The sequence below is a fragment of the Copidosoma floridanum genome, unplaced genomic scaffold (genome assembly GCF_036245765.1).
Source record: "Copidosoma floridanum isolate Cflo_tuat_1 unplaced genomic scaffold, Cflo_Japanese_pri ptg000021l, whole genome shotgun sequence".
NCBI classification, from domain to species: domain Eukaryota; kingdom Metazoa; phylum Arthropoda; class Insecta; order Hymenoptera; family Encyrtidae; genus Copidosoma; species Copidosoma floridanum.
The window spans coordinates 28,575,809-28,864,166 of NW_028321898.1; the positions used below are offsets into that span (position 1 = coordinate 28,575,809).

The 288,358-nt window shown below is 41.5% G+C and overlaps 11 protein-coding genes, 1 long non-coding RNA gene and 1 other non-coding gene across 25 annotated transcripts; 3 read left to right on the forward strand and 10 right to left on the reverse strand.

Moving 5' to 3' along the window:
- Positions 1–9,638: 9,638 nt before the first annotated feature.
- On the reverse strand, positions 9,639–105,334 carry LOC106642571 (uncharacterized). Of its 3 annotated transcripts, none has more exons than XM_089594160.1 (14): positions 103,745–105,334; positions 92,570–95,296; positions 92,347–92,480; positions 91,491–91,620; positions 17,723–17,896; positions 17,208–17,355; positions 16,772–16,962; positions 16,135–16,670; positions 14,681–15,457; positions 13,860–14,339; positions 12,159–13,259; positions 11,747–11,906; positions 11,494–11,662; positions 9,639–11,392 (listed from the first exon to the last, which is right to left on the reverse strand). In XM_089594160.1, the coding sequence occupies exons 2-14, from the start codon at positions 95,139–95,141 to the stop codon at positions 11,200–11,202; spliced, it is 6,765 nt and encodes a 2,254-aa protein (XP_089450286.1). In that variant the 5' UTR covers positions 95,142–95,296; positions 103,745–105,334; the 3' UTR covers positions 9,639–11,199. The 3 variants fall into 3 exon arrangements, with proteins under 3 accessions (XP_089450286.1, XP_089450287.1, XP_023244931.2); XM_089594161.1 differs by having other exon boundaries at positions 13,860–14,336; positions 92,570–95,299; XM_023389163.2 differs by having other exon boundaries at positions 92,570–95,299.
- On the reverse strand, positions 27,269–27,409 carry LOC111642780 (U4 spliceosomal RNA). Its single transcript, XR_002759593.1, has one exon. It is a non-coding gene; the product is annotated as a U4 spliceosomal RNA (small nuclear RNA).
- Positions 105,335–110,047: 4,713 nt separating the features above from the next.
- Positions 110,048–112,137, reverse strand: pasi1 (septate junction component pasiflora 1). Of its 2 annotated transcripts, none has more exons than XM_014357381.2 (6): positions 111,995–112,137; positions 111,742–111,853; positions 111,483–111,582; positions 111,143–111,330; positions 110,921–110,971; positions 110,048–110,833 (listed from the first exon to the last, which is right to left on the reverse strand). In XM_014357381.2, the coding sequence occupies exons 1-6, from the start codon at positions 112,060–112,062 to the stop codon at positions 110,750–110,752; spliced, it is 603 nt and encodes a 200-aa protein (XP_014212867.2). In that variant the 5' UTR covers positions 112,063–112,137; the 3' UTR covers positions 110,048–110,749. The 2 variants fall into 2 exon arrangements, with proteins under 2 accessions (XP_014212867.2, XP_089450572.1); XM_089594446.1 differs by having other exon boundaries at positions 111,926–112,137.
- Positions 112,138–112,365: 228 nt separating this feature from the next.
- On the reverse strand, positions 112,366–115,327 carry cin (Molybdenum cofactor synthesis protein cinnamon). The gene is made up of 10 exons (XM_014357369.2): positions 115,252–115,327; positions 114,953–115,104; positions 114,689–114,876; positions 113,907–114,387; positions 113,781–113,847; positions 113,606–113,720; positions 113,264–113,539; positions 113,058–113,197; positions 112,797–112,984; positions 112,366–112,705 (listed from the first exon to the last, which is right to left on the reverse strand). Exons 1-10 carry the CDS (start codon positions 115,280–115,282, stop codon positions 112,445–112,447), a joined length of 1,899 nt encoding a protein of 632 aa, XP_014212855.2. The 5' UTR covers positions 115,283–115,327; the 3' UTR covers positions 112,366–112,444.
- A 158-nt stretch (positions 115,328–115,485) lies between these two features.
- LOC106642551 (uncharacterized) lies at positions 115,486–120,861 on the reverse strand. 6 transcript variants are annotated; one of them, XM_089594223.1, is made up of 14 exons: positions 120,846–120,861; positions 119,756–120,039; positions 118,984–119,081; positions 118,736–118,911; positions 118,276–118,661; positions 118,130–118,203; positions 117,727–118,056; positions 117,083–117,658; positions 116,890–116,991; positions 116,768–116,816; positions 116,302–116,365; positions 116,122–116,227; positions 115,731–116,039; positions 115,486–115,646 (listed from the first exon to the last, which is right to left on the reverse strand). In XM_089594223.1, the coding sequence occupies exons 2-14, from the start codon at positions 119,885–119,887 to the stop codon at positions 115,628–115,630; spliced, it is 2,421 nt and encodes an 806-aa protein (XP_089450349.1). In that variant the 5' UTR covers positions 119,888–120,039; positions 120,846–120,861; the 3' UTR covers positions 115,486–115,627. The 6 variants fall into 6 exon arrangements, with proteins under 6 accessions (XP_089450349.1, XP_023244923.2, XP_014212851.2 ...); XM_023389155.2 differs by lacking the exon at positions 120,846–120,861 and having other exon boundaries at positions 115,731–115,898; positions 115,941–116,039; positions 119,756–120,086; XM_014357365.2 differs by lacking the exon at positions 120,846–120,861 and having other exon boundaries at positions 119,756–120,086.
- Positions 120,862–121,395: 534 nt separating this feature from the next.
- On the forward strand, positions 121,396–128,234 carry Rubicon (run domain Beclin-1-interacting and cysteine-rich domain-containing protein rubicon). Of its 2 annotated transcripts, XM_089594707.1 has the most exons (14): positions 121,396–121,476; positions 122,123–122,341; positions 122,579–122,730; positions 122,877–123,060; positions 123,613–124,063; positions 124,138–124,646; positions 124,730–124,892; positions 124,978–125,115; positions 125,211–125,416; positions 125,493–125,632; positions 125,711–125,893; positions 125,965–126,147; positions 126,223–126,376; positions 126,467–128,234. In XM_089594707.1, exons 2-14 carry the CDS (start codon positions 122,165–122,167, stop codon positions 126,704–126,706), a joined length of 2,880 nt encoding a protein of 959 aa, XP_089450833.1. In that variant the 5' UTR covers positions 121,396–121,476; positions 122,123–122,164; the 3' UTR covers positions 126,707–128,234. The 2 variants fall into 2 exon arrangements, with proteins under 2 accessions (XP_089450833.1, XP_014203887.2); XM_014348401.2 differs by lacking the exon at positions 121,396–121,476 and having other exon boundaries at positions 121,914–122,341.
- Positions 128,235–128,245: 11 nt separating this feature from the next.
- Positions 128,246–135,048, reverse strand: CycB3 (cyclin B3). Of its 4 annotated transcripts, none has more exons than XM_014348671.3 (7): positions 134,950–135,048; positions 131,079–131,365; positions 130,655–131,002; positions 129,643–130,158; positions 129,418–129,573; positions 129,052–129,332; positions 128,246–128,974 (listed from the first exon to the last, which is right to left on the reverse strand). In XM_014348671.3, exons 2-7 carry the CDS (start codon positions 131,325–131,327, stop codon positions 128,923–128,925), a joined length of 1,602 nt encoding a protein of 533 aa, XP_014204157.2. In that variant the 5' UTR covers positions 131,328–131,365; positions 134,950–135,048; the 3' UTR covers positions 128,246–128,922. The 4 variants fall into 4 exon arrangements, with proteins under 4 accessions (XP_014204157.2, XP_014204081.2, XP_014204001.2 ...); XM_014348595.3 differs by having other exon boundaries at positions 134,934–135,048; XM_014348515.3 differs by lacking the exon at positions 134,950–135,048 and adding an exon at positions 132,538–132,982.
- On the forward strand, positions 133,980–148,273 carry Pex1 (peroxisomal biogenesis factor 1). Its single transcript, XM_089594844.1, has 17 exons — positions 133,980–134,242; positions 134,723–134,857; positions 143,857–144,075; positions 144,307–144,421; positions 144,507–144,913; positions 144,974–145,473; positions 145,548–145,762; positions 145,860–146,016; positions 146,080–146,242; positions 146,389–146,548; positions 146,620–146,945; positions 147,036–147,100; positions 147,177–147,236; positions 147,415–147,601; positions 147,675–147,851; positions 147,917–148,029; positions 148,107–148,273. The coding sequence occupies exons 2-17, from the start codon at positions 134,765–134,767 to the stop codon at positions 148,177–148,179; spliced, it is 3,030 nt and encodes a 1,009-aa protein (XP_089450970.1). The 5' UTR covers positions 133,980–134,242; positions 134,723–134,764; the 3' UTR covers positions 148,180–148,273.
- A 1,905-nt stretch (positions 148,274–150,178) lies between these two features.
- LOC149374258 (uncharacterized) lies at positions 150,179–150,976 on the reverse strand. The gene is made up of 2 exons (XR_016293181.1): positions 150,701–150,976; positions 150,179–150,266 (listed from the first exon to the last, which is right to left on the reverse strand). It is a non-coding gene; the product is annotated as an uncharacterized LOC149374258 (long non-coding RNA).
- Positions 150,977–171,347: 20,371 nt separating this feature from the next.
- LOC106635688 (uncharacterized) lies at positions 171,348–179,007 on the reverse strand. The gene is made up of 3 exons (XM_014347800.3): positions 178,805–179,007; positions 172,149–172,608; positions 171,348–171,871 (listed from the first exon to the last, which is right to left on the reverse strand). The coding sequence occupies exons 1-3, from the start codon at positions 179,005–179,007 to the stop codon at positions 171,407–171,409; spliced, it is 1,128 nt and encodes a 375-aa protein (XP_014203286.2). The 3' UTR covers positions 171,348–171,406.
- Positions 179,008–191,123: 12,116 nt separating this feature from the next.
- LOC106647891 (uncharacterized) lies at positions 191,124–193,739 on the forward strand. Its single transcript, XM_014364497.2, has 9 exons — positions 191,124–191,129; positions 191,189–191,800; positions 191,867–192,005; positions 192,104–192,241; positions 192,312–192,541; positions 192,612–192,835; positions 192,915–193,048; positions 193,117–193,339; positions 193,418–193,739. The coding sequence occupies exons 1-9, from the start codon at positions 191,124–191,126 to the stop codon at positions 193,737–193,739; spliced, it is 2,028 nt and encodes a 675-aa protein (XP_014219983.2).
- Positions 193,740–237,892: 44,153 nt separating this feature from the next.
- On the reverse strand, positions 237,893–260,603 carry LOC106636935 (uncharacterized). The gene is made up of 5 exons (XM_014349530.2): positions 259,727–260,603; positions 254,669–254,958; positions 245,356–245,541; positions 242,716–242,861; positions 237,893–239,154 (listed from the first exon to the last, which is right to left on the reverse strand). Exons 1-5 carry the CDS (start codon positions 259,801–259,803, stop codon positions 238,480–238,482), a joined length of 1,374 nt encoding a protein of 457 aa, XP_014205016.2. The 5' UTR covers positions 259,804–260,603; the 3' UTR covers positions 237,893–238,479.
- Positions 260,604–265,561: 4,958 nt separating this feature from the next.
- LOC149374259 (uncharacterized) lies at positions 265,562–266,182 on the reverse strand. The gene is made up of 3 exons (XM_089594845.1): positions 266,136–266,182; positions 265,780–266,059; positions 265,562–265,699 (listed from the first exon to the last, which is right to left on the reverse strand). Exons 1-3 carry the CDS (start codon positions 266,180–266,182, stop codon positions 265,562–265,564), a joined length of 465 nt encoding a protein of 154 aa, XP_089450971.1.
- Between the last annotated feature and the right edge of the window lie 22,176 nt (positions 266,183–288,358).

Here is a 288,358-nt window from a genome sequence, read left to right on the forward strand (position 1 = left end):
TGTCAGCGTTAGCGTTTACATTTGACCAGTTATCACTCAAAACGTTCAGTTTGGCACTAGCCTTCTCGTTCGTGTTGATTGAAGATTTTCTGTCGGCTTTAAGTCTGGGACTAGATTTAGTATCTGCATTAGCGTTTATATCAGACCAGTTATTACTGGATACATCTAAACTGGCTCCGCTTCCAGCGTTAGCTTCAATTGAAGATTTTCTGCTTGCCTTAAGTCTAGAGTTAGACTGGTTGTCAGCGTTAGCCGCAATACTGGAATGGTCTCTTGCTTCAATAACTATGTCGGCATTGGTATTAGCATTAAGTTCAATTGTAGACTTTATTTTACCAACAACATTGACATTCGCTCCTTGATTAGCATTAACGTCAATCTGAGAAATAACAATAAAAAAAAACACTAATTTTTATACAGAAAGCACATACAATTTTCCAGTATTAAAAGTAGAAGCAGGAGCTGTACACATACATAAAGTCCAACATCATAATGAATATCAAGACATTAGAATGTATAAGTAGAATTGATGTTAGGAAGCAGAACATATTTTTATGTTAAAAATTAATTAGTGGAACATTAGTTGTATATAAATTACGTCTATTACCTTTGATCTACCACCATATGGATTGCACTAAGATAGTTGTTGATTAATTTTGATTCTAGTATTATATTCCGTTATATAGCTTTTCTAATTATTCGTTTGCGTTACTCACCAGTACTGCTGTGGCCAAGAGAATTAAGAAGAAAGTTTTTACAATCATGATTAATTATCCTTTACAATAATGCGATTTTTGGATAACTATGCACTATCTAGAGTTTCGGGAGTATTTATATGAATGTTCTCATTTCTAAGAATTGTAATTGCGTGTTTGAATTTATTGTTATTTACCAAAATAATAAATTGCTGAATGATGGTGACATTAAAGTATTATAAATAAAATGTTATCTCACGTGATGTTTTCGTTATATCATGAATTATTATTATTGTTGTTGTTATTTACGAGACCAAAAGAATAATGTACATATTTTTGTTTGTTTTTCTGAATTGCATTTCGTGAATAATTGCACATTCAACATTTTTACTTTACTGTTCTACCACCAAAACTACATCAGTCCGTCAGCCTCAAAATTCAAACATCATCTTAATTGCAGTATATTTATTTCATATCAAAAACTTTATTAATCTTCAAAAAAAACTATAAATTTATCCTGCAGTGGTAAAATCTCAAAGAATTTGGGTTTTTGATGTGTTTATTGTCAGCTCACGAACCAATATCTCATCATCTTATTTTAAGTTATGAGAGTAATAAATATAAATTATTCAATTTAAGCTATACATTTTTTCAACCAAAAAATAACATTAGTTCACAACTAAGTAAAGAAATTTTTTTTTTTAACATTTGAAACGTACAGAATTGTATTAAATAATCTAAGTTGATTATTTTAACATAAAAAAGGTACTTCATTGCTGTAACCGTGACAAGTGCTATATCGTTTAAAATTGTGTGTATAAAAAAACAAAGTAAGATTAAAGTATACGTTCAAAATACAAACAAAAAAGTAAACGAATAAAAAAGAAATAATCAAGAGATTACGTACGACTCGAGAATACAAAAAATTAGCATTTGCAAAAACACCTTACGGAATAACATTCAATAACTAGTACTTATATACCACTATAATTTAGTGATTTATTCACTCAATTGACGAAGATAATGTTGTCTTAGCAATCAGATTTTTCGAATAAATACCGGTTTTTAAATGAATACCGATTAACGGTGAAAATTATCGTCAGTCAACGATTCGAAATGATCAAGTCATTCCTTTTCGTGCTTCTGGTCACAGCAGGTCTGGTGAGTAATTTTAACAAATTATTCAAAATTTCATGGGATTCAACAAAATGTATTACTTTTTATTTTTATTATTATTATTGCTGTTTTTATTATTGTTATTACAATTAATTATTTCATTTACAGTGTATTCCATTGAAGACTAGATCAAAGGTAAGATCTGATAACGTATACTATCTATAAAACTATTCAATGCTTTGAAGAACTGGCATCAATGTAAACCAAAAATAGTTTTTGTCTATCAAAGCATATTGTTAACATGAATTCCTATTTGTATTTTGTATTTTTCACGTAGTTGTAGTAAATCTAGTAAGTTAGTGTTAAAAAAAACAACAAAGAACTCGAGGATTATATCAGACATATTTTTATTAAAAATTAATGAGTCAAATCTAATCATATGTAAGAGTGTTTATGTGCAGTGTTGTTGGTAATATTTGTCATATTATTAAAGAGGATAAAGTAAAGTTGCTATATTCACTTCTTTACAAAATTAAGATTACTTTTCCAATAATTGAATGGGTGTAGCGTTACAAATTTATCGAACCCAACCATTATTTTGATTTTTCACATTAAATATCTTATCAAACAAAAATACAAAATATAAATTAATCTAACACAATCAATGTATCTGATTTTTTAGGTAATATATAGGACTGTCATAAAGGTGGTAGCCGATGAAGGATCCAATGTTAATGCTATTGGCAAGTCGGGCTCATTCATCGAATTAAATGCTAAGAATAAATCAAATGTCGCTGTAAAAGCAAGCGAAAAAACTCAAGTTGTAGGAAGTGCGAATGATAGCGCCAATTTGAATATCAGAGGCGATTCCGAATCCGTAGTGAATTCTACAGCTGTTGGCGGCTCTAATACTAATATCGACGCCAACAAAAAGTCTCAAGTCATCTCAAATGCCAAAAACGATGCTAATCTCGATGTATTCGTCAATGATAACTCCCGTGTAGGTGTCATTGCTGAGTCAAAATCAAATACCAAAATAGACGCAAACCATAAATCACAGGTTGACTCAAGTGCAAAGAATGCCGCTAATCTTAATATATTCAGCAATGAAGGTTCCTTGGTGGAGGCAAAAGCTGACAGTAGCTCAAACAGTAGAGTTTCCGCCTTCAAGGGATCGGAAATAAAACTAAGCGCCAAAGAAATGGCCAATCTTGGTCTGACCGCTAATTTCGAGTCTAGCATCGACGCGAAGGGCGAAAGCATTTCCAACACTCATGTTGACGCCACGAAAGACACGCAAATTAACACTGATGCTAAGACTGGCGCTAATCTTGATGTTAGAGGTAGCAATCTTTCTTCGATATCTGCTAGCGGGGATAGAAGATCAAATACAAAAATAAGTGCTGGACAGGCCAGCCAAGTTGAATTAAGTGCCAGTAAAGGCTCTAATATCAACATCGAATCTGATCCGGTCAATAATAATGATTTGCTTTATGGCTAGCCATACATACTCTGAATTTAGACATTTCATTTGTGTAAATAACATGTAATTATTATAACTTTCCTTGAGATCTGAAAAGTATTATATAAATAAAAATAATTTAAACAATAAATTAACTATACTTATTTGTGTGTGTGTTTTTTAAATGGTAATGGCATTGCCCTTGTAGAAACGTTACTACATAAACTGGCTAGAAACTCGTCAACGTACATGCGTCAATGGGCATATAACACGTGACGAGTTTCTAGCCAGTTTATGTAGTAATTTTCTACCAGGGTGGAAATTTACAGAATGATCAATCATTATTTATTTAAGTACTAATAACTGATTTTCAGTTCGTACTTTTTTTTTCCACATAATTTAATGTGACCAAATTATCTGTAAATTTTTTTGGAAATTACAATACTGCCTTCAATGAATGATCAATACGATTATAAACTATTCAACAAATACATCTGTAATTAATCATCCATGTGCTGTCTAGTATTTTTTATCATTAACCTATTTTTTGGAAATGGTTACTCCGATAAAAACGGTGATGAATTGAAATGAATATTTCAAAAAAAGTTGTACCTCCTTGTTGGGCTCGTGATATCTCGTAAATCTAATTTTTAAACTTAATTATCCTATTTTTAACTATACACTTTACGCTGTACTGCTTATTTAAATTTTTTTTTTTTTTTTATTTCAAAGAAAAACCTTATAGAAAACCAATACTAAACAAAGCTGATGAGTCAATTCGAAAACCGCATTCGGACTTGTCGAACTTTCGTACTTTTTCAAGCTGAACAGAACACCGTCTCATTCTTATTTCTGCTCTTCCTTTTCTTATCTTCGTCTCAAGCGTACTCGTCCTTTTTTCCCCTCGTGCCATGTTTGTCTCTCCTGCCTTGCCCTCCAGCATTTGCATTTCTCGAAGTTTAGCATTTTCGAGGTGTTCCCGCCTCCCGGCTGCGCAATGTGTAATGCCTACGAAGAATATTTGCCCAACCGTCCGTCTCTCGTTCGTTTCCACGTTTGCCTTTTTTCTTTTTTTCATTCCTTTCCTTTGTTCCGTTCTTCAGATGTTTCGGCTTATTTATCCCGTGTTCGAACTCCTTTTACGATCGCGTATTTGAGTGCGAATAATTTTTATGCCATGTGTGAATACCAAGATTCAAAGGCGATGTTAGACCCCTCCGTGGCTGTGTTATGTATTATAGCGTTACACTTTAATTTTGTTTGCTCACTGTAATTAAACACAATATGTAGTATAATAATTTATGTGGCTGAAGTATAACAATTAAACATTTATTTTTTAATTGGTTTGTTAAGTAAGATCGTTTTATCAAAAAATGTTTAATTATTTGAAAGTAAAATTAATAAACAAAAAACAGAAGTGTAAAAACCTCAAAGGAAGGTGATTAGAGAAAAAAGTAATCCACAGTACGCCAAGGTCGATCAAAGAATTTATTGAACATTTCGGCCTCCATCGCAGCTTTTTACAATGATAAAATTTTTTTCCTCGTTTTTACCTTTTCTCCTTATTCCCTCAACACGTCTCGTGTAGTTCCGTTCATTTTTCAATTATTTTCATTTTCTTCTTATTAATATATACCACAGACAAAAAAATTTGAGCCACGTCACGATCGTCTTTCTCTCTTGTTTTTATTATTACCTCGTCTCCCACAAAAAACACATACATTTCACACCTCGGACTCGCTATCGTCTTTTTATTTTACACGCAGAATTTATATCCAGAGAAAAGATAGATTTTTTATCACGAGTACACAATGTTTTTTTTTTTCTTTTTTTATCTCTTTAATTATTTTTGGCTGCTTTTACAAACGTAACGACAGCTTGCGGCACTATGTGTTCGTCCTTCTCCCTCTCATCACTTTATTTTTCATTTTTTTTTTTTTTTTATATCAGGGGAGAATAGACGCACTCTTTTCACTACGAAGCGAACACACATTGTATACAAATAACGTACGAGGGAGACACATACCCCTGAACAAAATGAATAAATGATTAGATTCTTTTATATTTATTTTTTCACTCCCGCGTTTCAACGTTCAAAAATACTATTAACCATTTTTCTCCTTCACTAACGACTTTATAAATGTATAGCTGGATTGGCTGGTTAGCTATTTGACGAAAATAGGTACTTACATATGAAAGGAAAAAAAAATGATTAATAAATTTTCAGTATCATAATTTATTTTTATATTAATATCGTTACCAAATTATTTGATAAACAATTAATCATTAAAAGTTCAAGTACTAAACAATTACCTAATAGTGCCAATTTACAATAAAGAATTATAAAAGCTCTAAGGTACAATTGAATGGATGTACTTACAGATCAAAATTATTTTTTGTTTTCAATTCTGCGGCAAAGAAAAAAAATTGGTGCTGTTTATGGTGGCATATTTTTCGTAGAAGTGACTTTGACTTTCCGAACGAATAAATTTACTACTGTTGCTTTTGTTGCTCAAACTATTAAAGCCCAGTACCAAAATTAAAGTGCTAAATTTACGTAAAAAAATTTCATGCACATTTTTCTTATAATAACTAAAACTATGTTTCCCTTTGCATTGAACAAAGTTAGATATAGTTATATAGTTTGATTAATTTACTGTGTAAGCAAGATTTTTTTATAAATTTTAATCTACTTAATAATAAAAAGTAAAATATGTTTTTATGTTTTCAAAATGATGTAAAAATAATTTTAATTCATCAATCGTAGTTGTTGATGAAATTCAGTTTATTGTCCTACACGTTTTTACTTGATAAAATATGTAAACTGCATTTTTTCATTTATAGTTATATATTTCTTTAATGTATAGACTTAGTCTAAAATATTGTAGTTTGATTAATCGATATATTTATTTTATAATCAAAAACATTTTTTGACAAATTTATAAATAATGTATCACTCATTTCAAACAACTATTAACATTATATTTTACATTATGTATTAATTATTTTTAAAACATGTGCACATTAACAAAAATAGTTCCAGTACTCGTTAAGATATTCGTTCAGAAAAGGCAAAGCCGATCTTCTAAGAGTAACGTAGAAGAATAAAAACCCTTTACAAGAATTCGGGTAAAGGTCGTTGGAAACGATCGTGGCACTTTTTCTTAAAAATTTTCATTTTGTTTTTTCAACATGATTACCTGCAATTCATCTGTTTATATTTAAAAGAAAAACTACATATACCGTTAAATCCCTCAAAATCAATATTTCATCCAATTTGATTATTTTTCCTTTTACTTTTTCCTTACTTCAGCATTGCTATATACAACAAAGCGAACATAAAATATGTTTTTTATTTTCAAAACAAATACACTGAGAATTTGTCAAAAAACTTCCGTCACTAATATTTCCTCAAGTTTAATTATACAATATATCATATGCATATATTTATGTATTTATGTATTTTTTCCTCCTATATATTTATTCATCTACCGTTATGTCACAAATTCTCGTGTATAAATAGTTCTGAATCTTTTGTTTTTTCATTTTTCTCATTCAAGCTCATCCCACAGCAAACTCATTGTGTCTCAGTGTTGAGCTTCTTTTTTTCTCATTCACTAATAATCTATCAGGTCCGACGGCTCTTCGCTCAACACCATTCTTCACAGTAATTTTTTTTTTTTTTTTTTTTTTTTTTCAATCATATAGGTATATAAACGCTACTTTACAATAATTTACTTATTTACGACATCCTGAAAAATGGTCAAGCCGACCGATTCGCTTGTGTATATATGTGTATACAAAAAGACGAAACGTCGTTGGTTGCTTGGTTTATAAGTGCACGATTACACATCGTATTTTACATCACAGGCAAAAATATCAAAAACTGTTCGTTTTTTTTCCTTTGCAACCGTTTTTTCTCATTTTTTCAAAATCTTCATGATTAGGTGAGTCTTAAACTAGGAGCGTCTCTGTAAACATATTTTTTCCATTTTGATTTTCAAATAAAAAATAAAAGAACTGAAACAAACCATTTATTTAAACAATTTTTTTTTTATTTTGAATGTAACCACGTATAATATTTACATTTATTTAATAATTATATATAATTATATATATTAATTATTCGTAAATAAGACATGTATAGCACTAAATGTAAGTTAACTTATTATACTGTCAGTACATATTATGTTTGGGATTGGATGATCAGCCACTTACAGTTGTATATAAACGGCATTTATCGTTAACTATTGTTTTTTGTCTTTTAATTACGAAATTTTGTCAAAAAATTATGGTATAAACACTTGCCCTAGTGAATTTGATTATCGCAAAAAAATTATACAATAAAATTTTGAAAAAAACTATCATCTAAAATGCCCAATGGTTAAAGCAGCATTAAATCGTCAAATCAAAATCTTATTTAAAAATCACTACAAAGCCACGTTTACTACAATTTTATCTCATACGCAACAGTAAATATGATATTTATTTTTTGTTTGCTCAACAAGAGAAACATCAATAGCCTGAAATTTCCCTGTACCCACTGATCATTACAGCTGTAACTGATAATTAATATATAATTATACATAAAGCATCAAATACACATAAAAATTACATGTTTTTTGCACAATTCTTAGGATCTGGAAGTGTTTGCTTCCCATTCAGTATCTTTTTCACTTTTTTTGCAAACGTCATCTCGAAGGCATCATGAAACTTTTTTTTTCCCTTAACTGACGAACACTCGACTATGTTCATCCGGCAGCCTATGTTTTTTTTTTAATTTTATTTTTTTACTTATGCATCGAGAAGTACTTTACGTTTTACTAAACTGCATTACACTGAACCGTCGGACTCTTTTTTTAATTTTATGTTACTCTTTGACGCTACACAAACACAATGGGTTTTTGGTCCCTGTCAAAATTGTTTTTTTCCGGGTATATTTACTTGCAGACTCTGTTATTGAATCGATCGATGAGCCGGCTCGTACTCCAAATAAAACATATGTTATTCGTTAATAAAAGTTATATACTCAAAACATTGTCATCTTCAACGCTAGTCGAAGTAATTTTTGCCAAACTCGACAACTTAATAACTTTTTCAAAATCTGTCTTGAGATTCATGGATCTCGCACTCATTATAATGAGTCTATAGACAAAATTTTTTTTTTTAGGACGTAGTAAAGTACAGCATATAGCAATTTTAAAAATGTAGACCGGGACTCCAAAGTCCACTGTGTTTGTATGGGGTAAGCATTTACAGCAACACTTTATTTACGGTTCTTCCGTAAGTTAATTTTTTAAATCCAAATCTTGAATTTTCTCGTATATTTTCACTCTACATTTATGTTTTTGATTAATGCCAACAAACCTTTTTTTAATTGCATATTTGCTCTTTATTAGTAGACTTAAAATCGATGTCTCCTGCAGAGTCTATCACAACTTGGTTTTTCCCATTTAAAAGAACAATAGAAAACTTGAGTTGTGCTAGTTTAAATGAGAGACACCGCAATAACAAAACGCGTTCCTAAGTGCAATGGAATTATATATTCATAGACTCTTTCAGCGTAACAATTTCGTCGACTGTACGGAAAAAGACGAATGGAGGATATGCTTTATAGTTTATATTTTTTTTCTAAAATATTCACTGTTCCCATCGTAATGCGTCACAGAAACGTGTACCAAATTTTTTAAAATACTTTTTGTTTATTAAAGAGACACAAAAATTCATCAAAGTGTCTCGCATCTCTGAGAAGTATAAAAACTTCTGAATAACGTATTCAATCAAATAAGAATGAAGTAATGTATATAACTGTTTATCATTAGTATCAAAAAAGGAAATTTGTTACGAAACTACTTGGTCGTGATTATTGTAATGATTATTTTCAAGAGATTTGAATACACATGAGAACGTAACATTTCTATTTTTCTCTCTTTTTTACACTCTACTCATTCCTTACACTCTTTTGCACATTAAAAAGTAATAACTTATCAAAGTTGATGTTCCGATATATTAGATATTAAATAATACAATATAATAATAATAATAAAGATAATGAGAAATATATATTAATTTTAAATAAAATAATTTCTAACAAAACATCCACCACGATTTTTTTGTTTAATTCCATTATGAATATTTAAAATCAACGATCATCTTCCTAGCACTTGGAATTTTCATGAAATAATAAATACAAATAATAACCCTTATACTAGTTTTGCAATCTTCGCAATTCTCGTGTTTGAAATATCATTAAACATCTCAAAAAAATCATTCACCTTGCTACCGAGTATATAATAAAAAAAAATTATAGTAATAATAAAAATAAAAATAAAAAATAATAATAATTATAATAATAATGATAATAATAACTGCAACAATCATTCGTGCATCAAAATAAAAAAAAGTTCGCTTCTTTTTTTTGTCATCACATTGACCTACAGTGTCACGTTTATATAACACCGTATCAATACTATGTTTTAATTTGTATAAATCATTTATTAAACATTTACGTAGCAAAACATGTACAACCGCGATAATTCGTGTGAAGCTTACACATTGTGTAATCGTTTGTAAAGATTTACAGGTTGTCAAGGCCCTTAGAAGAGAGAATCATCTTCGGCATGTACAATGTACAAGATGTTTGAAAAAAAAATTTAGTAACTTGTTTGTCACCTACTTTTAAGTTGTTTCATGATTATTGTATGAATAAAATTTGCATGCTAGCTGTGTTGCGTACCTCGTTAATAATTTATATTTAGGAAAAATGGTAAGCCATTAGTTATAGTTTTCGATCTATAAAAAAACAAATCAATGTGATCTATATAGAGTACAGCAGTAGAGCTCAAAATTGGTTAAAAAAATATTAGAGACTTGTAAAAAATGTTACAATGATTATTCGCTAGTACTTGCGTTCAAATACTCAGTATTCAGATTCCGTGTGATCAGCTCACAATTTTTCACTCGAATAAATTTTGTATGAATAATATTTCGTAAGAATTATGGGCAATTAAAAAAATTGTACTTCTACAGTATCAAGCTTAACAAGTAGTTGTATGAAAATGTCTTACTTATGCGTTAGTATTAAAAAAAAAAATCCAAATAAATATACAAATGGTAAATAAATTCTAAAAAAATATTGACCATACGCATCAGTCAATCCATCGCATTCATTTCAAAAAATGGTTCTCTCTTCCTCTGAAAAGTTAATCGAGTCGAGCAAAAAAGCACGTAGAAAAAAAAAACAATGATAAATAAAGTATAGAAGAAGAAAAAAAATATCAATTAATTGCTAAAGTGATGCATCCCTTAGGAGACAAGTTTACAATACAAGTTTACAACAGAGGTATTTTCATCGCCATACCTTACCGCTGAAAATGGTCAATGCCCCTGGCTTCTTCTCTTTGAATTATTTCCATCTTTATTTCACCTCCTTTTTTTTCTGTAATCTCCCGCGCGAATAGTGACATTCTACGCTAAAGTGCTAGTTGAAAAATATTCTCCTGTCTTACTTCTCTTCTATTTCCAATTTGCCACTCTCATGATGCGCGTGTAAAGACTATTTTCGCAAAAAAATATTATCTCATTTCTCTGTTTCTCCATCTTCACTCACTTGTTGCTTTTTTTTGCCATCGTATCAATATTGTTCTTATTTAACTTTAAAACTGTCAAATCCACTGAGGACTCGGTCGTCCTTTACAAACAACTGTCACACTGCTCCGCTTGTGTGCTCCCTACGCGTCAATGAACTTGACGACATTGTCTATCTATATTTTTTTTGTTTCTTTGTTTTTGTTTTTTTTTTTTTTTTTTGTTTTTTTTGTTCGAGTCCCTTTCTCACAGAAGCTGCTACTGCTCTTTCGGCGAGACTGTTTTCTTGCCACTTTTGGAAATGGTTTTCTGCTGACTCTCGCCACTCGGGTAATCGAGTCATCCAGGATGCTTGACGAGCTTCTTGCCGCGGTAGTCGTAAACCCTCCGACAGAACAGGACCATGTCCGGTGACACGGGCATCGGAGGCTGGCGAGACTCGCGGTAATAGTCGTCCCGGCCCCGAGGCACCATGTTCGTAAGGCTTGGATTGTCCATACCCTCTTCCATCCTACGCAGATGACTGCGATACCTTGCGAACAACAACAACCGACCCAACAAATTTAATATTGCCAAAAACGAGATAATAAAAAAAAAAAACCCTGCAAGATGTCTCAAAGAAGAGCAACTTACCGGCAGTACTCGGTGAAGGTGAGAATGTAACACTTGTCCTCGATGCAGGCGACGCTGTTGGCGTCCCGGTGCCGGGACGCAAACACTTCGTCGTCGGTATCGAATTTCGTGCGGCCCTGTTCCGTGTGCTCCGGTCTGTAGTACCACAGCAGCGAGAACATCATCTCACCTGGATTGACGGAACATTTCGAGAATCAGCTATTGCAATTTTCGATAGTAATGGGGACACAGATGGACGAAAAAGTACACTCACCGTCGTCAGGGTTCTCCCAGAGCGCGGCGATCTTTGCTACGTAAGGCAGATCGGCCTTTCTGATGCCGCTCTTGAGCAAAACGCAGTCTAGCGGTCGCAGCACGTCTCCGCTCTCGTGCCTCATGCTAACGTAACACCGGCGAACGGCAGACGACTCGTTCTTAAAAAAAAAAAAAAAATAACGTATTTCTGTTATAACATCTGTAATATTATCAAGTATAACAAGTTTTACTTTGCACCAGGTGCCATTACCGTAAAATCTGTATCAATATGCGGAAATTATTCCGCAGTACTACATTACGGAACGATAGTCAAAGAAAAAAAAAATGTGGTGAAAAAAGTAAAGAGCTACCGATCACCTACGGCTATAATATACTCTCAACCTCAGGGACATAACAAAGCAGTGACTTACGTTAAGATAAACCTTGGCCTCGAACGCCTCGCCCTCCCAGTTCCAGCCGTTGCTCCACTTGGGCTTGAGAAAGGGCCTCCTGGGCATCTGCAGGCACTTGCTGGCCGTCACCTCCGCCAGCTTCTCGAGCCTACTAATGATCCCGGAGCCCTTTCTCCCAGTCTTGCTCTTGGACGTTCTGCCCTTCTTCTTGGTAACCTTAGCCACACATGGGGGCACAGCTATAGTCGTGCTCGTCGCTTCGATTGCTTTGTTGGCGGGCTTTTTGGGACACTCCTTGGGCAGACCCTTAGCAGAGGCCACGGGAACCACAGGAGGACTGGCTTTGGCATCCTTGGAGTCGAGGCTCTTGGATCTCGCAGCCCTCGACTCTGCAACGACTTTGGTGCTCTTGACGACTTCAGCGGGATCAGCAGCAGCAGCGACTATGGGGGTAGAAACAGCGGCCGACTTGTTTTTGGCCTCGTTGAGCTTGTTGTTCTTGGCCTCGAGTAGCTTGCTGCTGCTGTTCTTGGCCTCCTGGACCAACTTGTTGTTCTTGATGTCGGCGAGTTTGCACGTGTTCTTCGCATTCTGTATGACTTTTTTCCTGACCTCGAGCAGCTTGGCCTTGACCTTGTTGTTGTTCTTCGTCCTGGTATCCTGTACCTTGCCATTGGTACACTGACTGCTGGCTTTCTTGGTACTCTTTTTCTTGGTCTTGGCCGCGCCGGCGAGCTTTCTGTTGAGCTTCGTCCTGATCAGGCCGACCTTCTCGCTGACGTCGAGCTCGATTTTTTTCGAGGCCCGCTTTATCGTCGACAGAAAGTCAGCCCCGTTTTTCTTGCTCTTCTTTGGTAGGTTGGCCTTTGGCTGTTTCCTAGCTTTCGTCGCCGAGACCTGCTTCTGGGCCATCTCCATGCTCTGCTGGATCACGGTGTTGATCGTCTCCATGATCGAGCTCTCGCTCGCCACCGTTTTGCCGCCGTTGCTCGTTTTCGACTTCTTCAGAGGCGACTCGGTACTGACAGCGCTCACATCGGCTTTGCGCTTCTGGGACTCCTTTTTGCTGGGCTTTTTCTTCGTGGCACTCGACGATGACGACTCCTTTGCACTCGACGGCTATGATTCGACAGATTCGAAACGCTCGCATGAGATTTTTAAGTTTCTCTCTTTTTTTTTTTCTTTTTTTTTTTTTTTTTTTTTTTTTTTTTTTTTTTTTTTTCTTATGTTTGTCAACGCTTGATCTCCTCGACAAAACACCAAAGTTCAATATTTTTGTCACAGCTTGTCTTGTTTTTAAAGGTACTTTGAAAGACGGTGTTATTGTTTAAATTGTATAAAAAAAAAGCATTATTACGAAAGAAAATACCATCTGTGTACCTTCGTTTTCGATGCTTACGGTGTATAGGCATTTACAACCACACCCAAGCTCGTTTTTCACGAATCGTACCAACGCCAGGAAACACGAGACCAACTAAAAAGGGTTGATAATACTTCGAGGATTACGCGTCATGGCGCGATACAAGACTGTGTATATTTTCGGGCAGATAACGCGTCAAGTGTTTACGGACACCTAGCAGTCGACGCTGCGCACAACAACAAAAACACTCCCGGCGAGCGTATATTGAATACACTTTTGAGGACACGTGGTAAATCTGATACTATTTGAGGCAAAAGATCGAACAAAAAAAAAAAAAAAAAAAAAATCGTCTCACTCACCGAGTCCAAGTGACCGGCAACAGCTCCATTGGCGACGGGCTCGGGGAGTTGGTTTTTCTCGCCCACGCCGTTGACCAGCACCGGAATCGTGGGTACGGAGGACGTAGTTGTCGGTGGCGCGGTGGTTTCCTGCTGATCGAGTTCCCGGGGCGAGCTGACGGACATTGTGCGCTTGCTCTTTTTGGCCTTGACGGCGTCCGGGGCGAGGCTGTCGAGCGACAACTTTCTCCGCTTGCTCGGCTTTGGCCGGCTCTGCTCCAAAGACGCCGCCTCGGTTTCTACGGCCGAGCTGTCCATGCTGCTGTTCGGCTGTCTTTTGCCAAGTACGACGTTCTCTCGGCCGTCCGAGTTGGACTCATCCCTCGGCTCCTCGTCCATCTCGTCGTTCCCGTCCCCGTTCACGGAGCCGTTCGTCAACTCCGGCTCAGCTGCCGTTGGCTCGTAGTCCGGCTTCTTTTTCCACGGCGATGTGCTCGACTGCTTTTTTTTCAAACCCAAAAAAAAAGGAAAAAGGTTGACACTCGTGTCGAAAATAAAGCGCAAGACACACCGACCAATGAGACACTGACCGTGGATAATGGCCCCTTATTTACGAGTATTCTTATTCGTATCGGTATGCGCGTGTATCCTGCGAGTTATCAAATTCGTTGTAAATGATAACGATAGACAAGACGAGTCATCGATTTTGAAATACTCACGTCGGACATCGGCGTCCGATCGGTATATTTCGATACCGATTTCGTCACGTCATCGACACAATAGGAGTGAGTGATCTCAACCGTAGGGGGGGGGGGAAGAAAAAAAGAAAGAAAGAAACTCACGATGGCCTCGAGCTCCTCCTCCTCCTTGACCTCGGCGTCGGCATCCATTTTGGCGCTACCCGCGTCGTCCTCGAGTATCCCCGAGTCCTTGTCGATCTCTATACCAGCCATATGCCCGGCCTCCTTGACGCACTGCTCGCACTTGAACATCTCGCACTTGTAGCCGGTCTCGCACTTGACGCGGCAGCTCGTGGCGCAGGGCACGTGCTCGCCGGCCTGCAACTGCATACCCACCACGAGCGTCGCCTCGTCCTCCCTGTGCTGCTCCTGCGAGTGGTGATGGTGGTGGTGGTGGTGGTGGTGGTGACGGCTCGCTAGCTCCTCCGTCTCGTCGGGGCGCCTCCTGCAGGCCTCGCACTTGACGCTGCTGTTCTCGAGCTTGAGGCCCCGATGGTGGTGGAGCTTGGCCGACGCCGAACTCGCCGGCGAGGAAGCACTGCTCGGCCCGGAGGCTTCGTCGCTGCTCGCCGGCGACACGCTCTCTAGCTTGACCGCCTCGCAACCGGCCACCGAAGTTGCCGGTGCCGTCGTTGTTACCATGGTCGTCGACTGCGATGACGTGGCTACCAGGAGCGCGGTCGAGTCATCGATCACTGGCTGCTGCAACGCCAACCTCGGGCCGCTGTTGGCGCTCTGGTTCTGTTGTTGTTGGTGGTGATGATGGTGGTGCAGGTGGTGGTGATGGTGGTGGTGGCGATGAGCCGGACTGGTGCAGGAACACTTGGCTCCTACGGCGGCCACGCGGAGCTTCGACTCGGCGCACTCCTTCGTGTCTGCCTGCAGCGCGCAATATAGAAAGAGAGAGAAAACGAGGGATGATGTTTGTGGCCAAAACAACGACCGACTGTCACTCGACCGGTGATCGACTCGAGGATATAGTACAAAGAGAAAGCGGAAAATATGAAGAATGGTAGGAAGGGGGGAGGGGGAGGGGATATGGTTACTCTCTGCGTAGTTACACGTGTACAAAAAAAAGAGAGTTGTCAGGGAACACCGTCGAGGCTACTACTCTGCGTAGTCCACGGCGCGTTATGGTACGTTATGCGCAAGTTTTTCCATCCAAGAGTGTTATCATTTTTCAACGATAAATAACCAAGTGCACGGGCAGACGCGCGGCTCGTAACAATTTCCAATTGGGGCTCGATGTATTCTATATTTGCCATTGCGCGGTGATTAAAACGCGCATCAATGTAACGTTGGTTATATTCGAGCGCGTGACTCACGCGATTTCATTGAAAATACGCGTGAAAACAATGTGCCTCGTGAATTTTTCGTTATATTTTTAAAATGCAATAAGTTGACGCGTCATTTATTTATTTATTTTTTTTTTTCTCCCATCACCGATCGTGTACAGAACGTGTCGCTGCGAATCTATTTCCGTATACACGAAATGGACAGAAATTCAGGATCCGCAAGAGGAAAAAAAAAAAAAAGCGATTCAACAACCAACTCACTTTGACAAAGGCGTGCTGGGCCTGTTGTTGCTGCACCGAAGCGAAAGCAGCAACGGTGGGGTTAGCCGGGGCCCCAGATACCGTCGAAGTGGTAAGCTCCGGCTGCGACTGGGCCGACAGAGCTGGTGTTGTTTGCTGCTGCTGCTGGGACTGCTGCGAATTCGGAGGCTGGGGCTGTATGGCACGATGAGGCGCCAAGGCAGCAGCTGCTGCTGGTTGTTGTTGTTGTTGTTGTTGTTGTTTTTGTTGTTGTTGTTGCTGTTGTTGTTGCTGCTGCTGCTGGTGCTGCTGCTGATACTGATGACGAGGATGATGATTGAGCTGGACGCGGTCCGTGTCCCAGGCGTTGGCCCCGTGTGCGGGTGCTAGCCCGGCTAGACCCCGCGCGGGCGAGGGCGGCCCCACCAAGGCGCTGGGTGGCAATGACAGACCGGGCCCCGATACAACTGGCGCTCCCTTACCATTACCAATAAGGGGCCCAGTATCCGCGTTTTTTGGACACGACTGCATGGGGCACGGACAGCTCTGGAAGGCGTCTGTTGTTGTTGACCGAACCAACAAGATGTTTTAATTATTATTATTATTATTATTAATTACCTCTTTGCCAAAGGCATGGTATGACAAAGTGCTCACTTACGTTCTACAAAGGGTCGTCCCTGTGAGTGCAAGTATGCCGAATTGGGCGGTGGTTGGGGCGGCGGGGGCGGATACCCACCGTAGTAGGGCAGATAGTCGCCAGGCGGCGGTTGGTACTCGACGACCCCGGGACCAGCCCCGGAACCGGCTGGACCGCCGCCCGCTCCAGTCTCCTGGTACGCGTAGTACTGCCTGTCGACCACAAACAAATCACCAATGTTGGGGGTTTTTTTTTTTTTTTTTTTTTTTTTCTCCTTTCTGACTCTCTCTTTCTATTAATCACATTTTATAGTTTCCAGGTGCCTACGCCACAAGGATTTCAAATCATAGGATATTTTGATGTCGTTAAGAATAAAACACCCACTTATCCACAATTAATCATAGGAGTGCGAGTATAAAAAATAATGTACATGGTGCAGAGGCGCGAGTAAACTTACCTGCGATAGGGAGCCGGGGCGTACTTGTGGTAGTAAGGCGGCGGGTGTGGATGAGAATGCGAGTACGAGGGCGGGTAGCAGATATCCTGATGGTATTGCGGCGGCGTCGCATAATATTGCGGGCAGTACGTGCGATAGAAGCCTCCACCTGTTTTGACACACGCGTTACGCAATATAACATTAAACCAATTATTTGTCTCGTTTCGTTTAAACGCGTCAAATTTTAGGTGTGTGCGGGCGCGACGAAATACACACACACACACACGCGCACACGCTTTGGCTCTAATTAACGAGTCTTTGTTCTCGAGCTTCACGAGTTACTCGAGCTGCTATCAGTATAATATAGATAGATACAGGTAGGTATGTGCACGAAGCTCTTGTAAAGCATTTTCTTGTTCCACGAGCGATTGGTCGATTGATTGTTACAGCGTGTGCACATATATACCTGACCGAAGAATTATGTGCTCGTGACACGGCGCTACGTGATGTATAATGTGTATGTATAACAAACTCACCTGTGCTACTCGTGCCGCCGGACGTGCTGGAGGTGGCGACGAGGTCATCCGAGCCCTCCGAGTTTTGCGGAGGTGTGGGCGTCGGGTCTGGCGGTGGACCCTTCACCGACGGCAGCGAGGACGGCAGCGTCATCGGCGGATGCTGTATCAGCGGACCAGCCGGCTGATAGTATCCTGGAACACGAGACGCGCCCCCAGATGAGCAATCGGTTAATCGCTTGCGAGTACTTTTTTGGGGATGAGAGAGCTCCGAGGAGAGCTCGTCGTTTCGTAGCTGTATATTAAATATACGTCGAACGAGCGTATCAATCGACGGTATTGGGTAAACACACTCGTATTTACGTGATATCAGTTTTTTTTTTTTTATGTTTTTTTTTATTTTATCGAAATGCATTTACGGTATTTTTACAACTTACACTGAAGACTAAACAAAAAAATATGATAACAAGCTTGGCGCTATTTTATTAACATCTGCACAACAAGTAAAGTAGCCCCAGTAGCTCTATACCGTGTAATATAATAAATATATGGTCTTTATACTTTTGCAAAGTGAACTCATGGAAAATTTGCCAGTTGTATGGCGCAGACCTCTCTTTCCCTGTCCTTCAAGAGACGTACCTCTATTGTCCCGATTCTCGCGCACCGCTGCCCCATTTGCGCAGCCGCTCAAGAGTTAACGGGAGCCTTATACGCCTACGGATAAAATTTTCACAATGCATTTTCAAATTATCGTGTTGCTTTTGCGAGTTCATTACTTTAAACTTGCCGTTGAAAATTTTAGTCAACACTCGGTCACGTACGGGGTATTTTTGGTGTAATTTATTGGTCATCGCCGATTTTATAAATCTCCGAGATTACTCCGTCTGGATAGATAATACGCATGAACGTGTCAAGTTTTAATACTGCGACTTTTGCGGCCGGTGGTAAAGGCTGCTCTCGGGTGACTTACATAGGTCATAAATATGCGCGGGGAACGGATTTACGAGGGCTAGCTTTGTATACGCGCTCAACTGATGCTTTTCGGCCGAGTTACTGTGCTGATGGAGAATTTTAGTTGTTTCGAGCGGTTAATGGGTTGGTCGGAAAATTCCAAGTGTAGTTTTTTAAATGTATTTCGACGACGGTGTACCAATTTTCATGAGACAACGATGAATTTTCGTGACAAAAAGTTGCACGATCGAGTGTCCCGAGAATGTTGTCGATTGGCTTGACAAAGAAGTACTAAGTGAGTAATGTATGAGTAAATGCAGCAACGAATGCACAACCTTCTTGTCTTAAAAACGAAATAAACTTTTCAACGTTTCATAGTAATAATATGGATTTGAAAAATATTTTAGCTATCAAAATGATTTTATAAAAATGCATGGACATAAAATTGAGTCGATTTACTTTTTATAAAGAAAAGTTTCATCAATTTTACTTTTTATAAGCAACTAGCAATCGCTGGGAAACCTTGACCTCAGTTATCGATCGATCAACTCCGGAAACACCTCGAAGAAAATAACATACTGCCGTATTTGTCGTGAAATAAGCATTGAAAAATTCAGAATTTCATTCCAACGGATATTTTGATCGTTAAGTTAAATACTGACAAATTGTTTTTTTTTTTTTTTTGTTAATCATATACTTATAAATTGTAACAACAAAAATAATGATTAGTCAAATTTTCAAGTCAATAAATGACGTTGTGTAAAAGTAAAATAATTAAAGTTTGAGAAAAGGTTTTGTTTTTTTCTAAAAACAGCAATTGTCAGCAATTGTCGCATAAAAAAAAATGAATCTATTAGGTAACTATTACGTAGAATATCTAGTCGCATATATCTAGTTAAAGGTTCATTTTTTCAAAATCAAAAGGACAAAAGTACTCAGTATCCATAAGCAAAATTTTTTTTGATCAACTACTTATTATTTATTCGTAAAAAAAACTCTCAATACTGATATAATATCGGAAATAAAAATTTATTAAAAATAAAATAATCAAAATATCCACCAGATCCCTAGTGAAGATAAAAACAATCGATGCCGAGCGCTATACAAAAAAAAGCCTTCACGCGCAATATTTCTTCCGAACACAACCTGCGACGAAACGCATTACTCCAAACTAACAGTTAGTTACAATGTACCCTGCTGCTCTACACACGCCGTCGTCGTCACTCATTCACCCAAATGTCATCGCACTCGTGTACCCACAGCTTTGTCAGCTGTCGCACCACCACACACACACGCGCCCAATAGATGGACTCTCTCGCAATCCGTTTTTTCCCCCGCCACCCGGAAACTCGCAGCCAAATAATCATTAAGCGAGTAATAATTTTCTTTCTCTCCTGCAGCATCGCAAGTGGCAAAATATCCCGTTACAGGGTCTCTCTCGAGAGAGAGAGGGAGAGTCGTATTTCCCCGAGCACAGGAGAGGAAAGACGGAGCAAAATGAAAAAAGTGTCTCTCGCGAGTCCTCGACGGTTGAGTACTACAACCATCGAATGTTTCTTTTTTTATTCCACGAAACCATAACTATACTTGATAAACAAAATCAATAATCCATGAAACAAGGTGTGAATCAGATGGGGAAAAAAATGAGCGATACCATGGTAATCTTCGTGTCGATAGGAGATAAATCGCACGACTTGAAAACAATTGTTATGCGTTACGTAATGACATATTCACCTATAACGTCACTGTGGAAGCTATTTCGGCAGCATTGCCAGTACACTACACGTTTGTCCGAGTATTATTCCGTGCCAGTAATGAGGTTGCAAGTGACGTCAAACACAAAAAATACATCAAGCACGGTGATCGACTGACGAACGAGAAAAGCACATTCGCAAAATGATCGTCGAGGAGCGGAACGTTTATTCGGTGCACGGAGACGTGACTAAAAGCTCGCACTGCTGCAGTAAGTCCCTCGTAAAGTTTGCTTTACCTAGACTCGGAATAATTTAGCATTCTGCAGCACCGCGCGCTCATTTAGAGCTATACGGCATAAACGTTTTGATATAATCGCACCATATAGACTATGACGTTGCTCCTGATTTAGCTCATCGTAACTTACTTAGGTATAAATAACTCGCTATTGTGTTATAGTCCAGAATTAAAATCACAGATTTTTTTATGATATTGGGGCCGAAATTTGCAGTTTTTTCAATACGTTGGGCTTGAAAAATCGAGGTGCTGTTTTTCACAGCATTAGTTGCGAATTGGCCAGTTTGCCAACTTTCACTTAAGCGGGACTGAAACTGTTCTGATAACTTTAATGGAAATCGGCCAATTCGCAGGTCACGTGTATTTATTGAAATTGCAACTAAAAATTTAAAAACCTGGTACAATTGTGAACTGCAAAAAAAAATCAGAAAATTTTGACCCAAATATCATGTACCGATTAAAATAAAATTACTTTAATAAACTATTCAATATTTGTACTGCAGTAAGACGTAACAAATCACTATTTTAATATAATATATAATGTATAAAGACCAACGGGATCACATTGTAAGATGATTATACTATTCGCGTACGTGTCACATATTGTTAAACGATTCGTCGTAATGAGCTACGTCAGTCTTCAAATGTATGAAGAATAATGATAATAATATTACTAACAATTAAAAGCATGAAATTCTTATGTAACACGCGAAAGAAAAACTAAAAAAAAAAAAAAAAAAAAAGAAAGAAAGAAAGAACAAAAGACAATTCTTGCTCCCGAGACTTATCACAACAAAGCACCATTGAAACAGTGGCTCTCAACTCGGCGGTGATCATGAAAATACGCTTAAGGACAACCAACGAGTTGATTTATGCAATATATACGAGTCTATTTATTATAAATGAAAACCACTGTCTTCACGATGCAGAGAGTATATATAACGATATTGTTAACATCTTCATCTAAGATTGAGAACACAATGTTATTATATTATTTCCTCATGTATATAGCTAATACAATATAATATGTTTGGGTGATGCACACGACTCGTGCAAACGAAATAAGAAAGCATTTATTTGTACTAACTTTACGACATGCAACGTGATCCGATAACAATATAACCAACACCACAAGCATATATATCCGATGCCCAATAGAATAAAATTAAAAAAAATTGCGACAATCGTCGCGTAACGATTCGACAATCCCAAGCATCGCGGAACGCAATCAACCCCCAATATCCCACAGTTGTGCAAGGGTATCCTTTGACTCGACTATGTCACTATACGTATATATAATATACATCAACCTCCACACGTATATGGCACAAACTGCCATTAATAACACCAAACGTGCAATCGCCAACTTCCAAGAAGTCAAAGCCCAAGAGGGAGAGAGAGAGAGTGAGTCAAAGCACACGCACACAAGTGACATCGGTAAATCTGTATATAAATCATTGCTCGGTCATAATATACACTTGGCGAGGGCACGTAGACTCTAATCCTCTTCGTAAAGGTACACACTGTGGGTACTACCAATATAATAATATACATGTACGTGTAACTATGCTTGTTCTCTTGTTCGCTCGCCATGTATCCATTGCTGTATACGGATGCTGTGTATAAGCGTATACACCCGTTGGCTTTCACTGATCGTATTACCCTCTCCCCCCCAACCCTCGTTTGTATATACACAAGCGGTGGCGTGCGGGAAAAGCAGATGCGCCGAGCTCGAAAGCCGCGTGGATAATATCCCCCTGATGTGTGCTCCGCGTGCGTGTCGCGTACACGTGTGCAGTGATAGCGGGGCGAGTGTATTGTAGCGAGCAGGGGTTGTTCGGTGAAATTGAGTTAATGCGCGGATTGAAAAAGAAGGGCGATCGGATAAATGGAGCGCGAGCTCGCTGTTGCGGGAAGGAGAGTGGTAGGGTTTTGTTTCATTGAGTGGGATCATTTGCGACAGAAGCTAATTATTAGCACCTTTGGGGCATCCGTATACACGTTACGTACATGCATTACGTGTGTTTGGATGCGGGGTTTGTTTTTTTTTTGAACATTGTACGTTATAGGGATCGAATTGATTTTTTTTTTTTTTTTTTTTTTTTTTTTTTTTTCAATTACAACGTCCGTGTGTTGACGTGACGTGTCAAGTGAGTAACATCAATATATTATGAATGAGCGTGTACCTATTATATTGACATCGACACTGATGAACGTAACATGTATTATGCATGAAAATCGATAAAGTCACTTTGAGCCTTGATAACCAATTTTTATCATGAAAAAGTTTAAATTCTCAAGGTCTTTCCGTACAAAGTTGGCGAAGACATAAAAATCTCAGTTGTGCCTGATGTCCGCCCTATCAAGTTAACATGATACGTACATTAGAGCTCAATGGTATTTGAAATGGTCGAACATTCAGCCCAACATCAAATTAGTTGAAGCGTATAGGTACAGCTCGTTATTTTTATAAAGGCATGCGTGGTATTTTCGAGTTCAATGACTGAGAAAAATGGTTGTGTTCATTTGATTTTAGCATAGAAATTTAATTTATGACCACAAAGATGTTCAAGAGTCAATCATTTTATTTTTCAAGAGGAATGAGCCACACCAACGACCGTGTGCAACTCGTCAAAAGCTCGTGTCACTGCTGACGGTACATTTTCCTGGGCGTAGTCAACTTGTCTTTACATAATATTTATGCACGTACGTGACACTGCTGTTTCCTCGTGTAATTCTTTTATGAGGGAAAAAAAAAAAAAATTAAATTTCAATTTACATCAAATTGCCTACTGGGTGAACAGTCCAGAATTTTCATGTAAAAGAAAAATGTTGGCGAGCCCTTCAAGCTGCATAAAACATCAAGTTAAAAAAAAAAAAAAAAAAAAACATCGAATTCGGCTCTTAAATTCTTCCACTTGAGAGGAAAAAGGTACCTGTATGCACGTCAGAAAACCACACGACTCAGCTTTTAACTTAAAAACCCACAAAAGCCATCAGTTGCAACCTCAGCCGGACGACGGTCACTGTTACTACCTATATAGAGACTGGCATCTCGTGTGCTACCGCAGAAATCACGAAGAAGAAGAAGAAGCAGAAAAGGAGATGATGAGAGATACATGTACATGTAGCCAAGCAATTTTCGGGTGTAAAACGTGCCATAGTCGAGACAAGCGTTAAAAGGAGATAAGCAAGAATAAATTGTCGATTTTCACGGAACTACTAGATCTCATTGCTCGAGTTACAATATAACAAAGGTATATACACCTTGAGGTCGCTCGTGCATGTAGTGTTACGTTGTTGACTTACGCAGGTAGTGTTTGATTGGAGGGGGGGGAGGATTTCCAACAAAAGGTTCCTCTGCCGGTTTATCCCCCCGACGAAAGTTTGGCCTGGATTTTAGTTGCACGCGCTCGCAAAGGGTTTTTCACGGGTCAGCGGTCTTTGCCGAGCCGAGGAGTTTTGGCGTTTGAAAGCGATTGGCCTCGCCAGCGCGCCCGATGCAAAAGGCGATACCAAAGCGCACTCGGGTACATTTGATCAGTGCGACGCCAGTGTTTGCTCTGTTGATTTTTGCGCGGAAACAAAGCCACCCGTGTTTTTCCAAAAGCCATTTTCACTGGCAACAACTCGGGGGTATTACTCGTCACACGACGCGAGCCATAAATTCGCGAATGAAAAAGTAACGAAAGCACGACGGTGCGAAGTGCAGTGTATGCTTATTTTAGCGAGAGAAAAAAAGGTCGTGGCACTGGTTTTACATTTAGATTTGCAATGGTAGGGAGGCATTGAGAATTTATTTTTCTCCATTGGATTTTTAATTATAATCGCGTTCCTGGGATCCAAACGATGCACGGAAGAAAATCGTACTTCGCGCGAGAAGCGTGTATAATTTCGTGTAAAACAAACCAGGAATGTTCGTAACCGTTTTGAACAGTAAATTTAATAATACAAGAAAAACCAAGCCTTATATCCCACAGAGATAGCTCTACTCGTTCGCTCTCGGCAAACGAACCCTGCACGGCCGTGCTCCACTTGAGCGTACAACTTTCGTGACTTTTCAGGGGAAAAACGGCCAAAATGCAGGCCATCCACTTGAAACTGACGCGAAAATAAATACAAGTCCACAAAAGCTCGGTCGGGGAAAAATCGGCCGAGAGTCGAGTAGTTTTCGCTCTTTACACAGGAGCTATTAATTGGCCCGAACTTTCCGCCAACTATCTCTCGCCGCGCCGCAAACGAGGGAAGCCCGGGCTCCGAAACGTGTGCGCGCACGAGCTGCACGTAGCCAAAGCGCTTTTATAAAGCTCCAGAGCTCCCTGTGTATTTTGCGGCTCCTCTGGCGGAGAAGCGCTTCGCTTGGCGTAAACCCACTGCACCGGGGCTGTATTACTGTGTTAACGCGTGGGCGTATTTTCGGGCTGGGTTGAAAAGTCATCGATTTTGCACTGGAAATTTGAGCTTTTTTTCGTTGCTCTTGTAAAAAAAAAATAAAAACGGAGCTTCCAAGTAACCACAACAAGCTTCAATAGGTGTACATGATTCTTTTTTCCTTTTTTTTTTCTCTTTGAAACTCATAATAATCATTTCCGTGCAAAATGGTAATGAAATTATTCCGTAAATGAAATTTCTCGTCAAAGCAACAAACACCAAAGTCGATACGCAAGCTTGATGGGTAAGATCATTGTGTTCATTATTCGTCGTTCGGATGGACATCGATTGGAGTTGGATCAGTAGTCCAACCGCTCCACGCTTGCAATAGTCAAAAAACATTTATTCAAGCCAACACGGGAAGACAAATAACTTGTTTACGGGAAAAGGCGTGCAGAGTCGAATCTAGAGACGAGCAATGAAACCCAAGCAATTTCGGGAGGCCTTCGTGCACACATGTAGGTATAATTCCAACGTAGCTTCAGACTATATACGTGCGCGCGTGCAACACCGCACTAATTGAGCCTCCGTAACCTCTACTCAAAGCGACGCGTAATTATTTAAGAGTTGCGCAAGCTCCCGCGCTTTATACTCTGCACCGCGTGCGTGAGTGTCTGCACATGACTCCGTACACTTGTACACCCATACACCTCGATCCTCCTCTTTCTACTCTCGCTCTCGACTCGGATAATCACGCGAAAGCTATGCACCGTCGGTAGCAACGGCGTATATAGAGTGCATGCAGTGCAGGGATTAATGGAATGTACGACTCGCGGGGGGGATGAAAAGTGTAATAAAACCGAAATGTGCCGCTTAGCCGGCAGGAGATAAAACTCGAGGGCAGGGCCGGGGAGTGGAGAAAAAAAGAGAGAGGCGGTCGCGCTCCGTTACGCGCGTGAAAAGCGTATAACCCACGTATGGGTATGCTTGCAGCAGATGGAGCTTTTTTTCCCCGGAGTCTCGTGTGCTTTTGAAGCAAACGCTGCTCGTCGCTTATATCGACGCCGAGTGTCACTAGCTTTGCGAGCTTATTGGACTCTTCGGTGCTGGCTGGGCCTTTGTTTCAATGCTGCTTCGCTCGCGCTGATTTGTGTTTCACTGTTATGTCACACGTTGGGAAGATTCAGTCGTCTGGCTTATATTATATGGATGGGCTGACATCTCTCGCTTTACTTTCTTTCTTTACACTTCAAGGGTACAAGAGTTTTATAATTTTTGGGGGTGATTTTTCGTTTGCTTTGAAGCATATTTTGCATTTTTTCAATGCTTAAAAGCGACTTATCATGAGGTACCTCTGTCTTTACTCCAAGTTTACAAATTTTTTACGTTTTTATTGGATATTTAGATTATTTAAAATATACTGATATTTCCCAACTGTATATCATGAAATTACCGACATTAATAGCTTTATGAAAAAAATAAAAATATTTTATAAGACCTTGAAATCTTTTCATATATTCGCCAGCTGATGTACTAAAGGTGATAAAATAAATACGAATAAACATGAAAGCAACGTTAATTAAAATTATAATTTAAAAATTAAAAGTTGTAACGCAGTGAAATTACTTTTTTAATTAGTAACACTGATAATCCTACTTATGTTATTCGTAAGACCTGTTTAAACGACCATGTAATCCAAAATAAAATTTACTTTAAGTGTTAAAAATTTGTAATGATTGTATGACTGATAGTACTTGTAGTATAAGACTGTATGAAAAGACTGACCAAGAAAAGTATATTATACACTTTGACAAGGTTTTTATACTACAACGGTAATATTATTAACAAAGTTATTTGTGTAAATTAAAAGTATCCACACAAATCCATGCCATATTATTTATATATATATAATTATTCAAATAGAATAGTTAAATTAAAACAAAATAAAAATTGAATCAACATTTCAACGTTAAACAAAAATACACTGTAATTTTTATTTTATTTTAACTGTTAATGCAATTAGACTCCATCATTGTGATAATTATTACCAACTTGCTAATTAGCTGATTCATTATATTTAATTTATAGAAGTAGTAAATCGGATATGTTATTGCAGTTCATTACTACAATAGACTTGGGATTCAGTATTGGGAATGACCTAATGATAGCGTATCGACTACTTACGCGATAAATTGATATGAGATTCAAATTCCACGCTATTAATATTAACATATTTTGTTTTAATTGTTTTAGTAGCCCTCGTAAGGGCTGTCAAAAATTGCCGTAGCCGATGGTATTTCACATCGTCTTGGCGGGGTATTGGTAAAAGTTTTCAACTAGCAATAATCGCACCTCGGTAGAACCTCATTGGTTACGATATCGCCACTGCGCAAAGCTAACGAGTGGAGTACGCTATCCACTTCTTATGCTACCAACTCAACTAAATTGCTTGTGAATAGTTTCCACTTTGTACATAGCCACCTGGCGTCTCTTGCCGTAAATATTTCTGGCGCGCGATTTGAATCGACGCATCGTAGCACCTAAGTATCTTTTTTTCTACCATTTTAACACCAAGTGAACGAGTTGTAAGGCAAAATAAATTTTATTATTATTATACGATACCCTACAATAGTTTTAACAAAACAAAATTTTTTTTCAATGACAAATTAATTTACTTTTTTTCTTAGCAAGTACAAAAAAAAAAAAAAAAAAAAAATTAATCAATGTTTTTTATAACCGATGTAAAAAATTGAGAATGACTTAAATCCTGCAGATAATACAATTTTTATATGACATACGAAAGATTCCGGTCGTTGCAGAACACCCAAACACTTTCGGCTCTTGTCACCACCAGCGCCGATTTCCACTACGAAAATAAAGTACCATTTTACTACTTCCCACTCACTCACATGCCCGCGACACGAAATCAAACCCTCCTCAACCATTCGATAGCATTGACGACGACAAACAACGACAAGCAAACGACGGAGGCGACGCGCACGTGTTTTCCAACGCAGCACGCCTTGACCTTCTCCGCCGCCATCAGTCTCGTATAATCTCGCTTCACCACCTATATTTCATCGCTCAATCTCCTTCTTCTCTCGTTCGCTCCCTGATGTGTGCCTCGGAATAGAATCGGTATTTTTAGTGGTGCCGCACCGAGCACGCCGGAGCGTCTCGGAGCCCTGCACGGCGCCTCTGCGCTACATTTTTTTTCTCCCTCCCCCTCGCACCGTTACACGGAGTTACGGGTGATACTTCCTTCCGCTCTGTACTTTTACCCCGCGTTTTACGCTCGTGTGTAAAGTGGAAATCTAGACGTTCATGTGATCGATTTCGGTTTGAAAGGCGGATGGTCGCGAGAGCTTGAATCGGAAAAGAAATTAATTCGAAATTTTTCTAATTTATGACAATAGTGTTTCTATCATTATTCGCAAACAGAAGAGGAAACGATGGTAACCCGCCCTCCCCTATACGGTAAACGCGAGTTTATCTGGTACTTAGCAAATTGTCAAACACGGCATTGTCATCAAATTGAAATTATGCTCTTCCTAAATCAGATGGGCGATAACGGACATAAATGGATGTACAAAATGAGTGTATGATCGTTACACAAATTATATCACTTTGTTACGAGCTCGAAGTACGTAATGAGCAGTGCAAATTGTTGTACTCTCTCACGTATAATTATACACGCTTATGTTAGGCACACTTCTCAGCTTCGGTTACGTTTATGGTCATGGATAATCACTCGCTTGTAACGGTTCATCTCCTCAACTTAATAACTGAGATAACCAGATCATCACCGTCGTAATGTCCCCATACGAAAAAAACAAACATCCATTTGCTTGAATTTTATATATTTTTACCATCCAGTTTTAAAGGAAGAATTAATAATATTTTTTCGGGACGTTAATTAGTTTTCACCGCATTTTAAGTGGGCGCATTAAAACTTTGAATTTACAATTTCGCGAAAGTTACAAACTTCCCACATTAATGGATTTAAATACATTTAGAAAGAGAAAACCAAGAAACGCATAGCTGTACAAATGTTTCCAACTTTAGAGTTTCTCGCTTTATCAAAGATTTAGCACACAAAAAAAAAAAAAAACAACAAAAAATAAAATAAAGAGAGAGAGAGAGACAAAAGCGTATATAATACAGTCCGGGAACTTTCTACAATGATTTACTGCAAAATAAGGGAGAACAAAAACATTTTAAATACACAAGTCTGGAAATAAACCGCCCGCCGACAGAGCAGCGCGACGCAGTTATGCAGGTCGCAGTGGCCGTATATAGTTAAGCACGTCACGCTCAAATTAATGATTTGCATAAGCACTCGGTGTTCCCGCGAATACCTACCCGACGCTGTTGGACTTTTATTATTAAGCGAACATGAGCGATTGCTCGAGAAAAAATTGCTGAAAATTCACCAACCACTATAATTTTTATTTCTTTTCCTCCATACCTTTATTATTATAATTTTCACTATACGGTATGCAAATCGCGAGTGTTGAGAATGACAACTATTAATTAAAACCTTATACTTTGAACATTGGGTTCACGTTGCACAGTTAAAGTACCGTTGACGTCATTGGGGTAACATTTTTTTTTTTTTAATTATCATTATTTCAACAAAAAGGTGTTAAGTTACTCGATGACACTTTCATGAGCCTCAATGAATCATGGTAATCCTCCTCGAAATATACTTTTACCATGATGCCATTCGACTTGCGAAAGTTGCAACAGTCAAGGAAAATCATAAACGCCGAGTATATTTATCAATATCTTTCGACAGAAAAAAGGAGACAAAACTACACTTAAAAGGTCAGAGGGAAATGTTCATTTATCAAAATTTCTCGCAAGCATAGGATAATGAGATTTCATTACTGTCGTCTTTTGTGACAATTGATTGTAATAACATTGTCAGTATATAGGGAGATACTGTTAAAAATGAAAACCCCTCGAGCCTATCTCCAGAAAGAGTTGATCAAAGTGTTCCATCGGAAGAAAGCAAATAGAATATACACGAGAGCGAGAGGGAGAATAACAAGCAGCTCAGACTCTTATCTTGCGGATTGAAAAAAATTTCACGGCTCTCTCGAAAGTCTAATGTCGCGCGCAGGCACTGCCGAGAGAAGGACGACGACGACGACAGAAACGACGAGGCTTTGTACGTGTGCGCTTTGCTACTTTCTCCGGTGAAAATGCCTCCAGTGCCTCCTCTGTGCGCGGGTAGGTGTACGTGAGAGATTACCTTTCGCGCGCTCGGGTACATGTATTCATACACTCGTGCATGCACGTGTACGTATACGCAGACACGCTTGTAATGTACGTGCGGTCGTGGCGCTATGGATGCGAATTTCACGGCATCCTGGTAATCCATCTTCACGTATACATCAAGATGTGGGATTTGCGAGATTTATTCCAAGCACCTTCTGGTGTGTGTCTCTTCGATATCCATCTGTCAGTTTGATTGATAAAATTATACGTCGTTTTATGGAGCTTTTTTATACCAAACGATGATGGTTTTTGTAGTCTTTCGGTAGATTACTGTTCGAGATATCAAGAGTCACGAACAGTTGACTAACAAGCAATTTTTTCGGTATCTCTCATCTCGCACTTACAGATGTTAGGTTTAGTACAACAATTGAGAGTAAACTTTCAAGATTTCTAGCTTAGGGATTCATATTGAATTACACTTTGTTTGAATATTGTTTCGTAAATGTTAAAGCTTCAGACATTGTGACAAGATTTCACAACATACGATTATTTTCTTATCTCTAAAGTTCTACATTAGAGCTAACAAGATTCAAGTAATTTCCTGTAGTTAATTTCAAGTCAAACGTTTCTTTCTGTAACGGAATGTTAAGTACGTGAATGTATTTTTTAAATACAACAAATATAAGTGATACTTATATTGCTTTTTCATCGATTTCTTGTCGACGTACAATTTTAAGTTTATTCATAGATGGTGTAATGAAAAACATATTAAAACTTTTCAAATATTGTAACAACTGATTGTTCAGTCATACGAGGTGTTTACTCACTGTGCGATGTGGCGTATGAAATAATGGGTGATATCATCTTGTTACTCACCTGAAACAAAAAAATTAATATTTATTTTTAAAAGTTTCTGCTGCGCCTTCATTAACTTTAACATTGCATTTTTCGATAATTTTTATAGCCGTAGATATAAGCTATACATTGTCAATGCTAAATAGATCAACTATGAATTACAAAAATATATACATGTAACTAGGTCGACTAGATGGTTGATTGGTTAAAATGTTCAACTTCTATGGATGACATTTTTACCCTCAACTCATTTGCATCACAGAGGTAACAACTACCACTTCTTCTCGTCAATCAGAAAAGAGTGACATAACGAAAGCTCCGTCTCCTAACAGAGAGAAATCGAAAGAATGGCCCAATTAAGGGAGTTGTAAAAAAAAGTTTGAAGAAAGGTCGTCTTGGAGTATAGAATATCAAGGTTTTCATGATCGTTTAAGGCGATGTTTAAGGACAGTTAGGGCCGATTTATAGTGGCATGTTTGCTTCATGCTGCTGCCTTTCTTCCAATCCTTTCAAATAGGACGATACAACATGAGGCGAAATACGCTACTACAAATGGGCCCTTAGCTCCTTTCAATAAAATTATTACCGTATGTGTAATGGAACTAACAATTAAAATATCCATGTCAAGATACATCCACCAATTTATAATTAATGAGCAATTATAGTTTTTCTGAATATTTATAAAATAGGGCTGGAGGAAAAATCATATTAAAAATGATACCAGATGATACAGTAGCAATGGTTAACGCGTGGCAATGGTTATTCAATACTGGCGCTCATGATTTCTATATGCCGAAGTTGTAGGTCACACTTTTAGGTCACAAAAATTACATTTGAATTACAAATTTCTTCTGAAATTTTATGGCCAACGATGCGTTTATTGAAATCTACGTGAGACCAGGCAGTTTGCTGTTATTTAATCAATATCTCGGCGTGAAATGCAACAAATTTCAGTATCGTAATAATTATTAAAACAAGCGGTTGAGCGTTAAATTAAAGAGAAATATTACACGAGAAGAAAAAAAATCGATTACGCTTAAAAAGTAATAAAAGAACGCAGTTCTCTTATGCCCTCCGTTGAATAATTCAAATCTAGCGTGATCAAGACAATCACTTATTCCGAATCCAGGGCCAATATGAAATTTATGCGGTAATATTTTTTAAAGGTCCGCCACAATAATTTATTCTACCCTTATACGTTACTACGGAATTTTTATAAGGTTCGTAATTTTGTAAAACAGCTTACACTTTGAACATCATCTCTTCAATTTGGTCGTAATAGATTTCGTACTTTTCAAACATTAATTCAATTTTGTTAAAAGCAATCAGTTCATCTTATTACAAAAGCGTATACATTAAAATTACTACCTTAGAAACGTGACTACACTGAGCCCTACATAATAGTATAATCTTTAGATTATAAAGACTGTAAGCTCAAAACAGAGTTTTAATTAATTTAATAAAATTATTGACTACTCCATTTTTCAATCGAGCTTTTTCTACGTATACTTCACCTACTCTATTTCAAATGAATATCCAAGCCTTCAATGTTCAAAATAAGATCGTCAGATATCTTATCTGATTACTATGATCTACGGAAAAAAAAGTTCGTTAAAATCATTATCGTATTAATTTATACGGTAGAATGGATAAACTTTTATTCCAAATCACTTTTAATTGTTGTCAACAGATAGTAAATTTCTTCGGAAACACGTTTGATCGCTTGAAATGTATCAGATATTTAAATACTCTCAGAATTGATGTATCTGTGAAGAAACATCTTAGTCGTCAGCTTTTACGATTCGACTGTCGAGTTGCTAAGGTCGCACAGAAAAAAAAAAAAAAAAAAAAAAAAAAAGATACAACAGTTGATAAAAGCTCATGAAAAACAAACTCAAACCAGACTAGATGAGCAGCCGGTATTGTTCACCACCTAAAGTCTGCTATAAAGGAAAAAAAAAAAAAAAAAATGAATAAAAATCGAGGGCTCTCCGTATTTTTAGCGACTCTCCTGCTTCCCTGCAGCTACAATCGGATTTTCATTACTTTTCAGGCGCAAGAATTTTAAAAGAGGTCACAGCCGAGGAAAAAAGCAGAGATGCTTAATTAAACTCCCAGCTCTCTTTTCGACATCCTCGGATCCACTCGAACAATCGAATCAACTTCTGACTTGATTAATAATCCCCTCCCACCCCCCAATAAAAGCGAGAGCAGTTTCTCGCTGATTGCCCCATTCGCCAATTAAGATCAAATATTCACGAAACAAAAGCAAACTCGTTGTGCCAACGGAGCTTGCGGGCATTGTTATTCATACCACGCCCCGAAATAAAACGCTGCACAGCGCCAATTTGCAGAAACCACAATGATATAATATATATACACCATCCCTTGGGAATTCCAGCTCGTGCTTTTTTGTGGAAACAAAGCTCGGTCACGTAAAAATCAAAACAAGAAGTGGCATCAGCAAATACCTACAGGTACAACACAACAGACAAACAACAGATTGACTGTCGTGGCGGCTCTTCAATACCGGCGCGACAAATATACTTATCCTGCGGATTCCAGGATCATATAATCGCCCGAGGAGGGACACGCGTACGTGTGCTATACACGGCCAAAGCTCCAGCGAAGGACGACGCGCCGGTGCGGGGGCTGGCTCGCGCGAAATCAGGTCAACCATAGACGAACTGCACGGCGCTTCACAGTGTGTGTGTAAGCGAGGACGAGGAGGAAGAAGGAAGAGACACGGGCGCAGTGGTGTACGTGCAGCGTGTATATGAATTTGGATCGATATCCAATATTCTTTCGGCCGGGAGGACGCCCGCGTGAAAGTCTATCTCTACGCTATAGCTCCCCCTATATACCCGGTGTTTTGTGCCTACGTTTGCTGCCGCCGCTGCAGTGCCCACATACTGATTTTAGTACATTAGGTGTATTGGGCACCCGTACAAAGTATATACTGATAAACGGAAGCGCGAGCAGAGGATAACTTACCCTGGTTTCGTTGCCAAGATTAATAAGCCTCGCTTTTCCCTGCAGAAGGTCTAGGACTATACGTACAGATTAAGACTGAAGGGTATAGGTACATATGATTATTATTATTATCTACGAGTGGGAGGTAAGTATATATACGACGAGGGCGATGTGTTTGCAGAGCGGGTGAGTGCTTCAAGCTGGTCGGCTCGTTCTTTTTTGTCGAGGAGTAATAAGGTATACCGGACCGCTCCAAAGTGTCTGTCGTGAAAGTCCGTGTTACATGGCGCGTCCTTTGTGTCTACATCTCGCCTGCTGCGTCTCTTTTCTTCCTTGCACGGTACTATACATGTATTATACATTTATATACCCTCGTAGACACCTCGTCTCTTCTGCAGCTCCGCGCACATCTCTCTCTCTCTCTCTCTCTCTCTCTTTGCCGGTGCGGGTAATGGGGTCAGACCTATATAGGTACCCCTCCTCTCCTCTCCTCATCCTTGTGTTTTTTGCCCCAAGTGCGCTTACCTGCCCGATAGTCCGGGGATGTATACGTGCTTTCTCGTCCTTCGGCGACAATGGACTTTGCAGGCCCGGCAATTTTTCATCTCGTCTTCCTTTTCGGGGAGATCGCGCTTGATTTATGCGAAAGCTGATTTAATATAGACGACTCTCTTGGAGTTGTATTTATATGAACTATAGTCGAGATATATGGGAATGTACGGGAGTTTGTTGGCTTGCTTTGGAGATGGATACTTTGATTACCAAAATATGAAGAGATTTCTATTTCTTTACTGTATCCTCCTCCATACAATATATTCTGCAAGTGGACCAAATGATACTTTTTATTTGATAAAGTTGATTGGCTCAAGTTGTGGAGTAAGAGACATAAGTGATATTGTCTCGAAAATCGCATGGGATACCCGAGTCCTATACACTGGCTATTAGAGCCGAGAGTGCGAATACATATCTACATATTGCTGTAAATAATTCATAACAAATTTGTTTCTGTATGTATACAAGCGCAGGTAAATCCGGCCTAATCAATAAACATACGAGAAACACTGAATAATTTGACCATCTAATGAAACAATCGGAGCGTGAATCTGCTAATTGCCCAAAACGAGATCGTTCAATTTCATCACCGACATATTGCATACTCACGTAAACGCACTAACGAATCCTCTCTGGTATAACATCAAACGTAAACTCGTAAGCCCCGAGCCGTTTTCCAAAGGTTGCAGTCAGTTTCAATCGAGAGTCTCTCTCGGAGGCAAATTATAATACAATCCAAACTTTTTTCAAACAAACGGAAAGGTGTATGTGGAGAGGCACGGCAAGGAGTGTCCGATATCGCATCTGCGAGACACGTCATTATCACGAAGAAGGAGCTTGCAAGAAGATATATTATATGAGCGCAAAGGAGAACCAACCGGTATGTAAATATGCGCGCCAGCAGCGGCAGAATGTTAGATCGACGCGCTAACGATGTACTTTTCCAGATTGTGCATATATACATATACTATATGCATACAACTAGGCTCTTACTCCACATAATATCACACATGTAGGATGGAGTTGAGGCGAAAGGCCGTACGGCTTATAAACGACAGATCACACGAATTGCTGTACATTACAATAATAATGGAGAATGGATGCACGTTGTGTATATTATTCATAAACGGGTGTGTGGGTGTGGTGCGGTCGTTTGGTAATTGTTAAACGTTTTTACGTGGGGTGTAACGAGAGGCTGTTGTATATGACTGCGTTTAAATGGAGATACAGTCACGAGAGAGAGTATGGAGGGAGGGGTGTATGGCTGTCACGAAGTTCGCGTGTCATCAAAATTTACGGCTGGGGAGGCGTGAATATGGTACAATAACAATATCGCATTATGCGCTTACTTGATTTCACGAAGCATACCAATGTGCATATGTATATTTTAAAACTTTCAGTTGGCAAAGTTGCTGTGGAACAATGAATTGAGCTTCAATGTGTTTTATTGAATTGATATATGATACACGGAGACGAGGGCATTGTAATTCAATTGGGGAAGAGTATGCGAGTCTGGTGTAACAGAGGGGGAAGGTGTTTGAATATGAAATCCGAAAAATGAGTCTCTTCTGGAGCTGTATATAATATAATGTTTACAATTCAAAGTCGATTTATTACACTGGCAATGAGAGATATGAAAAACACAAAGATTTTTTTTTCTTCTTTTTTAACTTTTGGTACAGTAAAAACGAGTAAAGTAAAAATTACTCTTCCAAACGGGAAAAATTACTTGGGACTAAAGAAACGCAAGTAGTTTAACACTCTAAAATAACAAACATGTAAAACAACACTAAGCACAGAGACCTGATAAAACCGAAAGAAATAAGTAACGCAAATTCATAAATGATAGTAAAAAAAAGCATCGCAGACTTGTAGAAAACTGGCAGCAAGTAAGGGCTACTGCGCAGAAAAGGAAAAAAGTGGAGGATAAGGATTCGATTTCAAATTCAATAAGCAGATAGTAAGTAAAGCGAGCAGCACAAAGAGGCATAGCAAAACGAGGACAAAAACCTAGCAACGAGACTCTCGTTATAAAGTGCGCTATACGTACATCTTGACCAGCATCGGGGTAATCTCGGTTTTGTATAGCTTGTGCACATGTGTGTGTATACACATGCCTGCCCGAGAGAGTATACATACATATAAATCCACAGCATCAGCGCTGAAAGAAAGAAGCGACAGCAACGGACTACAACTCTTCCCACTGTAGCGGAGATTACAATCTTATCTCTCTCTCTCTCTCGGTTGGGAGGCACGAATTTTTACGATGCTCCGATTAAGTGATTTGTTGCACCACGAGCTGGATATTCTCTCCACCCCGTTGTGCACATACTCCCCTTTTATATTTTGTTGACCATCGGCACATCCGTTTTCTGCTTGTGTATAAGGAATCAAAAAAGAGGAAGAGGTGGGAGCAAGCGAAAATGAAAAAAAAAAAAAAAAAAAAAATACAAACTACCAAAAATGTAAGTTCTTTTTTTTTATCGAGTATAATCGAATTAAAGCTCTTGTAAATCCATAGGGACTGTTCCACGTGTGTATCAGTAGATTCGAGTTTGATGAACAGAGAGAAGCAAGTTGTGCAATCATATTATTGGGCCAAAAGCGGCTGACGATTGCTTTTTCTCTATCCACATCAGCTAAAATGTGAACTGTAGTGTTTGGTAAGAGTGGCAAAATTTTTTAATTCCCAGTAAGAGAACCACATGCAGGACTTTCGTTTTGTTATATGTCGTTTATCCATAATTAGATTATCGGCAAAACACCATTTTCTCTGACTTTGTTATTTCATACCATGGCTTGCTCCATTTTACATTCCTGCATGGATTTCTCACAGAGACGCTAAAATTCTCGTTGCAACCATCCAAAAAAAAAAAAAAAAAAAAAAAAAAAAAAAAAAGAGTTAAAAGTTCAGACCGTGTCAGATACCAAAACCGATAATTTGTGTAATTTGAAAAGGATGAAGTAGGAGGAAAAAAAAGGGCAAACGTTGCACGTAAAAGTATGCCACGGGAAAAAGAGAAGCAAGCCAACAACCAGCAATTATTGCGACTGACATCGCATAAACCGAATTACGTGCGAGGCCGCATATACATGTATACACCGGTCACGTTACGTTTCAACAAAAAAGCCCACAATACAAAGGGCTAATTGAAGCAAGCGCAGTCGATTACATAATTAAAGCGAAACAGAGTCTGAAGGAGGGAGACAGGAGGAGAGCCAGTCGTCGACCACAAATGTCTTGACAGGCAGGAGAGAGAGAGAGAGAATGGGAGTCATTGTTTCGAGAGCTCCTGTAAGGAGTCGATTGGTGGGGAATGAAGACAGGGGGAAAAAAAGAGAATCGAAGGAGGAAAATAAAAAGAGCGTATGGGATCGAGTCGCGACCTCGGATTAGAGAGAAGGTCGACGACACCCCGCGACGACCAAACGCCTGTGTACTTATAAATACGGCTAATGTGAATCCGCGTGTGTTTAGGAGCAAGAGACATGTTTATCCGGTGTCAGGAGCTACTGATGCCGAGTTAACGTCTGTATTGGTGTAGACGGAAAAACAATGACTCGCTCTCTCCTTTGCGTAACGAGATCAGTGCACAAAAGAGACCCTTCTGGGGGTGTACAGGAGGAATACGTGGTTTCAACAATCTTTTGCTCCCTCGTTGGCTTTTGCTGTGCGTTGGATATGCGTAACTCTTTGATACTCTATTTTACTTTGCGATACTAAATTGTTACCCCAACTGATTTTGTAAAAAGTAAAAATGTCTAGTAATTTTATATGCCTTGGATCTAGCAAAAATAACTCGAGTTTTTTTGTCAAACTATCTCAAAAACATGACTAGATAGAGAAACTCAAAGGTCACATTGGAATCGATGTGTAAATAAAGGGACAAAACTGTGGGAAAGTTGTTTTTGCGAGAAATCACCTTTTTGGGCAAAAAACAATTAATATAATTATGTTTTATCACTCGATTTGACGAAAAATCGTTTTGGAAACAGAAAAAAAAAAAAATAAAAAGTATCAAAGCCCCGGCAATCAAGTCCAATCAGTCAACTCTCGCAACGGCGGCCAGTGAAAACCTAAATTGACCTTGTTTTCACAAAGAGAAAATCTCTTTAGCGAAAAAAAAAGAAAAAAAAATCACGCACCAATGCGCGCGAGTGCACCACCGGAAAACTCAATAGATTTAAAAATCAAAAGCACCAGAGACCAACCCAAGCTTCCGAGAAGGAATAAAAGCTCCGGCCGTCGTCCCTATGCGAATATATATATTCGCACGATTCGCATTTACACGTCTACGCTCATTGGTAAGCGGTGAACGTATACATACACGTACCCTCGCTACACACGCGCGGAAAGAGAGAGAGAGAGAAATGCCAAAGCATATAATCGACGTGCCGCGCGTCACTAAATCACCGACGTGTCACCGCGTACGAGCCCTAATTGACGAAGAGTCTTCTACCCTCACCTCTCCGCGCTTGCCAGTAATTATGGTTGTGTTTCTTTCTCTTCCAGAAAATTACGTGGAATTTGTCGGACGTCCCTAGCATACCGATCCTTATTCAGTCCGTATATTTACAATACTCGCACACACTCAAGTATGCGCACGAGACTAATAAACTTTGGCACAATATTTCTCCCTCGCCATCCCTTTTTGATTATTCTCTGTTCGATGGAATTAAACTCCCTTTTGTCATTTATAAACTAATGAGAGAGAGAAAAAAATTATCAATAAGTATGAATTAAGTGGGCCCACCAAACCATGCAGTTTAAAAAACCGGTGGAGCTGTAGTAGGTATACCCATTCCATAACGCGCACGAGTCAAGGGGCAATAAAAACTCGGCTTCTCGCTGCGCCCACTTTGTTCGAGAGAGAGAGAGAGAGAGAGTGCGCGATGTGTAACAACAGTACAGTGGGTTATAGGTGTAGTAAATACAAAAAGGCTCCGAGAGATGAAGAGGGACTATCTCCTTGATCTGGACGAAACAAATGACGGGGGGGTGCGAACAGCCGTATTTGCTCGGGTATCTACGCGAGCCGGATTAATGAAGCCCCGCAGAGGTGTGCATACGTACCTATACACAAACGCCACGGACGAGTCCAATTCGGCGATCGTAGCGATGGGCTGTGAGGGTATAGATATGCTTACAGTCTCGAATATCGCCAAAGGGGAGTCAATGGGGCAAAGGGCGATTTCTCTCGTGTGTTTTACCACGTATAAAACAATAAGGAAAGAGGAACGAGATTCGACAGGCCCTTATCGTCACTTGCACCGACGTCGAGATGCCTATATTACGATTAAAAACTACTGGTTACCTACCGGCCTTTGTAATTTGATCGTTCACTCGTTGAGACGCAACACCTTCGTCACGTGTGACATGTCTCGGTTTTTTCGGTCAATCAACTCTTTATTCCCCGTATACGAGCAAAAGAAGCGTGTATTTCCCAAACAAGTCACAAAAATTGACACCGATCATGATATTATATAGTTGAGGTGAAAAGGGCTGCGTTGCGTATAAAAATAAATAAAATTCAAACCAACAGGGCAATTTAGCATGTAGTGCGTTTTAAACAAAGTCTAGTAGTATACATAATGTATAAGCTTTTCAAGCACATCTAAATTAGGTCGAGTCACTGTATTTGCAGATACGCGTAAAAAAACAGGACGAAAGCCACGTCCTTCGGGTACAACGAATCGAAAGAGGGACAAGAACAGAAGTACGATCGGGAGGGAGTGAGGGGGGGGAAGGGAGGGGGGAAATAATGCACAAAGTAACGGCTGCAGCGAAAACCGGATTATCACGATCTCGCCGAGAGGGTCTCGAATGTTATACATTCATACATAATTTCTTTCTTTCTTTTTTTCCACTACAGTATGGGTATTCCAAACACACACACACACACGTACCTCTGAGCAAGAAGGCTGCGAGCATCATGTCCTTAAGCTGCTGGATGTAGACACCATTGAGGTGATGGTTCGCGAAATGCGCGACCGGGTCGCCGGTGTTGGTCGTCGAGAGCTGCTGCTCTTGCTGCTCTGGATGCTGGTGTTGACGACGCGGGCAGTGCCGATGGAGCTCCTTGAGCTTGCACGAGCGGTGGCTCGGCTTGTCGCAAGCGTCCAGTTCGCACAGCTTGCACCTGTTCTTCGTCATTTTTTTTCTTCCTTTTTTTTCTAAATTATACTTTTTCCCCCTTCACTTTGTTTTTTTTTTTTCTCTTCTTCACAAAAATAAGGTTTTACTTCTTTATCTCACTACTTATCTCTCTCTCTCTTTTGTTTTTATAATACACTTATACACTTAGTTAAACTTTGAAATTGAAACGACGAGTATGCCCCTGCACTTGCGGGATTTCAAGGTAACTCTTCTCGAAGGCTTCTTGTTACTCACTTTTTCGGCACGTCAATCACACTTGGGTTACTTGATGATCACAAGCTTGATGTATAATATATAGTCTCAACTGTGCGACACACACACACAAATGTTTTGATTGAGCTAAGCTTTTATCGAAATTTGGAAAGAAAAAAAAAATAAATAAATACAAATCAGTCAATTTCCTCAATGACTCGTCTCAGCCGAGAAAAAGGTATTTCTCAAAGTCGTCTCGGTTGAGATGCGCCGGAGCATCGTTTACCCAAAGAAAGAGCTGAAGAAGGCAGCAATCAAAAGGCCCAGACGGAAGCATTTATTTTTCCAGCGGCGCACCGGCAAACTTTCCAGCAGTGGTACAGTAATAATAGGAAATAGCTCGGTCAAAAAAGAAAGGGGAAAAAAAAAGAAAAAAAAATTCTCCCAACAGGAGCAGCCGACGAGCTATCACCGGCGGTGTTCTCCTCCTCCTCTTCTTCCTCTTCGCTACTGCTACCCTTGGCGGGTATCCCGACTGGCATTGCTCTCGACTTCCGCTTGGATAAGCAACAGCGACAGCCGGCTGCTCTGACTATCCGTGGCTGACAATTTGTTGTTGTCGCTGCACAGTTCTCGTCGTCCCCGTCGCACCGCCACTACTGCTCTGGGGTTTTCCACTTTGTCGGCCAAATGACGAAAAGACACGATCATCACGATGATTAATCATTATTTAGCTGTGCACAATGGGTGGGGGTGTGTGTTTGTGTGGGAGTGTGCGTGCGCTTAGGCGACAGTTTTTAAAACAAAGAGGCATCACACTTACAAGGTTCTCTTGTGTATATACAAGAGCAGCGGCTGTTTACCTATATATACGTGGCTTTACGACCGCCCGGGTTTTTCAATCTTTCGAGAAAGAGGGACGAAAAGCAATGGCGCTTTTATTAGTTAGCCGAGTCGGTGACGATTCAATTGTTACGGTAATTATCATCTCTTTACTCTTTTTTGCGCATTTTATTTTAATTGATTTACCTGTGACGTGATATTATAGTGACACACGAAGACCTGCGTGTCTCTATAAACTCATGTAAACTACTCTTGTAAACCGAAGCCTGTTAGCTAATACGAACCTCCGATCCTTAGCTTTCGATAAAATACCGCTCTACTGAGTTTTTGGTGACTTTGGGATGTAATTATTAATTTCTCTGTGCTTTCCAAAGTACACCTTTTATACGCTGGGCGAGAAATATAAAATGGAAACTTTTTGCCCTCTTTCGGAGGCTTCAAACTTCGTAGACGGAACGTACATCACTCGAGAGGATTTCCCGTAGCGGATGATTGTTAATCGAATCGGGAAGCTACCGGAATTATGATAGTGTACTTTTACTTGCTTTCAATAATCCCGATTGGATTTTATCTGTGCTATACTTGGCCATTGTATTATACTTCTCAAGTTTTTTATTGTCTCCTTCGTGCCCAAGCCACAAAATTTTCTTAAATAATTCATCGATCAAAGCAAAGAAAGTTTGCCATCCCCATGCATTAAAAAATTTAATCGACGAGCTGTTCAGCCCTTTTTTCCTTCAAGCTCCAATGCTGAAGAGTCCTACAAGAGGAGAACCGAGAAAGGAAAATGATTGGCTCGAGCGCAATTACGTGGTAAAATAAGGGATACAAAATAAAGCTACCCGCGAAGTGATAGAGGAGCACGGACTAAAGAAAAATATGGGAACGAGAAAAGAGTCCTGGACCGTAAACAGTACTTGGTCGAGCATACGCGCTCGAGCACACGCGCAAGCGAAAACCAACCGAAGAAGCGCACTCACAAAAGTCAAAAGAGCGAGCAAAAGGGAAAAGATTAGAGCGCACAGGTTTCGCGTACGTGTAAACCGGCGCGCACACCTTTCGGCCGGACGTTTTATCAGTCGCACGTGTCACGACTGCTGAGAGTCAGATAACGACGACGACGACGAACAAGCGCTTGGGACGACCATTACACAGCTGCCAGCCGGCAAACACAAGTATATATTATAAGTACGGGAGAAAGAGCATTAAACCGCGCGAATGTGTGTACACACAAGTGTGCAACTCAACGCGCGCCCCGAAATACCCATGGCCATTGTCTCACTCGCTCATATATTGTATTTTACGTGTACATGATGCCTATGCACTATATATACACCCGCTAAGTGCTTAGCTAAGCACCGTGCAAATGTACAGACACCAGCCTACCGAGGTGATGATACAACTACTCATACAATACTTGCTGACTTTAGTGCTCTTTTTCTTCGTTCTTTATACATAATATTACTCATGATACCTATACTGTGTACTTATAATGGTGTTTCTATTTTATGATATACATGTGACAAAAGATTTTTTTTTTACTTTTATTTCCCAAGTTCTGCAGAAGAGGGTTTTTAAAGAGGGTGAAAAAAAAACAATAATAAGCATCCCTTGGGAGTTTCAGTATTTAAACAATCGGTGCAATAAATCATCTTTGATACGAAATGGCTGTTAATCTATAAAATAAACAAGTTAATAACTTCTCGTGAGAGACAGTATAGTAATGTCGATCGGTATGAGCCTGCCGATTTCTGAAACGCTCCGGAAACGCAAGTTATGTAGTATCGCAACTAACGCGAAGCAAAAGACATCAGAGCTCAAAATCAGTGATGACGATTTTATCATCGATAATCTTTGATTCTGCGACACTCGATTCAACCGGAGGCATCAGCAAAGCTCTCCCGTGGAAAATCCCCGTCAATGCCAATGGTGCTCCGATCGATGTATACTACAACACCAGCATTGGACAAGAGGTTTACTTAAAAGTATTTTCGTGGTATATACTCTGTTTTTAGTGAATTTGGCAAAGGTATTAAAACATGCATCTGTTTTTCGTTAATCTCGAATATTACCGAGTTTTTTTTTTTTTTTATTCAAAAAATTGCAGACTGTTATAAAAAAAAAAAAAAAAAAAAAAAAAAAAAAAAAAAAAACCAATGGCCTTCAGCTCCACAGATTGATGTTCGGAGCCACGGTAAAAGCCATTTATTCAAATCAGCTTGGCCCCCTTGTAGAGTGATTCGCAATTTTTCGAGTTATCAGTTCGGGATTCACTTTTCGATTTCCGAGCTCGAATTGAAAACTGAATAATTCAACGCAGCAAGCGCAGAGGAAACTCGAGTGGGTCTCTATAGACTAATTCTTTTGGGTTTGGCAGAGCTTGTAATACACCAGTTTTGAGTGCCCTCTCTGCGTTGGGGAGTACCTTTTTTGTCCGGAAAACACGAAAAACAGATGTACATTTGATAAAAAAAGGTGACATAATGTAATATGTATACAACGAATCGTCAATCGTCCGATTACTCAACGCACCCTCTTGGAGCCATGCACGTGTAGTGCAAACAAACGTACATCAGCAACAAAACAAAAAAAAAACATATTATGTAAAACAAACACGAGAATATAAGTGTATAAATATATAAAAAGAGAGTCGCATTGCGCTTGCATCCACAGCGAGGCAGCTCATTTTGCATTCTAATTCTCGAGAGCTGTTATATTATGTAGTACCTGCGTTGGGAGCACATTATCTCTCTCTCTCTCGGCGCGAAAATCTTTTTTTTTTAATGCGCGCGAAAGTATACGATTCTCGGCTCTCTCTCTTGCTTAATACAAAAAAAAAGTGTGTTTATTTCTCTCGGCTATTTACGATTCCCGGCATCGAATTCATGCAAATTACCCGCGTATCGGGTACACACATCGGTATCTTCTACACAAGGCAGCGAGTTGTCTCCCTGCGGTTCATGCAAACGTGACTTTCTAGGGGCGACTCTTTCTCCTCTCATCGGGTATAAATACGGGGATCGGCGACCACGTCGACACGAGTGTGTCACTCTTTGATTTTCCAGCGTTAAAAGTAAAACAATTATCGAGCTTACACGCATGAATTACATATTTAAGTATATCTGCAATAAGTTCAGTTGTCAAGTATTGGTGTCGGAATAGTAGCTTGGCTTGTGTCAAGCGACCAAGCTTAATTATTAAGCGATAGTAATTTTCGGGTGGTTTTGATCGTGCCCTTCGATGGCACCTATTTACGAATCTGTAGTGCGCAAGACGACTAAAAAATACTCGCTCCATTGAACAAATTTTTTGGTTGTCCGACAATTAAAAAAAACGTGCCCATCAGCTCATCAACTTGATTTATCGTACATGTACAACCATAGATATGACGTTCGCTGAAATTCCGTGTAAACAAGCATCCGATGAGGAAAAAAAAAAAAAAAAAAAAAAACGCCGACAGCACAGTTGAAGCCCGTGCACGTACATCAACACGTGAAACCGTGAAATCATCGCCACACACTGGCCTGCAATACATTACAGACGATAAGCCGCCTTTTATCCTCGTCGCCGTCGTCGTCACGTCGACGCGCTTACTCCGTACACCACGTAATCGCGAAAGACCACGTAGGTGTATACATGTGGTATTATTATATAGGTACATACTCTAGTCCCGCAACTGCGATCGCTGTACGTAAAAGAGTGTTTCTGTTTTACGACGCTGTCAGGTCGCTCGATCGCACGTGATGTAATGATTATCCACCACGTGAAAGTTGTTTTTTTTTTTTTTTTTTTTTCTTTTGGGAATCGACGAGTTTTTATGATATTTTTCGTGAAACACGAGTATTAGAAATACGCCCGGAAAGACGAAAATAAAGTAGAATCCAATTATCTTATTCGTACCCAGTCCGGCTATCAAAGTTCCAAAACGTACAGGTATGCGTCAAAAAAACGCTTTAAAATATCATTGGCCAACTTCTACGGAGAGAATCCCAAATAGAGTGGCGAAAATAAGGAACAGATTAGTCCTCTCGCGTAAAGAAAATCAATTTCCACTCGCGTTCGCTCATTGGCTTCTCCCCGACGGGCCGGTATGGTCGTAAAGCACTGCCACACCCCCTCGGGATGTTTACGAGATTTACGAGCTATGTGCGAAAGTTTTGAGGTCAAAGGCGGTAGAGGAGCGCCAGTGGCAGGAGATTCTTCGACCTCCGCTTTATACTATGTGTACCTATCGAAGCGCGGGCTTGCACCAAAACTCACGCAACAACAGCACAACGGTATCGGCATGGTATACTCATCAGCAACCCTGTTGTTTTAAATCCTCGAACTTCAAGGCCATCATCGTTGGCTAATTGATCTCATACATGTAAAGGCACACATGCAGCGGACAAAAAGAAATACCTTGCATGCTAGTACTCGGAATTTGCCATCTTCGATTCAATACAATCCAGCGGACACGCGCTGACACCCTTTCGTTACGTGTATAGAGCGACGCACATGGGAGTAGGGGGTTGCATTGTCGAGTTAAGTCTCTTCGATATGCCGGCACGGGAGAGAGCGAACTGCGTATGTACAATGGAATGAGCCTTGAATAATTTATTGTTATGCATTTCGGCCGATCTGTCTCCACGCGAGCTGTTGTATACATTATGTGACAGCTGATCGGCACGCTTTTGCGTATTAAATACCTATGCGGGTATATATACATGGTTTTATTGTAGCTAGGCGGGAATAGCGTGATTTGGATAGGGAACTTGTTCTTGCGTCATACATGATTTTACAAATTTGAAATAATGATAAATCAGCTTCTCGCTAACAATGTAAACAATCGGATATGGCAACAAGTGTCCGCGAGTATCGAAATTCGGATGTGAGGCTAATTTGGTACCCGCCGATAAATCAACCCCAAACTATATGTGCAAAACTCTCTCGCAGCTGACCTGATTATTCGGCTTCTGTGTGAACTAGTCCGGTATAGATGTCGCGAAATTATTTAGAAGACAATTTCGCGAGAGCGAGCCTTCAAAGATGCATCGGCTGCAGAGGAACTCCTGAAATTCACGCGGCAGAGGAGGGGATTGAGTTGTTTCGCTCCACGAGTGTTTTATTTTTGACAAAGAGAAATTGTTATGAGAAGAAAAAGCAAAAACCCTCACTCGCAGCAGCAGCAGCAACAAGTACACACGCGTAACACCATCATCCATTGGCTATAATCAAACTTACGCGTGGTACCGTTGTTTCTCTCGCGGGAGAGGACCACCTGTTTGTTCTGCGTCGCCCACGGGACTCAATCTAATCGCAAGCTCGATTTTCACCCCCACCCACAGCCATCTCCACTGTACAACAATAGCAACAGTACAGCGAAGCTTGGTGTTTTCCGCCACCCCCTTCGGGCTACCGTGTATATACCACATATAGTACACCGCACTGGAATCCGATCCCTTCCTCCTCCTCCTCCTCCTCCCTCGAGGTAACAAACTCGCTCGTCAGCCCCCCTGTTTCCCTCTCGCTGATTGTGCACATAAAACAACAGCGGTTGACCCACGGTTTAAGTTCGATTGGTTTTCATTGCCACGGGCAGTCTTTTAGCGTCTCGGACATGCACCCTCCGCTCGCTCGCTCAACCCCCGTTTCCCTCCCGGATCACGTTATTTAATCCCTATTCGTTTTTATTATATACAAGCAGTACAACGAGGTACGTGGAGCCGCAAGTGTACATGGCTTACAAGGCTTTACGAATATACACGTGCGATTAATTTATCGGATTCAACGGAAAAATTAATAAGGGCAAATCGAGCGTAAAGGAGGCGCCTATCCGGAGTTGTTACGTCATCATCATCTTTTCGAGGTCTCAATCGTGGCGCGCACGCCTCGCCGATCAGTTTTCCCCTCGAAGAAGAGGCTCGCGCGAGCAAAGAAAAAGTGCGCGTGTGTTCGAGAGAGCTCGCTGGGAGGAGCGAGAAGAGCAGCAACAGCTAGATTTTCCCAAGGCCGTGACGTGCTCGAAAAGTCGCGGTGTTACTTTACACACGCTGCATGACGTTAAACGGACGGTGGTGCGCGTCGGCTTCCGTATAGTAATTGACCGCGAGAGCAATTCAATCTCGCGCGGCTGACACCACGTGCGCGGTAGGTGCACACGGGGAGTTTTTGCAACGCGTGTGTTATGGCCACGACACGAGGGTTTCCGAATACATACGTATACGTTATTTGCAGGGTAAGGTATATTGGAGCAGGGAGAAAAAAAAAGGGTTTGATTATGACGGTATATGTGCATACGGAGAGGAGGGGGTGCGTGTGAGTGTATACTCAGTTTCGTGTGTACGTGTTGGCGTTACTCTGCAGGGCTCTGGGGCGACTGGACGGCAGGAGATAACAAATTCAGAGAGGAGGAATAAAGAGACGACGACGAGAACGGACTGCATGGCTTTGTTTTCGAGTTGGACGTCGGAGAGGGAAATATTATGGACTGCAGGGTCTTTTTTAGGCTATTTTGATAATTTTTTTTTTTTTTTTTTACCATTTTCGCTGCCCTTTTTAGGAAATAACTTGTTCCGTGATCACGTAAGCCAAAGGACTAATAATAGATTTTACCCTTGGGATGTCCATAATCGTAAATTTTAGGCCAGCAGCGCTCTACTTGGGGGTCAGATATTAATAAATGTGGTTTTATTGTTTGCACAACTATACAAGCACAACATTCACGGATAAAAACATGAGTGTTCACAGCTTGTGATCAGATCCTGACTAACTAAACAAGGGTTGGGTGGCTTACCCCGGCATCTGGTTCATTTCAACACACGCTCTACTGTTGTTGTGATTTATGCCAATTACGCGTGCGGAGTACGGAGCTTTGGATGATTTAATTGCAACTTCATTAAACTTATATGCTTTGGTTTGAAGTTTTAATTTAATTTCGTAATTTATTTCAACTATGATTAACTTGATTAACTTTTGAATAAAATCTGCTCAACTTGAGAATTAGAAACAATAATATCTGCTGGGGGAAACAATTAAAAATGCTAATAGAAACGAGCTCTCTTTTAAGCTCTAGCAGAACGAAAGTTATACATACGAGAAAATTTCGTGATTCATCCACAAGTCGATATAAAATTGTATTTACTGATTAATAAGTCATTCATAACTTAATCATTATTTCTAAATATATCGATAAATTACTAAATTAAAACATCATTTTCAATATATACCGATACTGATTTATTAGTTACTTTAATCGAATTTAAATTAAAAATTGAATGAAAGTTAAAACTTTATCCAAATGTTGTTAAGAAAAAAAAAAACTTAATTCACCCATATATTATGAGAGTACAAAGTTGAATTTAACTTCTGTAGGTGATGCAATAGATTTGATCTTACCTTGCATGTTTTAATTCGCTGGTGCAAATAAAAAGAATAAACACTCAGTAGGTCGCGGATAAGATTATTCCTCGGTTTTTAGTCGCAGGGACTGCTCGTGTCGTTCGCAAGCTCGATAGGCGTGTACGCTGCTTTAGAGTGGCTGTCGAACTATGAATTTCATCGGGGTATTTGATAAACTACGGCGGAATCCGAGCGACTCGAGTGCCACGCACATGTGGTTCGTGACGTCAAGGAGTGACGTGTTGTCTCGCTGATAAACAAGTTTTCGGAAAGATACCGCGTAATGTAAAACTTGTCGCTAGAGCTTTTAACCATACCGACTCTACTCTAGGTATTGACGTTGTTTCCAACAAAGTGTAATATTTGGAGTTTGGTATTTTAATCACATTTTAAGTACAGCTTTCGCAAACTGGTAAGATTATCAAAGCGATTGTGTTGGTATGTAAACCTCTATTTTGTCACCAAAGTTATACGTTTGCCCTGAAAACATTCTTGTCACAAAAAAAAAAAAAAAATTCCAAAGCGATTCCAGAGCTTTACGTGGAAAGTGAAAACAATTTACTCTCAATAACTTGACAAACGAAAGGACGATAGGGTTGAATTTAGAATGAAAGGCATGAATATATTACTCTACAACGGCACTACACGCGCACCACTTAAATATGTATATACTATACATTCGGATTAGCAAAAAACGAATCATAAAACTATGGCATAATATATCCTTCATTGGCATTTCATAAAAGTGATGTATTATTCATTTTAAAAAGCAATATTGAATACCCAAACTTGAAACTGTGGCTGATGAAAATATACGAGTAAAAGTAAATTAACGACGTGAATTGTGCATTATTTTACTCATATTTGCTCTGGAAAAAAAAAATAAATAAATAAAAAAAGTGTTTAAATGAACGAGGTAGTTTTGAAAATCGGCCATCAAAGGAGCAAAAGAAATGATGTTGATGAACATATTGAACGAGTTGTCCCCTTTTTCCCAAATTCAAAGACTCATCATCCCCATCACCATCAATTAACAGCCAAAGAGCGAACTTCCTTATTTCCCCGAAAATCAAGCGCCCCACCAATCGCCAACTGATTGAACATCTGTGGGGATCTCCCTCTGTCCCTCGCAAGGCACTAAGCCAACACATCCCAGAATCCTCGTCTTCCCGTGTATACGATATACACGCACAGGTATATATATATACCTCCACGTTGTGTCCAGCAGATGCACGCGCGCCTCTAAAAGTGGCGTTTCGCGAAGGACGAGCATCAGAGCCCCCGAAGAGGCACCTACTTACTGGCAACGGGTGACTTTCTAGGGGTACGAGCATGTAACTATACACATATAGACACAGATCGAGGCGCAAGCAAGTAAACGGAACGAATTAAAGGGAGCGAGTCTGGGTGCGTGTATGTGCGTACATCACGAGGGGAATTTCAAAGACGATGGGATGTCTCTCGTATCCGCGCGAGAGAGAGAGAGAGAGAGCTATACCGCACGAGGGGCTGGGTAAAAAGGTGCTGCGGTAGCAAGGAAGCGAAGGAGAACTGAGGTCGGGAGCGGGCAAGGCCGCTGCTCACGGGATCTTGGGTGCGTTAAGTATACATGTATATATACGGACGCGCGTGCGGATTGCCTGCAGTGGTTTCTATATAGGTACACTTATAAGGCGTACTCGGTTTTACGGGGGAAAATTAGTGCCGCTCTGATTTTTCGGGTTTTCCTTTTGCTCTCGGGTTATATCTCGATGCTCCGCTCATCAGAGACGTTTCGACGGATAAGGATGGCTTGTTTTGGAGTTATTCTCGGTTACTATCAATGCGGATGCCGAATGTATATTAAATGGAAATTATGTTTTGGGGACAAAGGCAATGAGAGTATTCCATCGGTCGTTAAATCGAGCTTCGTTCCAATCGTCTATTTTGGGCGATGTACGTATAGAATTGTTGTTCTTCTTTTTAAAGACAAACAAGCAATTTTTTCCACTTAGAGCTGGATAAATAATGTACTGTTTAATCGGCGATTGATTGTCGTCGAAATCCGTATGAGTAGATAAATCGATGTATTTTTTCACGTACATGCGATATTTTTACTTCAGTTTTAATTGAAAAACAAAAAAAAGCCTGGTACAACCAACATCGATTGTTATCCATGTACTAGACTTTAAAGTCACTCAACGGGCATTGTGTGCACGAATCCAAAGTTCTTTCGGTCGTAATGACTCGACATCTCGACCATCAGTCGACGCGTGTATCGTTCACCCATTTGTCAAACCAAAGGCGTCGCAAAACCACTCGGAAATTGATAAAATTCCCAAACCACATCCACGAGGCAAGCTGCAAACTCCGTATCCACATCACACGCTTCTCTACGCTCGTATACGTGTATCCACACTTTGTAAACTGCGCAGCAACGAGCCCGACGTTTTGCAAAGGTGCACCGGGACCGAACACCTGCCGTCACGAATTTCGGGGTGTAGGTATGTATATATACCTATAAATACAAGAAGTACGTGCACACAATACGTACAGCTACGGCAGCATACTGTGTGCAGATATACATTAGTTCCAACCGTGGTGTACTTTGCCCAGCAAACTGTATAAATAAACGCACACGCGTATCGCTCGCAGTTGGCTAAAATAAATTTTTCATTACCATGTATGACTCGGTAATGCGCTACACATCCTCCACCGATCAACTACAAATATATACACATGCATGAATATAATGAGCTGTTTACCGATACTCCAAAGCACGAAACCGATCTCCGATCCCATTTTCCCACGTGGCCGCATCAGCGTAACCGGAAAATCCATCCACTCGCCGCAAACCAACTCGCTAAAACTCCAAAAACGGGAGGATTCCTTTACACGGAGTAAAAAACAAAGAGAAAAAAAAAAAAAAAATCAAACACGTACACGCGCCACGCGCGCTAATATTGCACGGATTCGCGTCATCGTGCCACATTATGTATATACCCACCTACAGTAATATATATACATGGGCGCTCGTGGCGCGCGCAACACACTTTGGGCGCCGGCTCCACAACTGCGCAAATGAACTAAACGACACGTCCCGATTTTTACCAAGACAAAGTGTCCCAAGTACCGCGTCGAAAGAGCTGTCTTCTGTACAGCCACCCCCCCCCAGCCCTTGGTACAGCTTACACAGGCGATAATCGATACGTATCATCGTTCCTGTCGTTCCACGGACGATCGTCACCCGCGCGGCTTCGTTTACTTTGAATTTCAAATCCGCAAGCTCTGCAGAGCGCGTTTATAAGTGAGTGCACAAAAAAGCATACAAGCACTCGCACGCAGATCGAGAACAAAAAGCAACCACTGCGGGAGAGCGGACAAAAGAAATAGTGCAAGCTCGACAGAGGAGAGAAAAAGCTCCGTACGTATGGGTGTTGAATTGTATATGCGGTGTTGTATGGGCTTGTGTGCGTGTTGTACAAATGTTATAACATATGTATATATATATATATATACGTACTGTGCGTGGCGCCGGAGCTTTATTGCAGCGCACCACCACCGATCCCTCTCAACTATCAAATAATAGTATTATATTGGCGCCTATGGTCTGCGGCTGCTCTACACGACAGCGTGCCTACATGTCATCGTGCATTTTTGCACGCCAATTTATTATTATTAAATGATTACTGTGTACGAGACACGTTGCGCGCACACACACACACGCACACACACAATTGAATGTGAACAAAAGTGCGCGATTAAGCTCCCCAAGTGAGGAGACGATCGTCTCGAGCGGTCGCGCAAAATGTGAGACCGGCACTACCGTGCACTCGTACTTTAACACATTTTTCCACGCATCAACGAAGATATCGCGCAAGCAGCTGTGTGTGCTATATACTTGCACGTGCGATCGGTATTTCTTTCCCAACGAGACGATCGGCCTGCACCGCCGGCGCACAGAGTCCAACTGCTGCGTACTCTGGTGCGCCCACCACGAGCTCTGTCGCCGTCACTCCGTCTCTCTCTCTCTCTACGGAACAGCCAGCGCATGCCAGCAGCTGTACGTGTACACCTCTACTATATACCGTCTCTCTTCCGCTCCCTCTGGGACAGAGCTGCGCGCGAGCGTCCCGACCGAGAGCGGCTTGGGCTCTTCCTTCCCACTCTCTTTCGACCGAGAGGCCACCACCACTGCTACTACTTACCAGTCTCTCTCTCTCTCTCTGTGTGTGAGTATTCTCTGGGTGTACATGTTCCATACCGCTGGCGCACGGATGGATGAAGCGCGGGAGTAGAGGTGAGGCGGGAGGTAGCGCGAGGACGAGGCATCGGGCGGGCGGAAGAAGGAGGTGGCCGCTGTTAGACGAGTCGACGATGGACACACACACAGATGTAGTGACGATGACGCGCGTGGCGGGAATAAAAGCTGGCTCTTTGGCGCGTTGGGCTGATCATGGGGTTGATCGCTTTACCGATGGGCTGCGGAGCTTTTTTTTTTTTTCTTTTTTTTTTTGGCTGAATGAGCTTTCGGGAGGGGTGGTTTTTGCCTGCGACCGAGTTGCGCCGATTTTTTTTCATTGGAACGATGTGTATCCGTTTGGTGCTTTTTTTAATAAGAACAATAACGAAGAGAGTTTGAGGTGGACCAGAATCTTTGCCGACTTTTTTTTCCTTGGACGGATGGCAATTTTTTCATTTACCTCGATGACTGTGACGGTAAAGCTCACGGTGGGTGAACGCGTTTTTAATAATTTACAAAACATAAGTGCACCTCGTGGCGTTCGAGGGGCACTCGCGAGCTTTTTGTCCCCACATGTTATGCTTTCGAGCATCTCACTTTTCTTTGAAGCTCTCGGAGGTTTTTGCAAAAAAACACTCCGTGAATACCGCTTCGTGTTATTTTTAAACCTTACGATGTGTGTGTGTGCGCGTGTGTATTTTTGCCCTTTATATAAAAACAAACACAAAAACAAAAATGCCAAAGGAAAAGCGTGTATCAAAGTTCAAAAAATAGGTACACACCACGGGACGGCGCGGCAAGGCGGAGATCCTGAAACGAAGTCGAGCAGCGTAAGCTTTCCCGGATTACTTTCTCCTTACTATTTTCCGATTCGACGTAGAAAATACGAAAGGTTTCATTAAAAAAAAAAAAAAAAGATATAAAAAGTATACGCTACTTTGCAGGATAAACGGAGCAATGTCGCAAAAGCGAGCTTTTGATGAAAAAAAAAAAAAGAAGAAAAAGCTCTCGTTTCTTTTCATCATGCGGCTTGATAACCTTAAAACCAACGGCTTCAGAAAGCATAACTGGTCGAGCTTAACGTTTGGTTTTCACGATTCCGTCCTTTCGGGATGTGTATTCTTTTCGAATCAAACGTTGGTTTTCCCGTATTATGACCTCACTTCCATGAGCCGCTTCTGTTGGACTATTTTTGCGCAAACACAATCTGTTGCACAACTAGTTTAATACAATTGGTCAAAGACCATCATTTCGCGTTTGGTATGTATAGCTTTAAGGGCGTCTTGAAATATTTAAATTGTACCTACCCCTGAAAAATCTGACATTAGACTTACCATTACTATTTTCAAGAAAATTCGTATCGTCACCACAAGCATTAGTACGCAAATGTTTTTCGTCATCCTAATCGAGTATAATATTCTTGAATTAACCAAAATATGTACCCTTATTTCGATAAAAGTACCCGCACCAAAGATATGTAAGAAAAAACAAAAACAAAACAAAGTGTATTGTGAAGATGAAAAACACACAGGGCAGGGAGCTTCATTCATTTAAATTCTAATGGCATTTCAACTTCCCGAGCAGCGGAGCTCCGAGAGCTTCACATTATGCGACGTCGCAGTTTAGCGGTAGTAGGGTACCGCGGTGGTGGCTGCTGCATTAAACCTTTTTGCCGTAGAATTTAAATTCAACGGTTTATCAAATAAGGACATCTGACTAATTATTCACCACTTATTACCCCGTCTCTCTTTCATGGCTATATTTTACCAAACGCACCCGTGAAAATCCGAGGGTACAGTCTGCGTCAACCTGGTGCTGGAGGAAAATGAATTGCGAAGCTCCTCCGAGTAAAGTTATCGAATAATTTTATCATTTTCTCCCTCTTGAATATTAAAGAGGGGGAGTTTTCACTTGATGACCATCGTGATCATAATTACGTGCGTAAAAATGGATGTTGGCCATTTTAAAGCACATGAACAACCCGAAGAGTTCAACAATTGTCTGTACTCACGTAAGCAGTTGGTGATTTAGTATTAAAATCAATTTTAAAATGAGCTATATAACATTGATAAAAGCTGTATTGCTTGGACAATAAATTGCAATATTTGATAAATATAAGACTTACAATTATCTGCAACAATGATTGGGCAACAAAAAGTGGGATCTTACCTGAAACAAAAAAAAATGAGAATAACAATTAGTTTAGACAAAATGTAATTAATGACAGGACAGCGAAGGGTTATACACATACACATTTATTTATTTATAACTTTTGTGTCATTACAATCGGGTCAAGGTGACCCTCTCTAGGCTACTCGACTACCACCACCCCATATGAACAAATGGCTCTCGTAACGTAATTTTGCTTTTAGTTTTCATAATTGTCCTCTCGTCCAAAGCTTTATTTCAGGCTTTTTGCGATCCGAAAGGAACAAGACCTTACAAAATAACCCAAACAGCTGTTAAATCACTCCAAATTGAGCTCCGACGCACCAGCCAACTCTCCAACACTTCCAACACCAAGCACAACCCCTTGCGCGTCATCGCCCATAAAATAAAGCTCGATGGACTCTCTACGAGCTGACTCTCGGTCCTCTCGACCCCACAGTCATTGTACTATATACCGTGACACGCGCCCTTGAAAAAAAAAAAAAAAAAAAAAAAGGAAGAGTCCAGGTACACAAGACAATAAAAATAAAAGCATCCCAAGAGAGCTTAAACCAGAGGGAGAGGGCATTTATGACAAAAGCGAAAATTAACTCTACGGCAATCTGCGAGTGAATTTCCTTCCCGAGGTGGCAGAGGGCGAGGAAAGAGGAGATAAAGAGAGCAAGGAGGAAGAGCCGACCTGCCCGTTCGTTACCAGCTCTTTAATTAACCGAGAGAGAGAGAGAGAGAGGGAGAGTAAGAAGTGAGGAAATCACTGCCAACGTATTTCTCCCTTTCTTATATATATATATACATGCATATGTATATACTTTGCTGCTGCTGCCTCGTGTTTTCTCACTGCTCAAGTGTACAACCACAGACGGATATAGAGCGAATGCTCTTTCACGAGGATACCGATGTGTACGCAACGACGCGAGAGAGCCCCAAACCTCTCCCTGTCTCTGTATACTCTTATCGCAAACAGCTGCGCCGATAAAAATAACTGTAATAATCGCTGGGCCCCAACCGCAATGATTCCCTCGTCAAGGCTCCGTATATTGTGTGCACATTGCGGGCATGTAATCTTGTGTACATATGCATGATACCTTGCTCCGCTCTGTGGGGTTGTTCCACGAATTCACGACCAGAGCGCGTTGACAGCGACGACTCCCATTGTTGCTATTTTTTTCAATGAAAATTATTGGGAAAGTCATATTATACATGTAAAGATTTCATGCAAAAGCATGTAAAAGTGAGACTGACCCAGAATGGACTCAATGGAGCTTGCATTTGAGATTGTACGTTGTCTTTTTTTTTCCTACCCTTGGCGTTGGCTCAAAACGTTGCAGCATAAATCCTGAACAGTAGTCCTTTTTATCTAAACTATTTCGATTAAACGTTGTGATGTTTCATTTTTTTTTTTTTTTTTTTTTCTCTCTTTTGATGTACCATAAGGTACCTGATGAGTGTTTTAACCCCTGCATCTAATGGATCCAATTGAAAATTTGTTTTGGTAAGTATGGTTAGATTAAGCAAACCACGTATTTTGGGGTTGCGAGCCATTCTCCTGAAAAATGGTCGTACCGATTTTTCTTTTTTTTAAACAAATCCTCCAACAAGCTGAAAATACCAACACCACACGAAGATCCGTAAAATCGTTCTCGCTTCATCATGAAAAAATCCACCGAAAACGTGACCCCCTCGTATATACCAAAGCACGTGCCCATCACCGCTGCACCAGCAACACGATTTCGTTTCTCCTCCCGCACCTTATACTCTCTCTCGGAAAGATAGAGGTTCGTACAGCGGCCGTCCTCGTCAGAGCGCAACTATACCCGGGCACTATACAGACGGGAAGACGATAAATCCGATAGACGAGTCCCTCTTTTTTTCTTTTTGCTCTTCACCGAGGAATATAAGTAAGAAGGGGAAGACGGAGGCGAGGAAAAACTTGGCGTAGGAGCTCTCTTCCCTCCGAGGAGATATAACCCGATAGCAGCTGCTGGCTGCAGTATGTAGGAGGGAGAGGAGGTATATATATATATGTATATAGGGACAGAAACAAAAAAAGAATTCCAATTATCGTTTTGCAGGTGTTTGCTTCTGTCCGTGTGTTTTCTCTCGCATTCCCCGCTGCTCTTTTTTATCTGTACCCCACATATTAGGTAATACGTGTGAGTGATTAATTTTTTTTTTTTTTTTTTTTTTGCGCCTTAAATCACCAAGCTGTTAGGCGAGTGCGTTGTGCTCGATGGGCGACGGAAGTATAGAGGCAAGACGCTTTTACCGCCGTCGAGGTAATTAGTTTGGTCGGAAACATGTACACGTCGAAAGCGCTGCCGCTGTGTTGCGATGATGATTTTAATTGTACATCATCTAGGAAGATCAACGAGATAATTTTTTTTTTTTTTATAAGAAATCTTCTCCTAGTTATGAACAATTTCGTCAACAGCCACACTTGGGTATGAATTGAAATTGAAAGAGCTTTCCATCTCTGTACGTGTAACAGGTACCCTTCTTTTTTTTTTTTGTTTTTCCTAAAGTAGGTGCTATACCAGCAGGTGAAAGACATTCAAAATTTGTGAACGTCAACAAGATGGAACGATTTATAGTCAATCGAGTTGGCGTTTTAGAGAAGTTACACGAAAACTGGTGGAAAAAAAAAAAAAAAAAAAAAAAAAAAAACTTGCTCCGTAGATACATAATACACACTGTACCTACTTAGCCAGCGGCGCTCTTTTATTTCACTCGATAAATCCAGCGCGTGCATATATACGCGTGTATTATACAAGCGCTACCTACCGTAGAGACACGCTGAGCCAGCAGTAAGTAAGTAAGTAGTACCTACCGCTCCGAAACGCACGCTCGAGCAAAAGCGCCTTGTAACTTTCAGCAAGTGCCTGATACTGTGTACGTAACTTTGGTTACTCCGCTTTTGCAAGTAAGTTTCTCAATCGCAGCCAAACTCCTGTATAAAGTATATTTAATCCGAGGTGTTATACAAATGTATATGCTATACACACACATGAATAATTTCGCTCTGAGCGGGGAAAGGCGAACGTGCGATAGTTGAAAGATAACGTCAAACTCCTACAAGTTTTCTTTCTTTTTTTTTTTTTTTTTTTTTTTTTTTTTTTTTTTTTCCTTTAAGGTATAAGGGGTATATTTGTACTTTACAATGTTCTCGCAACTCTTGGCGATATGATGCTTCAAAAGGTATAGCCAACTGTAAGAACAAAATAAGCAATCTTACATTGGGAATTCACCAAAGGAAGAACAATCCGATGATTCATCTTCATCCAGTGTAACCAATGCATCAGCAATGCGCTCTACTTTGTCTAAAAAACAAACGTCACGAAGTACAATACATCCGAAAGAATCGCTAACTGCTTAGTAGTGGTAGTAGAAGACCTTGCCAAGCCCACGAGTGATTTGTGCGCACGATCGATTAAATGTATGCCCAAATGAATCGCCTAATTACGTCTCACGCGTCGTGCGTACGCGCAGTAGTAAAGACAAGGGAGGCGCTATTACGACGTGTAGGTGACATAAAAGACAAAGGTGTACCTACTCGACAGAGGCACCGCTCGGGTGATTCGCAATAATATAAATATGTGCTCGCCAAGTCGTCTATATTAGCGCGAGTGAGCGCGAGCACTCTTATACATACCTGCTACACGTGTATTGTAGGGTATGCGCGTTTGTGGCGGATGAGAGTCTCGGAGAGGAGAAAAAGAGACGGTGACGACAGGCAAGGCCGCGGTCGAGGAGCTGCACATGTGTATGCAACGAGAGACATATATCGAGGTGTTGGTCTTTTTACGGACACGCGCGCCCATGGTTTGTATTAGTTATAACTACATACAAGGACTGGCAATTTGATCAACTTTGTATCATCAGTCACGAATATTTGCTTAGAGGTACAATGTTTGTTTTAGCAATTGATGGACGATCGATGGCGTGCCCTATAGGGTACTCAATACTAACCTTCCATTTTACCAAAAATACCTGCTGAATGCAAAACCGTCACTGTTATTTTTACAAGAGCTCCGAAGTTGTTTCATTTAGACGGATACACCTCAACATAAAACGATGAAATATAATTTGAGTACCTGACTTTTTTTTTTTTTTTTTTTTTTTTTTTTCAATGAAAGAGATATTGTACCCAATTGAAATAAGAGTTGCATGCTTCAACCGGACTATCTTTTTGGACCTGCCGAGCGACACGTTAATTGTACGAGTTGTACGCTCCCAATGTCAGCCAAATGGGCGGAATAATTAAATATAATGAACAGTGCCGATGCCATTAATGACGATCGATTAACATACGTACAAAAGACATGGATGCCAAAAGAGAGTATATGTGTACACCCATAACATAAAAAGTCCCCGATTGTCCGACAATCGCAGAGGAAGCAAGCGTAAATAAGCAATTCCGAATCCATGACTTCTCGGTGGTGGGAACTACAGTGGTGGCAAACGGACGGACCCTTGAGCGCTCGAACAAGCCAATAAGCCCCGGAGTAGCGCGGAGCAGAAAGCCCAAGATCCTCTGCCCACATTGCCGAGCGAAATCACCGGGGCCCGGAATACAACGGAGCAAGATTTGCGCCTCGGCAAAGAGAGCGTATACATAAGTAAGAGAGATGCCAGCGGCAGCAGGGAAGCAGAGTCGCTAAGTGACTCGGCGATTATGCGACGCGACCGCTCCTGCGCCACCAAAGTGCAAACGCCGCGCGGTACCCATACAAATACATATATACTCAGGGCATCCCGCACCTGTTCTATACGAGTGTATAATACACGCTCCTGTCTGGGCTGTACATTGACGCTCCAGCGTCAGTGTTTAAAGGAGCTGTACAGGCAGACCGAGATTGGGTCTCTAAAACTATAATACTTTGGATCCACTCAAGTTGGTGGTAGAAAGGTTTCACGCACGTGGTTGGTTTGACATCCCAATGTTTGGAGTAAGAAGATTCACGAGAGCATGATCAGGTATGGTTGTTTACACGCCAAAACGATGGAGCCACCCGATTTTCTCAAATACAGTATGGTACAAAAGCAATCATAAATTTCTCTGTTGGTGGATATGATTCTACTGGAGCGCCCACACACCGTGCCAAGTTCCACTATTCGGAATGGAAAATATATAGATTGAAGAAGGGATGCAAACAAGCTTCACCCTCGGTCAAACGTTGCAAGCTCGTGTACACAGAGTTGAATAGAAGCGTCACGCAAGACCATACCGGCAAATCGAGTGGATGCAGCTTAGCCAATTGATCCCACGTATAGACGCATGAACGATCGTCCGAGACGTTTGGATTCACTGGCCTGATTCGCCAAGTCGTTAACTGGATCATATAGCGGTACGGCGGGTGGGATGGAGATTAAAGCCCCGATCGCCCACTGGTATATATGTATAACCTATACGTGGAATCCTATAACCGGCTAATGGCTAATGGATCGAGGAGCCGAGACCGGCAACTGCTGGCTATTGCTATTGCTTCTGACGTGTGCACCACATTTCGTGATGATGATGATACACGCGCGTCTCCTCCCCCTTTTGCTTGCGCATCACCTTGTGTGCGTATACACAAGCTGCACTGCTAATTGTAAGGCCCTCCGAGGAGAGGAGAGGATCTCTCGAGTTGCACACGATGATGATGCTCAACTGGTGTACATAGGGACAGATCGGTTCGTGTTTGTTGTACAAATCAAACATCAGCCGGCGTAATGGATATACTTCCGAAAACACGGATATATGTGCAATGTGTATACTCTATTGTGTCGCGTACGCGGGCGTTGAGGAGAAATTAATCGAGAGCGACGTTGTCGTTAAGACGTTGTCTTGTGTCTTTCGAGCGACACGCCGGGCTTCTGATTGATATCATCTACTGGCGGATGGCGTTTGATGGAGTTTTCACGGGTTGCACCTCTATATACTCGTTGTTGAAGCTGGACAGTGTACGAGCGTCCCTATGTATACGATGGTTGTACACGCGCGAAGCAAAGTGATGAATGGGAGGGGAGGACAAAAAACGAGAAAAATACTTGTTTGGAGTCCGGGGATTTGTTGATTTGTTTGGGCGCTGCAGCGTTAACCTACATACTTATGATTTCAAGGGGTGGACGGGGCTTTTCGTTAGTGATCTGGTCGATCAACTTCTTTTTTTCCTTCAACAAGTAAAAATAGTTTCACGCTTTTGTTTGACGAAATTAATGTCTTAGAAACCACGAGCGTTTGAAACGCAATTTTCCTTGCACGAGGGAAACTGTAGCTGGCGTTTTTCAAGAAACCATTTAATTTCACTCTTCGTCAACTTTTCATCATTGCAAAGAGCACACAGTCCAACACTCTTTTTTCCGGCAGATGCAACCAAATCCATCCGTAGAGATGAAAAATCTTTATCCCCAACCACCACGAAGCAAAAACAAGTTCCCTTCCACTCGCAAAAGTAAAGCTCTTGAAACAGTTGCACGAAAAATTTCCACCTACACAAGAGACGAAGGCACACGTTGCAGCGGTACTCGGAGCACACACACGCGCGTGGAGAGCATCAATATCGCCCCGGCAAACGAATCGCGTGTAATCCATTTACGAGATTCCTGCTCTCGGCGTGCGGTTACCACCCTGGTGTACGGCCTCCCACCCACCCTATCTTCCGACTCTCGTTGGCGCCCTGTTATTGATAGATAAAACGACAGGAAGGCAATAAAAATGCCGCGCGCAGCAGAGCACCACTCAAGAGAGAGAGAGAGAGTATACGTCGAATTTTACTTTTTCGCCAAGACGGATAGAGAAGCCACTCTGCTTTCTTCCTTTCCTTTCGCTGCTGCAGTTGGTACAGGACGCGTCCTCTCTCACTATGTCTACGTTGTGTGTGCTATCGCTGCAATCTCCTTCTCCTTTTTCTGCTGCTATTAACTTTGGCACGGCAGCAAAGTGTATACATATGTATGGGTAATTGCATCGGCGACGAAAGCGCGACCGGAAATGATTGGGAGGGAATAATAGACGCGCCCGAGGAGGGATTGTACATCCATCCCTCTGTCCGTTTGCGCCACTCTAGCTCTCTTTTCTTTCATCTCGCCATCGCTTGGTATTTTTTTTTTTTTTGCTCTTTTTGTTTACCTCGCGCTTATTCGCTCAAGGAATTATGGCATCCATACCTTTCTCTGTTTTTCGCTATACTTGGACACGATCACTGCTTTGCCTCTCGCTGGGTTTTGTCTCCATGTAACTCTACCGCAATGTTTAAGATATGCCACTGTACGCTCTTCTTCTATTTTTAATGTAAAATAAATTTTGAACTCAATATCAGTACAGTGTTGAGCTTTCATATATAACAACTCGAGTAATTTACATCAAGTTACTATTTAATTAACTTAATTAGCGTCTTGATTGGTTTTTTTTTTTTTTTTTTTTTTTTTTTTTTACATTAATTAAAAAAGTAATTGTCCCATTTTTTGCTGTGTTTCACACTACGCACGAGATATTTTTCTATAAAGTAGAGTATAGTACCAATTTACTCGTGAATCTAATTGAAAGGCTCTGCTGGAAACCAAAGAGAAAATTCCCATTAAATAATCCTGATTGATTTGATTATACACCTATTGAATGTGTATATAATTAGCTTCAAGTATCAATCGAGTGTTATCGATTGGAAGTAAAACAAAACAAAACATCCTTATTTAATCTCACCACTGGCATATTCATTTTTTTTAATTGGGACTCTTTATTAATAAAATATATGCTTTTTCATGTAAAACTTTACTGATATATTTATAACTAGAGAAAATACGGTGTCTTTGCAACATACGCCATCTGATAGTATATAAAATGTTATTGTTTTTAGTCCTAAAAATTAAACGTGGAAATTCACATGACGTACCATCACGTTTTAGTAGTTAGAAAGCTTGTAAAACAATTTCCGTCGATGACAGAGTTAAAGTATAAAATAGTAAAGAGAAACGTACATGTTGTACTCGTGTACCCATGCATTAATTTAGGAATTTTTTATTACATTTTTATGTTTGTTACACTTTTTTGCTCATCCAATGCAAGGCACTTTTGTTGAATAGCCGTGCCTATTGATTGAAATAATATTCACTACATTTTAGTATTTCATAAAAATGAAATTTACTCATCATCGTGTCATTCTAGTGATTATAAAATCGGCATTCAAGAGATACGTGACTCGTCAAACTTAATAAAGAATCGAGTGCCATTTTGCTGTTACGTAACCAACAAACAGATAAAAAATGTATTTATAGCTACAGGGAATTTTCTCGAATTTCCAGTGGATAGGTACAAGTATCCAATTTAATTACGTAGATATTAATACACGAAAAATCAAACGATGCATTAGGCTCAACCGATCGATGAAAAAAGTGAATGTAAATCGGAAAATTGTAATATTGCTCGCAAAGGAGAGAAAAAGAGAGAAAAAAGTGGAAACTGGCTGAAATCGAATCAGCGAAAGAGAGAGAGAGAGCAAAAAAAAAGGATGCGTAAAAAGGAACAGAGGAAAAATTGCTCGGGAAAGCGAAGCGCGCAGATATAACGAGGGAAGACGCAAATAGAGCGAACGGCAAAATTCAACATCCACTGCAGCGCTCCATGGAGCAAGAGACGTGTATATAGGAGAAATAGCACCAGAGAAATGTAATTTGTTGATTCCCGGCCTTTTCAATTGCGTAGCTTTTAATCTCCGCACTTTTTTTTTTTTTGTTTTCATTAAACTTGATAATTACTACTGATTTGTTAGCACTTGTTAATAAAATAACACAGTACTTTCAAATACTCTACATATTACGCTAAATACTCTAAAAAAAAAAAAAAAAAACAGTTTATCCGTTGAAAAAATTTTTTGTACATCGAGTGCAGGGAAATAAAAAGTACCCATTGAAAAAAAAGGTTTAGTTCCAAATAAACCTTCCACGAAGAAAAAAACCCATTGAATTCAAAGTAACAATATCGCGTACAAAAATCGCTGCAGCAGATTTCATAGGCTCTCCGTAAATCGGATAAAATTCAAATTTCAGGCTAACGGGACGGCCCGCGCGAGTTTTTTTCCCAGTACCCTCTTTAAAAAAAGAGTGAAGGAAGAAGGACGAAAAAAAAAAAATATATATATATATCCAGTGCATGTAACTTTGTCACCGCGGGCGTGTCGTAAAATATATAGTTTTTCCCTCACGAAGTGCCGCGTGTTATCTGTACGTGCGTTTTAGCACTGTCCACTTTTATCTGTATTTATTCACGCGTGTTCAGTCGGGGGGTACTCGTGATCGCACATATAAATTCATGAAGCCGGGACGAGCGTGAAAAATGCATTTTCGTCCGTATATTGGAACGTACATAATAATTTTTCTCTTCTGGGTAGAACAGGACTGCATTAAAAAATATCACCTGTGGTTCCTTCGGGATACATAGGACCTCTTTAGATACCGCGTGATGTTCTCGCGTCATTTTGCATCCGAAATTTTCGCTACATTTTTAGAATATAAGTCAAAGTAGGCATGCAAAACTACTTTATATATAATAAAAAAAAAAAAAAATAGAAAAAATTACAACAAATTCGAAGGTATTGAGGAAAGGAGTAAAAATAAAACAGTAAGTAAAGATATGATTGTAAATTGTATAAATAATATACGAATTTTCAAAAGTTAAAAAAGCGTTGCACAAGGCTTGCTCCGATAAGTAAAAGAAAAACATAGTTTTAAATTTAAATTATTTCATAGATTTTTCAACGTTTCAAAAAAAAATGTTTTTCCTGAGTACATTACATTCTTATTATTTGTTGTAATACATCTTAGATATTCAAGTTTTCGGTAAGTATTTTACGAACAAATTTTTAGAATACTTTTTCGAAGACTCTTTCTTTTTTTTTTAATTTTATTTTCTTTCACATTGTACTGAATGATTTTTGCTGAAAAAATATTATCTAGCATTGTGCTATAACTAATAATGTAAAAAAAAAATTCTTCTGCACATGTACATATTATAATGCATTACAATTTCAGCAAAAAATATCCCAAAAAAATTAAAACAGTACTCATGCCCTAGTCTCAACAGGATGAACTAAATAAACAAATAGGAATTAAAACTGTGATTTCCAACCGATTGAATTCTCATTCAATGTAACTTTAAAGCACTGAGAATCCGCGTAAGTGTTGCAGTTGCGAAAAATGTGATAAATGACGTGGATAATTTATTCGACGTCTCTTTATCAAGTTTCGAATCGTTGCAGGGATATCACACTTTGTGGCATCGGAATAACCCGATCTGGCGATTTTACCACATTCCATCCGACTTTTTCCTATCGCGTAAAACGCACGCGCAAACCAACCTTTGCACTTTTTACTGGCTTCCGCAAACTTTTACACAACATGTACATGTACGCCCGAGTCATCTCACCGCAAGTTGAACAAGTTCCGTTGCTCCCAATATATTAAATGGGGCGAGTAATGTGTTTGAATAACGAAAACGTGACTCTGTCCCGCGCACATACACGTCATGACGAATGGTACAATAAATATCTAACTTGCAGTCAATACGGAATGACGAGTAATTTTCTTGTATGTGGTCACAATCAAATGCGGCAGCACAACATTGTACCCTACGTGTTAATATTTCCAAAATTGCATGTACTTTTGAAAAACTGATTAATAAATTCAAGTGATGGCGTCCCCGAAAGAGGCCTTCAAATTCTACGCGAACAATTCATGTACAGCAATTTTTTTTCCTGTGATCGCTCATTTCACTTGTAGGTCATTTGTGTACACAAGGAAAAAAAAGGGCATGACACAGGATAAATGGGTAACAGTGCGTTTTTCGTGGGGATTATTTACCTGTCGAGGACATTTCATTTTTACGCGAAATTCGTGAACAAGCAAATGATTTTGCAAATAATTTATCCATGAAATTGTGACAATGGTAAACAAAATTTAATAAGACCATTTAATTACTTATACAAAATCATTAATACCAACAAAATCGAGAGTGAAAATTACAAATTGATACTAACCTGAACTATATGTGATTGGACGACTAATAAAAAGAAGAAAAGAAAAAAAAAAAAAAAAAAAAAAAAAAAAAAAAGAAATGTCGACAAGGAGTGCGAATTTCACGCGTACCAATAGAGCAAGCGATAATCCACATGGACGACCGAGCGTTTGGAACTGTTACAGATCATTGAATTGCAGATACGACCAGCTGTTACTATGGATTTGGAGGAACCAAGTGGGAAAGGGAAGGGAGGGAGGGACAAATTTGGGGCCACTGAATTGATGTTAACGCGATAGGTTGCGAGAGGCGGTGTTTGATTTTACGAGAGCGCTCGAGTTCTTTCATTTGACTTTTAGTGGGGTCCGATTGGTGGTGCTAAAAATCTTTTTCACGGGAGCTGTAGGTGGGAATATTTTACATTTTTCCGGTATGAAATTAACGACGGAGGCCAGGCACAATGTGACCACGTAAAACTCGACGCCGAGCAACTCGTTCTCCACGGGGGTGTGGGAAAATCGATGGGCGGATTTATTAGGGCAATTCATACGTACGAAATATGGCGTTTAATCCCTCCCGATGCTAATGCACGAGAATTTTCGGTAATTGTACTCACCTGAAACAGAAAACGACGTACATTTCTTTAGAGTGGAAATTATTGGTATTATTTATTTTTTTTTTTTCATTAAATTAATATCTTAGTCGTACATTTAATAACGTTTCGATATGGGAATGCGAGTCGACAGCTTTTTCTTCTTCTTCAAGGAATACGAGTAAAACAATGTTCTTCGATAAAACTTTATAAAACAATTTGAATTAAAGGAGGTCACTCGATTTTCTTATAGTTTGTAAGTTCAATTGAATCATCGAACAAAGAACTTTATTGTTGGGGAAAAAAAAAGAGAGAAAATCTTACAGGGTTTTTTGGAGGTATAAAATTCTCTCCAACTCTCGACAAGAGTCGTTTAATAGAGTCTTTTGATGTAGGAGTTGACATTGTTTCAGCAAAATGACAAAAACTTTTCCGAGTCGTTTTACCGGTTTCTCGGTTCTCGCAGAGCTTCCTCTGAATTTTCAATATTATATGACAATCCAAGAAGAATTTCAAACAAAAGCGCAAGGTATATGGTGTTACCTACAGCGCGAAGAGTTCAAGTGTAGCCGGTGACGAATCGGACGTACTCTTATAAATAAAAAGGAAAAGCCTCTGTCAGAGATAATATTACAATACTTAGGTATATATGTACAATAAAATCCACATCAAAGTACATTGTTAATCACATCATCAAACTAACCATCAGCCATATAAACCCGGACGTGAGCAAGCGCTTGTCCATATCATACCAATATCCTACACGTAATATCGCTTACATTACACGTATGGTATAGATAAACCACATCGAGGGCACTGTATAGGTACGAAGCACATACAGTGCAGGGTGAGGGTATATTTTCGACTGTGCATTAGAGCCTCGATGCACCGATAATTCAATTCAACGAGGGCAAATACTCCTGCGCCCCGCAGCCAACTCCCCCGTCAAAGTGGCCTGCTTCGAATTATAGTTTTCAGTGGCTGCAATAACGTATACCAACAAGCGCCCCTCTACTCCGGTGTACACCGGCGTGTAGCGAAGGAGCGGGTCCTCCCACGCTGTGTGTAATATAATGTCAAGGTGGTGATCTCTACGTATACACCTACATACGTATATAATATACGTTTGCACGGAGATTTGTCATCGTGCATGAAACATAATGTTGACACTTTCAAGGTCCTCAGGGGTGGGCTGCACCCGTATACCCTTACTGCATGCAGCACGTGTCTCTCTCTCTCTCTCTCTCTCTATACCCTGCTGCTGTAACCCAATAACGCAAAACCCCTACAGAGTGACACACAGAGACAAAACAAAGCTGCTATGTATATATAAATGTCGTATAGGTCACACAAGCGCATTTAATAAACCAAGGGAGACAACAACAACAACGGCTGACGGGAGCACAGGATGTAGGTACATACAATAAACACGCTTTACGTATAGAAGGACGTGGTATATTTATGTATACAGTCACGTGGGGAAGTCCTTCGCGCGCCCTCCACCCCGTATGCACCCGTATACACGGGCAGTCATCCGGTTTCGCTGCTTTTTCGCCAAAGGTATACATATATATACACCTATATACTGTGACCATCGGGGAGAAGGTATGTATAACCAAGGGGTTGCGCGTGTTCATATATATATACGTATGCGCTCGGAGGCCACAGCTTTTGCGGGGGCGAGGGCAAGAGAGATAACAAGAGACGCCGCTATTATGACGTCAGCGCGATGAGGAAGAAGCCGTATTGGATGTTCGCGCTACGCAGTGCTTGGATCCCTATATATTTTAATTACTTGCAGGTGGTTACAACGTGTAACTATTATGTATAATGTACAGGTGTAGATAACGTTTCATCGTCAAGGGTATACCAGTAACTGCGCTGTTCTTCAACCATAAGTATACGGTGATCCGTATAGCGATGCCGATGCTTGTCAAAGCACCTTGGAATATTTACGCGCGCGCGTGCGTATAATATATAGTTATGCGCCATATTCTCTCTATCTTGGTATATCCACTCGATTAGCTGTGCCTTAGTTTGCTCGGAGCTCGAGTGGGGAACAATCCAAGGCCGTGTAGATGATTTGCCGAGTCACTGTTATGTTTTTGCCCGACGTGTCCCATTCGTTTGCCACGTAATTGTTGAGAAATCCAAACTCTGATGAATTGATTTCCGATGAATCGGGACCATAATTTGACAACCTCGCACACCTGATTTTATAATATATATTTTTGTTGTCATCGGTGAGCTAACTTTACAATTATACCCACGTTGAAATTTACTGTCGCCACGATTCAAATCCACAGATCCCGAGTGGAATCCCAAGAGTTTAAAAACAGTGGCATAGAGAGAGTGCAAGTATAGAAGACATTCCACGCGAATTGGAAATACCTTGCGTTCGCACGGGGCTCAAGAGCAACGCTGCAGTAAAATTCAACAGCTCGATTCATATACGCGGGACTCACCGTAATGCGCGGGCAAAACCACGTCAAATCCGACAATACGTAGCCGTCAGTCTTTTTTCGGGTGGTGGATATGGATGGGAGTGAGAGAGGGACACATATTTATTATCTCATCGCTGATTCCGTCACATCCGTCACTCGGGGCTCGCGAAAAAAATTCCAACGATCCGTCAATCGACTACATCTTTGCGCCCCAACTCTCGATGCCCGCCCTCGCGTATATTACCCGGTGTCCTCGTTCTCCCGTCATAACGGACAATGGAGGCCCCGCGCCTCGTGCCATTGTGCAGCGGTGCCAGACGAGCACAAAGGAGACGGGTGCAGAGCTCGGCGCAAAAGGGAGGAGAGGAAGAAGAAGACCTGCATATACGGTATATAGCCAGAGGCACGCCGTCGAAAGAGAGGAGCGTGTTCACCTGCTCGCGAAATTTCGACCGGGCCCTGTTTCCTCGCTATCTTTTTTTTTACCCCCGTCTATCTGCTGCAGGACACGCGCGGAGCCTCTCATTAGACCGTCTCGCGGTTCGTTGTTGTTCTTCTTCTTCCGGACATGCGTTTTTTTTTTTTTTTTTTTTTTTTTGCGAGAGCTTGCGTAAATTGGCAGGTCTACAGATCACCGGGTCATTAGAACAGGTGGCATGGCTGCTCGCTGATGCTTGTATATCACACACTGCCATCGGGCAAAAGGGTTTTCAGCTTGAAGATGAAGCTGGGGTACGACGAAAAATTGATTAAAATTGTTTTTTTTTTTTTTTTTTTTTTTTTTTTTTGAATGTACGCAACGTGCGAGGAAAAAGAAAAAGATAAAAATCAGAGAGGAACTACAAAGCGACGTCACGCACACTATACAGATGAAAGATATGCGCTCGGGTGCGACTGTTGGGTCCAAACTCCGACGCAGAGGCGCACGAACAAAAGTATTGTAAGGGAATTCCTGAGGTATTTACACTCTTACGTCCGAGCGTGCAACGACGACGACTATAGGTATACAGGTAAGTCCGAGCAACGCCAGAAGTTGCCGTGGCTATACGTAAGGTATAGGTATACACATGCGCGTCTGGCATACCTATATGGTGTAAGTAAGTACACGCGGCAGAGAAGAGTGGAGTTGCTGCGTAGCTGATGCACACACTCGGGAGGAAGGGAAACCGGATGCAACGCGAAACGAGCTAGCGACCGATAAGCGCGACCAACAGCCACGGCTCTCCGAACGCAAGTTAAAGTGTGTTTTCTGTTCACGCAGGGTATTTCCGTAGCGCGGAGGGACTCTGCGAGTACGAGATTACTTACTGCGCAACGTGACGTCACCTGCATTTTGATAGATATATATTGTGTGGGCCCACTACTGTTCCAGGAGATCTGCTCTCTTCTGAGCGGATTTTTTTCTTCGTTTTTCGTACAAAAAACCGGTGAATCGGTAAAAGGACCATCATATAGGAGAGCCGGGGCCCACAAAGAGGGGTGTTTTTCTGTTTAATCTATTCCGAGCCATTGGATGTACAGTTGTATGGAAAAAGTCTTCTCCGTAAATCGAGAGTCAATGACCGTGCATCTTTCATTTTTTTGTTAGAGATTTTCGGAATTGGCCACTATTGAACGGCAAAAGAGATAAATGGGTAAAATTAACTTCTGAGACCGACAATTTCGTACACACCTCTCGAGTGTGGGAGGTGTAATCTTATCTATCGAGAGATAGATACAAGTGTTGGTGTGAAAATTTTGTGTATCTCAGCCTGCCTGCGGACTTGTGATACAAAGGTGATTCGGTTGTAAATGTATTTTGGAACATTATGCGGCCAAGAGTCACACCCAGAAGGTTACACCGACTCAACGAAACAAATTAGCATTTAATTAAAATTTTTTAATCATTTCACTGATAAACCAGTGCAAATGATAAAATTCACTATGATTTTTCTTTATTTGATATACCAGAGACTTTAGTTTTTCACTAAACAAGACCAGCAAATGTGCTTTTTCATTTTCCAATACACAAATATTCGCATTCAATATCGGTGGTTTTTCTCTTATTCAAAACTAAAAAGGTTTCACGCTTGGCCAATTATTAAAGAGGCTTTAATCAACCGTCAGTCGTTAATGAGCTGATCGTCATGTATATACTTCTGTATGGAAACCAAAGATCCCACATCAATCCCATTAGCCATGCGGTCTCTACACACGCGAGCACACAGTCACGTACAGGTTAATTCGTCGAATTTTTTTTTTCTTCCATCCACTCTTTCAGTACGCAAAGCTTAAAATTTCGTAAAAGCACAGCTTCCCTTTCACTATAAATAATGAGTCGTCCGTCGCTGCCTCTCTCTAGCTGTGCCATTCGATTCATATCAATCGCACACAGTTAGTGGGGGTATTCGACGTGCACGATACTCTCCATCAGTGCCGTATTCAAAGGGCACTTTTGAATATATATGTCATATGCGTATGTAGGAAGGTACATACCTATTTGTGTAAGCTTTACTGTGTGCACTGAACTTCATGACTCGTAAAACGATTGAGTAAAAGAGGATTTCAAAAAAAAAGAGCAGGATTCAATGATTTGTCAACTGATTTGATAACTAACCAAATTTGCACGTAATTTATAACTTTTGTTTGACATCGTAAGTATACAATTATAACTCTTGGATAGTACAACAGACAATTAAAGGCGTTTAAAGTTTTTACTTTTGAAAATTACCTTTTTTCTTTTTTTTGTCAATCAATTAGAACAATTTTTACACGGTGTAGTTTTATAATTCAATCGGTCGGAGGACAAGTGAGGCAATAAAAAAAAATTACGACATGGCGTGTAAATCAGTTGTCAAACTCAACTGTACGCCCGATTCTTCAAAACAAAGGTCCTCTACACATTTTTTTTGTTTACTGTTTTATTGTTCAGAGGCTATTTTACGCGTGATCACAGTCACTGGCTGTTTTACCTTTCGGAGTGGGATTTTATAGCGCGTGGCGACGACTCCCTTTTATTTTCGCTTCGCACATACCATTAAAATCCTTCCGAAGTAATGAAAAACTTATCAAGGGAGTTAAGGGGTTGAAAAAAAAACAAAAAAAAAAAAAAAAAATTTGTGGCTCATTTGGGATGTTTCAGTAAAAATGATTTTGCCTCCCCTATAAAATTAAATTAATTTGTGCTTCAGAAAAACAAACATCAAAACAATAATGAACCAATACTCAACGATGCAGTTTAAATATTATCCGTTCGGTCAAGCCCGTGCAACCATGAAAAATATAAGTATAGCAACAACAACACGTGCAAAACGCAAAAGAAACCAAACGCTTGTAACTCCATACGTACGTGTACCTACGACAGACGAGAAGCAGAGTAAGTATTACGGAGGTGAAAGAGGGCCTCGAGGGTAAGTGAGTGTAAGTTGCTATATATACCATACACGGAGTAGGTATAGGGCACGCACCGTATAAGACCCATTCAATGAAGCATCTGCCCCCTCGCGCGCTCTGCAGCTGCCCCGAACGGGGCCCATATGTCCTCATCTCCGTAGGTATACATATGTATGTACGACGCGCGCGCTTTTTTTTTCTCCTTTCATACTTGCTTTTGCTGTTCTTTCTTTCTCTCTTCCCTATTTTTTCTGCTTCAGAAGCGACGAGAGAAAGATTCTTCATGTGGAACCGAAATTTCGAGTCCTCTTTTGCGCATTAGGTGCACACGCTGAGGTGTAGACGGTTTTACATGTGTGCGAGTTTTTTTTTTTTCTTTGGTCGTCTCGGGATGCTTTTGTGTCGTTAGAGAGACGTGTATCAAGCTGGCAACAACAAGTATAAAAAACCCTTAAATCTATGGACAATTTGTCGCTCATTTCTTGTCAATTTGTTACGCAAAAACGAAATTTTTTGCTATTTTCAAAACTGAGGTATAACAAGTTTCGCTAACTTTTGATTTTAAGCCAACAGTACATGTCGAGTATCTCGACTTTGGAAGGGTCTACAGCAAATCTACTAGCGACAACATTTTTTGCTCGTTTGTTGCTCAACCCACGTGCCAATTACCATTTTTCACCAAAGTTGAAATGGCCCTTCTCGTGAATATCAAGCTACAATTAATTTGTCTTCGGTGAAGCAGCTGTATCCTAATCATAAATAAAGATTTGATCTGTATGAAGCTTGGCACAGAACAAATCAAGTTCAAAGTGTATTATGTAAGTCGTCCAAGTCAAAGACTTTTTTTCTTTTTTTTTTCTTTTTTTTTTTTTTTACATTGGAAACTTTATTAAAAAAATTGTGACAGCAATGTGTGGTTGAACTTTTTGTCCTATCGAAAAACTCGGATGTTGAAATGTGGAGCACAGAGGTGCCCGAAAATACCCCGAGATACCCGCCAAAAGTATAGAAACGATCAAACAAAAATGATCTCAGCAACGAGAGGGAGAGAGAGCAAGGATGACTTATTGTTTTGAATAGATCGATTTCACGTATCGTTCAGCCAAAAGCCAGACATATTCAACTGAAAATATTCATTTTTCCGCGACCTCGACTCTCAAGTCAGTCGTAAACGCCAAATTTGAAACGACGCACACCAAGAGAATGAAAAATGCGGAGAAAAGTGAGTGAGAGAGATGAAAAAAAAAAAAAAAAAAAAAATTGAGGAAACCGTGTACATGTGTTATGGGTGAAAGGATAAGAGAGCGCGGCCCATGTAGGAATTCGAAAATCAAGAGAAACGAGAGCGAAGGAGAAGACCGAGCTTTTGAATCCGCGAGGGCTCCCCCGTGTTTCCGACACGGGCGCTTTATCGGGCTAAGCCAGCAACCACCACTCCATTTCTCTTCCGCGTGACTTGTCTCTTTCTCCCCCTTTTTCTCTTATTTGCTCTCCTTTTTCGCAGAGAAGGAGAAGGAAAATACTCACTGATAATGGCTCCTCCTGCCCCCACCCCTCTAGACCTCTTGCTCTGCGCTTTTTCCAGATTAGAGGACACGAGCACTCCAATTCGCGCGAACGACCGAGAGACGATTCACACGCGAGAGGAGTTTGTACAATAAGGACAGGAGAAGGAACTCATCCAGAGTAATTCGCTCTCTTACTCTTCCTTTCGGTTTCCGATTGAGTTATTATTCGTCCTCGTCATCGCTATCCTCCAGTGTTTTGCTCGTTTTATGGGTTTTGGTCGAAGAGTTTTTTTTCCCCTGTATTTTCAAGGGTCACTTTTTTTCTTTTCTTCAACTCTTTGTGCAATAAAAATACCTTTACACAGGATATGTCTACACATTTTTTTCTTTTTTTTTTTTTTTTTTTTTTTTTTCACCACTATAGACCAAAAAAGGCAGCGATCAAAGGTAACGCATGGAATCCCGTCCAGTCGGTCGGAGTTGATTTTTTTTTCAACACATTCCAATCACGACTGAAAGGACTTTGACGAAACAATCGGAAGCACGTATAGTGCCAATAACTCATTCGAAAGTCGCACGTCCTGGCCGTACGGGAGCGCGTGCGATGGCAATAGCCTCGGAAAATATGTATATATTACCTGTATACAGACCCCCTCGATCTCTTTTTCGAAAGTCGAACCACATATTCAACACACCCCACTATGTACACCCCTTGGTCCTTCTATCTCTGGTCGTTTTACAGAGGTACAGTATATCCTTTCTTACAAGCGTGCAGCAGTGCTCCGAGAATCCGTGATTTATCGGTGATTCTTCTTCCCGCGGATCAACCCCATAGCGTCGATATACCTCCAAAGTAGCTCTCACAGGTGTGCTTATCGCAGAGCATCACTCACTCGGTGACTCGCTGATACGGGACCTATCAAGCAAACTGTTTTCGTACATCGTGGCTCATCATTGAATGATACAGCTATATACATATAGCTTTTGGAAGAGGCGCTGGCTCAAAGATAAAATTATGGCACGAGTCACCCGGAGGACATTAATAGGCTATTGAGCTAAAGTGATTGATTTATTATTTCTAGTTGGGCGTATCTATATACGTACAATAAGTATATGTTTTGTCGAAGTTGCAGTCGACCACACAAGAGTATCCCCTAAAAACAATGGAGACGTAAAACCTCGAGCCAAAAGGAGCCATTCGAAATTTCTACTCGACCAGCCCAACGTTAACGCGCACGCAACTTTTCAAATGAAATTGTGATGGTCCGAGGCATAAAATATTCCCCGACGAACTTGGTATACCTGCTCCATGGCTGCTTCTTCATAATATATACATTTCATACGTTAAATCGTATAAAAGGGGCAAACGAGGGTAGGCGCGTAATATTAAAACTAACCAAAAGAAAAAAAAAAAAAAAAACTTCTCGAGCCTTTTATCCGCGAGCAGGGGCGCGAGCGAGTTGCAGGTTACCGCAAAACGACCTCATCAAAGTCCATTACCTCAAACCCGCTTATGTAGTTAGTTGTGCAGTTGCTGTAAAATAGCGAGGCAGATCATGCCGTGCTCGTACAGAAGGCCAAACTCTTGGGGAAAAACACACACACACACCCACACGTACCCCCACATAGTACCACCAAAGAGAAGAAGAATAAGAGAGCCGAGTTTGTTAGTTGCCTCGTGTGGTAGTAAGTGCAAAAATTGGCCTGATAACCGTATCATGAGACTGGACATTTGCTGCTACTTATTGGGCCTTTATTGGTGTCTTCTTTTTTTTTTATCGAAATAATCATCCACCCAGTTGATAAAATGGCACAGCCTCTACTGTTGTAAAGTATATACGTGTACACCTAAATGATAATTTGCATAGGCACTGCAAGCTGAGCTATCCACTTTTGAACTACATTGTACAGGTAAAACAAGGTACAGGATATGAGACTCGAGCAGGTTTTCTCGTCGTTGCGAGGAAAATTTGCTGCTTTGCGTCCTTTGATTTTCGTTTAACCTCTGCAATCGTTTGCTCTTTGAGAAAATTTTTTTTTTTATATGTATTATCTTTTTTGAGTTGAAATAAAGTGAATAGAAAATGGAGCAGTGTATGAAAATTAAAAAAAAAAAAACAAAAATTTCTTTTAAAAAACAATCGTAGGCATATGAAAACGAGCTCTTTTGTCACTTTGGTGGGCATATTAATTTGTTATTGAAAAGGCATCGGAGGATGCAAAAGATGAAATCGCGTGAAAAATAAACAATCACACACCGATGTATAAAACGACAGCAACTAAACAAATCAATCAATCGCATCCCTCGGTACAGACAAATCCAACGCGCAAAAAAAAAAAATATAAAAACCAAAGCGGATTATACAATTTTTCGCGTATTCAAAAAGTGAATGGGTATTTATTTTCTACATTTCCCGTGTGCACGGCGTAGAGATTCGCGCTCGTATTTTCTAAACCACCCCTCCCCCTTTCCGGTGAATCGACGGATTCCAGAAAATAAAGTGCCATTATCCTAAAGACTCAAAGCCACGAGTACGAAGGACAATCGATCGAAACATAATAGGCCAAATGATGCGAGCAGGAGGAAGGTGACGTGACGCAAATCGAACGGAGAACAGGGAAGAGAGGAATAAACGCATTATTCGATAAAGAGAATAAGGTGGACATAGGGGTAGGTATATATGGGAGTGTAGGCGAACAGACAGCTGGACAGGAGCGACACTCGCGGACGTGAAAAAAAGCCAACGGTACATCTATATAGATTGCAGGCATTGGTGATGGGACACGTGAGCGCGTGCGTCATTCGACAACGAGCGTATACGTGTATACGCAAGCGAGGACGCGCCAGGGGATATTATATTGAATTTCCATGGGGCTGCTGTTGTGCAGTATACAGGTGAAGGCTTACCCCCTCTCTAACTTTGGCTCACTTTGGTCCGCACGCGTGTCATTGACAAGCGATGTTGGTTCATTCGTTTCGAGGTTTTTCGCTTACAATTTTTTTTAACGTAACAAAGTATACATGATTAATTGGAAATAAAAAAAATCCTTGCCAAGGACTGCCCCTTCACGCATCGAGTGAATCTACTTACGAGCTGCGAGAGGCTGAAATTTGAATATTAATGGACCCATACTCGGGGATTGCTCGTTTTTACGGGCGGTTGTATAGGTACGGTATAATATTCAATATCGCGTTACACACCAAACGAGAGGCGCCGGCTTCTTCGAGTATAATCCAGTAAGTCGACACGGTGTGTCTTTTGCACCTATACCAATAATCCGATCGATGAAACGGGAACTTTCAGAGCTCGAGAAAAAATGTATTTCTCAAAATTTGGCTACATCGTTATACAGCGACAATTTCATCTCTCGCTGTAGTTTTTTTTTTTTTTTTTTTTTTTTGCAATTGCTTGATACAATTAGGTACAAATTCGCAAAGCCTGCCCTATAATATACACATGCACGGGGGTGCTTACGAGTTGTAAAGAAAAAAGAAAAAAAAAAAAAAAAAAAAGTCCAGCAGCGCACGCGAATGAATTTCGAAGCCTCAAAGAGTGGGTAATCGATCCTTTTAATCGGGAGGGTGATAATTTAACAGCAGCAGGTGTGGGTCGTTAGGTGCGCCGATGAATTCCGCTCGGGCGCGCACGAGAAACCACGGCGTCGCCTTAATTATTCCTCGAAATGGTAACTTCGGTATCGAATGGACGGAGTAAACCTTAGGTATACACGGAGGGTAATATTGTTTCGTGTACCCATGCATCATAATAACACCGTAGAGGTTCAAGCGTGCAATACTTACGCGTGATAAACCCACAAATTCCGATTTGAGGGAAAAAGGAATGTATACCTTCCTATGCCGCTTCGCCTCGATCGCCTCTGAATAGTCTGAATCTCATCAGCGACAAAGTGTGGGTATACATGTTATTATCGCCCTCCTTCGTGCGCACTTGCCGTCCGATAACACCACAAGGCACATACACTGCAAGTGCGTGTACAACGTAACAATAATGTAATATAATATTAAGTATGGTGTAGCAGTAGGAACCGTACGCTCGCTCGCCTCGACTTTCCATGTGCACTCCCCCCTTTGGGTTACGTATACATATACATGCATGAACCATCTGTACTCTACTCTTTTATGTCCGTGAGTATATAAGTATACGTGTATACGTGCTCGCGAGCGTATATGTATGCGTATGTACCCGCGGAGGCAAAGGCAGAGCTGATGGTAATAGAGGAAGGAAGAAAGAAAAAAGAGAGAGAGAGAGAGAGAGAGGTCTCGGAGCAGGCGGCCAGGGGTTGTCAACCTGGAGCCGCGCGTGAAAGTGCGCAAGTATACGGCTGATGGGATTCGATGAAATTGGTAATGATTTTCGTCGATGCGTGCTTGTGCAAGCTATTTATCTCATTGGGCGATGAATCGTAAACACGGCGTATTATTGGTGTACATATATAAACCATGTGACAATTTGCAGAGAAGTGTGTTTTCGAAGTAGAGGTCTTCGATGTACTTATTGTGCCGTTCGTCTCTCGTGGCTATCGGACCGGAAGCTCGAATCGAGGAATGTCAGAAACGAGATAACAATGGAGCTTTCGAGCTCACACTTTTTAAATGCACTGGAAAAACAAAAATGAAGGGATTTACACGTGCAAACGTTTTATATTTCAAATAGAGCATATACAACATAATGACTAGTCACTTTTTCGATGGGACATTTCATTGTTTGTATTAATAGTGGTGTCAATATTTGCTATTTTTACGATTAAAAGTGTCTATAATTTAATTACTTGGCTAATTCATTGTCGATAGGACCCGAAATAATTTTTTTTTTTTTTTTTTTTTAAGTTAAAATATTATCGTATACATACAGCAACGTTATTATGACGCAATAATTACTCAAACGTGTAGAAATTTAATTGATATGCGTTTCAGTAAACAATAGCATCCGTGGAATACTATGTGCAAAAGAATGACGACTGTTGTAATTTAAATGCCGTTCGGTAACGATGTTTTCGATGCTTTCGAGCGAGCAAACAAAATTTCGTCATTCAAATTGTGTGAACAATTTTGAGGTCGATACGTGTCTCTGAATTCCGAAACAATCAGTTTAAAACTCGATGTAAATGCACGCAGAACGTTCGTGGTGTTAACGTCGCAATAAACGTTATTTAAGGATACACACACATCAACTGGCATTTAAAAAAAATATCCATTTAGTTAATAAGACAAAAAAATCAACATTAATCGTTATCATTGACAAAACTTCGTTTTTACGATTTTTCCTTGTGCCATTAAAATACCTCAAGTTGTAACAGAACCTCGTGATAACAACTATCTCGACGGAAACGATTGTCAAAACATTTTCCACGTTTTTCGACTGTTACTCGAATGTGTAGCTGTAAGCTCCAACGATTCGTGCGATCGATCGTTCCAGCCTTACGGTGGACAGTACAGATAATACCGATGCATCGAAGAAATCTTAGAAATCTGTTGTTCGGCATAAACACTATAATAGCCTCGAGGAGTCGAAGTGAATGTTTCCTGGGTTGCGCAACCCTAAAGCATAGCCGATGCAAAACGTAATCAGTAACATGTACAAGTGTAAGCTTTTTGAAGTGGAAGCGAATCATATGACAAGAAAAGCAGTCCGATGTTTGCAAGCAGATTACTTTGGCTCGAGCCACGTGTATATTATATGTATATTATACCTGCGTGTATTTAAATGAGATCCGGAGCGAGAGTCAAAGAATAAACTTTCCGGGAGAGATTATACAGACCCTCTGTGCTTTCTCGACTATCCGGATTAGCTTTTGAGGTGTATATATATAGGTATACACATCCGTGCATACTTGACACGGCGTTTGAAAATTCGTGGGGCCTCTGTTGTATAGTATAAGTAGTAAACATTTTTTTTCTCCAGCGGAAGTGCCTAAAAGTGTTTTAACTATACGTAATACACGAAGCTCCAAGGACTTACGCGATAGAGACAGTTGTTATTCACAAAATGGAGACACTGGGTTTCTTTGTTTTTTCTCCTTTTTAACATTCCTATGAGTTTTGAACAGTTTTTTTTTTTTTTTTTTTTTTGTTGACAATTTCGACGGAAATCGTCATTAGTATACATTATATACAATGCGATGACAAAAATCCATTCAACTTTACGTTTACGCGTCACTTTGGAGAAACATTACGTAATACTAGGATGACTAATGGAGAACTAGACAAGGATTAGTCACAAGTATTTTTGGATCTAGTTTTAATAAATTAAAGGTTTTTTTTTAAATCATATAGTCTGTACGAAGGATATATTTTGGAAATAAGATTATAACAATGTTTCTCATACTAAATGGATCATATTTCATGACAATTGGACACTAATTTGTATTCATCCACAAAATGAAATTTTATAACTAAAAGACTCGCCATGACTATAAAAAAATACCATCGATGAAAACTCAATACGGGAATAAGCTAATCTCGATTCTCTTCATTTGGTGGTGGACCAAACATAAAAAATGCCCCCACGGCACATCCACGCCGTAAAAGGAGCCAATAAATGAAAACAATGGTCACGTGAGTGCACGCCATACGTATACGCAACGCCATACCGTAAGCTGCTTTTCGTTCAACGACACGTGAATGTATGACAATGTAGGTCACAATTAACAGATATCAACAGGCAATGGTGAAAAAGGTTTTTAACCACTGCTCGACCATCGGCGAGCGAGGGATCTCCCGGTATCTCTCAGTTGGGCCTCCGTCGTCCCTGACCGAATTGTTCTATATACCCACCCATACCCTCGACACCCCGAAAGGAGAGAGCTCGCGTCGTTTGGTCTTTTTTTTTCCCCTCGCACCGGCACGAGTGATCGTGTATTCGGGTATATATGCTTACGCGTGCGCGCTGGCACTCGGATATTTATTCATGCGATGCAAGAGAGCCGAAGGGAAACGAGAGAAAAATCCTGATGTGCACCATTACCTGTGCGGTGGGTACAATAATATAACACCTATATGACGTATGATGAAAGTGCGAGCGCGCCCTTGTAATTTGGTGCACCGGTTGATACGTCCCGCGGTTTCTTTGACTCGCGACTACAATGAAAATCAGGGCGATCGCTACGTTGTTGTTGTTGTTGTTGTTGTTTTTTTCTCCTGGAGACATTTGGTACTGTATACTGGGATGCAGGGCCAACTTTCATCGGGAAGGTATTATTTTTGTGTGCGACAATGATTCACGTGCCGTGTTTTCGTAATATACACCCACTTGCGATGCAAGGCCTGCATACAGTGACCCGATTGATTTTAATCTCCCAGGGCCGGAAAAATAAAACAATCCTTGGCTACGCTGATCTGTCGGACGCCGGGGTGACAACGTTTCTTGGGCTTTGTGTTGATGGTCGTTTGGAGGCTGGAGATGTTGTGCGTCTGTGATTCATCCGATTTTTCATCGTGAGCATGAATACGTATAAGAGGAGCCTCGAGTTCTTTCGGTCGAAAGTTACGGCGAATGAAGGTATGAACCTGGAATGGTCCTTGACCCCAAACTTTCGAGCGAAAGCTTAAAATATCCCAACTTTTTTTACTTGGGCGGGGTAATAACATTATTTCATGGTGTACGGCTTCTTATGGGTCAACGCGCCAAAAGTTCATTCGATATGTACTTCCGCAATTCTTCAAAAGTTAACTTTAATGAATAATTAGCGGATGAATCCTCAAAGTATGATTCTACACGACTCGATTAATCCCAGTTGAGTCGAGGTGAATTCTCAAAACCTCACAATTGAATTCGAAGGCATTGAAAATTACGGTTGTAACTCAACCCGAAAGTTTGTAGGTAATCTAAATTGAAAGTTGATGGTACGTATAGTTATACTTTCGAAGATTAAAAGCAACTCGAGTCAAGCTGTGTAATCTCAAAGTTTTAAGGATTAAAATAAGCACAGAGATTCCAGAGATTACACACAGTTTATCTCGAACCTCCTCGGATTTGTATACGCAAAGCTTTGTAATTAATTTCCATCTTTCTTTTTCTTTTCTTCGAGGTAATCCAACAACGAACCTCGACCGAAAAGTTTGGGGGAAAGGATCGAGAGTCACAACCCTCCACCTGATCATCCACGAAGGGACATGACAGTGTATACTGACCTGGCAAAAGCATGCCCGACCCTTTGACCTCGCAGGAAGGCATTTCGACGGCTGGTAAGTTATCCTCCCCTTTGCGCTGAACCAACCACCTTCAAGCCATCACCACGGCGCATTCGCTCTATCAAAGAACTCCACTAATTCATTGTGCACTTGGTGTAATAGCGCGCTTGATTCGCCATCGTAAATCAAAAAATTTCCCGCACGCTCGCACAGACACGAAAGATAATAATCAAGCAGTGCGCTCTGCTCCTCTCATTATATACATGTTGTGGTCACGATCTCGCGTTTGGTTGTTTGCCAACGACTGGCTCTCGAGGGGGGAAGGAGATGGACACACGAGGAGCGTGTGTCCGATGATGGCTTCGTTCTGCAACGAAAGGGAACTTAGAAATCGAAGCACGCGAAGACGAAGGTGAGTCAAGAGGAAGCTGATAATACGTGGGGGAGGAGAGTTGGAGGGAAGTGAAACGCGGACCTCCATTTACGCGTCATCGAGTTGCCGATGCTTTATTCTTCTTCTTCGTTTTTTTTAATAAGCCGAATGAAGAGCTGCCCACATCACGAACCAACGAGGGGGGGGGGGAGGAAAACGATCGAGTTGTTGTAATGGCCGATCGCGTTGCCAGCGAGCGTGAGAAAATACGGGGATTTTTCTCGTGTTGACTGGGGCTAACGGATTCGATGGAAAATACGATGAGCTGGAATTTGCCACGAAAACTTTGGGAGGCTCGAGGATGTCGATGTGGGAATTAAAGATTACGTTGTTTTCGCAATATTTACTCATCTAAATGTCATGCATGAGTGACCTGTATCCTTCGTTTAAGAGTCGCAATTTTGTTTAACTTGGCAAAGTGACGCTTGTTAGCTTTTGTCTCTCTCAGCAGTTTTTTTACACCCCAACGTGAAATACTTGTGACAACGACGGGGAGGAAGCGAGAAGAACGCGCCTAGTGCATCCACACTGAAAATTTCACTGTGGCACTTTGCACGTACAATTTTTTTTTTTTTTTTTGAGTTACCTGTTTGTACCAAAACCATATTTAAAACTGAAAAAACACAGCCCCTTTAGTTTTAAACCTGTAACTTTTGACCTGATTAGGGAATGCATTCAAATTGGATAAAAGCCATACTTTGCTGTTTTTTACAGTACACTCGAATCCATCTCGTGCATTTTTAGAAAAATTATAGTCATTCAAAAGTAAATTAGCTTCGCGATACTGTGTTTCAACTCTTTTACGTTTGAATGAAATCAAGCGATTTTGTGCAAAAGCGAAGAAATTACAGCTTATTAGCGTCGAAACAAATTCGTGAGTAGCTTATACTAAAGTTCTCATGAAAAAAAAAAAAAAAAAAAATCCTACCAATAAGCCATGGATCAACCGGTCGAGCGAGCAAATGAGTTTTGAAACAACGTCTAACACGTTGCGCAACGAGCACATCGGCACAGCGTGAAACGCTCGACACAACGCGTTCATATACTTAAAAAAAAAAAAAAAAAAAAGCAGGAAAAGTTATCTCGCTGACGCATCGCTAAAGCTCACATTACACACTGCACGAGTGAGCGCCCGCACTTGCAAATTTCCTCGTGAAATGATTGAAAAATCTGTACAAATGACTTTTAGTGTGGCAAAGAGAAAAAAAAGGTACAACTAATAACGCAAACTCGTAAACGTGTACGACAAAAGTATTATAATAATCCGGGGAATGTTTTAGGGCTCGCAAAAACAACATACAAGGGGGGGGGGGGGGGGGGAGAAAAAAAAGGAGTTTGATCCTCTCTTTTTATGCCACGTTTACTGTTGCCGTGACTGCTGTTGCTAAAAACTCACGTGAGAAAGAACGCCCGGCTAACCGGCTCGTTTCCTTTCTTCCGGCAGTGGTGTTTGTGCAGGTTGGGTTCCTCCTCTCGTTCTCCTTTTTTTTTTTTTCTTCCCTCCCTCTCTTAAACTCGACCAAACGCGAGAAACGTGCACGGCGTACCTTTGCCACCGACACGATTTTCGGATTGTTATGGCTCCCGAAAAATAAAGAGCTAGCTTCTATTTTTTTTTTTCCTTTTCCTTCATAAACATATGTTTTTAGGATTTCGGGACAGCCTCGTACAACGTGTGAACGACATAAGCTGCTATTTTGCTTAATTAACGGATACACGTATAGTAAAGCTTTATCAAAATCCCTAGAACTCGCTGGAAGGTAATGATAACAGGGGTGATTCATTGTGTCGTTCGAGCCCATGAACCGATTCTCAACTTGATCGATGTATCCACACAATGTTCAATAGCAAAAAAAAAAAGAATAAAAAAAATCCACGTTGGCGTACATTCGAAGGAACGCGCGTGTCAAAATGCACCATCGTCGTTGGAGTTGATAAAATAAGTATACCTTTCGTCGAGAACGTCATGAATCCATCCACAAACGTATAGTATTATGTACGTATATTACGACAACGGAAGGGAGCCCAAGGGCGGAAGAGTGCGGCGGAAAATCGGGAAAAATGTCTCGGGACTGCCAAGCAGAGTATATACAACGTATATATATATATATATATATATATATATATATAGGTACACATAGGCGAGAGGCGAACGAATGAAAAGAGAGAAGGAGAGAATAGCAGTAGGGGCAGGGCTGGCTCCGCATCCCCGGCGTTGCGGCATATAAATATACTCTCACACCGTAAATCCACTATTCTCACGTATAAGTGTAAGTCTCCTAGCCAACGACGACTATCGTGTCATTGTTTTGTTTGCCATACATATAGGAACATACTCAAAAAAATCAGAGAACGATCATGTATCCTTGCCGATCGGTAAATATACATTGCCAATATACCACACAACCGATCCGTTAATTGTATTGTGCTCTACCATTGTTTGTTATTGCATATTTTCATATATCCCACACTGGACCCACCAACACACACGTTATATATACGCAACGCATACACCGGTACAATGCGTGTTACACACGTATCACGGGCACACTCGAGACGAGATCGCGCGCAAAAGGTTATACCCACGTTGTACTAAGGACGGGAGGAGGAAAACAACAAAGGGAGACAGCATCGGGCACGGAACTGCACCAAGTAACGAATGAATAATGCAAGTTGTGATGCCGATTTGTCTTTGTACGAGGACGATCGGTTATGTGGCTTATATGTATAAATTTAATATGGTATAAGTACCTGCCAGTTGTGCGCGATGATAACGATTGGCAGTAGCTGCGAGGAACCGGTGTGCTACACACAATGGAATGCAATTCTCCGGGTAACGGAGCTGGTGTCACGCGTACATAAATATGTATATATGAGAATAAGCATATAATATCTATATGCTGCGGTGAGTAGTATCGGGTGGATGAAGAACGAGGATGACACTTTGACCGGTAACTTTGTCGGTGGTATTGCGTATCAAAAGTGACTATCGCGTTTTCAATTGTGTTATTACAAAAGGCAAAGGGCACGTATAAGTATATATATACGCAGACAAGACGCGGAACGCGAGGATGCACGTGCGGCGGGCAAACGTTCACTAGCCGCGTTGTAGTTGGAGGGGGCACGCCGCAGCGGTGCTCCGGGCTCCACTCTTCTCTCTCTTTCCCTGCTGTGGCTCCTTCGCTGGGCTGCCGCGCTCTCTCTCCTCTGCGCCGACTCCGGAGCAGCAGATTTTGCTGTGTCTGTGTGTATAGGTGGATTTACGAGAGAAAGAGCAGGGAGGGCACGTGCTGCAGCTTCGGCGAGAAGAAGAAGAAAGAAGGCCAGAGAGCGAGAGTCGCCGTCGTTGTGCAAGAGGAGAAGGAGGAATCGTCGTGGTGTCTGGCTCTCTTCTTCTCCGAGGCGATGGCGACGCGGACGCCGCCGGTAGAAAACGGCAGGGCGTTACACATCGGTACGGCTACTTATATACATCATATTGTATAGGGAACAAAAGGGTCAGGGGGAGTCGTTCTTTCATCCCTTCCTGTATAACATGCGTGATGGCTACCGTGGGCCGATTTTCCGTCTCTGCGGCTCCCTTGCTATACCGTAATGTACTGTTTATCACGCTACTCCCGGTGAATCATCAATTATTGGGTTGACTTTGCGGGAGTTCTAGAGCAATTGTCCATAATATACAGTAGTTGAGTGGTGGTGCGTTTCGATCCTCCATGGGTCAGAAAGCCCAAGAGTTGCGGGCATCAAATGTCGAGGTATTCGTGAAAATTCCGAGATGGGGGAAAACGAGCATAATATGATGAACGCGCCCTCATGCTGTCCGTTTGATTGTTTTCCACGCAGTTCACCGAATGTGTATATTGACATTCCAACTGTTGAATTTTTCGCCGTTCGTTCGGGGGGATGAATCTCGGGGCCGGTTTGATTTATCGCGGGAGATGGATCGTCCAAAAATGGTATAGCTCGACTATACTCTCGACTCTTTTTTTTTTTTTCCCTCTCCGCACCGAGAGATTTCAATTATCGGATTGGACTTTGATTATCGGGTATATACACCTCTCGAAAGCATCGGGTAATCGAGCGGGAAAAATTTATAATCCCCGTCAGGGTGTTTTGGACGTCGATGTTTCATCAGATCATGATTTTTTTTTATTTATTGGGCGTGAACTGTGTTTGTGTGGGCCGATTTTTGTGTTTGCACGTGGTTAAAGAGTTGTACGAGTTTTCGATCGAATCTAGTGGGACGGCGATACTTCAATTTTCTCCCGTCGATCTGCGACACGTAGCACCGCTTCCCAGTTGTTGAAGGGTAATCGCGTTGATTCGATCGAATCGCACTTGGAAGGGAAATGAAATTCATTTTGTTACTCTCTTTTTTTTACATTATTTTTTTTACTGACAATAGAACATGGATGATTACTGATAAGCGCACACTCGTTAGCGTGGCATTGGCTCGATTGGGTGTAACGCAATATAGTGACGATAACCAGCAGCAAAGTGTGTACGAGAATAGAGGGGAGGGGGGGACGAAAGATAATGTTTGTCAAGTCGAGTGGAGGAGGAGGAGAAAGGGTCGTGTAATAGAACGAGAAGAGGGAAAGCGCGATAATTGTCCCCGAAGCCGACTCATGCGCGGATTAATTGTCTTGGGCCCCGGGAGCTGTATGAAAAACGACGCGTAAACATACCACTTTGCGCTAATCCGCGTGATAAACACCCGCTGATGTTTTTACAACGTTGTTTTCCTCGTCCCAGCTGTTTCCGTGAATTTTCCCCTCCTCCTTTGGCCCCCTTTTTTCGTTCCCGGTCCTTTCTTTCACATGTACCCTTTGTGCGTGTAATTTCGCGTCGAAAATGAAAAAAAAGGGTACATTGAGTACAAGAAAAAACAATTAAAAGAGTCAAAAGACAATTTTCCTCGGCATTTTATTATAAATAGTGACAAAGAAGAAAAAAAAATTATTTTTTTCTGGAAACATTTTAAAAAGTCCCACGAAAGTCCGAATGCACCCAAACTAATTTTGCTGCATGGGCGTCTCGGGAAAGCCGAGGGGAACCTATCGGGGAAATGTAAAAATTTTCGAGAGTCCGATTGAATTCACAAAGGGCGAGGAGATCGTGGAAAAGGAAACGTCACGCTTTCCCGCGGAATGCCCCCCCCCCTCCTTAAACGCGACACAGAGTAAACTTGTTAAAAAACTTTGGCCGAGCCAACGAAATTAACTTTCATCGGACGGACAAAAGTTAAAAGTGCCAGTTTAAAAGAGGTGGCGACCCGAGGAAACGGGCATAGGAAGAGATAAACCGCGAGCGAAAAGGAAAACCGTCGAAGCTCGGAGAGTCGGGGAAAAAAGAGATGCACAAAGAGAGGACACATCAAAGAGTCGATCGGTGCGGATGTGCCGAGGGAAATTGAACCCGCACACACGCCGAGACGCATATTTACAATTGAAAAAACTATACAAGGTCTATACAACATTCAATACATATGAAACAAGGAGACATTAACATATTTCTGTTATGCTTCATTTATTTGTTTTTTTTTTATTTTTTTTTTAAATAATGGGAACGTTTTAAAAAAAGCAAAAAAAAAATCAATAGGTACACTAGCGTCAAGAAAATAAATCCTGCCTCTCTCTAGCAACTGCATTGCCACACTTTATTTTTTTTTTTGTTCATCTTATTTCAGCTCACCCTCGACGCATCCAATGCCTCTTGGCGGGCCACATGTGCGTCCACCTCCCGGCGAGCATCGGGAAGGAGCGCACATAACGCGCATACGTCAACGCTCACCCACGCGCGCGAGCATACCTATCTTACACTCTCTCTCTCTCTCTCTGGTAACCGAAGGGGATTTAAGAAGGAGAAGAAGAAACGGGAGGGACAGAAAATGGCAGGAGTAGCGAGAGAAAAAAAAAAAAAAAAAAAAAAAAAAACAAGGAGAGACGATGAGGGATCGCCGAGGAGGAGGAAGAAGAAGAAGTATAGCAGAGAAGAGCCAGACAGATTGGCAATCTGTCAGAGGCGGATAAAGAGTGCCCGGGTGGATGTGCAGTAGACAGCTAACGTCTATGTATCGGAGAATTGAATAAAATAATACTATATACCTGCTGTGTACCGCCTGATTGAGCAATGTTTTTTTTTTTTTTTTTCTCTCCTAAAGACACTGTAGTGCCTACGTTACACGTGTATGTCAATAATGTCAAGGAATTTACAAGAGCTCGTAGAGTATATGTAGAGCCGAGAGCTTTTATATAAAAGATCAGGCCGAGCCGTAACAAAGTGCCGCGTATACTGTATGCGAACTGCCTGCGGGAAATCGCGAGTATGTATAATATAATGTATATACCTATATGCGTTTATCTACTCGTACAAGAGAGAGGACGAGGGGGGGGGGTGTATCTGTACGTACTCCGAGTTAAGTCGTGAGCGGTAGGTGTATATAAGGAGCCCGAGATTCGGAGTTTCAGCGCGTGTGGGTGTCGGCCGTAAATTAGAATGAGCTTATTTTACCGAGTGAAATTGATAATCCAATTCACGAGTTTGCCACGCGGTAACGGCACGCATATACGTATACGGGCGCAGTCGAAAGTAATACAACGGATTTATCGTGCAAATTTGCAGGACTTTTGGGATACACAATGATAATAATAATAATAATAATAATCATGTGCCTCTGCCGCGCTTTGGGTTGTTTAAATAAACTCGTCGAGCGTGTACGAAAGCACGTTTTTTTCCCCTTTGCTCCTGTTTTGAGGGTTTTGAATTTTAATATGGCTTTTTTTTTTTTTTTTTTTTTTTCTTTTTTCGACGAGGGGGAAGCAAGATTAGCGGGGGTACATCGCATGATGAGACGATTAAGGTGAAGTTTCATTACTTTTTTAGGTTTCATAAATTCATCAGGGACGGCGTATTCTCGTGAAACATTAAAACGTATGCTTAGCCCTTCGCTCGAGGGGATGGGTTTTCCGGGGGTAAATTTCTCGAGTCGGAATTTTTGATGTGTATTTTTCCACGCAAAGATAAAATATTGCTCACATTGTGAAAACACCGATCGGGAATGCGGGAGGTGGGATACAATTTTTTTCTACTACTTTAAGCAGGAATTTTTATCGTAGGTGAAGTGATTTTTATTTTTTGTACAGCAGAAATTACAGTCCAGCAATGATCAAAATTAGGTGGTCAAAAAAATTTCTAGACGACGGCATGATGCCATTTTGGTACAATTTTTTTTCCCTCGATGTACAAAAGCTTATTGAACGATAAAAAAAAAAAGCTCAATCGAGCTTACCTGTAAAAGCGAGCAAACTCCTGCTTTCACGCTCGAAACAGCAGCAGCAAGGATCAAAAACAATATTAAGTTTTGCGTGCGCGTTGTCTCGGCCGAAAGAAAAAGCCTGGCGCGTGTGCCATTACACAAGTAGTGCGAGCTCAGCCGGATTAACGCAAGTGTATGTTGTGTACACGGGGAAAAAGCTCTCGAGAATAAGGCAGCCAAGGAAGAGACGTGCCCCTTCTTTCTCTCACTCTTTTACGGTCCGGTTCCCTTTGACTTTGCACGTTTCCTACATTACGTATAGCTTACCTGTGATGTTGTACACCAGTACACCGGAGGCACGACTTTTCTCCGACTGTGAAAGTCGTCGCCAGTACACTTGCACGCGGGCCTTTGAAATCGCGGAAAGAACACGCGCTTGTCCCCCACCCTCGGCTACCTTGTTTTTCTTTCTTTTCGCGTGTGTTTATTCGTACAATGTGGTATACAGCACCAGAGGGTGAGTTGATGCTCGGCCTATACCTGTCGTGTCTTCGTTAAAATTTGAAAAGCCCGCGCGCCCGTACACACACACACACACTCCTTTTTCGCCCTCCGACGCGCGTACGTGTATCTTTCACACGGTTCCTCCTCTTGGTTTTTCGTTGCACTGTTCCAGGTCCATTGTCGGCAATTTGCTTGCAACTCTCTCTCTCTCTCTTTTTTTTTCAAGCTGCGTTTGGGAGGTTTGGCTGCCGCGCATTCTAGCGTTTTTAGAGCTCGCAAAGCTCGAGTTGGCCGCGAAAAAGAGGGGCTTACTTTGGTAAATCGTGGAAATCGTTCTTGCTGCGCTCACCTCAAAGCTGAGCTTCAGGATTATACACACTTTTTTTTTTCCTCGTGAAAAACATTTGACCTTGCCTACGTGGATAAAATTATCGTGGTTTCACGCTCCACTCAGCAACGGCAAACCTTGCTCTTTTAATTTGGCAACAGTTGCCTTCATTTATTATACGAAATAGCACGTTTTATTTTATTTTTTTTCTTACTTGGGGCTAAAAAAATCACGCGCAAGAAAGGCTAAAGAACTATACTGCTATTGTGTATAGCATGCGCGCGTAGACGCCTTGAAGAAGAAAAAAAAAAAAAAAAGCGCTTATTTGACTTACCATGCTGATGCGGCGCTGAGAAAGCCGAGTGGCGTCTGGGGGACATGTTCGAGTGGTTGACCTGCGAGCCGGGCGGCTGCATCGACGACAGAGCGCCGAGAGGCGTGTAAGACTTGCACGGCTGTTCCTTCTGTCGTAGCGGACGTGAGCGCGTGCACGCACAAAAGAGACAACGGCAGCCGCACCACCGAGAGGGAGGAAAAGAAACAAAAAAAAGGGCTGTCGGTTATTTAACACTCGCTTTCGCGGGTATACAACGCATGTGTGCACGTCTCCTCAAAAGGAGAGAGAGAGAGAACGAGCGAGCGGCCGAGGTGGTTGCCGATGTTGCTGTTTTTTCAGCCACTAAACGATAATGACGATTTGGGATTTTCCCCCAAAAACATGATATTGTTTACCCGCGCGCACGACTGTATAATTTCATCTTTTTTTCGCGGATCGGTTACTCATTCGTCATTGTTTACCGAGTTTTTTTCGTATTCAAAACGTTCCGCATAACTTTTGGATCCAAAGACTCGAATTCAAGTTGCCTCGAGAGTCGAAACGGGCGCGTGGACTGGATTTCGCGTTACAAAGTATCTCGGGTGAATTAAAACCAATAAAATTTCATGAATTCGGTCGAGGAGAGACTTTAACTTTCGACTTTCTCTCCGCTCGGTGCATTTATGCGCGCACAAGCATCGTTATTATTGTACTTTGCAAGCTTGTAGATAGTGTGATTTCCCGTTTGAGACTCATCGACCATTGAGCCATTGTTGAGTACCTCTCGACTCGTTCTCTCGTGCACGCAATACTTTTTTTTTCTCGCGCCAAAAGGAATTAAAAGAATCTAAGCATATAATGTACGATAAGTCACCTGCTCGTGTAGTTCCGTGGCAACGGCCGTGGCTGCAGTCTGCGTGTGACTCGTCGAACTTATTCGATACTGCATGCCGGCGATGCTGCAGAATCCCTCGTGGTGAGTCGAGCGCGTCTGATTGACGTAGACACCTGAACGAAAGAGAAACCGAGGGTACAAGGTACACGTGCATATATTACAACCGACGTGAAAAATAATGGTATTAGTCATGAGGACTCACCGGTAATCGTGACGTCGGTGTCCTGGTTGACGATGACGACCTTCTTGGAGGGCTTGACGAGGTCATCGGCGTCGGATCCGCCGCTGGCCTGGCGCTGTTGCTTGCGCTTCTCCATCTCGGAGTCGCTTTGCCGCTTACGCTTGACAAACTCGACCTCCGAGTCGCTGCTGGGCGCGGACTCGCTGCTCGTGCCCAGCCTGTTCTTCTCGTCCGAGTACGAGGCCGCGAGTATTGCCGACGCGTTCAGGCTGGCCATGCGCTTGCACACGACCATGTCCTTCAGGTCCATCATCTCGGGGTTCTTTTTCCGCCGCTTCTGCTTCGGCTTCCTCTTGTCGTCCCCGTCAATACCCTCCTCCCCGTCATCATTGCCGTTTTTCTCGCCGGTCTCCTTCTGCCGCTCGCGCTCCTCCTCGAGCTGCTGGCGCTTCTCTCTGGCTTTCTCGAGCCGGTCCCGCTCGCGCTCCTTCCTCCTGCGCTCCTGCTGGCGCTCGCGTCGCAACTCGCGGTCCTCGTCCGACGACGACGACGACGAGGACGAGGTCAGCCCGTCGAGGATGTCGTAGTGCTTGCCCCTCAGCCCGGGCACGTTCCTCAGCTTCCGCTTGTTGCTCGGCACGGGCGTCGTCGCCACCGTCGTCTCGGTCGTCGACGCCGCCTCCTCGGGGGGCTTCGTCTTGGCCGCGGGCTTTTTCTCCCGTTTGGGCTGCTTGCCGATGCTACCCTCCTCCTTGTCCTCCTTCTCCTCCTTGCACTTGCGAGGGGCCTTGTCCTTCTCGGGCTTGGGCTTGCAAAAGCCACCGAGGTAAACCCCGCCGTTCTCGTTCTCGTAGAGACAGTGCACCTTGGCCAGGGCGTTCAGCGATGCGACCCGGTGGCGCTTGGGTCCGCTCCAGAACCCAAAGAGCTTCATGCGGTTCGTCATGAGCTGCTCCTCCTCCGAGGGACTCCGCTCCTTCTTCCCGCCACTCGCCCTGGGCCTGGATCTCCTCGCGTAGTCGCTGTCGTCCCCGTTGTCCTCGCTCTCCTCGGACGTCTCGGTCCCGCCGTTCACCGAAGCACCGGCCTCCAGCTTCGGCTTCACCTTGCCAAACTCCTCGTCCTTGCACTGGGCCGGTGCAGCCTCGGCGCCCTTCTGTTCCGGGACACCGGTGGCGTCGGCCCGTTCGACCTCCGCGTCGCTCGGCGCCAGCTTGGGTTTCTTCTGCGCCGACTGCCTCTTGTTGGCGCTCTGCTGCTTCCTCGCGGCCGTCGCTGCCGCGGTCCTAGCTTTGGCCTGGCTCTTCTTCGTCATCGGCGTCGGCTCCTCCTTGGCTGGCCTGTCGAGCACCGGCGGTGTCACCAGCGACGGCTCCTTGTCCTCCACCAGCTCCTTCTTGATGTTCTCCGTTTGGACAACGTCCGCCTCGCGCGTCGGCGACTTTTTAACCTTCAGGCTTTCTGGCTCCTTGGCGCTCTCGGGCGCCACCACCTGCTGCTTCTTCTTGTTGGACTTGGGCTCCCTTTTGACGGCCGGCTTCCTCGGCTTGGCCGCTGGCTTCTCGTCGCCGAACTTCTTCAGCAGGAGGTTCTTGCCCTTGGCCAGCAACGACGGCGACTTTTTCTTCTTGGCCGCCGGCTTTTTGGCCTCGACGCCGGCCGCATCCGCGACGACCGCGTTGCCCGGATCGTCCGGTTGACCCACGACGACATTGGTCGACGACGGCGGCTTGACTAGCTTCGTTTTCTTCTCGGCGGGCTTCTTGCCGAGCGGCTTCTTTGTGGCCAGGACGCTGGCCTTCTTCGGCGGGCTGGGCTTCTTGGGCTGCTTCGGCTTCGGCTCTCTCTTGACCGGCTCCTTCTTCGTCGTCGTCGTCGTCGTCGTCGGCGTGGTTGGTGCCACCGTCACCTGTTGTTGGTGGTGCTGCTGTTGTGCCTCCTGTGGCACTGGAGCAGCTACCACCGGCTTTTTGCTACTGTCTTTGGCTGTCGCGCTCTTCGGAGGGTCCCTGGCCGAGGACTCGAGCGACTTGGCGAGTTTGGCCTCGCGCCTGCGGTTCTCCTCCTTGAGCCGCTTCTTCATCGGCAGCGAGGATATCCTGGTCTCGAACTTGTGCAGGTCAAAGAAGCCACCACCACCGCACTCGAGTCCGTTAGTGAGCTGCTTCTTGGCCTCCTGAGCGCTCCTCGGCTTGCCAAAGGCCTCGTCCTGTGGCTTAGCACCGCAGGCAGGCTTGGCCTTTTTGTCCGCACCCCCGGACTCGGGCTGTCCCCCCGTGGCGTCCTCAAGGACGGGCTTGGGGTGCAGTTGGTCGCCAAGCTGGTCCGGCTGGGAGTGGAGCTGCGGCCTTTTGTCCTCGAGAGCAGCGCTTGTCCTCTTCTTGGGCTCGCTCTTCCGCCGGGGCTCGGCCTTGGGCTTCTTCTCCTTCCTGGGGGTGCCCGGCTGGTCGGGCCCCACGGCGCCACCCGTCCCGTTGCCGGCCGATGGCTTCTCGAGCGAGGCGCGTCGCTTGCCGGCTACCATGGCTACTGCCGCCGCCGCGGCCTTGCGGGCCCCGCTCGGCGCTGCAGCGGCCTTCTTCTGCGGCTTCATGACCGCGCCTCCCGCGGCTTCTTCACATTTTCGAGGCCAATATCGCGCGGCTGCTGCTTCTCCTCCTCCTCAAGGCATTACCTCACTACCATTTTTCACCGGCTCCTGCTGCTGGCGAGCTTGTGTGTGGAAGAAGAAGGTACTCTATGTGTCTGCTTCTGGAACAGATATGAGGGGGACCAAAGGGCCAGAGTTACGTATGGGTTCCTCCCTTTTCTTTGGTTGTATGAGGAGGTTCACGCGTCAACCGCAATATACCAATGACCCACAGTCCAAAGATGATTGATTAGTCCCCCAGTTTTTTTATTATGATGTGGGTTGCACAAGTCTTGGGAGACAAACAATAATGATTCGTTACCGGTTACAATAATTGACAATACGTTCGTTCAGCCAATGTTGTAGAGATGTTCTAAGGGCCTAAGTTAACGTACATGATAGATTTATTCCTTTTTTTTTTGTGGGCACTAAATGATGGATTGTTTGGTTGCAGCCATAGTTCATGAATATTCATAAATAATATATACTGTTGTACGTGTGTATAGGGTACGTCTCTTTGTACCGTCTATATACACACCACAGCTTTACCTATTTATCAACATAAATGCATCAGTAGACAAATTATATACTCACCGAATGAACTGATATACTTTTTCATTTTGTCATTACTTTTTATTGATATGAGCTATAATACGATAAACTCGGAATGACGCGTGAACCTTCTTATATTGTAAAAATATGTACAAGAGTTGTTTCTTCCTAGTGTAATTTTGCTGTAAATCAAAAGTCGAGTCAAAAGTCACCTGGTATAATTTATTTTAAAAAATATAGAAACTGCATTTACATATACAAACAATTTGGACACAAATTTGCATAAACTCAAAAGATCATGGGCCCTACTTTTATGTACGATGTGGTTGAAAAAACACGATAAAAGGATGGAAAAAGGAGGGACGCCACATGTACGATACGTCAACCGTCGGAGATCGATATGGCAAAAAGAGTTCATTCAAACCGCTGTCATTGCCGAAACGTGATCTGTATTTCAGTTGCAAAAGGTATTATGTACATATAAAAGCTGATACCAAAAGACAACCCGAGACACGCAGCAATGATTTTTTTGATGTACTTTTTTTGATCCTTTTTCTCCCTCCAGGTTTCTTCTCTCCTTTCTCTGATTTTTAAAAGAATACTTATGCCAGTGTTGCAGTGCACTTGGTGAAAGTATCTTTCCCCCCCCCCCCATCATTATCAAATTCCACACATCATCTTCCGTCCAGTAACTAAAAATCTTCCTACTTCCTCATCATATTCATCCCCGCGATTCCAGAGACGCGCCAGACACTCAAGTGCACAACATTTCCGCGCATTAAAAGGGTTGAAACACCGATAGCGAGCACATGTATGTATATATATAAGTACCCGCACTTATATCAGTTAGAATAACCGGGGCGGGTGCCGGCTCTTCCGGCCGGGCAACTACACCTCGCTCGGCTAATTAAATATTTAAATACTTGTGATCGAGGCAAAACTTTTGCCTCAAACTTTAATAATAAAGCTCACGCCTCGCGGGGCGAAAACTCTCACACCGCTAACAGAAAGAGAGAGATTAAAATTACTCGTTTGCTCCTCCTTTCTTTTACTTTGCTCTCGATTTTTTTTTTCTTTTTCTTTTTTTTTCTTTTTTTTTTGCAATGGAACAACGCCACGCGCTAAGAAGAGGAAGGAGATAAGGAAACAACGACGAAGCAGGAAGAGGAGGAAGAAAATCCTTTGTTTCAAGGGGCTCTCCTCAATTACTTTAAAAGAACGCGTGCACGAGTGTATGTGTATGTGTGTGTATACATACAAGTAGTTGCAGCCGCAATAACACCGCTTGTTGTGCTGTTCACGCCGGGGCTGGCTCTCTCAAATACCGCAATGAGACGACCGTGGGGGGTATGGGTATAAGGTGCGGGTAATAAAAAAAAAGTGTGTTGTATCTTTTCCTTGCCACCGCTCTGCTCGCGCTTTCTCCCGCGAAATTCACTTGGTTTCGAGTGCCAGTACGCACACACTTACTTGTGTACCTACGATTGCAAGTATATATATATATATATATATGTATGCATGGCTTTGGGACCCGCGTGACGATTGCGGTGGCAAAAGAGATGAAGAAACAAAATTGTCAAGAATATTTAGCTGCCTTTGTTTGTACGTGATGTCTTTCCCGGTTAGGTAGCTGGTGCTATACTTGCACGTTCGTCCTCGCACCGTACACGAATTTTCTTAGTGGAAATCAGAAGCGTGGATGTTTATCAATTTTATTAATTAAGGCAAAACTAGCAGATGATATGATTTCCAGATACCGGATCGGGACAAGATCATTGACGATATTGACGATTTTACGCAAAAAAAAAAAAATATATTTTTTCGCTTTCAAACAGGAATTCTAGTTGAAAAACTAATTAAAAAAGAAAAAGAAAATAAATTCAAAGGGCCACTAATTTAACTTTCACAGTACCGATCAAAGAAACTGTCTGATAGCTAGCATGAAAGATTTTGCACCAAAAAAACCCTTATCTTATTTATACTATTAGGCCCAAATTATACTTATATATGCTTTGAGACAATATTAAATACTTTGCGGAAAAAACACGGAATATGCAAATAAAAGTATGAATAACAAACTGACGACACTTCGTACACATTACACACACACACAAAATCCCACCTCTACGCATTACATATACTTTAAAGGGATGAATGTACCAAGTTGCAAACACCCATAGTAGTAGTACTAGCACACTTGGAATGCGAGAATTAAGGCGCTCAGCAATAAAGCTATTATACAATACAACGCCACCTGCACCAGGTCCGTGTGGCGGTCAAATTTGCGCGCATTGCAGTGACAGAGGAAGACGCAAATGAAGAAACACTACTCTCCCTCTCTCTCTATTTTCCTCTGTTTTTATCGCGCTCTCGTTTTACGGAACATTACGAGCGCGCGATTTCACCCGCACACGCGCCACGCTATCTTTCCTCCTCCTCCTCCTCCTCCTCCTCCTCCTCCTCCTCCTCATCTCATCATATTATATATATACAAACACGCGTTCTTCTCTCCTCCGGGAGTTCGTGCTCTCTTCACCATTTTATACATGTATATTATATGCAGGGGTATATACCATTACACCATTGCAGTGTAAGTATACGCGAGCAGTCAAATTCTCAACTCTCGACCGTCGTTGTTGTATACTTACTGTACTGCTGCTGCAGTTATGCGCACTGCAAGAGACAATTAAGTATATGTGCACTCCCGCACGTTTCGCTTGTATACAACTCGTACAGAAGCGATTCTACGAAAAACATTTCCTTGAAATCAGATAACATTTTTTTAAAGCGTATACATTACTTTTGAGGCGAAGATTTTTTTAAATATATAAACGACTCTATATTAGGAATCTTGTGAGGAAAATTGTGAACGGTATGTACACGAGATCAATCGTTCTTTCCAGCTCCTCGAGTTGTTACAGGTGACTTCATTTATGTTTACGAGGGCAAGTAAAAAATTTTAAATTTTCGTCTCGAAGGTGTGGTGATTTCGAAAAAAAAAAATAAATAAATAAAGGAAAACAGTCTAAAAATGTCTTGAAATTCTCTTTGTGGAATTCGTCTTGTACGTTTACGTATGCTGTCTTAAATCGCGAGTCGCGAAACTGTTTTCGGAGTATATAAGCATACATTATACAATACGTATACGTGGAACATGCCTGCATACTCCGCAAGAGAATACTCCCGCGTGCAGTGCGCCTTTTTTTCGACAATTAATGGGGAATGAAATTAGCGAGAGTTTATTCGGCCTTGCTTCTTTTTTTCTGGTGCAAATAATGGGTTGGTTTTTTTTTTTTTGTTTTTTTTCTTTTCTCGAGACAAAAAATAGAACGTATGGTAAGTAAAAACACATTTCACAACACTGACACACTTGTTAGATATTTACAAAAAGTAAAATAGGACAACTGGCAAATGAAAAGCAATACGCCCTCTTTTAGTTGGGTAACGCCACTATTACAATGTTATAACTGCATGTGTTACCCTTAAAAATTTTAGTGTCTAGTGATTAACGGTAAGTATACGTCTGTATACTTGTCAGACTTGGACTTTTTAATAATTTTAAAAGAAAAAAAATTTTTTTTCCGAACATAGTAAAATACTAATAATACTGACAGCTTGATAATGAATAAATTACAATGCATTGTTTTAGCTGAAAAAAAACTGTGGTAAACACCGTGATGTAAGTAGTAATTTAAAATAATTTCAAGCACATAATATTATAATTTCCTAAAAAAAAGGAAAAAGTATCCGTGCCCAAGTCTTATACTCGTTGATATTATTAAGCGAGCCAGTGTGTATTGGTCCAAGGACGTGCGAGTCTTTGTACTGCTCTGATCTAAAATCATTGAAACCGTACTAAAATACAATAATCATACATTAAGGTACGAATTTTAACAATAAAAGTGGGTGGCCAACAAAAAAAAGTAGAGAAAATATACAAGAGAAGCACAGCTTGACGGCCTTAATTGTTACTTTTTTTTCTCGCTTCCACTTTGCTCGAGAGTTAATTTTCATTGTCTCGACATTACAGCGCGAAGGTGTCACTTGGAAAAGTACGTGAAAGTAACAACGAAGTTTTTTTTTTTTTTTTTTCGTTCATTCAAATTGAAAATGAAGCAATGATCAACCAAAGACACGTGCCACACAGTACACGCAAAATAACACTACTGCATTCATTGAAAAATACGTCAAAAATCATCGCCACGCTTTCTTCCTCAATAAAAAAACAGCGAACCTTCCTCGCGAGATCCAAGGGAAAAAGATTCGCTTCCTCGATAAACCAATAACCCACCGAAGACAGGGCATTTTACTTTACGTACGGGCGTGCACGAAGCTATACACTATATGGGGTGATAAAATCTGGTCTATAACTCATGACCCACACACGGGACGCGGGCAATCGTTCGATTATATTTTTTTTGGTTCGCGGCGCAACATCGCTTCGACCTTTTGACGTGAATTTTACGTCAAATTAAGCACACGCGCTCTAAAGCAATAAACGGAGCAGTGAAAGGGGGGGCGGGGCAACTCTCCCGCACAATGGCGTCCATGTGACACGAGTGTATATATATATATATTCAAGTGGGGGCGACAGGTGCGACAAAAAAGCCGGACGCGCTATAAATCACCCCTTTTTTTCCGTGCCTGCACCGGACCGTATTCGATTAGGAAGCGACGACGGAACGTTTCGACGCGCAAAGATCATATCGTGTTATTTTTTTTTTCCGTATACGCGTACACACACAGAATGAGGTGGCGCGGGAAGGAAAACTAAAAAAAATCGAGGGGATGACGAGCGGTGAATCGAAAAGTGCTGCGTTATGAATAATTCGACGGGGATGGAGGGAGGGGGGGAGGCGAATATTGTACATCCCCGAGGTTCGACGACGAGTTTGAAGGCTCTCGTATATATAATATAACGTACACGTGCGGAGGTCGAAGAGTCGATCGTCTCTTCGCCACAAGTGGATGAATTCGGGAATTCAGAGAACAGGATACGTATTTATGTGCACAGCGTTCGATATGTATACTGGGGGAGTGCGTCTCAGGGATTTGTACGTCTATATAATTTACGTGTGGAATATTATGGATTTGATCCCACATACATATGCGAGTTGTGATTTGGTGCTGACGATAAAGCCTCTGGTTTGGGGTGTGTACTTATCGTTGTTTTCTCGTGTTGGAAAATAAAGTGTGTTTTTGTATACGTGTCACGAGGGGGGCCACGTCCCCTTTTGTTTTCACTATTTATTCCCCCCCCCCTCCGAGATATACCCTCCGGATCGATGTCGATATAAAGATTTGGTCCGGAGTGCTCAGGGAGGGGGGCAATTAGTTTGTTTCGTACCGACGAGTCAATGTTTATGGAGAACTACACCGTGGCTGCTGTTGTTTGCGCTGCTTTGCCGCCGGTAAATATTTATCGCGTGCGCCGCACAGGTGTGTGTACTGTTTTCGACTTTTTGGCTTCGTGGGTCCATCACAGTGACGACAATACTGTTAGTTTCAGGCCGGATTAGCGACTACCTTTGGCGCTCGGTTGCTTTTACGACACCGATGACATTTTCTCCGTATTTCACACCAATGGGGAGATGAAGATAAGTAGCACGTGTTACGGCGAGTGAAAAACTTCTTAGCTTTATGCTCGGGGGTCTAATTTAAACAATTACAGTATAGCAGGTGCTGTAAAACAACGCAGGTCTTCACATTATCTTTGGTATGGGGGGAGTGGCAAGGGGCGCAGAAACGTGCTTTTTGTTTTTCGCTCGGGTTTTAAATATGGCTGTTAAATTCTCCCCAAAACGAATTCAATTAGATGTCCCACTCCCTTTCTACCGTTTTATCACTCGCATCAGTTCGAAATCGTCGGTTAAAACTCTTGGGTTTTTCAAAAAGCCCTGGCTGCGCTATACTCCGATTCCGGAAGAGAGAGAGAAAAAAAAATACGCGAGTCTCTTTTCACCCAGATGCGCGTGATAAAATTGAATACAGGCGGCAAATCGATTTTTCACGGCTCGAGTACTTTGAATATGTATATACGCGGTTGGCCTTTGCGGAGCACAGGAGGTACATATGCATACGTCAGAATCGTGCACTCAGACATAAAGAGGAGGGAAGGAAAAATAAGGGTTGAGTTTTTTTGTTGTTGTTTCGATCACATCTCCCGCCGTCGGTATTCGGAAATCGTTGTATTTGTTTTTTTTTTGATTCGTACAAACGTTGGCAAACGACAGGTGAACATGATTATTGTCCATCAAAAATCGATGCGTACTCTCTCATCCATTGCGAAGGGAAGAGCGAAGGTGCAGTGCACTTACCTTCACTTGTCTTGATTGTACACCGAAAAACCATCCCATTCCGGGGACCAGCGGTGCATCTCCGAATGTATCGACCAACGCTCGAAAGATCTCGCGAAAGATTTAGTAACCGCGCTAATGATTTGCGACTCGTCCTTTCTCTAAAAAAAACGCCGATCAAGCACGTGTTGCGCACCCGATGTTTTTTTTTCATTCGAGAAGGAGAGTTTGCTGTAACTAGTCCGCAAGAAGAAAAAAAAAAAAAAAAAAAAAAAAAGGACTAACAGGTACTCCTGTTCTCGCTCCTGTTGTTGTTCCATCAAAGCAGAGCTTACGGGATGAGCTTCGCGAAACGAGCCAAACTTTATTAATCACCCGATCCTCGAGAGCATCGCACGACCTTTCTCTCTACCCACGGAAGCAGCCCGAAACTACACCGCGGACCTACTTTCGCCCGGTGCGACGACGCGCATCGCAGAGAGAGAGAGAGAGAGCCAATGTACGCACACGCGCTGTATAGAGCAAAATAACAATCACATGATCGGCCTTAAACAATTAATACAAAAGCAGAGCCCATGTGTTGTACACAGCCGAGGTTTTCGCGCGTGTACATATACATATATATAGAGATACGTACATGTCCGCGTGAAAGAATAAAATGAAAGAGGAGAGAAGGAGCCGCGCTCGAAAGAGAGGACTTAACTGTAAATCCAGCTGTGTGTAACTACAGGCTCTGTTGTGTTGTAGCGCAAAGGATATATATTGTATACATCCTCCAGCAGCGCTCTCGGAGAAGGAGAGATCCGAGGGGCGAGATTAACTCGTCGCGCGGCGTTTAAAAGGCCCTTCCTCCTCCTCCTCCACCCGATGGGCCTCTTATTTTATTGTCTACGCGACTCCAGAAGGTCATAATACGATGTACAATAACCGTTCGACCGCATATAGGTCCAGTTAGGTACTTTAATTACGGAATTGATTTCTCTACTCTCCCTCTCCGTATGTCGCGTTAGCAGGCGGTGCTGGACTTTGGCTATGCTCGACTACACGCAGCAACTTCAAAGAAGGGGGAGTCCGTGGTAGCTGTACAGCTCGCCCTTTCACCCTTCAAGCTGGAAACTGCCTACGCATGCACGCATCACGAGGCGGCGGGAACGCAGAGAAGGAACACACAAGCCAGGGGGGTCGTTGGAGGAAGACAGGGGGAGGCCGAAAGGGAGAGAAGGGTGTATAAGGCACACGGCGGCAGACAGGTCGGTCGGTCGGTCGGGGTTGGTGCTGCTGCTGCTTGCCGACGACGACGACGACGATCGATTTCCTTCGTGTGGCCTCCTCGCTAATACTTAGCTTCCTTTTTAGCAAGTGTGCCGCCGCTGCCCCACGGGTATTGCCAACAGTGTGTGTATATATACACACTACATGTAGTAGCTTCGTTAGGAGGAGGATGACAAGGAGGTGGTGGTATAACCTACAAAAAAAAAAAAAAAAAAAAAAAAAACAACAACGGAGAGAGTAGGAAGGGAAAACCCGAGCGACGTGGCTCTCTCTTTTGACAGCGAGGATGGCCTTTAATTTTGTTGATGTATACATATATATATATAGATGTTATTGTTGTTTCCCATGATCTGTTGAGTTTTTGTTTTCTGTAAATTTGCTCGAATTGTATGAAACACAAATATAGGAAAAGGGATTAGAAGATACAAATCATGCAGAGTTGTTTACCTTTGAACTTCACCGCGAGTTAGACGTCAATGTATATGTGCACAATTTGTGTTTTGGCGAGTCCCATGTATACGTGCACACTGCACAAAAATTTTAGACACTTTAGTACTACTTAAGCACTATAATCGTCATTGCAGCAACGAACAAGTAATACTTTTTGGGAAGAACTCGCGTTACGATCGCCCGACTAGCTACACATGTGTAACGTACAACACTTCGCACTGTCCTAAGCAGTACTGCTGCTCCTCCTCTGCGTCAACTTCACGCGCACGCCACTAAAGTACTTCACGGAGAGTAGGTATAGTTGGATAATGATAATAATACGAAAAAAAGCGAATGAACGAACACCGTCTTGCTCTCCTTATCGCTGTTACTTGCTCCGTTCGGTCGTATATATATATATGCACGCTGATCGAGGTATACAGTGTACAGTATATACTTGCAGTTCCGCTGATGCTGCTGGGAGAGTGGAAAATAAAAAAAAAGCGGAGAGGTACCTCGACGACGGCGACGACGTTAATGCTGCCGGGAGGAGACAGGCACTGGTGGTACTACATTCCCATGCACGAGTGCATACCAAGGACGTATACACCGCTCGCTTCTCTGATTGTTCTTCTCTTACTTCTAAATTTGGTTTATTTGTATGTTTTTTTTTTTTTTTTTTTTTTTTCCCACCAACTCTCAATTTATACTATTTTAGAGATTGCACGCGCTGGGTAAGTATACAAGTGGTGTACGTGAATACGCCGCGGTAGCGCTACTGGCGGCGACGAGGCGCACGTATACAGGAACGCGCACACAACATGTAGGAGAGCAGAGCGTATAATATGTAACAATAAGCATATAAAACAACAGGAAAGCAAAGTCAGACAGACAGACAGACAGCGACTAAACCGAGACGAGAGATCGAGCACAGAGTCACGCAAGTACAGTGTACATTGTATACATATACACGTACGCGCACCCACACACACGCTTCTCTAGATTCGCGAGTACGCGCTTACACATATATAGGAATCACTGAGAGAGATATATATATGTATACATTATTATTGTGCACATGTATATCCACACTATACTCGTTCACAGATAGTATACGTCATACACATTCGTCACTCGTCACCGTTCTTTTTTTTATACTATTACACTTGGCATTCGTTTGGCTCTCTTTCTATTCTCTTCCTTCCTCTTTTCTCCTCTGTGTGGTGTGAATGTATGTATAACCCGCACATGCACACGGCTAAAAACTCGCGGAACGGGCGGTGCAGTCGCGCCACCTCCCTGCAGCTGTCGTTCGGAGCAGCACTAGTGTCAATCGGTCGCCGTTTCGGTTTTGGAGCACTTGCACTGTATGATTCTTCCCCCCCATCCCTCTCTCTCTCTCTCTCTCTCAATTTGATTATCTCCACCTCATGCTTCTGTCAATGAGTATATTCACTGGTAGTCTGGCACTCGATGAATAATTCATCATCATGGTATAAAGCACACCTGCGTTTAGGCGTATACAATACACGTAAGTATAACTGATAAAGTTTACAAGCACGTATTTTCGCGTGCGTATATGACGGGACGAGTTGTTGACGACGCGAACGCAAGCACTGCACTGCACTGCGCGAAGTATACTGCACGCGAGAAAGAGACACGAGAGCGCAGGCTGCAGAGCAGAAGCCATCGGAGCAGCCAAATAGTCCCTCCTCCCCCTGCCCTTTTCTTCTCTCCGCGGCCGCTGATGATGCTACTGCTATGTGCATGTGTGCCGCTGCTGCCTTGGAAGAGTTGGAAGTTCTTATATATATATATATGATACTCTACTCCGCGTCGGCCATTTTCCCCTCCCCCTGTCGGCCCTCCACGTCTTTTCTTTCCTACACAGCGCAATGAGATATAGTACTTTTTGAGGTGTATATATATATACATATACCTACGACTACGAATTTTTTTCTTTCGCCAATACGCGAATTAGCACTGTCGGCACGGAAGGAAGCTGATTTTATTGGCAAACGAATTTTGCGGATACATTGCAGATGGGTGCTGACATCTACAGGGTGTAGCAGAAAGTTACTGTATTCTATTTCCCATATATAATTATATGTGTTGGCTGATATGTATAGTGCTTTAACACATTTTTGTTCTTTTAAAATGCTGGGGTTGGGGGTGGGGGCGATGAGAGCACGTGGTAGATGAGTGCAGCGTGGCTTGTGTGTATATGTATATAATTGTGTGTGACTGTCAAAACAAAACAAAATTAAAAACACTTTCGTACGACGACACAAATTAAAAGATTCCTTTATTGTAATTTGATGGTAATTTGTAAAAATAAAAAATAAAAATAACTGGAGTGATAACAGTAATTAATCAAATTATCAACAACTCAAATTATTTTACAATTCATTGATTCATTCTTGTATTTAATAATCCATTCTTCTTTTCGCTAATATTAAAACGACTTGTGGATGACTGAACTGAAGATGTAATTATTCAATCACAATAAAATTCAAGTCATGGTAATCAAGACAGACAAGCTTGATCTATTTTCGATTTTTTATTATTATTTTTTTCTTTTTTATAGAAAATACACTGATATGTGCGCTTACTCTTTTTTCACTATACAATTCAAAGACACGCTCCCATCAATTAACCGAACGTCTCTCAAGAAGATCGGTACGAAAAAGCCTTTTACTGCCCAAAGCTTTTTTTTATCTAATAATTTTTGTACTGTATTTTACATCTGAAAATTATTGTTAACACTTGTAAACATTTAAATTCCTTAATTTACACGCTTCTGCTTACATTTAAAATAATAATAATAATCATAATAATAATAATAATAATAATAATCATAATAATAAACATTTATTCTACTCATTAAAGGTATACCTACTATATGTCCACACCTTTTCGAGAGCAATTCCGAACGATTGCTTTTACGATCAAGGTTTACAGTAAATACCCAATTTTGGAAGTTTTTGTTATCAAAAAAACAAAAACAATTTTACTTTCAAACTACTTTCAATATCTGAAATATTTATTTTTAATTTTTTTATCTCTTACACACACATAACTTTTTACAAGCAACTAATTAAATATAAACACGGTTTATGATACATCAATCAGTTGCTTTTGTACATTTTAAATTATCATCTACATGAAATTCGTCATAAGTATCCGATTCATTCAACATAAAAAATTTTATCATCAATCTCGAACCTTATCTTACAACGAAAGAATTTACACAATTTTTACAGAGACATTACAAACGGAGTAGAGGAACCGCATTAGTTTACTTGTGATAATGTAACACTAACAAAAAGAGAGAGAGAACATCACAGTACTTCTCAGCACATCCTCTTTTCTTCTGTTTTTTTCATACATGAAGTAAACACTTGAAATTTTCGTGCTCTCTTTTTAACACCATGCAGTACTCGGGCCGTTTTTTAACTCTAAAATTTGAACTTATTAAAAAAAATAAATACAGATCATTGCATGTGTGAAACAAAAAGTAAAGTAAGGATTCAAAAGTTATCAATTAATGTGCACGTAAATAATTATTTTAACCACGCAATAGTAGTATGATTTTTTTAAAACAGCAAATTATAAATTACTGTAGCTTCATTAACAAGTAAGCTGTTGCAAAATGTGCACTTAGAATTTTTGATGCTAGACTTATGTCTGAGCAATTGAGAAAATGATCGTTCAATTTAGTCTCTGAATCAAATTTAGAATTGCAAAATATGCATTGGAACCGGCATTTTTTAGACCGTTTGTTACTGTTTTCAAGACCGTTCTGTTCAAACTTCAGACTACTTTCAGTGTGTTCCTCAAGGTGTAACTTTAATTTTTCATAAGAATCATACATCTCATCACAGAACTTACAAACAAAAGGAAGTTCATCAGCATGTACTTTGAAATGCTTATGTAGCTTACTTTTGTTCCCAAACGATTTTTTGCAATATGGACATTTATGAAGTTTCTTACTTCTGACAGTTTTTTTTTTTTTATTGGAACCCTTATAGCTGTTTTCTTTAATAACCATATGCTCAATTACATGGCTATCGAGACCATTTTTCGTTTCAAAAAACTGTTTACATGGTATGCATTCAAAAGTTCTTTTCAAATCGTTTGGACAATGGTGCAGGTTATAGTGGGGCTTCTTAACATAATTGTGCCCACAAATATCACATATGTAACGTACTTTGTAGTGCACATGCATGTGCCCTCTTAGGTAATCTCTATGAACAAAATCTTTATTACAAATTTTACATTTGTGAGGACGTTCGGTGGAATGTATAGATTTGTGCCTAGAGAGATGATAAGGAATATAAAAACTCTTATCACACTGTTCACATTTATATGGACGCTCTTTAGCATGTGAAAACATGTGAACTGTAAGTTTTTTTTTCACGGGAAAAACTTGAAAGCAAATTTCACATGCATAGTAACTTGAAAGTGGCTTTTTTTCCACATAAATGTTGTCATCAGCAGATTCAACTGAATTTGATTTATCCTTGCTAATTAGTGACTCGCCCATGATTCAATAAAATTGTAATATGAAGGGGACACTACTTTATTTTTTCATAAAAGTTTATGTTGACTGTAAAGTAGATACGATATTTTATTGGTGAACTTCTTGGTGCTGAATGCATAAATATGATTTTTTATCCATCAGAATGTTTCCCATGATGTAATGTTACTTGCTTAGCGAATCCTGATTGGACACTTTTTTTTTTTTCATCATCAGAAATTGCTCGCAGTTTCAGAAGTAGTATCAGTATTTATAGTTCAACAGGTGCACACCTTATAAGTTTTTTCATAGAAGTCCAGAGAATTATACCTTAGGCAACGAATGGTTAATGCGTTGATGCTCTCTACCTAGTAAGATAAAAAAATGAGTAACTGTATGACATACAGACCTAAGATGAAAATAAAAACATGCAGTTGGATTGTTCAAAAATGAATATTTCAATGATTAAAAGAGATTGAACTATTTACTTGATTTATGTTGATCAAGTGTACGTAGCACAATTTTGAATTTTTCTGTAACTTACAATAATTATTTAACTAATCTTATTAAAATTTGTTTAAAGGAGATAACTTTATATTCTCAGATGATATTTGTTACAACTTAATTGAATTTAATTGTTATCTATGCTTACAATTGTGATGGGCTAAGGTAATGATTTACAATTCAGTTTAAAATCAGCCAGCTCGATGAAGGTTTAAAAATTACGGATAATTTTATATACTTACTCGTCTGTTACTGATGCGAACTGCAAGAACCAAATCGGCAGTTACAATTATATTATGTTTAGTGTCAAAGATGCCTAGCAGCCTTATATTCGTTATTCAAACATTCCATGTGCAACAATTGAGGTTACACTTGCAGGGAAAAACAACGAGCCGGTAAACGCGGGTATGTCACGTATGCGGTTGCTTATAAACTTGAACCTTTACAATTGTTGCGTTTGTCACGGTACACAATTTTGCGCTTAGAATTATTTTTTAATAAAATTTTGTACTGTGACATAATGTATTGGACATTGTCATTGCACCTGATAATCAAAGCCGTTTACTTATTTCTGCAAGCCGTGCCGTATATACATGTATATCAGGTGTTCTGCTTTACCTACATGAGGTACGTAAATATTTTATTTACATGTCACGACCCGCGTGATTCAAAGTTTGTTGCTTTTCGATTTCAAACGAACTCTTTTTTAAGAGTAAAAGCAATTATCATGGTACGATGGTACCCCCTCAACAAATCAGAAAGAGATAAACAATCTAAATAAATATAAACAAATAGATAAATAAATAAATTAAAAGAGTTTATAAAAGGCACAGTTGTTACGCACGAAGTTGATTCCATAATTCAGGCTCGGCACTCGGTACTTCAATACAAAGGTGATGGTATACGAGCCAAAAATATTCATACCGATTTCATCAGAAAATATTTATTTTTATGGGTCCAACTATCAATCGAATATTTTATCACGAAAATATTTATGTACATTCGGATGGAAAATTAACAACAGTAATTGATCACGTTATGTTACATGGCTTTTTAAGATTGTTTCTTATTACACGTGGTGCGTGAATACAATAAAAACAGAGCTATCAAAATTAGAAAGTTTTATTAAGGATTAAAAATTCTTATGATTCTTGGAGACGTTGTTTTTTTTTATTCTCGCGTGTACGTTTATGAAACTGATCAAAACAATACTTTTAGTACAAAAAAGATTGATAAAAATCTAAATGATCAAATACTAGAAGAAAATATTTATTCAACTTTAGTTTTTGCGCGATACAATGCATCATTTAATACAAATTTAATGAATATTGATAAATAAACATACATTTATAAAACCTTGAGTGACAGTATTGATAAAATTGTTCCAATTAAGGGAGCTAGTAATTTTTAGTTTACAATTTAAATAAAAATATTTTTCATAAATTTCTTGAGTAATATTTATTTATCGGAACCTCGAGTAATACGTATAAATTACGAGTAAAACAATTCTTCGTGATAGACTACAAATACTATGTATATTGTTGTCATATAATTAAAGATTAAAATTACTTAGAATGAAAATTGGACGGAAAGCATTTATGTTATTTTCAGTCTTTACTTTCTTGTCATAATGTAATCGTTCAAAGACATGAAAATTCCATCATCTACAATTAATCTAAATTTTTCGCTACATTGATGCCGTGTATAGTATTATTTTTAAAACTTTTGTAAAATTGGCGATAAATGCTTGATTGAAATTTTATAAAACCATGCATGTAATAAAAAAATACTAAAATTGTCAAAGCTCTTCATAATAATATTATAAAAAATATTTGAGCACTCCTCTTGGAAGATATATACCCTTTGTTAAAAGCTCAATGGGTGTTGGAAATATAGCAATAGCATATGAATTCGAATTTGTCATTTCTCTTTGGTGCCATATGTAAATAAGTATATCGTTACATTTATACATATGAGTTGTATCTTCATGAGTGTCAGATCTATGGCCACAGAAGTTCGATATTCGGAGATTGCAGTTCTTCCAGTTCTTTGTACATTGAATAGACAACGAGCCAACAATATATCTAAGAAAATTAATAAAATCATTAGTATCTTACGGAACGTGTTTTTTTACATGATTTTTCAGATAATTGTAAAATGTATCAACTTACATTATAAAACATGTAAAGGTAGTTGCATATAACAATGAACACAACTTGCAACTGAAAATAAGTAACAATTAATTACAAAAATAGTTTAGCACAGGATATGAACACATTTAAATTTAATGATAACAAAAATCAAGTATAAAAAAATAGTGACAACGGATTTAAGTAACGTATAAAAAATTATAACTTTGAGAATCAAAAAATCGTAAATGGTAATCAACTCACATAAATGTAGTACGCCCAGAGGAGCCAAAGTCCATACAATAATTGGAAAGAGAAAATAAATGCCCAAAGACCGAGCCAAGGTAACAACCAACCGCGAACTCCTTCGTGTATGCCATAAATCATGAGTATGGCTGATACAATTAATAGTAGAAAAAACAATAATAAAATAACTCCAGCCACTTGCATTGCTGTAAAAAAAATTTACAACTCAATTAGTATTAATTTACGAAAAAAGCATAATTTTTTAAATACCAAAATAAAACATGAAAATAAAAATTATTGATTTTTATGGTTCAAGAACACCATACCATGAAAAAAAAAAAAGCGGCAATATACTTACACATTCGAACGTCGGCTTCAAATAATGGATTGTAGAGTTGCGTCGAGTCACCACCACACATTTGATAAATTATTAACGTCATCAAAACAATGCTGGCAGCCTAAAACAATAGGTAAAATCGCAAACACCCATAAAAAGGGAAAATTAAAATTAAAACGCACAATATACCGATTTTTGGAAGATAACGAAAAAATTGGCCATTTAATATGCATAATCGTGAAAGCAAATGAAAAAAAAAAGTAAAGAATCGAACACCCACCACTGTGTACAACGCCACGGCTTTGCAGCCAGTTTTCAGATTGTTCGCCCATATAATGGGCGACCAGCAGGTCTGCAACTTCTTCATGACGTACCGATCACTGTTGTCTTCACTTTAATTGAGAAGAAAAAAATAAATGAAAAATCGGCAAACCAAAGGGCAAAAGAAAATGAGTTTCACAAACGCCTGTCGCTGGCTCGTGTATGGGGACACTGAAGCTTGGGCGTCGTCGAGGCAACCAACACACGCTTACCGCGATCGTGCTCCGCGTAAAAAACGTGCACATGTGTGTAAAAAGGTGCCGTGCCCTTTGGAGAGCATAGACCGTCGAGTGACCGCATCGCTTACCGAGCACCATACAGATCTCCGTGATCCTCAACGATCTGCGGAGCAATGTAAGAGTCAAAGGACTAGTACTGCCTGGGATCGGCGCCGAGAGAGGCCGCGCTTCGAGTTCTCTATGGTTTTGCGGCTTATTTTAGCGCGCGACTACGAAATTCTGCTTTTCGATTTTACGTAGAATCAATGTTGATTTGTTCATTTTTTTATAAATTTCGTTTATCTTTTGTTAAAGTAGCAAATACAGGTGCCTTTTTTTAATTCAAAATATACAAAAATGCATAACTTGAGCTTTAAATTAAATTCAAGTGAATATAATTATTGTTGTTATTGTTGTCCCCACAAGTGACAGCAAAGAAAAGTCTCAATAACGCTCCTCGTGGGCGAGTTGATTGAATCCAAGTAACATGGCCGGGACGATGGATCCAGCTTTGATATCCGATTTCTGTGCTGTTCTCGCCGGCAACATAAGCAGGGCGTTCGCACTTTTGCAGCTGAGAAGCTTACTGCTGATTTGATTGCCGGTGCTGTAAGCTTTCGGACAACCATCCTCGCTCTCGTCCGACCACACGAGGATCACGCGCGCGTACTCCGGTCTCGGGTCCAAAGCGTAATCGTTAACCACCTGTGGATGGTGTTCAAAACTAATCGTCTATACTATATCCTTGTATCAAGTGGGTACATTTTTTTATGAAAAGTTAAAAAAAAAATTCTACCTTGGCTTTTACGACTACAGGTTTTTCACTGTTTTTTGTCAGGTGGTTCAGCAGCGGAAATACAAACAAATTGGCCGTTACTACAGCTGAAACGGGATTCCCAGGTAGACACAAAAAGTACTTCTTGGTCCCGCGCCAAGTGAGGGTGGCGTAGGTCGTCGGCTTTCCAGGTTTCAAATTGACGCGTCCTATAAATTACACCATAGTATTTTCCAACAAAGACTTTTCACGTAACAATGTTCCAATCAACCATTTACCGACCAAAGTGAATTTTAGCATGGAAAACGTCCTGCAAGATCGGCTTCAGCATATCTTTGTCGCCCATCGACACGGAACCCGTTGTTATAATAACGTCGGCTCTTTCCGTCGCATCGGTAATAGCATCGAGCATAGCGCCCATCCTGTAAAATCCCACAGCGTTTATCACGCTTCCCTCTTAAAAAAAAAAAAAAAAAAACAGTACCCACTCATCGATCGCAATGCCCAAATCAATAGCCTCGTAGCCGTTCTCCCTCAGCATCATCATCAGCGTTATTTTGTTGCTATCGTAGATGTGCCCGGGCTTGGCTGGCTCGCCCGCGTTTTGGAGTTCGTTGCCCGTCGACAGAACACCGATCCTCGGCACCCACGTCACGGATACCTTGGCCAAGCCGCAAGCCGCCAGAATTCCCGCCTCAACGGCGCCTACTTTCATACCTTCCTTGAGAACCGGGTCACCCAACTGGGTATCACTACCGATCGGTCTGACAAATAGATCGGAAAAAAAAAAGATGAAATTGTCAAACGATGAGCGAGTTGACAATCCTTACCGTATGTCCTGGCCTTCTTTCGGCTGAACTAGGATTTCGATCTCCAGCTCTTTTTTTCCATCGGCTCCGCGCTCTGTCAACACTGTATCCTCGACCTGGACCACAGCCGTGGCTTCTGGAATTAAAATCGTTATAATATCCAAGGAGCAAAACATGATTCACGTAGTATGATTACCATCGGGAACTGGAGCACCGGTGTTGATCCTCACGCAAGTGCCTGGTTCAATCTTCACGTTGTCCGGCTGAAGGAAAATCGAGAAACCGATCATTATAGTGTATATAAATATAATTAATGTCCTACCTTGTGACCGGCCTCTATGCCACCCAAGACCTTCCGCCTGCCTTTGCCGTCGCTCGCGATCACCGCGTAGCCGTCCTTTATGGAAGCCCGGAAGGGCGGTATGTGGCAGGTCGAGTAGACGGTCTCCGACAGGACTCTACCTCGGCAGGCCCAGATTTCGACCTGCACCGGGGGTAGCATCTCCGCTGAGTCCTTCAGGATCTTTTGGGCTTCCTCGATCGAGATCATAGGGAAGGGCGATTCTCGGAGCCGGCCGGCGACGTTGTCCGGGTTCCACGAGGAGGCTCCGCCACTCTTGTGCGGACACTCGTGCTTGCCTTGGACCACTTCGTGGGTAGATTTGATGCTCCTTTCATGACCGAGTATCAGGTCGACGGCGTGAGGAAGTACCTTTGCTATGGCGCAGAAGCACTCCTTTGCGGCCTTTGGCGAGCCAGGGAGGTTGACGATCAAGGTCTTGCCTCGTATGCCACAGGTCGCCCTGGATCGTTTGTTATAGAGAGATCAAGTGCGTGTTTTTTTTTTTTTTCTTCAATAAAAATACTTGTACTTGACGTAGATTTGTTTTTAAAAGAAAAGATTATATTTGCTTAATCTTTACGCGAGTCAAGTTTCTTACATGAATAAATCAATGGCTAAATAATTGTTAGCAAAACATAAAATTGTTTTCTAAAATATTTACCTTTAGTAAATCGATATTAGTTAAAACAATTTTTATTGTAAATTGTAATTTATGATTATTCTTATTTGTTAGAATAATAGTAAATCAATTGATGCTGTACCTAGATAACATTGCCATGGGTGTAATTTTTAAACTTTCAGAGATCATGGCATGAGCAATTCCAGGAACTTCTTTGTGGATGACTTTTTTTGTAGCTTCTGGAGTAACATCCCTGCAGGAAAAGCCAGTACCTCCAGTGGTTAAAATAACATTTAATTCCTCCACGTCTGCCCAATCAATTAACATCGTCTGTAATATTGTAAATAGTTGTTTTTATTTACAAAAAAACAAAAAACAATTTGTAATGATGTTTGAAAAAACTTACTTGTATGGTATCCTCGTCATCGGGAACAATATCGGAGCACACTACGGTACCATTTAATGCTTTTCCAATTTCTGTGTTTGCATTAGACAACAATTGTCGAAGTACAGGGCCACTTTTGTCATTTTCCTTTTTTTGAGAACAAGTGTCGCTGACTGAATCGGAAATCATACATAGAATTCTTAAACTTAACCTTTAAAACTTTGCATTATAAAAATTTGATAAAAAATATGGGAAAACGAAAGGAATATTTTTTTCCGATACCAATCAAAACATAAATTAAGTTTATCATATTGTCTTACTTGTTAAGATTCCAAAAGTAATAGCTGACATATTATAAAACGTCAGAGAAACTACAGCAGATGTTCATAAATCACAAAGTTACTCAAGTATACTACCTATAATGAGTCCAAATACCTGTTATCTCTCTGGCAATGAATTAGATAAAATGCAATTTATTAAATAACTGACACGTGTTTTGGTGTGGCAGTAAAAAACAAAAATGAAGGGCATAAAGGAATGGAAACAAACACTGGTACAACGCAACTGTTTATTATTCACAGAGAAATAATATTAAACAACACAAATTTTAAAAATTTTTAAAAAATGCACAATTGCATAAGGAGTCCATGTACAAATCAGCGCAACGTTCTTGTATAATGTGCACATTTCACTCAATCAATAATCAACTAATCCACTGTAAAAAAACAACAACAAAGAACAGTTAGAATCCAATCCAATCCTCAGAAAAAAGTTATGAAGAAAAAATATCACAAATTACCGATGGCCTCGAGGACTGGAGTACCTGGGCGGCGTGCGGTGCCGTCTACTGTTACTATGATGCCTAACCCCTCGATGGTCCTTGTCGTCCCGTCCTCGACTACTGCGGTGATAATCGCGACCGCGATCACGGTCATAACTATTGCGTTCCTTGCTCCTGCGTCTGCTACTGCGTACTGGTGGAAGTGGAGGAGGAGGAGGAGCAGGAGGCCGAGCCGAGTTACGTTCGTTGGGACTTGGCGAGCGCGATGGCGTTGAACGCGAGTCCGAGCTGTGACCGCCTTCATACCTGTGACGGCGTTCTCTTTGCCTGAAAATTAGTTTTTTCTAGATTAGTAAATATTTGATGAGTTTCAGATAATTGATTTTTTTATTACATGCATGTTACTTACTTTCTGCGAAGTTTAAGGGACATTTCCCTAATCTCATCCTCTCTATCCTGCCTTTGTTGTTCAAGTTTTTCAATTCGAGCTTGTTCAGCTTTTTTATCTGCTTTGTCTGAAAAGAAATTATGAACAAAATTATTTTAGCACATCAACATATTATGTTAAAATAGAGGAAAAGTGACTTACATTGTCTGTTCAGCAAAGCCTGCATTTTCTTTTTAAGCCGCTCCTGCGGAGTGATTTTCGAAGACTGAAAAATAGAATTCTTACAGACGAGTTCAAAGTATACAGATCTAACTGATACATCTTTTGACAATTGATTGTATGTTTATAAAAATTATAAATTAAAAAATCATTTTACACGTATGCGCACAAATAAAAGGTGCATTGAAAACCATTTAGAGATAGATAGATAGATACAGAGAGAAAGCGATATTTGACTGTCTAAAATTTAAACTTTGGAGCTACAGAAATTTAATCAAAGGTTTTACGAGTGATTTCAAAGTTGCACTCGTGAAATATGCACATGCTACTTGTATGTAAAAATACAAAATTCATTTCTTTTGGATTTTTTAAGATGAGGAAAAGTACATGGTTTGTTTGTTTGCATTGTGCATTAAGTGACTAATAAAGCGTTAAGGTTCTTACTGACTTTGTGTCCGCCACCAGAATTTGTACTTAGCCCTGCTTTTGGCTTGTTCCTGTGATAACCATAAAATTTTAATAACTTCTTGACAATCTTAATTTTTACAAAAATGATCAAGAGTGGCTTACATGTTAATATTAGACGAAGATTTTTGTACTATTTGCGAATTTTTATCTTCATCAGACAATTCTAGTTCCAAACTTGAAGACTTTCCCCGTCGACCGTAATATCTAGATGGATTTTACTACCATTATTCATACAATCCACACAATAAAATAGACTTAAATATGATACCAAGCTCATTGACAATAGTATCTATACCTTGGCACAGCAGCAGGTTTGTTTGATAACACAGGCTGAGCTCCCGCGGGTTGTGAACGAGCTCCTGGTGACGCAGCGCTTCTGGACTTGGAATTAGATACACTTCTGGATGACCTCGACCTCGATCTACTTCGGCTCTTACTCCTGGATCGCGTCCTGGACCTGGATTTGGTTTTCGATCTTGTCTTCGATCGCGACCTCGTCTTCGATCTTGTCTTGGACCTCGAACATCGTCGTTTGGACCTTGAACGAGATCTCGAGCTGCTGCTACTGCTACTGCTGCTGCGTTTCTTGCTGTTACTTCTTCTTCGGCCTTTTCTCGAAGATGATCGCGACCGACTGCGGCTAGAGGTTGACGACCTTTTCGAGCGAGACCGGGAGGACCTCCCGCGTTTAGAACGTGAGCGCGACGTCGACCGTGACCGTGAATGTGAACGACTGTAGGACCGTGATGTTTTGCTGCGCCAACTGCGAGACCTTGATCTTGAGTACGACGACCTTGAGCGAGAATAGCGTGAACGGCTACGCGACCTTGACGTTCCATACCTTTTCGTCCTTGAGCTGTCTTGTCTCGATCTGAAATGAAGATTGTTTTCAAAATTTTTGTACTAGCAAATTATGGGTTGGTAAATGCTGCAATTTACCTGGAATATGGAGGACTCGACCTTTTGGAATCACGCCTTCGGTAAGATTTACTTCTTGAGCGTGAATTACTTCTAGACCTAGACTTAATGGCTTTTCTCGATGATCTATCATTTTCGACCGGACTCATCGACTTTCTTTTTCGTTGATTTGTGGAATTGACTTTCTTTGACGCGGGCTGAGAAGAATTTGCATTGATCGCTTCTTCCTCACCGCCGAAACTCGTTATGTACGTTATTTGTCCTGCATTTGCAGGCGATGGTGAACGCGAACGAGATTTGGAAGACGACTTTCTATATGGATTATATTCCGGGCTTTCTCTAGCAGCATAACTGCAATTAAATTAATATTTGTTGTACAGGGAATTTATTACCCATCTTAATCAAAAGTTTAAGCATTAACTACCTCGGAGGACTCATAACACGTCCGATCATTTTCTTTTCTCTAAATGCTCGTCTCTCTCGCCTGGATCGACGTCCCTGCATTATAATACAAATGTAAATACTTTTCAATAGTTACTATTCTCGATCAAATTTTTTTTTCATACTCACAGAATACATGGCTTTTTCTTCTTCTTGCTTTCTAGCTTGTCGCAATGTTTCAGCTTCTTCAAAATCTTGAGTCAAAAAACTAAAGTAATCAGCGCCTAAAAGTCCATACTTTTGGCCCACTAAGTTCATTTCATGTGCCTGGGAAGACTCGATTTGCGATACATCCACACAAATGTCTAAATCGATGTCACTGTCATCGTCTTCTTTTTCTTCTAATGGGGCTGGTTCCGAAGCCTTGGGCGGTTCTGTTATTGGTTCATCAGTTTCGTAATTATAACCTATAGCAGCAGTGTTACTCGACTTTTTCTTGTCTTTTCCAAGATCTAATTTTGATGAACCAAACTGTTCTTCAACATGAATTTGATGAAGAAATTTTTCCTCAGTTACTATAAAAAAAACGTTGTTTCTTTTCATTAGATGGCAAGATGCATAAATAATTTTCAATCTTGTTTTTACCTACCACCAATAAATTCATTTTGAACTATTATTCGATACCTCTCATAGTTTATATGCCTATCTTCACTGGTTAAAGAAATATCAATGTCGTTTGCGTTATTAGCTTCAGGAATCCAGTCCAAATGAGCTCTCACATCGAACCTATCTATTAAATTTTCTTTGTTACCTTGCCAAGGCATCCTAAAAAGCAGTAGGTTGATACAGTACCATAAAACTGTACGGGAATACATAAAATTCTTTGTGTAAGCTTACATATTAGCGGGACTATCGCCTGCTGCAGCAATGACAGGATCCAAGTGGATTTTACATGGTCTTCCATGAACTTGAAGAAACTGTGTTGGATCTGATTTCTGTGAACAAAAATAATTAAAATTAAAATTTAAAAAAACATACTTTTCAACTATTTCTGTAAAAGTTAAGGTCACTTTGGTCTCATTGAAGTTGATGGTCTCGTTCAAATACTTAAAGGACTCTAAATCAACCTCAAATTTAACAATGAATATTTTTATCAAACATAAGCTAATATTTCTCAAGATGTTTAAGGGGATTCTGTATATCGACCAGAGTGGTAATAAATTATCATGATTAAAACAAACTGATAAAACGTTTTGTGCTTCTGCAATGTTAGATTAGAAAATATTGCCACCAAATAGCTATACTGTTGACTATAAATCAATGTCATCAATGTCCGTTTCGAGAATTATGTACTGCACTCAATCTGCCACGAAAATGCTCCACTTTTAAACTCAATTCATACAAGCAAAATCGTACAATTATTTCTACGACTTTTAATTTGATCCATCTAATTCCAATGCACGTGAACACTTGAAATGTTTTTTGAGCTGAAATAATCGAGTTACAAAACTAGAGCTTCATAATGATCATGTAAGCAAACAACAATTCAACGTTGAAAATTACCAAATTATCCTCTTGAATGAAAAAAAAAAAAAAACCTTCTAGGACTCCTTCCAAACCTTAATCCCTTAAAAAAGATACACTTAACTAATGACACTTATATACTCACAATTTTCTCGTAGTAATCCCGTCTGCGTTCAGCACGACGCCGATAATCGACGAGCATGCCCCGGATCTTTTTCTCCTGCTTTCGGGCCTCGTGCCACATTCTACCACCGGTTTTCTTCGCCGAGAAACTCATCTCACCAGCTGCTGTTGCGGTTAAGCGGTATTCACAAAAATAACGTACTACTTTACTTCTTTCCTCGATGACGACGACTTTGATGAACTCCGTACTTCGATGACGTCCATTTTTTAAGTACACTGTTGGATTAGCTGGGGTGCCTGTGTATCCTGCAGTCCCGTACCGCTCCCAGCGTTGAGTTAGGCGGATTCAATATCGGAACTTTTTCCCTAGATCGTATATATAGCTATAAAATCTAGGGAGAATGTTCCGTCGAGCAGACAGCACAGCAGTGAAGGGGCATTGCCAAAGACACGCGGTAATATTATAACACAAGCGCCTATCACCCAATGACCCGGGGCACTAACTGGCCACTCTTTTAAATGAATAATTATTAATAACATGAGCGCCTATTACCCAATGACCCAGGGCGCTAACTAGCCACTCTTTTAAATAAATAATTATTAATAACATAAGCACTTATCACCGTATAACCTGGGGGGCTAATTGCAAATCTAGTAAATAAATAATTATTAATAAATATGTCAAGCACCTTTTTCCTGATAATCAGGGACACTTATTTGCAACACTATTAAATAATTAAAAGTTGATCGATAACATATGTAAACATATCACAATTTTAATTGCCTATCTAGTACGACAAAGATCTTTTTAAATGGCGCTCTTGTAATTCCTTGATAATTTATTATTTAATAGTAGACAGTAAGCGCCCCAGGTCATAAGGTGATAGGCACTTGTGTTATTAATAATTACTTATTTAACAGTGTGGCCAGTTAGCACCCTGGGTCATTAAGTGATAGGCGCTTGTGTTATTAATATTACAATTTTGAATTTCCGCGTGTCTTTGGCAATGCCCCTTCACTGCTGTGCTGTCTGCTCGACGAAACATTCTCCCTAGATCGTGTAGCTATATATACGATGTAGGGAAAAAGTTCCGATATTGAATCCGCCTAACCCAACGCTGACCGCTCCCCGCGCTGTTCTGGTGCTTTTTTTTCACAGCATCACAGTGAAAGAATTTCACTTGCTCTGCAGCCTAGAGCCTTATAGGTACTAATCTTTTCTGTACCTATAAGCTGTAAGCTCAATTCTCAATGGCTGTTGGCTGTATTCCGCAAATGCTGCCAGCAGTTAAGTTACGTAGGTCGTGGTAACGCTGCATGGTCGGGCGGCGCTAGCGTCAACCATAGATAAAGAATAGACTACTGCTTAAGTGCTTATTAGCAGCCGGGGCAGTGAAGCTCGCGTAGAAAGAGAGAGAAGACAAAAGCAGTCAGTCTTTCTCTCTCGCACACTCGGGTGGGGAGGGGGGGCGCGAGGGGCAGATGGACGGAGAAGGGGAAGGGGCACAGTTGCATATACGTATATATGTAAATATATATAAATGTATGCATGATGCTTACTCAGTAGCAGACGATGCAGTGCAGGTCATATATATATAAGGTTGATGCATGACACAGCTGAGGATATAGTTTTAATTATAAATATTTTGGAAGCGCAAGTTAATTATTTTGTACAATGGTAGAATTATGTATAGTATTTGCAGCAGAGCAAAGTTCAGCTAATAGCAACCGATCTTTTCATAAGTAAGTTATTTGAAGTCTTCCGATGACTTAAAGAATTAGGTATATTTTATAAGATGTAACTGAAAATAATTCCGACTATATATATAGGAAAACAAGCAGGATTTTGGTAAGGTTAAATGTGCGTTTTCGCACTTTCAAAGGAAAGTTTTAAGCTGCAAAAGACTAATTGAGTTGGGTAAAAATATATAAGGTATTGTCATCTCCTCAAAAATATGTTATTAAATGGCTTTTATCGTATTACAATCGTTGAACGTGTAAAAAAAATAAAAATGTAATTGCACCCTCAAGGCCCGTGTTATTTTTCCCCCAAGTGACTATATATATCGCGAGAGTCACGTGACCTTTTGGAATCCCAATACTATACACTTATGAAGAAAAGGGGCGTTTTCGTGATATGATATATTTATGATGCCGTTGAAATCGTTGAAAATATATCATCCTATATGTATAATTTCCTTCATCCGCGTGCAAATGATAGGTGTGATCGTGTGATGTGTTGTTGTTATATTATAACTACTAGTAACACCAAGTGTCAAAAAAATAAATAGATAGATAGATGCAACACGTATAGAAAAATTTTACACGTAGAAGTGCTGTTTTTAAATAAATAAAGTATAGCTGCTTACATACTGTCAAACGTTAACAGACATTTGATCTGAATGAGGACTGAGGCACAGACATCATCAGAATGGAGGAGACCAGAGCCAAGGAGCGTTGGCAGTTGCTCCAGAGCCTGCGATCCACCGTCGAGGGTCTGCTGACAAATGGAGTGTCCAATGTGTGGAACGTTTATGGAGGACTCAATCGTTTGCATAACATAATGGAGAGGATATTTAAGCATGGCTGCAGAGTTTTTGATACCAGTGTAAGTCTGTGCTTGTTGACATTCTCTTTTATGCAATAGAGCTCTTTTTGTGAACATCAAGTTGGTTTTGTTTGTTTGTTTGTTGGTCCACTTGGCAGTAATAAAGCTTTGATTGTATTTTAACTGGATCAAGATCCTACTAATGTTACTTTTAAAGATGTTCATGAAAGTTATTATATTGTTTGTGCAATATATTTGTTATTTCCCACAAAAGCAATGTACCATTTTTCTAAATAGGGTGAACCAGATTGCTGGATATTCATACAAGGGCTGAACTGGCTTCAGCCTTCATTGGCCTCTTCTCCAACCATCCGAGACTGTGATGAATATCATGACAATCTTCCAAATAGGATTATTTCGCACAAATATCTATTATGGTTATATAAGAGGTATGCCCATATAAAAATAACAACAGAGTGATGTTTTGTATCAGCACTAGGGTTCTATAGGGCTCTTGTTCTCTAGTGATATCCTCTTTGATTGAGGTATTTGTGATGTAAGTGATAGGTTTAAAAAATTGAATAACTTTTCGTAGTCTGGAAGATCACTCTTTATCACAGAAGCTATCGTGGCTGCTGTCGGATAAGGAATATTTGCTCTCTTGCCTGGAACCCTGGGCTTTTCTTTGTCAAGAAAATTTATCCGAGGCCACGCTTGTTTGTTTAAGGGCTGTAGAAAAAAATCAACCAGCTCTTTTGACTGAAATCGATCCATCCTTGGTAAGGATTATCATGGTTTTATTTTCTCATTATTTCCTTTTTTTTTTTTTTTTTTAGATCCCTTAAAAAACGTTTTGTACATATTTTCTACTTCAATGATTAAAAAAAATTAACTACAATTTACTGGTATAATTAAAAGTATTAAATTTCTTAGCACAGTATATTGTTTACAACAAAACAAATGCACTTGGTAGTAAGCGCGATTTGCATCGGACGCTCTCATTAACGCAAATAGATTGTGAAATGAAATTAGATGCACTAATGCGCATTCTTTGTTGCATCATATTGAGATATGAAGTCCAATAGCGAAATAACTTGTCGATCTTGTTCTCATTCAAACGGCCACAATTTACATTGCTTCGTTAAATTCGCTTTATTTCTTTGATAAAATATCTCCAAAAAAAAAAATGGCCTCATGTACACAAAGTAAAAAGTACTTTGTGAACGCAATGGTATTCGAATATTCACTCCGATCCCCGAGGCCACCTAATAAACTTTCAAGTTTTGTAAGTCAACAGATTCCTTATCAGTTACTCAATCTCTATAATACAGTTCTTACCCAACTGGAGTAGCAAGGACAGTCCGAAACGAGCGCATCGGCGCTCCTCGTCATTTCCAGTGAATCTCCGCCCGCGGTTTCAGCTCGAGCAGCAGCAATCGCTCGACGAGACCAAAGGCACCGAACTCAGGGTCGAAGAAAAGCCGAGAATAGAGATAGCGACGAACCAGCGTGCGATCAACGAGGAATTAACAAACAACGCTGGCGATGCAGTTTCGCTCAAGACCTGGAGCAGTTTTCCCGATCAGCTGAACGGAGACAAGGCAACGGCATCTGCAGTCGAGACCGAGACGTCGGGAGGCAAGAGGATGACAGGCGCGAGTAGCCTCAGCGAGCACGTTGCCCAGTCGATCGAGCTCTCGGATGTGATCAAGGTCGATTACCCCGAGACCAAGGCCATCAACGCCTCGACCTTTACCACAGCTGAGAAGAACTGCAGTCCTGGTTGGTACTCGTTACGCTGTAACGCGAACGGGGAGGTTGTTTTATTTTTAACCGAGGAAACATTTTTTGAGCAGCCAATTCCAAGTATCACAACGCCTCGAGGAAGAGCAAGAAGTCGCGCAGCCGAGATCAGCGCAGCAGTGGCAACGGTAGCTCGGATACCCTCAACTTCGAGGATAGTGTAGCGAAAAGTGCTAAAAGTCAGCCCTTGAAACCGACAATGAACTCGGACCACGGTACAACGGAGTCGGTGACAATTGTTGAGAACAATTCAAAGCACGGCAGAGAAACGAGGCGCAAGGGATCGTGTCTGGCTGGCTCAGCACCAGAGTTCTCGAGCGGTGGCTCTTGGAGTACCGAGGTCGAGGGTCAGCGGGACGTGCGCACCCCTAAGAAGAGTTTCATCGAGGAAGGAGGAAACAGCGTGCTGCCCATGGCTACTGGGTACTTTCCGAGGCCCAAAGAGGGACAGAGTCTGACGAGCTTCCTGTCGTCCGGGCAGTTTGCCAGGGCCAACGCTGAACTGGATAGGGAGAACGCACACTTTAGTATTTCTGAGGCGATGATTGCCGCCATAGAGCAGGTAAAGTATTGAGTAGGGTATCGTAATCGTGTAGTTGAGGTTTTCTTTGATAATGGATAAAGTAATGCATTGATATCTTGTAGATCAAGTGTAATCGAGAGCTAAGGTCAGCGGACGAAACGGTGGACGAAAGTGACGAGGAGATCAATAGTCTCAAGCAGAGGATAAGACTGAGGCGACGACAGCGTCAGGAAGAGCGACGGAAGGTCTGGACGCGCGATCTACTCAGTGACGGAAAAACTGATAGTATGATCTTTATTGAGAGTAACTTGTATTTAATCATTTTTTAAATTCAACTAAAAATTTAATTTACCTCTTCTTCTACGATCAGCCACGACAACTGATCAGAGTATCAGTCCTTTGTCGACGTCGCCGGGTACTCCGTCCAACGATAGTATTTCGACCGACGACGTCGATGATTACGAAATAGACGACACTCGTAGTTTGTCACAACAGCTCAAAAACTCGGGTAACTTTGCATTTCAAAGATAATTTTTTTTTTTTTTTATCTGAAAGTGGAAAAAAATATTTAACGCTCCAACAAGGGTTGCATTGGTTTTTCAGGATTATCAGTATCGATGGCGTCTCTGTATTCCGAAGCTGACTTGTACAAATCATCGCCAAAACATGGCCTAGAATCAAATTTAACTGACAGTTACATGTCAGCCGAAGGTGTTGCGTTATCTCTGATAAGTAGGTTCAGTGAAAAACACCTACCTCGAGCTAGTGAACTCAAGTGGCTCGTCTCTGAACGAGATGCACCTCAAAGAGTTAGTATATTACGTGAAAATTAAGAAAAAGCTTTTCAATTGTTGGTTGGATACCATTGTGATTTATACTTTACAGTTATTGCCTCTTCCGAAAAGTTGGCCAGTTAATCCAGATGAGGTGGAAAGTTCTGACGGCAGTATGGTCCCGCTTCGAGGTACGATTGAGTGGGCACCGCCAAGACCTCAAATCATTTTCACAGCCCATCCAGCTCCTGTGTGAGTGTAGAAGTTACATTGAATTTATTTTGAAAATTATAAACGCTCTACTACAATTAAAAATTCCCATTTTATCAGGAGACGAATTCTGATAGCTAAACAGAATTACCGTTGCGCGGGATGCGGAATGAGGGTTGCCGTCAAATATGCCAGCAAATATCGTTACTGCGAATACTTGGGTAGATACTTCTGTACAGGTTGCCACACGAATCAGGTGGCTTCGATACCTGGTAAAATTTTGTCCAAGTGGGATTTCAACAGGTCATTCACATGTTCCCGAATCAATTTGGCAAATTTTGCTGACAGATTATTGATGTGATTTAATCTTGCAGGTATCCCGTTTCGAATTTTTCCTACAGATTGTTGGACCAAATGTCGGTGGATCCTCTGTTTCGAGTTAATGATTTGAATCCATCTTTATATCGAAGGATAAAACAACTGAACCGCACGAGACTGCTACGAACGCAATTATTTTACCTTAAAGATTTTTTATTTGCCTGTAGATTCGCAACACAGTAAAAATTATTTTTACCAATTAATGATTATAATACTGTGCGATTTATTTCATTTAACATTTAGTTTTCTTTCAGTACCCAAGAAGCTTTAAGAAGACAAGGGAGCCACATGATATCTGATCAACACATTTATTCCATCGAAGATTTCTTACGGGTCAAAAATGGAACACTTTCACTCGAATTGAATAACTTGGTTCAAGAGTGCTGTAAGCATGTAGCCGAATGCATAGTAAGCATCAATCATGCTAATCGCCCAATACCCCGATATAAAAAAATGATTTCGAATGCATTGATATATTACTTGTATTCCTCTTTTCAGCTGTGTCAAGCCAGAGCCTTCGTTTGCGAATTTTGTAATTCTTCTGAGGTAATATATCCGTGGGAGTTGAGTAAAGTGACGCGATGCGAGAGCTGTGGTGCTTGTTACCATCTTAGATGTGTTAACCCAAATCACAACTCGAAAAGACTGGACTGTAAGCGTTGTACTCGACTGAAAGAGAGACGTATGTGTAATGAAAAAGAAGTCAACAATGTAACAGTGGCAATAGATGAGAGGTGATGGCCTGCACGTAGACAAAAAGACTGATCGTTACCGTTCGTATTTGTAAATTAGCAAAATAGCAGAATATTTTTGGGGAACGTACTGAACTAATAGTGCGCAAAAGGGCATTTAACGAGTGTTCCTCCGAGATTTTGGAATCTCAAATTTTTTTAATCATAGCATTTTGTAAAGTTGGAATTATAAATTTCAATGCTTACAAGTTCAATAACTTGTACAAACTATTTATTTATTACTATATAACTATTAATGTTGGTACAAAAAATCTCAATTAATTTAAGGCATTATAAAATTAATTATAACATTATTGAAATAACATCCCCAATTTACTTCCCATTTGTTGTAATTGTTATGAAAGTAGACAAACCGTCGCTGGTGAAAAAGATGACAATTTGGTATTATGATCTTGGACATATTTATGCAGAAAGGGAACAGCTTAGATGTGAAATGTAGTACTAATCTTTCAAGAGAATGAAACGGAAGTAAAAAACAAACGAAAAAAAGCGCTTAAAGCGTAAAAATTAATATTCCGAGGCAACCTTGGTATCATGATTGTGCTTTAAACAATTCATAATTTTTACTGAGCTTATCGGAGATAATATGTATTAATTTATTTTATAACAGTTGTCTCCTGTTTATTAAACCTAATTGTCCCCTTATTCTTCCTCGGCCACGCAGTTCACAAAATTTATTTTTCCTTAAATCAATATATTTTATATAATATACACCTTATTTATATGTACATAACAATAACATCATGACTAGACACATTTATTACGTAATGCCATTGAATCTAAATTTGATTAATAAATGTTGATTCTAATGCTGGTTAAAAAGCAGTAAAATAATAAAATTAAAATATTACCGATTTCAGTCGAAATACAAATATGTTGTAGTACCTGGCTTTTGTTGAAGATATAAAAAAATCTACTGTGAATCCCAACACTTGAAAAAGTATTTAATTAACTCATGCCTTGAACATCTTTCATACTTAAATTAGTGCACGATATGTCTCGTATTAACATGATGCAGTCACTATTTTATAATTGTGAAAAAAGGATAGGAAACAGTACATTAAAAATTAAAAATTTATTGTTTTAAATTAAGTCACATTTTAGTTAATTTTCACATGCACACTTGTTTCTCTGATAAAATATAACAACATTATATACATACTGTAGCATATAAAATTCAGTAGCTAATATTATGTACACGTATTTTATTTCAATTGAAGAATCCAAAAAGTGAATTATTACAATGAATCGCACAACAATAGCCTACAATTTAGAAGACTTACACAAATTTCGCATGATCAAGGTCGAATATTGTCGTCAAATATAAAAACAAGAATATCTTCAATCAAAGACATGTATCACTCAAGCACGAAAAAATTGTCACGTTCATAATTCACGTATCACAAACGAATGATATTGCTAACTTTCTTAACTAAAAAGATTTAATGTCACATTCACGCAATCACTTTAATGTGAAATTTTATTGATGTTTTTTAATGACGCTGACAAAGAATGAAGCTTTTTTTTTTTTTTTTTTTTTTTATATATAATTTTTTATATTGTATTAAACGGACTATTTTGGTTTAATAAAAAATCAAGAATAAGTGTTTGTATGAAAGAAAAAAAAAAAAAAAATTAGTTTTAAATTTTGCAGATTTGTTTGAAAACAGATATGTATATAGTAGAAAAAGTTTTTTAAAAAAGTAGTAGAGAACGTATTTAAAAAATCCGTTAAAATTTCATAAGGAGTTTTAGAAAAAGTAAAAGCTATAATATATGTTTAACAAATATACCCTTATTATAGCACTAGGAACACATGAAAGACGTATGACGTCACTCAAGTGTGTATACATTTACAAAAAAAGAAAATTAAAATTTTACAAACTGTTTCTCCCGATCCTTTCTCAAAATTTTTTGCACCTTTTCCAAAATTAAACGAGCTGGCGCACTTGCAGTCTCTTTTGTTTAATAATTAAAATTTATTCTAATCGAGTTATCCCGGCTCTTGTCATCACAACACGCTGCTTAAACTTTTACTCATAAAACAGTCGTATCGAGCCACGTAAGTCGAAGAAGGCGCTGGATTGTCCTCAGGACGGCGTACCTCTCAGTCATAGCCATATTAATAACTCTTTGAAAAGATGCACTCGAGCATCCGTCAGTTATGAAATAGTCCTTACACTTATGAGCTCAAGTCAACTGTTAAATATCTAATTTTTCCTTCAGAGGTACTTTTGCTACTTCGAAAAATATCCTAGAGAAAATCATTCAACTCTTAATATTGTGATGAAAATTAAATAAAATGGCCAAAAAAATTATAAGTACACTTACTTATGGCTGTATTTGTTCCGAACGGTCGATAGCGCTTCTTTGTGTTTACGATGTAGGCCCTCATTCAATACAAGAACGATGGATGAGAAATCAGCCAGCTTGTAGCCTGTGTAATATTCGAGGGTGGGCGTCCATCCACCGAGGTCCTTCATCTGTAGAGCGAGAAACAAAGCAGCCGCTGCCATTTTGCTGTCGCTGCACGATATCGTCGCGTAGTCCATCAGCGAGTACTCCAGAATGTAACGAGCCAACGTCAGCGTTGGCATTGTAACTTTGGCACACTAAAGTTTTTTTTTTTTTTTTTTTTTTTTATATAGGATTTCATGACTTTGCAACTAGGACTAGTTATCAATAAAAAATACGTACCCTAGCATAGCGGCGTAAAAATCTGTATGATAGCGGTATCCCAAGATCGAAGTCCATAACTTTAAGAACATTAATTTCCATTCTAGTCAATTCTTTGTGATTGTAAGCACTATCGCATATGTATAAAAAATCTTCAATCATCGGCGGTATTCGTTCCTGGAGGAAAAAAGTATTATTGGCAAATAAAAACAAAGCGATGTGAAAAACAAAAGATTTATAACTTACATCGAATTTACTAGCTATAAAAAGACTGGCAGCACCAAGGAGCTGTAGCGTTTCTTTACTAACAGTTACTTTGCACAGATACAAATCTACGAGTTTCACAGCCAAGTAAAGGGTTTCGTGATTGAGCTCAAATGACTCCTGCACCGCGACCATCCAATCGACAAGCAACGACCGCATCCAGCGCGACAAGCATACCTGATGTTCCATGTAATCATTTATGGGGAAAAGTTTCTCGCGCTCTTTTAGATAATCGAAAATGTCCATCGCGTATTGAGGCACTTGGTACGGATCTTGCCAGTTCTCGACATCAAAATCCCATTGCACATTTTCAGGAAGGCTACGAACGGGTGGTATGTTACAGTTGAGCGTAGCTTCAGGTTTCTCACTTATTTCTTTTTCATTTTTATTTTCGGTCAGCGGACACGCAGAAGATCCACTAGTTATTTCAGTCTGTGCCGTTACTACTTCGGCTGCTCTATTTGTTGTCCCTTCTATAAGCTTATTAGCACCCACCTCCTGCAAGTGCAAGATTTTTATAAATATAGCTGTATTAATGAAAAATAGATACTAAAAGTAGTTTTTTGTAGTAAATTTAATTTTTTTTTTTTTTTTAATTTTTAATGTTTTTTAGAATTAATGAAAATTAAGTACTAAATTTACTGACATACAATGAATTCAAGAAATAACAACATTACGTAACAGTAGTTATACAAAAAACTACTGCTGATTTTTGAAAATTAAAAAAGTCCGTTTCACTTGATATTGCGTGAAGTCCTGAATTCGAAGCAGTGGCAGTTATAAATACACATAGATACGTCAAGATAATTTAAACTCTTTAAATTTATCTCGCAAAGTACTGAACTAAAAAAATCTTTTGATTTTAAATACATGAACACGTGTACACAAACTCATGTATTTAAACAGTCAATTGTTTTACATCGGTAAAATATAATTGCAAAAAATACTTTCTATGCAAGAGACCAATATTGACATGATTATCAAAAAAACTTACTTTTAGCGTCCTTGATGATCGCCTGTTACCTTCCTCTGGTAAAGTCTCTAATGCACTTACATACAACGAGCTTTCGTCTGATTTTTCGGCGTCAAAACTCCGTCTTAGATTGACGGTTTTAAGCGGAACCTCGATTGTTTTTTCTTCCTTTTTCGTTATTTGCTTGATCCGCGACACTTGTTTCGATTTGTTTTGAGCACTATCAGGTTTTGGCACAACCTTGCTATCTACAATCTTTGACGTGCCAACAGGCTGAGGAATCGTTTTGACGGACGTGCCAATGGTAACTTTTTTTGCCACTTTCTTACTGGCATCTTGGATTTGAGCACTTATAGTTTTGCCAATGGCCTATAAAGAATTTTTTTTTTTTGTTATATTTGTTTCAAAATTAAATCTAAGACAGACTAGTGAAATAAACACTTACATTCGTTATATTCCCAAGTGCAGAGCGCTTCGTCATTTTTTCTTTAACGGGCGACACATCCGCTTTCCGTTTATTTCTCGTATCTTTAATTAAGAGAGGCTGCTGTTTCTTTGTTTGCTGTGTGTTGATATTTTGCTGTCTGGTCACCAGACCCCTTCGAGTCATGACTCCAGGGACTTGTATTCCCGTTATTATTGTTGTTGCTGCCACTTTGCTAGTTTGCGAGGTCACTGCCTTTGGAGGAGCCATTCTTAAGGCTAAGTTTCTTGTGTCTGCTTAAATCTTATCTGAAATATAGGAAAATAATGTGGTTACAATAAGCATTCACATTTTACCATATACATGTATACTGTAGTAGATTTAAAGATTGTAAAGCTGAGTTATGATCGGAACTTTAAAAGTTACATAAGCGAGTGTCTATACTCTATATATGTATAACTTGGTAGTACTATATTGAAAATTCCGTCTCTTCAATCTAAATCTCTCCAAATCGACTTCATTCTTAGCATGTTTCCTAATATGAAAATACCGCGAACGAAAATTTCGTCTATAGGCACTTTTATCTCTTTGTAGCCTTTAAATTTCGAAAAACGCTTTCATGTACCCCTGCCTCTACTGATTTTTCCAATTATACGAATCGTTAAATAAATTTATTTGACCTACCCACTCAATAAAACTGCGAGCAAACCGGACAATACATCAACATCGCCTTTCCTTGCACCTTAGAAAAACGCTTTAGACTAAGTATGAATTTTCCACTGGTATAAATCCAATACATATTAAGCGGTTTTAATGTCGAGTCCGGACTCTAGACTGTCCGGAGGGAGAGAAAAATTTCGAACGTAACGTATTTACGACTGTCCCCCGCTAACAAGAACACACAAATACACGCGAGAAAAAAAAAAAGAATCAAAGGGCATACTAGATGCATATACCATAACCCACACGTATACGTACACATGCACATCCGAGCATTCCGAGCCAAGCCCCCGCCGTTTCTTTCGCATAACCGTCTTCTCTCAGAAAACAATCGATTTTCCAACCCCTACATAACCGTGGATCTCCGAGTCTTCACTTGCAACGAAACTTAAATACTTAATAATGCGATTGCCCGCAAAATAAAGTAGGCCTTTAGTCAGAAATCACGACTAATTTTCATTAATTCTTCAAGGGATTGCACAAGTGTCGGCGGTGTACGTACATGGCGGAAGGCACTTTTCCAAGCGCACTCATGCACTCACGTACTCAATCCTCTTTCTCTCTCTATACTTACTTCTCCCCTCTGGCTCATATTATAGCTCGAAGTCTCGAACGCGCGCTATTTTCCTCTTTTCGTGGAAGGATAATGAGTAAAAGTAACTCGTGAAAAAGCGATTATTTGTGCTAATAAGCAAGTACATGAGCGCGTGGTCTTAAATTATAAATTAATGTATTGCACAAAAAACACTACAGTTCCTACCTCCTCCTGCACCGTCTCTTCTTCTTCTTCAAGTACGAAGCAAAGCAGGGTAATGATGTGCCTACAAAGTAACAGCAACACCGCGAGAGCGCAGCGTACTTAGTTGGAAAATAAAGGCAACGCACGACGTCAACAACACACCACAGCAAAACACCCGAGGCTCGACTCAACTCATCGAGGAGGTGGTCATTTGTAATAACGAGTAAACCTCCTCGCGCGGCCGGACCGAGGGGAAGGGACCGCAAAAGCACACGAACCCGAGCTCTGCAGTCTCAGACTCGCATCTCGTCTCTGAAAAGGTCTCGTCGATCTCTCCTGTCTGGGAGTCCGTCCGTTGGGTTTCCTTTCGGCCGAAACAAGGGTGATGTCCCTTGACGCTTTTTTGAAGAGAACCAGAACGTGGTTAACCGTTGCTGTTTCAACTGACTGCGCGATTGGCGGATACTGGGACGGCACAGGCCAATGAGATTTGAGGTTGGGGTGCAAGAGCGACATCTGGGCCGTATGGGGTTAGTGGGGTTGCCGGGAACGCCGTCAGAGGTACGCGTCGCACTTACCGCGCGTTTTTTGACCTTTTGTAGATTTACTTACACACACTCGCTCGAGTGTAAAAGTTTTCTGCTCTCCCTCGCCCTCTCTTTCCTTTCGGGATTTGCTAGGGGTTCTTTTTACTTATATATATATATAGTCTCTCGCTCTCTAAATGGTTTAATTTTTCACCGACTTTTGGGCAAGCGTGAGCAGACTTGTCGAGGTCGAGCCGTTAACTGTACCACCGCACAGAGGGGCCTGGTTTGTATTTTTATGAACGAAAAAGATGGTGAACCTTTTAACTAACTCCTTTTATTGATAATAATAGATATTGTAGATGTTGAGCTATTTTTTGAAGTTTAATTATTATAAACATGCAAGAACGACAATCTCCACAAGGGCACGAATTAAATTTCCTATAACAATTAAATTCCTTTCAACTATAGGTGTGGATTTTATTTTATAAAAATACCGAATGTTAAAAATTTATGTTACAAGCCTTTAACGATAAAATTTATATTAATACTTTAAGTCTATGATTATTTACGCATATGGTAAAATGTCCTTACTTCTTACTTAGTAAGGAGATCTGAAATCTCTAATCACATCATTCTGATCGGGTGATGGATTTTGCAACAAAAAAAAAAAAAAAAAATAAACATCAAACGTCATTTGACTCAAGTGCAACAGCTGACAGTCACATGCTCGACGCCACGACGTCCCGCGCGCGGAAAGGCCGCAAAGTATAATAATAAAGCAATGTATTAAAAGAGGAAGACGAGAAAATAGAAAAAGAGAGAACGCTCGTATTTAAACATATAACATACATACGTGCAACTCCAAAGTGTGGAGCGAGTGAGAAAAACATATCTCTCTAACGTCGGACGCGAGAGTTGAGCAGTTTCTCTCTCAGTTTTTTTTATTTAAAATACTTATGAGTAGTAAAAGGAATTATCAAGGTATCTTAGAGGATATTCCTGCTCGCATACGTTGATTATACAATAAAACAAGTTTCTTTTCTTCTCGAAAGACGGGCACGCAAGTGATGTGATCCGTCCGTGCGAAGCAACACCGGCTGACGCGCAACGTGTTTTCCATTGCTCAAATGTGTACTGTACGTGTCAGTGTATAAGTACGTGTTCGTGTTAACAAAACGTCTCGCGCATCTTTCCGTGTAAGTATATACCTACTTAATATAACGACGGTTCTTTTCTCTAATTTTTTTTCCTCCGCTCTCGAGTCGCGTTTTTTTATTCTGTTCAGGACTTCTATGTATAAGGTATATGTTACAACTTACAACACGCACGTTCGCTTCTATACACGTATAATTGTTACGAAATGCGTGCGTATACGCATTTGGTATTTAAATTTTTACAGAGTAATCGTGAATTTTTTTTAAAAACGAACAAACGGTATATTTGTGAATTTTCACATGAGAACAAAGTATCGAAAAATAAATAGTCAACTGTATGAATGAATGAACATTTTTTGAGTAATAAGTAAATAAACCAATTCACAATCGTATCAATCGAAAACTAATATACATCATCGAAAATACGATTGATACGGAAGGTATCTGAACACAGATTAATAAAAATTGTGTCAATAATAGTGAGAAGTTAATTTTGACGTATAATGTTATTCCAAACCGCAGAAAACAGAGGAATACAAGAAAAGACTAAAATTCAAATGCGACATGCTAGACGAACGATTCACAGTCAAGTACATCTCGGTCAGTACTTGCTTTGTTTATTTGCCGGAGCACCGACTCAGAAGATTATACTCACGGGTAAGTTTATTTACAAGAATCTTTATGTACCTCTATTTACTTGTATTGAGAAAAAACCAACATTTGAACAACTTACGAATTTTCACACTCACAAATGACTAGAATTATTTCGAAGCTGCAATCCTCGGCTTTTGAGCTGACTTTAGTTGGGCTTTTTCAAAGTCACGAGACGGACTGGCGATCGATTTTGAAAACAGGGGTGTGAGCGTGTGAATATTTGCGGGCAATACAAACGGTTTTCACCTTTTGCGAATTCGTCCGTACTACAGCATTACGCGCTCTGTTATGACGGAAACTTATTTTGCTCCGATGTTTCGATCGATAACACAGAGCCTGGTACCTACTATCAGTACTAAGGTACACTGGCTTACCGATCGTTAGTCAACACTTTTTTATCCACCGAAATCAATCTTACCGACCAATGATAACTTTCCTGTCAATAGATATAGGGTGTATTCCGCAAATGCTGCCAGCAGTTAAGTTACGTAGGTCGTGGTAACGCCGCATGGTTGGGCGGCGCTAGCGTCAACCTGTACTAACTGTCGGTGGGTTCCGCATGTCAACAAACTTCACCGACAGTTAGTACAGGTTGACGCTAGCGCTACCCGACCATGCGGCGTTACCACGACCTACGTAACTTAACTGCTGGCAGCATTTGCGGAATACACCCATAGTCCGCAGGCTAAGTATACGTCCTTAACCGCCTTTTTCACTAACGTTTAGAATAATGATTGAGACAATCAATGATTGTATCATGAGTTTTTGTATAAAGTTCAATTTATACAAATAAGTTGGTAAATATAGGCACACATGATTAATATTTAAACATGTTAAGCTGTATAAATATATAACATAGATTCCAAATATGCATTATTACCGCTGGAATATGCTAACAAAACCAAATATCCGTCTTTCTCACCCAGCAAAATAATAGGTATCTGTATAATCCTGTATCAATTTATTGCACACATGCGAAATGTTCAATGACAGTAAACAATGACATAATTTCAAACTTTACTTTTAACTCTTCATTTCACACGTAATTTTACAATGCAATTGATAAATTATTATTCATACAAAAGTATTAATATTCTTATAGGAGGTCGATTTTCAGGCAAAAGATTATTTGTAAACTTGCCGTAAACAGCACAGCCAATGTCAACTTTTTATTTTCTATCTACACAACTAGTTGCGGCTGGTTTTAGCGTTTCAGATTTCTAAACTAAAAAGTGGCCCTAAAATTCTGAAGGAAAGCTTTAGATATTTTAGGCCCTAGAGCCATGTTGTCAATTATAAACCAGCCGCAACTTATTTGACAGATACAAAATGAAAATTCAACATTTTCTGTGCTGTTTGCGGCAAGTTTACAATTTATCTATTACTCGAAAGTATAAATATATAGGAGGTCAATATTCGTATAAAACATACACTGCAAACTTGCCGCAAGTAGCACAAACATCGTTAATTATTTATTTTGTATCTATTTCAAGAGTTGCGGCTGGTTTATAAGTGACTAAATGGCTCTAGGGCTAAGCTGCCTAAAGCTCTCCTTCAGAATTTCAGAAGCAATTTTTGGCCAAAAAAATCACGACCGCTAGATGGCGCTGATCCTAATGATTATTTTACTATACTTATACTAGAGCCATTTAATCATTTATAAACCAGCCGCAACTATTGAAATAGATACAAAATAAATAATTAACGATGTTTGTGCTACTTGCGGCAAGTTTGCAATGTATGTTTTATACAAATATCAACCTCATATATATTTATACTTTTGGGTAATAGATGAATTGTAAACTTGACGCAAACAGTGCAAACAACGTTAACTTTTTATTTTATATTTATGAAATTAGTTGCGGCTGGTTTATAAGTAATTAAATGGCTCTAGGGCTAAGCTGCCTAAAGCTCTCTTTCAGAATTTCAGAAGCAATTTTTGGCCAAAAAAATCACTACCGCTAGATGGCGCTGATCCAAATGATTATTTTACTATACTTATACTAGAGCCATTTAATCATTTATAAACCAGCCGCAACTATTGAAATAGATACAAAATAAATAATTAACGATGTTTGTGCTACTTGCGGCAAGTTTGCAGTGTATGTTTTATACAAATATCAACCTCATATATATTTATACTTTTGGGTAATAGATGAATTGTAAACTTGACGCAAACAGTGCAAACAACGTTAACTTTTTATTTTATATTTATGAAATTAGTTGCGGCTGGTTTATAAGTAATTAAATGGCTCTAGGGCTAAGCTGCCTAAAGCTCTCTTTCAGAATTTCAGAAGCAATTTTTGGCCAAAAAAATCACTACCGCTAGATGGCGCTGATCCAAATGATTATTTTACTATACTTATACTAGAGCCATTTAATCATTTATAAACCAGCCGCAACTATTGAAATAGATACAAAATAAATAATTAACGATGTTTGTGCTACTTGCGGCAAGTTTGCAATGTATGTTTTATACAAATATCAACCTCATATATATTTATACTTTTGGGTAATAGATGAATTGTAAACTTGACGCAAACAGTGCAAACAACGTTAACTTTTTATTTTATATTTATGAAATTAGTTGCGGCTGGTTTATAAGTAATTAAATGGCTCTAGGGCTAAGCTGCCTAAAGCTCTCTTTCAGAATTTCAGAAGCAATTTTTGGCCAAAAAAATCACTACCGCTAGATGGCGCTGATCCAAATGATTATTACTACTTGTAGTAGAGCCATTTGATCAATTATAAACCAGCCGCAACTAATTCAGTAAATACAAAATATAAAGATAACATTGTTTGTGCTACTTGCGGCAAGTTTGCAGTGTATGTTTTACACCAATATCGACCTCCCTTATATTTACACTTTCGGGTAATAGATAAATTGTAAACTTGCCGCAAACAGCACAAACATCGTTAATTATTTATTTTGTATCTATTTCAATAGTTGCGGCTGGTTTATAAATGATTAAATGGCTCTAGTAAAAGTATAGTAAAATAATCATTTGGATCAGCGCCATCTAGCGGTAGTGATTTTTTTGGCCAAAAATTGCTTCTGAAATTCTGAAAGAGAGCTTTAGGCAGCTTAGCCCTAGAGCCATTTAATTACTTATAAACCAGCCGCAACTAATTTCATAAATATAAAATAAAAAGTTAACGTTGTTTGCACTGTTTGCGTCAAGTTTACAATTCATCTATTACCCAAAAGTATAAATATATATGAGGTTGATATTCGTATAAAACATACACTGCAAACTTGCCGCAAGTAGCACAAACATCGTTAATTATTTATTTTGTATCTATTTCAAGAGTTGCGGCTGGTTTATAAATGATTAAATGGCTCTAGTATAAGTATAGTAAAATAATCATTTGGATCTGCGCCATCTAGCGGTAGTGATTTTTTTGGCCAAAAATTGCTTCTGAAATTCTGAAAGAGAGCTTTAGGCAGCTTAGCCCTAGAGCCATTTAATTACTTATAAACCAGCCGCAACTAATTTCATAAATATAAAATAAAAAGTTAACGTTGTTTGCACTGTTTGCGTCAAGTTTACAATTCATCTATTACCCAAAAGTATAAATATATATGAGGTTGATATTCGTATAAAACATACACTGCAAACTTGCCGCAAGTAGCACAAACATCGTTAATTATTTATTTTGTATCTATTTCAAGAGTTGCGGCTGGTTTATAAATGATTAAATGGCTCTAGTAAAAGTATAGTAAAATAATCATTTGGATCAGCGCCATCTAGCGGTAGTGATTTTTTTGGCCAAAAATTGCTTCTGAAATTCTGAAAGAGAGCTTTAGGCAGCTTAGCCCTAGAGCCATTTAATTACTTATAAACCAGCCGCAACTAATTTCATAAATATAAAATAAAAAGTTAACGTTGTTTGCACTGTTTGCGTCAAGTTTACAATTCATCTATTACCCAAAAGTATAAATATATATGAGGTTGATATTTGTATAAAACATACATTGCAAACTTGCCGCAAGTAGCACAAACATCGTTAATTATTTATTTTGTATCTATTTCAATAGTTGCGGCTGGTTTATAAATGATTAAATGGCTCTAGTATAAGTATAGTAAAATAATCATTAGGATCAGCGCCATCTAGCGGTCGTGATTTTTTTGGCCAAAAATTGCTTCTGAAATTCTGAAGGAGAGCTTTAGGCAGCTTAGCCCTAGAGCCATTTAGTCACTTATAAACCAGCCGCAACTCTTGAAATAGATACAAAATAAATAATTAACGATGTTTGTGCTACTTGCGGCAAGTTTGCAGTGTATGTTTTATACGAATATTGACCTCCTATATATTTATACTTTCGAGTAATAGATGAATTGTAAACTTGACGCAAACAGTGCAAACAACGTTAACTTTTTATTTTATATTTATGAAATTAGTTGCGGCTGGTTTATAAGTAATTAAATGGCTCTAGGGCTAAGCTGCCTAAAGCTCTCTTTCAGAATTTCAGAAGCAATTTTTGGCCAAAAAAATCACTACCGCTAGATGGCGCTGATCCAAATGATTATTTTACTATACTTATACTAGAGCCATTTAATCATTTATAAACCAGCCGCAACTATTGAAATAGATACAAAATAAATAATTAACGATGTTTGTGCTACTTGCGGCAAGTTTGCAGTGTATGTTTTATACAAATATCAACCTCATATATATTTATACTTTTGGGTAATAGATGAATTGTAAACTTGACGCAAACAGTGCAAACAACGTTAACTTTTTATTTTATATTTATGAAATTAGTTGCGGCTGGTTTATAAGTAATTAAATGGCTCTAGGGCTAAGCTGCCTAAAGCTCTCTTTCAGAATTTCAGAAGCAATTTTTGGCCAAAAAAATCACTACCGCTAGATGGCGCTGATCCAAATGATTATTTTACTATACTTATACTAGAGCCATTTAATCATTTATAAACCAGCCGCAACTATTGAAATAGATACAAAATAAATAATTAACGATGTTTGTGCTACTTGCGGCAAGTTTGCAATGTATGTTTTATACAAATATCAACCTCATATATATTTATACTTTTGGGTAATAGATGAATTGTAAACTTGACGCAAACAGTGCAAACAACGTTAACTTTTTATTTTATATTTATGAAATTAGTTGCGGCTGGTTTATAAGTAATTAAATGGCTCTAGGGCTAAGCTGCCTAAAGCTCTCTTTCAGAATTTCAGAAGCAATTTTTGGCCAAAAAAATCACTACCGCTAGATGGCGCTGATCCAAATGATTATTACTACTTGTAGTAGAGCCATTTGATCAATTATAAACCAGCCGCAACTAATTCAGTAAATACAAAATATAAAGATAACATTGTTTGTGCTACTTGCGGCAAGTTTGCAGTGTATGTTTTACACCAATATCGACCTCCCTTATATTTACACTTTCGGGTAATAGATAAATTGTAAACTTGCCGCAAACAGCACAAACATCGTTAATTATTTATTTTGTATCTATTTCAATAGTTGCGGCTGGTTTATAAATGATTAAATGGCTCTAGTAAAAGTATAGTAAAATAATCATTTGGATCAGCGCCATCTAGCGGTAGTGATTTTTTTGGCCAAAAATTGCTTCTGAAATTCTGAAAGAGAGCTTTAGGCAGCTTAGCCCTAGAGCCATTTAATTACTTATAAACCAGCCGCAACTAATTTCATAAATATAAAATAAAAAGTTAACGTTGTTTGCACTGTTTGCGTCAAGTTTACAATTCATCTATTACCCAAAAGTATAAATATATATGAGGTTGATATTCGTATAAAACATACACTGCAAACTTGCCGCAAGTAGCACAAACATCGTTAATTATTTATTTTGTATCTATTTCAAGAGTTGCGGCTGGTTTATAAATGATTAAATGGCTCTAGTATAAGTATAGTAAAATAATCATTTGGATCTGCGCCATCTAGCGGTAGTGATTTTTTTGGCCAAAAATTGCTTCTGAAATTCTGAAAGAGAGCTTTAGGCAGCTTAGCCCTAGAGCCATTTAATTACTTATAAACCAGCCGCAACTAATTTCATAAATATAAAATAAAAAGTTAACGTTGTTTGCACTGTTTGCGTCAAGTTTACAATTCATCTATTACCCAAAAGTATAAATATATATGAGGTTGATATTCGTATAAAACATACACTGCAAACTTGCCGCAAGTAGCACAAACATCGTTAATTATTTATTTTGTATCTATTTCAAGAGTTGCGGCTGGTTTATAAATGATTAAATGGCTCTAGTAAAAGTATAGTAAAATAATCATTTGGATCAGCGCCATCTAGCGGTAGTGATTTTTTTGGCCAAAAATTGCTTCTGAAATTCTGAAAGAGAGCTTTTGGCAGCTTAGCCCTAGAGCCATTTAATTACTTATAAACCAGCCGCAACTAATTTCATAAATATAAAATAAAAAGTTAACGTTGTTTGCACTGTTTGCGTCAAGTTTACAATTCATCTATTACCCAAAAGTATAAATATATATGAGGTTGATATTTGTATAAAACATACACTGCAAACTTGCCGCAAGTAGCACAATTATCTTTAACTATTTATTTTGTATCTACGAAATTAGTTGCGGCTGGTTTATAATTGATTAAATGGCTCTACTATAAGTAGTTATAATCATTAGGATCAGCGCCATCTAGCGGTCGTGATTTTTTTGGCCAAAAATTGCTTCTGAAATTCTGAAGGAGAGCTTTAGGCAGCTTAGCCCTAGAGCCATTTAGTCACTTATAAACCAGCCGCAACTCTTGAAATAGATACAAAATAAATAATTAACGATGTTTGTGCTACTTGCGGCAAGTTTGCAGTGTATGTTTTATACGAATATTGACCTCCTATATATTTATACTTTCGAGTAATAGATAAATTGTAAACTTGCCGCAAACAGCACAGAAAATGTTGAATTTTCATTTTGTATCTGTCAAATAAGTTGCGGCTGGTTTATAATTGACAACATGGCTCTAGGGCCTAAAATATCTAAAGCTTTCCTTCAGAATTTTAGGGCCACTTTTTAGTTTAGAAATCTGAAACGCTAAAACCAGCCGCAACTAGTTGTGTAGATAGAAAATAAAAAGTTGACATTGGCTGTGCTGTTTACGGCAAGTTTACAAATAATCTTTTGCCTGAAAATCGACCTCCTATAAGAATATTAATACTTTTGTATGAATAATAATTTATCAATTGCATTGTAAAATTACGTGTGAAATGAAGAGTTAAAAGTAAAGTTTGAAATTATGTCATTGTTTACTGTCATTGAACATTTCGCATGTGTGCAATAAATTGATACAGGATTATACAGATACCTATTATTTTGCTGGGTGAGAAAGACGGATATTTGGTTTTGTTAGCATATTCCAGCGGTAATAATGCATATTTGGAATCTATGTTATATATTTATACAGCTTAAAATGTTTAAATATTAATCATGTGTGCCTATATTTACCAACTTATTTGTATAAATTGAACTTTATACAAAAACTCATGATACAATCATTGATTGTCTCAATCATTATTCTAAACGTTAGTGAAAAAGGCGGTTAAGGACGTATACTTAGCCTGCGGACTATGGGTGTATTCCGCAAATGCTGCCAGCAGTTAAGTTACGTAGGTCGTGGTAACGCCGCATGGTCGGGTAGCGCTAGCGTCAACCTGTACTAACTGTCGGTGGGTTCCGCATGTCAACAAACTCCGAAATATCAGATGGCATGGGAGAGAAAACAGTAAAAAATATCAAAGTTTGTTGACATGCGGAACCCACCGACAGTTAGTACAGGTTGACGCTAGCGCTGCCCGACCATGCGGCGTTACCACGACCTACGTAACTTAACTGCTGGCAGCATTTGCGGAATACACCTATAATATATGTTTTAGATATTATTTTTAAATAAATATTTTTATGTGTCACTTTATCCACGTAAGTATGTATATTTTATTCAACTAATGTTAGTGATATAAAATTAATGAATTGAGCATTGCTTGAATTATTCTTGATGTAAAAACCGAATAGGCTACTACATGCGTACGAAAGAAACGAGTTACACGAAAAATCGAATGATCCCAGTGATATTTGGACGAAATCCGATAACAAAAAAATAACAATAACATTGAGTTGTTGTTAGGAAAACCAAACGTGCGTGTTCTCGTACCATTATAATAAATACAAGTATCAATCACGCATTATCGTCCCCCGGATTATATAAATAAAGGTTTGCGTATATGTATGCACACAAACGACAGTGGTGGCGGGGGGGGGGAGGGAGTTTGCCCCCAAATACCTCTCCTCCGCGCGCACGATAATTTCCGCGGAAAATCACAGTGCGCGGAAGATTTACGCGAAATATCCGGTTGATCGGCTGCTGTATATTACACAGCCGAAACGTCGAGCGTAAAATTATATCCGGTTTTTGCCGTGTATTTAACAACGTGCAACCCCCCCCCGCCCTCTTTTCCCCACAACTTCACACTTTGGAAATGTATACATAGGTACGTATAAATATATCAGCGCGTATAGATGTTATCGGCGCTTGAAATCGCTATTTACCGCTTGCCGCGTTAATATGGATCAACAGTTCATATACATGGCTTCGAACGCGTTTGCTTTATAATATACACATGTATAGGGCACTTTGATGAGTTATTTTCCGCATAACGGTCCACCGGTCTTTATTATTGAGCGACAAATAATGAAAGTGGAGGGATCGAGCTATACCGTTTCATTGATGAATGAGACACAAATCATCGAGCTTCAACCTGTACAAATTAATAAATATTACATTTATTTTTAACCGTGTTTCCGTTGCAACCACAATCTGTTTCGCAGGTACATCATTGCAGTATTTTGTATAAGATGGGATCACAAGCTGTTTACTCCCCATATTAAAACAATCAATCATTTTAAAATCACAAAGAAAAAAAAAAAAAAAAAAAAAAAAACCACCCACGTATCCATAATTGAGTGTACTCACGAAAAAAGGGCCATTTCGCAGGAGTCGAGCGCAGTATGCGTCCGTCACAACGAGTTCACCTACTACCTGTCCTGGTGCTCGGTGCCAGGCCCGGATTCCGAGTCCCTTTGCATCGGCGCCACCTTCGCCCAGAGTCTCAGCATCAGGGAAGGCGACGAGCTCCTCGTGACCAGCATCGACGAGGCACCCGCACTCACGAGCCTCGTCGTCGTGCCCAAGAGCGCGCAGGACCGCGTCGTGCTGGTTAGTTGCGTGCTACTATACCTACACACATCATATTTTTATCAATAAAATCATGATGGCTTCTGCGAAAACTGTTCACTTTTGCCAAAATAAAATTGTACCCTATTCGAATCGTGTCCACCGATGTTACTTATAACAACAGCTACAGTTTTCGTAAAAAATCCAAAGTATTGCCATTTAAGTACTACTTGACTTGTAAAAAAAAAATCACGATAATCCAATGCGAATTAGGAGCTGCAAAGTGACAACGTGCAGTCGAGATTGCTGGATCAGATAAGGGTCGTAGCTAAGAATCAGCCGATAGTTGCTTGGACTTCCAGATACAATCACGTGACTGTGATCGTTGGTAAGCAAGACCCTAACTATATCCAGGATCAAAAGTACAAACAACAGCAAGACAAACGCGTACTTGTACAATATTTGATCCGCAGACTCGATGAGCCCCGAGTTTAAGTACGGGCGGTTGGAAAACCTCACGGAGGTCCACGTGGAGGGCGAGGCGACCTCTCCGAGGCAGACCGCTGCTTTGCACCCTCTCGACGTTATCGGCTCTCTGCCGGCACCCTTGCGGCTTCCAAGCGATACTAGCCGCCGGGTTTACCGAGTCCATCCTTTGCCGGACGAGTTGTTCGGTACTTTGGATAGCCAGAGCGCGTTGGACGAGTTGTCCAGGTCGCCCTTTTGCGTCCACGTGCGGAAGGAGCTTCTGCCACCCGAGACTGCTGTGGACTCTCCCGACCTGTTGTACAGGATCAAAAAGGTCAAGGAGGACAGATTGCATGCGAAGACCCAGGGTGTCAAGCTCGACAGGAGGGCCAATGCCGAACAGGAGTTGGTGGTGAGTGATCGGGGAAATCTGGAGTTATCGCTGGCTCGATACATTGGACCTCTGTTTCAGGTTAAAGTACGCGTGGCCGAGCACGCGCTGGCGAGGCTCCGAGGGAGTTGCGAAGGCATCGAGCGGTACTTTACCGTCTTCGAGGGTAGCTTCGACAACATAAATGCTAGGCGTGACCTGATGGACAATCTTCTCTTGAAAACCGGCGGTAGAGTGAAACTCGAGCCGGTCAACGAGGGGGAAAGAAGCGATTGCACTGGTATCGAGGTGTACCCTCTCGATAGGCCCATCACGGCCGAGGAGTTTGTCGATTACGTGAAGCGAAACTCGAAGTACGGCGAGATGCTGCTCAATTCGCAGGCTACCATCGCTCTGGAGGATGGGACCAGGTGCCTGGTGAAGCTGCTACCCGAGGACGGCTGCTCGTACGGATTCTTCGATGGGAGGGTGCTCGGGAGGATCGAGGTTATAGTGAGCGACGCCGCGAGCATCGAGGAGAGCCGGCCGCTCGAGCAGCCGGCCAGCGAAGAGGGCGCTGCTGCGACTACCGTAGCGAGCGAGTAAGTCGTCGTAGAGAGATGCATGTCACTGCATCCGTATTTACTTGTTGATCGTTGCGTGATGTACGTTGCAGGATATTAGAGCCGGTGATTCGGGAAGCCACGTGTGCTATCAGACTGAGCCTGGGCCTGCACGGTATTCGGGGCTTTGACTACGGCAGAGACAACGCGCTAGTGAGCGGTGCGACAGGTTCCGGAAAGACCACGAGCTGCAAGCTGCTCGGTAAACTGCTGAGCGAGCCGCCTTACTTTGCGCACGTGCGTTTTGTCGACTGCAAATCTTTGAAAGGTCCTTTTATCACATAATATATACAATTGTATATTTTGTACATGCTACGTGTTCGAACAAAAGTATAATTTGTTTATTGTATAAATTATTACTTTAGGCAAAAAAGCTGAAGTTGTACAGAAATTTCTGACGGCGGAGGTTTCCCAGGCCGTTTACCATCAGCCTTCGGTGATCTTTTTTGACGACGTCGATAGTATAACCAGTGTGAGCTCGAGTACGGACGAGAACACGCCGGATGCGATAAACGCCGCGAGGTATGAAGCTGTTATTTGTTTTGAGATACATATATACTTACTGTGGTCGTATTTATGTTTCAGGATAACCGATGCCATACACGGTGTGATTAGCGAGTGCCAGAGGGAAAATTACGTGTCGATTGTCGCCACCTGTACGGATGTCAAGAAAATCGGCCCGAAACTGCGAGAAGCCAGAGGCGTTCACTTTTTTTGCACCATGCTGACGATACCGCCTTTGGAGAAGGTACAGTATCCGTACCAACGAAACCATTGTTTTTGATCGATTAGTCAAATCTCCCTCTGTAAAAAGTACCCCGCGAAAGGTAAAAATACCCAAATTGAAGGGAAAATAAAAAATTTTGTTTTAAAATTGCCTGGGTATGTCGACAGGCCGAGAGAATGAAAATCCTAAGATCGAGTCTCGAGGACAAATTGCAGCTCGCGCGCACGATCGATTGGGAACATTACGGTAACAAAACGGAGGGCTGGGTCGCCCAAGATCTGATAGTCCTCGCGGACAAAGGCGCCTTTGGCGCGTGGAAACGACACGGTATATATCTCCGAGAGACGATAAAATCGTCACGGCTTTTTTATTTCTAACCCTCTCCTTTTTCGTCGCAGTTAAGGAACGATCGGAGGGACGGTCACCCATGTTACTGAGTGCCGATCTAGAGGACGCGCTGACGCGATGCAGTCCGCTCTCGCTGCGCGGTGTCGACCTTTACCGGGGCGAGGGCCACACGTGGTCCGACATAGGCGGCCTGGCGGACGTCAAGCTCACCCTCGTCGAGATACTGCATTGGCCCATCAGGTACCCCAACATATTCAAGGCAGCGCCCATCAAGCTCCAGAGCGGCGTGCTATTGTACGGTATGCCCGGCACGGGAAAGACCATGTTGGCTGGTGCCATTGCCAAGGAGTGCGGCTTAAATTTGATTAGCGTCAAGGTGGGTTACGCGTGTATGTTACTTTTGCGTGCGTTACAATTCGAATGAACATAAATTGTGCTCATCGATGCTTCGCGTTGGTTGTTCAAGGGCCCGGAACTTTTGTCCAAGTACGTCGGGGCGAGCGAGGAGGCCGTGCGCAACGTCTTTGAAAAGTAACTTACCGTAAGATTATCATTGTTGTTGCTGTTGTTTTTTTTTGCATCTACAAGTAACTGACAACTGTTGCAGAGCCCATCGAGCCAAACCCTGTGTCTTATTTTTCGACGAGTTCGACAGTCTTGCCCCGAGGTAACAGTTTCTTTTTTATTTTCGATCGTCACGCTATAACATTATATATGAATGCATTGTTATCGTACGTTTGAAGATTTACGTAACGGTGTAATGTTGTACTCGACGATTGGCAATAAGAATAATTATTTATCAGTAAAATACACGGAGAAAAAACAACAACAAATGACAATTTCAGACGAGGTCAAGACAGTACTGGGGTAACCGATCGCGTGGTTAATCAGTTGCTGACCCATCTGGACGGTATAGAGGGCAGGGAGGGTGTAGCAGTGGTGGCTGCCTCCTCGCGACCGGATCTCCTCGATCCTGCCCTCCTGCGTCCCGGTCGCCTTGACAAGGCGCTGCTGTGTCCCCTGCCTGACGAGGTAAGCCCTCGGTTGTCCACCAACGTGCGAAACATGTGTTGTTGTATGTGTCTTTGGTTTGTATGATTTTTAGAACGACAGGAACGAGATTTTGCACTCGTTGAGCAGAACTCACGGGGTTGATTCGAGCGAGCTCGACTTGGAGGCTATTGCCCGAATGACTGCTGGCTTCACAGGGGCCGACTTGAACGCTATTCTGGTGCAGGCCAGGTTGGACGTGATTGAGGAGGCCATGGAGTCGACTTCTGTGGTGATTTTTTTTTTCTTCCTTCGATCGAACAATTGTGCGGAGTTGACTTGAATGATTTTTTTTAGGAAACGAAAGAACGGTATGCTGAAGCGAAGGTGAGGCAAAGCCATTTGCTGAGAGCAGCTGAATCGTCGATGCCGTCGCTGCTCACCGCGGAAAAACAAAAATACAACAGGATGTAAGAACATTTTCTTCTCTCATACCCTTGATAAATGGTTTTTTTGAGGGCATGATTTTTTTTTTTTTTAATTTTAGATATGAAAGGTTCGCTAGAAGCGAAAGCAGCGCCGTGGACGAGATGAAGCACCAAAAAGCCACGCTAGCGTGAACTGATATACTTACCTTCGTGTGCATCAAAAGAGGGGAGATATAAATATATGTTGAATTTATTTTTTTATGTGAGTACAATCATTGCTGGGAAACTGTACAATTTTTTTCTGTTTTGTACATCACACATGCGTGTAAAATATCTTTTTTACAAGAAAATTAAATACCTCAGAGAAAATGTATTTAAAATTGCGAATGACCATTAGTTTCATCCAAATAATTCTAAATTAACGCAAAATGTATCGTAAAAACTTGAGGTGCATGACAATATTGAAATGATTGAACCAAATAATAAATTCCTATTGAAAAATGCCAAAGGATGATAAAAAAAAAAAAAAAAAACAGTGTGGAGCGATTTGGACAATTCAAGTCATTGAATTTTTGTCAACATGCAAGCAAAAGATTTTTTTTTATTGCCAAAGTACAATAAACATTGTGTCGTGCGCCCTACCGAAACTCGACACAGACAAACGAAAAGTACGGTACAAGTGTGCACTCTTATTACGACGCTGCGGACAACATCATCGCCACTGGTTGTAGGTACATATAGAATTAATATATACCCACCATCAGGTGTAAGCAGCCCGGCCTCCGATGTAACTAAGGAAACGACGGGGGTTTATTAACACGCGCCCTTCACCGTGTAGTCCTAAGTTTTCGCTCCGCTTGATGTAATACACATAAGTACATCCCTTGCACTGGCCCTACTCTCTCTCTCTTCCGTGTGCACACCTCGCTGAGCGCCGAGGGCTTTATTATCTCTTACCCACGCCCGGCTATGTACGTAATCCGGTACTCGGCTATACACACGGTTGCCCGATCGGCTGCGCCAGTACCCATCTATATTTTTATTATTAATCTCACCCCTGATTTCATCAAGCGCACGAAGACGCTTTCTTTTTTTTTTTTTTTTTCTCCCTCCCAATTTCGTTATTCTCCCTTATCAAACGCTAAAAACGATGCCCACTACCAAGTATAACATAATATATGTGATACAACTTTGCAGTGAAAGCATACATGGTATATTGTATACCTGTGATGTTCCTGCATTACCATGGAGCTGTGCATCTTCTCCTCGAAAGCCGAGCGATGCGAGCAAAAGAGAGAGAGAGAGAGGAGATAAAGAGTACCATACAGATTGTCGACTTCCCCGAGCACGGAACCTCCTCGTACAAGCTACCCAACTTTTCGTATTAATAATCGGTATAATAATTAGTATTTTCACGCGCGACTTGGCACCACCAAGCAAGGAGAGAGAGAGAGAGAGAGAGAGAGAGAGAGTAACGAGGAAGAGGATCCCGTATTATATTATATACCTTATACTCTACATTATATGTATACATATACATATAAGGTTAAACTCCAAAGGGGTGCGGCCTATTAGCCCGGGCTCCTCTTCGCGTAACAAACTTGCCCGCGCCCGCCGGATACATCTTCATTTTAAGTTATTCGCACCACCGTGTGCATATATCTAATATATATACACACGCACAAGTTGCACGTGTATAATATATACGTATAAATATATATGCACACGCCATACATCACCACCACATATTTCTCTCTCGCTAATGTTTCGCCGGCTTCTTCAGATAAACCGGGTGTATGTGTATATAGGTATACCAACTCGTGATTTAATTTAACTTTGCTTCTTGACGACATCCGCCTGATGCGCTGGATGTATCCGGAGGTTGGGGGGGACTGTACTCGTTCGATTCGAGCCAAGGGTCTCGGAGCTGGTAACTGCTCGTTATCGCGCTTTCTTTGAGATCCGTGCTTGGGGTTTTTTTTTTTCTTCTTCTATTTTTAATTGTGCATTGCTTACACATTATAATTATAGTCGAACAACGTTGATTTCAGGTGTATAATATCATGACGTGTGCGTTTATTGTCTATCCCAAACAACGATTAATATTTCTTTTGCGGCGGTATATGATAGAAATAAATAAATTCAATTAGTCCTTCCTTGCAAATATTATGTATTTACATGGCGAATAGTTTCCATTAGGTCAGGGCGTTTGTCGTGGGCGACGACGGTAATAGAGTTCCGAGCAAGTCCTTCAGCAATCCCTTCACGGAATCTCCTAACTGAAAAATTTCAAATTACAAATTCCACGTGCCGGTATTCATGAGCTTGAAAATTGGCATCATTATTATTATTATTATTATTATTATTATTATTATTATTATTATTATTAAAACTGGAGTGTAAAATAGACAGAACTTTATTTTATTTAAACGTCACGGTAAATTAATGAATAAACGATACGTAAATTTTTTTAATAAGAACGTATGCAACGTAGACAATTTACTCTTAAGATGGAATTTAATAAATATTTGTAAACGTATAAACAAAAAGAGAAGACATACGTTGTTGGCATTTAAACAATTGTAATAAAAAAAATTTTACCGAAATCTCTTTTTTTTTTCATTAATGGTAATAAAAAAATTATACTCAGCCGATAAAGCTTAGATTAAATAACGAAGGCCGTCGTTTTTGATATGTTCAATATTAATCTTACCGATGCTAAGAGGTTGTTTACGAAACCACTGTTTAATAGCGGTAACAGCACAAAGTTCCAAAGGATATTCAACGGTGGCGGCAAAAACTGTCCAATTATTTCTCCAACTACCATTTTTGTGTCTTTGAAATAATAACTGTTAAATATAGTATTGTACACACTTTGGATCGTCAAACTTTAAAATTTGGCCAAAAACTCATCTGTTAAATTGATGGTAACAGAGGCAAATAGCCAGTAAGTTGATTCTTTTTATTTTAACGCCACACAACAACTAAAAACGAAGTCTCAAGTTGACTGAGTCAGTATAGCGCAAAAACGTCGCATACTGACAATTAATTACCGGCAATTATCGTTATCAATTCTCGTGGTATCACCACGTTGCGCATAATATGAAGGAAAAAGTTCTTAAACACCTGCACGAAATTCATAGTTTTTCTGATATTCTTTTGTTTTTTTCGCGATAAGTTTGAATGTACGTATATGCATGTATTTGTATACGACAATATATCGTTTGATTGTATATGTCCAAGGGAAAAAAAAATAAATGAAAGACGGAATTTCAAGTACATTGGTGTATCGTTTCTCCTCGATGTCATTTGCCTGGTGTGTGAAAATAGCTCTCATTTAATGGAATAATTGCTTGGTTTTTTTTTTCCTTTTGTTTACAAGCAAAACTAATTTTTGTGACTGTAACATTTGTTGAAACATTTTTTTTCTTTTTAATTAAAATCGATCATTTCAATGGTTTGCTGTGAGAAGAAGATTTCTTAGATCCATTACAGTGGTATTCATGATACGTGTTATCAGTATAATAGTTTATTTTGTGTTGTATATTTTTTTACAACAAAAGTTACGCCAATAAAGTTATGAAGTATAATTTCAATTTCATTTTAGATTCAAATTAAATAATTAATTTTTAACTTTTTTCAAAGATATTATTAAAAAAATAGCAGAGCAATTTCAACGAAATTTCAATAAGTAATAAAAAAAACCTTTGAAAATTATCTTTATTTTTAGATTTCACTGTGTCATCACCGATTGTTTTTCCAAATATCAATTACAAGGGTGCTGTATAAAATTTTTTAGTTTTGTTCGCAGTTATGTACACATCTAATGGCATTAATGGCACCCTGCATTAACCAAATCAAGTCTCGAGAGTTACAATATCTCTTAAAGAAAGAAAAAAATATGTAACAAACGTAAAATTAGCACACTAGTAACAAACGTAAAACATCGATTTTTTAAACATAAAACAGCAAGTATGTATATATCTTGAATGCAAATCTTGCTCACAAATGGCATGTAGTAAATAATACAATTAAGCTTCGGGTTGTGCAAAAACTTTCTTTGATCTTATACAGTGCCATATTGAGTTGTTCCTCGTCGAAGCCATTCCCCTGGTACTCTGCATGAAAAAGTAAGTCAAGAAGCCCGCGAGGCCGAAGGAGAACTCCCAGGGCAATCTTTGGCTCCTTTGCCCGAGCGATATCGTAACGAGATTAACCAGCCGTAGTTGGCGCAAGAAACGGTAATCAGACGCAAAATACTTTCGGCGCATGGCCTAACTAATGTCCTTCAGCAGCAGCTCGGCTAACCGAGTTACGTGTTTGTACATTTTGTCGGTAGGAGCGCGCGCGCTCGCGCTTGTAGTTTGTTAGTCGCGTAATTGGCCATTTTCATGGTAAAAAGAAGACGAGGAGGGAGACGCGGAGGAGCGAGGGAATTTTCGCTCACGGATTTGCAAGGACGCTACAACACGGGCTAAGTCGATTACGGAGCCTCTCACTAGCCGGCGCGCAGTTTCCTTACCCCGCCTTTCGAACAATCGGCGCGCAATGAGGACGTTTTTAGCCGTGTACCGGCTTCTTGTTTGCGGGCCATTTTTTCCCCCTTCATCATTGTACCACGGGCAAAGAGGGTGCGGGTACGCGACTATACGACAGGTAATTTCAGAAGGCTATCATTGTTGGGCATTTACTGCACAAGCTGCATCCGGACTTTGCTGCTCACTGCTTTTTGCTCGCTGAAACGAAACATCCTCCAGAGGCGCGACCATCAGAGGACTATTATTTTACTTTTTCGTATGTCGTTGTCATAAAAACGATGAGGTAAACAAATGTACTTATGGGAAAAAGAAAAAGAAGAATTTCCGTACGTTAAACACTTGCCTTTTTCCCCCTGTTGGACAAGCCCATAGCCGAAACAAAGTTACCCGGAGTCCGTGCAGCTTGTATGCAACTCATTAGCCAACGCGTCGCCGTCCGCGTAAAACCGATCGACCGGAATCGCATGCATCAGCTACCATTGACCGGCAACAGCATTGGTGGTGACAATGAGTAGATCACCCCCCTAGCCCCCCGTACAGCAGTGGCGCGTATGTGTATACACGCGCGTGCAGTGTTTAGCGTGTATGGATGGACAGGGAGGAGAGAAAGGGCGAAAATCACTCGACGCGCTCTGGGGCGTGGTTAACCCTGTTTGCGGCAATTTCTTGTTTCCATTAGGGTCGGCCGGCCCTGCGGGCCAAACTGCACCAGCGCGAGAAGATTCAAAACGCGAGAGGTGCCGTGACCCGAGGCTCTTTTTCAAAAGAGGACGGGGAAGAGGGAAAGCAGGCAGAGCTTGTGTTTTTAAATTTTACGCCTCGACGCGCCCTACACCGGGACTTTCAGGTTCGAAAATCGCTGGCTTGGCAAATCCAATTTTGCCACATAGACCGCGGGGAAAAGAAAAAAAATTACAAATATCAATCAGCTTACGAAGACTTTTATGATTTTCATCGTTGGTACGTTTTCCTAGTGTTTGCCTGGCACAGGAATTTCTACAATTTTTTCCCCCAACTTTTTTGCTTGTACAAGTGAGTCTGCGACTATCCGTCCATTCGCTTTCAAAACATAATCTCTCTCTACATCTGGCCCTCCACGGAAAGAGAATAGTTTATCTCCACTTTGAGACAAAGAAAGAAAAAAAAAATGTATCCTCTATGATTGATCTTGAAAGAAAAAAAAAAAAGAAAAAAAAGAAAAAGCTGTAATTGTCGATCGGGTAGTCAATTGCGATTCTCCTAAATTAAAATTCACGCAAACGCGGGAGCTCGTATCAAATGACGCGCGTCGCCGCCCACAATAACACACTACACGGCTCCCGTGTACCCACCGGCGTTCCGTTAACTCTCTATTACCCATCAATGTTTGCTCTCTATCTGCTGCTCGTTGTATGCTAACGCACCAGTGATGTATGTATATATATTATTATGGTCTCCCATCGCACCCCCGTGTATACACTACACACGCGTCATCTCGTTCGAAGCGTATACCGGTTGTATGAGCGCTCGGTCGAAGGCGCGTTTATCTCCGATCGTCCGTTACGATGTGCTTCTGCACCGTCGCGCCGATTGCTACGTATCGATGCTGACCCCTATCCAAATTGTTGCCCCGTGCTCGGTGCATCATTTCGCGCTCAATCGACTTTTCAACACGTCCCTTTTTTCATACTATCAAAAATTGTAATTTTTTTTTCTTTTACACTTTTTTTTTTTTTTTTTTTTTATTTCATCGAATTTTGCACGGAGCAAAGATATTTCACGTGAAATACGGTTTCCCGCACCGATACATGCACCTATATAAGGGGAAAAGAGCCGGGGTCAGGTTTTCCTCTCTCTTACGATCAATCGGACTCTCCTGTGTTGGCACATCGAGTCGAATGAAAAGAAAGCAGACTCCAATTGAGAGAGAGAGAGAGAGAGAGAGTGTCGTAATTCGATTAGATGCTCGGGAATCTAGATAAACACGCCAAGGTAACGTGTTTTTTCTGGTCTCCCTCTCCTCTTTCTGGCGAAATAATACCACTTGGCTTTTTTTTTTTTTTTTTTTTTCATTTTCCTCATGTCTTTGTTTTCGTTCCGTTTTACATTTGCAGAAGAGCAACAAGCAAAATGATAATCACCTGAGTGCCGTGAGAAATGACACTACATCAAACATTTTTCAATCCAATGGAAAACAAAACGTTGAAATGAAAAAACAAAATTTCTTTGAATCAAAAAAATATATATTCACCAGAATAGTTCCAAGTGATTAATCTCTTGTAATACAATTGTATAAATATTCTTGATGAAAAAATAAATATCATCTTGTTTTAACAGCGTAGTAAATATTTCATACTTTTTTTTCGGGTATTGGAACTCGTTTTGTTTTTCAGTGTATGAGCTGCACACTAGATTGGTCCTATGTCCAATTATTCTACCGAGTGAGCTTTTTTTATACCACCACTATCATAGTTATTATTGATTCATTCATAACAAACGTGACTAATATTTATTGGCATTTCTTTTGGTGCTGTATATTTGCCACATGCAGTTCAACGTGTGCCGTCGTTCAAAAGGAAGTTATCGATTCTTACGGACTAAAATGAAAATTTGCTTGATTGACAGGGCGAGGAAAAAAAAATTCAGCAGCATTACTGTCAACTTTATCGATAAAATAAACAACTAACTTGTCTAAGCGTATTTTCTATAATACATATTTGTCGTGTGTACTCCATTTCACGTAAATTGTGAGTTATCTTCATTACCAAGAGCGGAAAAGTTTTAAAGAAAAAAAAAAAGAAAAAAAAATCATCAAATGAATTTTAAAATACTTTAAATACAGAACGTAAAAAAATTCCGAATATTTTTGTATCTAGTGAAATTAAGAAATATAAAAACGAATCGTTTAAAAAAGCGTAATCTTAAGCCTCTAATTGACGATTCAATTGTCTCGTCGATCAATGTACAATTAGTATAATGCGATTAATAATTAAAAAAATTTTTTTTTTTTATACATCGACTTCGTGCTACCACCTCTCCATTTCCAAGCACTCGGTCAATTTATAACTCTTATCCTCCCGAGTATTCGAGATATCAATTATCACCAACGGAATTTCGAGTGGCTCCACGTATTCAACGATACATACATTATGTACCCAATGTCCTCAGGCCTTAAGGATGCCGTGCGATAAATTAAATCTAATCTCAAGTCGAAGAAATACTACGCACTCGCCGAACGGCAAGTATATACATTTCACGCTTACAATCTGGAAATTAAGAAATCTCGAACGTTACTTTTCAAACCGCACCAGTAAAAAAATGGGGGAAAGGGGGGGGGGAGGACACCTAGGAAAATCGAGTAAGCCCGAAAACGCGAGAGGGAAGACAACGAAGGCGCGCGCGAAAACTCATCTCCCCGGCGATTTCACGGGCAATTATGCCGAGGGCGTCGACTCCGCGGGCCCGTATAGCTCTAGCTGCAGCTCTTATTTAACGCCAATGTGAGCCGCGACGCCCCCGGCTCGCCGAGTATCATCGTATATAATACCCCCGCGCCGACAGCAACGAGTTGCGAGCCTCGACGGGTGCGGGCGCTGAAAGGATGGGTGGCTCGGTGGGGATGGGATCCCATTTTGCGACAGCGAAAATTGTCGATGATAGAATGGCAGATTGAAAACGCCACTCTCTCTCTCTCTCTCTCTCGCTTCCTTTGCTCCTGTGGGCGTATAAAGCTGCCACCGTTTCCTCTTATCTGCCTTTCTTTCGTTGTTACATTCCTTCCTTCCAGCTGGTCTTCGCTTCCTTCTTTTCTTGAGCTATTTCTCCCAGACATTGTTACCACCCAAATGATCGTACATAGGCGAGTTTTACCGCAGGCGGTTGGGATATCTTTTTTTTTTTTTCTTTAACAAGCTTTGTTTCCCGTTTGCCCGTCAAGGATAAATCTCTCAATTTAAGTATTTAAGATCGTGGTAATGTGACTGGCATCATCAAATTGCCGATCAATTGTACAGTAAGCTCTGTAAGACTGAAACAAAGCCTCGCTTTTTATATATTCCTCGACAGTTCTTTTTTATCATTGGTTCATAAATTTATGGATTCCAAGGGTAAGCGATATTTATACAATAACAGGTAACTATCACGTGTAGCCCAATAAGTGGAAGATACATTTTTTAAGTGAGTCACAGGTGGAACTAAATTAAAACGCATGAAAAAAAGTTTTCTGTGTAAAATTTATGTCACTTATTTAGAAGACCCATTTGGTTTTATCAATATTTCAAACTAAAGCTATTAGTTGTAATAATCACATATAGCTGGCTCGAAAAATAATTACGTTCTACTTCTGATAAGATATATCTGTGTTCTATTGAAAGTTGATTTATTTAAAAATTTCAAAAATCAGAAATAAATATGTAGAAATTCATACCTCGGGATGATCTGCTGCAAGTTGTGGTAGAAATTATTAGTCGTGCGGATCGATAAACGTACCTGAAAATCGTGTCAAAAAAGGCACTTGCATTAAAGCTTACGGAAGCAAAAAAAGTCAAGCGTACACGTCAGTACTGCTATAGTCGTAAAAATAAAAGAAAGCATATTGAGCGTATAAGTATCGTAACTTATCTCGAAAATTAATAATAGTAGATATTGATACGGTCGATCTTAAAAAATACAACAAAGCGAGTAATGTAGTACGTTACACTACACGCGCATAAAAATAAGATAGATTTTTATCATCTGGGCTTAATCATCGTTATACTTATGCCACATTTAGAAACAAATCAGTGTATTTTGCATCAGCACTCCGAAACGAAGCTTATACTCTAACTACTTCTGCTGTTGTTTTTGGTTGCCGATATATATATATATAAATTTCCTTTTACATTTCACGGGGTGGATTAATCGAGTCTATGCAGTTATTGTAAGTGTCGTTGTCTTTACATTTAGTGTCATATCAAATCAGTAAAGTTACGTTATTTGCAAGTTATAATGGATTGAAAGTTTTCAAAAGTCTTACAACTTCTTAATGTATAGTGTTTTATACCAGAAGATAACGTAAATAGACTCGAACATAGCGAATACTTATGTACCGAGGAATAATAAAACCAGTCAAAAATCACTTTGCAGAAGAAAAACAGAGACACATAGACAATTCTTTAAGCCAATCAAGTACGCAATCTTCAAGATTTATAAATGTATAAAAATCAGAAAAAAAATAACTCGGTCAAGTTACATCATATATTACTGTACTTGAGCTCAAATGAAGTTATGAAGAATGTGTATATATATTTTTTTTTTGACCGAATTGTTTTTTTTTTTTTTTTTTTTTTAATCTTTGTCCCCGACTGTTTGCCTGATTTTTCAATCTCTGTAAATTACTACACATAGCTCATAGGCAGCCACTTAGTTAGCTTGTGATCCAACTGAACTTTATTTAAGCTTAAAATTATTAACGACGATTGAGAAGAAATAACATCTATTGACAATTTTTCCATCATGATGGTTCTTCGAGAAATCCTCGTGGTACTACTGGTCATTCAAGGTTAGTGCTATTGTTATTTTCATCGTAAAGCTAGGGCTAAAATTAGATAGTTTAACTAGCATTGACACATTACTATATTTTACATTAGTAACATCAAAATTAGAAAATTTATAAAGTTGTTTTTCAAAATTCAATTTAACGAATGATAAATTTTTTCTTGAAAAAATTATTCTAGCTTATCGAAACATTGCTGTGACAGGACAATTTGACTTCCGTCCAGTTATTGCTAAAAATTTTAACACGTATTTACATATTTTTTTGTGTCACGGTGTCATTATACGAGAAAACTACGTTCTTTCAAGAGCCAGTTGTGGATTTGATGAACCTATCATGACGAACAATGAGTTTAAATATCAAATAAGTATTTACCCTAACAATATAGAAAAGAATGTTTTCATAAATAACATCATTATGTACGAGCATTCCGAACCAAAGTGAGACATTAATTTTTTTAATAAATCTATGGTCTCGTATAGAATAAAAAGTTACTACAAATGCTTTTCAGGACTAACATGAATACCAAACGCGACATAGCTATTCTACAGTTGGATGAAAAACTGATGTTGAACGAAAATGTGAATATCGCAAATCTGCCTCGAGCCAATCAACATATTAACACAATAAGAGAAACCATTGGTATGGCATATCATTATGATAATCATTCAGTAATTTTTTTGCCAGTTGATGTGCTCGACAAACAGTCGTGTGAAAAAATGTTAAAAGAAAAATACGGGGGCGGTACGCTGCATAAAACCCAGATGTGTATTGATGACGTAAAAGCTGTCAAAAAATCTAATGTAACGTTAGACAAATTACAATGCTTAATGCTTCGCGGCTCTTGGAAAAGTCTAACAATTATTTTGTCATGCATCACAGAGTACATACGACTATCCGTTGATTGTAGTGGAAGACAATAAGGTTGTTTTAATTGGATACCCCACAAAAAACAAAAACATATTCAATCTAGTTCCCCAGTACGTTACATGGATCAAAGCTCAGATCATCGCAAGTGCCAAATCAGGTGAATATCATAAATATATTATTGAAATGATATTAAAATAAAAAAGACAATAACGAAGGTTGAAAAAAAGTTGATGAAATAAATGTAAATTGAATGTGAGTACAAACGTTTCTGAGAATGTGCAAAAAATTATGAAAATCGTACTAAACGTGTCAATAATGTCCAGTTTAAGTGAAATGCATTTCTTAAACTTGAATCTCCGTCGTTGTTTGTATTTGTGCTGGTCGTGTTGGGTAAAATTTTTCAATCTCAGAATTTAACGGCTTCAAATAATTGAAAAATTAAAAAAAAAAAGTTTCTTTTTTTTTCATCAAGGTGTAAAGTTGTCCAAGAAATTTGCCACCAAAAAAATGTTCCCTCATCACGTTGATATTGTACGTAGTTCAGGGGATTATATTTGCAGTGGAGCACTAATTACAGAAATGCACATACTTACGAGTGCTAGTTGTGTGTACGACACCTCGACTAGGTATTACGTAATTTTTGATTTTCTGGGCTCTGATTCAGATCTATATCCACGTATGATTCCAATAAACAAAACTATCATTCACGAAGAATACAAACCAGTGTAAGACATTGTTTTCCTTGGCACAAATAGTCAATTTACACTTTATAGAGATTTTACATTTAACTGTGTTGTTCAGCGCCACAGTAAGTCACCACAATGACATAGCCATTCTGTATTTGAAGTGGAATGTGTATCTCGATGAGAACGTAAATTGCGTCTTTCTTCCTAAACCCGAAAAATATGAGACGGTAGTATCACCTTTTGGCACTGAAACGGCCTCTGCGGATGACGAGGAAGATGAGCTGACAGGTTACGAACCTTTAGATCTCGACTCATTGCTGCCAGCAGCCAGTCAGGAGATTTTTAAGGCTTACACTCATAATAACCATACTTGCCGAGAGAAAAAGCAAGCCAAACAATTTTGTATCATTGGCAATAAACATCCTAACAATGATTGGGTAAGTGTATGCTTGTCTTGCTAAAATTTTTTTGATTATATTAGTTAACTGTTTTTTTTTGTTTTGCCATTGCACAAGTATGACAATCCTTTGGTTCGACAACAAGGGAACGACCTCGTGCTATTTGGACTGCCTACTAAGATCAAAAATGTTTATTCTCGGGTTTCAAACTATGCGGAATGGGTTGAAAATGAAATCAGCAACTACACGTTTCAAAGTAAGAGCTCATTGTTTTAATCGTATAGGATGTTAAATATAGTAATTGCTTTTTTAGAGCTTCCAACTGCTAAGCAGATTTCATATTACGTGGACATTTTCAAATACTACGGGTATGATATACGCGGTTTTAGTTATCAAAATACATGCTTGGGAGTACTTATCAAAGAAAACTATGCTTTAACAAATGCCTATTGTGTGAATGATAAATCAAAGGAATATTATATTCGGTTCACTCATATTATGACTAATTTTATGCAATCTATCGAGAAAAATACCGCACAATTGTTTAGAGTTCAAAATATAACCATTCACGAGGAATACGATTCGAGGTGAGACATATTATTTCGACTTATATTATATTTACAATCGCGTATGTGTCGTTAGTCATATTGTCGATGAAAATGGCTTAAATTTTTTAGAGGTACTGTTTACAATTCCGATCACAACATCGCTATCGTGCACTTAGAACACAAACTGATAACTAGTGAATATTTTAATATAGTGAATTTGCCGGGACCTGATGAAGGTATCGATGCAAATACAGAAATCAACAAGTACGCTTATAGAATAGTCTACAATAAATACGTAATGCGTCATTTTACAACTCATGTTGTCGATGATAGTATTTGTGGTCCAAAGTTGCAGAGACACCATGGAAGTGTTCAGCAGCATGAATCGCAGTTTTGTGTCTATTGCCCCATATTCGGAGATGCTTCTATTGTAATATTCCTTTATTGTTATCATTATTATTATTATTATTATTATTATCATCATTATTATGCAAGGACAATGTCAAAGTTCAGCTAAAAAATGTTGTCAATAATTTACTGTTGTACAGAACAGCATGAACTTCCCTTTGGTTCAAAAAGATTATCGTGGGGCCATGGTGATTGGACTTCCTACTAAATATAGCGAACTTTTCATCAGTGTTTCGTACTACGCTGATTGGATTTTCAGCAAAACTAATATTAGCTATATTAAAAGTAACTCAACGTCATCCAGGACTTTCCATAAACGTAATTACCACCTAATAAAAGTGAACTATCCACGCAGAGGTAAGCTCTTTTGGTGTTTAGTATATTGTACCTACATTAATAATACAATTTTATATCTACTATTGTATTAAAAAAATTTTTAAATACTCGATGTCAAAAATTCATCATATAATTGACAAAGGAGTATAACGATATGTGTTTTAAAAAAATTTTAGTTTATATTTCGTACGAAATGTTTAATATCGAATAAATACAAGGTAATATCATTTTTTAAATATTTTTTTCATTTTTAAGGTGTCAGATATGGTGTCGCTAATGCTGGTTGTGTACATATGACTACTCGAATTGGTACTATCTTGTATTTTATTTTCTGGGCTTTAACCAAGATTTATGTCCATGTATAATTTTTATAAATAAAGTCATCTTTCATGAATAGTACAACCGCAAGAAGGTAATCTTGTTGTGATATTAATGTAAACTTGTGATGGAATCTTTCAAGCACATAATATATCATGTTATAGTATTGAATTGTGGGGAGGATTTTATTATGGACGAATAAACACGCAGTTTTACATAACTAATAAAAAGCATACAAAGAATGAATGAGTAAATTTTATGTGTGTATTTACTTTCTAAAATTTGGTTGGCAATATTAATTACGTATTTGTTGATGGTTAAACGGTAATATATCAGACTTTGGAAAGCTTGAAATTGCTTTGAAATGTGCCGTATTGTACATGTAAGTTCTTGTTAAGAGCTATTTTATACATTTTAATTTCAAAACGTTCACGAAACTAAAGCAAACTTTATGCTTTTGAAAAAAATTAGTACATTTCTGTTTAATCTTCGAAGTGATGACTTTTTTTGTATCAAGTGAAACAACTAAAAATAAAGATTTTAGGAGCATACCCATTTAATTTTTATTCACGTTCTCCAATTTTTGACCAAGATGATCTGTCATCGTTTTGAGAATAACAAAACCATTATTTTTGGGTATAAAGCGATCCATTTTATCACATCAGAATCAACAATAAATTATATTTAGTCAGAAAAAAAAAAAAATTAATCACAATGGTTAAGGCATTTTTGTAAAAAAATATTACGATACGTTTATTCTACAATGTCTGTAAAAGCGTGTAACTCAAGCCACCCGCTGAGAAGAAGAAGTCAGCAGAAGCCGGCAAGTAATTGAGAACAATTAATTCTTCCTCCCGCAGAGGTTGAGAAGAAGGAGACTACGGCGTACGAAGCTGTTTTCATTTTTTCTGATGGTTCTCTCTTTCTCTTCTCGGCACGCGGATAATATAATGTATCCTTAAAATAAGCTACCCTTCGTTTATAGGATCTCTTCCTCACTTTTCTTAGCTCCCATTTTCATCTTCATTCTTATCTTGATACCTCGGTTTGGATGGGACTAATTTTTTTTTTCTCCTACGCCACCTTCGAGAATTTTTTTTTTTTCTTCTTTTTTCAATTGAAAGAGCAATTTTTCAAGGAGCTGAAGACTGGAATGCAATTACCCGGCTCTGTCAAATTTAAGAGCACCACCCGTGCGCTGATATCATAAGCGCACTTACATTTTCAGAAATGAGTTTTTCAGTGAACGAATATAAACACAGTTTTTCAATTTTAAATTGCGATCTCAAGACGTTGCTTCTGTTGCAAGTCCTCGAGTCCTTAAAATCAACAAAAAAAGAGATTTAACAATGGTCCGCAAAATTTTATCATTTTGTATAATTATTAAGGACGTAATTGCGTATACCTACAACGAAAGAATTAAATTTACTTATTATTATATTGCCCATAATGCCTCGAAAGTAAAAAACAAATTATTGAATTTCAAATAATTTATCTTCATTATATTAATCTAAAACCTTATCAACAGAAATAATAGTCATGTTAACACTATTTATTATTTTAGTATTAAGTATCTTACAAAAGTAAAAATACTCCATCATGGCAGACATTTCTTATTGTAAATATACCAAGTTCAGAGTGGGTCTTTTTGTTTCTAACAACCATCGTAGTATTTATACAATTAATAGTTTTTATAGTGTGTACTTATTGCAGTAGCCCCTTAGCAGTGATTTCGAAAAATAGTCCACGTCTTCCCATACACTGATTTGCATCACTGATTATTTAACTGATTTCACCAGAAGTAATTGCATACCTCTACAACGAAAGAATTAAATTAATGCCAAGACTACAAAGTACAAAGCCCAAAATACACTGAAAGTAAAAAAAAAAAAAAAAATATCGAATTTCAAACAATTCGTCCTTATTAAATGGGAAAAAAAAAAGAAACAAAGCACCGAATTTACAACCAGCGATCGCGCAACTCGATATTTACACACAACGCGCCAAGTCGATTTTTCCTCATCGTGCGTTGGCCCGATACGGCGCAGCTATCGGCCGTTATCGTGTGTCGGAACTGCCTGGCCATCCCCGGGCAAAAATATCAATTTGAGCGGTGCTCGCTCGCGGGTTATGCGTCAAGCTTTTCGTCTTTCCAGGCTCCTCTGGCTCGGACCCCTCCCCCCCCCCATAATGGCCGGCTTTCCATTTTTATTTGTGTTTACCACCTCAACACACTTTCGAAAACTGTTTCGCGTGAATCTTTTCCCAACGGCAGTGGTCGTTTGGGTTGTGTTTTATGTTCTGCCTCGTATAGCTTAGGCGACATTTTGTTTTCAATTATCGAGGAAGGGCCCGAACGTTCGTTTTCAATGGGAATCGATATTTCCCACCCCAAGCTTTATTGATTGTCTTTTTACAGTTGAGCTTGAACCGGTTGGCGTATTTTTTTTTCTAGATTAATCCTGTTTTTTTCTTTAAATTTTTTTTTTTTTTACATCGCATGATAAATTATACAACAAAGTATACGATGTATTTGTTTGGTCGAACCCTTTCTCATGGAAGCAAAGGAACAACGGATTCTAGAGAATATATTTATTTGACAACACGTGACAAGTCAACCTTAGTCCTCTGTCTGGGGTAAGATCTCAAGTGCTTACATCATTGATACACGTACCCACCCAGAGACGGAGATAGATACCACAACTCCTCGGAATTTATTTCCCTGCTCGTGGAAAAGGTGCCGAAAAAAAGGGAGGAAAAGAAGGGTCCGGCAAGTTCGTCTTTGGACCGGACGTCGTTTATACGCGTATACGTATCCGAAGCCGTGCGGCTCGTCTCTGGGCGAGTTTTTCAATTTCGCATAATGTCGGTCGGCGAGGGCCTTTGCCAAACTGACCTCGCGATAAGATAAAATTTTGTTCGCGACCGTCCGAATTTCGTGGCTTGTATATTTACGTCCAAGGGAAATGTGGCGATGATATCGTGCGCGCAAAGCCGTACCTGGTGCTCCTTGTATCTTAATATTTTTCTCGCGACGACGTGGCCATCTGGATATATTATGTGACATTGTGAGACTTATGCTCCGAGTCTAGCGAAATAAGAGAGGTAGGGAGAACCATGTGAATCGACCCATTACATCATACCCTCGTCCATTAATTTTTTGCTTTCATCGTCTGAGCTGGGCGACGCATCAATCACGACAAATTATCATGGTAAAACAACATTTGGCTTCATCGCTAATCGGTTGCAAAAGTTAAAATGTTACGTTTGAAGTTAGGGCAAAAAGTAAATTATTTAAAAACTGAGTCTTGATCTACGAACAAACTATTTGCACGAGAGAGTGAGTTTTAAAGGCTAATTAATTTCTTCTATCAGGGCAAAGGTGCAAACAAAACCATACATCGAAGAACTACAAAAAATGGTAAATACTTTCGCCTATTGGAATCACCACAACAAAATACTTCGTGATTAACAAAGTTTCGTCGTACGTGGAATGAACTATTGTTGATGCAAATGATACCTGCTAGCCCAAAAAAAAAGTTAACCCCGTGCTGTGTGAAGAGTATCGAGAATAACTCAGTCTCAAGGGATACGCATCGACACGTGAGAAAATTTAATTTTTATGAAAAATTTAAATAACACAACAAAGCACGATAATGAAACGAGCTATCGTTGCTCAAATCAATAAGCAATAAAATAACTGTATGAAAAAAAAACCTGCAAAAAAAAGCTTATCCACGAGAACCGGCGCGACGTTGCGAAACGAACACACAAGCATTAGCAAGCGTGTAGCACTCGGACGGGGGCCGCAATTGCATCGTTGAAATAACAATGAAGCCATTCAGCGCGCCGGTATTTGACACTGGGCCGGCTAGCATCGGAAACAATGAAACAATCAGAGAAAGGGAGAAACGGCCGAAGGGGGTAGTGCGCGCACGCGCGCGAACGGGGGCATACGGAAGTTAACATTGGCCGAATGGTGTGGAGGCACGAGCACACCCCCCCCCCATCCTCCGTGGGTAGTTTCTCACGCTGACTCTGGAGTCTAATTAGATGTACTTGCAGTAGTCTCTTGGCAGCGATTTCGAAAAATAGTCCCCGTCTTCCCATACACTGATTTGCATCACTGATTATTTGACTAAATTCACCAAACGTCACTACAGGTGCGTCAAAAGTGTTAAAATGTGATTAGAATATGATTCAAATGATGCAGCGGTCCCCTGATGGGGATTTCGAAACGTAGTCATTTTCTGATCGAATATTGATTCGTACTACTGATTTTTCGACTTCACTGCCAAATAGCAATACTAGGGAATGCTTTATAAAATTAAACATTCAAGCAATGTAGTCGTTGTTTACAGATTCCTTTGAAATATAGTTTATGCCTGACTATATACTGATTTACACCACTGATATTACGACTACATCCACCAAATGCTTTCTTCTTAAATGAAATGTTAAAAACAATGCAGATAGTTATTTCAGTGAACATCCTTTGTTTGACAGTTTATTGATTCAAATCACTAATTTTGAGCTCCCATAAAAAAATCCTGACAATTTTTTTTACATTAAAAAATATTTTGGCAGCCTCTTGGCAGAGATTTAAGAAAAAATAGTTCTGTCTGACAGCATACTGATCTGGATCACTGATTCGCCAATTAAATACCTATAATGGTGTGTTATTTATACAATGAACAGTCTACTAAATACTAACTTGAGCGCGCGGTGGCTCGGTCGGCTGGGTCGTGGATTGGCACGCGGGAGACCGTGGTTCAATTCCCTGCCAGTGCGACTTTCGGGCAAGTACCTCTGTGAGTCTCACATGTGCTTTTTCACCACGCAATGCTCCTCGAGGAGGGTTTAGGCAACCTTCTCGCAGCAAAATTGCCTAATTTCCCCCTACCCCCCCTCCCAGTAATGGGAGGCCTCCCATCCCTCATCCCTTCCTTCTCCCAAGTGCTAAGTGCCCATAGTAGCGCCCTTATTAAAGGAGCCGGACGTAGAGCACTATAATATAAAAAAAAAAAAAAAAAAAATAAATACTAACTTGGATCACTGATTATTTTAATACTTCTATCATATGTAACCCTTCACCCCTCCGAATGTTAAGATACAGCGATATTCTGAAGGTGATTTCGAAAAATAGGTGTGTCTGACCACACACTGATTTGAACCACTGATTTTTTTACTTCTGCTTCTACCAAATGTTTCTACTCGTCCGCGTCATCTTTCTCGAAATGTTACAGTGGAATCAAATTAAAATTGTACAGTCGCTTCCTCACAGTAATTTCAACAAATAGCCTCTTTCTGACTGTATATAAATTCAGATCACTAATTTTCCAATTGGTGTTACTAATTTCTGATAATTTTACTCCAGTAAATTAAGTTTTTCAAATAAAACAGTGATCTCCAGTCGATTATTAAAAAAAAAAATAGTCAAGTCTGACCATACACTGACCTAGATCACTGATTTTTCAGCTTTTTTCCTCCGAATGCCGATACTAATAAATGATCCAACACTCATACTGTTTCCTCTCAAAAGAAATCTTAAAAACTAAATAGTATACTCATAATGTATAATAAAAAAAGTATATCCGATTTGTTGAGACGTTTTCACATGATGAACAAAAGCTCAGCGGGCTTGCGAATACACTCCAGTCTGCTTTTTTTACTTTAAGCCTTGATCTTTTCTTTTTACCATGGCATCGATACTTACTAGAGGCGTTAGCCTTGTGTTCATCATTGAAAAAAAAAAAAAAAAAAAAAAAAAAAAAGAACCAATGGATTGACTTCAAAGAGCATCTAATTCCTGCACGACAAAACGCGCTGAAGCATCAGACGCACAAAAATTCATGCAACGTTCCTCAGCCGCGGGGAGTCAGAGAACTCAAACGAACAGCCACCCCTCGGCAGGGAGAAGCCGACGGAGGAAGAGAAAAGGAAGAGTAACGCGAGCAAAAAGACAGAGCGAGAGCTCACTCCATTAGTATGCGCAGAGGAGCTCGTGGCTCGATTGTAGCCGATGCCATTGTAACCGAAGAATGTCCTCGTTGTCGGCGCTACCCATATAGCTGTCGTCGTCTTTGCGCCGGACTCCCAGATAAGGATTCAACCCACCCCCCCGCTGTTCTCTCACTTGCTCGACGCTGCGCTTCTCCCGTTGAAATCGAGGAGGAAGCCCCTCCCAATCGTCGACGCGGATTTTTGATTCTTCCATTGTCCCGTACGATTACACTTTGGTGTTTATCGAACAACAGGTGACTGTTGGATTTTATAAGTTGAAAAAAGAAAAAGCAAATCATACGGATAGAGCGACGAGTGTACATTACATATAAAACCTCCTTACAAACAAGGCCTCCCGTGGACCTTTTTTTTTCTATAGCTATAGAGTCACCAATGAAAATAAAAAGACGCCGCACGTTTTCCCTCACAGTTATATGGGTCCTTAAAAAAGTCGGCGATAAAGAGAATAAGAAGAGCTGAAAAGAAAAGGATCGCACGGAGCAAACGAGAGAGTAAAAGGTGTGGTGGTGGGAGACCGGGAAAGGCGAGTGTGTGTGTGTGGGTACGTATAGAGGAGGCGCTATTCTCCATTCTGGCGTTATCTCGGCCACGGAGAGAAAGCGTGATTGCCTTTATGGGGGAAGAAAGGGTCTTTTGCGGCAGCGATAATGTCCCTCCGCTCGCTCGCCGACGCTATCAGAAATAAAACACGGCGTCTCCCACCCTCCCCTCCAAGAGTGGGGGGTGTGCACGCCTCAACTCCAAGGAACCCCTTACGACTACAAGGACCTCGAAGGAGCCCTTTGTACAAAGTGGACTTGAAGTTTTCGGGGTATTCAAATGGCGCGAGGTGGGTACACATGAATCAAATTTTTTTTTTTATGTGCTGGTTGGGTTATTGATAGCTTGTTTTTTTTTTTTTTGAATAACGATAATTGCAACTAAAAAGGTGTGGTAACCAATTCAATCAATGTTAAATCCAAACCAAGTCAAGGTAAAACAATCCAATTAGCGGATTTATCGAAAAGATCAACCATATCAACAGTTTGGTTGCGATAACACACAATGTATAATACATCCTCGAGACGATAGTCGAGAGAGCACGGCGCGAGTAATATGAGCTCCTTCGTCTCCGAGTTGCACGGTAGTTGTAGCCGTGTGTACACACCGCATGAGTAACGGGGGTATCGACGCAACCGCCAATTAAACTCCACCTCGTGGTAGACTCGAGCTTGGCGCACTCGGATGAGTAAGTAGTACCTGGTACGTGTACATATCCGAAGCAGCTCACGGATTGATCTACGTGGGTGGTGGTGATGGCGCAGAGAGCGCGAGGTGTTATTGAATAATGGCTTCGTCGAGTCGCGCCGAGCCAACGAATTAGTCCACCCCCCCAATATCCCCCGCTCACTTTGAGATAATCTACCTGGAATTATAGTCGGGTAATAATCGTCCCGATCAGCCGACCGTAATCCAACCTGTTTCTCAACGTATACGTGCACTCAGGGTATTTTAATTTGGTCTTGGATGGAAATATGCTAATGTTGAATCTGTTCCTCGTTCCGAGCGACGCTCATCCATCTTCTTTTAGATCTTCCCTGGAAAGAATGAAATTTCAATGTGACTCAGGCACCTGTGCAGTAAGTAGGAGCTACTTGTGAGGTAAATTGGTTTTCAAGCAAATTAAAGTCTTGACGCCGTGATGTTCAATTAATTTTTTTAATGCGTGGAGCTTAAAATTTATTTACAAATGTCATTTTGTACATTAAATGTGTATTATAACGTCAGAGCGTGACATTCAACAATAAGATTCGTTTTTTTTTTTTTTTTCTTGTTTTTTTGTTTTTGTTTTTTTTTTTTTTGAATTCTCGCGGAAACTGTATATGAAAATGTGTTATACATAATACGATGCAGCTACGTGTTTGATCGCGAATTTTTTATTTATTTTTTTTTCTTCGCGACTGTTTGTGCTACGTGTACATTGCTACGTTCATTTGTATGATTGATTTTCGAAATGAGTACAAGATTACACATCCATTTACACAGTCCGAATTTATCTACATCGCTATAATATAATAATTATGATTTTTTGGTAGATCACAGTGTTTTAAACTACTATACATCTTTTATTCTACATAATGGATTGTTTTTTTTTTTTTTTCTCATTTATTCAAAGTAACTCTAAAATAAGTCAACATGACGTAAAAAATTTACTTTTTGGTTTCGCACGAAATAATAATAATAATAATAATTACATTCACACAACAACAACAAAATAAATCGCTACAAACAACTGTAAAAATATTCTCGAGGGAAAAAAAAAAAAAGCTAGACCTAGATAATCATTCTCATCACTCTCAAATCTATTGTCCAAGCGACACGAGAAGAAAAGACAACTGATTTCTCCGCACCGGCGCATACAACAATATTTACAGCTACCGTGCCTCAATCTAAAATCGCACGTACTTACTTTTAGTCACACAGGGGGGGGGTGTAAACATCTGCAGCTACACCCCATCTCGACGTATTTACACAAAAACACGACATTTTACACACACACACACGTCCGTTCTCTCGTTCGCATCTGCATCAGATGAGAGGCGCGGGCTTATTTCGCATGGCCTGTCTCCAAAGCGAAGCAGCCCAGATTTGCAACTCGTTGGAGCTTTTTTCTCCCCCCCCAGAGCAAGCTTTTCTAATAGGGAGAAATAAGTCCTCTCGCGCAGTATACAAGCGGGATAGTTTCGGCATAATGCGTTCCGGTTATCTCCTACACACGCTCTCTCTTTGTAGGGATTTCCGGGCTCGCGTTGCCACCCCCCTCGTCCTCGTTTGCTATTCGTGTACCGGTTCCGGAGACTTTTTTTTTCCCGGCCCTCTCTCTTTCGCTCATCTCTTCTTTTGATCGACGGGAAAATGCAATTTTTGCAAATAGAAGAACCACGTACGTACGTATGTTTACACTCACGAGAAAAGCGCAGACTCATTTTTGCGCTTAATGGCCGTGAAAATAGTCGTGCCCCTCCCCCCTCCCTTCCTTTTTTTACCAATGATACGTGAATCTGTTTTCCCTCGCATATGTATATCGTGTTTGGGGGGGGGGGGCAGCGTGGATCGTTTGAATTGGCGGGTATTACTTATGTACGAGCGGAGTTTGTAATTCGGAAAAAATATCGCGTGCACCGCGTAATGGAAAATTTATCGAGAGGCGGAAGCTCGAGCGAGTCCGTGATGGATTGCGTTTTTTTTTTCTCTCTCGCAATACCCACGTAACGAAATAGTAAATGGATATCGGTATACCCTGCCGGATCTGTTTTCGCGTCACACGCTTGCCTGTGATTTGAAAGAAAAGTTCGACCGCGGTGCACATAACCTGAAAAAACAAACCACGTACATCGTCGATTGGGCTGCACATCGGTCCCTTGCCACACCACCACGACCATACATGCGTTGGAAGAAGGATAAAGGACATGCAGTATGATACATAACCTAACTATCGCTGTCGCGCTTACTGAACGCTCGCGACGGACGATGATCTTGGCGCGGTGGTCGTCCTGACGAGGTTCCTGGCCATGACCTGGACAAGTCCGTCATCCTCAAAGCCCCTGGCCTCTAATGCTCCAGTTGACGACGAAGTGCTAAGGTTCGTCGGTGCGGTCTGGTGGTGCGCCGCCGGTGGTACACCCGACAGCAGCGCCACCGAGGGGCGCCACCAGTCACCGGCCGCGGTCCAGCCGCTCGGCGAGGATGTGGACGGCGCGTTGTGGTTCCCCCGAAAGTCCGGGAGAACCGGGAGCGGCCTTCATATGACGTGGTGGGGCGCAGCCCTCGGCGACGGGGAGCAACTCGAAGCGAGGCTCTGGACCGAGAAGTTGCTGTTTGCCGACGACGAGGACAACGACGCGGTGGCGGCAGTTGGTTTCGGCGACGGTGAGGACGTGGAGGGAGAGGAGGCGGCGATGGTCAGGTTGAGGCTACTACCGGGCCTCGAGGTCCTCTCGACGATTATGGGGGACGAGGTCGACGAGTAGCGGTCCGGCGACCTGTCCTCCTCGTGGGTAGCGGACGAGCGCTGGTGCCGCAGCAAAAGTACACCACCCAAAGGATGTGTGTCGCGCGAGTCGTCGCCACACTTGCGGGACTCGATGCTGAACCGGTCGTCCTCGGGCCGAGCTGGACTCGGGAAGGGCCGTTCGTCTTCTGGTTTGGCCGACAGGAAGCCTGGCCTCTTTGTCTCCTTCGGTGGACTCGGGCAGCCGCAGTTCACCTTTGGGACACACCGGTATCGTCAATCACCACCAGAGCCACAACAACAAAAGCTCCTACCGAGATTCACGGGAATCGACAAAACAATCCACATGGCACAACCACGCCATTTTCACAAAGCAAAGTAGATTATTATACCCAATGTTTCAATTGACATAAATATAATTGATTCTGCTGGGGTTGTACTAAATGTGAAGAAACGCCGTGGACCTCAGCAATCGGGGGGAGGTAAACGTATAATTACGTAAACGAGCAATCAGTATGTATATTATACTCACCGGCAGCGTGCAGTTGGGGGCGGCGAGGGTGGGCCAAGCCATGGCTTGGTGTCCGGCGTAGAAGCCCCCTCCGGAGCCGTAGATGGCTTGAAAGGCCAAATCGGCGGCCAGTTTGCCGTTGCCAAAGTCGTCGGCCCCGACCTTGTGCTGTATCGGATAGAGCGGGTAGGAAAAGTGCGGGAAGAACCTCGGCAGCTTGAGCTCGTCCGCGTGTGCACCAATCAGGGGATGATTGATCGTCGGGGGCCCCAAAGGCGGTGGCAACAGACCCCGGGATATCGTGTTCAGGTGATGGTGATGATGATGATGTTGCTGCTGGTGGTGGTGATGATCGTTATTCGCCGAGGGCATCGCCAGGGGTGAAAGCGCGAACCCAAACTTGTTTTCCTTCTTAATGACCGATTTCGGCTTGCGCCGCGGACGGTACTTGTAGTCCGGATGCTCCTTCATGTGCAGTGCTCTGGAAATATTTGCATTTTTTTTTTCTCATCACAATAGCTGCTCTTTATGCATCGGGCAAAAAGCACCAGACACTCCACTTATCGCAAGAGAAAAAACAAACCTTCACGAAAGAGTCAACAAGCGCAATGGTGAAAACGCGTGTGTACGTATGTATACACATCTCTGAAACAGACTCGAACATTGTCTCTCGCGGATGGAGAACGTCTCTTTTTTTTTTTAGTCTGTTTACCCAGAGAGCGGTGGATAACGAAAAAAAAAAAAAAAAAAAAGAGCCAAGCGAAATGAGCCTGGTAGGCAGGTCTTATCAAGAGGGGAAACGCTGCGCGTTAGCATCACCTTCGCAAAGAGAGAGGTCGCGTATCGAGATTATATACACGTAAGGCTTCTTCCTAGAAATTTTCACGCGGTCCTTATCGCGTGTGCCCACGCAGGTATACAATGTATGTATATGTGTATACAAGTGCGCGAGTGTGCGTACACCTAGCTACACTCGTTATCGCGGATTTTCGTTGTCTCCCGTTGTTGTTGTCGTCTTCCTTTTTGTACCCCGAAAAGAAGAAGAAGAAGAGAACACGCCAAGACGCGGAGAACGAAGAAGAGCAAACAAGAGGTTTTTATCGAGTGCCTCCCCCCCCCCGTCTCTTTTCTTTCTTTCCCTCCCGAAGCAACGATAACACGACTCCGGTGACGATAACCAAAGCAAGTCTCGAGGCAAATATAGACACTCGGTTTTGATTCGACGATCATACGTATATACATATACACGCGTATCTCTCGATAGTACGGCCAAGGGCAAAGTGCGTACATTGAGCGGATATCGGTGCGTGTACAATCTCGAGGCTGGAATTAACCTTGCGTTTGTTTGTCCGTTGATTCTCGTATATATGTGCGCTTACACCTTGAAACTCGTCGATTGGGCCGCGCGAGATCGACGGTGGTGATTTTTCGTCCCATCCGAGTCGGTCATCTCGAATAAATGGCTCGTACGTTCAAAGGACACACTGCACTTGGTAACAATGGCCACGGAGGAGAAGAGACGCGGGGGTGCCTTTTATTCGCTCGTCAGTCGAGTTCACTCGAACACGCGCTCTCGCACCCCCTTGCTCCTTTCTGTGTATCCCATTATGCGTAGTTCGGCAATGGTCGGGGCGAAAACCGAAACAAAAGTCCCGACACTCGTATGGTAAGGGGACGCCGAGTGTAACGACCCCTTGCCGGCTACTTTTGACCGTGAAAAATACAACCGGGGCCGTGACGCCGGGGCAGCAATCGGCGAGCAATTGCTTCGAAAACTACACTCGGATAATTGTTCCTATACGAGACGATCGGTGGGATCTTTTTAGACTTTACGAGTTTTCACTTTGACCTCGTAATGACGGAAAAGTAAGTGCAAACAGGCGTGTCGGTTTACTTGGAAAAAAAAAAATGGGAAAAACAAATCTGGGGGAATTTCCATGTGGCTACAACGACAAAAAAAAAGGAAAGAAAAGGCACAAAAACTAGGCCACGGAGAAGCCACGACTCACAGCTTTCACAATGACTCGGGTTTTTCTCACATCCTTCGCTTCCATTCACAGCGTAGTCGCGGAGAAAAGCTCTGCCGTTCCATTCTCTTTATCTCACCGGGGTGGAAAAAAAAAAAAAAAGGACCAAGACGTTGCGCATAATGGAGCATTATGCGGAGATACCGGGCGCGCGTATGTGCGTGCACGGCACACCTCCGGCGAGATATTTACAACAAACAGCCGGGCCGACGTTAGGAGAGATAAAAAAAAAAAAAAAAAAAGGAAACGAGGCGCTGAATGCGCGTTTGGTTTTTAATCTCGTGTCCGCCTCTCGGAAGTATTAAACGTTGGGAAGGGGTAAGGCCTGCGAGCGAGGAAACAGCGAGGCCTGTTGTTGGCTTCGATCACGCACCACTGGGTTACTGCTCTTTTTTAATTCACGCGCGACAAAATTCAAATTCGACTCTGCCGCGTAAACACGCTTTTTACGCACCCTCCGAGCGCGTACAGGCTCCTTGGAAAAAAAAAAAGGATCCATACGGGGAGTGATCCAGCGGTCGCGAGCCGAAAAAACAGACGCAGCGTTTATCGCAGCGCGCAAAGATTACGCGAATATGGAAGCCCCGGGGTGCACTCGATGTTTATGCATTTACGCTGAATTATTGTACCTGGGCGAGATAGGAGAGGGGGGTAGGAGCACGCGTTCGCGGCTTCGGCGATGTTTATGCTGATTTACGCTTTGTGCTATCTGCCGGCGACACATTGTCCGGGAATTATTATTCCCGCTGGCAGCACTGCTCTCTTTCCCGGCCGCCGATGCAATACTCCATAGTGGGTGGGTGTGTACGTGTTTGCGCTGGGGATGACTCTCTTTTGTTGTTGTCGCGCGTCGTGGCTCTTGGTGCGGCCGTGCCAAAGTTCTCGCTCGACTCGGTGATTCGGTGATCGGGCGAGTTCTTAACTTTTTACCATTATTTTCTTCTCTCGGTACCATCCACTACTCCCCTGTACTAACTGGTCTTTTTTTTTTTTTTTTTTTTTGGAAAATAGTTCCGTCAGGAATGAAAAAAAAAGAAAAAAAAAAAAATCAAGCGTATACATGTATGAAATGGAAAACCCCGTCCCAGCGAATGGCAATCAAATCGAAAGAGCCAGTGAATCGAGAGAATACACATATTTTTCACGCCCGTGCGTATTGGGGTGTCGGCGTGTGTATAGTGTCGAAAAATCGAGGTGCTCTCTTGAATCCTGATGGCTGATGATGGGGGGTCTTTGTCACGTCTTGGTGCAGGACACCCTTCCCTTCTCTATCGCGCTTAGGGTTGGAGACGTGTATCGCGTTATGGTTCTGTTTCGCTTGGACCAGTGGATATTTACGTTTCAAGCGACGTTGGAAGCTTTGGGTAATTAGCGAAACTAGGATGTTTTCTTATGAAGGGGTTGTTTTTTTTTTTAAATTTATTTATTTTTTTGTTGAAGGATAACGTGTAAAATGTTGGAAAGAGTATTAACCGTAATCATTAGTATCAAAGTTTATAATTTATCTTTTTTTCACAACACACCTTCAGCGCTCGAGTGGAAATCGGTAGTATTTCGGGCTTCACGGAAAAAAAGTTTTATTGGAAGTTACTTTTTTGATCCTCTCGTGATGGTATGATTTTCATTTTTTGTTTTACATTTGATTCAACAGTTTTGGGCGCAGTTGGATAGAGAAAAATACTTTTATTGCTCCAAATATATTCATTTTTCATTAGCTTAACCAGTACACGCTATACTGCGAATTTCACGAAAAAACGTAATTTTGTTGCCGCAAAATCTTATTAGGCAACATAATTAATTTTGAGTAACAAAAATTTCTTCAAGTATGTAAAATCATTTTTTGAATAAATTGTCCCACCACAAATCCAAATGTTATGCCTTTTTCCACCAAATGTCCAAACGCAGCGCTTTTTCAACTCGGGCCTTAAATTGCATACCGGGCACTTGTCATTACGAATGTAATTCTTTCACCGAAAGAACGAACCTCTCTGTACAGCAATAAAAAAAGAAAAAAAAAAAAAAAAAAACGTACCAGTGTAAATCGCAGAGGGAAAAAAAAAAAAAAAAAAAAAACACCTCCCGGAGAAAGCGCAGCGTTCTCGAGCAAGTAAACATACACAAGCGCACATACTCGCACGCGCGTCCCTGAAAAGCATGGCAAAAAGAGAGGCAGAGCCAGGCGCCAAATCCTTTTAAATCCACACAATTGCGACAATGGGGCTTTATTTGTTATCTCGAGGGCCACATTGTGACTCCCAGAGAGAGAGAGAGAGAGGGCGGGCTAGCGCGCGTCTCGGACAGATTACAGTGCAGCGCCCGGCCCCCGAAGTAAAAGGGAGATACGGAGGAGGGTGCGCGCGAGCGTGACGACTACTCGCACGCGCGTCCCTCCTCCTCCTCCTCCAAGAAGAGAGAAAGGCCGTGGCGGGCCTTTTCTTCCTCGCGACCGCCGTAAAAATGGATTTGGCAGCGAGCTCTTTTCCCTCCTTCGTCACGCGAAAGGGTTTCTTTTTTTTTTTTTTTTTTTTTTTTTTTACCTCCCCTTTACATCCCATACGCGCGTCAACCACGTATTATCCTGATTCCTTTCAATTTGTTTTTCGCCAGAGTTAAACCTTCTCTTGTTTTTTTTTTTTTGTTTTTTTTTTTCCACAACGCGCGTGTGTTTCCGACTATACATTACCAGTGCCCCTAAGAAGATTATAAGCGGGAGACGCGCCAAATATTCGACGCCGCAGGCTTTTTCCATTGTTCGGCTGGTTTTTCACGCGCGATTAGCCACAGGGTGTTTCCTTCCCCCTCCCCCACCCCTGGAAAAGCACTGGTTATTTTTGCAAAACATTAACATTTGCTCGATCGCGACTCCCAAACGGAGCGCTCTCTTACATATATCTGTACAAAGGTATGTAGATTGTTCACGCCTATGCGGTTAATATATTACGTTTCACAAGCTACAGCCGTGTTTTACACGATTGCCGATCGATCGGCACTGACGTGAATGGGACTCGGTGTTTTTTCTCGATCCATCTCTCGCCTTTTGAATAAAAAAAAAAAAAAAAAAAATGCGCGTCCTTTCAATTTCCTGGCAAGACAGCCTCGAAGGAGGGATACGCGTATACCGGGGGGGGGGGGGAAGAAAAATCCTCGCACTCGGAGAATAAAAGAAGGATTTTCACTCGCGATCGAGGTAAATACACACACGCAACATCACGTATATTCGATTCGGGCTTACTTTCACGCTCGCGAGACTCTGCCCGGTGTCGCGCGCTATGACGCCGTGACTGCCTCTGGTGAGAACAATTCGGTGAAATACCAGGTATATAGATATGTAATCGGTTTACTCCTTTTTATATTCCCCCGCCCCACACACACGCGAGCGAGGAAAATAAAACTACGTATTTCGCGTTTTCGTTTCCACTCGTATACGCATCGTCATGCAGCATCGCCGCACACAAGACCTTCACGAGATATTATACATATAAATCATAACAAAAAAAAAAAAAAGAAAAATTCACATGTAAACGATCCATAGTGAAAAACACAAAAGAGTCGCACGCGTTCCAGCCAAATAAACTCATTGCAGCGATTAAATATTCATGGCCGACAATAAAGAGCAGAGGGAGGGATGGGCGTGAGATAACACAGGGGGTACAAATTTATATATAAGCTTTTATATAGCGTACTCGACCGACCGGGGCCCGTCCCCTTGTACATATGTATATTATATTCATTGTCTCGTGCACGCGACTTTAGATAAAGGACGCAACGCAGGAGCAGCCGGGGTTTATCAATTGCACCAACATTATGTTGTATACGACGGAGCGAGGATGGACGCGTCGGGCGCAGAGTTGCGTGAAATTGGATCAAATTGATACGAATCGGGAGTGAAATTCATAAAAATGTATTGATAAAATCTCTTACCTGTGCAAATCGAAGTGACTTTCCCGCGGAGGAAGGGGTGTAAAAGAGTCACACGTATAGGCCCCGGAACGAGCGATAAAGGGATCGGTTGTTCGGAGGGGGGGGGAGATAGTCACAAAACACCCATAGACACACACGCGTACATTACATATAGCTTAAGCAACAATGCACGGTATTATGAGCCGGTTGTAACTGTCGCTGCAGTGGAGAGGGCAGGCAGCCCCTTCTTTTCTCGCGCTGTATAACTTTCCAACCCCGTCGTATTATTGTTATCATTATTATGCTCTCTCACCCCCCCCCCACCCTCTAGTGCAATAATTTTAGTCTCTTTCGAGTGTACAAGAGCTGTGTAACTCTGTAGCGTGGGCTCCTAAAGTGCAATTAGTTCATGTGTATGTATGTACTTGTAAAAAAATAGAAAGAGAGAGAGAAAAAGAGAGAGTAGGATTCAAGGGGTTCGTCGGTGCGGTCCGATCAATCGGTACGGTGATTGAGCCACTTCTAAGGGGCTGGTAAATCTGCCCTTTGTGCTCGGGATTTGTTGTCGCTAATTTCATTTTCTCTTTCTTTCTCTTTTTTTTTTCTGGGTTGGCCCTCACATTCAGTCGATTCTTTCAAACGAGGGTTTTGTTTGCTCGGTATTGCTCAAGATTATGTGGATAAGCGTTGGAAAAAATCACATGGTCACCGTAAGCCCGAGTTTTTGGTAATGAAGGACAATAGCCTCACCTCAATCGTTTGGCCTCGTCGATGAAGGGCCGCTTCTCACCTTCGCTGAGTAACTTCCACTCGGCGCCCAGTCGCTTCGATATCTCGCTGTTGTGCATCTTTGGGTTCTCTTGGGCCATCTTTCGCCGCTGTCCCCGTGACCAGACCATAAACGCGTTCATCGGCCGCTTTATGTGGTCGCTGTGTATCGCCTTTGACGACATATTTGCACTTTTTTTTAAATTTCAATCCAAAATAACCTCCTACTCCGACAACCGATCCGACAACCGGTTTTTGGTTAGTTTTACAACGACGGCGATTGTTCACTTTTTCCGCTCACCATCACCGCGCACCTGCGCGCTTCTCTTTTTTCGCTTTCATGTTCCAATGACTTTCCTTTTTTTCCACTATTTTCCTAAAAAACCAAGGAAAAACCTGTTGAGAGTAAAAAAAAAAACACCCATATAGTACAGAAAAGAAAAAGCAGGTATATATTTACCTCAGTCCATGCCCAAGATGGGACCCGCAGCCGAATTCTCCTCGATCGGATGCAACTGGAACGGCACTCGAAAAACAACAACGACAACAACAACAAAAACACCAACACTGTATGCGGAGGCTTTTGAAAGGGAAAAAGAAAAGAGAAAAAAAGAAACCGCAACAATGGTACAAGTCAATAAGCACCCATCGGACACTCAAACTTCGCGGCAAAGAACCAACTCGGTGCAGAAGCGGAGTCGAAGTTGGAAGGTATACCCTTGGCGCCTTTGGTCCCCGGAGCGCTGGCGCCCCTTCCACCCTCTCGCCTCCCCCTCTCTCTATTCCTGCGCCACTCGAGCACGAGAGTTCGCCTCGCGATCGCGAGGGTGGCACGGCACGAGAGCCAATGTCGGCGGCTCCCCACTCGGTATTCGCGGCGCGCCATTGGCCGGGCTCCGGGCGCATGGCGGATCGTCTCGGGTGACGCAACAGGTAGGACCTCCATCTCTCTCTTTCTTGCCCCCGTGTAGGTATATACGTGTATATCTCTCCTTTTTGCTGCTGCGTGGGATTCGAAGGCGCGATATTATATGTATCTTTTGTTTGTTTGTTGGTTTTTCTCGAGTGTGTGTATATGGTGGGCCACTGCACATCACCCCCTGTGTGTCGAGTGATTAGTAGAGATTATCTCATTACGACGTAGGTATGGTAGCCGGATTTTCATGGCTAAACCAACGAGTGTTATTTATGCTGCTGTTTACACCACTGACATTTTTTTTTTTTTTTTTCTTTTTCGAAGCTACAATACTTTTGGTATTGGTTCTAAATACATTTTTTCACCTGCACGCAACAGCTGTCAAAAACTACACTTTGTAGATCCTATACATAATTGTGGAAACAGGTGTGAGCGGTATATCAACCTAGTGATTTTTTTTATCCACTGTAGTAACAAATTCAAAGACCAACATTTTCCATCTTGAAAACATTTTTTGTCTCGTTAAGAAACATTTTAATTACGTAAAAAAAAAAAAAAAAAAAAAATCAGTTCAAACTATTTGGTCCCATTCCAAAGGAATGACAATAGAATTATCACGTGTAATTATTGTTATCGTTCGACGCACAATAACGTGACGTGACAGTCACGCTTTACGTACAAAAGTAAAATTTTTTGCATAACCACTTGTTTAAATCTCCAGACCGTGCACGCTAATACAGATGCCAATCAATTAGTACACACACACACACACACCCACGAGATCGAGCAAACGATAGATCGGGGATTAAAGTGCGCGTGTAATCGACGGGGCGTGGCGTGGATAAACGCCGAGAAAGAGGAGGGAGGGCAGCACGCGATGTGTGTGCTCACTTGCGTTTTCTCGCTTTGGCAGAGATAACAATCCGAGGGTCACCGAGTCAAAGGGGAGTTCAAAGGGGGGCGGTCGTGTCGCTGCAACATAATCGAAGGGGAGTTTATACTGCTGCCACGTACATCTGCGTTAATTTTATTTAAAATTTCGAGGAGAACAGTGCCGATCGCCGAAAATAAATCATATTCTTACGAGTTGAACCCCCTCCGACTGCGTATGTGTACACGACGAGGGGTGGTATTCAATAATTTTTCAGCCGACCAAAAGTACCCGAAATAGCGCACAAGGCGAGATAAAGAAGTTAGTTTATATCGGAGTGGAAATATACAGGGTGGGAAGGGACGACGGCACGCGACCGCCTGATTATACCATTCATCGACGCGGATAGCGCCACGGGTCGGGGGTGAGAAAAAAAAAAGAAAAAAAGTAGTTTGGCTATCGTCGCCAGTGTCACCTCTTCCTCATCGCCCCTCCCCCCACCGCTTGTTTTCCCCGCAAATGAAAGGGAAGAAGGAAAAAAGCGAGCAGCCAGAAGAACGCCTCGATTGTGCGCGTTGAATGCCCGCTCATCAATGCGCGATACTTGTACACGTTGTACCTATACCCTATACGCGCCGCCTTTTTCGATGGTTTTACTTTTTCGTGTCTTTTCTTTCGTTCTTTTTCATCGAGATAATGTATGCCATGGGTATAGGGTACACGAGACACGTGTCCGATGGTCGAGTTTTTTTTTCACAAGTACACCGTGAGGGCGTGAACAACCATTTGGTTTCACTTTGCACAAAGGCTCGCTTGAAGGACCTTGAAATATTTTCTTCTTTTTTTTTTTCCATCACCCATTTGATGTTGTAAACAGCAACGAAGCTTGTCGGCGTCATCGCTCCGCGCGTGGCGTTTAGTCGAGGTGATGCACGGGGGGGAGGGGGTGACAACTACCGGGGGTACAAAGAGGGTGTACCGAGCGGGAGGAGAGGGACAGGCGTCTCCGTCGAAAAGCGCGATGCTGATTACGCTATTGTCGCACGGGGTCCATGGACCGGGTTGTTTCAGTTAATCGCGAGGCCCGGCCTTTTTGTTTTTCCCTTTTGTTCGGCCTGTACCTTTCTCTTTTTGAGTATCGAGCTATATACTGTACATTGTTGCTTTTTCAGTGGTTTTTCCCTTTTTTTTTCTGTATAATATTGAACGACGCCGTTTGATCGGTTAAACTGTTAGTACATTTGTTGACAGCATTTTTTTTTTTTTCTTTTTCCAGTTTGAGCATATTATAAGCTGTGTAAACTAAATTGTGCAAGGACACGAAATTTGCACTGAAAACTTCTTTTTGTATGTTTTCACCACAGCAATTTAGTGCATTGTCACGGTCTCAGTAAATACTACTTTATAAAAAAAAGTTCAAGTTGTTGTGTATAATGACACGGGTAATATATTGCGGTAGCTGAGAAGGAAGAAGTCCAGAAAATCTCACACATGTACTTTATTTTGTTCCACTATCGATGATCACGTTCGGATACTATAAGAAAATTTTTATAAGATAAATTAATATTTCGTATCACAATTTTAATACTCAATATGTTTAAAATCGCTTCCAACATTGGAAACTACGTTTTGAAATAAAATTAAGTGAAAAAATGATAATATTTTTTTATCTAATTTCATGTGGTCCAAAGTTTTGTATACTCCACAAAAGCCTATTAAGAGCTGCGATATAATGGACACAGAAAATAACTGTAAAAACAAAAAATCGATACCAACAGCAGCTATTGTCCTATTTTATTGTCATTTGACTCAACTATTGTAATTTTATTTTTTACTTTTTTGTGTGGAAAACAAAATTCCATTATAGCTTATCTTTGAAATATATACTTGATGTCATACGTTGTTGATTTTGATTATGCTCGGCACACATCACGTCTTGGGACAAGAAGATATATCTTATCGTATCTTTGAGACTATTAGTGTAGTGTGCACTTTTGTGCAGCAGTAACTCGAGATGTATAAATACTAAATATTATTTTTTACTAATAAAAGATAATTTAAAACTAACAGCACTCTACGCTCAAATTTGTTATTTTAGGCATGATTAACATGGTTTTTTACTAATTAGCTGGTAACATTGGTTATATAAATCTTATATTGTTAAATCAAGCTTCTTTTCTATCTTCATTGCTTGTCTTGAAAAAAAAAAAAAATAATAAATAAATAAAATTGAATAAATTAGTGGAATTTTGTCAATTTTCTAAACATCATGTGAAAACTAATTATAATTATTTTTTTCAAAGTTTACTTCTGTAAGATTTTTCCATAGCTTATTCTGTTGTAAAATTATGTGCAAAATAATTAATAAAATTGAAAAATAGTGCGTGAACCCTATTATTACAATTTTCCGATCATAACTAAAACCCAAAAATTCATACAGAATTTCTTCGTAATTACGAAAATGAAGAATCTTGATGTAAGCTAGATTTTTCCTTCTGAAGCTCTTTATTTTTTTTTTTCTCCATTTCCATTTATGGACGAAGAAAGTGAAAAGTCATAAAATTTGATTTGATGTTCCTCTCCGTTTTTAGTACCAAAAAATTGCATTTTTCCGTATTTTTTCATAAACGATCATCCCAAACTGAGGAAAAATTGGAAAAATCATAGGACGAATCATCAATGTCAAATATTCAATCAACAATACAGACGAAAAAGTAGAAACTTTTGTACACCAGAGAGGCGCATCGAAAGACACCCAAAATAATAAAAAAAAAAAAAAAAAAACGACTACTTTCAAGTAAAAAGCTTTCACCATAAAATGAATTTGTCCAAAAAATTTCCCTCCCCCGGTATTCCCATCAGCCAACAAGTAACAGTTCATCAGATTTGAATAAACCCTTGTCCCCCAGCCCGAACTATCCTTACGTAATTTATGAACGACCCTTTGTACATAGTCTATTTTCTATCTATTCTGCTCCTCACTGCTTTCTCTCTCTCTCTCTCTGATAATATTCGAGTCACACAACGGCCAGCGGCACTATATTGCTCGCATACCTACATATACCCATCATACATATCCATACACGACACACCGCACCTACACATCCACCCGCATACACAATGTACGCGCACCAATCGTGTGTGTATAAAATACCAAAACCACCTTCGCCCGACCCCACCCACTATACCATACACACACACACACACGCATATATATGATGCGACATATACACCTGTGCTACATGTGTTCGGCGAATAAGTTATTGTGACGTTGCGCGCACACTTCTATTTTGATATTCGCCGACCTGCGCGGAATGCGGAATATATCCACCGCGCTCTGTACCATTGAGTTGGGGGGGGAGAGAGAGGGTGTTTTTCGGGAGGTGCACGACAGAGGCCTCACCCCCCCCCGCTCACTCTCCCTCAAACAAAGTGAAATTTGATTTGCCGAGAAGAAGATCTGTGTGTGTGTGGATAGACGAGGGCGAAAATAAAAAAAAAAAAAAAAAAGAAAGAGCCGGCTCTCTCGTTTTGAACAATAAACGCCTCTTTTTCACACCGCCGATTTTTCGAAGGACGACCATCCTCTCTCGGTATGACTCTGGGCTTTTTGGTCTTTTGTGCTTTAATTTTTTTTCCTCAACTCTTCCTTGTCGTTCAGGTGTCGTTCATTATTAGAATTTTTCACCCCGACTCTTGGACTATCACACAGTCGAAGGAGAGCGTGTATCCGGTTCTGTGCACGTCGGATGATCAACACGATGCCCTTTTGTATCCCCATTGAGAACCCTTCGGTGATCTCTCGTATAGTTATGCTAGTTTTTTAGCCCCATCATCGCCACCCACGGTATATATATACTAATGATCGCGTCCGGTGATTGTTCGATGCACAGGTGTGCGCGTGATTAATGATTTGGATCCACGACTAATAAAGGAGGGGGGGGGGTAAAGAAAAATCGGCAATTCCAACAGAGGCCGAGCAACGTTGGATCAACAACTCGTTGATCGGTGATTGATGCGTTTATCGCGTGTGAGCAGGGAAAATAGGTAAGATTTTTTGTCGGTGGAGAGAGAAAAAAAACGATATGGTTTGTTCTTTTGGTAAGAGTCGACGGGACTCGAATACCTCGAGGGCATGCGGTACCTATACAGACACTCATATGTGGTCGCGCGGGTGACACAATGGCGAGCTGTCCTTATTGTCGGGGATACACATTGTACCAACTCGATGATATGAGAAGGCTGCGAGGCCCCTCGGGTGAGTGTGCTTAGGTATACGTACGGGGGCCAATATCACGCCGATACGACCGGATTCTCGTATTATCTCGGGATCTCGGGCCTCTCTGCTATTTCGCTCCGTGTCTGTTTGGTATACGCCTAGCGCGCAAACAACCGAGCTGACGCGTCCTTGACTTTTTTTTTGTTTTCGCCGCAGCACAATATTGTCCGTCTTTTGCTAATTTGGACCTCGGAACCAATGGATAGCGTGGATTCTTTTTTTTTTTTTTTTTTTTTTTTCTTTCAAGATATCGCACCTATGGATGCGGCAGCTGCAGCGTGTTGTATCCCCGCACATGTACATCTGTTTTCTTAGGATCTCTTTCTCCGTGTGTATGTCCCCCGAGTGTTACGATTCACCGCGTGTCCGTATCACTTTTACTTTTGTGTGATTTTCGTATTGTTTCTTTTCTTCCCCGTCCATTGTGCCGTGCCGTGGCCGCGATGAAAATTCTTCGTCCTCGCTCGCTCGTGAGCTTTCTCTGTTTTCGGAGCAAACAAACGCACTTCTACGCTACGCAAACACCCCAGCCGATGCACTTCCGTTCTCATAAAAACACCGAGCTTAAGGAAGAAGGAAAAAGACGTGTATATCCTTTTGATATGAAAAAAAAAAAAAAAAAAGAAAAAAAAAGATAATAGAAATCGTGCCGTGAACAAACAAGGGTATGGTATTTTTTTGTAAAAATTGTGTTTCGGATCCAACTCTCACTCTCCACACCTCTGATATGGCAACAATATTCGTGACTTCCCTTTTTTTCTTTTTTCTTTTTTTTTTTTTTTTCTTTTTTTTCTTTTTTTCGCGTAATCAGTTTTGAGAGAAAGAAATACACGCGTCGCATCTCATAGTGCAAATCACAATAACAACAATAAAGAGGTGTGCGCGAGACAAGCTCTGTAAATATTACAAACTTGATATCTAAATCAGTGGCAGCCGCATTAAGTGCTGGTGCGCGTCGCCGACTTCCTTCTCCTTCCTTTGCGAGTTTAATTCCCTGATGTCTCTCTCTCCTCGGCCGCTGTGCCCCCCGAGGAGTTGCTAATTTAAACTTTCGGCGCGCAAAACTTTGGACGATAATTGCCATACTCTCGGATTTTTGTCTCGGGGTGTTACTCATATACGCGCGCACGCACCGTTTGACAAAAAAATAGATATATAAGCTGTGAAAAATAATACGGGGGGATTGACAAACATTGACAAATAAAACGAAGAAACTCGCGGGGCGGGAAGTCGTTCGTTTTGACAAAGACGACAATGGGGGCACAAGGGAGAGCAAGAGAAAATCATTTTGGTACAGCGTAGAAGCTCTGGAGGGAGCGAGAGTAATGACGTTCCGACGTTCGCACTGTTGGCTACGGAAATGAAGCAATGCAATCAGATATACATGCCCACAACATCCACATAAGCATTAGAGGGCCTTTATCTTCCAGCTAAATGCCACGGATCTTAATATCAGCTCGTTGTGTGTTACCAAGACTCGCAGTGGTATTTTTTTTTTTTTTTTTTTTTTTTTGTACCAAAAACAAAAATAGCCATAGTCACTGCTCACTATGTACGGTATGAAAAGTGCGATTGGAGTAAAAAGAAAGAGGGAGCATGTACACGTTGAGGAAATAGAGAGGGAGGGATTTTACATTGGGAGTCGGTGTGGCGGATTAAGCCAGAACTACTGGATGACCAGGGCGGGACTGGACGCACGTGTACAGAGGGAGGGAAAAAAAAAAAAAAAACTCGACTCGTCTCCTCCTCTTCTTCTTCTTCTTCTTTTGTGCGCGTCCCGGTGCCCTTTGTGGATAATACGATCCAATTCGAGCTCATCGCTCTTTTCTTTGGCGCCCGTCGCTGTATCAGAATCCTTAAATCCTGTTTTGCGTCCTTTGTACCTTTCTTTTTTTTTTTTTCGCTCGCTTTTTCCCAGATATTCGACATATATATATCTCTTTTTTTTTTTTTTCTTCAGAGAGATGCTCAATTTTTGAAGGGTTATTGGTTTTTACTTTTCGACACGATGACCGTAATGTTGATGCAATTTTTCCTTACTCGCAGATATATATATGTCCTGCGGCAATAAATGCCCTCCTGCGTTTCGTCCTGATTTATCTGCAGTAAAATATAAAAAAAGGATTATCCGATAAATAACAGTATTGGGTGTACCTACGAGGCTTTTTGAAGATACCCAAGAGGAAAACGTGGATCCCTCAAATAAGTTGATCGAGGGATGGTACAAAAGACTGGCGTGAAATTTCATCCGACAATAGGGAATTTATTGGTTGTGGATACAAATTGACGAAGGGGATGCGGGGGTATATTGAGCAGCAGTCAACGGAGTGGCTTCCGAGAAGAACGGAATCTGCCGTATCTACGACCGTTCTTGCACTACTGTCGCGGATGCCAAAATCAATATATATTTCACGTTGTTCGTGTGATGCATTGAAAAATAGTGTCAAGTCAATACAGTAGATATGTTGAAAACTTATTGTTTAGCATATTTTTATAATTTTACAAAATTCTTGTCTTGTCCAGTTGTAATAAATATTTAGTATCTTCAAACAATGTATCATTATTTTTTTTTAGAACAGAAAAGTATTGATTGGATTAATTTTTGTTACTTACAAAACTTTAAAGTTGCCAGTAGAAAATAAAATTTTATACTTCACTTTTACAATTATTGATACTTGCATTTAAACATCAATGAAAAATGTCAACTTTCAGATCTCAAAATTCATGGATTCAATTAAATAAATTAAAATTCATGTTATTCGTAGTAAAAATGATCAGTTTCACATATAATAAATAAACAGTATCAAAAGAGAAGAAAACTGTTATATCGATGTAGTGATCGTACTGACTCACCTTTATACCAAAGGCTGCGCTTAGAGTGTGGCACAATCGAGTTGTAAAGCTAAAATTTTTTATTTTAACTAGCTTCTTATTTTATTGCTGAACCCTGTAGATTTTTCTCGGTTAATAATTAATTCTTCAATGACAAAACAGCCCAGTGACGAAATTTCATTACGTTCATTGACTTCCCTCATAAAATGGATTACGCAATCTCCGTTATATGTACACAATTGTCAAAACATTCACATGTCGTAATCATAACTGCTTTTATCTCATGTGATCTGCAAATAATGTCTGAATGCAGCCAGAAATTTCCAACAAAAAAATCTCAGAAAACAATGCAAATATTTATAATCTTATGATCATTGCTTGCCTCGCGTCATTTTTAAGCAAACCAAATGATGATGATGAAAAAAAAAACGCAAGGTAATAAATAAATAACTCCGAAAGGGTAAAAAAAAAAAAAAAAAAAAAAAAAAATCACAATGAAATTAACGCCCTTTCTCGTTCTTTGTGCGTACAGAAACAGCGGGGAAACAAGTGCAAACAAACGTTCATTTGGTTTTTCAGGCTAACACGCCCAAATGCACAAACGCGCGTGGGAGTAGTCAAGTGCGCACAAACGCAAACACGGAGTTACACACGCAGTTACTTAACAATTAAAAGTTCACCCGAAGCTATGTGTACACACACCTCGTTGTAAGCTCTCTCGCGCCTATTTTTTCCGTCTCGTTGCACTTAATTGGTTCGTTAAATTAATTAAACTCATTCAGGTGGGTAAAGGAAAAAAAAAAAAAAAAAAAAAAAAAAAAAAAACAGTGAAAATGGGGAGGAAAAAAAAAACGAGAGCCAAAATAATAAACGCGACAGGCGGTATATATGCGTGTGCCGATCGTTACCACCGGGTTAAATTAAATGAAACAATGGGGGAGCGGGTCGTGTTGACGGAGGCAATGATTTCTCGGGCGCGCGCCTATTGACGAAGCGCTTTCGCGCGAGCGAACCTTCACTCGGCGATCCAAAAATTAAAAGCGCAAAAAGAGAGACAATCGGCACCTGTGGAGATAGAGACGCATATATGTATACAGAGTCCTGTAATTAAATATCGGTTATTGCCGTTTTGTCGGGGCTTTTTTCACGACGATTTCTCGCTCAATCGACGGAATGAAAAGCTTCAGTTTTTAAATAACGTGCTTTATTTTTCTTTTTTCTTTGGCCACGAGTGATCAGTGTATTCGTTTGGTCCACTATTTTTACACATATATTATTGATAAATTTTCATTTACATGGTAACTAAAATTTTAACAGTTTGTCTCTAGTATTTTTAATACTATCATTTGTGTGATAACGTTAAAAAAATTTTTTTGTCACGTGTGTTATACATACGGTTACATTATTTATCATTAAATTGCATTCTATTACTCTGCTAAACTATGATTTTTTAAATTCTAATAATAATATTATTCAATTAAAATGCAACGTTACATAACAATATTTTATTTTAATTTTTGTTTTTACTACACTTTCCATTCATAATATTATTGCATTCGAAATGGAGGTATAACAATTTATTAGTTAAAAAATTGTTGTTAGTCAAATTCATGTCTTGTTAACAACTATTTTACTCACGCAAGAATATTGCATTGTATTACTATTTAATGAATATTATTCTTATATAATTATTATCATTGAATGTGCGAAAATCACAATAAAATTTGAGTCACCACGGAAAAATTGATTAAAAGACACAAAGCGGAAGAAGAAAAACTGGCAGGATATTCTATAAAATAGCCCGGAGTTTGCGGCACAATCGAGTGCAAATCAATTTTCCTTTGGAGCCGGTTTCCACAGAAAAGCACACCTGCATTTCCAAGAACAAGAGTCAATTAATTGTTTTTACTCGGAAAAACGAAGCTCTGACGGCTCCATCTAAAACACAATAGATCGGTTTCGTGCACCGTTGGTTATACGTGTCACGCTGTTTGGACCTCGTTTGACAAATCGCTTCTCCATCATCAAATCTTTACGAAAACTTTCTCGAAAAAGCGAGCTAGCAACAATATCCCCAAAAACGCGATACAACCGAGATAGCTCTATTCCTTTATCGGTTGGGATCGATCGGATATGTACAAAGACGAAGAAAATACCTAAAATATGCGTGAAAGAAAAATGCAAACTAGACGCGTACGACAATGCACAAAGAGGCACGAGACGAAAGGTGGGCATACAGAGGCATCAACTGTATTATAATAAGCCCGCGGTCGGGTATATACACGCAGGGAGAGCCGCTTTCGTATATTATACGGATATCGGTGTTTGTACAGCCGCTGGAGCGCCGCCGAAGAAGCGTATATATATACGCACACGTTACGTATCGGTCGCATTTATATATATATATGCGCGAACGGGCGAATCGAGTGACAATATTTTCGTTACCGAAAGGAAGCAACGCGAGACTCTGGACAATGTACGGGAGACAAAAAAAGAAACAAGAATTGCTCAAACACTTTTTTTCTTCCGCATCAGCGCAATCATCGGTTAACACGTGTCGCCGGTGCAAAACGCCGGTTGGTCATCGGCTCGCAAATCAAACCCAATGACTCGGTGGCTTCTTTTCTATACATGTATGTCCTCGCGCGCACTTTTGGAATCTCCGATGTATAAGCGCTTCTTTTCCTCATCGATCGACTCCTTTTTCCTCGTTTCTTCTACCTGAAAGACGACAACAAAAGGACAACGCGAGCGCCCCAGCAGCGACTAACTGTCGGCCCATTGTCGATGCAATCCGGGGAAGGGAAGAGCGAGAGACAGAGAAAATGAAGCCGATTGTTGGTCTCGTCATAATGAAGGTCCATTCAGCCGCGGCATCAAATGAGCACCAGCCCCCCCCCCCTATTACTCTTCCTTTGTTCATGATACTTTTCGTATTTTTTTTTTTTTTTCTGATTTTTGAATCCTTTCCCCTCCCCACCTGCTGGCGCATCGACTCTCCTGATTTGCGTGTTTCCGTATTACGTCGAACGACCAATAATCCGTGATTTGATGAGGTGCGTTGCAAGAAAACAAACACCGGATGAAGCAAGCCAATCGTGAAAACGGGGTTGTACAAACAATGATACGTCGATTCTCGGATTGCGATGGTACATTTTTTTTTTTTTTTTTTTTTTTTTTTGATAAAAATTTTAATAAAATTAAATAAATAAAAATCTCCTTGAAGATTAATCGAATTTCACAGGTGGCTGTTACTCGATGATGATAATTACTCTTTTACGTTCGATCGTTTTCAAGTATGAATTTTTTCAACCTTGAGAAGTGTACTGATGATGCACAAAGTTAATCTGTATACGAGGCCGAGGTGGTACCTTTGTCAGTTCTTTTGAAAACGCGTTCAAGAATGCAGGTATCGAGTCGCGAGTTGTGATCAAATAAGCTTCTCCGATCAGATTGTATTGTCAATAGACCACCATGTCGAGGTCCATCCGAATAATGTGTGTTCTACTTTTGGTGACCCCATCAGTGAAATTCGCGGTCAACGGCGAACTGGTGACTCTGGCCACGGTAGCCACAATAGCTGGTGTAGCGTCCACTGTCATCAAAATAGCCAAAGATGGCACTTCGGTACTGAAGAGTACCGTGAGGTACTTGAGCGAGGATCCAGAAACGCTTGGTCCAAAGCACGAGAAACACTTTAACGCGGAGCACGATCAGCTATTGGACCACTTGAGGTCTTTGGCAAAGGTCAAGTACGAAATCAAAACGGACGTGGAAAACATGAAGGAGGACATGCTAAGCCAGATGTTTCGAACGTTGCCCGGACTGGTCGAGTTGAACAACCGCTTGACCAAAGTTTTCGTGCACGTCGACAGTGTGGACAGTTATTACGAAACGTTTGTTGCCTACTACGAAAAACTCGGGAGATACAACAGAGACAAGGTGGTAGAGTTTGCCAACAGCGTGACATCCGACACAAGACATGGACTTAACCACCTGCTCGACGACATACACAAGTACCTAGTCAGAGGTTACGGTGTGGTTCCTAGTTCCTTGACACTATTGGCACGAAACATGCAGGTATGATTGCACCAAGGCTTCCACGAATCACACACGAGTTTAATTGATCCAAATTTTTTTTACAAGGTTTTCGTGGAAGCCAACCAAATCCCGATGAGTCCACAGCAATTGGTTTACGATCTTCTGCTCAGCGTCATGTACACGGAGCTCAAAGCTTTTTTTACAATCAGATACAGCTACGAAGTCCTCAATTTGTATGGACACGGTAGGTCGCAACGTGTGCTCAATCAAATCTATACACTGTATACATATTTATACAACTCGCTGAAATGTAATTTAAACTATAATAACCGACGTTAACAGGAAATTTCTCGACTCATATCGAAAAAACAGAGTACGACTTTGGTAGACGCGTCAACAATACTTTGAGTACCTTCCAGCAATTAATGAAGAACACGTCGCGCGAAGTGTCAAAAAACAATCCACCCGCGCACGTGGAAGGTACGTCTTTGCGCAACGGAGTATTATACGGGCGTGACTTGATAATTACGCAACGTATTCTCATTCGAAGGTAAAACGTACACGGAGCTGAAGAACGTGTTCCAAGAGTTCGTTATCAACGAAAAGGACATAAGCAACGATCAGGATTGCAGCGCCAGTTGTTCCGACTACAGCCGGCCGTTTAGAAAAAATCTCCGGTCTTGCAGTTACAAGGGGGAAGTTTGCAACGCGAGATTCTGCGACGGTTCGTTGCACGACTGCCGTTTCAAGGTCGACACCGACATGTCCATTTGCATATCGGTGCGTTTAAATTGCATCTATGTCCCACGTTCAAGGGAGTACCTTTTGACATTGATTTTCCACTCGACAGGGACAAAACAGCAGCCGCTACTACGAGTTCATAGATTACAACGATGGACTACGTTATGGCGATCGACGGGCCGAGTGCTCCACGGCGAGACTGCAAGCGTCCCGGAAATTCGAATTTTCAAAGTGGTGGTGCGACCCGTGCTTCTGCGTCTGTGCCGACAACACCCCCAAGTCGGAGAGACACTTCAGCTTGGACCTCGCCAGGACCAACGCCCAAGAAAATTAGTAAGCAATGACAGATACAATTTGCGTATATATACATACATACATAGGAATCGCGTTGATTAATCAAAATTTATCGCAGCGTGATAACGGGCGCTCGATTCGCCAAGAGGAAGAACATGATGCACATCCAGATAAGGGAAGGGCAACTGTTGCCCAACGGCCGCATCAACGCCAGCACCTCGCGGTGGTCCAAGATAAACGACAGCCCCGCGCGTAAGGCCAAACTTCAGCGCAGCTCTTGAAAGTTACTACATAATATACGTGTCGCGTGTTTTGTGCAGATTACTACACGCTCCAGTGGGAGGAGGGCCGGGAAATCAACTTTGACGAGCTGAAGGTGCCGAGGAATTACGTCCTCACCGGGCTGTCGTTCGCCTCGGGCGTGTCCGACTCGAGGACGTACACCCGGCGCTTGCACCTGACGGCCCTTGCCGCGCCCTTGTACTACCACGACGGCGTCCTCAACCTGAGGCACGAGCAGCAATTCGTCAACCACAACCTCTTGTGAGTATATATTATACATACCAACCAAAGGGTCACCTCGCGACTCTGACTAAACACGTGAACGATTATGTGTGTCAGCTCGAGTAAGAGAATTGACATAGAAAACCGGGATGTCCCGACGCGCACCGGGGCACCGACCAACCTCAGGTCCGGCGACAACGAGTACTTGAGGTTCACCCACACCGGGTTGGACGGGGACGTTGGCCAAAGCACGGTCCCCTTCATCGACATCCAGGAGGTGACGACGGACCCCCCCGTGCCGATGAACAGCGCTGGGGTCTTTTTCAGGAGCCGAGTCGACAACGGTGGCTTCGTGGCCCTCAAGTTGCTCTCGTACGACTACTCCCAGCACATGGCGGCCGATCTGCCGAACGGCTACAAGGACTTTGGGAGCTTGTAGGATAGAGAAAAACAACGACAACGATGTCATTGTGGCTTTGTCCCGCGGGGGGTGGGGGGGATGATGAAGGAAGATCCAGACGGCGTGCAGTACAACCCTGCGTCCTGAGAGGGGTCGGAAGGAAAATCATCGAGCGTGTCTAAAAGCCGCGGGTCCTGACAAATTGCCCGGCACACCAGCTCGTCGTCCTTGTATTCTTCCTCCCCCCAACCCTCGTGGTGGCATATTGCGCTAACGAATAAAGTGGACGCCTCTCCGTATACGGCTCGCAATAAAAGTCCGGGGGTGGGTGTATAAGTATACATATATAAATGCACGCGCGCCGAAATAAGGACAAGATACCGGGGTAGGGGGAGGGGCATATTTTTACCGAGACGCGGGCGGGGGTGGCTTTTTTGTTGCGGTCGTCCGTATATGGGTATAATATATCACGCTCCGCCTCGCTGGGCTCAGACATATTTTGAATTCTTCACCCGGATGCTTTAGGGGCGACCTCTCAAAAATCCACGCCGCTCCTAACCGCTGCTTGGGTGTATATATATGTATTTTTTTTTTCTTCCACGTCGCTAATTTTTAGAAATGTAATTAACTACGTGTGTGTACGATGGACAAAGGTATTGTTTGCAAAATCAAGAGTTGTATGTAGTACATGTGAAATCCGCTCGCCTGTAACAGAAGCGTATAAATTATGAAGAAATACAGTGTTTTATTCTTTTTAGAAATACGAAAGCTTATCCCCTTAACGTTAATCCGCCATAAACAAGCTGTGCGTATAAACAACTTGGAAATGAGAAGAAGAAGGTGTGCAATATATATTCCATCCTCAAAGGCTGTAGGATTATAAAAAAAAAAAAAAAAAAAAAAAAAAAATAAACGAGTCATCTAGTCTTTCAAGCTCTCGCGAGATGTAAATCCTTTTGCCGGTTGATTTAATATTCACGTGCAAGACGATACGCATACGTGTGCATGTATATTTATACACACGCGTGTGCATTGGCTGCTTCCCAACCGTATTCTCGATAGCACCTTTTGCTTATTTATCGATGAAGTCTTGAAAATTGCAAGACAGAGAGAGAGAGAGAAAAGGAAGGGGAGGCGAAGCTTAAAACTAGACGTGGATATGTAGAGCGAACGAGAGGCATGAATATCGAGTGCGCGCCGTTTTTCGCGTCGTGTCCAATAAATTCTCCATCTCTCGCCCCCCCCCCCCTTAAACCCCAACCCGAACACAATGACTTCCGCAAGTGAACGCACACGCGAGTTTCTGGGGTGCCTCGTTTTCTACCTATTAACGTATCGAGAGCGCTTTCGTCTGTAATACGAGCACACCTTGCGTTTTTGCTGTACCCCCTCTATTTAAAAAAAAAAAAAAAAAAAAAATCAATGCACGACTAGTTTTTTTTTTTTTTACTCCAAGGTCGCGAAAAACAATTGCCTTGGGATCATTACGGAACAATGTTTACGTTTTTTCAATAATAAAATAAAGTAAAAAAAAAAAAAAAAAGGATTCCACGACGAGGAGCCGATATTCTCCCAGAGCTCTCAAAATGCCCATTATTCAAAACGGGAGCGCCCTACTGTCTTACCCCCGAGGCTGTTTTTTTTTTTTCTTTCCTCCAAACGAGCCACCTTGTACACAATAAATACACACCATAAGTCAGTCTGGCGCGCGTTCGATCGCTTCGGGGGGGCTGTCGCGCGGGTTAGGCTCCGGAGCCATTTTCACCCCGTTTCCTACAAGACTACGGACATGTTTACGAGCTGGATTTATAACCGATTGCTCCACGCTCCACTTGGCTCTGTGTCTCTTTGCAGTTGTCCCGGAGGCTCTTAGCACGAGAAGAAGAAAAAGTTGCCGAGGGAAATGGTACGTGTACACGACTCCACCCTTTTGCCATTATTGCGTATAATGTACGAGTGCGCGCGTGTTTGAAGGGAACTCGTTGCTTGTCGATTTCGAATTGAGGCGCGCTGTGTTTTTGGATTTTCACAAAGTCGCGGGTAAGATGGCTATTTTAACTCGGAAAATAATCAATGTTGGGCTCGATGATTTCCCGTAATGGGAACGTTTGCGTGATGTGTTTGTGAAGTACAAAATTGTACGTTCGAGTGTGTCATTCGGGAAAATAACAAATCGGAGGATATAAGTGATGATGCGTACGCGGTGATTGTCGAAAGTGCGGTGGGGTTGGCGATTGTGTATATGGGACGCGCACAATGTGTCCCGGATGTGTATACGCGTATAGCTGCACCCCCACTGAAATTTTTAAGTGTCATCCTTTCTAATCGCACAATGACGCAGGGGAGAATCGAGGGAGTCTTATTTTTTTTTTACTTTTGTGACCGATTCTTTTTCCTAAAAGCACAAACACTCGAAGGAAATTAGTTTATTTAGAGCACACAGTTTTGTTGTACGAGTAGTTTGGACATTTTTTTGTTTATGAAATTGTTACTCGAGTTTTTTATGCTTTTAAAAAAATTGGCATTACTTACGGAGACACGTTTCAAGAGTATTTTGTGGGGAAAAAAAGCTATTGGCAAATATCGATCAACCGCTCGTGATGTGGACAGCAAAAACATAATCGTCTCTCAAAAGATTGATTGTCTACGTATGTGTATTTATTTATTTATTTTTTTTTTTTTATAGGAAAAACTATTTTCATATGATTTTTTATTGAAATTATGGCACTTGAATAAATTAAGCTTGAAATTGTAAGCAATGTTCTGTTATCTTTGAGTGGTGCAGTATGCTTTACTGATTAATAAAATATAAAAATTGATAATTAAAAACTAAAAAACTATGGGGATTTGTAAAATATAAGCCGTAAATATTCGAATGGTCGTACACAGGGAGCAAAGGGCCAGAAATGCGGAAAGGATCGAGGAGCCAATAGTGAGACGAAAGGGCAAGATACGGAGGGTCGAAAGGTGAGGAGGAAAGAAAGCCGAGCGGTAATTGGCTGCACACGCTCTTTCTCTGTTCCTATGCCTAATGTACACGGAAGAGGCCGTTCTATCCAGAGTCGTGAGAAAAGGGCTCGTATACACGTTTGAAGTATACATCGGAGAAAATAAAAAGAACAAAAGACAGATGCGAGAGGGCGCAAGAGAGGAATAAAAAAAAAAAAAAAAAGAAAAAAGAGGAGCCATTGGGCGAAAGGAGCGATAAAAGGGGGGGGGGAGCGAATCGCGAGTCGAGCTGTCTATCCTCCTGTCTCTCTCCCTCTCTTCTCATTTGGCTCCCGCTCTTTCCTCTTTCGAGGACAAAAGTGGGGGTATGCCTTATGTATATATATTCCCCGATCGTGGGAGGAAGAGGGGGAGGATTAAGAAGAGGCGGGTGTTTCGAGTACTGGTGGTGGGGATCGATCGTGGTGCGCGCGCTCGCTCTCTCTCATGCATGTGGGTCCGCGGAAGTCAAGGAGGAGGAGGAGGATGGAAGTACAACTATAGTGGGGGAGTTGTTGCTGCGGAGGAGTAGTGGGGAGAGGAACGCAAACTCCTATTGTGCTCCACACGTGTGAGGAAGTGCTATGTGTTGTACCAGTGCGTCGCGTGAATAATGCATTATGGGGGGTGGGTATGGGTGCAGGTATGCGACGCAGGTGATTCTCTCTTTCCCTGCTGGGGTACTGTGTGTAGGTATGCTGTTTTTCGTAAGATGCGTAAGATGCTGTAAATTACGAACTGGAACGACGATGATATTCAAAGGAAATTTATCGAAATGTTCCGGTTGATTTCAAACAATTTGACCCCGAGATGAGCAAAAATACTCATTTTAGGTACAGGTGCAAGTTTAAATAAACTGCAAAGATCGAGGTGGAGAGGAATTCAAATCAGAGGTGCGCGTCTAGGTGGATTTTACACGAATCCACTAGAGTTTCGGCTCACATGACACATCAAGCGATTCCCAAGGGGTTTCTCATAAATTTAATTTCACCATCAGTGTGGTGCACACCTATACGGCACCGCATCGTCTGCATTGTGTATTCCCGACGGATTCGAGGATGCACGGCGCAGCCATTGTCTCCGACGGTGCGCTCTCGTCGTGTATATATATACCTGTATAATTGTCTTCGTCTGGGCTCATCCCTTTCGACGACAATATACACGCAACAAACGCAGACAAGTCGTAATTGTATTTGCTCGCGCCACCTTTTTTTTTTCTTTTCGTTCCTTCAACTCTTTTTCTCGCTTTTAATCCACTTTTTCCGTGCCGATGACACGCTTGGAAGATCACACGCGTCGCTGCGTCCGTAACGTTGTAAATTTCCGGCCCAGCGTATACACATACGCACGCCCTTCTCGTTCCCCTGGCTGTACATTTACGCGAGACGGGCTTTCCCGGGGTGCTCGTTAGCGGAGTCGGCTGGCCCGGTGGGTGTGCACATAGTTACACGTTATACAGAGGAGAAACAATGAATTACGTTGTGAAGTCGCGCTCTCATTGTTGGGAGCCCCGACAATGCTGGCCCGAGAATTAAACAATCCGCGAGTTAAAGCTATTGAGCGCAGTTTGTGCTCACTCGCTTCTTTTCCTGGACCTTTTTTGTTTGTATTTAGGCTATTTGTTGTTTGTTTCCTTCGTCTTTTTCGAGGTATGTTAATATACGCTACTTGAATAATGTTTATTTTACCATTATTATTATTACTATGAAAAACAGCTGAAGTGCATTCGTATCGAGAAATTTGATAATTAAAAGTATTGGAAATAAATATTCCTACCAACGTACAAGGTTATTTTTGATTTTTAATTCTTTAATGTTTTGTAATAATCATAGCATTTTTTTACATGTTTTCTTTTGTACTTGTAATAATTATGAAAAAAAATTTTTTTTTTTTTTCACATTCTCGTTTTCATTAAGTATGTGAGATTTAATACATGTGTTAATTTTTTTCACTGAGGATTTAAGGACAGTAGAACATACATAATTATATTATCATACTTTTATTCATCTACGTATTGTTTTCACGTACTCCATAATAAAATGACATTTAAATATTTTCAAAAATGTGACGAAATGAAATTATTTTCTGGCAGCGGTATCTAAATAGTAGAAAGTCCGATTAAAAATCTTCTAATAACTATTGTGTAAAATAAGATAGTAGTTTTCGTACTTACTACGTGCATCCTATATACTGAGGGCTCAATAAACAAAATAACCAAATAGTAAAAAAAAAAAAAAAAAAAAAAATGGCCCCGAGGTAAGAAAAAGCAGTTTTCATCATCAACGAGGGCTCTGATAACGACGATTACATAAACAAAAGGTTTGAACGGCTGTTACATGTTTTTGTACGCATTTTTTGTAACCCCAGACAAAAGCTGACGATTTTTCCGCCCGTGATAATGGCACCCCTCGCTCACGGAGACAGACTCCTCTCTCGTTTAATGAAAGAGACTGGAAAGAAGAGAAAAAAAAGAAAGTGGGCACGTGTACGTTGGCGGCGGGGTATAGGGGAAGAAAAATTCGCAATATTATTCCTTACCTTTTCACGATGATTGTCCGCCCCGTAATTTCACATTTCTTTCGGTCATCACTCCCTCTTCTGCCCGTATACGTGTCTCCCGGATTCGGGGCCATTCTTTCTTCCTTATCGCTCTCATTTCCCTTCCGCTTCTTCTGTTTTTCTCCCTTTGTACGAACAAACGAATGGACGGACAGACAGTCGCGCACACCGGCGCGGAGAAAGAAAAAGAGTAACGTGTGCTCCCCCCCCTGACTTTCCGTCTTCCGCTGGCACTACCATTATTATACGGCTTTGTTTGGTCATAATGCGCCAGCGCCAAGATGACAATTGACACAAGTGTGCAGACGAGCTGCTACTCCTTCTCCTCGACAAGGTGTGCATACGTTTTTTCATTTTTCTTTTCAAAGAGGATTGGAAGCATATATTTTTTTATTTTTCAGCCCATTCTTTTCTCCTTCCACAATGGGTGAAACGCAGCTGTAAATATTGACGCGTGGATCGAGCTCATTGTGGCATCTTTGCATAAATAACGTTCCTCTTTCGATTGTCAACGGTTGAAGAAGAAAAAACAATGGCTTACGCGTTACGTAACGAAACGACTCCAAGTAAACTGGAGGTACAATTTTCCAAGAGGAGCTTTATTTTTCTATTTTTTTTTTTTTTCATATAGATTAAAATTACCCTTGGCTGGCTTTTGGGTAAGGTATACATGACAAATGGAAAAACGGAGTGCAGCTGTGGAGCCAAATTCGATCCGCTGAATCTCCCGAAAGTGAAATATTCCAGTCGACCAAGAGACAAAGGGGAGGAAAAAAAAATTTCAAGTGCACACACTCGAGCCTCAAAGTCATTCTTCTCCTCTCCGAGCTTCTCGCGAAACGCGGTCCCGCGCATATTATAACGAGGCCAGTGCATTATGACGCGCTCGCACACACATTTCTTTTCACAGAAAGATGAAAAAAAGACACGCGCTCGCGCCTCGGAACCACCCCCCCCTTTCCTCGTCGCCTTCCCTTACGCGTGACGTTTTCCTCTCGTCTGAGCGAAAATGAGCTTTTCAGGGCTCGCTGACTCTACTTTTTTTTTTTTTTTTTTTTTTTTTTACACTCACGGGCTCTTGAACGCTCCACGAGCACCGCGGTGGAGCTTTTTTTGTTCCTCGTCGCATACACACTTTCCAAAAATAAAATGTATACTGTATACGGTGACATCGATTCGCCACCGGAGCTTTGAAACCAAAAACATATCCGCGTCATTTTCACGCGTTTTCGACTACACCCTCCACCAACTCTTCTCACTCGAGACGCCAAGACAGGAGTGGGTGAGTCCCGTACACCCTCCACGTATGTGCGATTTCACGGGTAAGCAGTGCTTGAGCCGCAGGAGTTGTCTACCGCGTGTTAGGCATATGTGCATTACGCGAGGGAAGTGTTGCCACTGGCGTATGAGCTAAGTGTACACGATAGGGAGCCGTGGGACGCATGAATAAGTCAAGCGGCTTGCTCGCGAGGAGCTGAAAACTCGAAACGCCGGGAAATCGGCTGGTGCGACGGAAGGTGTTTTGAGCTCCGTTTACGCCGAGGAAGAATATATTGGAGGTGTGGACGTGTGTTATGAGAGACGATGTATAATCAGAGATGGGGTGGCGCGCGAGACGTGTGTGTGCTTTTGAGTGGTCGATTGTGTGCCGAGAACTGTAATTGCGATGTCGCTTGGGAGGTGCTTTAATTATCGCCGAGATTCCTACTTCGTTGATCAATGCTGTGGGATAATAGGTAACTCTGTGTATTTTTTTTTTTTTTTTTTTTTACCTCTATCGACAGTCTCAACCTTAGCACCGGGAAACAAAATTACTTTCATGCTTTTGACTCAGTTGTACGTGGGGAAGTAAACAATAAAAGTACACGAACATACACTTGGACGCGTATAAGTAAATGGTTTAAGCATTTTATTAAATAGGTGAGGGACGATTTCTTGTTTGACGAGTAACGAGTACAATTAAAAACAAAACAACAACATTGTAAATTTGCGTTGTAAAAAAATTGAAAAATCATGACAACGAGGTGTCATGAACACACGAGCACACGTGGTGCCGTACAAAACGACTCACCACGCGTAATATTTGCCATCGTAGCGGAGAGAGAAGACAGATAACCACTCATAATTCTCCCCCCCCCTTCTCTCAAGTTTTGTATAATGTTTGTCAGTGGTGCCTGAACAAATACTGGCTCTGCCACCACCGTCGTTTGCGCGCGGTGTGCAATACGTATAGGAGCACGCGTGCGGGGGGGGGGGGATCGATTGATTTTTTTTCTTTTTTTAGTACAAACAAGTCGAGGGCCCTTGTTTTCTGAGATAGTTCGATCAAGCTTAGCTAACGAAGGGCGCCCGCATTTAAACAAGGAAGCGCGTCCGATGCAGCTTATCAGCAGGGAATTTTATTTGATTACCTGCTCACGTCAGCGTGGACGATACAGCTGGACTGTGTGTGCGATCAGGCTTTCGGTATTTAAGGTAGACGTGCCTTTTGTATTAGATGTTTTATTAAATCACGAATTTATTTCTTTTTTTTTTCTTTTTTCTCATACATGTAATGCACGCATTATATAGACATTATCCCGTGATTTTAAACAAATTTTACACACCAGCTTATCTCTTAAAACAATTACACATTACTTAGACGCCGCACACGATGTCGATTGAGATTATACGCTTAACGCACGTGAACGAACGTGCCCCGGGGCATGGAGAAGCTTATCGTAACTTGGGGACTGCAGCGTCGATCGGTAATTATTATCGATTGATAATTGATCTTTAAAACGGCAACTGAAGTACCGCGTTGGGGAACGACAGACGGAGTGGGTTATTGTAAGGTTTTTGTTGTGTTTATACACAGGCTTCCATCGTTACTGAAAAGGCTACGAGCAACTAATTTTTTTTTTCTCTGGTTCACCTAACAAAGAAAATGCTGTGCTCAAAAGACACTTACGTTCGACAAGTGGCGCAAGTAATTGTTTTTTAATATTGTTTGCACAAAAAAGTAAATAATATTCTCAACTCGTAGAGCATACCATGTCTACCAATAGGCCACTCAATAGTTTTAGTTGTTGTTTTTTTTTTCCCCTCACAAATGCAAAAAATGTAAAACAAACTTTTTAATTCTTCGATAATGCCCCTTTATGCATTTCCATGATTGGTAACAGAGTCAATGGAGACAACCCGAAGTCAAAAGATAAGCCATAAAATGACAAAATATACATTTGACGATCAGGTTAATCTTCGTCCGCCGTGGCCCAACTCGATGGTTAGTCGAAAAAGCGGTTTGCTCGGGTATAGGTATACATCACTGATGTTACCGCCACTCTCCTTGCCCGTCCTTTCGTTCTCCCCTCCGACTCCTCGGCAAACCCCCCCCCCCCCCGCAATGAATGTCCCGCCGTCACAGCGAGATGAGCAGCGATCCTGTATTTCATGGCTGACAGCATATTGTCGGGACGACTATGAAGCCTCTTGTCTCTCCCACCCTCGTTCCCCGTTAACGCAATCATATTCGTCACCATGTATACTTACGCTCGTACCGCGCTGATGAAGTGCCACGTGCTGCGGCCCCCCCTTCCTATCGCTTATTCTTTTTTTTTTTTTTTTTTTTTTCTTTCCTTTTCTCCTCCCTTCCATCCCGACGCTCCCTCTGACCCCGCGCACCAGCGGCCACTCGAGAAACTGATACGGCGTAACGGCGCACCATCAGCTGTATTGCTCTTCGTCTGTTGTATATAGTTTGCTCTTTTGTGGGCGCACGTGCTTTTTTTCTTTCTAATTGCCCCCATCCCATCAGGGAGGTCGATACGTTATACCAGCACGGATTTTTTCGCGAGATCGATCGTAAAAAGTGCGGGCCAATCGTCAACCGTTGCAAAATATCGTTAGACTGCAATTACTTTCATAGTGGGTATAGTGCACGGGTACCAAAGAAGAGAAAACGAGAAATGCCAATAGTGGCGAGTATAAGACGGAGCGAGAAATAATCGTTTTCTTGAGGGAAAAAAAATTACCACAACTCGCGTATGAGGGGGTGGGCGTTGAAACGGGGCGAAATGCAGATCTCGGGGGCACAAGGCACTCCCTCTGGAAAAGTCTGCACGCATACAAGGAGAATAAAAGGGAAAACGGAAGTGCAGGGGCAGCCAAGAGCGGCATCGTTGAGGCAAAGCCGTCCATGCGGAGGAAAAGAGGAGTTGGTGTATGCGTGTATGTTTGCTTTGACGTGTACTAAATGCGAGGAGACAAGAGGAGGAGAAGGATTGTAAGAAGAGAGAAGAAAAGATGAGAAACAAAAAAAAAAAACAAAAAAATAACGTGCAACAATCAATCAATTGTCCTCGTAAGCGAAGAGTCATCGGATTTGCATGGGGAAGCAACGGGCGAGTCAAACAAAGTGATTTATTAAAACCTCCCGTTTTTCCCTGTTTACGAGGAAAAAAAAACAAAAAAAAAAAGAATGTGTATAGTTACGTTGTATATATGACAAAAAAATGCCGTAAGAGAGACCGTTTGACAAAATCGCATGGCTTCTTCCTTTCGTCGTATATGTAGCTGTTACCGAGTATATATAGGTACAACCATTCGTTATTTCCCGCGTGACAGTGGACAAAATAGCTGCTCGTGCAGATATACACGTATGACGTGCCCGTGCGGAGAAAGAAAGGGAGTGCCGGGAGCGGAAACAGTACGTTTTTACCCTAGTTTTTCTATCCGCGCCTTTTACTCCTCGTTTAGCCCGGCGTTTAGCGCGCTCGAGTGGTTACATCGCGCTAATGTACATGTGCTCTCCTCTCCTACTCTTTTTCCACGGCTTTTGCCGTCCCTTTCATCTCTCCTTTCTATTTTTGGTTGGGCCTTTGTTGTCGTCCGCAATTTTTTTTTCCTCACTCGTATATTTCCTGTTTTATGCGCCACGACACTGCACCATCGCGTCTCCGTGTGTACACGGACAACTTTGGATGACGAGACGATCGCTCGATTTGCCCCACATGTTTTACATGGATAAACAAAAAAAAAACAAAAAGTAAATCCATACACGCACGATCTTTTACACCAAGCAACAATGTCGTCGGCTCGTTGTACCCCCTCCCCCTCTATTTCTGTTCGACGAAATAAAATTCATCATATCTCCCCCTGGGCGCGCGCCACCCCCGGAGTATTCCACTTCAGCGGCGACATTAATCATTTCGTGTTTTCCACCGTAGCTCCTTCTTTATACGGGCAGCGGAGCCATTAAAAGCCAACACAATTGGCCCCCGTGTCCGACCATTATTTGATTTTTCACTTGCGCGTTATTTGACACAGCCCTCTTGGTCCCCGTTTGATTGTCAGCGCGAAAAAAAAAAAAAAAGAAAAAAAAGAGGGCACTCGAGCGTGCAGGCCGCAATAAGCTTTGATTTGCATTCAAGTAAGTACGTCCACGATTTCGCAAAAAGATGCTCTATAGATGCGCTCCCGGAGTAACTACTCTCATATGGTTGGGCTCGTTTTGGGGGTAAACCGTGCCAACTTCGTGGGCAATAAACGAAACGATGCACTTTAAAGGGAGCAATGAAAATCGAGTGTTACGAAAATGAGAAAGTTGCGCGTGCACCTCGAGCTTATCGTTTAAAAAAAAAAGCAGATACTATAGGTTGGCGAGTGGTAAAGTTGCATGCGAAGGAATGAAAAAAAAAAAAAAAAAAGAGAGAGATAATAAATATGTGCAGTGTCGAGAGGTCGACCAAATGTCGCGATTCGGTCGCCAAAAGCTGGGCAATGCGTCACGAGATAATGCCGAAATGGCTCCGCTCCCGCGGGCTGATGCAATTATGAATTTGGTCGTAAAAACGGGATAATGGGGCTAAGGAGGGGGTGAGCGTGTACACCGACTGCTCGAAGATAATGTATATCCGTGATTTTTGGCTCTCCGATATGGTTGGTTTCTGTAATTTTGGCCGTGTACGCGCATCGGTCGTTTGCTCGCGAGGAGTTTCGTACGATCCATTAAGAGAACATTTACTTGTTTGTCCAGTATTTATGACGAATCGCTCGTACAAACCCAAACTTTCAATTGCGATGTTTTCCATTTCTCGTGTATTTTTGGGAAAATGTGCGTGAGAATAGCATTGATTTTAATTTCAATGAGCTCAAAAAAAAAAAAAAAAAAAAAAAAAAAAAGAACAGAACAAATACTGATTGTCCACTATCTCTCTTGGAGAGTCGCACCCATGGTTTACTCGTTTCACTTGTACGTCTATTTCCCCCTCTCGAATCGCGTTCTACCCTATTTAAAAAAATATGTTTTTACAGTCCATGAATTGAGTCGAGTATACCGAAGAAGCAACGTAAGTGTGAAAAAAGTGAAACTACAGCTGGTTTCACCAATAGTCCGTCGCGCAGAGCTGAAAATTGAAATTGAATCGGGAATTGAAAATCCCATATCGTCATCTCTCGCTCGAGTAATTGTACACATTATTATCAACACGAAGCCTCGGCAGGTAAGGGCTTGCACTCAAAGACTACGAAACGTACATTTACCAGGTTATTCCGCACAAATTGCGTACAGTGCCACCAGCCCGAGAGAAGGTATGTGTGATGGAGTCGTGAGGGAGGGTGGGTGTCTTGCGTGTATGCCTGTACCCGTTATACAAAGGAACGTACTCGGACGACGTGTAGCGCTAAATGTCGCCACATCATGGGCAATTCAAAGGACGAGTGTAAGGACCGGCAGTCGAGTTAGCGAGGCCTACATGTCTATTACACATTGTATACACACGAGAGGTGCACGTGTATAATGTACGCACGCAAGTTCGGGCAAGTCAACAGCCAAACAGTGCCATAATCGAGAGAGAGAGCGAACAAGCCACAGTGTATAACCCTAACCCACTCCTTTGTGCGGAAAACCTGACGAGAGTTGTCCAAACCGACTCCAATTTGCTGTTCGACCACACCTGGACTCTGATTAGGTTTATTTTTTTTTTTGGACCCTCGATTATACGCACCTCCCCCGGATCCAATCAAAAGTGCAAAAAAGCCTCTCTCTCCATTTTTCTCATTATCAATTCCTCCCTCTCTTTGGAACAACAGCCCGATCTTAACTCGCCGAGGGGAACCCAATCAGACCATTGTTCCATTTTTCGAGAAACAACGCGCCCATTGAATTTCTCCCCCCCCCCTTCCCTTATATGTATGGGTATCCGCGAAAACGAGACGTGCACACTCGTTACGTACCAATATTCGCAATCAAACTCGAGCTGAAGAGCATGTATACATGTACATACGCAACCCGCGGGACAAAAGGCAAGAGGAGGAGGGAGGGTGTGCGTTGGAAGAGGAGAGAAACTCGGCGACAATCGTCAGCCCCCGTTTCGAGGGTAGGTATACAAGGAGCACCACTGACTGGCAGCCGATTAACGATCCGATTCTCATCGATGCAGCCGAAGGAGGAGAAACAGCCTCGCAATAAAACTCGGGAGTAAGAGGCTGCGGGTGCTTGTATATGTATACACGCATTGGGTACGCACTTAATTTCTTACCGGGTGGAAAATCCAAAATCCTCCCTACACCCGTGGGTCGAAGCGAAGGATGACAAGGTAAAATAAAAATAATAATCCCGAATGAAAAGCAAAGCACAGAGGAGTGCCTTTGTGCGCAGTCGAGCCTTCGTTTAAAGGGACGCGCAAGCGAAAAGAAAAAAAAAGGGGTTGATGCTCGTTTCGCGAGTACGGGGGGGAGGGAGGCGATGATTAAAATAACGAGGCCTGAACAAGTGGATGGATGATTCTCTCTCGGCCGAGCACCGACGAGGAGATCATCGAAAAAAAAAATCCAGAAAAGCCTGTGAAATTTCGACGGCAACGGAAGTTACAGGTTTGCACCCTCGTTCTCTCAAAAGAGCCCGTGTGTCGTTATGACGCGGATGTAAAGACCGCGGAGGGCCTCTATTTTTTTTTGTTCACACGCACTCGAGATGCGTTCGGATTCGGCATTGGGTTCGTTTGTCGCGGTCTCGAGAGGAGGTGTTGATGGATAGCTGTCGTGTGTATACGTTGTAAAGAAAAAAAAAAAAAAATAAAGTTGATGGTCGATCTTGTGTTGTCGCGCAAACGTCAAGCCTCAAACGATTCGAGGAGTGTACGTGGCTTTTGTGTCCTCTCTGTCTCGAGCCTCTCTTTGGGCTCTTTCTCGGAGACGCTCGCGTGCAAGGGACGTGGTTGGGAATAAAAAAGGGAGAAAGAATGAGAAAAACAGCGAGCTCCGAAGAAAGAGTAACAGGGGCCACCGACTGCGTATATAAGAGAAGAGGGTGTACATAAAGCGCGAGGGGGAAGGAGGAGGAGGGTGGTCGGGGAAATAATTTAAAAGCTGAATTGAATTTTTTTTTTTTTTTTTTTTTTTTTCCCTCCAACTACGGAGTATGGTCGCGCGCTCTTTTTCCCTCCTCCGAGTTCACCTTCTCTCCTTTCGAGGGCGGACAATGGTTCAATGGAGGAAAGTCGACTCGCCGGAGAATAAGAGAGAGAGAGAGGAACAGACCCCCCGGGGGGTATTGTATCGGCCTTTCCTCCGGTGCCGCCGACGCTCCCCCTCCACCCACCCCCCGCGCCCTGTTTCGTTGCTCTTTTTTCCCCGCGTCTCTTTCCTGTTTCTCTTATCTCCTTCGTCGTCTTGCCCTCTTCGCGACTTTTCCTGTTTCTCGTTTTATTCCCGTGTTCCTTTTTATTTCTCTCCCCCCACACCCCTCTTTGCTCTCTCTCTCTCTCTCTCTCCTCGCGTTGAAGTCCGTTTGTTCTCGAGGCTTTTATGGATTTTTGCTTTCGCTGCTTTACCCGCCAAGTGTTTCATCGGGATTTTATGAAATACCTGTACAATATATGCATGGGAAGACCATATGCATTAAAATTTTCGGATCGACACGTAAAGTAGGTATTTCCAACATCAGATCAGAGCTTATCGTGTATACAATTTATGTACTTATTTGACAAAAAAAAATATTTATGTGTTTTTTTTTGCGTAAGTGATGATCTTTCCAGTTGAATTAAAAAAAAAAAAAAAAAAAATCAAGTCTTTACCGTACGAAGACAAAAAATTCAATTTTCATCCATTTCAACGCAAGCAATTTAAAGACCAATATGGAAAAACAAAACAGACAAAATCCTCCAATTCTCACACTCGGTAGATTCATTTAATACCCTGACAGTTTTCGACGAATAAAATTCATCCCTTCAAATCCCAATCTCGACTATGCACCTTTAAGGTGGTTCCGTTCGAAATCACCGTCTAGCTTAAAAAGTACAAGTTTAATATCATTTCATAAAACGTGTCGCAAAGCTTCTGAAATGAAAAAAAAAGAAAAAAACAGGTGAAACCCATTGACTTGCAACAAAGGTACACGAGTTTCCAAAGCAACAATACCCGAGCTTTTCCCGCCAACAATAACCAGCTTAAGCGCAACAACGAGTAATTATCGACGCGGGTAACCACCGACGGGCGCATCAGTACCCACGAGAGAATATATAAATACAGTCGCGCGGATCGATCGTCTGGGCCGTCGCTGACAACAAAGAGTGCCAATGCCGCGTCACACGATATACAAACGAGGAAAGCAAATTCACGGCGGGACAATGGATGAAAACGCGGTTTGTTTTGCTCTTTCACGCTTCGCGATAAATACTCGGCCTCCACGCGTACATACATACACACACACGCGCTTTTCCGCGTCTCGATCGCGTTTAATTGAAATTGTTTCGCCCACCGAGAGACAAAAATTGCCAATACAGGTCCATCAAAGTCCACGGAAGGCCCATTTGTTTGTGCGAACGCGGGAAAAGTATAATTACAACGCGTGCTGCTTGGTGGCAAAATATGTAAATGTATGAGCTGTGGTGATTCCTTAAAGCCCGAGGCGTGAAAAGCCCGCGCAGGCGCGTTAAATAATGTACGCGCAAGGTATCTTTATTTCGACGGAGCAGCGGAGAGACGGAGAGGAAAGTTCCGGGAGCGCGTCGGGACACAAAGGGTGGAGACAATGGGAGGCGCCGCCCCCTTGGATACTAAAACAATGGTGGCCGAACAATGGGACGGTACTACTGATGTCGGTGCACCCGAGACACTCGAGGATCGCGTGGTTTCCCCCCCCCCCCCCCATCCACTGTCCACCGCTTGTCCATTGTCACACGTAACTGGAAGGAATGGGGAAACTTCTCACACCCCAACAAATATACATTCTTTTTCTCTTTGGTATTGGCAAAGTAACAAAACCCAGGGATTCTCCAAATTAACATTGCCATTCCAGATAAAAGATACAATATAGATTACAAGCTAACGAGTTCTAGATTCACGACTAAGGGTGTAAAACACAATTATTGATAAATTTGACTAATGCACGGAATCCTCTACTTTGAAATCTCCAGTGAGCTTGATAACGAAAGTTTTTTACGCAATGAATAACCAAATAAACGTACGAGTATGTAAACCCCTGGGGCGTGAAATGAGTAAATTTTGTCAAAATGACCCATGTATACGCGTACATTGAGAGAGCCTGGTACACCGAGATCAAAAAGCACCTCACGGGCTTTACCTCCGTCCCAATAACAAAGCCGGTGGGCAGGGAGAAATCCGAGCGTCCCTTTTACATCCGTGGAGTAAAGCCGCGCAAAAATATGCGTATGAAAGGCAGAAGGAGCTTCCGGTGGCGGGCAAAAGAGAAAAGAAGTGTCCTGCTTGGGAGGGAAAAAAAAGGTCGGCTGGACCGTATTTTCTAAAAGAGTGAGCTAGTACGGCCTCGAGTAATCGAGGTCGAGTGTGTGCTCTTGGACTCGAGAAAAGAGGCGCTCGACGAGTGCGAGGATAAGGGACACGCTTACCGAGGAAAGTTTTATGTACTTGGACAATGAGCCGATACATCCGCACTTGAGGCTCTTGCCTGCCCGACGTAGATGTGTCATGTCGTTTGCAAACGCTTTTCCACTAAACAGATGCGAGGCACAATCAAGAATTTGAGTGTATAACGATGACAGACAGACCCGGGCATGGATTTTTGTTTTTTTTTTTTTTTAATTACTAGGTATCGCACTAGATGAAAAAAAATTTTCCAGCGAAAATAATAATTAAGAAAAACAAAGAACAAAATTATTTAAATGTATCATTTAATAATATACTTTGCAATAAGTTTTAATGTGCCTATCAAAGAGAGAAGCGTTTTCTCAGGATTGAAGAAAAAAAAAAAAAAATTCTTGTATCAAAAAGAGTGGACGATCCAGTCTCCAATTAAACAATAAAAGCGTCGGAGCCTCCCCCCCCCGCTGAGCGGCTTTTAATCGTGAAATCAGCGCGGATTACATCACCAGCGCGAGTCTCCGTAGGACCAGCACTTCGAGTAATTAAATACCTTAACGAGGCCGAGGAGCCCCTCCCCGTAAGGTCCGACGACCCCACTTTGTCCCCTTCGCTTCGGGCCGTGGGGGGTAAAACGAGCCCGAGCGTAAAATCTTCGTTCACGCCCGCGCGACTTACAGCCTCCTCCCCCTCCTCCTCCTGTCCCCTGGGTATGATCCACCGAACGAGGCGCAAAGGAGCAAGTTAGACCGATTTATTAACACGGATAAGATATTTATGCGTTTGAGGACGGGTACCTTTGCTGTGAACGTTATTGGCATGTAAACACGTGTGCGCGGACATCGTCCTTTGAAACGCGATGCGGTCGAATTTGGTCGTTTACACGGGAATTTCGTACATATCGGAGAGAGGGACAAGTGGACCGGGGGGCCAATGGATCGGTTATTGGGTGTGCTTTTCTCCTCCGATAATGGACCGCACGGATGATGTTTGGATAGGTTCGACGACTCTGTCCGATGGCACTCGCATTATCAGATGCTTCACGGCGCTGTGCACATACTATTGGACCTCTGCTGCGTGTGTGCTTATGCTACTTTGCGTCGGTATAGTGCTCGAGTTTGCCATTTATATTATATATTGTGGACGTGGGACTTGTTGGTCCTTTTAACTCGATGGGGTTGGCCGAGGAACTAATTTCATTCGCTGATATTACCTATAGCCTGTCAAATGAAGAATCGAAAAGGTGGAGAGCAATTCTTTCCACTCGTGCGGTTATTGCGTAATAAATGACCTCACTGGTGGAAAGGATCGCATGCATAGTAACTGAATACTAACTCGTTGGAGGGTGGACTAAAGCTCGGGCACTGCAAACATCAAACAACGGTGTAAACAATAAAACCACCAACGTCAGATAGATGTTTTCCATCGAAAACCATCGGGGTTCGGCATTCACAATTTGGGTTCGTAAAGCAATTTGGGGGAGAAAAAGTACTTGTGACGGTATACATATATATACAAATCGGCAAGACTTTGTTTTTATTACTTTGGATCGAGTATACGTAGGTAAGATAAGCTGAGAACAATCAAGCACTCGGCATACGCGATGGTAAGGATAAAAGTTTCGGGCAGGAGACACGAGCCCTAATGTGTACGCCTGTATACAACGAGGCTCCCGTTGGTTTGTCATTGTACGGCGACAATGAGTACGACAATACGCGTACAGTAGCTCTCTTGCTCCGTACTATATATGGTCCTCGGGATCCGTTCTCCTCCACCCGCGCGTACACACACGCGCGCGCACCGAGGAGGGAGGGAACGCAAGCCGACCAAATACGCGAAATCGATTTCCCAGCAAATAATCGGATACTCTCTCTCTCTCTCTCTCTCTCTCTCTCTCTTTTCACGTCCACAGCTACAACTCTCGCGTAGCGTCGTTGTCGCGATTCGCCACCCTGCCCCACCCACCCCCTACGCTACAAAGCGTGTATAGCGCTGGAGGAGGAGGAGGGAGCTCACATAATTCAGAATCGACAAAGCGGCAGATTATGGAAATAGAGTCCCCGCTGATGCCGTCGAAGCTCACTCCACGGCTCTCGCGTGCCTGCCTCTCTTCTTCTTCTTCTTCTTCTGCTTCCTACTCCTCCTTCTCTCTCCTCGTCTCTCGTTTGTCGAATCTGCGGAGCTTTCGCGCACATGCATACATACCTACACCCTACTCTCTCAAAGTGCAAAGCTCGGCAGTGTTGCCATGCCGACACCATTGTCGCGTATATTCTCTCTCTCTCTTGATTTTCAGCAGTGACTCTGGCATAGTCGCAGCACTTGCACTCACCCCCCCCTCTCTCTCTCTCTCTCTGTATGTACTCGAGTCCCGCGACTTTGGAGCGTCACGCACGTCATTCCTCTCCCTTGCTCGACACCCACCCACACGATACAACCTCATCACCCCTAACGATTCCTTGTTAACGTTGTATCGTTTGTACACATCGTGCATAATATTATTATGCGTGTGCATGGTTACAACACATGGGTACACGCACAAGGTTTACTTCAAGCGCGTCTGCGGGATCAGCAACACCTGACGGCCCGAGCTTCCGTTTCCGCGTGGGTGTACTTACTTACTTGATTACTGTTTCTATGTGCGCTCATAATGGTGCCGAAGAGCTGGTGGTTCACTACACGTGGCCCGGATTTTCGTCGGGAAGTGGAATAGATGTAACATTACATTGCTGTTACGAGTATGACGCAGGGGGTGGATCCAGCTATAGTTAGCTCAACTGGGACGTTCACAAGAGCCTATATATGTAGATATCAAAATATTACTACGAAAAGTAACATTTATACTCCAAAACAGTTATCTACCGTTAAGATATAAAGAACGTCGGGATGTTCCTTTGGTTCAACAACTACAACCTATTTCGATGAATAGGAATAACATTTTCGATAGTATGGGACACCTCGAGGACGCCTATTTGATATCCATGATTTTGTTACTTCCCACAAATTTTCCCTAAAGTCAAAAGTAACAAATGCCTTGATTCCAGATTAATATCCTTACCTAATGCGTACAGTTTGATTCTGCACAACGTTGGGAATCAGGTATATGTGTACGATAACTTCACGAGTTGGAGTGGACTTTACATGGATCATAAACATTGATGTGGTAAAGAGCCATGTACCTCAGTATTGGATAAATGATGAACTGATAGGATTAAGAAATGCCTTAATGGTGAGTAAAAATACAAACCCAGCTTAGTAGCCAAAGGTGCCTAAAATTGAAAAGGGTTGAATCAGCAGGGGCTGTTGGACAAAGAATAAGAGTTGGCGACGATAATTTTTTATCCACTTGTCTGGCTCAAAAAGACTCGCGCATAATCTATCGGCCTTCTGTACAACGTATCTCTTGGTTCCTGCATTTGTTTATCGTGGTTTTAATTAATTCGTGATTACATTTATCCACGCACTCGTGAAATACTCTCACCCAAGTCACAGATAAGATTATTAATTTGCTTGAACTCTAATTTTTTTGTGGATTCCATGTATCTTGGAGCATTTTTAATAATTTTGATAATGTGGTTTTGAGCAATTCGTTTTTTTTTAAACGTGCCGGGCTGCCACGCCTTTATCGATGATTAATGCATGTAATGATGGGTTTATCAAGTAATTTGTAAATTGTTGGATTGTACCTCATAAGAAAAGGGTTCAGCGGTGTAATTAGATAGTGGCATATCAATTCATTTCCAATCGGTGACGCGTAAATAGTGTCACTTCTAATAAACCAGGATACACATGTCAGTCACGCGACCGACCGCTGATAAGTGGGTCTTGTTTAATGGCCTGGGTTATACGCATTTCGATAAGGAGGCGAAACAGAAAATCAAAAATTTTTCGACGAATTTGTTTTCTCATCCTATAGTTTAATCTGAGAGTATCAAGGTTTTCTCTGAACTTTTATTCCCAATTAAAGTGTCGTAGCTCATTGCAAAAGACATACACTTTTTCCAAAATTTAGAAATATACGAATGGCCGTTTAATTCGATGGACTGGATAATTTAGGAAAATTTATTGGATACAACGTGTCTTTTTTCGTCGATATCTGAGGACTTGTTATTTTTGTTGTTGTTTAAAGATGTTTTTCTGTTATTTTTCATAACGAAATAATAAATTAGCAAAGACTGGTTCCGAGCAACTACAACCACATCCCCAAACAAAACCCCATGGGTTACAGCTTCCTACAGAAAGGAAAGTAAAAAAAAAGTGAGAAAAAAAAAATGGAAAACATATAGCACTACCCCAGACGCTTCGTTGTTGTGGTAGGTTGAGGTGTCATGTTCGAAAAGTGATAATTAAATTTTCCACCCAGGAGTATACTTTTTAGGATCCAAACCGGCTATTCACCTTTGAAGATAAAGTATACTCGATGGGGTTAGTCAGGGTACTTGGCTTAGTTCAGCGTTATTTTCCACGAGCTCTAGTTCTACGACACTGGCTTATAAAGCAACTCAATGAACTGGAGGAAGTCAGGAAGTTCTTTAACGTTTCCTCACGTTACTAGTCACATGTGATGAACCGCAAACTTATACGGCAAAGCTGACAGTATCTAACACATCCCTACGAAAACACGTGTAACTAATACATGCAATTGCTATCAAAAGGTACAAGAGGATAGAAGACTAGTATGCTTAAAACTACCAAGCTATCGAAGATCCATTGAAAAAAAAGTACACGGTCTGACCAAAAATCATGACCTGAAAAAAAAAGTGATTAATTCCGTTAACTAGATAGTAAACAGGGCTCATGTATAGAAGAAGCTGTATCCATCGAGAGAAGAACAAGAGAAGGACGAGAGGAAGCGGGAGCTGAGAAGAAAAGAAAGATCCGGACGGGGATAACGTCTCCATAATTAATGGCCCTCCGTTTTTCTGACGTGGCTTGGGTACAATGTAGGGGAAAATCGATCTTCCGCTCGTTTTTTTTTTTCCTGCCTAGTCCATCGCTGCTGTCTTATTCCCTTTTTTTGCACACCGACGTGGGTCCCGACTTTTTACGTCACATCACGTCCTTCCGCCGATGTTGTTCTTGTTTGCTATTGTACTTTCGTGCGTGTACGTGACGTTGTTGATATTTATTTGCGGGTAAGTATTTAGGAATATGCATACGCTGGTCTTTATTTCGATACAGTCGAGCTCCATATTATGCACAATCATTACAGTTTAGTAATTATCATTACCTTAGCCTATCGTACTAGGACAATAATTAATAACTTTTTCGAGTCACATTTTTTTTATCATCTATTATTAGTAATCTGTACAGGATATCAATTATGCAAGCATTTTTATGACTAAATTAAGATTATTAATAAAATTAAATACACAATAGTCCTAATATGGTAATATATATATATAGTTACATTCAGAGGTAGGCTCCTTTTTTTTCTTCTAATGCTTAACGTTATATCATATCAATTTAGATTTTTTTCCTATTCACAAGCGTCGTCATCTGTCGAGAGTCCCAGATGTATTCCGCTAAAGTTGAAGGCAAGGGGTAGCCCTTTTCCTTTCGTTTGACCTGATTAATTGATGATTCAATCTTGCGTTTGACTTTTGATTTTTTTTTTCAGGCTGCAAGAAAAACAATCCACAATTATTCAACTTTTTCACCTACCATCGAACTATTTTATCGATCATCTCCTTCCTCTCTTGATATTATCGTCGAGAGCTCCGTTACAGCTACAAGGGAGTAAACACACGTGGTACATTTTTATATGCCCAATTCAAGTTTAAAGCTCTCGTTCCCTGTACGTAGGTACTTGTGTGTACTGCAAAGTCTAAAAACCTCGTATGAATACTTTCTCCGGTATAGCGTGTAAGAGTCCAAAGGCCATTTAAAGCGAGTGTATAATACGAAATAGCGAGAGAGGGGGGGATGAAAGCGAAAACAGCGTTTGATGGATTTTTGTTATTCAATACGCTAAATGGGTTGTACTTGTTACCCCAAGGACTTGTGCACCTCGCTCCCCCATGATATTTAGGGGACACGTTTTGTTGAAGAAAAAAATACGTGAAAGTGCCCAACATACGTTTTTATTTCATTTTATTTTCATTTTTATTCAGAGGGATGCGTGCTCTGTATTTACAGCTATTTAAAATATTTTTTATATTATCTTGATCAACAATCATGTCGATATCTCATACATTCCAACACCAAACATTGATTATTTGATATACAATTGCTCATTAATTGCTCAAGCTACGATCATTTATATATATACATTTATGTTGTATTATCTCGTTAAGTTCATTATTAAAATTGTCTCGAAAATTTGTATTTAAATGAATAATGGAATGGTTATTTAATTAGTCATTGTTTATTTTAATATGATGTCCCGTGCGTTGTTGTAGGTTTCGTCGCCCAAAGAGCCCGTCCGATCCCATATATTTGGTGTCAACGGCATAAAATTTGCATTTGGGAATTAGTTGTTGGGATGTGCTCCAAATAGAATAAAAACCAAACCCTTATATGTATGCAAGTCCATGTGATAGGAAAATGCGAGCAACATTTTTTCTTCCCCACTTGAATGCATTGATATCTGCTGTGAACGATTGTAAAACGTTTTTCTGCTAAACGCCAATCGACGCTAATGGCACATTGATGATCGGTATTTTAAGCATATCCACATATCATGGATTGCATTTAAAATTCAAAGAGCTAATCAAAGAAAAAAGAAAAAAAAAAAAAAATTCACAACTTTATACAGCATCGTCCAAACCACAGACACGAGCACATTTGATTGTAAAATTTTTGTGCTTTTAGATCGATGACCGATTTCAAATGCTGATAACATGGCTACGAAAAAAAAGTTCGTTGGAGAGAGTTGAACGAGTCGAGATAAGTACATGCACGTTCACCGAAAAGTGTGCATGCGTTGCATGTACAAGAAAAAGGAAAAAAAGGCGAGGTGGACTGAGAGAATAATGGAATGAAAGGAGATGTATAGGGGAAAGAAAAAGAGTCGAGGGCAATGCCTCGGCCAGTGACGTACAGTAAATAGAATGGACGAGTGTGTGCGTGCACGAAATAGGAAATGGCTTTGGCATGCAGATTTTCTGGCCCCGAGTTTTTCTTCACGTCTTCCGATTTCCGAGAGAGAATCATTTGGCTTTGCGTAGTTATTTCGCCCTATACTTCTGTTTTTCATTATTTCGCAGTTACGCGTTTGAGGTTCGCTTTTTTGCGATGAGGCAAGGTATGGGCAAGGTCTCTTGCTTTATCATTATGAACCACAATGGTACATCATCGTCATAAAAACCCCACGTGAGTCAATATTTAATAGAAAAAAAAAAAAAAGAAAACGAATACTCACTTTTGATGTTACGATGTATTAAACTACAGCCCTGCTCGTCTAGCTGCTCGTTACGTTTAAAATCCATTGTACGTATGGTGAAACGAGGGTGTACACATACTCAATCTCCGTCCCGATTCCGACAAGTACGGTTCTGTGGCCAATTAGTTGCGTCAGAGGGACACTTTGTTGAAACTGCAAAGCGCGTAAAAATTGTTAATCGGCTTTTTCAACTGAAATGCCAAACGATTAATCGTGCACTTTTAATAATTACCAAACTTGATTTAGTGGAACTGGGGTTTTCGGTGCACATTTGATGCTTGTATATCTTGAAATATTCAAAATCGTCCCTCAATTCTTCTAAACAATCAGCTTTGTTCATGAAGTGACTCTGCAAAATTCTTCGTTCATACCTCATGTTGTCATAACTGAATGAATAGGTCACCATCATAAATTTTTGACTTGCGTGGATACTTTGGAAGGGCATAGGTAGTGTTGCGGGATAAACATGCTCACCGAATTCGACCTTCCTTTCTAACTTCATGACTGATACATTGTTGTCAAAACATTCACAACTTGAACTAAAAAATTTGGTTTTTGCTTTGAGTTAAATTTTTATTTGTAAAAAGTTACTCATCGATTGTTAACAACAAATACATCTTACTTATACGAGAAACCTGCGTGGTTTGTTATTCTAGCGATATTGAAATAATTCGTGGTATCTCGATAAATCTCACGACCGAACTTGGCGAAGTAGCTGTTATAAGTTGGTAAACAGGAAGCAGTCGACAATATGTGGTCCGCTGTAATAAGTGCACCCATGCACACGATATCGGATGTACCTGGACCATTGAATGTGAAAATAGCTGCAGTGAATGCATAATTCCGTACATCGATGTGGTGTTTAACACTGTGGTTTTTTACACTGGCAATTTCTTTAACTAAAAATTTTATTCATATTCATATTATAACAAATGTTCCAACACTCGACAATACATGTATATTTACTGAACTGAAAAAAATTTGATGGACCCTACTTTGTACAAATTATTACGAGCAGCAGCATTAAGCTTTCAGACAAATCGTAAATGTTTTAGAAACACCTCCTTCGACATTAAAGGATCAATCGATCGATAACAGCTGTACTCTGAGGCATTGGATTTATTTTACGTCACTCCCCTTCCCCCCACTCGTTGACGAACCGTTTTTACCACCAAGAGGATCCATCAAATCTAATCGTGGTATTGGATAAACAAAAAAGAGCAAACACTCACCTTGAAACGTTACAAACACCACTAGAACTTTCCAAAGAACCATTTCAACTGAGGAACAAAGTACATGTGATATATAATACTGGTCTTTCAAATTCATAAGTATACGTTATTTATACTATCGGAATAGAGATAAATGTTATCTCCATGAGGCTCCAAATTCTTTTGATAAAATATCGAATAAATGAGTAATCGCGTATTTTCGTCGGCTCGCTATTGTACTACGCGATTTAGTGCATTTCTCAGTCTTTACATTTAAACGTAATGGCAAATTATAATAAAAGTTTAAAACAACTTTCAAGTTCTCACCCAAGAGAATATTGTCTATCTTTTATTTTCAAACTAATTAAATGAACCACCAACGCGTATGTGTAATGTTTGTTGTGGCAGAAGTGACCAAAAGTATTGCATCCATTTTAAAGTAAACACAATTTAAAACTTTTTTACATACACTTAATTACAACGGAGGGAACGCGTTGCGTTTTCGAGTTCTTTGATTTCAGACGAAAATTTTTGGGAGATGATTTTGGTGGAACTCCTTGTCAAATTTTTGGTTGCAAATGGAAGTATCGACGGTCGCGTCAAAGAAAGTGCCAACTCAAAATTGCTTTGAAGAACTCAAATTGCCAACTTGGACAAATATTTTTTTCTCAAATTTTGTGGTGGCAGCACTGATTCATGCAAAAACAAGAAATACACCGTGGTCACGCAGTCATACTCGAGGTCGTGATTCGTATGAAAAACCCATGAGACACCGTTAGAGTGAGAGAGAGAGAGAGAGAGAGGTCTGAAAAAATTAAGACTTACGGCTGGGCATCGCTAATTCCACTGCTGTATGTTGGCGGTGCATTTCCTAAATCGCATTCGTTAACAGGTGCACTGACACGTGTGATTAACAAGTCTTCACTCACTTTGCATTTCTATTTTAAAAAACAGTGCTGCCACTACGGAATTTTAGAAAAAAAATATTCCTCCGAGTTGGCACTTTCTTCAAAGCAAATCTGAGTTGGCACTTTTTCAAGGTAAGTCCGAGCTGGCACTATCTTTCACCTAACTGGTGGTGTGGTAAAGTACATGTGTGGAATGGGTAAATAAAATTGTTAATTTAATTACAATTTTCAACTACACACCTTGTAACACTTGGATTTACAGTGCATACATAGTTATCAAAGTTTTATGAAAGTGACCACGTACGCACAACCAATTCGTAGACGTTTTCACCAATGTGGGGTTTTCAAAGCTGTTTAACTCAAGGGTACACAAATACAACTCACGTAAAAAAAAGATTAACAAATGAGCACTCAAAGTTTCGTTTGTTATATTTTAAAAATCTTATTTCCCACTGTTACCAAGGTTCTTCTATTCAATCAAATGAAGTCATGCGACTTCGTTCCTTTTTGTTTCAGATAGTTGTATCTTAATTCGTTTTCTTAAAAAAAATCGCTTAGCGTTAGAGATAACGGGTCCCACGCGCATACCTTTTGAGCAATTTATACGTCGTGTTTGAAGTTTTGGAGTTGTAAACTTTTCAAAAATGTTCATCGTATTTGTAAAAAGGGAAGTACACAATCATGAATAAAATTTAAGGTGTGAACTAAACAATGATTTTCTGTAATTTCGCCGTATGATTTCGAGTATTTCGACTTCGTGGAACAAACTAACCATTCGCATGCGCAGTAAGCTTTTTATACAGCGATGGCATTTTATATTCTATTACATTAACCAAGTATCGCCAACAGCGACATCGGCCACCAAAATACCATCAAAGGATTACCAATAACGGCCAATTGCACCAATTTACCGTTATTGGCAATCATTTGATGGTACACACGTATAAAAAAGGTGAAGCAAACCATGTAAAAACTATATTGTTCATTTTACGTTATACTTAGTTTCCGTTACGTTATACTTAATGATGGGTCATATAAGCACTATTATATGACCCATCATTACGATGTTTTATGATGATGAATTTAGGATCAGAAAAGCGAAATTCAGAGTATTTGAAGAAAAAAAACTTTGTATACGAGGCTCAAATACAATGAAATAAACAAACTGTAAGGTAAATGTATCAATACTGGAACGCACTATTTTTGTCCAAATAGAGAAACAGCCAGTAACTAATGAGACTTTAAAAATTTCGTCATGAAAAAAAATTTATTGCAGGCAGTCAAAATGGCATCTTATCAAATTAATAAAACTTATCAGCCTTTTTCACTTCTATTAAAATAAAAAAAAAATTTTTTCCTCAAAATAATTGTTTCATTATATGCACAATCCAAACATAACCTCAAGGTTCAGTTGATCTGTTAGTGAAACACAGATGTCATTTGAATAACAAGTTCGTTTTTCCATTGGGACATCACGTTTCACTATTGGGACATGCATTTCAATGTTTTATCACGTCACGTTTTTTATTAACTTATTATCAAAATAAAATTTCCAAAAAATTGTACAACGAGTAGGATTACAAAGTATAAAAATAACAATTATGCAATTATACATGAATTTTTTAATAAAATATTCCAAAAAACTGTTTCGGCATCGGTGCATTTACTAGCCATAATTAATATAATTTGTAAAAGTTAGACAACTATAAGTTTTGCTCACTTATTTTTTCCCTCTCACAGACCCAAGTGTATCCTACCAGTCAAAGTGGTTTTTAATCGTTGTACATGACTCGTGGTCATGGATAATATACATTTACGTATTATTTCCATGGCTTGGTCAGTCGAAATAAATCTCACGGTGCTTTTACAAGAATTAAGTACATCTTGTGACCATTACAGGCCTCAGGAAAAAAACTTGTTATATTGCGTTGTCCATTCCATACCTAATTCTTATGCAGGACATGACAACGTACTTAAGGAGGTTATACCTGTTACTATTGAGTCTGAGCTCATTAGTTTCACCTTGGTACGAAAAAATGATGATTTATTAAATAAATTTTCTAGCAAAAAAATATATAGGAGTAATGAGAATAGTAATTTTGCTTAAAGTTGAGAAAATGTGTAACTGAAAGCACTTGATGGGTTTACTCAACGTCTGAGCTTTAGGCCATCACATTAACGCTTGGGTTATTAAGTTTTTTTTTATTTTCATCAAAAAAAACTTTCTAAAAACCTGTAAAAATATTTTACTTTGTATTTAACCAATACTAAAGTTTCATAGTGATTCTGTGCTTGCGTTTCATTAAATTCATCAAAACAAGAATGATGTAACAAAGACAGTTAGTTCATCTGTGTGAGGTAGATGTCTGTTTTACGAATAAAGTAGTATGTCTCGCTATACTTGATTATTTAAGGGAAAAATCCACTTTCATCCCGAACGAGCACTTAAGCTTACAAAATCGTTTGAATCGCCAAACACCGAGCGAGTCACAGTAGCGGATCCTTGACCTAAAATCCTTGCACCAACGTCATCGTTTCGTCATCCTTGTCTGGAAACAAATCTTCCATCAAACGCTTGAAACTTGCTATTTTTTTTATTTTTTTTTCTCCTTTTTAATCCAAAACCATGAGTGAAAACTCCACCTCTCCCTTCATCCGACCTCTCGAAAACTTTTCATCCTTACGGATTATCAAGTTTCCTTATCTCTTTCACTGCTCTTCTACCTCCTGCGGGAGAGAAAAGTAGTCGAGAGAGGAGATGCTCTTCCCTCAAAAGTTATCTGTATCCTCGGAACCTTTTCGCTCATTATGCGAACCTTTCTCCCGTTCATCCTCCCCCTTTCTCTTTTGGCGTGTATATATACACACACCATACTTTCCCTCATTTTCCGACTGTCGATTCATTTATTGCCTCTTGACAAATAATTACCAACACAGCCGAGGTACGCGTCGTCTCTTTTCCAGTGCGCGGATAAAGGATGAGAGAGAGAGGGAGTCTGTATCTCGTATAATGGGAGCTCCTCTTTCTCCGTTCCGTATCGACAGTGGCGCAAAAGCCGAGGCAGTGAAATGCATTCAGAGAAAAGTCATTCAGGCGCGACTTTAATATATAAGCCTCCCGGCTTCCTCCGCCGTAATGCCTCTCCCTTTCCTCCCCGTAACCAGTGAATGTGTAGCGGGATGTATACTTTTCATAAAGCAGGAGATATATATATACATATATATATATATATACACATATTTACGTATGTGTGTATCTGTCTCGGAGGCACTTCACACCAACGCGAACTCAAGAAGCAAGTCGAATTTTATTATGACCGCTTTGTGTCCTCCCTTTTTCTCATTTTCTCGTCCTCTATACTCTCGTTCTCCCGTGAATTAAGCAGCGGATTATGGCCAGTTCTCGTTCGGCCGAGTGGAGAATCTCTTTTTTTTTTTTTTTTTTTTTTTTTTCTTTTTCGGAAAGTACCGGCTCTCGAGTCAATGCGGGATTTCGTATTGGTTATCGGTCCACCCGAGCACATTGGAGATTTCATTTCTTCAGCGCCACGAATATTCAATGATGTTCTTCTTCGGCCGTACGAGTGATAACTGCGTATTGTGGCTTTTGCAATTTGCGAATGACTGTAACGAATCTTGCCATCCAATAAATTTATCTAAAAAAAAAAAAAAAAAAAAAAAAAAAATAGAAAAGTGAGCGAAATTTTGTGATTTTTTGTTGTCAGAGCCCAAACCGACCGAGCGAGCGAAAGAAGAGGGAAGAAAGGATCGGGGGCATGGAAAAGGAGCGTTCGCGTGTACAGGGATGCAAAGCAAGGGTGCTGGGAGCAGCGGAGCTTTTTTCGCGAGAGTACAAGAGCGGAGGGGACAAAAAATTCCCGAGTCAGGTTTTACATGTACGTGCTGTGTGGAGCGCTCGAGTTTTGTTGCCGTTTGCTTCCTGCGCGAAATTCGGGCGAGCGTCGCTCTAGTCTTCGGAAAAGCGGCGAAACTTCACCCGTGAAAGTGAAGTTCGGAGCTGTTTGTTGAAATACCCGGGAGAATTTGTATTGCACGACATGTGATGATGCTCGAGTCTTTTGAATGCCGATCTCATTTTCATCCTAAATATCGTAATCTGGGAATATGTTTGATCCGTGGTACACTGAGAGAAAAAATAATAAAAATGATAGAGTGATTCCAACAAAAATTACCATTCCACACAGTAAATTAAATGCAAGCTGGCAAAAAAGGGAAAAGTTATGATTTTTAACAGACAATATTATTGTGTTAACAGTCAAAATTATAGTTCGAAAAGTAAAAATTTATATACAGGAAAGTAAAATTTATTAACCGATCATTTCAAGGTTTACTGTTTTAACCATAATTATAACTATTCGAACTATAACTTTTACCGTTAGAACAATAATCTTTAGTATTAAAAATAATAATAATTTTTCCCTTTTTTGATAGTTTGCGTACCGATTTTCTGTGCAGAATGGAATTTCTCTACAACATTCATTATCTTTTCTATTTGCGTATTTGCAAATTTTCCAAGTGACCATGTCAAATCGGCAAAGTACTTATGATTACTGTAATCGCAACTAAAAAAAAAAGGTAAAATGAAATCGCACCGCTATAAGCTGCTCTGGACTGCCTTCGTTGTTGACCACGAGTATACATATATACATATATTGCGCACGTGGGTGGAAAATCACGAGTAGCAGATATACAAGATAGAGCGCGAAGTAAGGCGTGGGCTTGAGTTGGCCTATGCAGCAACAGCAGTAACAAGTGGGTTTATAAAAAAAAAAAGGTAGAGAGACATGACGCGTGTCGTGGCGCGTTTTAATTCCGATCCATCCGTCTGTCCATCTGTCGCCTTACGCGCTTTACCATGTACATAAATTACGATCAATTATGCTCCGTTGGAATTCACGAGCGTCGCGAGGATTATTTTCAGAGGAGATTTTGTCGCACTTGCACAAAACGCCTTTGTGCTCCGGTGTAAGTGAGCTTTGTATGTAAATCGCCAAACAGAGCTGACGAGCTTTTGCCCGCGGGACATGTGTGTTGCCATATACGTCGAATTTTTATTCATTTTATTTTTTTTAATTTTTTCATCTTGGTGTTGGAAAGAAATAGGTGAATGACTGATTTACAATAATCGCGTGCTATGGAGGCCATTCACCTTTTGTCAAACTTGATAGTCGTGACCTAATCGATCCACTGTCTTTCGAATGCGAGCTAAGAGTCTCTAAAAAAATAAAATGATTTTTCGTGAAACAGCCAGACATTTTATCGGTGTTAAACCAAGTATGCAAGTATGGATTTCATCGATAAAGTATAAAATTTTCAAGATTATTTCACAATAAAATCAGAACTACTTTATTTTGGAAATGACAGATAAGATATGACTGATGGACGAAAAGTCAAATTACCAAAATTATGTTCAACGATGATAATGGGAACTATGACCTTCGGTACGTTAGTTGATCATTAATAAACTAAAGTTAACTAATTTATTTACTATTAGGTATATTTAATTATTAATTTCATAACAGTTGGTCATTTGTTCTGTGACGAATAGTGCTCATTTTGTCAGCTATGCTTGAATTATTAAACATCATCATTAGTTAAAAAAATATATATATTCCTTTTTTTTTTTTTTTTTAAATTTACTAATTGCCTAATTAAAAAGTTATCTTGGTCTGTTTGTAATTATTTCAATTAGACATAACAAAGCAGTTTTTCTTCAAATTGATCAAGAATCGTTTGGGTAATTAGAAGTTCCTACATAATGATTGTACCGTCGATAAAGGTGCTATATGACTTGTTAAGTATTGACTCGTACTATTTTTACTATAGAAGAGGTATTTGGCACATTGTGTAGCTATAAATGTAATTATTCTCGGACATTTTTTACGCAGATAATTATATGCTTCTTAAACGCATTTCTGGATAAATGGAAAACAATTTGTTATGCATTGTGAACTTGTGAGGGGTACAAGAGAAATCGGATTAATTTAGTAGAAATAAGTCACTAAAAAAAAAAAAAATTATCAAGAAAAATGTAGTATAAGTACATGGCTTGGTAAATAAGTCCAAGACAAAGAATATTATGTTTTGGAGCTGTTGTGACATATATAACAGTAATTTCATAATTTGAAAAATATTACTCGTTATGAAAAAAAAAAAAAAAATTGCTCATTTTTTTTGGAGTAGTCATTAATTTTTTTCTATCTTCCCTTCTACTATATTAGGCTATACATGGACTGACATTGTGAGGGAAAATTACTCTAATTTGTAGCCACAGTGTTAAATGTCTGAATTATAAAATAAAAATGTTTTTTCCATGTAGCTCTCGCGGAATACTGCCGGAGTCTTTTGCTGTCCTCTGCACGTTTTCGGTTTCTAAGGTAATTTGCACGCAGATCAAAAAAGTAAATGCACAACAATCACGTTCCATTCAATAAGTACTCAGTTGACTGGCAGTTGGTGTATCATCAAAAATTCTACATCGGCGAGTTGAAATGAGTAATGATCGAATAAATAAAAAATGCAAAGTGATATCTCGTGTTGCAACGTCGTTTGAACTGCACTTTTACCGTAACAGCTCCATATGTGTATTTCAGTAAATATGTATTATCCAGTATTTATTTCGGTAGATATGTATTTTAAATACATTTCTACATTCCACGTTTATTGATAAAAAATTATTTATTAAACTTTCACCGTTAAAACATTAACCGATTCGGGAAACTCTTTAATAGGTTCTCGTTACTCAAGTAAACAAAAGCGTTTCATACGCGCAGTGTTCTCCAAACAATAAGAAAATTATCAACAACTAGATCTGCACAGTTTACACATGAGTAAATCCACGAAAAATATCCAAAATTTGTCTCCCGTTTTTTGATAAAATTTTTTTGGCACGCCTTCCAGATGGGGCTTATTTTTCTTGCAATGTCATGTACTTTCCGTAATACTCATGCAAAAATTTAATATCAATGTATTACATAATAAGTATGTAGATATGATAATTTTATTAAAAATCAAAAAAAGCCCAGACACCTAAACTGAAACCCGCCTTCACAATTTTTCCCGTAGTTGATGACTTTGCGAGCAAAATGAGCCCTTTATCGAGGCTGTACCTCACGAAAATTATAATTAAAAAACGGGAGAGAAAATTTGGTACATTTTTTGCGCATTTGATCGTATACGTATTTACGGATTTTCCTTGAAAACAGCCGACACACCCAACTCGCGAAGCACAATTAATCTAGTTCCAATGAAGAAGTAAGCGCTTGATGGGATTTGGTGCAAATATTTCGATTGGCGCACATTCAGCCAGTCCAACGCGCTCGAGCCATTAATTTATATTACGTCCCCGCTCTTCTCGCCCCTCACCGGATAAGTGGACGTGAATTTTCGGCGATTTATGAATCGCACCTCGATAAATCTGCACCAGCGTTGGCTGCATCTCAAATAAATCGAGGTGGGGATCGGGTGGATTGTAAAACTTCGGTGCAAGTGATTCGGAGTTCATTAACTTTTTTTTTTTTTTTCCAATACCCGTGTCTAAAGTACTCCTTCCTCCCTCCCCTCCTGGTTTCCAAGAATGGTACAGTGTCACTTTCCCTCTCGCGCGAGAAATCCCATTAGCCGCTTGTACAAGGATACTTTATTACCCTCCGTGTGCTTCTTTATCTCCTCCCTTGTCTCACGCGAAGGGTACATTTAAATGCTCTCAGGTTCGCAGATTTTCACAATTTTTGTCTATGAGGTTGTATCGTTCTTTCCGTGCCGACCTTGAAATCAAGGAAACAACTTCTCGTACGTTTCCACAAGCCCAAAAGTGCTAATTTGGCCTCCTGGCTAGGGAATACCGAAGACACCCCCTGAAAAAAATTCAAGCCACATGATTGCAAACAGCAAAACCCATATCATCTGGAACATTTTCTACTCGACTTTCGACTGATGGGGTGACAAATCACGCCCGGGAGGAAAAGTCTCACTTTCCATCCCAGTGGCGTAACTATACCATAATTTGCGTTAAAAAAAAAAAAAGAGCGTGTAATAACCAATCGGCGTATCTCTCGATCAAAAGCGCCGAAATTGCCAGTGCGGCCCCGAACGAGACAAATTTTGTTTTAAATTTTATATTCATAAAGCCTCCGTCCGCGTGTACATCAACACAAGCGCATCGAATCGATCCTCGAGGCAGTGTCTCCAGAGAGGAGGAGCTCACAAAACGCCGGGGACTCGATACACACGCCCCAAGTATAGCCGCTTCGAGGTACTCTCTCTCTCTCAGGTAGGTATAAAATATATGCGCATCGAAGATTCATCAATTCGAAAAGCCATCGGGTCCGGGAGGAGGACACAGCGGCGCGCATATAACTGTCGAAGAATCAACACGCGAGCGTGTCAAAGAAAACATCCGTAACCGAGTTTATATTGTCGAGCTTGTCACGCTCCCTCTTTTTTTTTTTTTTTTTTCCGCTGCACATGGCGTATCGCGCGCAACCGTGAAATAAAAGAATGAGAAAAGAAAATATATACAAGAGAGACAGACGCACGCAGATATACATGTATATTATAGACACGCAAGGGGTTGGCGTGTATATATATACATAATGGGATACACGCATAGAGAGGGAGAAAAGTAGAAAGGAATGAGCCAGGATGGCAGGGGACGCGAAATTGGCGGGGCAGCCTCTCTCTCTCTCGCCCGACTTTAATTTACAAAATCGACCGCGTGATTTCGGGCCCTCAACCCTTTTCTTTAAAACCTTTTTTTTTTCTCTCTCTCATCTCCCTCCCTCCCGAGCGCAGGGGACGCGAATCGAATCGAAGCCTCATCCGATCCGCTCTCGCGGCGACTCACCCTTTTCTTCCTCTCCTTTCTCCTGTTTTCTTTTGATTTTCGTCGATAATGCCTGATCCTGTTTTTCTATACAAGCCCACCAATACGCACACCGTCGCTCCTTTTCATCCGCCGTTTCTTCTCTCTCTCTCACTTTTTTTCTCCTTTTCACCGTTATAATCCACGTATGTGCATACACGCCCAGTAAAAGATATCGGTTAATAGTCCGCTGCAACGAAGAACATAAATGTCGTCACATTGTACACGTATCGGTGCTCGTTATACCGATAAAGGCCAATAATAATACTGAAAATTATTATATACATAGGTATACGTGAGCGGAACACGAGCCAGACCACCTGTATTGTCATATTTGTTTAGCGCCTAGTGGACAAATATCGCGACGCGAGTGAGTATATATAATTCGTCTACGTGTAGCGGTGGGCGTTAAATCATGCACTTACCTCGGGAAAATTGTAATTAGTTTCGGGAGTAAATCTCCCTCGCGTCGCTTCTTGGCTCGCGATCGGACCAATTGCCGCAAAAGTGTATACGTACATTTCTTTCTTTGGGCGCTTGAAACAGAGAAAAATAAAACGCTCGCTTTTATCTCGAAAATTTATACGTATAGTATAATATGTACGCACAGCACGTGTTAAGTATAATCCTTGATGCATATATGTATACGTATACGCGACTGAATTCAATCGATTGGATGTAGGATGTATATAGGTATGCAGATATATACGTGACTCTATTTTTCTGTACGTTCGCTGGCATCGTTTTTTTCTTCTCCCCGTGCGTGTGTAACGTGTCACAAGAAAGACAGCTTTTAATGTTACATAAAGGCAAGGCAGGTAGTGGGTCTCTGTTTCTTTTCGCATCGCGTCCCCTTCCCTCTTTTTTTTTTTTTTTTTTTTTTTTTTTTTTTTTTTTTTTTTTTTTTTTTTTTTGCAACAAATGATCTCGAGGGCACTAGGTATATATACTCTGCTCGGTGCGCGTTGATGAAAGATCGCAGGCTGAGAAATGGCGTGTCGATGATATGACACTCGAATCTCCCGACCGGGGATAATTATACATGTGGTATAATTGCATTTTCCTGATTTTTAATTGACGCGTCATTTCTTGCCCTCCATATTTTTTTATTTGTTTTATTCGTTTTATTTGTATAGAAAAAAAAAAAAAAAGGATAATGATGTCCTTCGAAGCTGCATATTACGTCCAAAGCTTTCTCGAACGAAGGGCGTACCTGTGTACAACTCGATTACAATGATAATTAAGATAACGGAGATGTATACCACGTGAACGTGTGACGACTGAGAGAAAAAAAAATAAAGGTAGAGGCCCATACACATTATGTGCGCGAAGAAATCGGGTGCACTCGTGGTGTCGCTTTTTTACGTCCTCTCTCTCTCTCTCTCCGTTTCTGGGGGATACAAGCTACCTGCTGCCGTTGTGACGTGTAACGTGCATCCACACACACACACGTATGTGTATCGATGGAGGTACACGCGGGACCGGGGGTATAATATATTGTGTGCGATTGAATTAGCGGATCATTTGAATTTAAGATCCGGGTCCTTTTGTCACTCGTGTATATGTATGTGTACACGTGTATCGATTCCGATATCGATGGGTGCAGTCGCGCTTGGCTGCCGGAGATTTTTTTTTTTTTTTTGCGCGCACTCGTGTTAGCTCTGCTCGTCGACTCTACGAGTGCGTGTAATCCATCATACCGCTTGGAGACTCTCGGGTCTTGGTACATTTGTGCATATATAGATTCAGATGCAAGAATACGATGATATTCTTCGAGTGTACTCGTTGAACGACATTGAGCACCAGACTAAAGTTTTGTTTAATGTTTCATCAGAGTTGTTGAGATTCTTTTTTTTTTTTTTTTTTTTTTTTTTTTTGGTGGAGTTGAAAAAAGGTAATTACAAAATTCCAAGTACATGCAACAAAGTCGTGAAAAACCGCTTCGTTTGTGCGATGTAGATATTGCAAAGCGCGGCAATTATTTCACAATTAGTGTATCATCAATGTACGTCTCGTGTCTCGTTTCGGAACTGCGGATACGATCATTACTCGAAGCAGTCGTTAGCATTTTTTTTTTTTTTTCTTATCAACCGGCTGCACTCGTATCGGCCTGATTGAATTTTGCTGAAATCGTTGAAAACTATTCTCGAAATAATCTTTCTATATATAAATATCGACGCGTTAAAAGATGCATAATCTCGAGTGGTGGCAATTGAAAAAAAAAAAAAAAAAAAAAAAAAAAAAAAAAAAAAAAAAAAAAAAAAAAACTTTATCGCCCGAGAAACTATCTCGAACCGATCGAACTTGATCGAAACGCAGAACAAAAAAAAAAAAAAAAACGCATTATCGGCGTACCGAAGAGGAACACGAGGTGTATAGGTACATTAAAATTAAGTATACGTGTATAACGCGTACGCTCGGTAATAAAGAGAATTAAAGCGGGGGCATATATACATACATATCCTTTGTACGCGCCGATCGTGACTCCGCGTTTACAATTGTTCCCGCGGATATTGGATACAGATAGCGCTAGCGACGCGTATATATGTATATATATACACACACCAGGTGGCCACCATCAGCTCCGATGGTCTCTTCGGCGTGGGGCGATTGTTCCCCGCATATACACGCTCGTTTGTTTTTATTGTTGCCGTTTTTTGTGCACCCGAGGAACTTTATTGGAGATCGGTATTCTATAATGTGTATAATACAGTTCCCTTGTTGATCGGGAACTAATTTGCGATCAAGATTGGAAAAAAATAATGGAAATCCATAACGATTAAAATACGACGGGGACAAACATTTTAATTTCGGCGGGGATCGGCATGCGCGTGATTGTTAATCTAGATCCATGGGATAAGACCGATCCAACATCAGTCCCGACAACAGCTCAAAGGGACAAACTGGCCGTGTTGCAGGAGAGGATGCGTATTGTGTACGGTCCCATTGTGCTCGCGGGAGCTTCTGAGACTGCCGATCGCGGCTCGTGACGTTGCCGATCCTTCGCCTAATAACATCTCAGTGGGTGCCTCACTCTCCCTCTCGGAGTGAGCTCGCACTTTGGCCGAGGGGCCACTGGTGTTGTGTATACATGTATTTGTACAAATGTGTACACGGTACGGTCGACCGACCCTCGCAGCTTCTGTTGACGCACACGCGCATACAACGTATGGGTGGCGCTTTTCCGGGTAAATTTTCAGAGACACTCGGGCGTCTTTTCTCATTACGTATACACGGACGAGCGCGCCCAAGCGATTTATCTTGTCCGCGGAGGAAGCTATACGACAATGGAAGTTGGTTCCTGTACAGTACAGCGGACGCGATACACGCGTTTTATTGTACTTCCCTCGTTATTTTGCCGAGTTGTTCTTGTTCCGGTCCCTCCCCCCAATAAACTTTATATACGTACGTATTTTTTTTTTTTTTTTTTTTTTTTTTGTGTAAATAGTATGTATTACCGAAATCGATATTGCGGTGGACTGGTCTCTTCTTCTTTTACTCCAATGGCTCTGTTTCGGGTCGTCCGAGTCAGCGAGTTTTTGCGAGAGCTCCTTTCGCGCGGGTGGGAAAACTTTTCGGACCAAAAGACGCCAATGGTGCTGATAGATGCGTCGACAAACAATAGGTAAAGAGATGATCTCGTACGGTGTATAACTTTTGGCCTCGGGCCTCCCGCGACTAGTACAAAATCCACTCCGCCGCACCTATCGGGGGATTTACTTTCAAAGGGGCGATCTCTTTCGTGCGCGTCCCCGGGGGTTATCCGAAAAATGTCGAGCCTCGATCTTATCCGCGTCTCAAACGTGTATGTACATGGAAAACCAGAGGGTGGGAGGGGTTATTGGGGTATTGTGGGGCGCATGAAAGGGACTCCCTTCGAAAGAGCCCGCGTGTGAATCAGCAGTAATGGGAATAATGCAAAACTGACCCGCGCTCCAAGCCAAGCAGGGAACAATGGGACGAGAAAAGTAGAAAAAAAAAAAAAAAAAAAAAAAAACAGGAGAGACGTACGTCCATCGCCTATAGAGTTTGCTTCCTCATGATTCGACCAAATAGCCCGTGGTTCCCTCGATGAGCATCTCCGCACCTCTCCTCGGTTCATAAAAAAAAAATAAAAAAAAAAAAAAAAAAAGCGAGGGCACTTGCATACATTATGCAGCGCGGGGCAAATCGGTAATCCATTTGCGTATACGTACATTGACTAAACTCGCATCCGTCAGCGCAAGGGGTGAAAGCCCTTTATATCCCGTTCGATCTCCGATCGGTCACTTTTTTTTTTTTTTTTTTTTTTTTCCTTCCTTTCTCTCGCTCCTCTGCTGCCATCCAAGAACAGAGCCATGTATAGACGGGGCAGCATAAATAAAGAGGGTAGGTATATACATACAAGATTATGTACGCGCGCGAGGCTCGTTTAAATTAAACAGGAGTCACGTGGCCCTCCCCGGCTTCAACAGCGATCGATTCCCCTTTTCTTCTTCCCGTCTCCTCCCTTACTTCCCTTTCGATGCCGGCGCAGTGGTTCTTCCCCCCCCCCAACTTCTCGACTGCGTGCGCCGCTGTTCATGCACTGCCGCGCTCTCTCTTCGATAGTCTTCCTTTTTTTTTTTTTTTTTTTTTTTAATCCCCGCACCAGAGTAGCTGATGGCTCCTTGATTCTCTTCGGAGCGTCTTGATTAGTCGGCTCCTTTTCTAAGGGAAGGGGGCAGCATATTGGTCTTTTTTTTTTGCCTCTCGAACAATTGTAAACTACTTATGTGCCACGGGAAAGGAAAACGGAATGAACAATAACCACCCCAACAGTGTGTGTTGCAAAAAAGGGAAAAATGCGTGCGTCGGTACAACTTCCGTGTCTCGGCTCCATCGCTCTTCTGCCGCGACTTTCCCCAGCCCCCCCCCTTTTTTTTTTTGCTCAAACACTCGCAAGCCTCTCCCACGGGATCGAATGTTTTCTCCCCTCCCCCCCACGAGTTACCCGTACACTCGAGCGACAACCCCCCTACGACCGAGTGCACGTAATACTCGCTCGCTTAAGGAATGAATCACTTTCCAGGGACATTAACTCGCGCTCCGTCCCTCGCGTGATTTGCGTGCGATAGACTGCTAGTTGTTTCAAGATCGGGGGAGGGTTGTGCATCCGACCCTTTGGTCAAATGCTTTTTCTTCGGATCGAGGTTGCATCCTCGGGTGGACCGACCGAGTCGACTGGAGATCGGTAGGAGACTGAAGATCGTGTACGACAACCTCAACCATTTAAAGATACAATCGTTTAATTTGCGATCTCCCAACCCTTTACCCCTCAATTCAACTATTCACTCTTGCAATTTTTATCCCAATCATTCTCTGTATCCACGAGTACATCCCCCAACATCCGAATATCAACAGCAGCGACACGAAAAGTCCACGATAGTTGTATAGGTACACGTAGCTTTCGACGACACAGGATAAACAAGGGGCAAAGCAAACACGGATCGCAGGAGGCGTCGTACACACACCGCATCACAGAAACACACTCGCGACGATCTTTTTTTTTTTTTTTTTTTTTTTTTTTTTTTTTACCCACTGTACGCGTATATGGTCTATTGCGGTATAGCAAAGAGTGCATAGGTACGCGTATAAGAGGCAGTGGGTGTACTCGCGTATCGTATGGGTTAAGCAGCGCGTATACGGTGGAATGCGCGCTGCGTATCGACAGGTGATACCATTTCGGAACACCGATGGAGCCATGTGAGAAGGTCCCTTTCCAGGGTATATGACACCACCGCGGAGTGAGTTATTGCGTGGAATGGAATCTCTCTTCTTTCATCCCATCGTAGAGCGCTCGTAGCGGGAGGCCTCGGAGCATATATAGGGCCACGGGTTGCGCGCCGAGAGTGAATAAGAGCGCGGCTAATTTGCATATACCGACCACAGGAGGAAAAGAAGAAAAAAAAAAAAGGAGATGGGCGACAAGAAAGAAAGAGATGTTTCACGCGTGTTGGAGGTGATGCGGAGGAACGCTTTGTATTAGCGCTCGGTAAAATCGGCGCTACGCGTCTATATATATGTATACCCTTTATCTTTTCGGCTGTAGTTGTATTTTTCGTATAGAGTCGGCTTAATGAAAAAATATTATGTTGGTGCTTGTTCCGCTGCCCGAAAATAATGGATCTCTCCCTCTCGTGCACTTTAATCAAGAGCCACGCTTGAGGGAGAAAGACTCTGGCATCGAAGTTAATGATCGACAAGCGCATGGTGCGGGTTCATGTTCGGCTCTGGGACACAAAGGTGCACCTAAATATATAGTAATGCGGGAAAAAAAAAAAATACTCGTTGGGAAGGACAGCGCGAATGAAAAGCTCACAGTGGTTATATACACGATGCGAAGGATAATAGGTGTGCCGTTCACCGTATACTATGGTACGTAAGTATACTCATGCGGAGGAAGAAATCGAAAAGAGGCCTGAGAGAGTTTGGTGGTTTGCGATTTGCGAGGACATTGACTGCATGTTGTGTACATAGAGTGGGTGTACGCCGATGAACCAATCGAGCGAATTTTACGAGGATTCGGTGAGGGAGAGCGTTTTTGGCGATTGTTGGGGCGGCGGTGTAAGTACCTATACAAGTTTCGAGGGCAAGTTTCACTGCTTGGGCCGGTAGATGGGCCCCTAATAAGATTCCTTCGAGCGAGTGCCCGGTATATATATATACCTACTTCTGAAGAGCTTTCCATGCTGTTTTATGGGGATGAAAATTACAGTGAATACTCAAATGAACATCCACCAGGATACATCGGAATCCGTGCATACTTCCGATATTATGAAAGATCGATTGTCACATGGTTGGTTTGGCTGTGTTTTTTTAAAAAAAAAGCCATTGCGTTGACTAGCGGTAATATATATTCAACATTTTATAACAATTTAATCATGACCTCGAAACAAATTGACGGATAATTGTATTTTAATTCAAGTTTATGTTGAACATGATTCACGTGATGGGAGGAGGATGAAAAAAATCGTGTAGGGACCATGTAAATTGACAAAAACGAAAAGGTGAGAAAAATTTTTCGAACAGCAGGGTCTGGTCGTCAAATAATAACAGGATAGTAGTTTAAATAGTGCAAAGGCCCTTGAAAATAACTAGCTCTTCGAGAAAGAAAAAAAAAATAATGCCACATCCACGCTTCTTTGTCGTTGGCCGGATGGAAAATAAAAAGAAACAAACGAAAAAGCAGATTCTACCAAGCTTTCCTGCGACAAACGTAAAAATAACGAGCACGACAGGAGTACGTAACACAGGGTGGAGGGGGGGGGAGTGGAAAGAAAGAAAACAAAATAAAAGAATTACAGTGGCATATTCCCGCGAGTCAACAATCGCATTCTTCCCGTGGCTAATCTCTGCCCCTCCCATTTCTGGCAATGGTCTCTCGAAAAATCGTTTGCTCTCTCTCGTTCTTGTACGTTTCTCTCCCGTGAATAGCCAAACGAGAGCAAGGTGCTGGACATACGCAGCAACCCCGGTTGGTACACACACACACACATCGCCCGTTTAATAAGAAAGGCCGAGCTACGTCACCTCCGTTGTTCGCGTTATTTGTATGCAGCAGCTGTTACCGTTTTCTCGAAGCACCTCTCTCTCTCTCGTCTCGTTTTTAATTTCAAAAGGACATCGAAGACGAATCGAAGCCCGTATATACGTGCAGCTATAAGCCCGAAAAGGTGAGCTCTCCTGTTCTCCCTTACAGCTCGACTGGACCCCTATTATTATTATTATTACTGTTCGCCCGAGCATCGGATGGCTTTCATCCATTGGCCTCTGCGACACGAGGTACAATGGATTTAATCATATCCATCAAGCCGAGGGAGGTCGTGCTCTACATTTTGCTCTTTCGTATAGGGGATGCTACGGCACTGCTTGTACTACAGCATTTGTTGCGCTTTGGTAAGTACGTGACGTTATTTTTATTTTGTTTTCAAAATCTTCTTTTTTTTTTTTTTTTTTTTTTTCTACATTTCAAAAGGGTTGACGGAGAGTTACATCTGTGGGGTTTTTTTTGTTGATTTTGGGAGGATATTTGATCGATCGTATCTAAAGGGGGATGGTGGGAGAATGAATGATTATTATTATTTTTTTTTCACATGATTAATACTTAGTATTTATTTTTCAATTTCTCCGTGTACATTACAATATTTATAGAATATTTGTTTTCGCTTGGACTATCATGATAATTCTATTACTGGTAGAGCTATTTTAATCAACTGGTTTTTCTTTCTTTCTTCCTTTCTTTTTTTTTTTTTTTTTTTCTTTTTTTTTTCCTTTTCCATCGTTACGGTAACGAAGGCATGTGTCTCACGTTTTCTGTGAAAAAATTGGTACTGTGGAAATGGAAAAAAGGGGAAAAATATTTGAGGTAAGGAAAAAAAAAAAAAAAAAAAAAAACTTACGCGTCGAAAAAATTTAGCGGTTGGAAACCTGTAACATTAGCTTTTTTATATACACGGACTTATATTTAGTAAAATTCCTAAAATACGCGATCAGAGAGACACAAAAGACATCGTCTACACATTCACTCTCTCTCTCATCTCTTTCTGTAAATTCCTTGTGGCGCTACGCGTCAGCTAAAAATTTACACGCTTAAATTATATAATTTACAAACATGTACGCATTGTACAGATGAATATCTGAAAGTAAGTCGCGAAGCATTAAAATTAAATTAACAATCAAGACACGCGATCGATTTTCTCTTTATTTTGAAAAAAAAAAAAAAAAAATCAAGTAATTAGCATACGTACCGATTATAATAATAATAATTATAATGATAATAATGTATTATAAAATTCGCGACATATTCTTGTACAGAAAAATGAACGAAAAAACTTAACAACAACGTCATATTGTTTTTTTCCTTTTTTTTTCCTCATTTATCATCTTATTCTCTAAACGTACGCGCTTATTATTTTTGTATCTTCGTCTGCACAGTTAGAGATTCTTTTTTTTTGAACCTTCGAGTTTCGCACCCACTTATTTTTATGTACAGCCACGTGATTTATATACATGTTTGTCCTTAAGCTACAGCCATCCTTATTTATATGTTTTACGCGAAGCTCTTGTTAACAAGACAGCTCGTTCAAAAGGTACAAACGGACAGGGTGTGCGCGTACCGAACAATAAAATCATTTCAACTTTTGTTTGTCTCAGCTGAGAGATATTAAAAGTGAGGATGCATCGTATACGCAATTGATATTATTATTTTACAAAGTGCCTTTGACTCGACCTTACAATATTCGTTGGATGATTTTTTTCACGTGTATTTTTTTTAAATATAATTTGTGTGTGCTTGTGTGTGTTTACGACAACAACAACAACAACAACAACAACGAGAAATTCCTGCTTCCGAGGGAAAAGATAATATACATTCTAAGTTAACGTAGAGACATCACTCGATTAAACGTAAAAAAAAAAAAAAAAATGAAAATAAAAAAAAAAACGATTGTAAAATAACGCGTATGGGCCGAGATTCGTTATTACTTTTTTGTTGCATGTAACGGCAAAAAATAATCGTAAAAATCGAATTAGGAACGTAACACCGTAGAGGAAGTTTGAATTTCGCTAGAACTTCCTCCCTAAAAGTATTAAAATAATTTAATTTTCAATTTCAAAATTACAACTAAACGACTCATCTTTTTTTTTTGTTTTTCTTTTCCTCTTTTCCTTTTTCGAAACCTTATTGTTTTTATTTTTATTTATTTTTTTTTTTCCTTATTTTTCCTTTTCTTCTCGCATTGAACAAACCATGCCGATCCCTCCACCGACCACGAACCGCAAACAATTCCATCATCCAAATAAAAACTGAGGGTTGCCATGTCATGATGGTTGTATAGGTATAGGGAGACAAGTGGGTACGAGTGACGGTGTCAACAGCTCACGGCCTATAATCATCGAAATCACGGTCGTGGTGGTGCTGCTGCTCGTTAAGATGGTGGTGGTGGTTGAGGTTATGGCGCTGTTGCGCCAGCATGGCTCAGAGCTAAGCCGCCCGATCGGAGGGTCAGAGGAGGACGGCGAGCGGCCTGCGGAACTCGTTGCCCAGCGAACCAGGGCCCCCGGCGCTCTGGTAACCGGCGTACTGAGCCGCGGCCATCTGAGCCGGTCCGAGAAGGCCCTGAGGGCTGTAGTAGCTCGAGAGACTAGCCGCGGCAGCCGCAGCAGCGGCGGCGGCAGCACCGGACGGGCTCGAGGTCGCGGACGAGCCGAGCTCGTTGCGATTGCTGTCGGCTGGATGGTTGTTGTTGTTGTTGTTGCTGCTGTTGCTACCCGACGAGCCCTGGCTGCTGCCGCCGTTGGGCTTGGCGACGAGGCTGCCATCTGGTGAGTCAGCGGCCGGCGACCGGCTCAGCGAGCCGCCACCGGTTGGGCTGGACTCGTCGTAGAGCTTGCCGGTCTCGTAGCCGGTCGAGCCCGAGTGCCGGCTGTAGTCGCTGAGTAGGCTCGCGGGAGGTTTCTGCTGTTGCTGCTGGTGGTCCATGTAGAGCTGCTTGGACTGCTCGATGTAGGCCTTGGCCGAGTCCAGGTAGCTGCGGTCCAAGTACGACTTGGGACTCGACTCGAGGTACTTGGGGTCCGAGTACATGGCCGTCATGGCCAGGGTCGACGGTGGCATGTACGCCGCCCGGTACTTGTCGGCCTCCATCGAGTACTTCATCGCGTCCATCGAGCTGACCACCTGTTGACAATCAGAAAGCGCCAGACGCGCGATTTCGTTATAACTCTACATTGATCTTGTTTCCATCATTGATTGCGTGCTGCCGCGTATTGAAACGTTTTTTGGGCTTTGGATGGATGAAAAATACGCGATGTATATAATTTACGAGTTGAAATTTCAAGCGAGTAATAATGTATGGTGATAATTTATGTTTACGATGAGAAAGGAACAAAAAAAAAAAACAAAAAAACAGTCAAACTCCCGGAATGAAGAAAAACTGTCGTGAAAAATAACGCTGGTGCAAGAAAAAAAAAACGCCTCTCGAGGTGACAATTTATGCCTATACACCTCTCTTTTGGATGCTGTCGCGCCAAATTTATGTACATATTATGCCTAGAGGGCATCATCTTCCCCACCGCGACTAGACTCCCATACGTAGAAGCCTCTCTCTCTCGCGCGCGCAGGCATGTATGTGGTCGTGCTGCACCTGTAACGAACCTTTCACACCTGCCCGCGCTCTCGTGTTGCGAAACGTTAAGGCGTCGCTAAGTCACTTTTTATCGAGTTTTTATTTAAATTTCTCCGGCACCCGACTCTGGCTTTTCGTGCGATTGGAGGCAGAAAGTGATGAAAAAAAGGGCACATACGATAAACTCGTGTGCTTTTTTTTACTGTCGATACAACACGAAAATTACCTAATCCCATACGAGATCGCAACCACTAGAGCTGCATGGCTAGAGATGATCATTAATATAAAGTACTTGCGTGTACTATTTCGATGAATAATAAATACCAATTTAGCGGGACCGAGTTGGAAGGATAAAAAAGTATAATACCGGCAACGTAAGAACAAACACCAAGGATTCACAATAGGGGCAGTGCTTATCACCCCCTGAAAATCTCAATCCCGTATTATCAGCGACGATCGGATAAAGTACGGAAAGAAGAAGAAAAAAAAGCTACTTCCGTTCCACGGAGTTTTCGAGCGAGTCGTTAATTGCCCGTCTCGTTATAAATTTCCTCTCCTTTCCGTCTTGTATGGATATACGGTATACACATAAGGATGATCCGACACGCCCCCTTTGAGTACTGCTACCGATCGCTTTTTTGCGTCATATGCGCTCGTCTATACGCTGTACGCGAAACCGAAGGTCGGTAGGTTTAGCGTCCTCCGAGATCCTTTGGGCCTACTATTTTTTCTCTTCCTCTACACCAATCCGAGTTTATTTTTTTTTTTTTTTAACGCGTAACGGTAGGTGTATATAATATATGCCGGGGGCAGGCGGGCTCCGCTCGGTGATTTACGAGGTGATATTTTTGCGTCGAATTGTTACTATATACGGGGCGCGACGTCTCGAAAATTAACATTCCGCGTGATAACAGTCGTGGATACGTTTTTTGCGGGTAAAATAATAAAATACAAGGGACAGTCGACAAAAGGCCTCGGGGGCGAGAGGCTTTTCTCCGCTCGCAAACAGCGTCGTAAATTTCTTGGACGCTGCGCTGAGGAGGTTGAAAAAACGAAGAAAAAAAACTCTTTGAGGCTGAATAAGAAGAACAGAAGCTCCACGAAAAAGAGAGAGAGAGAGAGGTATGGGGTGGGCGTGAATTCTCGATATTCCGCGATATTCGCGGGGCGTCGGGGGAAAAAAGAGACGGAGTGGCAAGGATGGATAGACACGGGAGGGAATAGAGGATCGGGGCCCTTTGTCGGATCGTTAAGCGGCTTTGTTGCGATGATTTACACTCGCGAGCGCTCGCTCTGGGCCTTACACGTGCGGGTGCTAGTTTGTGTACGTGTGTGTGGGGATGGGGGCATGTTTCTTTTTTTGATTTGTTGCATTCGATTGATTATTAGTGGATGGAGGTGTATATACATGTGCGAGCGTAGGTTTTGGTCTGACGCTGCTGCTGCTAACTTGGACGTTTTTGATGCTGTACTTGCATTGTGCTTTTTTTATCTTTTCAGTTTAAGCTTTTCTGTCCACGTTATTAATGTAGAAAATTTTCAAAAAAAAACATCCCTCCATATAAAGAGAAAAAAATAGTCGTATCCTGCAATGTTTGAAGTGATTCAAAGTTTAATCATTGAGACATATTGACTACAGTTTTAAGTAGATGACTTGTGAAAGAGTACACGGACTATAGATTTTATAGATTTTTCTATATATAATCGATAAAATTCAAGCATCACGAAGCGTAATCAACCCGAAAAATTGTTGTTTTCAACACATAAAGTACCCCTCGTTAGTATTGGAGATGGACATGATTAAAAAAAATAATAAAACATAAAAAATCGACCCCTGAATTAATATCTTGGTAATTCTTTTTTTTTTGCACGCACATATAGCCTCGCAAAAAACGGATCGGATACGATTTCCTAATCAAAATTTTCGCAAGCACGGCCATAAATTAGAAATCAAAAGCGGGGACGCGAAAAAAATATTCGAAAAATTCCGATCGAATTCTCTCATGCGCATAATCATGCCACAAATCACGCGTCAAATGATTTAGGCTGATTATTAAAATTCCATAGAACGCATGGCAAAAAAAGGAACCTCTGGTAGCCGAGGTGTATTTGCATACACCGAGAGAGACAAAGACACAGGAGCGAAGAAACTTCTCCTTCCTCGAGCCAAAAATACACATCCAATTATCGACGATGTCCTTTAATCGCATCGGAAAAAAAAAATAAACAAAAAATAAAACAAAAACAATGCGATCGTTTTATATGTTAATCACACAAACACGCGAACAACGAGTCGAAAGAAACGTACCATCTAAGGTATACCTGTTACAGTCTCTTTTTCGGAAACTCCCACGGGAACCCACCCAACCTATACGGAGGAAAAAAGAAAGGGATTAATTACAATAAAAGACACACGATAATTTCTTTGATACGTGACTTTTTTGTTTATAATACACGCGTTGGAAGTTGTCTATATTCCGGAGCCTCCACAACACACGAATCTTTGTCCTCGTCTCTTCTCCTGCCCGTCTCACTCGTTTTTTTTTTTTTTTTCTTCACGCGCATAATTAACCATCGCGCGGCCGAGGCCGCGTACCAGAGTGGACAAAAGAGGGACGCGCGAGTCCCCGGGTATAGTTAGCCGCGCGTCGCGAATCGACGGACCAAACTGCTGCTGTTTTGCATTCGGAGAGGCAGGGCTTTTGTTGGCGTGGCAGCCGTTTCTGTACATAACGCGTGTACGAGAAGTGTTAAGCGAAAGACAGGATAATAAGAGTTGGGTCCGGTGGCTCGTTGCTTCTGTGCCGTAGTTTTAAAAAAGCTACCGCTTTCTTGTGGCTGAGCTTGCCGTTTTAAGGATGACTTGCCGCTTGTGGATATGTGTTTTCGAAAGTGCGCTACACGTCTCGATGGAAAAAGCTAGTATCTACGTTTCTTGTTTTTTTTTTTTTTTTTTTTGCAAATCAACATTAGTTAATCGCTTCTTTGAACGCGTTCATTGAATTACATTACCAGAATCTGATCGATAAATCACCCAATTTGCAGCAATCGATGATCATCGTATATTTAAATTCAATTTATAAAATAGAAGAGGTGGAGCGGATGAAACTCACCTGTGCGGGTGCAGTGAGTCCTGCCGACATAGCCGCCGATTGATGAGCCGCAGCCGCCGCGGCCGCAGCCATGGTCGTGAGCGATCCATAGGCCGCCGGCCCGTAGTACGAGCTCATGTTCGCCTGACCAATCGTCCCCGACATGCCTGCAACAGAGGGGAAAAAAAAGACCGCACTCGTCAGTCCGTTTGTTTTGACAATAGCTCGTATTTACAAAAAAAAAAAAAAAAATCGTCCCACCCAATATCCTTGCGTCGCTCGCGAGTAAGCGGAGGAGGGCAGAGAGATTACAGCCGAGCGAAGGCAAAACACGTCGTTCACGGCTCGTTTACGACGCGAGGGGCGTGATTGGCGCGCGAGATTTATGAGAGCCGGCACTCAGCTGGTCCAAAACGCGCTCCCATTTTGCAAGTATACACACACACACACTCGGGAAATTAGTCTCGGAGGAAATTTATTTTCACTTCGGGACCCTTTGAGCTTCGATTGTACATTACGCGCGCGAGCCAAATTCGTATGGACTTTGCTCACGACGATCAACCAACAAACCGAACCCTTCCAATCGAGTCAGTTTTTTGCGATCGACTGAATCAACGAAACACCGCGTACCGATCATTGCCTCAAAATCTGTTTTACAGAGGCTTGGAAAAATAAAAGTCCCATTAGTAATGGCCAAACCCACGGGTGTGGTACAAAGGATAAACATGTACACACACGGGCGATTTGCAAAACTGTCAGCACGTAAGTACGTTATATTACCACACGTTTGCGCCTCATTAACTTGAGAAATCACGAGTGCCACGAAAAAAGAAAAAAAAAACACCAGCTACACGACCGAAATGATTGGAGGCTCCCGGTGTGATTTGATTGCTCTTTAATGGCACGCGCTCGTCAAAACCCAAGTTTCTCCGCGAGAAGAAATACCGCTAGGTCACGCCGAAAAATTCCAACTACAGCGGCTGACGTCTTATTTTTCCGAACGACGGATGCGTCGTATTGTTTCGTCAATCGCCACGCCGGTGTTTAAAAAACCCACGCAATGTCATGTTAATCACCGCGTTTCGACAGTCCGATCGCGCGTGCAATGAGATCGACAAAAACCACCCCTCCCCCACTCTGGTATATCCCTTTCGAGGGACTAATTAAACCCGCGTTTGCCCAAACCCATCGGATTTCGGCACCGGGACTTTGTTCTTTGAAATTTTAATTAGTCGCGATCGAGAGAGAAAGGAAAAATAAAGGAGCCTCGCTCCCGAAAATCAGAGGCTCCAATTAGAGCCCGCACAAGGGAGGGAGATCGTTTTAATCACCCCCCGCGCACTTGTTCGCGCCGCAGCGTCCGAAATCTATACCCACGCGCACAATGGGCCGCCATTGCGTACATCCACTCCTCCTACGCTTGGCGATCGATTAGCGCGGCTGTTGCATCTGTCGCGAACCAAGCGCCGACAGATGTCCCGGCCTCGTATGAGCGAGGAGACGTTCCCTCCTTTTTTTGTTGTCACTTTCCCCGACGATGGATCCTTTCGGGCCATTGTTTATGGACTCGCTAAAAATGATCCGCGGCCCATCGACTGAACGAAATGGGGTATAAAAGTGGGCACAGTACAGCGAGTGCGGAGCTATACGAGAGTCCCCCCCCCCCGCGGGCCTCTCAATTACGGGATCTCAAGTGCGTCGCCGGGATGGCGCTGCGCACTTTTTTTCGCTCCTCCACCTCGTGTGTACACTGAGCGGGGAACGAGGGTATTTTTTTTCTTCATCTCCTTTTGTCCCCGTTGATCTTGATTATCGTCGTGCACGCCGAAGGGGAGCTCTCGCGCTTGTACGTATATAGAGCCGCGTTGGGCAATTAGAGGTGGAATTGATTGGCGCTGAATGGGACACCGAAAGAACGTCCCGAGGCTGTTTTCAAAACGAGGGGGGGAGCGTATAACTAGGTGTCCCTGGAAATTAGTTGACCGATGCGAGCGACTCTTTTTTTTTTTTTTCCTTTCTCTTTGTTATTTTTCATGTGTGTCTCCGAGCGAGGTTTTGTGCGGACTCATTGCTTCTGATCAGGTGTTTCGGCGCTAATGGCCAAGCGACTGGATGACGCGTTTTTATTTTTTTTAATTGTTAGGTAAACGCAAAGTAATGAGCACCGGGAGTGATGGACGGCATCGGGGCTCGTTACGGTATCCGGGAGCGATTGACGGGCTCTCCGGTTGGTATTAAAATCAACGCGTTTCAATTAATCCCAAAGATGAATCGTCGCACAGCGGCAATCGGTTGAAAAAGCAAATCAGTACGGTCCACGTGGACCAAAATTGTAATCACAAAACTTGTGCACTACAGGGGGGGGGGAACATGTCTCCAGCGAAATAAACTATATACCACCCGTTGGTCGTAAGGAGGTGGAGGAAGCGACGGGTGGATATTAACGAAAAAAATATTTACGACCGCGCGATAAATCGGCAACTCTCCGGCCCGATTACCGGCTGTGCAAGCAGCGCGCGTAATCTCGCGTGCGCGTAGCTTTGGAGGACGTTGTACCAGCTAACACGCGAGCCTGTCTGCCATACCTCGTTATTTATTACCCCGGATTTTTTCGAGTCTTTGTTTTCGTCGGCAGGGAAGAGAATAAAATAATGTACTCACTCGGAATGGCCACGCTGGGGTAGGGCAGGGCGTAAGGGCTGTAGCCCTCTTTGCGGTGGGTCTTGGGCTTCCTTCGCGGCCTGTATTTGTAGTCCGGGTGCTCCTTCATGTGCATCGCTCGCAGTCGCTTGGCCTCGTCGATGAAGGGCAGCTTGTCCTCTTCGGTCAGCCGCTTCCACTCGGCACCTGTAATCACAACAAAACGGGAAACCAAACTTTATCACTGTCGTAACTCGAGTCATTGTATTGATTAATTTTTTTTTTTTTCACATGACTTATGAATAAAGTCAAATAGTTACAACCGTAGATACATCGATATTGTGTTTGATGCGAAATATTTGAAAAATACCACAAATTGTTGTACTGAAAAATCTCGGTCCCGACTCGTATATATTTCGCGCAGGTCAACCATTTGTACTTGAAGTACTTTTTTTTGTTTTTAATTTTCAGTAAGCCAAGTAAGCTACTCCCGTTGTGAGTGTAACTACATAATAGTACTGTCGGCAATACACGTTTCACCGGATGTTTGCACAGCCATACGAAGCGACTCATTTGGCTTTTATACGCGTGAAAGCGGGCAATCTCCATTCACCGCACCAAGTGAACAAACCAGGTGGCTGCACCTACGCTCGAGCAAAAAGGCACACAAATGGCTGGTACATGTATCAGTACTTACATTTGCAAGACTTTCTTTTGAAAATTTTTTTCAAAAATGAAAAGTTAAAAAAAAAAAAGTTTCGAAAGCAGCTCTCGATTGTTTCGGAAATTCTAAAAAGCTTCTCGAAAATGTGTCACCCCCCCTCCCCCTCTTTAGAGCTAATTTCAGCGCGATATCGCAACGAATGAACAAACAAGTAAGCAGCTCTTGTCCCAACGAGGGCATAAGTTGGGTACACACATGTGCAACAATAAAATAGCTCGCGCGCATCGTCCTTTTTTTCCTCTCGTGCCCCTCGCGTACAGTGTACACGCGAGACAAAAGAGGAGAAGAAAAATAAAAGGGTGAGGGGGAGGGGCAGGGAAGGGGGAGTTGGAAAAAAAAGAAAAGAGAGAATAAAACGAGGCGCGTCTCGTAAATGCATCCGAACAAAAATACACACACGCTGCTGCAGTCCAAGCTGCAGCAAGAAGACGAGGTGGTAGGGGCGGAGAGGGGGAGTCGGGGTAGAACAAAAAGCGAGCGAGGTATATACGGACACAATGCACCCAGTGACACCTCCGCTCGGCACCAGTGACACTCGTAGGTACATTTAACAAACTATGCCCGGTGCTAGCTGCCGAATGGAGAGAGACGGTGGGGCACGATTGTTACGGGGCAAGAATTAATTACCACTTGTTCTGAAGCTGTATACGTACAAAGAACGGATGTGTCGTCGCAAACTACGTGCACCTATTGGTGGAAATTTTCTCGTGTACCCATGGAGACGACGCATCGTATGCTACACCTTGGCCACGTATTATTGGCTCGAAAATTCGCGCGCGCAGCGCTCATCCAGTAACCCATGGATGAAACCGGAGGACGTACCTACACACAAAAGACAGTGGATTAATCTGAAACTATTGTGGCGTCTTACAATGAACGTATTCACCCATGCTGCTGGTGCACGGAATTTACTCCATGGTAGAGGCAGCTCGCGAATCTTTGATCGGAAGCGAAATAAAATCAAAATGAGGAGGAGCAAAGAAACGAAAGGAGTAGGGCATCGAGTTGCCGGGGCCAGAGTAGTGGGGAACAAAGAGCCCCTTGAAACGAGATCAGCGTGCGACAACCCTCGTTTGACTTGAATTTCCCTCTTTCGGAGGAAGAAGAGCAGTCCCGCTGTCATTTTCATGGTAAGACGATTTCCGGCACGCGCAGAGTCGCGTGGCCTTCGACCGCCGCTGTAGGCGGTACTCTCTCTTTTTCCTGCACAAGAGAGACACCTCGATCACGTAAATGGTGATAAAAGAGGCGACAGTTGCGCTTGGAGGTCGAGCAACTTCCTCCGCCTGACATAATTATATACTACACGCGTCTCCATCGGGCGGAGGGAAGGAAGGAAGGAAGGAAAGTGTTTCTCTCGGTTGTAAGTAAGCGAAGGTATGGCTTTGATCGACGGGCGGTTCCAAGCGCTTAGGATGTTAATCGCCAGCTATGAATATACCGAATGCGATAATATTTTCGGGGCCAGGGTTTTTTTTTATTTTCATTCAACAGCCGCTTTGAACGAGGAAAAAAAAAAACCGTTTTCGTTGGAGCTGTTGCACCCCATATGGCTGAAGGAAGAAAAAAAGTAACTGTGATCCACGCGTTTCGCTTCCGAGTCTGACACTTTGCATTCGAATGACGCGTGCCTCGTGGACTACATAATATTCCATTCCCTCCATGTCCCCATTGTAATTATACCCGCAAATAAATTTACATCCACCCATCTAGTGTCGCATCCCTTTTTGAACAAACTACCCCCCCCCCGCCTCTAATGTCGTTAGGGCTCACCTTGGGCGTCTTAATTCCGTCGTTCGGCTCCTATTGTCTCAGCGATCTCTTTATTCCCTGATCTGTTTGTCTCCGACGCAATTATATACACACTCGTTAACTGCCAAAGTGAACTCGAGTATATAGATGCGGGGGATTGCTATTGCTGTAACCAAAGGAAGGCCAACAATAACTCGTACGTGGCTGATGGGATTTCGAGACGATCCACAGTCCATACGAGCCGATTAATTGGCACGAGCACTCGCGCAGCTATTGGTTACTGTTGTGGTCCAGCTTTTTGATAATAGTACCACCTACACGAAGTTTATAAGGATATTTCCAATCCTCGACGGTTCTCGCGACGAAACGGCGCATTTACACGCTTACCCCCCAACGGGACGAAAAGCAGGAGAAGAGGGAGGAGGAGCAAAAGTTGCGCCCACTCGTTGGCGTCGTCGACGAGCGTGTACGCGTACGAGACAATGGGACTGGCGGGAACGAACGCGGGCGCGCAAGCGCGAGGGGGTCAAGGGAAGCGCTCGGGATTTCGAGTTTCCGCACGAGACAATATACCCCCCACCGGAGGAGATAATGAAGCCAAGGCTCTGTATCTCCCTCCTTCTCCTCCTTCCATCTTCTTCGTCTTCTTTTTCGGTGCGCGTATCTCCCCCCCATTGTTTTCCCGAGCCGCTCGTGCTTTTTTGGTCACTTTGCCGCGAGCGCGTTGCTGGGGACAATGCCGAGCGACGGAGAACCGAGCTGTAGCTGGTGTGGGATCTCGTCCCTTTGGACGAATAAATGGCACGTATACAGGCCGTCGTTTGATATCGAGAAAAAAACAAAAAAAAAAAAAAAACTAGAGAACAATTATTAAATGAAAAATGCCGCAACAATTACGGAACAGGGAGCGAGCTGTATACACAGCAGCGTTAAAATTCTTATTACAATCGAAAATTTTTATCGTAAATTTGAGCTCCTGACCTACACAACAGAGGCTCAATGACGAGTGTCGGTTGCGGTGTGTTTGCTGTGTCTATACTATGTACGGATTTTCCGTGACTTTTACTACTGGAGTATAATAATAATAATTCACCAGTAAAGGATATTGCATAATCCGTGCACCGATCTTGTGCTCAGTCCAAAACTGCAAAAACAACGAGGTTTCTAGCAGTAAATGGAAAAGTATAGTGGGCCGCCTGTGTCTGACCAAACTCGGATCGTACTACTTACGGATCGTCCGTTGGCAATTGAAACGCGCCGCCGGACAAAAACCAAGCAAGTAACGACGCATTCGAATGAAAAATCCTCAAACAGAACGATCTTCGACTCAGGCAAGCCGTTACAATAATCGTGGAAGAGTTGAGGCGCGAAAACTCGCGGTAATAGCGCGGACGGACAGAGGCCGTCTTTCATGCGCAAAAAAGCACGAAGAGGGAAAAAAGCGCAAAGTAAAGAAAGAAGTCGACTGAGAAGGAGAAGAAGAAGAAGAAGTGGGGAAACAAGAAAACTCGAGAAGGAAGTCGTGGACACACACACACACACACAGGGAGAGAGAAAGAGGAACATTGTCCGGTGGAAAAAAGGTGAGCGTGTGTATACAGCGCAGAGGGTTGCAGGTCCTCTGTCGTGCTCGGGAAAGAAAAACACACCCCGGCGTAAGATGGACGGACAAAGGAAAAAGTCAAGGGAGGTCGGCGAGAGCGAGGATATTTGCCTGGAACAATGGGCCTCCCACCCTCTCATCCGCCAAGAGGGCCCGAACTTTAAAACCATAATGGCCGCTGCCTCTTTTCCCTCGCTCCCCCCGGGAGGAAAGGGACAATGGCGTTTATTTAACATCGTTTAAGGGACAAAGGCCTTGTTAATTAATGGGACGGTGGAGAGGAGGTCCGCGGGGGAAAAAGAAAAGAGGAGGACCACGGCTGTGGTGACGCAACGGAGGCACGGCTGCTGCTGTGCGCTCTTATCGGGCGCCGTTCTCCCTCCCGCTCTTTCTGACCGTCGTTTTTGCCTTTTTGCTCGGGGCGACCCTCCCCCCGGACGAGCTCTCGCCCCTTTGGTCGAAAATACATCGGAAGTTGGTTTTTAATGTATCGGGTTTTCCTATAGGTTCATTTGTCCATTTGGAAAAGCTCGGGTGGGAATTTTCCAGCTTGCCCCAATCGCGTGGTAAGTGAAAGCTGGGAAGCTCGCGGTTCCACGTTCTACCTTGGAGGGGATGCAGCTATAAAACCGAAAGCTGGTGAGATCCAGCAAAAGTTTTTGTGGGAAATCGGTAGCGCGAAAAAATAATGGTCCGCGCACAAAAGGACCTAGGAGCCGTATAAGTCATTAGCCTTTTCGCGGAAAGGCACCACCGGCCTCTTTTCCATTTTCCGCGCACAAATGGATATGAAACGCGAAATCCCGGCTCTTTTGTACGTGGTCCATAGGAGCGATCCCCCCGCATAATTACGCGCTCTCGATCCATATATTCGTCCATTTTTCGTTGTGAAAAGAGGGAAGAGTATAGGAAAACGAAGGAGGAATCGACTGAATGGAAAAAGGTGGATAATGGAACGGTCTGCCGGTGACGATAATCAATGGACTCTTACTCCTTTTCCTTTTTTTAATGGGGCTCTATTTTTTTTTTCCTTCCGGGAAAACAGTCGTGTGTACTTGGGGTACAATGAGGGTAGAAAAAAAATCAGAGGTAAGGTGAGACTTTTTCGCGTGGCCCGAAAATTTCCATTTTTGGATATGTCACGTGATGAAATATGAAGATGTTCCTCGGGTGAAAGGGCTCTGCGAATCATCGTCGGCTTACAAGAAACCTAAAGTACCTTTGTAAAAGAATCAAAAGCTCAGACGGTCCTCGTGTGTCTGCAACGAGGCGAATCTTTTTTTCTGAAGCGAGTTTGCTTTTTTAATACATTTTCTTTCTCTCTCTTTGTCCCCCCTCATGGGATCTCCGGGTGGAATAAAAAATAAATTGTTCCCTGTGGTAGAGACACTCTGTTGAATTTCCATTTCGTGAAAAAAGAGACAAAGTTGCTTTCGAGGTATGAGATTACATTGTTTGTATCTTGAAAACATTTCAGATCACATTGATACTCATAGTAAGGAAGAGACAAACCTAATCGATGAGATCCACAACACAGTTAAACCAAGCAAAAGCTGCATTGCGCCAAAATACCCAAAGTCAAAAGCTGTTACCTGCGCCAAAAGTAATTCTTTCATCCAAAACACCACCGTGACAATGGCTCGGAGCATTTCAATCAAGAAAATTACAGTCACAACCAGTAGAAAGAGAATCGCTCGTTGAACAGAAAAAAAAAAAAAGAAAAAAAAGAAGAAAAAATCATCCGCGAAAGCGATCGACGGTGAAAGCAATTCAAACGAGTGAATCCAATATTAGTCGACGCATCGCACAGTAAAACGGAATAAAAGAGATGAGAGAGAAAGAGCCCGTACGTATACGCGTCAGCTCGTGCTCGAGAGCCTGGAAAAAGTATCCTCACGGAGTCGTCGAAAATACTTCATTAGGATGAAAGCTCCACATGCACGGAGTAAGTGCACGATACAACACTACACTCGCCCTCTTCCCTCCTCCATCTCCGCCTACTCTCTCTCTCTCTCTCTCTCTGGCAACCCCCTGCTTTTACGACCGCCCCTTCCTCCCGCCCTCCCCCGTCCCTTTCTTCGTGCGCACTCACTTTTTTTTCGCCACCGCACACAAACACGCGCTTTCCCTCCCTCTCTCTTCGTTTTGTTCCTTCCCCTCCGTGCGCCCTAGTGCAAGCGTCTTTCGTTCCTACACACCCCCCCCCCCATTGTTTCACCTCCCTTTGTCTCTTTTCATTTTTCGGCGCTGCCTTTCACGAGACTCGGTCCCCTTGTCTCTCCGAACATAAGCGAGCGCGGGGGCCCCCGCGACAAAGCCGCCCATCTCGCGCCTCCTGTACCCCCGAGAAAGGATGATCATGATGATGATCCGCGAGCGGTGTGTTTTCGCGCATTGTTACTCCCCGGGTTTTCTTTCTTTCTCCTTCCGTCTACGCGTGTGGCTTGGCGGGGGAGGGGGGCACGTCGAGAGTAAATCATCGCGCTAATTGTCCCCCTGTGCACATAGTGTACGGACGTACGGGGTGATTTGGGCCCTCGAAGGTCCATGGATGTTTACAGCGCCGTAAATCACGTCCTTTGGTTTATGGCCCTTGGGCTCCCCGCGTAAGTGCGCAACGCACAGTGATGCGTCTCGGTTGGCCTTCGCCTTGATTTTCCCGGACGGAAACAATTGGGTCCATGCACGAATATACAACTGCAGTCGCGACAAGCGGGGCATCGCCGTGTCTATGGGGGTGAGGTTTATTGCGCTTACTGTACTCGGGTACATGCTATGTATAGGGCCAGATAAGCTTTTTTTAAAAGGCCTATAGCTGACCTCGGGTACACGAGGTGACGTCGATTAAGAATACTCGGGGCCATAAAGTGTAATCCGAGGGGTCGGTCTTTTAATGGGTGCATATACGTGTGCCTCGAGGATCAAGCAAAACTTGTGATTGTTTTTCTTTATTTTTTCAAACAAAAGATCAGAAAAAATATTCCATCAAAGTCTGGTCCACTGCTTAGTGAGATTATAAGGTATGACTGATGGATTTGGAAGATTCACGTTCCTCTACTGCCTAATTGGTAAACTCAAACGACCACCTCCGTGTCGATGGCAAATAAAGCCCACGAAAACGTCTAGCGACCGAGGGTGTACACGACGTGTATGTGTATGCATCGGCGAGCGATCGATGAGGGGGGCCGCGTTCGTGTGGCGCCGTCGCGTGGGATGCAAGCTGGAGGAGGGCAGGAGGAGGCGGTTGTTGTTGCCTTGTCACGATTCGGTGGAGGAGGGAACTCGCAATGGCGGATGATACATGTGTCGCTTGTGCGGTGCTTCGAGAGAAAAGGGTCTTTTTTTAATTCTTACCTCTGAATTTTCAAGCGAGCGTTGTTTACTCGAAAAGAGGCCGACGAGGGAACATAATTGCGCCACGCGTGTCAATGATCGGAGACAAATCCATCATCGGTATGTCTCTATATAACCACCCTCTACCGAGCGAATTTAAACAGGAAAGGTCTACAGGGGTACACGAAAACACAATAAATACACCGTGGCAGTATTTCGCGTCGACAATGGCCCAACAGCAGCTGAGCGGCGAATTGCGTAAGCCCGGCGGTTCGTAGGCTTGTGTACGCACAAGCGCGTGGGCGAGGAGCGTAAAACGAGCGATTCGAGTCTTCCCCACTCTGTTGGCGGTAATAACTATACACCCTCGTTGCCGTACACACATATATTATATAATATGTACGTGTTGCAAGCCATATACATTGTCCTTGTTTGGAGATGAATTAAAAAGCCTGGATGTTGATGTATCCAAGTGTATAATGAATCAACTTTGGTATCGGATGAATCGATGAGCTTATGGTTGTTACACGTGCGATGGGTGCAGTGGAGAAGAATCCTGCACCGCCTGGAGGCACGGGAGGGTACAGACGGGGAGAGCGATGGAGCAGATCAAAATGTGGATCGATGGTGCGGGACGAGTAAACGTGCACATGCGTGCCCATATATGGTAGGAGAGAATCAGGTGTCTGTTGTGAGTTTACGTGTGACGTGTACCTATATTATGTACACTCGTATACGGCGATCGTTAAATAAGGTTTACGCGATGTACGAATGATTCCGTGAAAAATCGTTGGCTACGGCGATCTAGAGAAAAATTGAGATTTCAGCCCCTCGCCATCCGTAGGAACTGGTCCTCTCTTGTGATTACATTTTTTTAACGTCATTTTAGTGGTTCCATGCATATTCAAAGGTTCCATTATTCAAATATCTTTTAGTAAGACTAACCGAGTTGAAAAAACGAGATACGCGTGGTAAAGAATGTTTCAGTGGATCAGTTATGTTCAAAATATTTGTAAGACATACAGGACGTTGGACCCATTCAAAGTAGGACCAGTTCCAAAGATGCACTAATGATATTTTATTTCGTAATGCCACAAGCAATGGTCCCCTATCGTGGAACCGCTCGTGCATTCCCATTGTAACAGCCGAGCGTTGGTAATCTCGTGCCATGTATATATTCTCGAGGGGGTGTAGGCGACGAAAACACAGCAGGTCCCGGAGATCAAGTACTGTAGCGCACAATGAGGAGATGAGCCAGCCCCGCGGCTGGTTACACACACGCCCCCGTGTGCATATACCGCACTCGAAAGGCCGATCGATCCGTGGTGCGCGTCTGTGCGTATACCCCCTTCTCTCGTACTCTATATACTCGTTGGTAAGTATATTTTTCTCTCGTACTACGCGACCCTCATTGCCTCAAATTTGAAAAATCGCGAGCTAATGAATTGATGTCGCCACTGTACGGAAATCTACATTTCGAGAATAGAAGGAAAGAACCAAAGGAGAAAAAAACAAAAACAAAAGGAGAAACAGGAGAAGAAAGACACGCAGCAGCCACACGTATACGCTCCCAATCGCTCGTTTGGCTCAAAGAAGACGCGAGCGGGGGTAGGTACTTTCAAATCCACACAGATCAAAGCCGCGAGAAAACAGAGGAAAAAAAGGAGGGCACAAGCAAGGAAGGACTGCTGATGCCACTGATGGTGATAAGCTATCCCCCGAGAGGTCCAACTTTTTTTTTTCCCGCAGCTCTGCTTTTGCTCGCAAAAACACAAGCTGCGGACAAAGAAGGGGATGTGCACGATGCACAGGCTTCGTTGGTGCAGTAGCTCGACAGTTTACTTTGTCACGTGTAGTGTATATTTTACCGTCTTAGCCTGGAAAGAAAAAAAAAAAAAAAAAAAAAACATAAATCAACTCACCGAGCCTCTTGGATATCTCGCTGTTGTGCATCTTGGGGTTCTCCTGGGCGATCTTTTTACGCTGGGAGCGCGACCAGACCATAAACGCGTTCATCGGCCTTTTTATGTGGTCGACCTGCAAGCGTTTGCCGCTCGATGCCGCGACAGCGGCTGCCGCAGCTCCCAAAGGACTGCCCAGCCCGACCATTGGGCCCACGGCTGCCGCACCCGGGGGCGAGGCACCTGACATGCCCTGCATGCCCCGCAACGTGTCCTGGAACGACGCGCCGTCGCACATGTTGCCGCCGACTCTGGAAATTCAAGAAATCGTTTCGATCTGTTAATTAATGGCACGTTAACGTCATGTTTATTCAATAATAAAGTAGTGCTGCACTGTTGCGGTATACATGTACAGCAAATTAGCCAATAAATCGATAAGACTAGCCGAAATTTCCAAAATTACGACGTGAGCTTTAGTTTTTTTTTTTTTTTTTTTATTTACTCATAACGACTTTTGCGATGGACTCACTACTCGAAACGGTGAAAATTATTTTCGGAGCAAATGCCTTTTATTCGGACTCTCCATCCAGCTAATATACAGACACGGTGCGAGTACCGCAGGTGTACATATCCTATCAATGGTATTGTAATCAATGGTGATCTCGTTTATGGTATTATGTTGAGCACACATCAACTTGTCCCGTTGAAAAACACCCACCAAAGTCCTCATAAACGGTGCACCCAATGATGCATCAGCCGGCAATAATATTCCCGCGAGTAACTCAAGCACCGCAGCTTCCGGGGTCTCCCCCGTCGATCGAGGCCACAGTTAATTAATCCCCGGGACTCGTCCGATTTACCGATCGCTGTGTACACACGTACAAACGCACACCAACATCGCGCTCCTCTCCCGACCCCGGGCGCACCTCCAAGAGGGTTAGTACTAAGCACCGGGAGATAAGTGGATAAGAAGAAGAAGAAGCTTCGGATCGAACGTCACCGCCAGAAGCAGGCACGCCCCGGTGGGGGGGACTCGCTTCAACCATTGTCGTATATACGAGAAAATTCAAGCCATACAAGCGCCGATATCTGTCCTCTTCTCGCGCGCCCGACAATGCCGAGAGACGACGACGACGATCATCGTAATGACAATGCGCTCGCGAGGACAAAACTGCCAAACAATGCGAGCACGTCTGTTTTCGAAGAGAAGAAATAAAAAAATGTTTCACTCTCTCTCGCGCCCGAGACGCGCATACATATAATGTAGGGTACACGTACACGGTTTCACGTGCATGCAAACGCGTCCCTCGATTTTTCAGGGATAAAAATAGAGACAAAGAGACCGAGGGACGCGCTACAGTCGATGTGTTTGCGCGTTTTTTTTTTTTTTTTCATTTTTTGTTTGTACCTGGAGTGGAAAGGGGACTGTGCTGGACGCGTTACAATAAACTCGAGACCGGGAGAGATATTTTTGTTGGGTGTTGTGTACCTTTTATCAATCGAGTCTTCTCATTGGCACCTGTACCCACAAGGTAAGCACAAAAATCACGTTTTCCGTAAAGATGGATTGTAAATGGTCAAAAAAAAAAAAAAAAAAAAGGTCTTACAGCTAGGATGGAAAAAACAAAAAGACGCAGGAAGAGTAAAAGAAAAAAAAAAATAACGTCACACGCGCTTGAAGCGAGATAAGAGAGAAGCCCGAGCGTATGTGCACAGGAGGAGTCCGAAGAAAAGAATAGTACAATACGTACGAAGAAAAAAGGCAAAGTGCGTTCTGAAGTACCACCACTGCCGCCCGTAATTGCTTATGTACCATCGAACACACACACACAGACGCGAGGGAAAAAAACTATATATAACATAAAACGATATAAGAGAACAGTATACGGAGGTACGCACACGTAAGGACGCGCGCACGCGGATCTCACCCCCGGCTTTTCATCCCCTCCCCACCGAATCTCATCCCTTTCTCGTATCAAAGCCATTAGCCCGATCCACGGCTCCTTCGCTCGCTCTTGGCTTTCGAATGCCTCCACCTTCCCTGCCGCCACTTAAAAATGTCACCCTCCCCCCCCCATCTACCACCCTTGGAGACACTCGAGAGGGCAAAATCCGAGGCTCTCGAACTAACGCAATTATATATGCCGACGTGCGTCGCTCGGGCGCGTGTATTCTCGAGCATTCGTTAAAATAAACGCGCGCCACAAGGAGCCCATGGGGACGGGTGTACACACACACACAAGCTAAAAGGGATCAAGGGGGTGCGGGGGCAAAAGGATTATTCCGGCCTGAAAAAGCCGCAGACTTTTGCTTGCTGTGGATGCACCGTGATGGTTACTTATTTATTTTATTTATTTATTTTTTTTTTTTTTTTACCGCGTCGTGATTTTATACATTCGTGAGTTATCGGTGAGTAGGATAGGCAAGCGCGAGGTGTTGGACGCGAAACTGAGCTGCCGTCGTTTCGTTCGATGTGCACACGTATAATATATGTATATACGATACATCGAGTCACGCATCGTAGGGGAGGCAGAGAGTCTGGCTGAGCCCACCCCTCGAGTATACATCGTTCAGTGGGATTAAGAGGCGCGCAGGCACCTACCGGCGGATGGAGAAAAGAGAGCGAGTTAGCGCATCAGGCTCCGAGATTCGGCAGAAAGATGCTGGAAGTAATGGCTGTTGACGACGAGGGGAGGATTAGAAAGTGCTAATTGAATGTTTAGCCTCGCCCTCTGTGGATGTGTACATGTATATATATATATATATATATACTCTTGATACGAGTAAGGGTGTGTACGTGACGGAAGCGGAGACAAGGGCGGGGGGGGGGATTTGGTCGGTGTCGAGTGAAAATTCGCTAATTAATTGAGCTCCCCGTGGATGATGTATACGTGTATATACGAAACTACAATCAGAGAGAGGGATCTTGGGATCCACTTGTCGTACGGCGCAGGTCCATAGCGTCATTATGTTAAAGCGATAAACAACGCACGTGCGGACTAAATATATATATATGTGTATACCTGGGCAAATAAAAGGGTGCACGCGCCCGTGCGCATATTTATATGTTATATACATACGCGTGTACACATATGTACATATAATGTATAATAATTGCGCCAAAGTGTGTATATACATGTACATGTGCACTATATGTACGGGGAGGCGATTTATGGTATTTGCATTCTCGTCGTCGCACGCGCGCGTTTGTTTGCATACATGTATATATATATGTACGCGAGCCAGAAACTGCTGCACCCGTGCGTCTCGACGTGTGGTTTAGAATTTCGTTTGATAATTGCGCTTGTTTGTTATCCGTCCCCTTGGACGCTGGCTTTGCATGACAATGTGCCGATTCATTTTTTTTTTTTTTTTTTTTTTTTTTTTTTTTTTTTTTTTCAGTCGAACGCTGATAAATGTTGTCCGTCAGGCGTTTCGTTGCTACTGCGAGATATAAGTTTTATTTTTTATTTTTCAACTACATTTTTAATCAAGAAGAATCAATTGATGGGAATTTTGACGATTACGATTGTGTATTTCACAAAGAAAAAAAAAAAAAAAATCACACAGTTGCTCTGATAAAAAGTTACACTCTAATCCCCTTATCCACAATAATATACTGCCTTGGGCTCCATTCACAAGTACTGTATCAAGAGCACATATTTACTTAAGCTAAGCCCCTGTGATCGACATGGTGCATGTATCAGAAAATACAGAATTTTTTGACGGACAAGCACATCAGAGAGAGAGAGAGAGAGAGAGAGGTCAGGTTGACGTAACGTTATGCCGATTTTTGGGTGCATTGCACATTACCTTTGAATGAAAGTCCAAGTGACAGAATCACTGCAGAAATCACGTGGTACTGAGAAAGCAAGTGCCCCGAGCTAATATAAAATTATACTTGGTGGTGGATTATTTTTGAAGTTGCGTCAACGATTATAGGTAGGACATGCCGTGACCTTTCTTTCGACAGTTTGCCAAGTGTAATTTTAGTTTCTGCATGAATTTGTTGAACGATGGATATAAATTTACGTCAAAGTACCTGATTAACTAAAGGAATCGACGTTAAACTTTGAATCATACAGAGAGTAAATATCACCGCAAGATAATGGTGATGCCGAATCGAGTTGATTGCTGCAAGGTCACGCATGTCTTTCCGACGGCAAACACCAGTGTTATCCACATTTGGCAATTCAATTACTGCTTGTGTAACCGTAACAAATTTACCGATTTATTAATTATATTGTGTACGAGATCTGTTGCCCCATATGATTTTCGAGGCGATAAAAAGGCGCGTCGCATCCACAGCTCCGTCACCTCGATACTTTGACAGACACGGGGCTCCGTTTAACGACGTACCTAGTTCTCATCGGCTGGCAATCACTGCCGCTATTAAAAGAGAAAGGGACCCTTTTTCTCGGCGCGTCGATTTGATCGTTTGGTTTTACGACCCCGAACCCAATCACCCCCACTGGACATAAAATCTTTCACGCGTATTGGCCGCGACTCTCCCCGCGTCACTTGGACCCGATCAGCGCAAGTATTGACCAAAGTATACATGACACCCCGATTATTTCCCGGTTTAGTATCTCACCAACGACCGTGGAAATGCCAACTCGCACCCCCCCACCCGCGAGATCGAAAACACACACGGAATATACATTAATATTTAAAAACGCATCCACATACATTGACTTTGGCACGTTCGCGTGAATATATCGCTTATATATGAAACCCGGCTCTAATTGGACGTGCCACTTGCACACACACTCGTTTTTTTTTTTTTTTTTCATTGCGCTAGAGAGAGAAATCAAGTTCACCGCGATCGTGGGGCGGAAATTTAATTCATATAATATGTATTCAGCAGCGTCGTATACATTTCGTCGGATTAACTGGTTGCTCTCGCACTTTACGGTGCTTTGGGATGCAGGTGCCACGTGTGCGCTTATATACATGTAGATACAACGGGGGGTGCGGTGTGTACAAAGGGGTAGGAAAGCGTCGAGACGTTTCGTGTTACGCTGTACGATAAATATGGTAATTTTTGTGAGAAAAGAATATGATGTTCGTTCTACTTACGGCGCATTATCGGAACGGGCTAATCCGCAATATGAACCGTACGAGTAGGCGCTCGGGTATTGATTCATGTATGACATCCTCGTCGAAGCACAGGTATGTATATATATACTGGGGGGGCGCTACTAAACGTCAATCAACCGTGAGACCATACGTGGAGATAGTATATCTTGAGCGACAAAACATCCGAGCACTTTTATCGCGCGTACGACGACGGCCGAGACAATAGTTTGTTCAAGACTATTTACCTCATAAAGTGGCCGGCGGCCCTCTGGTGCAGGTCCAGCTCAATCGTGCTGCCGTTAATCCCCGACTATTATATATCTTCCTCGACGAGTGCGCGCGGCGCTTCGACCCTCTCGCCCTTGTGTATATATAACGTACACGAAAGGGGGGTGGGAGGAAGCCAACAACTCCGGGCTCGCCGCGTCCACAAGTACAACCCCCGAAATATCTCTCTACGCACGGGCGCTGATTTTTTCCTCCTCCAGCATGTTCATCGGTGATCACGAGCCTTCGATTATCTCCTTCCTCGTCTTTGCACTCGACTTGGGTGTTATTCCTCCTGCTGCTGTTGTTACTTCACACATAATATAATATATTCACACGTAACGTGAACCACGCGTGAGGCTGTCGGTTGCAACGGCAAAATGTGACAGGTATACGTATTATACGAGAACAACGAGAGGAGGAAAAAAAGCAACGAAAAAAAAAGCAAACTAAGAAGAAGAAGAAGAAGAAACAAAAGTAAAGGAGGTGGAGATGCGTCGCGAGGCACGGGTGTAATTCTTCGAGGGTTGTTACGAGGGGCGAGAGAGAGGTATAGCTCCTCGCCGCGCGACCGGTATTTCATGAATGCGGCTCGAGGATGGACCGCGCAGCTACTCCCCGGCGCAAAGGACCGGCTCCGTCCCTCTCTCCGACGATGTACCCGCGCTGCTGGTGGGAGAACCGTTATACCAATGCCGGTGTAGGTAGGGCGGGCCGAGGCCGGCCGGCTGCCCGTATTCGCCGAGTCGAGAAGGGCGGAGCTCGGAGGGTCTCTTGCACGCTTGTGTCTGTGTGTATATACTCGGGTCGCGAGGACGAACTATGTGTATGCTTTGGTTGATGCGCGGGCACTTGTGTCGTATACACCGGTGAGAATGGTTTCGGTAAATAAGGGGAAATTTAATTGTACGGTTAAGATCGCGCTCGGCAGCTCGCGGTTGATGCTGATTATGGTGAAACGGATATAGTACCCACCTGGGCAAACGGTGTTTTGTATAGCCTGTAGCGTGAAAAAAAAAAAAAAAAAAAAGGGAAACTTTGACATGGGGTGTTTGTGTATACGTCGTGGGGCTCCTTATTTCCAAACGATTTCGTATCTTCACTGTTGGGAATAATTAAAAAAAGAAAAGAATCTTGGATTAATTGCTGATAGTGGGTTTCAAGGCTTCATAAAGTTTTTAAGCAAACGTTTTGTCAAAAGAGCCCTTGTCGCTTGTCCGGGGAAAGGGTGTGTTTTAAAGGGATTTAATCTTATATACAGTCCTGGATGGAAACACAGCGAAAGTCCTTAAAGGCTCAGAGCCAAGTTAATTTCCAAAGTGCAGAAGTAAGACGCGAGGCGATCAATCGCAGGGCCCTTTGCAAAGATCATTACATGGCTGTACTGGGCGTTTGACGGCACTTGCACCCTCACTGCAGCTACCCAGGAAGGAGCCATTGTAAAACTTTGCTCGCGCACAGCCATCACGTATAAGGAGGAAAAAAAAGAAAAAAAAAAAAAAAACGGGAGCAAGAAAAAGACGGAGCAAGTTGGTAGTTGTAGGGGGGTGGGGGTGAAGAAAGGATCGGGTAGAATGGAGGAAGAAAGGCGCACGCGAGCACTGTTCGCCGTTAATAGAAAAGGAGTCTTGGGAGGGGGAGAAAGGTAGGGTGGCTTATCCGCGAGGAAGAATGGGAGGTATAAGAAAGTGACTTGCGCACCGAGTCCTCCCTCACCGCGCGCAGTCCGCCATTTTTCCCTCTTCCCGTGGCCGCGTAGTGCGCTCGTTTCTTCGGCCCCTCCTCTCTTGTAATGCACGTCTTGCCTTTCCCACCCACCGCCACACTACTACCACTATTACGACCATTGTGCCTATTCTTCGGGGTACACGCGAGAGACTTTTATGTGTGAGAGGGTGAGCTATAGTGCGCTGCTCGGCCATTGTGACTCGGCGAGCCTCCAAGGAGGAGGAGGGGGGGGGCGAGAAAATGGGAGGGAAGGCTGCAAAGTGCAGCAAAAAAAAGGGAATGGGAGGAGGAGGAGGACGTGTTCGAGAGGGAAGTTTTTCGGAGGCCATGAATAGGAGTGGCGCTCGGGGTGTGTGTGTGTGTGTGTGCATAAGACGGGCGGGAGGAGAGAGATCGGAATGCTGAATTATTGTGTGCTCGGATTCACCGGTGGGGAATGGCTTTGTGTTTACAGTGATCGGTTCTTAACTGCTGGTCAACTAGTGTGTGCAGGCACATTATTACGCTGCATATCAATTGAAATATACGGATTTCGGTTGTCTTTTTGTGAGTACAGTGGGCTTTTGTGCGTTTTCACAATACCTTTTTTTTTTATGTTTCGTGACGATATTTATTACAATTATTTGATGTTTCACGAGGGGCTGTGAAGTCTCCAAAGACTACAAAGGCCTCGAAGTGACTTTCAAGTCATTTAGAGTCACAAAGTGTCTCCAAGTGTCACTGAAAACTAATGAATAACTTTGAAAGTCCTGTGAAAAGGTTTTAAGGTCATCCAAGACTTTTGATACTTACAAAGTCTTTTCAGACACCGTAAAAAATCTCTATAGTTATTAGAGTTTTTACAGAAGGAGATTGAGCACAATTTATTCTCACGCTTATACCGTTTGGTATAAAATTACTGTTACATTAATAGCTGATGAAAGAAGCCATAACTCGGATAAAAATATTCACTGCGCGCAAAAACCCTAATCTGGTCCTGCCCGGATGCTGCTCGTCGGTGCGTGTGCCGTTGTTAATTCAACCCTCGGGTCATCCTTGCCCGCAATTACCAATAATGGCATGGTCGCGAGGGAAAAAAAAGTCACACAGAGATCCTTCAACATTATACTTTTAAATTTCCTAAATCGTACGAGGTTTGCCGAAAAAAAGCCCTCTGCTCTCAGGACCATGTACTGCTGCGCGGTAACGAGAAAAAGGAGAAAAAAAAAAAAAAAAAAACAAGGGCTTCGCAGGAGGCCATTAAACAACAATCCAGGGCGTTTTAAAAACGCATCGACAAGCATAATCCACTCTAATCATCACCGGCGTATAATATACAACTTACACACATGCACGCCCAATTGCACCCAGAGTCTCCGTAATACTCGTACACGTACTTGAAAAAGCCGCAATCGCGTATAGGTATATAATACATACGTTCGCTCCCTCACGCGATGCACGTATATATATATGTATACACGCAGAGCCTCGATTCCACGCACTCGTGTCCGGATTTCGATTTAACCGCGCGAGCGAGTTTTCGGGGGCAGAGAGAGAGAGAATAACGCCCCACACAAGCGGGTAGTAATACCTACTCCCCGGCGTTGGTAGTAGTTGTCGAGCGACTTACACCTAACGCGTTACATTCAATAATGCGCGCGCGCGCGTACACAACATATACACGTATTGTGTCGAAGGGTATAGACTATGTGAACATTGTACCAGGGGCAGGGGGGCGAAGCTCCGTGTGTGCTGTGCGGCGGGCGACTGTTTTAACGGGAGGGTGGCTTCCCCCCACGTGTCCCCCTATGGAAACAAAAACATATTGTCGAAATTTAATTGTGAAGAGATCGAGGGGAGAGTAAGGCGCGGGCATTAGATATTCATAGGCTACAAGTTTGGTGCCGAGCGATGCCGACGGGGTGCGGGTATATATACGAGGCTTGTAGGCCAGATGGAGATAAGCTCCCGCTCTCATTTTGCACCTTGTACATTTATTACACAGCAGAGCGTGCTTGTACTGCTTACGCATCCAAAAAAGCACGAGCACTCGAGCCAAGGCTCATTTATATTTTCATTGGCCCTTTGTTTTTGGTCTTTTCGTTGATTTTAATTGAAAATTTGCCCAAAGGACTGAAATTAGTAGCGACAAAGCCAGGGAGGGTTTACGCAACCCGTGATGAAGTTAAACCTTGATTATGTGCGCGCACACTCGGGCAGCAAAGAAGGAAGCCGATCAAGGCCGTGGTAACGATTCCACGAACGTTTTCCCCGGCTCGTGTGCGTGTCGTCGTGGTGACGGGGCACCAAGGAGGTCTTCATCTCCTTCAGTTCCAATTTAGCTAAGTGCCTCGGTCGCGCGGGGCGGCCTTTTCGCGCTTTATCGCTCGATCGACCCCTTTTATGCGCGTACGTCGGAACTTGCGTAATTTCGACCGAGGTTTGGTTTCCCCTTTTGACTACTACTTTCTTTTCGATCAACTATACGTTGCAGCGCTAACTCACCGAAGTGAGATGAATAAAAAAAAAAAAAAGTAAAGAAAAAAAGTTCCAAGCGAAGCTTGCCTTCTTTTTCTTCTCTAATGAAATTATTAGCCGACCGACAAAACGCGACGCAGGTAGCATGAATAAGCGTGGAGGCTCCCTCCCTCTGTGACTCCTATCGAGCATCTAGGCGCGATTCAAGCAAGTGTGTGTATGTACGTACGCGAATCGACGCGAAGCTCACCCCCCCCCCCCTCTACGTACGTATACGCAACTTGTGTTTATGTAACGCGTGCATGCAAACATGCGCGAGAACGAAACAATGGGGAGCTTTTTCAAAAAGATAAATCTCGCCTCCCCGGCGTTGATTCCGCTTCTTTGTTCGCTGCCTTCGCCCCCTCCCTCCCCCCGCCTCGCTCGACTTTTATCCGGTGTGCATAGTCCGTGTTTCTGCCTCTTTTCAATGGCTCGCGCAAGACGTGGAATCGCGATGGGGGTAGATTAGACTCGGGAACTTTGCACAATGCCTAAGCAAAAATGAGTGATTAAACAATGTTTATTTTAGGATTGATTTCGTTTAACTTGGCGAGGTTTTACTGCGGTTAAGTGTAGTGCCAATTTTTTTTTTTTCGTAATAGTAGAGTCTCGCTCGTCCGTGTCACAGCTTTTTTTTGTGTAGAATCGTTGTTGATTGGTCCTTCCATTTTTGTTATATTTCGATGGTATACGATTGGGAGTTTACATTGTATGCTGTACATAAATTGAGAAATGAGACTCCACGTTTCTTTTATTTCTCTAAAGTATTTATATCTTAAATACATTTCTGATAAGCTATAATTTAACTAAATTCCTTGTTATTGTACACGTGGCTCTGTTTATTTACATGTATCTTAATTACTAGTATGTTGTATCAGTGTTCATATGTGCCTGTAGACTTTTTGGCTCAGCAGTGAACATTTTTATAAGCTCACTTCAATGGTCTTTTGATTTCAAAATTTGAGTCTGTGGCTATATAATTTTATTTTTTGGCATTAATTACTCTGATTGTTTCTAATTTTTAGTGTGTTAACCAATAAGGCTTGATAACAGTGTCTTTGTGTTTCTATCCCTCCATTTCTACAGTGCCTCAATATTATTATTTTTATTACTATTATTCATTGGAATTGCAATGGAAAAATTCATTGGGTTCTTACGTTGTCCATGTCCAAAAAAAACTTTATTTGACTCAATACTACAGCACGGAAGTAAATCTCGTTTAGAAAAACATAGATTTAAAAGAAATACATTTGGAAGAAATAACAAAGTAAGTCCACAAATTCAAATTCAATTCAATTGTTTCCAACTGCTCTTCAACTTCCGTACATGGCTTTGCGCTTCTTATAATTCATACTTCTTGGTTTGATTGCTGATCCATTTGTTATACAAAGAAACTTTGGTGTAAATGTTTGTATGACTTGTAGGAATGCCAACCAAAAACCACTCGTTGTCAATGTCCTGAACCAGAGTACTGGGATACTAATGTGGAGATGTAAAATAAAATTATTAAAAAAACTTGACAAACTGAAACTATACAAAGAAAGTGTAATCTCAATTACCCAGTAATTATTAGGGTGTTTCCTGCCGTTTGCACAAAATTGTGTTCTATATACATGATAATGACAGTAACTTACGTCCTCTACGACAGCGGTATAAATTTCCTGCCTGTCAGCTGGTATGTACCTGAGTTGGTAACTTTCGTAGCCAATTAGATAATGTCCCACTGCAAATGGTTCTTTAATATCCAGCAACTTAATTGGACTCACATAAGTTTCATTAAGGTCTACTTTCCATGCCAATTGCAAAACAGCTATGTTGTGCTCAATAAATTCTGTAACACTAATTATAATTTTTTATTCCAAAAGATTATTGAATTAAATATAAAACGATAATTAGTTGTAAATAAATATCTTACATTGGATTACATTTCATGTACGTAATGACTTTTTTAACAGAAATCATATGTGGATTTAAATGAGAAGCAGAGCCCAGAAAATCAAATACAACATAGTATGAATATAAATTATTACATACACAACTGGCACTTGTTACAACGAAGTTTTCTTTAATAAGTGCACCACTGCAAAGGTATTCTCCCAAATTATTCATAATGTCTACGTGATGTGGGAATAGACTTTTCGTTGCCACTGTGCCTACAGCTCTATTAACTAGAGTAAAAAAATGGTGTTTATTTGTGTATGCATTTTCTCATTTTGTTATATTATATTTTGAAAAATGAGACAACTGTCAGCCGGTGCTTTAACATTAGCTCCAGTATAACGTAACAGACAGTAAAGTATCAGTAAATACTTAAGTATGAATATCAATGTTTGGAAAAGAATAGAAATCAAAACTTTGTCTAATTTTACAAATTATTTCACATAATATGCAATGTAATTTACTGAAAGCACTTACCTTTATTAACACCCCTCATGATTGTATTATTTATCCAATTAACATGCAATGAAATATTTGTGAATGTTATTTTGTTTTTACAGCCAAGTCCAAACAGAAAAGTTTTGTCTCCAATTTGTTTAACCAAAGGAAAATCATAGTCATCCTGTAAAATGTAAAATTTTTTTTTTAAATGTCCCTACTTAAACATTTGCAACAAAAGTATGCTCTTAAAGTTTACCAATATCTTCCAAGGATCATTATAACTGTCGCAAGTAATACAAAACTGAGATTTATGCAACGTAAGGATATAATATTTCCATAACGTTTTTTTACAACACTCGTTTTCCATGATATGAGCCTCACAAACTTGCAGTATATCACCCTCTGGAGTCAATCGATTGTAAGGTAAGAAAAGTTTTCCTTGTGTACCAATGATTTCATTGGATGTGGGAAGATTCACAAGTACATTCTTAGCTCTAATGAGTTTTAGATTACGTTCCAAGTGTAAAATAGCTATGTCATTGTCGTTACAGGATTCGTTACTGAAAAAATGTTAACAGTTTTTAGTTGCAAAGGAATTAGTCATAAATGCAAAGACATGTCTTACTTTGGCTTGTATTCATCGCGAACCAGAATATCCTTGACTTTGATAAACTCTGCGGTTCTTACATCATCGAAACTGACTTTAATGCTGTACTTGGCCATTTTATTAGACACACAGCTAGCCCTTGTAATGGCATAGGTTCTCTTGACAAGTGCACCATTGCATATGTAGGTGGTAAGTTCTGTTTTGTGTTCGTAAACTGCCACGTGATATCTAAACTGCCATTTCGAAGGAGTTTTCCAGTGAGCATTGACGACTATTTAATAAGAAATTAAAAAATTACGTTTATTTGAAAAAAACGTTTCTGCAGATAGTAAGGTTTAGCAATTAGCTTTATTACACCATATAATATAATGACCAAAGTAGGCAATCATTTTAAAAATTATTATATATTATAGAATTAACGATTAAAATAACGAGCTTACCTCGAAATACTAATACCAGTGCAAGAGTTTTAAAAATGGCCATTTTCATAGAGAAGCAAAGAACGATTGATTCAAACTAGTATCTTTTTTTTTCCTATGCATAATCATGAATAAACCATCTAAAAGGCCGTTCTTATCACTATGTGAACGGTTAACTGTTTGATAAAATATCAGATTAGCGTGGCTCTAACGACTTTTTGACACTCAGATAGTATTGAGATAGCATTAGCTTTATTGTGTTAGAAAATTTTTGTCAGCTATTATTTAGTAGTTATTTAGCTTTATAATAGAAACGTTAATCACTATCATCATTAATTATTTGGGGAGCGAATACTAACAGTTGAAGTTGATTTAAGACACTTGCTTCAACAGTTTAACCTAATAATTGCTCGTAATTAACTATCCTGTTACTGACAGACCTATAATCTTCCTAATATTTTCTTATCATCGTCGGAGAAAGTCAAGGATAAGTTATATCGCACAGGTGCGTTGTATCGCGCCACTGCATTTCAATGAAAATGAATGTAGTGTGTACACACACACCTATAAGTATATAGCCAGTGTTTTCTCGAAGCCGTGGGATTTTTGAAAAACCATCTGTGTACTTTGGAGTCTCGACAAAACGGGATTAGACGTGGACGATCGTACCTCTTGTGCCAAGGCCGGAGCCTTTTCTCTTCAGAGGCGCGAAAATTTACGATACGCTATATTTATGGCGAAGGACCTTTTTTTCTCCCCTGCGCCGTGGTTCTCTGTTGGAGAGCCGTTTACGAGGGCTTCTGGTGCCCGTCGTATGTCATTACATGGGAATTGTACGCCATTGAGAGTGAAAGTTGCACGCCTTTAGTCACGTTTACAGTTATAGAAGAAAAATAAATACACAATCCATTATCCATCGCATAAACAAAGGGAATTACTGAAACTGCTCAGTTCACTGGCCTAATTGAATGAATGTTTTTGTACGGTTTTTAGCAGAGAATAATAGATGTTCGTTAAGTTTTTAATTATCATTCGAATGTGCAATCTTTGTTTTGACAACAGGATTATCCGTCCAAGTTCTTAGGATATGTCATTAGATTCGAACAAAATATAAATGCCATCAGTTCGAAAGTCATGCAATAGTAATAAAAAATATAACAATAAGTCTACGTAAACCACAACTTGTATTCACTTTCATCGACACTATGTACGCGTCAGACTTTCGTCACTCGCCTGCTCCATAAATTATACCCTAAATTAACCAACGGTCGTAAAAATTCATCAACAATCGAGTAAAAAAAAAAAAAAAAAAAGGAAAAAATTCACGTTGATCCGCAAAAGAAAAAAAAAAGAAGAAGCTGTAGCAGCAACAGATAATCTACGCCAAGAATGAAAAAGGGAAGAAACACAAATAAAAAAAAAATAAAAATAAAATAATAGAGCGCAACAAGGTCAAGATGTGTCCGAGAGCACGGCCAGCTTCTCCTCTCGATTTTCGTTCATCCCCATTGTATACTTGCAGCGAGCAACGGCGCATTGTAGAGTATAACAAGGCCATACATGTGCGGACAATGAGAGACACAGAGGTCGAGCTGTACAGGGAGGTATAAATATATGCGTGTGCATTGTAGGGCACAGGTAGCCGTCCATCCGTTTTTCGTGCATCTCTCACGTACGTATATGTATACATGGTATACCTGGTGGTACACTGTACATATATTTATGTACAAACTACCTTATATAGTTGTACAAGAGAGAGCCGAGAGTGAGAGATAATCGTAGAGTCGCGCCTGCGCTCTCTGCCGTTGATTGCCGGGCCATTGTACTCTCGGACACCTGCCCGCTTCGACATCAATGCCAGGGATACAATATATATACAGTGTATACACCCCATATTCGCTACACCCATACACTCAACACCCTGGGCTCCATGAGCGCATCTCTCGTTCGTGTTCGCTTTCCTTTACCGTTTTCATCCGGCCGATTGTTTCGTAATACCAGTTTTGCCGTATATATCCCACTCGAGCGGGGAATATAAATTAGGGATGCTTATTTTTCTGCTGCTATTTGTTCTGAGAACCAGATATATACGTGCACCACCAGCAGCGGAGGTCCTGGGATTTCTCTCTCCCTGCAGGCGCGCCACGTGCTTCCTAGTTGCGACACAGTCTCCGGTAGCCATAATCGATGTTCTCTGCTGCTGTGGTGCCATTTCCGTCAAAGCATTGAAAGCTCGAGGAAGAAAGTAAGACGTGCAGACCATAATTGTGATCCAGTTCTCAAAGTTTACGTGCAGACCATAATTGTGATCCAGTTCTCAAAGTTTACGGATTTTTCTCTCATTTGAGGCGAGATAACAGATCCTTCTCCTCGAAGATACGGTTTATTGTTTTGCCAGAGTTTTTGGGGGAAAAACCCCCACCGTGTACCGATTAGATGATTGAAAAAACTAAAAAAGCGTTTCTTTACAAGAACAACTGGATACGGAGAGAGAGAGAGAGAGAGAGAGAGGAGCCCCGCGTGCAGGCATGTGTATATGAATATACGAGTGTATACAGCTGGGCGTAAATAATCGAGGCGATTTCACGGGGGGTGGGGGCACATTCCTTGGGAGAGAACGATGTGGCGAAAGGGACTGCTGTGGCCGTCAAAAATCGATGTGTCTCAGGTGGAAGGGAGGAACGGGCCATTGTAAATCTTGGCCCCGTCAAAGCAGGAGGAGAACGGAGACCGGGGAAGAGAGCTATTGTCTCAGAGCTTGTTATATTGTTGGGCACTAGGTTCGCGTGGGTACACCACCACCTGGTCGACTGTAAGCACTCACGTGCAGGATGAGACACTGTGGGAGATACAAAGATGCTCCCGCTTTGGGCTGTGGTGACAATAAACGGTCCACTATGGCCCTACGCTACGTTTATAATGACGTGGTAGTGAATGAGGCCTTGAGGGATATGCTCAAAGTAAACGCAAGGTAAAAAGGTGTGTGTATATATATGTCTCTTTTTTTTTTTTACTCACTTTGGATACTTTATGACCATTACTGGAAATAAACTGTATAATAATACTCATATATAATGCATTATAAAGACGAAGTATAAATATAAATCTCAGGCGTAAGTAGGTAAATCTTTTTTACCGGATAATCCTTGTACAGGTATATATACATCAAGGATTACTCAAAGTGTTGGGCTATTTCACGTGAAAAATTTCAAAACGATCAGTAGGAGCGAAAAATTTAGGAACAGCGTACATAATCTTATCCATACGAAAATTGTCACTCCGTGTTCAAACGTATATGTACAGTTTATCCCATTAATTTGTTGTATGTATATTTGATAAGTATATATATATATATATATATATATATATATATATATATATATATATATATGCGCCCGACTGATGTGTACAATTTACACTTGACCCACATTACCGCCTACTGATAGTAATTATTTAATGCTTCCTAATTAGCCTCCATTAGAGTATTTTTATAAAGAAGAGACGTATTTGTTAATCACTGAATATTAAATAATTAATTAGTACTCACCTTTGATATCGATGACTATGATATTCCATTTCCAAAAATCCATTAAAATAGTATTAAAATGCTTCAAACGATACTCACATTTAATTACATGCATTTCTCAAAACACGAAGATTATTACGGAATTTAGAGTTGATAAAAAATATTAAAACTTGCACAAAGTACTATCGTTTTCGTATAATTTTTTTTTTGTATCAACCGATATCACAATGAGAAACACGTGTAAACTACTGTTTAATACTCCATCGCAGATATCAAAATCGGAGTAACGCAGCGGTTCCTCCTGCGTTCTATGCGATACAAAAAGCCTGCCTCGAATATAAAATGTACTTGGTGAGTGCCCTTTTTTCCCTTTCTTTATTCATCAGATGTTCCAGGCGTCACAAACACTGCTCGCGTCCGATTAACATCCATCCGTTCACCCGCCAACACAAACGCCGTTGGAAAAAGGAGGGAAATCCAAAAAGAAGACGAAGGGGGAGAAAAATGCCTGCGAAAAGTGAAAATGTTTCCCATCTCCAGCCAAATGTCGACGGCGTGTGTACGCAAACACGTGCACACAGGCGCTGTACACACGCGAACGGGAAAACCTGCCGGTGCTCGATTTATTTGCATGGGACTAAAAGCATGAAATTCGCGCAGACACTGCGACGCCATACAGTCCATCCCACAATGGCCCCACAATGGCACGTGGAGAGAGAAAGAGAGCACTCTCATCCATCAACCCGTTCCAAACGCGCGAATAAAAAGCACCGGCCGAAGATGTCACATCGATGTATATATTATTATTATTATTATGCGCTATGATCTTTTCTTCGCATCCCCCTCCACACAAGTCTTCGTATCACATTGATACTTGGGGCTGGAAAGGCCATTCGCAAAGATTTATCGTTTTTTTTTTTTTAGTTTTTCGTACCTATATTACGTTGGGTGACATTCATTCGTCATGCCCATCTTGTGTACGTACGGGATGACAAAAAAAATGTTTAGCATCTCCGACGTGGGTGTACGTATTTAGGGTGAAAAGTACATCCAAAAACAGCTCGTTAAAAAACTCGTGTCATTCAAGAAGCTACTCGGAGCAAATGATTCGCCAGCGTCTCCCCCTCGCCCACTGAGCGGCTGAGCCTTGAGGCCCGTCATACGGCACCGCATCTATTTTTCGCGAAAACGTAAATGATCCCTCGCACCGGCTCATCCCCGAATTTCTCCTCTGAGCAACGAAAGCCATGGTTTCCTCGTTCCTCCCTAATCCCTCCTCCACCTCCGATGGCCCACAAAAAGCCAGGATACGGCAAAAGAAAGGAAGAAGGGGAAAAAAAAACACAGAGCACGTAAGCAGAAAAACCAAAGACAACAATGGTACAACGAGGATCGCCCAAGAGAGAGAGAGAGAGAGAGAGAGAGAGAGAGAGAGAGAGAGAGAGAAAAGAAGAGCCCCCTTGGTCCTCCCCCTGCTGGGCAGCCCAAATCCCTGGGCCAAACAATGTCGCGTGCTCTCGAGCGCGGATCGGAATAAGCGCCCGGTGGGAGCTAATGAGCTCTTTAAAGCGAGCACGCACACGCCCGAGAGAGCCCACTTGGCTTCTTTATCGGCCGCACACGGCGGCTCATCTCTTACATGGGAATTTGCGCCTCCGTGGCCCATCCACGTATACATTGGGGCTTATATATAGCCGGCTATACGTGCACCATGTGCATATGAGACTGTATTGTCGGGTGTGCGTCTCGACGCTCGAACGCGTATAAGGGGAGGAGTAACCGTTGATGCTGTTGGATGTGTACTTTTGTACCTTGCCGAGCTTTTTTTTTATGGAAATGCACGCGAGTGTGCGGAGTTTGCGGAAAAGGATGTTGATATGGTCAAAGGAACCGGTTGGCTCAAGTTGCGCTCTTTCGTTGGACCCTTTTTTCTTCTCTTCGACAGACCGAACTGATGAATCAATTAATTCAGGATTAGCCGTCATGTTGTTGCTTTTGGTGATGTCCTTAGAGGATTATACTGTTTCCTCGGTGACAATTATGTATGTTTACGTGCTTGCTTGACACGGTTTGTTGGACACAAAGGGCACCTAACTGAAATCTCGGTGTACTGGGTCATTTCAGGGAGCATCTCTTTTGACATCATTTCGATGGTTTTACAGACCACTGTTTCGTACAGTCGGATGGACGGTTACATCATGGAAACCGTACGAATGCCGTTCACAAAAAGTCCATCGCGCCCGGCATTGAGAGTGAAAATCCCTGGATGACGTGCTATTGGACACTCAAATCATCCGAGAGATCGGGTGACCACGCGAGAGGATACATTATACACTCAATGCATCTTGTTCACTCGAATGTCATTCTATACATATTAGTGCGATTCCATTGAACCTCTAATCGAATTTTGTCTAAGATGTACAAGATAGAAAAGAGAGTAGTATTCAAATTTGGCATTGCGTAAGTCACAAAACCGTCCTGTTTAACGATAACTTTCCCCTGCTTGGAAAGCAAAATAAGAAGAGAAGGAAAAAAAATCCCATTAAATTTAAAAGGGAGAAAGGGTCAAGAGTACGGTGCTACTGCGCTGTCCTTCTCTATTTCTGAGAGGAGGAAGGAAAGTGGTGCATCGACGCTGTACCGTGTAAAAAAGAACGGAGAAGTTATAGAGAAACATATTGTTTGGTCTCATAGTAAGAGAAAGTGTTGTTTTTATACACTCAAATAAAATTAGTTGACAACAAAAGTTTTTAATACAAAAAAAAAAATCTTGCATTTGACACGTTTTAGTCGGTATCTGCGTTCCTGGCACGAACACTCTTATCCCAAGCACTAATTAAACTGATACGATGGGAAGACCATCGCTATTAATAACACGCTAGAATTTTCTAGAAGCTTCGTTGTGTTTTATCGTAAGAAGCATTGAATATAAATTGACAAGAATCACCAAAACGGTAGTAGTACTGGAGAATACGGGCAAAGAAGACCAGTTTGAATCAGTCGTTCTTTGCATCTCCATTAAGATGTTCACTTTAAAAACTCTCGCACTTATTATAGCATTTCATGGTAAGCTCGTTAAATCTATCAGAATGGGTTATAAAATAACTTCTTACTTTCGTAGATGTTTAAAACCTACAAGCTAAACTTTATTACCTCCGTGGACCTTAATAAAATAGGAGAATTATGCTCGAACCGTCATATAATCGATAGTTACCTTAATTCCGAACTTTAAATAAACGTAGTTTTTTAATTTTTTATTAAATAGTCGTCAACGCTAACTGGACAACTCCTTCGAAGTGGCAGTTTAGATATCACGTGGCAGTTTACGAACACAAAACAGAACTTACCACCTACATATGCAATGGTGTACTTGTCAAGAGAACCTATGCCATTACAAGGGCTAGCTGTGTGTCTAATAAAATGGCCAAGTACAGCATTAAAGTCAGTTTCGATGATGTAAAAACCGCAGAGTTTATCAAAGTCAAGGATATTCTGGTTCGCGATGAATACAAGCCAAAGTAAGACATGTCTTTGCATTTATGACTAATTCCTTTGCAACTAAAAACTGTTAACATTTTTTCAGTAACGAATCCTGTAACGACAATGACATAGCTATTTTACACTTGGAGCGTAATCTAAAACTCATTAGAGCTAAGAATGTACTTGTGAATCTTCCCACATCCAATGAAATCATTGGTACACAAGGAAAACTTTTCTTACCTTACAATCGATTGACTCCAGAGGGTGATATACTGCAAGTTTGTGAGGCTCACATCATGGAAAACGAGTGTTGTAAAAAAACGTTATGGAAACATTATAACCTTACGTTACATAAATCTCAGTTTTGTATTACTTGCGACAGTTATAATGATCCTTGGAAGATATTGGTAAACTTTAAGAGCATACTTTTGTTGCAAATGTTTAAGTAGGGACATTTAAAAAAAAAATTTTACATTTTACAGGATGACTATGATTTTCCTTTGGTTAAACAAATTGGAGACAAAACTTTTCTGTTTGGACTTGGCTGTAAAAACAAAATAACATTCACAAATATTTCATTGCATGTTAATTGGATGAATAATACAATCATGAGGGGTGTTAATAAAGGTAAGTGCTTTCAGTAAATTACATTGCATATTATGTGAAATAATTTGTAAAATTAGACAAAGTTTTGATTTCTATTCTTTTCCAAACATTGATATTCATACTTAAGTATTTACTGATACTTTACTGTCTGTTACGTTATACTGGAGCTAATGTTAAAGCACCGGCTGACAGTTGTCTCATTTTTCAAAATATAATATAACAAAATGAGAAAATGCATACACAAATAAACACCATTTTTTTACTCTAGTTAATAGAGCTGTAGGTACAGTGGCAACGAAAAGTCTATTCCCACATCACGTAGACATTATGAATAATTTGGGAGAATACCTTTGCAGTGGTGCACTTATTAAAGAAAACTTCGTTGTAACAAGTGCCAGTTGTGTATGTAATAATTTACATTCGTACTATGTTGTATTTGATTTTCTGGGCTCTGTTTCTGATTTAAGTCCACATATGATTTTGGTTAAAAAAGTCATTACGTACACAAAGTGTAAACCAAAGTAAGATATTTATTCACAAGGAGTTATAATTAGTATCTAATAAAGTTATAATTTAAAGTCACGAATCGTAATTAGTGTTACAGCATTTATTGATCACGACATAGCTGTTGTGCAATTGGCATGGAATGTAGAACTCAACAAAACTCATCTTTACTCCGTGATTTTACCTGAACCTCGTCAGTCAGTTTTGAAGGGAGATGTCCTGATTGGCCACGAACCTTCCGACTCTAATTTTATGAATCCTACATCCGTTCAAAAAATTTATAACTTCGTAGTCGCCAGCAAGAAAGATTGTACTCACAAGATTTATCGGGATCAGATTTACGTCCAAAGCTTCGAAAACCTGAACAATGACTGGGTAAGTATTTCATGGCTATACTCGATCAGTAGAAATTTTGTTTGCACACTTAAAATGCATCATTTTGTGTTTCATAAAAAAAGTACGGCAGTGTCTTGGTCCAGGACATTGACAACGAATTGATACTTGCTGGTGTACCAACGAAACACAAGGATATTTACACTGATGTTTCCTTATACATTGAATGGATTGATAAAGTAGTCAAAGATAACAAATAATCAGAAACAGTAAGCAACTTGGCTATGGGATATTCGAAGAGTAGTACATTGGTTTATCTATTATTGGTTATTATATGCATTAGCTTTGTAATCTCTTGGCTTGTTAACAAATTTTTCGTCGAATCCTTCAAACTAAGTTTACAGACACTTTTCAGTTATTATATCCAAGCGATTTAAATACGGCTAAAATTACTAAAATAATCCTTGTTTTAATTTTTTTAAAAATATAAATACTTTATGAACGTATCTTGTAAAAAAAAAAAAAAAAAATCACATGCATACGAACATATCAAATAAATACGAAAGAGCATAACTATAACTGTTTGACTTTCTTTATAGGTGTGCACGATATTTAAAAAATGTTTTGTTACCACATATACATGTCATAATTTAGTACACGCTGTTTAAGCACTTTTTTGTATTTTACCTATGCATACATTTGTAATGTCCTTGTACGTGTAGACGTGTATAGTAGTATTCTCGTCATGCCACGAGCCACTGTTAGATAAGTAAAGGTCCAGAGATGATATAAAAGAAGCTGTATCAGTCGACTTGTTTTTTAATCTATAGTTGATGCCAAAAAAATTCCAATTAACTGTATCCGGAGGACAGTACCGAATAGTCGATTAGATGACGAGTGATAAGCGGGATTTCTTTTTTTTTTTTTTTTTTTTTTTTAATCACTAAGTTTTGCCGTTAAAAAAATAATGCTAATCTCGGAATAAACGATTCGTACGAAAATATAATGAACAAAGGGACAAAGATGAAAAGAAGCGAGGGAAGTTTAAAGTTAGGTACAGCCGGCAAAGGAACTCGCGCTCGCATGCGGAGAAAAAGAAAAGCTCCCCGAGCTTTTGAGGCCACGGGGGGGAGGGAGAAAGGCGGAACACTTGCATTCGAGCGTGAAAAAAATTGTTTGCTTCTTTTGGCCCAAAACCGCGTGCATGTTTTTCTCCTCCTGGGGCATACGACAAGAGAGAGAGAGAGAGAGAGAGAGGAAGGTATTGGGTATTGTTGAGTTATTCCGCCCGCGCATGTGGGCCTCAAAGGAATAATTTTATCAGCAGGTATGTACAAAAGCTTTTGAGAAAGAGGTACCTTGTGCATTGGACATTTCAAAGGCTCTGCTTGCAAATGCGCATCGATTATGAAGGGTACATCATGCGGTTGAAGCGGGAAAAAAAATGAGGGTGTTTTGCTAAAAGGTGGCCCAGAAAATATTCCTCTTTCGAGTGTCGAGGTAACGAGGGTGACGGGACGGCTTTGTTTATTTTTTATTTTATTTGGTACACTTTTTTTTCTTTTTGAGCTCAACTGTCTCAATCGTTGGTTCCAGTGGCAAAGGTGTACTCACAGTATAAATAACCGTGAAAATTTTCAAGTCGCAATAACGGTTTGTTGGATTTTATATTATATTTTTTTTTTTTCAATTTCTACAACTGTAAACTTGAATTGGATTTGGAAATGCGAATGATGCGATCAAGAACAAAATTATTCTGGCACATCAGCATTTTTACATTTACAGAATAATAGTACAATCCTGTATAACAAAAAGCCTTTTTGTTGTTCTGCAAGTACTAAATACGCTTGTGATCGATGGATGCATAATTTTCTTTTAATCTCCATAACGTGACTGAAGAGACGATTGAAAAAAAAAAAGTCAAATAAAAGCTCATGGCGCATTCGACCTTGAATTTTCCTCGATTTCTCCGTATTTACCCACACATGTGTACCCGCGCACACAGAAGAGTCTGTTGCACCGGTAGGTATGACAAATGAGATTACAGTTTTGTCGCGCGAGTGGAAGTGTACACGGAGCCTCTAATACCCTCGAGCATCGGGGCAAAATCGACGTGAAAACGGTCCCCATTGTCGGACCTGAATAGACGAGGCACCCGGATTTTTCATATTAATAGATGAAATTTCTCCCTCCGTGTTTGTCCTGCGCCCTTTGCCGCATTGGGAATCGCATCTAGTAACACAACAAGGGAGCCATTGTGCCCGGCGCTTATTGTGCATTAGCTCCTGTTTGGGAGATAAATGATGTATTTAAGAGCCAGGAAATCTGCGTGCATACACACACACGCGCTCTCGGCGCGACAAATGACGTCCTTGTGGACACTGTTCACGTATTTTTCCCTAATAAAGCATATTACGATCGTCGACGCGAAAGCAACAAAATTATCCGAAATGGGAACATTGGAAAAGTACTTCAGCCAAGTCTCCCTTTTTTCAACCACCAGAAGAGGGAAAAAAGAAACAGCTCGGGGTTATCTGCCAATCGTATCTGCAGAGGCTCATCGGCATCGTTGCGGCGCTCCTCGAGAGGGATGCTTAACTTCTGTCGCGGCATCAAGATAAACCCCGAGCGAGGCCGCAGATTAAACGATTTTTCCCTTGATTTTTTTTTTTTTCAAAAGACCTCGCGTGTCTCTTACTCTTTTATCTCTCTCTCCCCTATGCCTGCGCTTCCCGTGGAAATCGCGCGTACAATGCCCGCCTCTTTCTCTTTTTTTCGCTCCATTCCGTCGCGTGGAAGTGAGCTCGAGAGTTTTTTTTTTTCCTTCTTTACATTGTCGAGCCAATGTTGCGGGGAGAGGGAACCAAAATCAAATTTCGATCTTATCGCCGACCTGGTGGCTATTGACAAGCTCTACGACGACAACGTCAAGCACTTGGTGGTAGCACTCGTGTGGGGATCGTCTGATCTTGATGTGCACCCTCGTGGGGTGGATCTTTAAAAGACAAAGAAAGTCTTTGGGTTGAAAATTCAATTTCACTCGGATATCACTCGTCTCTCAATCTCGTCAATCCTTTTTTCCTTTCACTTTATATGTATTTGTATGACCTATTTTTTAAAATTAATGAATCCACTCACAGATTCACTCTATCGAATATTCGGGTTGACCATAACTAAACGCTCGCTTAATCGAGTTTCAACGTTCATTCGATCGCCAAAGCTCCCAGTGCCGGCGTTTCACCTCCGTCCCCGTCTTCTCTTCTTTTCCGCATTGTTCTCTCATCTCCTCGCGCTGGTACACACTCATCTCTATCCACCCGAATCCAACCCCTCGGAACTTTTCTCCGCGCGCGCGGGGGGTGATGTACGTACACACGTATGGGATAGAGCCCGTCCCTCCGGCTCGTCCGATTGTTCGCTCGGTACCTTTTTCCCATAAAGGGAAGGAAAGTCGGCCAGCCGAGTACGGTCGATCGCCAATTGACTGACGTTATCGGTCTATCTCTCAGATTAGGAAGATTGCCCGCGCGCGTGCGTCTGAATTCTCTCTCTTTTTTTTTTTTTTTTTTTCCTTCCCCTCAGGAATTTTTCGGGGGAGAGTGTAGCGTAGGGATGAGGGGCTCGATGAAACTGGCCGGCTCGCGGTGTCTAAGCGAGGAAGTGGTCCGCAGTTTGCGATTGACTCACCCTTTTTTATGTAAGTACCGACAGCTTAGGAATTCTCGGTCATTTGGAGGATCCTATGGCTGGAAGTTTTCAATCGCCACAATGACTCCGACGAGCCATTTAATAAATTACTCGACGGACTTTCAAATCCTCGGACGACTGGAAACGACTTTGAAGAGGAAAGCTGCAGAACTGTGCAAAAGTGCAAAGGAATTTAAACTTAGCATAGACATTGTAGAGTTAAAAAACAATCCGAGGTGAGTGATCGAATGTATATAGGTGGCCAAGGGAAAGGGATGCACAGCCAGTGGTTGGGTTTGTCGCAATCCACCACCAAACTATAAAACACACGTGCTCGAGTAGACGTTGATATTAAAAAATCCATGCGTCCGAGCACATCTTTTTTTTCTTTTTTTTTTTTTTCTTCGAGATGAGAGAGGAGCCTACAGTTCACAGACCACGGAGCGGAAACGACACCCCCTCCCCGTGTTTCAGGGAAAATTCTACGGCGTGAGAATAAAAGCGCAGCCTCTGTTTTTCGGCGAATGAAAAGTTCGTGCGAAACGTCGATGACGATGATGACGCCTCATTGTTCTCGGAAGCTCATCGACAGTTTTTCCATTGTCCTCTTCATTTTGCCGGAGGCGGGCCTGCGGCTTTTCGCGGAAATCAGCCGAGCCCCTTTCCCGTCCGTGGGAGCTATACGCGGCGCAAATCCCCTTGTAAATCAAAACCCGCGTGAATTTGCCCCTACCCTTTGGAAACGGATTTTTCCTCGGTTGTCCCATCGAGCTCTGCCGTATCTAGCGAACGAAGCCAACAAGAGCTTTTATTTTGCACGAGCCAAGGAAAGGCCAAAAAGGACGGAAATCAAGAAAAATTAGCCCCTCAAGCACCCATACAAGTATTGACATTACAACACACACGTCACAGGAGAGAGAGAGAGGCAAAGGAAGGGAGTCACAATGGTATACATACCTGCACACAAACGAAGGAGAGTAGAAGGAGAAAGACGCGCTCGAGACCGCGCTGTACCACCGCATCCTTGACCCATGACGGGGGAGCTCCTTGCAAATAACCCTCCCCCTCCTCTGCTCCCATCATCATCGTCATTCTCTTCCTCGGGAGAGAAGGGATGAGGAGAAAGGCACTGGGACCGAGGAGGGAGTGGAGGAATCTCGTGCGCAAACAAAACGAGAGCGCGTGAGAATGACTCGTAGAAGGCGGGCGTCAAGCAGTCTGGCCCCAACCTGCAGGGCGGGGGGAGCTGAGGAATGCTGCCTCTGATGGTCCTCTCTCTCTCTCTCCTCGTGTGGTCGCACGCCGGTGATTCCATCTCCTGCGATTCCACGGGATAACGCTCCTCGATTCGGAGGGAGAAAGCAGGACGAGCACCTGTTTCGGAGATTATTTTTTCACCGCAGGTAGAAATTTTGGCGCTTGAGGGGAACGCAGGAGTCGCGTTTGTATCGAAATTATCGAGTTCCCCAATGGCGAGAGTGGCGAAAAGGGAGTCGTTACGTATATATCAAAGGAGCAAGAAACTCATATAAGAGAGGATCGGGGGGGTGGTGCGCGTACACGAGAAAAATCCCGGGAGAAAAGGCGACATCGCTTTGAGTATAAAATATAAAAAAGCCTGCACCCATACGAGTTGGTGGAGAGCAAAACAGGTAAGCCTCGACAATGAAGCCCCGAAAAAAGGCATCTTGCGCGTATATAATATACACACACGGGGAGCAGGTGTTGGTCGTGGAGTAGGCGTACACGTCTCTCTTGCTCATCCCCTTAAACGTACGCCTTTCATCTCCTCTTGCTTCATTTCTCTCCGGCAGCTTAAGAGGATGTTACGCAGGATAATGCATAATGGCCGAGTGCGCGTGTATGGGTAAAATGGGAAGCTCGGAGCTGCGCGCTGCTTTATTCTTTTCTTCTTCTTTTCTTCCTCCGCGGCCAATACAGCCAGATGAGGAGAATAATGGTGTACGGTGACACAAAAGGTTTCTCGAATCCTCCTTTGATTCCATTTGTAGGTACGGCCCTCACGTTGTTGCTGCAGGTATTGCCTGTTGGTGGTGGTTTGCCGAGTCTTCTTCATATTTTCTTCGATGTGTATGCGCTGAAAGTCAACAAAAGTCCAAGCCGAGGTGCGAGAGGACAAACTGCCGACCGTTCGTTGCTACATGCGCATGATCTTTTTCGTGTTTTGTAGGGTGATTGGAGTACAAAGGAAGCTGGGAATATAATTTTACGATTTTTGTCAACGGAACATGAGCGTCTCGGTGAGGAGTTCCGGAAGGTGCCCAACTAGTTGTAAGGGTCCGGTTGAGAGATAATAAGTGTATCGGGTAGCTCGATTTTTCGGGTCGAGCCTGAAATGCTGGAAAAGTAGCCGTGATTATCGAAGTTATTGTAATTGACATGATACGTTTTAACAACCCACCCTAGAATTGTGGGTAATGGAACTGTGAAAAAAAGAAAAAGAAAAATTGACTTATGCACAACGTTCATAAGTATCCTCTCATGTGTGCACGCATTGTTTATACAATAATTATACAATGCTTATCGTTATACAAAATTTAGTACGCAATGTTGCTATGAAACAAAATTATTATTTTGAGTACTTTCCTTGTAATGAAGGTACTGCATTTTCTTCCCAATCTTGAGAATCTTTTAAAATAACAATGATAAAACTGAAAAATCTGCGAGTGAGATAGACTCCTTTTGAACAAAAAATAATCATAAGATCGCGAGGACGCTATTCCTCCTAAGCTGATTCAATTCTGAACATTTTTTTTCTATGCTGAATAAAGAAAAAAAAAGCGTAACCTACGACTCATACTTTGATGTTTTTAAATCAAGTTTGTAATTGATTTTTGCGATTTTGTGGCTTAATCGTGCTTCTACAATGAGTTCTCGGTACACCTGTAAAATATCAGATGATCAAAGCCTTTTGGAGCGAAAGTTGGAGGCAGTTGTTGAAAGGTAAACACGTAACCCTTGGAACAATCATTACCTCATTTTTTCCAAAAACTCCAGACACGCGTTCAACATCAAACGTACCAGGAAACTGCACGAAAAAAAAAAAAAAAAAAAAAATCGCATAACCTTGCGCATTGCGCGCACAAACGAGGTAAGGACCAAAAGCGCGGACAAAAGAGGACACCCCCGTACAATCCTGTCGCACGTGAAAATTCCGAAACTCCGACACAATTCACATGCATAAAAGACGCGCACAAGGATCCCCCCATGCGTACATAATACGCTTGCGTATTCTCGCGCGCATAACGCGCCGCGTCCCTCTCTCTCTCTTTTCCCTTTGAACGAGCTCGCGTTCCCGGCCACAATATACCCCCGGCATTCTGCGGCTCCGTCGTTGCGAAACGCCGTCCTGGATTTTCCACCCCCACCCCCATACGTATCCCTTTCACAAGCGCAGATTACGTGCTTTTCCGGCTCTTCTCGCGATCCGCACTCGGATGCGTAATCGCGTTCGGGGAGGAGGAAAACTCTCCTCGTACGCGGGCCCCCATTGAGAATTTTTCCTCCATTCTCCATACATAATATTATGTATATTGTTGTCGGTGTTTCAAGGAAATAAGCCTCGCCTTGTTTTGCGCGCTATTGTACGTCGATTTGCGTGATGGCCCTCGGATTTTCCTTTTTCCGGGACGGGTAATCCTTTTCGGCTCGAATAGAATCACAGTGTACTCAACCTGTGCGTGCACTGGCCGTAGCGATACAATGAGCCCATAGCCGCAGCTTGTACGTACGGGTATTATCATTTATTCGTCATTGGTCCTTTGCTTCTTTATTTTCCGAGGACAGGTGGATGAAAGGACGAGCGCGCCCGAGTACATTTTCAAATTGGGGATACATTATATTTATACGTGCGTTGTTATATCCTTCGGCTCGTTATTTTCCCATGTACAGTGCGCGCCAGGTGCATTGGGTTTTGTGTACGACGAGCTCGAGGGTAAGGGAAAAAAGGTATCGATGCAACATTGACTTTTATGGACACGGAAAAAAGCTCCTTCAACATCTTTTGGCCATTTATTTAGATATTACCTAGATTTTCGAGTGTACGTGTAGCCGGCTCGAGACAATTAATTCGACACACTGATAATAAATTTCATCGAGTCTATTGTCGCAATGCACCAAATGCAGCTATTAAAGGACAAAATGCCGTGTAGAGAAAATGCGGGTTTTAAGGCGTGGATACGCTCGAGTCGAGATTCTGACCTACCGCTCGTGGTACTAACGGTCTACAGGTATATTTCATCCTCCTGCTATTATAAATACACTGTTGTGGTCTCGGAGGCTGTGGGTGTCTTTGACAGAGTCAGTCAAGGCCACGTTTTTGCCAACCACCAAGAATTTGTCCAAAAGTTCTAGTCCTATTTTCTCTTCTTCTACCCCCCAATGATGTGAGTTATCAGATATTTGATCTTGGGGGAAAAAAAGAAAGAAAAAAAAAATGGAATAAACAAGAATCAAAGACAATAATGTAATCACGCACCCTTACCAAGATGAATCGATGTCACTCACGTTATAAGAACCTTCTCGTCGCACAACGAGGTACAAGTCCCTCGTTTATGTACCCATACACTTGATGCAAATCAGAGGCAAGAAGTAAGTAACGCGCGTGCGAGCTCCACTTTTCCGACATATGTCACCATGTACACTTGGCCGCAAGTCGCCCCAAATGCAAGAGAGAGAGTGCGCATCCATAAGCCGAGCTGGCGTGAATAATTTTCGATCGACCGTTATTTACCATATACATATATAGGTTGACATGCATAGATGGAGGAAAGGGGGTTCTGGGCTCTAGGCGGTGTACAACGGCGGTGGCGTTGTCTCCTGTCATGCACTGTCCTCCAGGCTGCGAGTGAGCCACCGAGTGTGTATACCTCCTCCCGAGGATTGACGGGCGCGCGCGCGCCTGCCGGCATTTGAATTAGAAATAGACACACGGAGAGCGTGCCGGTGCGCCGTCGTCAACCGGCAGGAGAGTGGCAGTGTCGCGGCACTTCATCTCCCGACGTGTAGTAGGTATAATATATATATATATATATATATGCCTACCCGAGCACTTACCGATGCAGCACGACAAGAGAGCCCAACTTGCCCCCGGTGAGTCGGGTTTGTTTAAGCACGCGTGTAATCGAGCGTGTTTAGCTGCAATTTTTCAGAGCCGGGAAGTGTGCCCTGAGGCTTTATTCGCTGGTTTTTTTTTTTTTTTATTTCTTGCTTGCTGTACCTGACGCCGCAGAGAACGTGTTTTTCCCCTTTTTTTTATTGTCTGGCAAGCGGATTCCACATGATAAATAATTTTTTTCCCCCCCAAAACAGCATTATAACTCCATTACGCTGCATGAACCATATATACCTTACTTGATTTTCAACAAATGTTTATTATTTTGTTTCTTAAAACAAATCAAAAAAATAACTAAAGATTACACCACTATTTATACTTATTGCAAGCTTTTTTTATACTATTGGAAAATAAGCACCTTTACCCTCAATGATTCGGGAGATGTGTAAAAATAGAGAGTACAGTATACACTTGGGTTAAAAATCGGTCGTGTCAGTTTTGTACACGATTTAACCGTTAAAATGTAAGGAAATTAAATTTCACCCGCAATTAACCGTATACAACACTGTCGCCAATACGAATTCTATCGAGGAACACCCCTCTCGCACACACCAGCCAAGATCCACCCTATACGTACACCGATCGGCAAAGTATCGAATAAAATACCCATACGGTGTATGGCACCGATCCAATAACAATTGCCAAACCTCCGAACACCAATCCATTAAATTACATTACCCGGGCGCGCATATGAACCTCACACCCTCGAAAAGAAAAAAGCAAATCAGCCTCGAGGGCATAAAATTTCATTATTACCCCGTGGCGCATTCGCCACGCAAATTTAACCGACCTTGGGTGTCGCAGTACTCGCACGCATCGACAGACCGATCGAAGATGAAAAATGCCCGTGATGCCTCCTTGCTTATACGTATGCGCTCGCGCGCCACGCTCGCCCTTATAATCCAGAGCGTGTGCGCGAAGGGGAGGCCGCCAAATTGCCGGGATGTTCGCGCGACGAGACATTAGCGACGGAGACACACTCACGGACCCTTCCTCTTTCTCCCCCCCCCATCCCTATCCCTTGGTCGTTACGCGTATATACATGGGGTCGTCGGTCGGCACATGCACGCAACTATATATATGCATGTACCTGCGTGTATACCTCACACCATCGAGGTAGATTTAAACGAGCAATAAATATATTAGTCCCCTCCCGTCAACTTTTGCCTCTTCTCCTTTGGGCTGTCTCTGCCGCTCCCGAGGTTTCCCCACTCAACGGCACAACTGCGCTCCTCTTGTTTATTTTTTGGCGGTTAATTATCATCTCGGCCCTCCAACAGGCGAAACCTAGTTTTTCACCCGTGTACGACACGAATCTCGTCCAATTACTTGTAGGTTCCACCATTACACGCTATGCGGAGGATAATTTTTGTTTTACGACTCTGCGGGCCAATCGGGCGTTTCAAAACTCACCGGGGATACTGCACCGTGATGATCTTCCGCTCGATCGGTTCGCGATTTCCTGCCTTCGGCGGCTGTTCTCCGCGATTAGGCGTGTGTGTATGGGCGTGATTCTCCGGGGGCCCCGGGGATCGCTATGAAAAATTCATAATCGATGTCACGCGTCTCACTTCGACGTGTACGCGCATGGGAGAAAGGGAGAGACATAAATTCGGGCCTCAATCACGGGGCGTGAGCGAGTTGGGCGGAATCGGCAAATTGGCCCTTTTTTACTTTCGAACGGGTTTGATTTTTTTTTTTTTCTTCATTTCTTTCAGCGCAGCAGTCGTCGTACGTGTGGATCGGTTTCTAATAAATAATAAGAGCGCGAGCGTGCGAAACGATTTTTTTTCTTTCCCCGATACGCGCGCGTTACATATTTAAATCGCCTGCAATGGTAATAAAAAAACTAAATGAGAGAATGTAATCGACACAGCTGTTTGTATGTATGCTAATTCACGGTTACCGATCATTTACCGGGGGGTGTCGAATGTTACGAGACCGGTAATTAAATCACGTGTCGCAGTCGCTTTGGTTATGACTGTCGAACGTTTGGCGCTGAGATTTTGCGGGATACGTAGATCCGACGCCAAGAGAGGCGTGAAGGGTCTTCTCTCATGACTGCATGATAATGTCGGTATTGCTCGTCTTGAACATCGGATCGGTATATGTGTGACGTGCCGTCAAAACGTCACGCGAATATTGGTCGTGCCCCTTTCTGGCGTTTCTTACATTCCCATGCAGTACAATCCTATAAATATCAAGGCATAATTGATCCTCAGTGTGAAGAAGAAAAAAAAAAAGGAAATCGGTTCTTCCAATCGAAGGGTCCATTGCGCTTTACCAAGTGAAATTGTGATGAGGAACCGTTGCTCACAATATGACGATTCGAGCGCGTTTGACGTGTTGGTGGCGAAAATACAGAAACACAAGCAGGTTCCTCGACCCGCACTTCACCCGAGCAATGGCCAAAACCGAGAGGAGGACGCTTTTCTCAAAGGCCATCACGAGGAAAGTCGCACGGCACGACAGTAGTGGTCGTAAAGGGAGCGTGAAAGGCGCGCGCGTATACATGTATACACGTCCAAAGGGTCACGGGGAAAGAAAGAGAGGCCCACAATGGCCATGAATGGCTCATCGCGCTGTATTTGGACGGGGGAGTTCATTCATGCCCTTCACCCACGGGTCAAACGCCGGGGCTTCAATGGAAAAGGGAGAGGCGACTCTTGGTCTACTGGGAAAACGAGCGACACCTTTGCCGATGCATACCTCATCCTCTCTTTTTCTTTTTTCCAAAAAAAAAAAAAAAAAAAAAAAAAAAAAAAAAAAAAAATAGCTGACGGCCCGTTTACTCGCAGCCGATTCCTGTTTCCTTCTTGGCCTCCCTCTCTAACTTTCTTTCCCGGCCCATGGCTTTTTGTTCGCCATTATGGGCTCGGCTTTCTTCCTCGCTCGCTTTTCCGTGCTCCCTTTCATTCTTTCCCCGTGTATCACTTCTATTTGCTCCCCAAGGCTCCTTTGGCCCAGTTAATCTGTGTATTCGTGCTCCTCCACTCTTTCATTGTCCCCCCACATTGTGCCCAACCTTTTTCTTCCTCTTGTATTTATTTCCACCATCCATTCTTGGTGAAAATTTTATTTGGGGATTACAACATTGGGAGGAGGGATGACGACCGGCGTTCCAGTCCGGAAGATAAAACAGCGCCATGCCCTCCCTCCCTCTTTTGGCTCTTTTACACCTCTGCCTCCAGCTTCGTGTAATCATACTTTATATCCTGTGCAATGGTATATCAGTTGGTACGATGATTTCTAGATTCGATACTACCATTGGACTGGTTTGTTGCAATTTCATTCCTAAGCAGGTGAAAAATTCTTCTCACCCCCCATCGACGATTGAAAGCCCAGGCTACTTCCTCGGCACGTCCGAGACCCCGCGTGGTTTTCCTACTCATCGTCCTCAAAGGGCGCGGGGGAGAAAGAAGAAAAAAAAAAAAGAAAAAAAGAAAAACTAAAAGAAAGAAAC

Bases quoted from the DNA above. Each gene is read 5' to 3' on its own strand.
- LOC106642571 (XM_089594160.1), bottom strand. From the start codon at position 95,141: ATGAAGCCGCAGAAGAAGGCCGCTGCAGCGCCGAGCGGGGCCCGCAAG. The intron at 91,621-92,346 runs GTGACTTATCGT...CCGCTACGACAG, and splicing joins CCACGGAACTACACGAGCAG to AAGGAACAGCCGTGCAAGTC. The intron at 17,356-17,722 runs GTGAGTTTGTTA...GTGTCAAAACAG, and splicing joins CGGCGGCACGAGTAGCACAG to GTGGAGGCTTCTATCGCACG.
- pasi1 (XM_014357381.2), bottom strand. From the start codon at position 112,062: ATGCTCTCCAAAGGGCACGGCACCTTTTTACACACATGTGCACGTTTT. The intron at 111,331-111,482 runs GTAAGTATATTG...TTTTTTTTACAG, and splicing joins TGAAGCCGACGTTCGAATGT to CAATGCAAGTGGCTGGAGTT. The intron at 110,972-111,142 runs GTGAGTTGATTA...ACTTATTTTCAG, and splicing joins TCTGGGCGTACTACATTTAT to TTGCAAGTTGTGTTCATTGT.
- cin (XM_014357369.2), bottom strand. From the start codon at position 115,282: ATGTCAGCTATTACTTTTGGAATCTTAACAA. The intron at 115,105-115,251 runs GTAAGACAATAT...TTTCCGATTCAG, and splicing joins TACTTTTGGAATCTTAACAA to TCAGCGACACTTGTTCTCAA. The intron at 113,540-113,605 runs GTAAGGATTGTC...TCTATTTGTCAG, and splicing joins AAAGAAGGCCAGGACATACG to ACCGATCGGTAGTGATACCC.
- LOC106642551 (XM_089594223.1), bottom strand. From the start codon at position 119,887: ATGAGTTTCTCGGCGAAGAAAACCGGTGGTAGAATGTGGCACGAGGCC. The intron at 118,057-118,129 runs GTAGTTAATGCT...ATTTAATTGCAG, and splicing joins CGTGTTATGAGTCCTCCGAG to TTATGCTGCTAGAGAAAGCC. The intron at 116,366-116,767 runs GTCAGTAAGAAC...TCTATTTTTCAG, and splicing joins ATTCTGGTGGCGGACACAAA to TCTTCGAAAATCACTCCGCA.
- Rubicon (XM_089594707.1), top strand. From the start codon at position 122,165: ATGGAGGAGACCAGAGCCAAGGAGCGTTGGCAGTTGCTCCAGAGCCTG. The intron at 122,342-122,578 runs GTAAGTCTGTGC...TTTTCTAAATAG, and splicing joins GCAGAGTTTTTGATACCAGT to GGTGAACCAGATTGCTGGAT. The intron at 122,731-122,876 runs GTATGCCCATAT...AACTTTTCGTAG, and splicing joins CTATTATGGTTATATAAGAG to TCTGGAAGATCACTCTTTAT.
- CycB3 (XM_014348671.3), bottom strand. From the start codon at position 131,327: ATGGCTCCTCCAAAGGCAGTGACCTCGCAAACTAGCAAAGTGGCAGCA. The intron at 129,333-129,417 runs GTACGTATTTTT...AAAAAACTTTAG, and splicing joins TTTTACGCCGCTATGCTAGG to TGTGCCAAAGTTACAATGCC. The intron at 128,975-129,051 runs GTAAGTGTACTT...GATTTTCTCTAG, and splicing joins CGGAACAAATACAGCCATAA to GATATTTTTCGAAGTAGCAA.
- Pex1 (XM_089594844.1), top strand. From the start codon at position 134,765: ATGCTAGACGAACGATTCACAGTCAAGTACATCTCGGTCAGTACTTGC. The intron at 145,474-145,547 runs GTAAGTCGTCGT...TGTACGTTGCAG, and splicing joins GCGACTACCGTAGCGAGCGA to GATATTAGAGCCGGTGATTC. The intron at 145,763-145,859 runs GTCCTTTTATCA...TTATTACTTTAG, and splicing joins CGACTGCAAATCTTTGAAAG to GCAAAAAAGCTGAAGTTGTA.
- LOC106635688 (XM_014347800.3), bottom strand. From the start codon at position 179,007: ATGTCGTCAAAGGCGATACACAGCGACCACATAAAGCGGCCGATGAAC. The intron at 172,609-178,804 runs GTGAGGCTATTG...AAATATTTCCAG, and splicing joins GACGAGGCCAAACGATTGAG to AGCACTGCACATGAAGGAGC. The intron at 171,872-172,148 runs GTGAGTATAATA...TGTGTCCCAAAG, and splicing joins CCCCCAACTGCACGCTGCCG to GTGAACTGCGGCTGCCCGAG.
- LOC106647891 (XM_014364497.2), top strand. The intron at 192,006-192,103 runs GTAGGTCGCAAC...CGACGTTAACAG, and splicing joins CCTCAATTTGTATGGACACG to GAAATTTCTCGACTCATATC. The intron at 192,836-192,914 runs GTAAGCAATGAC...AATTTATCGCAG, and splicing joins ACCAACGCCCAAGAAAATTA to CGTGATAACGGGCGCTCGAT.
- LOC106636935 (XM_014349530.2), bottom strand. From the start codon at position 259,803: ATGTCATACATGAATCAATACCCGAGCGCCTACTCGTACGGTTCATAT. The intron at 242,862-245,355 runs GTGAGTACATTA...CCTCTGTTGCAG, and splicing joins CCCCAGCGTGGCCATTCCGA to GCATGTCGGGGACGATTGGT. The intron at 239,155-242,715 runs GTGAGTTTCATC...GATTGTCAACAG, and splicing joins GACTCACTGCACCCGCACAG to GTGGTCAGCTCGATGGACGC.
- LOC149374259 (XM_089594845.1), bottom strand. From the start codon at position 266,182: ATGATTTCTGTTAAAAAAGTCATTACGTACATGAAATGTAATCCAAT. The intron at 266,060-266,135 runs GTAAGATATTTA...AATTATAATTAG, and splicing joins TACATGAAATGTAATCCAAT to TGTTACAGAATTTATTGAGC. The intron at 265,700-265,779 runs GTAATTGAGATT...TCTCCACATTAG, and splicing joins AACACCCTAATAATTACTGG to TATCCCAGTACTCTGGTTCA.